Source organism: Strongylocentrotus purpuratus, unplaced genomic scaffold, assembly GCF_000002235.5.
Source record: "Strongylocentrotus purpuratus isolate Spur 01 unplaced genomic scaffold, Spur_5.0 spur5_scaffold_9, whole genome shotgun sequence".
In the NCBI taxonomy this organism is placed as follows: Eukaryota; Metazoa; Echinodermata; class Echinoidea; order Camarodonta; family Strongylocentrotidae; genus Strongylocentrotus; species Strongylocentrotus purpuratus.
The window spans coordinates 2,183,180-2,437,500 of NW_022145615.1; the positions used below are offsets into that span (position 1 = coordinate 2,183,180).

The 254,321-nt window shown below is 37.3% G+C and overlaps 13 protein-coding genes, 1 long non-coding RNA gene and 1 other non-coding gene across 26 annotated transcripts in view; 8 read left to right on the forward strand and 7 right to left on the reverse strand.

Annotated features, from left to right (window-relative positions):
* Positions 1-12,552: 12,552 nt before the first annotated feature.
* LOC100891409 lies at positions 12,553-15,964 on the reverse strand. Its single transcript, XM_003730127.3, has 4 exons — positions 15,799-15,964; positions 14,895-15,193; positions 14,021-14,338; positions 12,553-13,246 (listed from the first exon to the last, which is right to left on the reverse strand). Exons 2-4 carry the CDS (start codon positions 15,190-15,192, stop codon positions 13,176-13,178), a joined length of 687 nt encoding a protein of 228 aa, XP_003730175.1. The 5' UTR covers position 15,193; positions 15,799-15,964; the 3' UTR covers positions 12,553-13,175.
* Positions 15,965-16,607: 643 nt separating this feature from the next.
* LOC594723 lies at positions 16,608-21,077 on the forward strand. The gene is made up of 3 exons (XR_004062449.1): positions 16,608-16,859; positions 18,448-18,561; positions 19,168-21,077. It is a non-coding gene; the product is annotated as a U6 snRNA-associated Sm-like protein LSm6 (long non-coding RNA).
* A 1,194-nt stretch (positions 21,078-22,271) lies between these two features.
* On the reverse strand, positions 22,272-65,975 carry LOC594725 (alpha-2-macroglobulin). Its single transcript, XM_794155.5, has 36 exons — positions 65,633-65,975; positions 59,448-59,661; positions 55,500-55,668; positions 55,031-55,083; positions 54,514-54,700; positions 53,752-53,839; positions 53,257-53,350; positions 52,358-52,484; positions 51,446-51,555; positions 50,605-50,793; positions 49,893-50,117; positions 47,986-48,079; positions 47,115-47,297; positions 46,124-46,389; positions 45,455-45,604; positions 44,454-44,627; positions 44,061-44,121; positions 43,213-43,408; positions 41,405-41,633; positions 40,908-41,049; positions 40,238-40,341; positions 39,279-39,330; positions 38,267-38,371; positions 37,045-37,293; positions 36,252-36,421; positions 35,503-35,577; positions 34,488-34,650; positions 33,709-33,923; positions 32,859-33,083; positions 31,819-31,946; positions 30,635-30,800; positions 29,928-30,030; positions 27,955-28,989; positions 26,373-26,438; positions 25,168-25,311; positions 22,272-24,341 (listed from the first exon to the last, which is right to left on the reverse strand). Exons 1-36 carry the CDS (start codon positions 65,701-65,703, stop codon positions 24,205-24,207), a joined length of 6,159 nt encoding a protein of 2,052 aa, XP_799248.3. The 5' UTR covers positions 65,704-65,975; the 3' UTR covers positions 22,272-24,204.
* An 8,188-nt stretch (positions 65,976-74,163) lies between these two features.
* Positions 74,164-187,364, reverse strand: LOC757285. 10 transcript variants are annotated; one of them, XM_030977014.1, is made up of 66 exons: positions 187,086-187,362; positions 177,949-178,138; positions 177,340-177,514; positions 168,128-168,180; positions 165,976-166,162; positions 165,399-165,483; positions 161,035-161,140; positions 160,053-160,179; positions 159,243-159,352; positions 158,287-158,457; positions 157,505-157,735; positions 156,692-156,914; positions 154,121-154,338; positions 152,324-152,473; positions 151,171-151,350; positions 150,706-150,787; positions 150,078-150,258; positions 149,309-149,540; positions 147,700-147,844; positions 147,195-147,298; positions 145,976-146,030; positions 141,859-141,948; positions 140,758-140,917; positions 140,119-140,374; positions 139,614-139,688; positions 138,959-139,118; positions 138,004-138,224; positions 137,131-137,364; positions 136,165-136,298; positions 131,212-131,374; positions 130,561-130,663; positions 129,486-129,806; positions 128,304-128,360; positions 127,610-127,732; positions 127,014-127,085; positions 126,569-126,697; positions 125,742-125,864; positions 125,273-125,404; positions 109,833-110,798; positions 105,074-105,124; positions 102,318-102,470; positions 101,558-101,758; positions 100,744-100,959; positions 99,668-99,823; positions 99,075-99,236; positions 97,784-97,987; positions 96,648-96,866; positions 95,463-95,666; positions 94,306-94,542; positions 93,600-93,812; positions 93,156-93,176; positions 91,979-92,035; positions 91,105-91,314; positions 89,854-90,063; positions 89,252-89,296; positions 88,445-88,645; positions 88,090-88,146; positions 86,389-86,592; positions 85,518-85,700; positions 84,690-84,905; positions 81,489-81,617; positions 80,823-80,945; positions 77,022-77,099; positions 76,137-76,205; positions 75,458-75,592; positions 74,164-74,901 (listed from the first exon to the last, which is right to left on the reverse strand). In XM_030977014.1, the coding sequence occupies exons 1-66, from the start codon at positions 187,193-187,195 to the stop codon at positions 74,762-74,764; spliced, it is 10,728 nt and encodes a 3,575-aa protein (XP_030832874.1). In that variant the 5' UTR covers positions 187,196-187,362; the 3' UTR covers positions 74,164-74,761. The 10 variants fall into 10 exon arrangements, with proteins under 10 accessions (XP_030832874.1, XP_030832875.1, XP_030832873.1 ...); XM_030977015.1 differs by having other exon boundaries at positions 109,854-110,798; positions 154,121-154,344; XM_030977013.1 differs by having other exon boundaries at positions 154,121-154,344.
* Positions 187,365-195,809: 8,445 nt separating this feature from the next.
* LOC100890812 lies at positions 195,810-198,015 on the forward strand. The gene is made up of 2 exons (XM_003730123.3): positions 195,810-196,042; positions 197,366-198,015. Exons 1-2 carry the CDS (start codon positions 196,000-196,002, stop codon positions 197,899-197,901), a joined length of 579 nt encoding a protein of 192 aa, XP_003730171.1. The 5' UTR covers positions 195,810-195,999; the 3' UTR covers positions 197,902-198,015.
* Positions 198,016-200,479: 2,464 nt separating this feature from the next.
* LOC115920764 (proline-rich receptor-like protein kinase PERK1) lies at positions 200,480-202,205 on the forward strand. Its single transcript, XM_030977358.1, has 2 exons — positions 200,480-200,637; positions 200,895-202,205. The coding sequence occupies exons 1-2, from the start codon at positions 200,592-200,594 to the stop codon at positions 201,563-201,565; spliced, it is 717 nt and encodes a 238-aa protein (XP_030833218.1). The 5' UTR covers positions 200,480-200,591; the 3' UTR covers positions 201,566-202,205.
* A 1,061-nt stretch (positions 202,206-203,266) lies between these two features.
* LOC105440559 lies at positions 203,267-204,526 on the reverse strand. Its single transcript, XM_011670862.2, has 2 exons — positions 204,384-204,526; positions 203,267-203,950 (listed from the first exon to the last, which is right to left on the reverse strand). The coding sequence occupies exons 1-2, from the start codon at positions 204,427-204,429 to the stop codon at positions 203,505-203,507; spliced, it is 492 nt and encodes a 163-aa protein (XP_011669164.2). The 5' UTR covers positions 204,430-204,526; the 3' UTR covers positions 203,267-203,504.
* Positions 204,527-208,033: 3,507 nt separating this feature from the next.
* LOC105440560 lies at positions 208,034-209,489 on the forward strand. The gene is made up of 2 exons (XM_011670863.2): positions 208,034-208,161; positions 208,781-209,489. Exons 1-2 carry the CDS (start codon positions 208,116-208,118, stop codon positions 209,200-209,202), a joined length of 468 nt encoding a protein of 155 aa, XP_011669165.1. The 5' UTR covers positions 208,034-208,115; the 3' UTR covers positions 209,203-209,489.
* A 2,782-nt stretch (positions 209,490-212,271) lies between these two features.
* On the reverse strand, positions 212,272-214,039 carry LOC100890725. The gene is made up of 2 exons (XM_003730122.3): positions 213,928-214,039; positions 212,272-213,378 (listed from the first exon to the last, which is right to left on the reverse strand). Exons 1-2 carry the CDS (start codon positions 213,971-213,973, stop codon positions 212,876-212,878), a joined length of 549 nt encoding a protein of 182 aa, XP_003730170.2. The 5' UTR covers positions 213,974-214,039; the 3' UTR covers positions 212,272-212,875.
* Positions 214,040-214,952: 913 nt separating this feature from the next.
* LOC100890642 lies at positions 214,953-216,606 on the forward strand. Its single transcript, XM_003730121.3, has 2 exons — positions 214,953-215,063; positions 215,987-216,606. The coding sequence occupies exons 1-2, from the start codon at positions 215,018-215,020 to the stop codon at positions 216,472-216,474; spliced, it is 534 nt and encodes a 177-aa protein (XP_003730169.2). The 5' UTR covers positions 214,953-215,017; the 3' UTR covers positions 216,475-216,606.
* Positions 216,607-223,518: 6,912 nt separating this feature from the next.
* Positions 223,519-225,047, reverse strand: LOC100890564. Its single transcript, XM_003730120.3, has 2 exons — positions 224,774-225,047; positions 223,519-224,322 (listed from the first exon to the last, which is right to left on the reverse strand). The coding sequence occupies exons 1-2, from the start codon at positions 224,817-224,819 to the stop codon at positions 223,817-223,819; spliced, it is 552 nt and encodes a 183-aa protein (XP_003730168.1). The 5' UTR covers positions 224,820-225,047; the 3' UTR covers positions 223,519-223,816.
* Positions 225,048-225,811: 764 nt separating this feature from the next.
* Positions 225,812-225,884, forward strand: TRNAK-UUU. The gene has a single exon. It is a non-coding gene; the product is annotated as a tRNA-Lys (tRNA).
* Positions 225,885-230,569: 4,685 nt separating this feature from the next.
* On the forward strand, positions 230,570-236,304 carry LOC100890493 (probable UDP-sugar transporter protein SLC35A4). Its single transcript, XM_003730119.3, has 8 exons — positions 230,570-230,664; positions 231,332-231,458; positions 231,971-232,079; positions 232,582-232,767; positions 233,222-233,343; positions 233,874-234,024; positions 235,183-235,329; positions 236,056-236,304. The coding sequence occupies exons 2-8, from the start codon at positions 231,349-231,351 to the stop codon at positions 236,242-236,244; spliced, it is 1,014 nt and encodes a 337-aa protein (XP_003730167.1). The 5' UTR covers positions 230,570-230,664; positions 231,332-231,348; the 3' UTR covers positions 236,245-236,304.
* Positions 236,305-240,316: 4,012 nt separating this feature from the next.
* On the forward strand, positions 240,317-246,136 carry LOC100890417 (DNA-directed RNA polymerase II subunit GRINL1A). 3 transcript variants are annotated; one of them, XM_003730118.3, is made up of 5 exons: positions 240,317-240,414; positions 241,680-241,845; positions 242,428-242,953; positions 244,042-244,130; positions 245,088-246,136. In XM_003730118.3, the coding sequence occupies exons 2-5, from the start codon at positions 241,730-241,732 to the stop codon at positions 245,185-245,187; spliced, it is 831 nt and encodes a 276-aa protein (XP_003730166.1). In that variant the 5' UTR covers positions 240,317-240,414; positions 241,680-241,729; the 3' UTR covers positions 245,188-246,136. The 3 variants fall into 3 exon arrangements, with proteins under 3 accessions (XP_003730166.1, XP_011669167.1, XP_030833108.1); XM_011670865.2 differs by having other exon boundaries at positions 241,688-241,845; XM_030977248.1 differs by lacking the exon at positions 240,317-240,414 and adding an exon at positions 240,973-241,134.
* A 3,777-nt stretch (positions 246,137-249,913) lies between these two features.
* Positions 249,914-254,321, reverse strand: part of LOC100890349 (L-threonine 3-dehydrogenase) — a 14,498-nt gene continuing 10,090 nt past the window's right edge. Inside the window, exons 5-7 of the mRNA XM_030977158.1 lie at positions 253,812-253,861; positions 252,737-252,881; positions 249,914-251,238 (exon numbers count right to left, since the gene is read on the reverse strand). Coding sequence (XP_030833018.1) covers positions 251,051-251,238; positions 252,737-252,881; positions 253,812-253,861 — 383 coding nt within the window. The 3' untranslated portion in view covers positions 249,914-251,050. The remainder of the gene's footprint in view (positions 251,239-252,736; positions 252,882-253,811; positions 253,862-254,321) is intronic.

Consider the following 254,321-nt stretch of genomic DNA (forward strand, 5'->3'; position numbering starts at 1 on the left):
TTAGCGGGCTGATTGGACTTCAGTCCGGGAGAAAATACACGTAGTAATAAAAAAAAAAGCCGGAAAAAATGTCGGAAAACATTCTCGACTTTGGGCTGCTCCATACAAACGTTCGCCCCCCACCACCTTCTGCACTCAGCACTCATGGTCCCGTGTCTTTGTGATAACACCATTATTTGACCCGTTGAATCATGACGTCAGACCTAATCAAGACCAATGTTCTTACTGAATAACAAGATTTGTTTAATTAAGACAGGCACAGTTAGGCCTACCTATCGAGATACAAAATCCACTGTCTAAACTCCTGAATCCTATAATTTGGGGGTTGGAAGTAAGCTTTCCACTTTAATCAGTAGCGATTTTAAAGGAGGGCCTAGGGTTTAATCCCCCCCCCCCCTCGAAATTTTCTCCGAGGCACATGATTGTATATAAGACGAATGATTCCGAGGAAGTCCCTGACTTTGATAGACGAAATGCTCCTCTTGTTCCTCTCATGGGCGTCATTCACCGAAAAAAAGCAAAACAAAACAACATAAATAAAGACTGGCGCTGATTAAACCATCTAGAGTTCATTTTTTGATTGGGTATTGTTTAGAGATAACTTCTGTTGTTCCCAGGTAAAATCCCTCGTTATAGTCGTATTTCATCAGTGAGATAAAGATAATAAAAAGAGGAATAAAGAATCAAACAAACAAACGAAAGAAGGAAGAAAAAAGAAGAAAATTTCATTTAAGAATCCATTTTCTTATCTCCTGATATTTAAAGGTTATTGAATATTTTTTTTTTTTATATAGTGAAATCCTATTCTTTGCAGCATGAAAGAGCTCCCCATGAGTCAAGATATCAACAAAAATAGCATAATTTCAAGAATTTAGTTGTGTAAATGTAATGTATATTTGTATTATCTTTCGATTTTTTGTCATAATGAGAGAATACACATTCAAGCATTCTGAATGCTGTTATAGGACAAAATATTCGACATATCACAATCAAGATACATGACCTCTGTACAGACATAAAGTTTAGCTCCACAAAAATACAAATCTGGGAACAATAATAATAATAATTCTGCTTTAATATAGCGCTTAATACATGATGTCTCTAAGCGCTTTACAGATATACTACAGGCGCGGATCCAGGATTTTCCAATAGGGGGGGGGGGGGGCCGGAAATTCGAAATGCGCGCAGACCGTTATTTAAACTTACCAATACTGACAAGGTCATATTAGAAGCACTGTACTTTAATAGTGTACTGGTACCTACAAACGGGCACAATTATTTTGGAAAGGGGACATGCTCACGTCACATCTCTTGTCCGATATCAACATTCCCCGTTTTCAAGTTATGCTCGGGCGCAATTTTTTTGACATTCCCATCAGTGGGGGCTGAAGCCTCTTGCCCCAATATCTATTTCCTGGTTTAATAATTTGGCGAGTGAGCGAAGCGAGTTAGCGTAAATGTGAGCCTATGTATGTTGTGAAAAGTGTTAATTGTCACCAACTTATATACGAGATAAGATATAACAAATGCATATTGGTAATTTTTAAATTTTCGGGGAAAGAGAGGCTGCAACACCATCCCGCATTAACTGCAGGTGTTTTGAAATCAAATCAGACTCCCCAAAAAGTATTAACCAAAACGCACGAATCCAGTTTCAAAAATCCAAAAAAATGTCAGCTTCAGAGGGGGGTACATCACCCCTCAGACTCCCTCTAAAAGTATTAACCGAATCGCACGAATCTAGGTAAAAAAAAAAAATCAGCTTCAGAGCTAGAGAGGAACCCCCCCCCCCCCCCCACACACACACACACACACACCCTGTGCGCGCAAGCGTGAAATAAACGCTGGCGCTAATGCGTAGCAGGGGCGGCGGAGCTATTTCCAAAGTGGAAAGCACCAACAAAAAAGGGCACCTACAAAGCGAAATCTCAAAGCGAAAATATACATTTTTTTAGACATTGGTATATACCCTTTCATTGTGATCCCATTATCAGGGACGATTTCAATATTTGTTTTTCTTTATATATCATACAAGTTATTGCTTAGGCATCACACTTTCGGCTGAGTGTGATTGTCTGAATATTCATTTGCGAGCGAGCAAAGCGAGCGAGAAAAAAATGTAAGATCTGTGAGGTCGCAGAGTGAAAAATTACATCTTATAAAGAGGAAAAAACCAAATCATGATGGGGTTATAAGCATCACGGAAGACTGAAAGAAAACCATTTGTTTTAAAGTGACATATAATTATATCATCTATAAATGCGAGCGAGCGAGCGAGCTTTAGGGGAAATTACTCTTAGTCGCTTTAAATTAGGTGCAAGACTAATGATGAGCAGGTTAAGGGGGCACGTGCCCCCCCGTGCCCCCCCCCCGTGCCTACGTGCCTGATGATGAGAGGTTAAGGGGACACATATCGAAAGGGATAAAGACACTTATTAGAAAAGAAAAGGAGCATGTGTCAAGGTACAAAGAGTAATTATTAAAGGTTCAAACTGGGCACTTCTTACACCTGAAAGGAGGCACTCACCAGAAATGAGATAGAGCACTTATGAGTATGGGAAATGGGCATTTGTCGACGGAAAAGGGGCATCCATCAGAAATTGATTTATCAGAGGTGAAAAGGGGCATTTATGAAAAGGGGATAGGTCCCTTAATAGAAAGGAAAAGGGGCACGATTCAAAATTAAAGGGCAGTTAGCAAAGGTGAAAATGGGCACTCATCATAGATGAAAAGAGTACTTATCAGGAGGGGAAGGGGTACTTTTCAAAGTAAAACGAGCATCTCTCAGATTTGAATAGGGGCAATTATCGGAGGTGAAGAGCGCACTGAAGTGAAAAGAATTAACTTCTCATATATGAAAATGGTCATTTACCAGAGATGAAAAGGGACACTTTTTATTTATGAAGGGCCTCATTTTTCTAAATAGCCCTTATCAGATAGGAAAGGGGGCACATGTGTTGATGAAATGTGCGCTTATCCGAGTTAAAAAGGGGAAGGGGCATTTCTTTACAAAGTAAAAGTGGCCCTGGGGGGGGGGGGTACTTGAAGAGTGGCCCACGGGGCGAACTTTGCCCCCTACCCCTGCCACCCGCCCCATCATCTGAAAATCCAAAATGATGTTGTAGGGGCCGGGCGCGGCTTTATCATGAGTGCTTTTATGTGAACCTCTTTTTTATAAATATATTATGCTGGATTCCGACCCAGATTGCACACTCTAAAATGATAGTATGATCATCCCCAATACGCTTGTAGTTCACGTATGCACCCTTCCTCCTAATTCGTCGTTACCGTCACTGCCATTTACGTATGGCCGGCCGGCGTATTTTTTATTTACACGCTAGCGAGGGGAATTTCTCGATTAATTCCAATGAAACCGCTTAAAATTCCAATTTACATCCAGGAGAAAGTTTGCTTAACTTTTTCTTGAAACACTTGAACGTTTATGGAAACTGTTTGTGTTTCTAATCTCCAAATATTAATATTATTCTGCATCAAATATAAAACATTGATTTCTACTGTGATATGCAAAGGCACGAACTTACGTTAATACATACACATATTTTTTTGTAACCAAGAACCAACATTTTAACAAACACAATGTAGCGGCTCTTACATTCGCCCTACTTACATTCGCCCTACTTTCACCGTACATTCATGTCTCCTGTATTTTCCCATCACGGTACTTATTTATATTCATTATTCGGACCACGTGTGTTCATTCCTCCAATCGAGCATCGTGGTTCCGCGCATCGTTCCCCCGCGTATTTTCAACTCCACGAGGTTTTTCTCCACTCCCGCTTTCACCTTGGTCGAGTCAAGACGTCTCCGCAATTTCCTCTCCAGGCTCTATTCTTCTGTGCCTGTCATCTATTTTACGGCACGTCAACTCTTTTTCTGCCGTGTTCATCGGGCTGCAGTCTCCCAGTGGAACGCTATAGTCAGGACCGACATGGCGCCTGACTCTCCGCTGGGAGCTGCCAGTTTCTTCGTTCCGGTAGCTTTTTCCACTCACGAGCTCATCATTTCACCGCAGCTCATCTAAACATTTCTTCATCAAAGTCCGGCGCATCAAACGAGCAACTATTACTACTCAGCACCAGTGCCGGCTTCGCATGTCTACGTTTCTACTCTTCGCCTCCGACATCGAACGACCCACTGTTCCGTCGTCGAGCGCCACATCTCGTCTCTTCTCTTCTCGCCTGAGAGCTTCTTCACTATCTTCATCACGGACGTCAGCGTCGAGATTCTTCACGGCTCTTCAGCCACGACAACGAAGCTGCATCTCCGCCTTCAAGCCTCCGCACATCATCGCGTGAGCCCCTTCCTTCGTTCTCAACTCTCTTCTTCTTCATTGGACTTTCGACGGCATTTCTATTCTGTCGTAAGCTTTCATTCATTATGTACATCGCATTTATTCATGTTCATTCTTATCTTTGATCATTATAATGTAACTACGTGCAATATCTTCAAATTCTCATTTATGCATTCTCATTCCGAATCTTCGGCTTGTGCTTGACTACACTTTGCAAGTTTACGTCAGCCTCATCAGTACCCAATAAACATAACGAAAAGGGAATACTTTCTTTCATGTATTTTATTGTCAGTGCAACCTTAATGCTTCCTCGTAGCTAAAATAAAAATAAGAGTTATGTTGTGTGACGAGTGAACACGCTTTCAAATATCCATTCACAATACCTCACACTCATATCTCTAAAACATCAACATGTTACCTAGACAACTCATCACCATAGCCATTATAAAACCATATATTAATGATACATGTAAAATATAGATTGAAGCAATTCTCGTCGATTGGCTGTATCCTGAGTGTGATTTATATAAAGGATTTTGAGTAACATTTGCATCTACCTGTAGTTGAAGAATAGATACAGTGTATAACATCAATTAAGTTGGAGTTCAATTGGAAGGAAGTAACGAGGAATATTGAAGCAAGGGAGACTGGGAAATGAGGAAAGCAGGAAGTTAGAAATTGAGAGATTACTCGCGTGATAGCCTTGCATTAATAAATCCTTTATATAATGTTGTCTTGAGAGAAAGTAGACGATTTTTTTTTTAAATTGGAGATTAGTGCAAGTATTAGATATATTGGAAATAGAATTAATGAGAAAGTTATTTTTTATCGAGATCAATACATGGGGGGGGGGGACCATCAAAATAGGGCACTTTCTGGAATATAAGGTGCACCTACAAAGGGAAACATTAAAATGTAAATCTACCATATTAAGACATTGATAGACGTACGCGTAACGCATGTCACACACAGAAAAATGAGAAGAAAAGAAATAATCAATTTTTTTAAAAAGAAGATAGAGGAAAAGGAGAGAGACAGAGAGAGGGAGAGAAAGAAAGAAAGAAAGAAAGAAAAAAGGAAGAACATGAAACTTAACTTTACACTTAGGCCTACATATTATATTTCCGACTGAGTTGGCTCGACATGTGCTTAAGTAGTCTGCGGACGAAAGTACAACAATACGAAATATGAAATTGTCTTTAAGAGAGAAAGAGAGGTTAAATTCTAAAATGAAATGAAAGGGGTTATGTGACTCTCAAGGAGGAAATTTCAATTTCTATCGCTCATGACGACTATTTGGAATTTCCTAATTTTGTTTAAAGTTCAAGAACTTCCTGGGGCTCCGCCCCATGCAAGACTCCCGGCAACAGCAAATTATTTACACAATTTCTTGCTGTCTGCTGCCTCGAGATCACTGGAGCGAAGAAAGGTAACGTATAGCAAGAATCCCTATTCAGTGAAGGATTTATCCCTTTTATTATTAAAGACTCCCGACGAAGGCTCTCCCCCTGCAAAATTGGAGAGAGTTTTATGTAGTTTAAGCTTCTAACAACCACGCCCGTGGACCTTTTATTATTTACACAAAGGTAAAAGTGTATAGCAAGAATCCCTATTCAGTGAAGGATTCATCCTTTTTATGCAGATGCTTCTTCTACCATTCTTGACCAGAAGTGCGTTTCAAACTCAATGATATGGGCATCATCCCATTGAATGTTGTGTCCAGTGTTACGGGTTTGTTTTGCTACTTGCTGCCTAATCTGAGGGCTATGTTGTGCTCTTTAAAAACAGGACACAATAGGGCGGCGCAATTTAAATATCAAGGAATGTATTAGAGTTTATTTCTAAAATGAAATGAAAGGGCTATTTGACTTTCAAGAGCGATAAAAACTCTAATCCATCCCTTGAAATTTAAATTGCACTGCCCCCATTCAGTGTGCCATTTTCAAAGAGCACAAAAAGGCTTCAGATTGAAGATTCCATCTCATAAAATTGTCTATAAGAGAGAAAGAGAGTTTATTTCGAGAGAAAAAATGAAATGAATGGGCTATTTGACAAGAGCCCTTTCATTTCATTTTAGAAATAACCTCTCTTCCTCTCTTATAGACAATTTTCTCTCTTGAAAGTCAATAACCCTTTCATTTCATTTTAGAAATAACCTCTTTTTTTCTCCTAAAGACAATTTCTCTCTTGAAAAGGCTCTGCCAGACCCCTCAAGCTCTGCCATGTTGTATGGATCCATTAGAAAGCAAAATAAGCCCACTCAATAATTGATATATATTAAAACGTCATAGCGAGCCGATTCATCCAAATAAGAAATCCACGTAAGAGGCATTTTGAAAGTTTTAAGAAAATTCTTTCAAATTCCAGGATATTGGGTGTTCTTTTTCAGGAAACTCTATTTAAACGAGTGGAAGCACTGGCGGTTCTATTTTTTTTAAACTGTAACAATTCTCCTTGGATCAGATATAGACCAAAAACAAGCCTCATTATCTTCAGTATACAAGTGTCATTTCGGACCTTACAGCTTTCATAGAAATCGCTTCTGGACCCTCAAAGAAAAAGTTTGAGAACCCCTGGTCTACGCATTATACACATCAGGACCAACTTGACAACTTGACAAAAATTTGAGGGGGATTCGACCCCCCCCCCCCCCCCCCCCCTGCGTACGCGCCTGCATGTGCATCCCTTCCTCCTTATTCCCTTATCCATCGTTACCGTCACTACCATTTGAGTAGGGCCGGCCCCCTCCTTAATTACGACTCCCAAGCCATCAAGAATGACCCCATAATTTATAGATTACCATTCTGCCGTTCTTTGGAGGGGCCGGACGCGGCCTTTTCAGAAGTGTTTCTACACTAACCTTTTCATGCACTCCGGCTTAACATAAACAAGCATGCTAAGATTGTTTTGAAAAGAAGCATACTTTCGACTCAGTTTCGCATAAACTAAAAATAAGAATACGGCCAGTCACCCCTCCCCCCCCCCCCCCCCCTCAATGCATCCGCCTTCACGCACCCCCCTTCCCCTTGTCTTTCCCATATTCGTCGTTACTGTCACTAATTTTTAGTGCCATTTCGTTGTCTTTCTTTCTCCCCGGCTCCTCTCTTCTTTTTCTTTCCTCTTTTTTGAACTCTCTCTCTTTTCTTTACTTGTTTGTTCTCTTTTCTTTTATCTTCTCCTTTTCCCCCTTTTTTTCCTTCTTTTTTTTCTTCCTCTTTTTTCCTTCGCCAATAGGGGGGGGGGGGGCCGCGGCCGTTTCGGCCCACCCCTGGATCCGCCACTGTACTATTCATCCGGTCATAGGATTCAATACTTGCCCGCGCACACTGTGTGCACAATCTCCACTCCCTGGGGTGCATTAGAGCCAGGCGTTACTTGACGCTCAAAAAACTGTTTTGACCAATTTACGGTTTTCCTTACATCTAATTATCATAACATGACTCTTTTTTTGCATTATATCTGACATCATTATCATCTCCATATATAATCAGAACAAGTCTTGAGCAAACTCTGCAACCCACCAGTTGACGGGCTAATAATAACGAGATCGTCTGGAATGATTGACTACCATATACCACCAACTACACAGCCTTTTTTTTGTTACAAACATTCAAATGATCAGCTATCATAGACCATCCATGTACAGGTTAAAGAGAAGGGAGAAAGTATCGCACCGTCTGACCAGGGACGTGATAGAGAAGGACTGGAATCAAGCCGCTCTCCTTTGACCCCATGCTCCAAGCCGCCGAAAAGTTATGCGCTAATCTGCAACTGTTGACCAGGTGGTGAGATAAAAGAGCGCATGACATTTTAGGAGTTAGAATTCCTACATCAGAAAATGGTATCACTGCAACTGTTCGCTGTCCCTTCCAATGATTTCTCATCCATTGTTGAATGTGTAAAGAGTAGAACAAGCGAACACAAACTTGTGTACTTTCATCCTTTTTTAAACTTGAAAAATACAAAAAACACGCGAAAACACGCATTAGCAAACTTAATGTTATTGAAGATTGTAAACCATGGATCAAATAACGGGACATTAAAGCATGCACAAATTAGCGCATCATCCTAAAATATTGAGTTTTTGACAGGATGTAATTTTTCTTTTACCAACTCTGGCACACAAATTAAAGGAAGGACGGAGTTTTAAATTTGAAAATTTGTTTGATGCACTATTCCCAATAAAATCCCCATATAAAGTTTTTGATTTACACTAAAATTTTGCCGGTAATTTAATATTTTGTAATAAATGTAAAACTGGTGCCTGGCTTCCGAAAGTCCCCGCAGTGGAAGCGCGGTTCGGAGCATGGAACTTCAAAGCCAAGTGGAATGTTACACATCCCATTGTTACGCCTTAGAACTCAAGAATGCGTTTGAATAAATTACAAGAGTTTCGCCTCCTTTTCTTTCACCTCCCTGGTCTGACTAAATTACTGACATGGATCGGTTCAGAGACACTACTTCCCAGTTTGATGGGCATACCAAACACAAGTATCTTAATCTGGTACTTAAAAATAGTCAATGCCTCTATCAGCCAAGCTTTGGAAGAATCAAGAAAACAAAGAAACAAGGATGAATTTCTGCTTTGATAACTTACTTTTTCTTCGCTTCCGTGATCTCGAGGCAGCAAATATATCTGTAAAGGCTTTGAGAGGGCCTTCGGTCCTGAAAAGCGCTATATAAGAACTAGCTATTATTATTATTATTATCATTATATTGTGTAAATAATAAAAAGTCCACAGGAGTGGTTGTCACAAGCTTATACTACATAAAACCCACACTATCTCCCAACGACAATTTTATGCAACAAAAGGACGTCTTGGGAACCATTAATATTTTTACGGATGGGGTGCAGGGGGCGGAGATTTTGTCGGGAGTCCTGGAAGTTCTTAAATTTTTAGGATTTCTTACATTCCTTTTGTTTTTTTTCTTTAAATTTCCTGAACACTTTGAAAAGTCTGTACCTTTAAAAAAAGCAAATGAAGACACTGTCCCGGGTGGTCCGGACTTTGAGAAGCACTGGTGTTCTGTTTTGAAATTTAAAAAAAAATCCCAGGGAAAATCCCTCTTATAATATCAATCTTCTTATTTGATCAGTGAGATAGATAGATAGATAGAGATAAGAAAATGAGGAAGAAAGAACCAAACGTACAAACAAACTAACAAACGATAGAAGGAAAATCAAATGTCTTTTAAGGATCCATTTTCGTGATCTCCTGAAGTTTAAGGGTTATTGATTTTTTTGTTTTAAATAGCGAAATCCTATTCTCTGCAGCATGAAAGAGCTCCCCATGAGTCAAGATATCAACACAACTAGTACAATATCAAGAATTTATTTATGGAAATGTAACTGTTTATTAATTTATCTCTTTTTCATAATGAGATAACACACATTCAAGCATTCTCAATGCTGTATACGAAAACATATATTCTTCATATCATAATCCACATTCCTTTTGAAAAATCACGATCTGTAAAAAGGGTGTCCCTGAAAAAGGAAACCCAAGTTTACAGGTAAATAACTCGTAATATCAAATTATTCCTTTGCCGTTGAATCATAATTGGAAAGTTCAATTTCCCTTCTTTCATAAAGGCAACAAAATCATGACAAATTAGTCACGCATGACTAATTTCGGACAGCCCGAAGTGGCAAAGTCAGAAACCTAACCTAATTGTAAAACACAAGTCGATGGCTGTTACATTTGGGATTATGGTTTTGGAATGTTAGCAAGTGATGTATAATTAATAATCGTTAAACAAACTCATCATTTGAAAGCTCATATTCTCTTCTTGTATACGAAAATCACAATGGAAGGATCAAGCTTGACCGAACAGGTAGCATATACGTTGCTATTGATTAGGCACATGCCATTTTGTTTTAGAAAATGAAATGAGGCACTTCAACAAATGTCATTTTACCCATCAATCAGTGTGCCTGCTCGGTCCCAGAGTGATCCTTCCATTATATGTATGGTGCCGTGTGGAAGATAAGATTATGAGCTTTCGAATGATGTGTATTTCCAATGACAAATAATTCCACATCCCTTTTCTTTCCTTTAAAAATCCTAACGAACAAAATGTAGCAGCCATTCGTTTATTTTGGACAAATGTGTTTCTGACATTTCTGCTTCAGATTTTCTTAAATTGGCCGTGCATGACTTCTTCCTCATAGTCGTGGGTCGTATCAGGGGCGGATCTAGGGGGGGGGGGGTGTTTCGGCCGTTTACCCCCCCCCCCCCCCTGGGCAGCCAAGTGAAAGAAAAAAAAGAAAAAACGGCGCGATTTTTTGAAAATCCTGGATCCGCCACTGGTTCAAACCCCCCCTCCCCCCCTCCTTTGGCAAAAAGCTAGATCCGCCCCTGCATATGAAAGAAGAGAAAATGAGCTTTCTAAAATGATGTAAGAATTGAAAAAAATAGAAACTTGAGTAGTTTACAAACAAACTTTTTTTTTTCAGGGACACTCTTTCCGGCACTCTGTATCAAAAATCTTAATGCAACATGCCCTAATGGCAACGGGCGCATACACCATTTCATATTAAAAATACACAATATACACTGTAAAAGCGAAACCATGTCATATAGTTCTAGTAAATTAGTCAATTCAAAACCTTTCAATCGATCATTACTTGCTAAAATCAGGTTTTTATATAGCATGTGATATCATATCACAATTAATTTGACTAATAGTGTGTTCATAAATAAAAGAAAAAAGAAACTACATGCTTAAGTTTCGAGGTAAAAGACTACACAAGTAGACAAAATTCCACTATATACTACACTCTATGCTGCAGATTCAGTAATAGATATATTACATATAAGTACTGAAGTAATACAATTTCCCTACACATAAACTCCTGTCTAATAATATAATACAAATAAAATCATTGAAAGTAAAGATTTGGAATGTTTAAAAAAATTACATCTTGAAACTTTCCATTAGATTTGATCCCTGTGACATAAAAATTAATCAAGGCAAATTACACCAGTTGCACATTTTTATGGTGCTATGATCACACAATTACATGATTCATTGAATAAGTATTTTACACCCGGATGGAAAGTGGCAAATGTGGATTAATGTCTTGCCAAAGGACTCAGTTTATTCTCACCTAACATGCATTTTCAGAAGAAAACAGTTGATTATAATACCATTAGGTGACAGATCTTCTTTAGTACTGTACCGTTGACAAAACATGATGCACCTTAATAACCCTGGTCGGGTACAGTCACAACCAAAATCCTTGTTAACCCCCTGCCCACTTTGGTTGACCAATGAACAACTATTGGATGTCCACAGTCGACTGTTGATGGACATGCAGCATGGAAGGAACATAAATGTATACTCTAAACAATGTGGCAGTTTAGGATTTAAATCTTCAGTGAATAATGGTTTAATATAAATCCAAATCTTAAGTACCTACAAATGAAGCCTCTATAGACGAGGCCTAAAGACTTACTTTACAAACATGATGATCTATAATACATGTATGTAATACCGATAGTTATTTAATTTGGAAGCACTGCCCTTACTTATGTCAACCCAATTAAAAAATCCCTGTTATTTGATATAAAAATTCAAAGACTTGTGGCTTGCCGTGAACTTGAATGATATAAATAGAATGACTGGAAACATAATGATACAAACAGAATGGCTGAAATCCATACCAGCACAATAGTTAGAGGTATAGCAGACATACATGTAAACCTGATACATATGAGCCTAATTCAGACATTACATATAAACTGCCTAAGAAACTGCTCCAGCAAGGTAAAAGTAATGTATGTGTAAATGAAAAGTAAGGCAAGGTGAAAAATACTATCATATGAGCAAAGACATATAAGTGTATTATGTGATCGCTGTCTTATTTCATGTGCAAATTTGTGAATGTACTACAATTGTTTTCATATTATTTTGTTGATGTACTTTTTGAAGCAGTTTAACATGCAATGTGTGAATAAGGCTCATTGCTGCTTCCATCGAAACACACAATACCTGAAGTTTTAAACAAATTCATTATTGTACGTTTATAACTTAATGCACTTTTTTTCTTCATCCAAGAGACTCTAATGTCTTTTGATGTGACCAAGTATTTGGTTTTTCTTTCTTTCTTTCTCTAGTTGAAGCTTATACAGTCAAACCTGTCTATAGCGACCGCCTAAGGGAAACACAAAAAAGTGGCCTTTGTAGACAGGATCCTGTAGTACATGATTCAATGAGAAACCATTTTCAAGGGAAACAACAAATGTGGCCTTTGTAGACAGGTGGTCTTTGTAGACAGATGGTCACTATGGCAGGTTTGACTGTACATATATATATATATATATCCTGTCAGCATGCAATTTAGAAGGCTGATGAGCTGCTCTCAGTACTGGATATTCTAGAGATAATATAGTGTCCCATTCTTGCAGCCCCCTCACACCATGGCCATTCTACATTAAACACATTAGTCTTGTTCTATGACACTGCACCTGGAGGCTCAGTGTAGAGTGGGGGTCTCATAACTTGAAGGTAGGGTTAGTAACCTTGCAAGTTGATGCACTAGTGCCCTTCTGAAAGGCATTAATCCTTATTCCCCAGCCCCTTGGATACCGGTATTGGTCTCTTGGTTGCCTATTTCCAAGCATACACATGTTTTCATAGCAGTCAGGTAAAGAAAACAAACCGTCATCATCATCCTCATCCTCAGCAGCAGTTACTGTAGCAGCAGCAGGATCATCACTATCATTATCACCATCATCATCATCATCGTCATCAAAAGGCACTGCTAAAAAATATTTTCATACACATGCAGGAAAAATACATGACATAGTAAAATATTAGTCTCTACCAGCTACTGCTGCCCTGAATGACATTGAAATCTTCATTTGGCTCCTCCCATATGGAGTCCTGCCTCCGGTTCCCTGCAGGTATCCATTCGCCTTGAATCTTCATCTGCAAATATAACAACATTAAAGGGATCATTTAATAATGTTATATCTGAGATGCACGGCCCTACGTGTTATCATTGTCTGTGATATGGTGTTATATTGAAGCCCTAAAATGATTAAGAAGTGCCTCAAAAAAGAAAAAACCTTGGAGTGACCGGTTTTACCATACTCGTTTTCCCCAATAGACTGTTGGCAAATGCAAAATTTGATTTCGATTTTCAATCATAAATATCTTGATAATCAGACAGGCGATCGGCTTGTAAAAGTCATGGGGTTCCTGACTTACCTAAAGGTTTATGAATATCACTGCAGCATGAGCTAAATCAAGGATTGTTTTAAAGGATCTAAGACAAAATTACTGGATCCCTTTAAAAACAAAGTAGGTGAAAGTTTGGTTTTCTTTCTCCTCCATAAAATTTCTATTTTTAAAGCTCTTACAATTGTATACATTAGTTTCAGGGATGATAAGGGAAGAGCTGTTTTGTATGCTTAATTTCTAATCTAAGGCAATTTTGTAGTCATTCAAATTTATAGCTGATTCATGCACAATATTGTTTTATATTTTTTGCAACATCAATAACAACAAAATGCAATAGAGCAATATCTCATTCATCTTTGATACTTTATTGCATCACAGGAGGTACTATTATTCAATAATCAGGTCGGACATGGGAAATTATTGGGTTAAAAAAGAGTAATTCATGTAAACATGAAAGGGGTATTTTCTCATGCCTGAGTGACACACACATACACACAACCATCCTAACTAACAGATTACCTCTCTTACAGATCAGGCCTGGCTCTAGTTTTTCTAACAGGGTTACAGTGGTGCTCAGCTTCCGTTTGTGGAGGATCTTTCGAAGTTTCCTGGATGATTCCAGACTTGATCCTTCTCTATTCCTCCACTGGATAAAGCATTTGAAGAGGGCTTCTTTGTAGTTCGGTGTTCTACTGCCGCCAATCATGTTTGAAAGAGTGGTTTTATCCCCCACGAGTATTAGACCCAGTTTGCTATAGTACTCCGGACCATCGATCATAGAGGATACTTCAAGCAAAACTCCATCTTTACTCAGACACTTTGATGTTTCTCCTTGTTCTGAAACCAGGGAATATTAGGAAAAATGAAGACAAAATAATGATTATAATGTGATATAAAAGATATTTTCTTTATTTCTTTTTTGAATTTCAATAATAGTTTTTACTCTTCCATATAATTTTATGTATTATAATCTAACAGAGAAGGCGCCCTTATCCAAGATCATAACAAGTTTATGAATGCTAATAAAGACCAAATTATGAATAAGTGAGAAAATCAGCTTCCTTTTTTTCATACATCTGTGCCTATTGTTGGAAAGATGTTCTAAGTTTCACTGACCTTTCATTTACATTTTGTTTATAATTAATTTGAACCAGTGAAGAATTGCAAATTTGTTCAGGTATGCCTCTATTTCCAGCAAATTCTTTTATTTACAACACAATTAAAAAAAAAAAGTTCCTTTTGTTTTCATCCACTTTAACAACCAAGGAACAGGTCAAAAGGCTGTTTAACGAAAACTGTTAGAAACAGAAGCATGACAACAACACAAATTGTTATTTATCATCTGCACTTTATCAAGAATAATGCACTACAGATAGTAGCTGTCTCAACTTACCCTCTTGTAACCAGCTTGCTGCATCTGTCAATCCACACTCTTTTAGAATCATAACTAATTCCCTGCACTGTCCATCTCCAACTCCATTGGCATTTCTCCAATGAATCAAACAATTGAAAACCACATTTTCGTAGTCAACCGACGTCTGTCCAATAATGCTCGAAACGTCAGCATCAGAATCGAGTAAGTCCATACCAATCTTTTTATAGTTGCGAGGAGCATCAATGGTTTCGGAAAGCTCATATATTTTAACGTCATCAGAAAGAAATGCAGATTTTCCCCTGCCACCTGCAGCCATCCTATAAAACAGAGAAAAAATTTAATGGGATAGTGAGCTTGCCCTTCAATACAGGAGGAGACTGAAGCTTTTGGTCTACACATGCCAAGGCATAGATTTAAAGGAGGGGGAGGGGGGGGGGGGGCTACCATGTCTACACTATGATGTGAAAGGTGCACACTGCAGGAAATCAGGAGACCCAAAATTAACCTTAATTAATTGTTGTAAATTTGACCCAACTAAGATCTCAACTTAAGCTAACAGTATAATTTAAGTGTCAAGAAAGACGTGTTGATTAACCTTAGTATTATTATTAGATACCGGTAAACACATTAGGCACATTATTTCCAGCGATTTTATTCATAAAATTTAATATGCTGCAGAACTAAGCACTTGTATTTGCACTTCAGCCAGGGTATGTAAATAGTAAAATGTAAATCATAATCAGGACTGATTCAGTGAATGTAATGGTGTAGACCTAGTCGGTGACTCACACGAGTATGACAATTCATGACATGGTGTTGTAATTGTACTGTGTCTGCATGTAGTGTAATAGGGGGAAATGAATTTTAGCTATTTGAAATATTATTATAAGTCATAAGCGGCAGATTGCTAGGCATAACTCACCTCACAGCTTAGTCTTGACTTTGCACTCCTTTTTCCTGATATTGAATTGGACTTGTGATATTGCTCATGCAAATAGCAATGATGAAAGATTCCCCAGACTTTCACTACAAATAAGTTGGGCATTAAAATGAAGTTGCCAAAGCTCGGGCAGCGCTCGGGAATTCCCCAAAGCTAGCCTGCTCATCAGCTATTCAGCGAAACTGTTATAATTTGTGTGCAAATTTGCGATATACGAAATTTATGTATGAGAAACTAAGATAAATAGAAGTAAATAAAAATAAATATATATTGAATTTTTTGTTTTTTTCATGAAAGATACTATTCAATAATAACTTGTTGTCGAGTGGATTTCACATATTTAAATCATTAACTGCTGTGATAAGGCTATTGGTTGACGGACTCGCGCGCATGCCAAGATTCATAAACTCTTTCGAGAAAGGTGATTATAATAATATAAACAGAGAATAGGCCTTAATTTATGTATCTTCTGTTATAAATGTAATGTTGATTATTTATTTTCGATGTTCTATACGTACAGTGTCTTAGATGCGTTATAAATATCAGTTACATTTAAAACGAATTCTATCTTCAGTCCCAGGAATTGACAATGTTGTAGGCCTAGATTTAGTGTTTTATTTTGTGTGTATCCAAAGCCTGAATGATTCTAGTAATGATATTTGGTGGTTGTTCTCCGTCAAGGTTGATCATAATTTCTTCCTCGTGCTCTTAAAAATATGAGACTGCAAGGTACCTTGCCCTGTAGAAGCTAGCGAAAGCTTACATTCATTCCTAACATTTATTTCACTTTCTTGTTATCAATATCAGAGCTCTTTGAGTCCGACTACTTAATTGAGACTTCTTCACTTCAGTGGAACGACATTTCTTGCGGATCTTGAACTCTGTCAAACAGCTGTGGATTCATCTAAAGACTAGTGACTTACTTTGTTTTGACATCATGACTTCTGCTACGACGGCAAGGAAACAAACACCAAGTGATTTCTTGAAGCTCATCATTGGCAGACCAGTTGTCGTTAAACTCAATTCAGGAGTAGATTATAGAGGTAACTACGAGTAATGTAATGCCTAATCAATGGCAATGGTTCTTTTTCTTATTGTTCTTCTTTATCGTGCTTCTTCTCTCTTCTTCTTTTTCTTCTTCTTTTTCTTCTTTTTTTTCTTCTTCTTTTCCTTCTTCTTTTCCTTCTTCTTTTTCTTCTTCTTTTTCTTCTTCTTTTTCCTCTTCTTTTTCCTCTTCTTTTTCCTTTCCTTTTTCTTTAACTTCCTTTAATTTTCCTTCTTCACTATCCTTTCTTAATCCTTTTCTCCTTCCTCTATTTGTTCCTTCTTTTGTTTCTTTCTTTGTTCTTTCTTCTTTTATCTCCTTTTTGTAACTTCTTATCCTTCTTTAGACTTTACCTCCTTCTCTATTTCTGTATTTCCTCCATTTTCTTTCTCTATTAAAAAAAATAATTCTTCTCCCTTTTCTTCCTATCCTCATTTATTATTTTTCTTCTTCTTCTTCTTGCATATCAGTGAGAGTTTAAGAAGATCCAGACAAAAAATGAAAATGTTTTGTTTTTTAAAAACTAAATTGAGCTCACTAGTGATATGGGAATCTTCAATTGACAATGCAGTCTCTAGACCTGTGTTAAATATATATACATAAAGACTGTTCCATATTTGGTTCAAATTAACATATTGGAAGCATATGTGATCCTACAATATTCAGTAACCTTTGTCGCTGTTGAAATCGAGTCTAAAGTGATGAAATTGTACCGTAAATAATAAGCTGTTCATGTTGTATAGCTCCCTCTCAAGGTCAAGATATCAATTTAGCTATAAAATAATGTTTCTTGACTAGAATCGACCGATTGGCTATTCCCATTTGGAAATTATATACCACAACTACATATTCTGAGATTTTCATGGTCGCAGCTACCATTGTTTGGCCGTAGGCGCTATTTGAAATTTATCAAAATTTACTGTGAGCACCGGTAAATTTTTTAATTCAAATTTTCTCGAAAGCAGAAGTGTCTTAGAGGCTAAATTTTCTGGTGCTTAAAATACATCCACAGGGGCATCCAAATATATACAAATTGTAAAGAATCACTATCCAGCCAATTTTCAAAATTTACCAAAACTTTGTATTACCTTTAACATATTGACATATGTCATCATCCATGTAAAACGGTTTGTTCCATTGTTATGTTGAGAGGAGGGATTCAAGAAATTTAGTTGTAAAATAACTTTTTGCTATTTAAATACATCCATATCATGAGTGATTCAAGTTTGGAAAATTTATAATCCTTTGTGTAATTTTTGTAATTATTTTTTTTTACTGATGTATGCTAGATTTTACTGCCTCTTATTATGAAGTCAAATTTGGGGTTCATTAATTGAGAATATACTGTTATTAAGCAATAAGTTAAATGTCACCATAATAAAAATAAAAAATGTTGTATTGCCCTTTGCGACGGACCCAAAATCTTGAAATCTATGGTCGGCTTTCAAAAAAATAAAAAAAAGATTTCTGACCGACCGATCCATGTTTTGGCACGTAAAAGGCAATACAACATCTTTTTTTTTAGGCCTTACTTAAATTCAGAAGGTGTCATTAAAATCTATTTATCTTGTCTATCTTGATGATAGGAGTCTTGGCCTGTTTGGATGGGTATATGAACATTGCCTTGGAGCAGACGGAGGAGTATGTCAATGGTCAGCTCAAAAACAAATATGGAGATGCTTTCATCAGAGGAAATAATGGTATGTAAAAACTATTTATTGTATAATATGGATGTATGGTGTCGATTTAGCGTTGTGTCTGAGGTATGATAAAGAGGAAGAGTCTTGCCCATTTTTTGTTTCGTCTATTAATCTATTAAGGGTCTGTTGTGCACCCCTCCCCCTGCTAAATCTGTGACCGGTTTACATTTTGCACATTGTAAAGGGCAGTGCAGTCCTGATAACAAATGGCCTTGGATGAAAGCAGAAGATTTGAGAAAGAATTGATTTATGTTTTAGTGAAGCAGATGAATTTATTTTTTAAGCTGTGTTCATTAAATTTAATAGTGGGTATCTAAAGTTTCATCCTTGTGTTGTTCATGCTATTTGTTGAGAAGATAGTTCTCAATTTGATTAATTATAGACTATCAATATTGCTGCTCTGTGTGTGTGATCCTCATATCCATGATGTTCCTTCCTATTTTGTCTAATTATCAAATTTCCTTTTAAGTTATATCCACAACGAAGCTACAATGCATATTATTTGTGTCTTTTCCTATTCTTCTTCTTCATGATCAGTCATTCTTTTTGCCTTGTTTCTTGATCAACATCCATTCATGTACATTTTATTGCATTCATTTCTTTCAGTGCTATACATCAGTACGCAAAAGAGGTTCTGACGACCGCATGGTTACACGGGACTAGCTGCTCTTATCTCAGCATTGTAAATATTCACCAAGAACTGTACCAACTACCAAGAAGGTAGATTTTTTTCATGAGGACCAACACAGTATGGAAAAATGTTTCTGGCTTTCTGGTTAGACAAGCGACCAGGAAGACTGTAGGGGATGAGCCTCATGATCGTGACCTATTTTGGTTTGATATGGAAACGACCGACATGCATCTGGCAGTTGGATACAGTCATTTGAACTTGCTTTACGGCGTCTGAAATGTAGACTTCAATCTCATATGGTCCATATTATGGCTGTTCCTGTGTCTGTCCTGCAAGTATAGACTCTACTTGGACACACTGACAAATTTCATGGTCATTAATACTACTCAGTAATTGTAAAGAGTTTGACATGTGGTGTATAATTCCAAAGAGTCATAGAACATGTTTTCTTGTTCTCTCTGGCTAGTCTGAAACTGCAGACCCTTTTTTGGTAGTAAACTATGGACTCTGTTTTGTTTTTCTTCTGATTTTTTCTTCTTTTCAGCCATTCTCTGGAACAGTCAATCACTAAATAGAGTCTGGCATATATATACTGTTTTTATATGCCTCATTCTTTAACTGGTTCTTGTATTAAGTCTGCAAAAATAGACCTATTGTGACAAACCATAGTCGTCAAAGCCCAGCTCAAATCAACAGTGCCCAATAGACATTTATTTGTGTAGTCTATAAATGTAACAAGTTCAGACCCTGCACACAAAATCCTTTTGTGCACATGGCTCTTCAACCATAGTCTAGCTACAGAAAGTTGAGCTGCAAATTTCTGGAATTATCATTATTTCATGATAAAGTAAAAATGAAGTCTGTACATGCAGAATGCATTCCCTTTGACTAGTTTTCTTCCATTTTTGCCCCTGTAGTTGATTATCATGTTCATGATGGTTTCTAAATATGATTAACAATCACTATGGTTCAAAGCATTAAGATCAATGGGTCAGAATGTCTTTGTATCGATGTGTGAAGAAGTAAGTGAGAATATCACTTTTTTTTTTGTTATCTGAAGATTCAAATTCCATTTAATTTGTTTAACTTGTTCAGTTTTATACAGACCAATAGCCCAAAAGTCTTCTTTCTGTAAAATTGTGCATGAATCTATTTTTTCCCATCTTCTTTTAAAGTGTCAAAATGGATACTTTTAAAAAGTAGCAAGCAAATCCCTTCATTGCAAGAAAACAAATTGTCTACATTTATTTTACCTTAGATATTTTATATGATCTGGCCAAGAGCCTATATTAAAAGTTTTAAATTGCATTTTTAATCTTAAATTATCTGAGTTAGGGATATAGGCCTTTCTGTTTTGTTTTTTGCTGGTACCTAGTACATTGATTGTGTTTTTGCTCATTCATTTGAAACCTTAACAGTGCCATTAATGCATTTATCAGAATGATGATCCTACAGATACCAACCATGTGCCCCGGCCCATTAAGTCCTTTGGTTAATCATATCCTCCGGTCAACCATTTTCTCCGGTCAACCATGTTCTCCGGTCAACCATGTCCCCCGGTCAATCAAGTCCTTTGATCAATCATGTCCTCCGGTCAACCATGTTCTCCGGTCAACCATGTCCCCCGGTCAATCAAGTCCTTCGATCAACCATGTTCTCCGGTCAACCATGTTCTCCGGTCAATCATGTCATCTACTGAGAACCTGAAGGGTCTTAACTTGCATCCTTTTCTTTTAGAAAGAGTCGGTAACCTTCTACCTCTCAACGAACAATTTGTCATTATTGTCTACTTTATGTTGAAGTTAAGAAAAAAACAATGATATTGTATGCTTGTTACAAGTCCATGTTTTGTAATAAAATTCAATTTGACTTTAAGTTCAATCAAGTAATGTGCTTTTCTGTCGAGTTATTATCTTTTTAGTTGGAAGAGATCAGTACGATATCAACGCACAAGAAACCAAATTATTTTTCAAGTAATGAAGATTACATATTTTGGGAGACAAATATCAAGTCAGTCTGACACTGATATCATGATCCCAAGAACACTGTTTGTGTTGTTAAAAGTATACTTTAACTTTTCACTGAGAGTTATTTTCCTCATGCCTTTCCAAAAGTTCGCTCTACAATTTTTTTGGCATGCATTTTCTCACATTTGAAGACTAATATATTCCTTTCCTGCAGGCATTCATTAGAGGGGATATTCTTGATATTTTCTTCAAAATAAACAAAAACTTCCTATTCAGGGTGATTTAGTGCTGCAGTAATGTTTGTGCGCAGCCTGGCTGCACAGGACCAGCTGGTAATATACACTTAGTGCACGATGCCTCGAGTTCCTGGTATTGTGCATAGGAAAGACATGATCAGTTGGCCCTGTACGGCTAAGGTGTACACTAACAGAAATAGGGAACATCTATAAAGTAGTTTTAATGCTACATGTTTATCATCATTTCTTTTGAAAATTTGAAGAACTTTTAGAAATGTATCTGAAATTTAGACTTTCTGTATTCTAGTTCCCCGTTTTTCATTTAGAATTTGTTACATTTTCATTGATTTGTATATACATGTACATGTCAAGAGTGCTCTCTTTCTCTTTCTCTTTCTCTTTCTCTTTCTCTCTACAACATATGTACAGGTACATTTTTCTTATTCTGTTTGCCCTTTCTCTAATCACTTGCTCTCCAACACCGTCCGTCTCACTCCAAATTCCGTCCTCTCTTGTTACCTTTCCCCCTTTTTTTTCTTTCTCTGTCCTTCCCTCTCCCCCCTCTCTCTCTCCCTCTCCCTCTCTTTCTCTCTCTCTCTCTCACACACACATACACACACCTTCCCTTTGCCTGCTTAGATCTCTTCTTTATCCCCTCTCCCCTCTTTCTCTTCATTTCTCTTCTCTCCCGTCTTTCTTCTCTCTCATTCTCTAACATACATGTACATCAAAGGACATAAAGAAATAGTATGTGAATGACTCATTCTCAGCTTAACAGGGATCATTTCAGATTAAATGTAAAAAGTGCCTGATTAATATTGTGAAGTGCTTTTATCAAAGAGCAATCAATACACATGACCAAACAATTGACAACAATTAATGTGATAATTGACAGTTTTCTTTTAATTTTTTCACATCCCATCACCATCAAAACAAAAACAAAGATTAGTACACCTCATTATGATATAACATCTACAAGTCTCCAGTGGAAAAACATAAACAAACAAATCCTGACTACTACAATTTATACTAAACAGCTGTTAAAGAACGAATATCATATCAAGGTATATGTACTTGCACAGTTCATGAGCTTAGGAACATCAGAAATAGAACAGCAGTTGTAGAATCTAGTAGGATGAAATGATCTGTTTCAAATAGTAATGTACGCAGAGCTAATACAAGTAAAATCTAAAGCAATAATAATGAACAACTTTTTTTTAAACCCGCTTGTAGTGTATGGACTTACCTATCCTCAAGAGAAATCAATGTCAATTCTGAAATATATCTTTAAAGCACACATTTTGGGATACACAAGGAGTAGTACAGGACTTTCAAACATACAGTAAAAATGAGGCTATTATAAACATACAACTACTTGGCAGTTTCAAGTATAGGCAGTTTCAAGTATAGGATTTTTTTCAACGCAACTACATGCTTTATCCAACATACACAGCTGGCTGGACAACATTAAACATTTATTTTTAAACCCCACATTTTTGTGGTACATAAGGAGTAGAACAGAGCTTTCATACATACATCATACAAATGATGAGGATATTATAAACATACAATTACTTGGCAGTTTCAAGTATAGGATTTTTTTCAACGCAACTACATGCTTTATCCAATATACACGGCTGGCTGGACAACATTAAACATTTTTTTTTAAACCCCACATTTTTGTGGTACATAAGGAGTAGAACAGAGCTTTCATACATACATCATACAAATGATGAGGATATTATAAACATACAATTACTTGGCAGTTTCAAGTATAGGATTTTTTTTCAACGCAAATACATGCTTTATCCAAGATACACAGCTGGCTGGACAACTTTAAACATTTATCTTCAAAATTTAAACCACACATTTTGTGGTACACAAGGAGTTGAACAGAACATTCATACATACAGTAAAAAGGTACATCAAATAAATGATGAGGATATTATAAACATTAAACATACAATTACTTGGCAGTTTCAAGTATAGGATTTTTGAACGCAACTACATGCTATATCCATTATACACAGCTGGCTGGACAATTTCCTGTGTAACAAATTAAACATTTATTTCTATACAAAGGCTAGTAATGCCTAATCATGATAAGGAATAGGCTACATGAATAATATAAGCTAATATTAATGTTAATGATATCTAGGACAATACTACCATACTGCATATCTTATTGTTTATAAAGTATATTACAAATATCTGTACAAAATATGCTTGTATGTTGGAAGTGCACAGAATGATTCTGATATGCATTCCTCACAAATTAATGATTAATTTACACATAGAAGCTCTAGTAATCATGTGTTCATTCAAGAAATGTAATACTGCTGAAGAAATGTACAGAATAACCATTCAGACCCATAACAACAAGACAAACAATTTTTCTTGATAATTACTTTTGTTTGGGCTTGAAATGATTATTGAAAATGTGACAAAGAAAGTATTGAAGAGATAGTAATAAAAGGAGTTCTGAATATGAATTATACACCTTTCTTCAGCATATTTCTTCAGAAATATTGGTTGTATAAATATGAACAATCAATAAACAGGTAACGTTGAAAACTTGTCTCAAGAAGATTTGATTTTAAGTCACTCATCTGGGGCCTGTTTCACAAAGCCTTTTTTCAATAACAAATGACAAAAATTGGTGACAAATCTGCTGATAACCAATCAGAAGCGAGGATTCCAGTGGCTTATAACAAAGACTGTCATTTGTCACTGATGACAAGTTTTGTGAAAAGCCCCCTGTACTGTCACTATGAGGGTATTAAAGGAAGGATGTGATAGAGGAGGCCCTCTAGGGGCACTCGTCTCTCCAGCCGTCCAGCTCATTTATGGTTAGACCCATGAACGGAAGGATGGTGGCAGTATGGTCCAGGATGAGAGGCTTATCGCCCTCGCTTGTTGCATTCGCCATGATGATGAAGCGTTCCACTGCACAAACAAGATACAAGAAAAATGGATATAACAATATTAATATTGACCATACTTAAAAGTAGTATAAATCACAAATATGTCCCTGTGCGCTGAAATGGAGAGAGGGAAAGAAAAAGAAAAGAATAGAGAAGAGCGAGATACACTCAGCATATACTTCCAAAAGTCATCAATTAACATTGGGAACATTGGGACTAGACCAAAACACTACAACTTATCCATCATATATTTTAATTACAGCCCTGTGAAAAGCACACTTGGGAGAAAAACAGAAATTACTGATAATATTGGAAAACAAATGGGTCCCCAAATACATCACAGTCCAATGACTTCTTTGTCAATTTGAGATTTCCAAATATGTATAATGATTACAACGGTCAAAAATCCTTTTTTTTTCTTCTTTGTCTTGTTCGTCCAATTTTGTTCAAACTTTCATTGATTCTGCTTCTCTGAAATATCAGATATCTTTCGGAACAACTTGCGATTGATAATAGTCACATTTCAATATCACTGAAGTCATGTACTACGTTTCTCAGCACTTTACTTTGTAATTATTAGTACCCTGATCATTGGTTGTAATTGCTGATCTGCACATGATAGTGCACACACTCTGCTTCCTGGGGAGTATTCCGGCCAGGCACCATTTTACAAACACACATATACCAATCCCCACAATATTTATCCTGCCAGATATTAAACCATTTAACACCTGGGTAGAGAGTGGCAAATGTAGATAAATGTCTTGCCAAATGACACTGGTGCTATGTCAGGGCTCAAACCCACAACCTTTCTACTTCCAATACAGTGTTTAAACCAGTTGACGTACCTGCTTTGTATCCCAACATGTCGCACGTACAGGTGTTATCAGGAACTTCAAATGAACGGTAGACTCTACCATCAAGCACTTCATCTGTAAAACGCTTTTCTTTGAGTAGACGGAGGTCATTCTTTCTCCTCTTCACAATGTAAACTACAATTGGAACAAGAATATCATATTCAAAATATGGTTTTACAACTGTTTCTATATATTATACAATAAGCCAGTTTATCCTCTTTTTTCTCTCTTTGACAATCTAAACCTCAATTGGACACAGAATAATATTCTAAATTTGGCTTTACAACTGTAACTCAGTTTTACAGAGGTATACTTTATCCTCGTTTTCCTCTTCACTATATAATCTATCATCAAGTAGGCCTATATCAATATCAACATCAACATTCAAAGCATAGTTTTACATTTGCAACTAGTTATAACATAACGTAGGTTAAATTCATCCTCTTTCTCTTCTTCACAATGTTAACTACAATTGGAATCAAATATCAACTGTGCATGTATTTATTTCTTGAAAAATTTCCACATTTTAACTAGAGTTCACATATTGTGGGTAAAAACAACTATCTATATTTTCTACAAAAAATAGATTCGGCTGACATAAATTACATTGGTAAAAAGTCCCATAATTAGTTTAAGTACCGGTATCATTTGAAAATTTGGATGCATATTTTAAGAATAACCAAAACTCCAGACTACACTTGATTTGGAAGGGGAAAAAATATTACAAGGCCTGCATCTAAAAGAGATGGACAAGGTATCATGAAAAGTAATTAATTAATGAGCTTTCTCCTTCTTGTTACAACCATATTGTCTGTTTGGAGCCAGAAGGGCTTTTAACTTGTATACTCTAACACAGAGTTAACGCCCTTCTGGCTCCAAACAGAGGAGGATATAAAAGAATAACAAACTACATGTAGCAATGTTAATGAGGTGATTGTCCACAAGAATTCTGTCTTTTTGTTTTTGTTTCTTGGATTCAAAGTTTGAAGCTGTCACAAAACACTCTTTTTCTTTTAAGAGCATGTGCATTCTACATATATTAATGATCCCAAACAGTATCTGGACATTTAATGTCTCAATGCAACTTTGTAACCAATACTCTATATTAACAACTTAATTAAAAAAATTGTTTTAAATATATTGCGGATGCAATCTATACTGTATACATGTAACATCATTGCCAAATATAAACTCACCAAAGTCTGAGCTGCAGAATCGGTCCTTCCCGTCCTCCGGTAACGTATCCCCACAGTAAGCGCAATCTTTAAAACAGAAACAACATCAGAGAGTAGAAATCAATGCTTTAATTTGTAGTTGGATCAATTTACATAACAATTACAGTAACCAGTTACATGAATGATTTTAAAAAAATTCCTTGTTTGGTCAAAGACTACCAAGGACTTTTTGATTGTCACGTTGATGTAGTGAACTGTGACATGATGACATCATTCTGATGATCTGCGCATGACCCACGTTGTCTACCCTGTCCACTACCAGGGACGCGTTTCACAAAGATCCTAAGTTGAACTTTTCTCTTGTTGGACTTAATAATTATGGAAAGCCATTAGCATCTATGAAAATATCTTATAAAAGTTATTTTAAAAGGCACAAAAAATGTTGATTCAAATCAATCATATATTTTCTACTGTTCTTGATGTTGAATTTATAAAAAGTCTAAAATACTTGAAATTTCGCTGTTGAATATATTTTATTTTAAGGCTACAAATGGCTCTTCATATTTTTAAAGTCCAATTAAGGATCTTTGTGAAACACCCCCCAGAATCAAGAACGTGTCCACCTTGGTTTTGACGGTCACCTCAATCTAGTAGGCCGTTCTCTTTAGCGATAGTACGTACATACATGTACGTACTATGAGCCCTTTCAAGTGGCATATGCATGACAAATATGTCACGTGCATGACGTCATCATGTTCACTACTGCGGCGAGTGGGTGTCGACTCATTTTGGATGTGAACAAGGGGTGTCAACCCGAGTGAGCACACGCTCTGGACTAGAAACCCATTCTCGTCAACACTTTTGGAAAGGCCTTACTAATATGATGACACTTCTCATGCCATCTATTCAGAGCCAGGAGGGTATAAACCTAATGACTATTGAATGATCACATTCATATTGGTTTTAATAGTGACCACCCAGTTCCTTTAGGTACCGGTAATGGCTTCACTTTCTGATATCATTTAGCATCCTTTTGTTCCTCAACGAACCATATAATACAGCTAGATTTGGTACAGGTACATGGTTTAGCTTTGCTTGCCCAAAAGGATTAAGATACAAAATGCATATCTTTGATTATCATCTTTAAAATTTCCACCGAGACCCACAATTTTTCCTTTACCTCAACATTATATGGACAGGTGTTTGGAACAACAAGGGTGTTAATTCATGTTACTAAGAGTTAATCTCCTTATGGCTCCAAACAGATGATTCATGACATGTATTAGGCCTAAAAAAAAAAGATGTTGTATTGCCCTTTAGGTGCCAAAACATGGGTCGGTCGGTCAGATATCTTTTTTTTTTTTTTTTTTTTTTTTACTCCTTCTTTGGGCTGATATTTTTCGGTTTTGAATTGTTTAATACATAATTTTTCTAAAAAACTGTAAAATAAAATTATTTAAAAAAAACGACCGTTGATATCAAGTTTTTCGGGTCAGTCGCAAAGGGCAATACAACATTTTTTTTTTTTAGGCCTTATGAATCAAGTATTACAGTATGCATTATGCAGCCTAATGATGATTAAAAGAACTGAATGTGCTCTTACCGTGGCAGTTTCCTTCTTCATCTTCTGTGTAGCCGGGAAGACATCTGCATTCATAGGTACCAGGGAAGTTGAAACACTCTGTGCCTGCTGGGCAGATGTTTGCAACAGTGCACTCATCAAAGTCAGGTGGAGGTGGTGGTGTGGATGGTGCTTCAGTGCCTTCTACCATTGCTGTTACTGTCACATCCTCTTCAGTTACTGCTGTCCCTGTCTCTGCTTCCCCTGTCTCTGCTTCCCCGGTCATTATTTCCGTTACCTCTGTTTCCACTGTCCCATCAAGTACGGTCGACACTACCTCTGTGCCTTCTACGATTTCCTCGACGCCATAATAAACGAGGGGAGTCCCCACTTCAAAGCGATAGGCTACCGTTCCGTCTCCAGTTACATCTTCTGGGGTGCCTTCTGTTCCTTCCACATAGACGATCTCCGTCACCATTCCTTGATCTGTTGCCATTGTCGCAACTTCTTCAGTTCCGAGCACTTCTTCACTACTCGAATGTCCACCTTCCTCCTTTCGTTCATCGAAAGTGATATCGGTCTTGAGCTCTGCAGGGGTTCCATCTGTAGCCTTGCCTGGTTTATGTTCATCTGCTTCCTCTGAAACACCCCCTTCCTTCGTAGTATCTTCCTCGCCAGCTCCTTGTAAGTCCCCACCGTCCTTGGACTCTGGTCCAAGCTTGTCCGGTCCAGGCGAGAGCTTGTCCTCTACCGCTTCCACCGGTTTGCTGACATTCTGATCTCCTTCCTTACCGGTAGGTTGGAAACCGAATCCTGGGAAGGGTGTGCCTTCCTCAGTGATTGGTGTCTCCTGCGGCTCTGGACCTTCTCCAAGAACTCTCTCCTCTGTAGCTTCGTCAACGGATGGAGATAGGGTCATTTGATCAAAGGTCATTGGGTCAAAGGGAGGTGGTGGAGGTGGTGGGATCAGCTCTTTCAACACATCCTCCTCCACAGGATCAATGCTTAAAAACTCAACATCAATTGGTTCACGATCGGGGTCACATTCCAGCTCAAGCTCAATAGATTTTGTCAAACCTGTAATTCAAAAAGAAATAAACAAGAACTAGAAAATATCTTATGCCAGGGTTCCAGGACTTCCTAGAAAAAAGGAACTACAGTGACTTTTCAATTATAAAATCCACGACCCTTTTTTGCTCTGAATCTTCATATAAATTTAGTTATTTTTTATTTTAAAAGAATTTCAAAATAAAACATTTCTCTTATGCTCATGGCAATACTCATACGAAAAAATTCCCACAAGCAGTTTATCTATATATCCAGAATTACATATCAGTGATGACAATTGTTTATTAAGTTATTTGTACATTAACAATTGATGTTTTGTTCTTCATTAGAAAGAGTAATATACAGAAATCTACAATATCATATTGTTTCCTTCACACAATACAAGAAACTGCAAACAAATTTTTTTTAGAACATGGAAATAAATGACAAGTGGAGATGAAAAAAAGTACCCGAAATGGATATCCACCCAGATATGAAGTTGGTTTTAATAAAAAATAGAGAAATGAGAGCAAGTTTGAACAAAATCCAATTAGAAATATTTGAAATGGTCACCAGTGAAACACAAATTGGCAAGATTGCGAGCTCCTCTCCAATTTGCTCTTTACAGAAAAATTCATGAAGTTTCATTTTCTTAGTTATCTATTACGTTTGTATAAAAATACATTTGCAATGATGATATTTAGGGTGAATGTATGATTGCAAAACAAATTTTGATGGAGTTTTTTTAATTACAGGTCAAATGGGAGGGGAGCTCGCAAGCTACGTCACAGAGTTGCATATTTTTGTGTTTGACCTTCAAAAATGTGTAACTTTTATATTTTTAATTAGATTTTGCTCAAAATGTCACTGACATGTTTCTCTCATTTTCTGCTGCCATTAAAACAAACTTAATATCTAGGTGGGCTTCTGCTCTTAAGCATGCTATGTGTATTCGAATGTGAACTCACTCTTCTCATAGTAATCTGTGACTGTGACATATCCTGGTTTGACGTCTTCCACATTAAACTCCTTGGTCACATCAAAGCTGAACACCTGGACTTCATTGTCAAGCTGGAATAAAGATTATTTTTTTTACAATTTCAATTTAGTTTATTCATTTCCATAAAAATCACATTACGAGAAAACATACATTTGCAAATAGTACTGTAAATAACATGCAAAATCTTTCACTAGAATATTCATAAGTATACATTAAAATATTAACAATATGGAAAAAGGGAAGTTATAAAAAATATAGTTAAGATAATGGATTTACACAACTAATGAGACTTGGCAACCATTAATCATTCTTGTTATTGTAACGGGGGGGGGGGGGGGGTTACAAAGATTCTAAGTTGAACTAATTATCTCAAAGTTGGACTTAAAAATCATGGAAAGCCGTTGGTATCTATGAAAATATTTTCTAAAAGTCATTTAAAAAGGCATAAAATGTTGACTCAAATCATTCATATTTTCTATCATCAAGGAGATTTCATGTTCTTGAAGTGGAATTTAAAGAAAGTCTAAAATACTTGAATTTTTGCTTTTGAATATATTTTATTTTAAGGCTACAAATGGCTCTCCATAGTGTTTAAGTCCAACTTAGAGTTAAGTTTGACTTAGAATCTTTGTGAAACACCCCCTGGTGTCCTTGAGGGAAATACAATGTACTCACAGTGTCAAAATAAAAGTTGATCTTTTCGCCATCGATTTCAAACCTCTTGACCGCTGGAGATCTATCCTTCAGTGATTCAAGAGAAGACTTGATCGGGTAAAATCCTGACGGAGGAACGACTGTCACTAGTGCCATGTTTGATTCCTCGTCCAATCCATCGTTATAACTGGTTAGGAATCAAAGTAAGATGAGTATCATGTGTTAATCAAAGACCATTGTTTAGCATCCTATTAGGATTGATAAAAATAATGGATGCTTATTCTTACAAAATCATTGGGCTTGCAGTAATAAAAGAAATACATGCATGAATGTTAACGTTCTAACGTTCTAAATTGTTTCTCATGCATTTCATCTCTGTTTTTCTGGGGAGGGAGAGAATGATTTCTGCATCATAGATAGATCTGAGACCCGTTTTACAAAACTTGTCATCAGTGACAAATGACAGTTTTTGTTATAAGCTACTGAAATCCTTGCTTCTGATTGGTTATCAGCAGATTTGTCACTGATTATTGTCATTTGTCATTGAAAAAATGCTTTGTGAAATGTGCCCTGGATGAATTTCAATACATGCAAGCTAAAGCAAAAGGCCCAACAGACACAATATGTAGTGCTTAGAGCAACTGATTTTGATCAGTATTTTCCATGGGTTTTATAATTTTTAAATATGGAAGACTTCAAGTTCATTTTATTCAATACCACACAAAAGATGATATAATCTTTTACATAACAAAGAGACAGTACATCAATCAACACATATTAAATCGATTACGTTGATTTAGGTTCAAGTTTGCGTGACAGAAGAGTCATCAAACCTTTAAATTTTTTAACAGTTTTGAGTTTTACTACTCGGGGTCACTATTTGGATCAATATTCAGATTAATAATAATAATACATAATATTCATAAGGCACCAAATCCACTTGACAGTCAAATGCTCAAGGCGCAGTTTGTGCAAAAGATGAAATACGTACATGATACATTTATGTGCAATAGGAAAAGTACAAAACACAGATAAATTCTTCATTTTTGTCTAACATTAGGTAACCAAAGGTCACATGAATCTGAAAAGGTATGCCCCATATTTGTAAACTTGATGTTAAAAGATGCATAAGACTTTAAAGCAAAGAGTAATAAAACTACCCAGTGAGATTTTCAGGCATTTTGAGTGAAATCTGTTGACTTTACCTGGTACTGGTTGTGAGCCTGTAGTCATTGCAGACCCCTTTCTTGCTCCTGAGCGGGTCTACTGCTGTCTTGAGTGTGAACGACGGCTGACTGGGCTCGCTTGGCTTGACGTTGTAATTAATTGCAATCTAGGAGGGAGGATTAGGATGTCAAATATTACAAATTTTGCTTGAATTCATGTTATAATTCACTACAATCTAAGAGAAAGGATTTGGATGACAAGGTTAACAGACTTAGCTTTGAATTCTGTGTAAATGAGTTTGTTTGACCTCTAAAATTTATGGATTCAAATCAATGTATCATATGTTTTTATAAATAATCTTGTAAAATTTGAAATTTGAAAACTAATAAAGTAAATTGACCTGAACGGACCAATATTACTTAACTGAAGTGAAATGAACTGAAATGACCCAACTGAACTGTATTTAACTTCACTTAACTTGCATGTGACTTAACTGAACTGAACTGATTGAACTGATTAAACTGACTGGACAGAACTAAACTGATTAAACTGACTGAACTGAAATGAACTTTTTGAGCTGAACTGATTGAACTGGCTAGACTGAATTAATTGAACTAAACTGACTAAACTAATTAAACTGACTGGACAGAACTGAACTGATTGAACTTACTGAAATGAAATGAACTTATTGAGCTGAACTGATTGAACTGGCTAGACTGAATTAATTGAACTAAACTGACTAAACTAATTAAACTGACTGGACAGAACTGAACTGATTGAACTTACTGAAATGAAATGAACTTATTGAGCTGAACTGATTGAACTGGCTAGACTGAACTGAATTAATTGAACTAAACTGACTAAACTGACTGAACTGATTAAACTGACTGGACAGAACTGAACCGATTGAACTGACTGAACTGATTGAACTTATTGAACTGACTGAACTGATTGAACTGATTGAACTGATTGAACCGACTGGACTGAACTTTATTAAACGGCTGAACTGACTGAACTGATTCAACTGAACTGATTCAACTGACTGAACTGATTCAACTGAACTGACTTAACACTCTACCTGGATCAAGGCACATCCTTCTCCTTTGCCCCTGAAGTTCACGACTCTTAACATCCCATCAAAGTGATGCTCTATTTGTAGCCTCCTCGTGTTTTCATTGAGATAGAAGCGTCTAGTGATGAATTCTCCCGTTGCACTCACAGGCTTGGCTTCGACGTACAAGACCGTATTTTCAGCACTGTTGGCTGCAAACTTAGCAAGAGCGGTCAAACCCATCACGGTGTCCTAAACGAGGATAGGAAGAACCCTTCATTGTAAACAACTATTCCACTTGTTCCAACACACAAAATTACTAAACTGTAAATTTTTCAAAATATACAACTCGGTAGGATCCTTTTTCTATTTAGAGGACCTACAATATATGTGTATAAATCTGTAATCCTTAAAACAATCCTTAAAGAGGAAAATGCTGCAAATGAAATGATGATTAAGTGTATACAACAAACAAGAGAAATGTCCCTGAATATTTCATAACTGACTGACTACATTACTAATTTGAGGATTGGGTAAATAAGTGATTTCATTTTTCAAACATCACAACTTTGTTATCATTTGTCAGATTCCTCTGAAATTAAAAAAATTCATGTCTCTCTTCTTTTCCTGCTTTCACAAATTACTAAAATGTTTGGAACCTCCTTTAAAGCCCTCCCGTACTAGTTTGGCCAGGAGGGACTACACCAACCAGCGTGGTCAGGTGGTTATCTCATCAAATCAGCTCTCAATTAACATAAGAAAAAGAGGATCATGGGGGACCAACAGGCACTGATTAGGTATTGTTTGCTATATAGAGGGCGCAAGTAGCTATAAGTAGTACAGTGGGGCTTTAAAGAAAGTCTGTGAGCATGCACACCTGCGTTGAACCGAATCCTCCCTGAGCCCCTCTGTTCTTGATCAACCATCTGATGGTAACTGCTGTATTCTGGCGGGCTTCCGCTTCTGGGAGACGCAAGAACTGTGTCAGAACCATGTATGAGTTGATCTCGATGTTGATGGAACTGGAAGAAACTGAGCCGTACGATCGTCCAGGAGACACTGGACGATTGCTGTTCCAGTAGCTTAAATCACCTGTTATCAAAATGTAAGAAGTCTCAATGATTTAACCATGCCATTCAATATGCGCTTTTCTTCTTATAATATCAAGGCCGTGTTTCATGACGTTTATTATCGAGAACAAGTTACAATAACTGCAATAACTTACTCACATCTTTGTATTTGACTGGCTGAGAGCACATTTCTTAAAGGATTTAGGCATTTGAGATTGATAAGAAGGTCTATGAAACAGGGCCCAGGGGATAACAATAGTCGTGATACTTTCCTCAAAGCTAGAGCCAAAGATTGTATTGCAATGTGAAAGTAATTTACATTGCATATAAACTTGACGTATGATGTCACATCCCCACAGGAGACCAGCAAAAGCACAGGTGCACAGAGTTACCAAGATGGGAATTACATACGACTCAATTACCTCAGACTGATTTTACCTAAAGATCCACATTACGCATAAATACTTACCGGTAAATTTTCCTGAATGCCCAAAATACTAAAAACAACTAGTAAATGCATTTTTCAAAAATGGAAATTATTTGATTTGATATCCTAAGATAGATATGATGACATTCATGGTCTCACCTTCTGTTACTGCTCGTCCTTTGAGTTTATTCATGACTTGGTCAAATTCTGATGTCCTGTCCGCCAGCGCTAAGGCATAAGCAATTTGAGCCAGAGCGTAGGTATCATCAACTGACTCCAAGTCAGCTATGACACACTCTAAACCCCTTACTACACCTTCATCCTGCATGGGAAAGACAGTTTCATATATTTGAAAGAGGAACCAACACAAAGGGAGAAATAATGAGGGAGAAGACAGAATTTAAGACATAGCAACAGGTTTTTGTATATTCATGTCCTTCTTCTTCTTTACGTGCCATGTTCTAAAATGTTAGCAACCGTGGAATGCCACAACTCTTTGTCCCATATTCTATTAAGTAATTCATTCTCCCCGAGATCAATTCCACGTTCAGAAATCCCACTCCTTAAGATACTCATCCACAGAATCCTCCTTCTAACCCTACTCCTCCTCCCACCAATTTTCTAGTCAGTGCAAGATTTTCCAAACCATTCTTTCGAATAACATGGCCCAAGAAGCTCAGCTGTCGACCTCTTATATTATTCAGACGCTTTCGTCTTGTTCCTGCCATGGCAAATACCTCATCATTAGAAACTCTTTCTGTCCACGAAATTCTTAGCATCCTTCTTAAGAACCAAACTTCACAACGTTCAAGTTGCTTTCTTAGGTCTGATGTCAGGGTCCAAGCTTCACATCCAAACATTATTTAGTTTACAGAATTAAGGTCAGTTGTGCAGGATCAAAAAATTGAGGTGGCACCCCTAAAAACTCTCAGTACTACCTCTACCCACCTTGGCAGGTTTACACAAGGACTCAAGTTAGATGGCCGATAGATTTCTCACGGTATAACAGATAAATTTTTTAAGGTGCAGAACTACATGTACATTGTACAACCAGATTCCCCCCTACTCTTAGAGAATGCAGTACATGTGGGTTCTTAACATGAATAGGTTGTGACTATCTCGCACAATTTGCCTCTATTTAACGTCCTATTGGAGGGACAGTAGCTGGACTTACCTCACGGGGAAGGCCGGCCTCAAGGAAGGTCACTACCACATAGGCAGTCAACATGGATTCACCACTGACACCACCCTGTGTGAACAAGATATAAAGAGAGAGAGAGAGGGGGGGTTACAGAGAGATATAGAGACAGAGAGAGAGGGAAAAGAGAAAGAGAGAGATGGCAAGAGAGAGAGAGGGTGACAGAGAGAGAGAGAGAGTGGGTTACATGAGAGAGAGACAGAGAGAGACAAAGAGAGACAGAGAAACAGAAAGAGAGAGAGAGAGTAGAAAGAGAGAGAAGGCAAGAGAGAGAGAGGGTGACAGAGAGAGAGAGACAGAGAGAGACAGAGACAGAGAAACAGAGAAAGAGAGAGACAGAGAGGCAAACAGATGGATTGAAAAAGACAGAGAGAGAAAGAAGGGGATAACAGAGAGATATATATATATATATATATATATATTAGACAGACAGGAAGAGAGAGACACACACACACACACAGGGAGAAAGAAATGGTTATCTTACGGCCAATTCAATTAATTTACGAATCATCTCACACATGAAATAATTTCCAAAATTTAAATTCACTAATAAAGTTAAGAGTAAAACATTTCTGACTTACAATTCACATATACATGTTCAGTTCATTTTACAAGAGAAAAAAAAAAGGAAAAGAAAATGGAAGTTAAAAATGAGAACACTATACGGTAATGTCTATACCCTGCTGGATAACCGGTGCCTTGTGCAAAAAAACAAATGTTCATACCATCATAGCCTTGTATCCTAGGTAACCCACAGATCGGATGCAACCGGTGTCAGGGTTCTGAAGACTCTTCAGCCAGGCAATGCTTATATTGAGATCAGCCCTGTCCACGTAGATTAAATCACTAGACTGCACTAGAGATCTCACTACAAAGGCTGTAAGCCATGTGTTACCTATCAGAGGGACAGAGAAGTTAAAGAAAGGTTGAGTTATGGTAGAGATGGAAAACAATTTATGAGGTTTCTTATTCTGTTTATGTAATTTTGGACAACAAAAATTAATAGTAGAAATGTCCCCTGAAAAAAGGAGTGCTCTTAAAGTGCCCTCATGTGCAAAATAATACGAGAAATAGTTGAAAACTTCTGATCTAATTTTCATGTCACATGTGTTTGAAGTCCCATACACCCATTTCTGTGGGCAATACTTTTTTTAATTTTCAGCTGAATTTCATGTTTGTAACAGATCTGGAAAAGGGATAGCCTCCCTTGAAAATGTAATCATATGCATTATTGTTATGGAATAATAATGATCTAAACTGAATTTCATGTTTGTAACAGATCTGGAAAAGGGATAGCCTCCCTTGGAAATGTTATCATATGCATTATTGTTATGTAATAATAATGATCTAAACTGAATTTCATGTTTGTAACAGATCTGAAAAAGGGATAGCCTCCCTTGGAAATGTTATCATATGCATTATTGTTATGGAATAATACTGATCTAAAACTGAATTTCATGTTTGAAACAAGGCTGGAAACGGGGAAACCCCTCCCTTGAAAACTTTCTTTGAACTGACCTGATTCATCACTTTCTCCAAATGCAGAGAAGGAGCCATCGCTATGGCGATAGTTGAGTTCTCGTTGGTAGCCCACCCTCATGTTGCCTTTGATCTTCTCCTCCAGTTTATCCGTCAGCTGATTGGTTGCGCTGAGGTACTCTAGGGCTACGATGTTGGGTACGAAGCCAAGCATGTTCTGCTCTCCACAGCCGGTAGGTAGGCGAATCAAATGCTCAAGGTTCTCCAAACTTGGGCCAAGCATATCATCTGAAAACATCACATGATAATAATAATAATAATAATATTGAATATTTAGGAGCGCTAAAAACAATAAGTACCATAGTGCTTACACATACAAATATATGGAAAGAGGACAAAAAATGTACAGTTTGTCAGGAAGTAAGATCACATATATCACTGGGGAAAAGGGTAAGTTTTGAGGGATCTTTTGAAGGTGGCAAGACAGGTAATTTCCCTTAAGGAAAGAGAAATGCTGTTCCAAGTCTTTGATGCAGCTACTGATGATGATTATGATGATGATAATAATGCATGTCTTGTTTACCAAGGGTAGCCTATTAGTAATACAAACCGTTCTCCCTGAGAGCACTGTAAAAGCATTATAAACCCGGCTTTTGCTGAGCTACCATGGTACAGTACTCAAGCATTCACAGAATTTCTTCCTACTAGGCACCCATTTACTTTACCTGGGTGGAGAGTAGCAAATGTACATTGATGTCTTGCCTATGATGATAAGGATGAAGCTAAAAGCAGGTGAAAGGCAAACAAATTTCCACTCTCTGTTTGGCTTCCAAGCCTAAAAAAACCCGAAGTTGAGACAAGGTGGAATATAACTGATTTATACCCGTTGTTCATCACTAACCTACACTAACCAAATTCCTATTGAGCTTCATCCCAAACACTTCACCCGACCCAAAACATAACCTAAAATACACCCTAACCCTTACATAAAGGGTGTATATCTTTGATGAAATAAAGCACAAAGCAACCTTCACCAAAGCATATGCAGGAGCACACTCTACTGCTTGTACAGGGTCTCTCAATCATATCTGTATCACGGTGTATATCTTATACTGAAAGGGCTCACGCACCGTTCCCTGCGACACTCAAAGAAATATTATAAACCTCGAGTCGCATCCCAATGTAGTCAGATTTTGAAATTAAAATAACAAAATAGACCCCTAGAATGTTATAACTACAAGGTAACTATCAGAATGTTCACCTGTGATTATTATTTTTCCTTTGGTAGAGTCAGGAACCAGGTTTACATTACTCCAGAGACTTGGAGGCAACGTTGCACGGTCGTGGTAAATCCCGAACGGGTGATCTGTTTACAAGATAGAAAATGTAACAATGCAAAGCTGTTTTTATTGAACTGTTTTTTAAAAATAATACCGCACATGGGCCGGTACTTCATTTACAAATAGATAACATTTTAAGAATACAGATCGATTATTAGGTACGAAAATAGCACCGTAGAACCAAATACTTTGAAATTGTTTAACTTTTGGACACAACTGACCAAAAGATAAGTTAAGATCCATAAAAAATGTAATCTTGAGCTGAATCACCAACAAATTTCTTAGCTTTTTTTTTGCAATACCTGAAAGTGTTTTACTCTTGATATTTTTAAGAAGAAAAGTCAGCCCTCAAATTCATGAATTGACAATATGTCACAAAGTTCAATAAACTGATCTTTCCTATAATTTGTTTTCCATTATTCAATATGCTTTCTGTCTACGTAAATTGCTTTCAGATACAAGATCAAAACATGCACATATATAAAAGAAAAACAAGTCAATGCTAAGCATATAGCATCCCTTCGCCGGGTACATATGGCCTATATAAAGCAATTTTTGCATATATATTTAATGAGGTGTGACTTTTAACGTACAAAGTCAATATTACTTACGTTTTTGAATGAAAACAAAATTTTTGCATGTATTTCAAAGCTATGACCTTAAACCTACATACTCCGAAATCGAACTCAGGCTGTATTTTGATACCATGTACCTTTATATCAAATTTCATTAAAATCTGTCAAACATTACTTTACGGAAACCAAATTGGTTACGAAAGGACGGAAGGAAGGACAGACGGCAGCGTTACTATATCCCCTCCTTCGTTGGCGAGGGGATAAAAAATAGTAGTGTTGTTAATTTGAGGATGAAAAGTTGATCAAAGTACACTTCAATACTTTTGTACTCAGTGGTATCAAGAGTATGATTACTTACCAGCTAAACAGAAATATGAACTCCAGGAGAAATCTTCAGGCACACCTTCAGCCTAAAAAAGAAAATAAATATAACGATTTATGTCATATCCATGATCGACGAGCTTATACATGACAGCTTCTACTTCTACGTCGGTACTTCACATGTTTCATCAGTCAGGTTATTGCGTCAACAAGAGAATCAAGAAGTTCGGTCAGCTGGTGTTTATATTTCCAACTTTTTAGAAAGAACTGGGCCCCGTCTTACAAAGAGTTAATATCAATTGCAAATAAGTTGCGATTGATATCAATCATGACTATATACGTAAGAGATAGGAGACTGCAAACTTGCGATTGATCTGAGGACTTGAGATTGATTTGGATCAATCGTAAGTCTTTGTAAGACACATGTAACCTCATGTTATGTATTCAATTCTTAGGAATACCAGGGTCATCCTGTACAGTCTATCAATCACCCCCAAAAAATTGTATTAAATGGCTAGCGGTAGGAAGGAATTCCTTGAATTCTGTGAGCGCCGAAATCGGCTGCCTAGCAAAGCCGGGGTAATAGTTGGAGCGCCTTGAGCACCATGCATGGTGGATATGTGCGCTATATAAATATCCAATATCATTACTATAATTAATTCTATTACAAACATTACTTTTATAACGAGATAATGAAAGTTGAAAAACACTCTGTATTTATGGAAAAGCAACTTGCCAGGAGACTTATGCAATGCACTCGTACATGCTCGCGCAAAATATTGCCCGTATAGACCCAAGACCAACTTGGGCTCTGCATGTGCGTGGGGTTTTCAATCATCCTTAATTTTCTTTAATACTCCATAAACCTCAAGCCAATTTATTGCTGGATACATTTTTGAGATATATTCTATACATTCTAACTGTATACAGTTATTGTTTAGGTGATTGGTACATTTTAATAGTTCATAGTTGCCATTAAAGATGGGACTTTCATACCTTGACAAGGAGATCTCTCCTGACCGTGTCCTCCGCTCCGGTCTGATCACTGATGATTTCATTCCCACACAGAGTGTCCGAGTCAAGAACAGATACACCATTCACTACGGTCAACACAGATTAAAAGCAATTAGCATGTATTCATACACATATAATAAGTTAAACCTGGTTTAATAAAACACAATTATTTATGGAATGCCAAGCAACACCCTTGTTATAAGTAAACCAAGGTCATGTAGATCTACTACACCAACCAAAATCAAACCATGAACAAAAAAGCACACCATCAATTTATTTTAAACATGTATGAATAAAGCATTATACTTGATAAAAAATTTATTCAATATTTTGATTTTGAAGTATGAAGTATGATTTATAAATGAAGCTTTTGTCAAACCAAATGCCTTGTAAATAGAGCATTATGAAAATATCCATTTAAATATACAGTGAAAATTTTCTATAAAGACCACCCAAGGGAAACAAGAAAAATTTTCTTTATAGCCAGGTGGTCTTTGTATACAGGTGCCTATAGTACATGTTTTAATGAGAAACTATTTTCAAGGGAAACAAAAAATGCGGTCTCTGTAGACAGGTGGTCACTTAAGCAGGTTTGACTGTACATCAATCAGTTGAAAGAATGAAAGCAATATACACATGAATATAGACGTACCTTGGAGCGGGATTTGACCGAGGGCTAAAGGAACGATACGGAACTCCACCGAATCTGCTTGTCCCCCACAGACGCAGACATCCTGAGAATCAGACTCTGAGAGCAGCGTAAAGTTTTCAGTCTTGGACAGGGTAACTCTCACCTGAAACAAATAATTTCATAATAAAGAAACACCTTTGAGCAAAGTTGTAGCTATGGTGCAAACAAAATAAAAATAACAATTTAAAGAGAGTGGACTGTTTCCCCCAGAGAGAGAAAATTCCTAACAATTTACAGCCGCTTGGGTCTGTGAAGAACGTCTGCCACAAAAATTGAGAGAAACAAAGAATTACAATACAGTTAACTCAAAAATAGTCATTTTGATTGCAACTTTCTAAGTTGCTTGCACAGTTTACCTATTTCATTTCAAAATCTAGACAGTTTGGGAAGGGTCACTTAGTATTAAACAGATAAGGGCTCCCCAGCAGTTTGGTGACAAGCAGATGAACACGTCTTACCACTAGACAGGCATCTAAGTAGTTGAAGACGCTTATTTTGATGGGAACGTTTTCTCCTCTGATGACGGAGTAAGGCAGAGAGAAAGAGAGGAAGAAAGGCTGGAAGGTCGTCAGAGAGGTCGCGGGAGCAACGCCCAGACCGTTCTCCGGGGAGAGACAGAAAGCGTTTGCGATCCAGTCGGTGATGGTGTGAGGGGCTTGTATATCGATCGACGCTGATCCAGAATCACTGCAGAATGGAAGAAAGTTCACAAAGATTCTGTTAAAGACCCTATCCGATTAAAATACAACTTGATATAAATGGAAAGCTGAATGAATGATTAATACAGATATAAAGGAATAAAAAGTATTTACCATTTCATTATTGCACAAAAGCAATAAAAAACTTCATTTTCCGCAACCCTTCAAATCACGAGTCAACAGGAGTCAAATTTCTTGAAGTTACAGTGACAACATAACATGTGGACTTATAAAGCTGAGACGATGAGCCGTGCTTAGTTAATGAAAAGTCATTGTGAATATGCGTATTTTATACATAAGATGTCATCAAGTCAATAGCAAGTTTTTAGGTCGACAAGTTTCGATTTTCAAAGCTTTAGAATGTTAGTTTTCAGAGAGCTGATACTCCTCTGACAGACACTAAAATGGCATATAATTAATATTATTGTAATCTATGGCTTATAAGCTTTCCGTTGATATATAATTCATCCATTTCATTTCTCAGTTCGGATATGGTCTTAAAGGTTAGTTCACATAGGATGCAATAAACCAGTGTTTTCTTCTTTTCTAGTTTGAAACAATTAAATCAATGGCACGTGGGAATAACACAAAAGTAGCTGCGTGAAATAAAAGGCCTTCCACATAAAATTTTGCTTTTATAAGATCCAGAAATGTGAAGCACTTATTTTGCCCTGGTGGTTAACCATCGCCTATGCGAACAAGGCTTTGAAAAAAATGAACATACAGTAAGTTTATTATCCATTGAAATGATTATAAAATAGACTTTGATGTGGTTTTATCATTTTTTTTTGTATTAATAATTTTCAAACAGATTTGTTTTCTTAAAAAAAATTACATGTGCCCTTTACCAAGAAAACTGTATTAACAAAATGTGAAATGCAATGTGCTTTCACCCTGTTTTAATGTAACATATTCTGCAGTGATATCGTCAAACAGGAAGGTCTTGAGAAAGCAAGCCTGTTTGTTATCGGAATTTGGGAATGAACGGGAAGGGGCTGATGTAGATAAATGTAAATATTATGTAGGTAGTTGGTATAATCTACAGTGCGTCCCAGAAATGAAACCGAGATTTATTGATGTTACAATCAGCCATGCATGATCGTCAATGCAACAGAGTTAAGTCTTTTGTCAATTCTGTTTGTTGCTACGGCAGGCAGCCAGTGCAAACAAATTTGTTACAAAATTATGGAAATGTAAGCATTAACTTAAACAAACAAAACTTTGTTATTCCTAGCTCATATTTCCTAATTGAGGTGTCATATGAAAGGGCAAAAAATGAGCTTTCTAGAAATGTGATTTTCTCTTTGAAATTCAGATACCGTCCGCCAAATGACTTTTTGGTACCCTTCCTTCAAATTGACTTCAATCACTCATGCGTGAAATATGCATCATATGAGTTGCATCAAATGAAAGAGGAGGATCTAAGCTTTACAAATATGTGTCATTTATTAGTTATAATTGCGATTAAGTTGTGATAAAACATTGATAATTCTTGGTTTCTTTTTTTCTGGGACGCACTGTATAGCAAAATATAGGAATGTATAGGAATGGGAGAGGTATATACATACTCTGTTGTGACCAAGTCCCACAGGAACGTCTCCGGGAAGTAGCTTCGTATCTGAGCTCCTGATCCTGCCTTTTCAACAGACTCCCCTTCTAAAACAACGTTATCATCCACCCTATCCTCAACAACAAAGGGAATGGCCACTGGTCCTTCTCTTCCAGGTAGCCCGTTCTGGCGGTTATACGCTATAGGATAAGGTTCTGATGCAACCACATATACACAAGACTTCTATTAGAATGATGATGATAATATGTTTATTTTTTAAAACTTTTTTTTTTTGGGGGGGGGGGGGTCAGGGGGACACAAAAATATTTTTCAAATCTGCAAAAGTTATTGAAAAATACATATGCCCTATAGGAAAGCCTTGCTATGAATGTATATCTAGACTAAACAGAATTCATCAATTAAACAACTATTTAATAATAATATAAATAAGCATTGATATCAATTTTGATACATTACACTTCTACATTAATCTTGCTTGCTGGTAATGCAATGGCATTTCATCTTGAATGAATTTCGATCAGCCAATATTATTTATGGGTAGTCTAGAACATTCAATGTGAAAATTGGTAGAATATATGACAATTTTTGTCACTACAGTGTTATATACATGAATGGAATGCAAAGTTTTGAATCTTGAATTAAATTGGATCAGTGAATATCAATTATGTGCAGTTTAGAACTTTGAGTGGGAAATCTGGTAGATTACTTGAGAATTTCAATAGCTAATACTCTGTTTTGTCTACCAATGGAGAGCAAATTTCAGTATCATATATGGACAATAAAAAACAATCTTGGATAACAAGAACTCAACACTCATTTAAGAAAAGAAAAGGAGATTCCACTCACTGTACGTTGGGCACGGTTTAGTTTCAACGTCCAGGCTGGTGAGGTAGACTAGACCAATATTCTGAAAAGAGAAGGCCCAAGATAGTAAAGCTAGCATGTTTCATAGTAACAATATAGCGAAAGTGCAGAAAATGGGCCAAATAACAAAAATGACATGTTTTTTCGTCCGGACTTTTAATAAAAAAGAGGCAGGGCATTACTATTTACTAATAGTAATTTGCAATTTTTAGCTATTTTTTTCAAAGATGGCTGTCATGCTAATTAAAGTTGTTGTCGTCGTCGTCTTCATCATCATCATAATCATCATCATCCTCATCATCATCATTGTCATCATTGTCAACATTATTATTATCATTAATATTATTATTATTTACATGAAGTTGAAAGGAGTACCTTGAAAGCTGTAGACGAGTCCACAAAGTTTGAAGAGGAGCCTCCATACCAGGGCACACTGGTCCTCTTCCTCCTCCTATACCTGTAGGGAGAGCTGCTGCCTGAACACTTGGAGCTGGAGTCAAAGAAGCCTCCGTACCTGTCTAACTGATATGCCCGCACAGAATCAAACAGCTGGGGATAAGGAAAGAAAAAGAACATCTGATTTCATGATACTGAAATGATGACATTATAGGCCGCAATATTGATACAACATGGAACCCCTGTAAAAAGTCCAATGGATTGTCGCAAGGAAAGAAGAATACTAGCAGGTGTAACAACTGGTCTTACTTGTTTACCTGGTATATCTTGTCCTGATCTAATCATAATTGGTTAAACTATTGTGACTTGTATAACCGTATAGCTGGTCTAACTGGTCTAATTGCAATTGGTATAGCTAAAACTGGTATCACTGTTCTAACTTGGTATAACTAGTTGATCTGGTTTAACTTTTCTAACTGGTCTGACTGGTATAATTGGGCCAACTGGTCTAAAAATCTTCACTGGTTTAACGGGTATAACTCCTGTAGCTAGTCCAACAATTACTGTTTAAATGATGTAAGTGGTTTTAATGGTATGGCTGGTCAAACAGGTCTAACAATATAATGGTCTAAATGGTTTTACTGGTCTAACTAGTTGAGCTGGTGTAACCTATGTTGACACTTCAACCAATTAATACCATTCATTATACCACTAGCAACTGCTCACAAGCCATCCATCTTACCCATTTTAAAGCTCCTGTAAAACCTGAAATTTTCACATTAATTTCACTTTTACAGGCGGTTAAGATTTGTAAAAGTTTCATACCAAAAGAATGGAATGCAGCTGAAAGAACACGAAATTGTTTAATTTGTGAAAGTTCTTTGTGTGAAATGGCTGTGATTTAACATTTCGCCCAAAATTTCATATGTACAAAGTTTCCCGTTTTACAATAATTTCTATGATAGCGTAAGAGTACATACCGCATCCTTGGTGAGTACATTGTCTCCTCCCAACACGTAGACACTCTTGTCAACCACACCCACACCGCAGAGTGAGTCAGGGTCAGCCGTCACATCAAGGGTGGTCTCACCGTTAGGCTTCACTTGGGAGTCAGCAAAACCCAATGTCACCTGATCAGAAAGGAAAGATATCGAAGGAACCATTTAACAAATTGTGTATCATCCTAAAAGGGCCAGGTACTGCCGAGTGAAATTTCTTGAAATACATGTAATCTTGATATTTTAAAGCCTTTACAAAAATATTTTGATAACAAATTCGGAAGCAGTACATTGATGTGTGCTTGAGAAACTTTGACAAAATTCTACGGGAACATTTATACTGCATTTCCTTTTGGGTATTATCTCTCTTAATTTTGTCAACATTTGCTCCAGCAACAGTAGCTAAGGGCTTTATCTCCTCAAAAGTGTAGGGTTAGGTGAGGGTTGCAATTGGGTTTTAGGTTAGATATATAGGTTTAGGGTCAGGGTTAAGTACAAGAACTTGGTGAGTGTAGGATGTTCACTCGGAGCAATTGTTGGAGGAGCATGTATCATACAACCCACATTGAATCATTAGGGTTGAGGTTTTGCAGGTAGTCAATAGCAATGCACGCTAAATGAAGCACGAAAGGTCACATGAAGGTCATTCACCTCGTTGGCGAAAGTCTCTTCGACCGAAAAAGTGATGCTATCCGCTACGACCTCCCCATCCTCACGGATGTAGTAGACCAGAAGGCTTGCACCTGGACTCATGTCTGCCGTGACCTCAAACGACCTCTGGACTGAATACAGCTGACCTGGTTCAGCGATGTCTACTGGATCAGGGTCAGGGAGGTATATTGGCGGGTAAATGGGGTAAATGGGCGGATAAATTTCGATAATATCCAACTCGCCTTCCTCCTCCTCCACGATCTCCACTGCAAAATAATTAAACATAAATAATAACAAATTAAGCCTTCTTTAAAAAATCAATAAGCCACATTCCTTATTATCCTTTCAAAAAATCCAAGTGTGTCCAAGGATAGTCTAGCCAAAGTCTTATTCATGCAAACTAACAAAAGAAATTGTTTATAACGGCTGAATGTTTAAAAACTGTCTCGTTTTCATTTAGGGAGGAATCTCTTCTACATATCTTCTACACAAAAATATTAAGCATGAAAAAGCTCATTAAGTATATGTACTTTCCACCTTTAGCAGAAATCAACCTTCTCTTTATAAATGCAAAAATGGCATTGCAACTTTGGTAGTTTCCAGAGCATGTCCAGGGGGGGGGGGGGGGGGGTGTTTCACAAAGACTAAGATCAAGTTTAAGTTGGACTTAACTATGGCAGGCCGTTCATGCCACTGTTTGCTCTCACCATTTACTGGCATTGGTCTCTCAAGGGACGTACAAATCATCACAATTATACAGAATTTATAGTTTTTGATAATGAATTATTGAAGGAAAACATATCATCTAAAGATCATAATGGTGAGAGCAAACAGTGGCATGAATGGCCTGCCATAGTTAAGCCCAACTTAAAGTCAATCTTAGTCTTTGTGAAACACTCCCCTGGAATGTAACCCATTGGCTATGGAAACCTGGTGGTCCCTGTGCTAACTCTATGGGAATGAGGAAACTCAGAAGTCAAGGGGTTAATACCTTTTGTGCAGTTATCAGACGTCATGCAAGAGGTGCCGTTGATGGTGTCTCTGAAGAGTCCTTCCGGGCACACGCAGCCGATGATGCACTGGAAGGTGCAGAACTCACTCACGTTCTGGAAACAGATTAATGGACAGGCGGTGGAGCAGCTGTTGAACACAAGGTCACCTTCACATTCAGTACCTAGCATCAAACAGAAGGGAGAAACAAAATGGTTACGCATAAGGGCCTAGTTTATTCATAAGTTATATATAAACATACATACATACATGTATTTTTTAAACAATAATTTTCTTGTTTATATAAATATATTGTGTCACAATGATGTATGGTGCCAAACAAATAAGAAATAAAGAAAGAAAGGAAGAAAATATATCTTATTGTAGGATGCATTCTGCCTCTGTGCACTGCCAAAGTGAAATTTATTTGTTTTAATTTCTGAGGAATACTGAGCAACAAAAATGTTCAATTTCTGGAATACGTGTATATACATTTTTACTTTTTTTAGGCTCTTTCCAGTCAATTTGCATATGTCACAGCATTCTAGATCAATAGATAACACACAAAAAAAAAACAATAGGGGAGGACTCCCTAAGGGGGTACTCACATATTGGAAATACAGGGGGGTGCCGGTCTAATGGGTCACTTTTTCACAAAAAATCCCTAAACATGGGTCCCACTTTTAACAAAAATAACAAATAAATTTGCAATTTTTTTAAAAACACCTGAACATTGTGAAAATTGGTCTTTTTTTGCCCCCTTATAATGGGTAAGGCTTTCAAGGCTTGAGCGGCACACCCCCGTCCAAACCAAATCTGAGTATCCCCCCGGGGGAGGACTGCAACCTGATGGGATTGAACGGTGTTCTTACCATTTTGTTCCTCATCTCCATTCCATGCTTGTCTCCTCCTCCTGGACAATGGTGCTGACACAGGGACGTCTATGAAGTCACCAAGAGACATGAACTGTGTGTGGAGGATAGAGGAAAGAGAGCCATACCCAATCAATTTCCATCAAACCATTAAGTGTCGTTTATAAAACTAAAAAAGTAAATCGTAAATGTATGTAATAATGATAATAAATCTGGATTTATTTAGCTCTTAGTAAAAAACTGTATCTGGACACCTACCCCATGGACATCCACCCTCCCGAATCACCACCCCCAGTCAACTACCCCCTAGGACAACTATTCCCTAGGACAACTACCCCCGGACAACTACCCCCTAGGACAACTACCCCCCAGACAACTACCCCCCCCCCCCAGACAACTACCCCTCAGACAACTACCCCTCAGACAACTACCCCCCAGACAACTACCCCCCGGACAACCACCCCCCCCCCAGACAACTACCCCCCAGACAACTACCCCATCCCCCCAGACAACTACTCCTAGGATAGTTGTCCGGGGGGAGGGGGGGGGGTAGTTGTCCTAGAGGATGGTTGTCGTAGGGGGTAGTTGTCTGGGTGGTAGTTTTCCTAGGGGGTAGTGGACTGGGGGTGGTTATCCGGGGGCCGGTGTACAAATTTTATTACCCCTATCATTGGATTCATTCATATACACAATGTGTGCACCATCTCCACTCCTAGGGAGTCTTGCTAATATATGATCACCATGAGGGCTTGTGGTCATTATTATCACAATATTTTTCATCATCCTACCATCGTCCATAGACCGAGGTATTTGCAGTGCTAGCCTAACTTTGGAAAATCAAGTAACATAAATGGGGTTGGGTCTGACTACCCCCTAGGACAACTATTCCCTAGGACAACTACCCCCCACACAAATCCCCCCAGACAACTACCCCCCAGACAACTACCCCCTCCCCCCAGACAACTACTCCTAGGATAGTTGTCCGGGGGGGGGGGGGGGGTAGTTGTCCTAGAGGATGGTTGTCGTAGGGGGTAGTTGTCTGGGGTAGTTGTCTGGGGGGTAGTTGTCCTAGGGGGTAGTGTACTTGGGGTGGTTATCCGGGGGCGGATGTCCAGGGGGTAGGTGTCCCAGAACCTTACAAAACAATGTCTCTACTTGATTTACAAATTTTATTACCCCTATCATTGGATTCATTCATATACACAATGTGTGCATCATCTCCACTCCTAGGGAGTCTTGCTATCATATGATCACCATGAGGGCTTGTGGTTATTATTATCACAATATTTTTCATCATCCTACCATCCTCCATAGAACGAGGTATTTGCAGAGCTAGCCTAACTTTGGAAAATCAGGTAACATAAATGGGGTTGGGTTTGATCCAAGATATTGATATCACTAAAATTAAAACTGCCCCCTCCCCACCAATCCCTCTCTAGCCCTACCAATTTTTGCCACTCACTAGAAAATCAATCCCAACTATCTCTATCTTGTCGCTGGTGAATTAAAATTGTCAAAGTCTGGTAAAAATGAGGGGTATCTTTTGGCATCTAGTAGCAACTGCTCCAGGCATAGGGTAATGGGTTCAATTTGGTTTTAGGACAGGCTTATATTAGGGTCGGGATAATTAGGTATAGTGTTGGTCCAGGGTTGAAGTCAAAACTTCCGGTAGTGAAGGAAACTTGGCACATAGCAACTGTTACTGAAGCAAGTACTGTACAACCGTCTCATTACCAGCATCAATTACACTCCTACACTTCTGAGAAACGCGTTGAAACGAGCCATAGCTTTTTTTGCTTGCACTCATCAAAGTAAAAACGCAAGAATGAAACAGAAAGCCGAAATCAAACAATATAACAGAAACTAAAAGGAACAAGGCGCGGGCAAGACACTTCTTTTATACTCACCACAAACTCAAACTTTGTTTCTTCTGCATCGGCCGTGTCGCTGGTCAGGAAAATGTTGAGATTCTGGGTTGAACCCGGAGCAAGCGTTCCATAGATTGGCTCAATCTGAACGAAGCTGCCGCTAGGTGAGTACTGTGCTCTGACGTACGCTGAGCCAAATGGGTTGTAAATACGGTACTGGGTATAGTTGGCAGTGTCCAGGTCCTTAAACCCAGGTGCCTCGGCCTGAAATGTAAAAAACAAAATTTGGTTTAGAGCACCCTCAATCTAGGAAATCTATTGAGGGTAAAGTTGAGTTCTTCATGCATTTACAGAGTTTGCAGACGAGGCGCAATAGCTCAGTCGGTAGAGCAATGGTCTCGTAATCCGGTGACCCAGGTTTGTGTTTGCTTGTTCTACTCTTTACACATTCAACAATGGATGAGATATCATTGGAAGGGACAGCGAACAGTTGCTGTCATACCATTTTCTGATGTAGAAATTCTAAATCCTGAAATTTCATGCGCTCTTTTAACTCACCACCTGGTCAACAGTTGCATATTAGCGCATAACTTTTCGGCGGCATGGAGCATGGGGTCAAAGGAGAGCGGCTTGATTCCAGTCCTTCTCTATCACGTCCCTGATCAAACCATTTATGTTCATGAAAATGTTTGATGACAAAAAAAAAGATGCAGAAACCAATAAATCAAATCAAATCAAATCAAATACTCACATTGATACTCAAATCTGTGGTGTTGAAATTGATATCAGGGATGGTGAAATCAATAACTCCATCGGCAGGGCTGGTATAATTCTGGGTAAAGATTGGTTTGTAGCGATAGCTTCCAGTCTCCTTAGCTTGCACCTTGAGAATGATGAACTCATCCCCGGCAGGAGTCTGATCAGGGTGGTTCACGTGAATCTGAGCAGCAAATCATACAAGAATAACATAATAATAAAATTAAATTCTGCTTTTATATAGTGCCCAATATATCGATACAACGATGTGTCTAAGCGCTTTACATATATATATTATTACCCCGGTCATTGGCTTCAGGCTTACCCGCACACAATGTATGCACATTCTCAACTCCCTGGGGAGCATTCCGGCCAGTCGCCATTTTTATGAGCACAATTCCAACTTGCAACCACATCAAAGAGTAACAAAAAAATGATGGAAAAGAGCTATTCCCTAGAATATCACCAGCAATCAAGAAAATTTGTGGATAGCCCCTGATCTAAAATATGAAAAACTATCAACCTGAATTCATTTTCTCAAAGAAAAGCAAACTTGAAAGTCTGAATGAAAGTGCTGTCCATACTTGCTACTTGCTTCAAATTAGTGGTTTTTACAAATGCACTGTTCACTGAAATTCCAACTTGCACAAACAACAAAGCATAATGATGGAAAAGAGTTAGTAATTGAAATAATTTGTGGAAAGCCAAACCTCCTTTATTTGAAAAGAAAATTTGAAAGTCTTAAATGAAAGTGCTGTCCATATTTGGATCCAATGTTTTCTACTTCAGGGTTTCAGAAAGGTGTCATGTTCATCAATTGAAGCAATTATACTTACAGTGCCGTAGAATGGTACTCCTGGTTTGAATGTTGACGACGTGCTTATAGCGATGGACAACGCATCCTGACTGACCTTACCAACCTCAGCAGAGTGACTCAATGATTCCCCTACACAGTAAGAAAACAAAAACACAGGTTATTAATCAAAATCTTCCTCTAAATCTGTTCAGACTTCATTGACATAGGGGCAAAAATAAAAATCTTTTCCTGCTTGTCTATATTCCTGCGTAATAAGTCCATCCACCATGCATGCAACCGATTCTAAGGTTGGAACATGTACCAAACGACGCAACGCTCAGAAACTTTCCCCAGGATCACTTCTCACTTCTGAATACTGATGATGATCTTGATGATGGATACATGTGAATAACGCTTCAGGACGTTTACTTGCAATGCATCTCGTACGACATATGTCTTCTTTACACATATCTCATCCAAAAATGAAGAATATCTCTTGGTGTGACTATTCCACATTGTGCTCTCTGGGGGTGTTTCACAAAGATCCTAAGTCAAACTTAACTCTAAGTTGGACTTTAACATTATGGAGAGCCATTTGTAGCCTTAAAATATCACATATTCAAAAGCAAAGATTCAAGTATTTTAGACTTTTCGTAAATTCCACATCAAGAACATGAAATCCCCTTGATAATAGAAAATATGATTGATTTGAATCAACATTTTATGCCTTCAAAATAACTTATACAAAATATTTTCAAAGATGCTATTGGCTTTCCATAATTGTTAAGTCCAAGTTAGAGATAAGTTCAACTTAGGATCTTTGTGAAACACCCCCCTGGTACCCCAACCGTCATCGTCATTTCGAGAGATTGTTTGTTAACGGATAAAAGATGCGGATAAATATCATGTGTCGTCAGGGACGCATTGCAGGGGATCCCCTCTAGTGGTTTACCTGTCACTGAGTCTGTGATGTCAGCATCGATCTTGAGATAGGCGTTCCAGGTGGAGTAACTTTGCGATCTCAACTCAAACATGGTCAGGTCTAGATCAAGAGAGTAACATCCATCGCTATCGGTCTCCTGACAAAACAAGGATCAGACAAAACGTATTAAAGGGAGTCGGTAACATTGCCTCAGATTCTGAAACAAAATCCTGGATTTAGCTCATGCTGCAATCATAACTATAAACCTTTAGGTCAGTCAGGAATCCCATGACCTTTACAAGCCGATCGCCTGTCTGATTATCAAGATATTTATGATTGGAATTGAAATTTCATTTTTAGTTTCCCTAATGGTTTTTATAACACTACAGTCTATTGTAGAAAAGGAGTATGGTAAGACCGGTCACTCAAATACTTCTTTTAGTCACTTCATGATCATTTTGAAGCGCAATTTTTTAGGGCTTCGAATTTACACCATATCACAGACACTGATAACATGTAGGGCCGTGCATCTCAGATTTAACGTTGTTAACCAATGCCTGTAAGAAGCAGTTTTTTGGAAGGGGGTCCATTTTAAAATGGTGGGGTCTGGACTGAGATTTTGGATGCCCATGTATCGCAGGGTCCTGTTAGTGTTGATCCCTGTCAGGAGTCAAGCGGAGTCGGTCTCCATGGGTTCTGCGGAACATGCTCGGATAATGATTGCTCTAAGGTAAATTTCTCACTTACCACTTACCTACACATTGTACTTTATATGCATTTTAAGTATTTTTGAAATACATCGCATGTTACTAATATGACGTATCAGGGAACCACATTTTCATTTAATAGCTATTTCATGGTCTCCCATTACCAACGGACATTTCTCCTTGACAGTGAATGTTTCATGTGATCATGATGATGTATCTTACCCCTTCATAATATGAGGTTGGTCTGTTGTTTCTGTAGCTAGTGATCGTTGCTTCTATCGCCATGGTTCCTTGTACGGGTTGTCCATAGGTGTATCTTAAATCAGGTAAACAAAATGCAAAATCAAATATAATATCAAATTAGCATCAAACATATCATTTCAAATCCATTTTAAGTCAATCTTTCTACATGACAATAATTTTCATTAAAAGCTATAAATAACTGTACCACCATCCACGATAGTCACAATGCAATATCAAAGATAATGATCAAATGAGCTTGATAAATAATGAGCTTGTAAATAAACTGTATTATAATGTAAATAGCACTCAATTGTAAATTGTGGTTAACACACACGCACATAGTTTGCAAGAATCGTCAGTCAATTTGAAGGGAGCAGACTTAATCAGAAGAAGAAGAAGAACAAGAATACAGCAATCATTATTACAATGGCAGAGACAACAAAGGCAGTAGAGGCCGGTTGGCCCAGAACTTACCTAGCACAGATTTTGACGGTGGCGGAAGTGTCAGTGAGTAAGAAGTAAGAGGGTGTTGACTCAACCGTGATCTCAAACTTGGGTAGAACTAGAATGAGAAATCAAATTGGCAATATATTTGTTAATGTTATTATACATGTACTGATTTGAAGAACTTGTACAATGTATAAAGTCCATGTATTTCTGTCAGTTAGTAATAAATCTTTCTGATTTGGTACAAAGAATGTACCAAGAGGATAGAAAAGGGAGAAGTGGAAGATGATGAAAAAAATCTAAAAGAAAATGCAGGCTCAGTTAAAGACCAATTTTCACTTCTGAACGACCATAATTGTAAATGTCACAAGCAAATGAATAGTTGAATACTGATGGATTAATAATAATTATGAAAAAATAAGAATATTTATAATGATAAAGGAAGAGGAGGAGGAAGAGGACATAGAAGAAGAAGAAGAAGACGACGACGACGACGACGACGACGACGAAGAAGAAGAAGAAGAAGAAGAAGAAGAAGAAGAGAAAGAAAAAGAAGAGGACATGAAAAAGAAGCAGAAGAAGAAGAAGAAGAGGAAGAAAAAGAGAAAGAAAAAGAAAAGGACATGAAAAAGAAGCAGAAGAAGGAGAAGAAGAAGAAGAAGAAGAAGAGAAAGCAAATCTACAGAAAAGGAAGAAACTTCCATAAAATAAATAAGGGTGAACAAAAATGATAGAAAGGGAAGGAGGAGAAATGAATTGCTATGGTAGCAGCCTAAGGGGGAATCTTACCGTACTCCTCCACTCTGAAGGTCGTCTCCGCCCTCCTGTCTCCAAAGTCTGCCTTGATCGTCCAATCACCAAGAAGGGGTTCAGAGGTCATAGGGAACTCCAGGTCAACCAAACCCCTGTTGGGTTCAATGTCCTCCCACTGGGCTAGCCTGATACCATTGGGTGTCTCGATGTAGATCAGGGCCACCTGTGAAATGGGTGAGATAGTATCAATCAAGTCCACAGCATATATGTATACATATAATATGAAAGTTTGATTTAAATCCTGTCTGCACTAGTTTGGCCAGGAGGGATTAGACCTCCCTGCATGGTCACTGACAGGTGGTTATCTCATCAAATCATCTCTCAATTAACATAAGCAAAAGGGGATTGTGGGGGACCAACGGGTATCCTGTGGGCAGTGTTTGCTATATAGAGGGCGCAAGTAGCTACAAGTAGTGCAGTTCTGCTTTAAAAGAAGATACGGTATGTTCATAAAATCATCATTCTTCAGTAAAAAAAGATTGAAATTACTTACTGTTGCATTGCATGGCTTGAATTCCTTATCTACAGACATCATCCTGAATTTGACTGTCAAAAAGAGAAGATAAACAACAATGATATCATACATTTCCATTCATTTCTCCATCAAAGTTGTATAGAATGAACCTGATGGCAGTAACGATAAACTTCAACATTCTGTCACTATGCACGGTTGAATTTCATTCATAGTCCTTTAAAATATACATACAAAGAGCATATATAAACTGTTCTGGAAGTCAAGAACCAAATTATGATCCATTTATGAAAAGTCACTTAATATAATTATGTTCAGAACATTTTCAAAGAAAATAAGCATTAACAACTTTAACTGGCATCAGATTTCATTCAAATCGGTTTCCATATTACTCTGAGAAGCACCATCTTTTGTAGCAATAGCATGGCAATTAAAACAAAATATCTGTGTTAATCGTCTAACTGTTACAGAATATCATTTAAACTCATACCTGGCTGGCCCGGCTTGTAGATTGGTTTGTCAGTCTGAATCAAGGTTTGTAAATGAGCATTTGAGACCATGATATTCTTGGAGCGGTTACACGTTCTCTCAGGGTTCGACATGTCTGTGACCTCTAGGATCAGCTTGGAACGCTGCCTCTCTTCGCTGACGCTAGGAACCTGCGCAAAAAAATATAAAAATATTGTCTAATTTTTGTTGATGATGATAATGATTACAATGATCCACAGCATTTATATGGTGCTATATTTCTATCAAAAAAGCATCTCTTCACTGACTCTAGGAACCTGTGCCAAAACAAAAAACAATATTGTCTAATTTGTGTTGATGATGATAATGAAAAAGATGATTCCCACTATTTATATGGTGCTATATCTATTTAAAACATACAAAGGCTTTACAATACTGCACGCTGCTCAAGAGATAAATTCATGATGATGAAGAAGGTTTGTAGCTATTAATGAGAGACCAATGCTGCAAGAGCTCTGGATCAGGGTGTCTCTGGGCTGGGAGATCAGCCTTTAGATTAGATCAGCTTAGAGCATTGCCTCAGTTGGGTGATAGAAGCAATATACATCAAATGCATACCAGTATTCACTTCAAGAACATGCATTACTGCATTGAAGTACATTCAAGACTTCTTCATCATTTAGTGCTTATCAGCAAGCAATCATGTTTGGGTATCACAATGTATTTTGTTAAACAGGGTGCAGAAGGTAGACAATGGTTGTTGCTAGGTCAGCCATAGCTCCAACACTGTTTAAGGTTGTCAAGAGCTATCTGGTCCACAAATATATGAATAAAAATACATTTCTAAAATGTTGATTTCATGCAACGTATCATATGCATTATATTCATGTACTAAATGTAGCCAGGTCTAAAAATTGAGGAAAAACACAGGCCTCTAATTCTTTCCAGGCAAAAACAGTTTTAAAAAAAAAATGTCTCCTCTCACCAACATCAATTTTGCAAGAAAGTCAAGTTATCACATCCCTGGCCCTTGTACAAGAATTTCCAAGTCACTTTACAACCATATATGGGACAAACTATGAACTTAACTTGACCTGAATTTGACCTGAAGTTTTCATTGGCGTGCATGTATTATAACTATTTGGCCTAATCTAAGCTTGATGTGAATACAGTCATGCTCAGATTACAGTTTACGCTCATTGCCTATTTTTTTTTCAAAAGTCACTGAAATTACATCAACATAGTTTTGAACATCTATACAACTCTGCAAATCTGTAACAATTATAAAAAGTAATACCTTACTTTGTATTGTATGAAAGGAAATCAATATCAACTTCACTGTAAAGGCTCATAGTTCATAGTTCTCTTCAATGTTAATATATAATTAATGTAATTATATATTTGTTTAACAAAGTAGTATCATAAGCACTTGCACCTACATCATTTCAAACAACAAGCAGTTTTTCTATCAAGTTTGATTTTAATTTTATTTCTTCGAACTGATTTCAGGTATTAGATTCTAAGTCATATAGGTATGTTTCCCATACTCCAGCTTGGTACCAGGTAAATTGAAGTTCGAGTCACAAATCTAGTGTCTAAATTCCCCTCTTTCACTCGGATAAAGATTAATAGAAACAAATTTCCTGCAGACTTGAACTCTTGCAATGTTTTTCAACTATCTTTCTACATGTTCAAGTAATATCATTATAGGCTATTGCACAATTAACGATGAATGAAAACAATGAATGGAAACATTCTGCTTTTCCCACACGCACAGCATTTGAGCACCATTGGGTGCATTTCCCCCGAGGAAATAACAAAAGACAACAAAAACAGTGCTGAAAGCTTGGTATATCTCCCAAACCGTTCTCAGTTTGGAAATTGGAAGTCATATCAGGATTTCAACTAATTTGAAACTAATAGAAACTACATACAGATAACAAAGTGATTGGCAAGGTCATTATAAGATCACAGCGATGGTCCCACAGTGAGGGCATGACCGGCTAGTGAACTGTTAAATCTAAAAGCCTTATTCACACATAGTGCAGTCCAATGTGGGTTCCGACCACAGTTTTTTTTTATAATGTTTATCCCGTATTTCTTTGTAAATTCCTTAACCTTTACCAATAACCCATAGAATGAAAGGTAATGCTTTGTCATTTATAATTTCATACAATCCAGCTGTAAAGAAATTATTTGTTTAAAAGTGACTAGTACCCTTAAAAAATACATTTTCATGGATTAAAATGGTTAATTTGTCAATCATAATTGTCAAGTATGTAGTCAAATGCATTTACAACCTAATCTGACACTAACAGATTTTTAAAATAGATTTTGGGGCATTCTACACCCCCCCCCCCCTAAAAAAAAGGAGTGATAGGTGCTGGCATTCTCATGGAAAGTAAAACATCAGTCAAGGACAGGGCATGGCGGTCAAAATCACTCCCTCTCATGTCCGACTGAACATTTTGATTTGTTTAACATGTTTAATTGCACAATTCACACCCGAGCCAAGTCAGCCAACAAGTTTTTGCCACACATAATTTCTGTGTTGACTCTGAAACGAGAAGTCTGCATATCCTGGAGAACAGTCCTGTAAAAACAACTACCAAACCCTGGTTTATCTTGTCCAAGTTCAACATTCACCATTCCCAACCCGTCATTCCAAAAAAGTAATCAAATGAACAAGGGAAACGCTCTCGGTGGTCTCGCCTGCATTACGCAATTCGATACGATGAAAAATTGAGGTTGGGACATTATATTTATAGGCAATGCTTCGCGAACGAAGATTTTTGCCTGGTTAAAACAACTACCAAACCCTGGCTTATAATTCACTACCTTTGCCAAGTTTAACATTCACCATTCCCAGCCTGTCATTCCAAAAAAGTTATCAAAAACATGAAAACGGTGACAAATTTAAATTTATGCAATAAACAGAATAAAACAATTTTTCTTTTTCTTCAATTAAAAACAAAAATATAACAGCATGTGTGAAAACATATTTTTGAACCATAATCAGTGTGACTCCTGTTTATCTCCGTGAAGATCAGTAGAGTTGTGAAAGAGGGATTATCTCAGTATGCATAAATCATATTTTTAAAAATTTCAAAATTTGATGTATAAATAGTTGTGTCACAGTGTCAATAGAAAAAGCAAGATAATCTCACTAAATAGCTCAGAAATTCCTCCTGTGGCACCCTGTCATAATATATTCTATTCTGTACATATAATTTTACCATGGTGCAAATACGGTAATACCTGAAAATCTGTATGACAGTTGATAAAAAAGCTCAAAATTACAACTTTTCAATGACATATCATCACCAACGGTAGAACAATTCAAACAGAATTTGGAGACATACCAATGCCGAAACCATATTTGTATACACTTTAATTCTAGCACTGACTCCTAAATGGCATCTCAAAGAGCTTTGTATCTAGTAGGAAAGGCGCTATACAAATTGCAACTATCATTTTTAACTATTATCATCTCTAGGCCTAGTTTTCTTTCAATGTCAAAATATTAAATACAAGTAGTCACTTCTAAAGCCATGTGTAAGTTATGACCTACAATGTATAGTGGGTTCAAAACTCATTAGCAAGTTCATGGGAGTAATTCTAGCAAATTAAAGCAACTTAAAGCAAATTTTGCAATTTTATCACTCCTGCAACATTTACTAAGCGCCATGTGCGTGAGTCAAGTTCAGAGCCACAACTCCAACAGGGCATTCAAAATAGCTCGGACTTCCTCTTCCAAAGCGCATTCATGACATTAACACATGGATCACTTCCGTTCACCAACATACAAACTTTAGGATGTTTACCCATGCAACCAGGTGCAAGAAAGTACAGGCACCGACAGAATGGAGGGCAGTCTTGCAAGTTCAAGGTTATAATAGTGGAGGCTAGAAAACACGATTCACAAGCCTAGACGGTATTAGTTCAAAGGAAATGGGTTAGGAAGGGTTACCTCAAGGTCAAAGCACTCCCTCTCAGAGTCCATGCTGTAGATCACTTCAGCGAGCACCTCTGGCTCAGGAGCATCCCCGGGACCCCAGAAATAGTTGTCCGTCTCGAGCGTAAGGCCAAGTTCGACCGCAGAGCTGTTCAGGAGATCCACGCATATCTTCTCTGTTGTGCCAGCCAACAATATCTTGGGGGCTGTGAGGAGGAATTTGACCCCACTGAAAGAAAAATTACATTCAAAGTATTAATTATAATAACTTGCAGAAAAATTTAGTTTCACAAAAAAAAATATATACTGGTATATTCAAGGCTTGATACGTCATTTTGTAACATACAATAATAGCTGCATTGCTATTGGGAGTTTCCTCCATATTTCCCATCTCAACTTTCCTACATGTATATTGTTTGTAACCGAGTCCATGGAAGCCTTGAATCTTGAATCTTGAATCTTGAATTTGTTGCACCCAAAAAGCTACGTTGACAGCTGTCCAGGGTGGAGTAATAGTGGTAGTGATGGCTTGATGGCTTGATTGGTTGTTGAGTTATGTTGTCATGGTAGCTGGTAGTTACCATGGCCATCAAACGGGGGGGGGGGGGGGGGGGAGGACACAAGGGAGAGACACGTCCCCCCACCTCTACAATGCATTTTCAGTTTTTATCTAAATTTGGACGATAAAGGGCCAACTGCGTTGAGACGGGTTGAGCATGATATTCCCAAAACATCTTTGGTAAAAGCTCGCTGAACAGTTATAAAGGTGACACGTAATTGTGTACCCCCCCCCCCCAATGCTCAAGCTCGGATTGATGCCCATGGTAGTTACCATTATAATGGCAAAGTTACATCAGTGGTATACATGTAGATGTTTTCACTCTTTTCATTTTTGTACCATTTCTCTCACACTATTACCAATTTTATCATCTTCCCCTCCTCGATCCTCCTCCTTCTCTTATTCTTCTTTCCCTTATTTGTCTACCTCTCCTCCCGGCCCCCCCCCCCCCACTCCGAGAACGGACAGACCCCATGCGTGTTACCAAAATTTTCGTGCGACAAAGTCCGACCCGAGAATTGCAAAAAAAGGGGTGTATTAACTTTTCACCCGGGGATTTCTTTAAAAAGGGGGTGTTATTTCTTTTTTTTCTCTCATCTCTTTGGACTCCTGAGAAATTATTCTGAATTTAGGGGGGTACATTGAGCATTTTTCATGATTTAGGGGGGTCTCCAAGGCAGGAAAAGCCCGTGTAAGGGGGGTTCGGAAATGTTGGCAGTCCTCAAAGAGGGGGTGCTTTCAAAAAGAGGGAACAAGCATATGCGTACCCTAAATAACACTGAGTGGGGGGGGGGGCCGGGCCTCTCCTCTTTCTCCTTCTTTCTCTTAGTTTTATGCTGTAAAGCAACATCATGCAGCTGTTAATCATCAGATCTAGCCTATGAGCCTCTGCAGGTTCTGGCTCTGTAACTCTTGAGCAATCTTTGATTTTACAACTTTGCAAATAAAGGTCCCAAAGTAAAAGATCGAACATTAGCTCATTTAATACCCTCCCCCTCCCCACCGGAAACGGTCGAAAACCATCCATCCATCCACCTGCTGCAGAATTCGCACTCGTACATTACAACACTTATCCTACGAACACGGCACCCTCCCTCGGCCCTCTCCCCCAACAATTCTGGGGTAGAAAATTCAGAAATCCGATGACATGGGAAATGACAACATCATGTTCGTTTATATTTCTACGACTTCAGCTACAACAATTCCTCACCCTCATACCACTGTCATCGATGTGTTTGCCTTGTTGATCAATCATCCTAGCATCTTGAAATTTCAACTGGTATGACTTTAAGATTACTGGAAATGAACGCTTCGAAATCAGACTGCCCGTACCCGCCGTACCCGCGATGTCGAACCGCCCGCCCCCAGCCCGGATGGGACGGACGCCTCGATCGCCGGTACACGTAAGCTACAAGGGGAGCTCGGAGGGGTCGAGGCTGCCTGGGGGCTGCCTTAAATTGCGTGGTCCATGGCATGGGCCAGTAATGCATTTTCATTGGTCAAGATTGAAGATCACATGATGTGAATGAAAGACCCACCTACTACCGGTACTGACAGAGAGATTTCGATCCGAACTCGTTAGTCAAAAATAACAATTTCACGGTTTAGTTTATTTGGATGATTTCATCTATCTATCATTTTGACAAAGTTAAGGCGTCAAGCCAGTAGGTATCAACTGGTAATATTTACAGAATAAAAGTTTTTGTTATATAGGCCTAGGGGAAAGTACCATAGAACATTTAACTCATAGTTTTGTTTATGTTTTTGTTTTTCCGCGCATCGTTCGTTTTAGTAGGGCTTCTTACCAATAATGTATTCAAAAGTACATTAAACTGCAATATCAAAATAAAATGTTTATGCTTGTATCACAAGTACCTAAGTTAGATTATACTGGATTAATATATGCACTTTTTTTTGCCCCGGAAATTGGAAAATTACGTCGTCAGATATTTCGTTCAGTGGCTTGGGGGGGGGGGCGCTTTTTGGGGGCCTCCTTTAACACAGAATTTATTTATTTTTACAATTAAAAATAATTGAGGGGGGTTACCCCCCCCCCCTTGCGTACGCGCCTGGGCCTATATGAAAATCAAATGCCCATATTACCCCCACCCCCATAGATTCGTGTCGCATGTCCGCTTGCAATGCCATATTGAGTAGCAGATTATTGCCATAGTAGACAAATTTTAAAGGGCTGGGGTCATCTCTCATAGCGGCACGATTAACATGCATAATCTGCGAGTGAGCAAAGCGAGCAACGGAGCAAGCAATAAAATGAAAGTACATTTTCTTCATCATATTAATAGGCCTTTACACTTATTTAGATTATAAGAATTAACAAACAAACATCCAATTTGAGGTTGCGACTGCCCAATTGATAATTTAAGAATTTCGGCACCGGCCCTGTCTTATTTATTACTACGCCTATATTATGTTGGACTAAGAGAAGGGGGAGTTGACAAAGTTTTCAACATTTCGATGCCAGAATTAAGTGCCCGTAAATAAATCCACAAATTTCAATACCGTTATTCAGCCGTTCGGATTCGTAACATGTCATCGAATTATTCACACGTTTCAAATAGGCCTACTAGACATATCCAGTAAGTCCGCTGAAGACAGCAGTTACCTTTCTCCAGAGTCATCTTACACCCCTCCCGTCCCGCCCCCATTTTACAACTCCAACTTACCATTCATTGGATAGTATTTTCTTCTTGTTTTTATTCATCTATACCGGCATCTATTTGGTGCGATTTATGATTATGACGTTAAGTTACAGGCTATTATGCAATACATTTTCGGGGGTAATAAATTTGAGAGGAAAATAAGAGAGACCATCTCCCTTAGCAATAATACCCGTACATGTGGATTGAATTCACTTTTGAAAATATAATTTTTTATTTATTTTTTTGGAGGGGGGGGGGGGCTTTTTAAGTCGTCATTTATACAGGTAGGGTGGTAACAGAAAGGGATGCAAGTTATTTGTCAAAGATCCGCTAAGAATTAAAGATGAACAATTTAAGCAGATAACATGATTATGATATTGATGGAAAAATAGAAATTGGCATATCCTATGAAAATTTCAAGGCATGCTGCTTTCCATAAACTGGAGAATGTCTTACATTAAAAAATAAAAAAAAAAGTACTCCTAGACATATTTTTAATGGGCTATTTTATGTAGAGCAATAAGAATCGAAGGAAGCGGCAATCTTATCTAGCCCACATCTCAAAGTTTTCAGTCATCATAATGATTTCTTTTTTTAAGCCATAAGTGGGCGTATGATGAATACTTTTCCTTCATCGACTAGTAGATAACATGTGACCCCGTTAAGCTTTACTTAACCCAGACTCGTTTACATCCCACGTAAAGTGCCCCATAGAGCTCTGTTTGCTTTAATAGGCCTTCTTTCGATACTTTCATATTACATTTTTAATATCTAAACAGAGGTATATAAATCTAGGGGGCAGGGGCACATGCACCCTAACTTTATTTTTCAGATGAATACACATTGTGTTCCATAGTTAAAGTTTGCAGGCGAAAATCCTTGTCAGCTAGTCGTCGTGCGTAACAGTGTCTGCACTATGAGACTACTCTGTACTTTAGCAGCTAGCTCCGGACACAGCCAAAGACTGACGTAATTATCTAGGCTCTGCTCAAGGCTTTAGGAATTGTGGTGAAGTGTCAAACTAGAGTCTGTGCTTGCAGACTACGTGTTCCATCTTCCCAGGCCAAAATATGAGACCCCCCCCCCTTTTTTTCCCTTCTTCAAGACATGTTTTTTAGACATAATATTATGACTCTCAAAATGGCATTTAAGACACATACTTCAGATGTCCCCACCCCTTTACAGTCAAATAAGCCTAAGTCCGCCAATACTGAACAGAGTATTTGCAGTCACCCGTAAATCCACAATGATGTATGGATACTAAATCTTAAAATGAAATCTCATTTTGGACAGGAGGCCTACGATATTACATGTGATAGCCCAGATTTAAAAAAGAACAACATAAAAGAAAAGAAAAGGGTGTATGATAAGAATTAAAAAGATATATAAAACGAGATTAGAGTGGCGTATTCAGAAATTAAAAGAAAGGGGGCGAAATCCCCTCCAAAGGGGGAAGTGGAATTTCCGCCTAATATAGACATAATGTGCTAGGCATTTCGTTTTTGTTTGTTTCGTTTTATCTTTTGTTGTTGTTTTTGGTCTTTTTTTTCTCCCCCCCCCCCCCCCCCCCTCCACTTTCCAATTGGAAGGCCAGCTACACGGCGGATTCCACCGGGATTCCATCATTAATGTCAAACTCGATACGGTGCGTTGATCGGTTTTATTCGAAAGGTTTGCTTTTTCAATAAATCGCTCGAAAACTGTTAGTACTTTGAATGCTCAATATAGGCTCCAGTTCGTTTAAATACAGAGTGGGTATTGGAAGTAGATCTCCCTTTCGTTTCTAAATATTAGATTGAGTGTACAAAACTTAATACTATATCGAATCTTTTAAAAGTGTTAGAAGCCCCTATTATAACCGGCGCCAACGTCCCTACACTATGCAAGCCAGTGTTAGCATAATAATGTTCCCAATGTTTGAAAACTATAGTTTTTGTAATTTTTTCCTGTAATATTGTGTGCCAAGGATATTTTTTTCATCAATGACATATATATATATATATATGTTATTCGTAATAAAGGAAAAGAATTGATCAATGTTGGATGCAACTGAAGAGTAGGCTAATAATCATTTGAACAAATAACTATAACTAAATCATGCTACATTGACATGCCAATTTCACAATAATGATGGCAGTTTCATTGATGTGAGCTTTACTTCTAAGGGTGGGGGCAGGGCGGCCATCTAAAATATCATAGTGCGAACCTCTAAAATAGTGATTTGCACAGCTATTAAAACTACTATTGTGCGATAACCTTTCAACAACTCCATGTATTCTTCTTTCTTTTGGTCAAAGTTTAGGCTGTATTCATTTCGTATATTCACTGCCCAGAAGTTCACTTATACACCCACAATTTGGAAATACAGACGGGCAGTCTTTAATGGTTGTTTAAATCTCGTGTGACAAAACTACGTTTTTCATTATAATAATGTATCGAATTGTTCCTCGCTCGCTTCGCCCGCTCGCAAAGAAGCATGATATTCGGACAAGCGATCATGATGTCATTATTACTCAAGTTAAAGATGAACCGCAAAGGTAACTAGTGCTCAATCATAATTATAACTTTATAAGGTACACATTTACATGTGGGTAAAGAATGGCAAATATGAGTTAATGCCTTGTCAAATGAGAGCCGGGCTGGGATTCGAACCCTCAACCCTATGATTGGAAGTCAAATGAATTAAACACAATAACCGTAACACCACAACATAAATCAAATCAAATCAAATCACTTCCTCAGAAAAATGAAAATACTTTTAATAAAGATACTTTAAATGATATATAACGCAAATTTAGTACATAAATTTTGATTATAGATTAGTATTTCAGAACTTTTTAATTAGTGTAATAAAATATTGGTATTTATACATTATTACATATTGTATCATCGCATTTAGGTATCCGACTGAATGGAAAATATTCAATAAAATGAATTAATGAATCAATAAATCAATCAATTAATTAGGATAATTAACTCACCAGTCACTATCTTGAGCGAGGGACAGGCTCCCTGCCGCCAAACAAATCGCGAACGACAAAATAACTCTCATCTTGCTGCCATGGGTTTCCAGTCCTCAACTAAAAAGAATCTGTCCACCAGTTCCAGGTCTAGGCTTAGCACTTTGGAAAGCAGATAGGCTATGTACGTAGCCGCACCCACCCGTTGTCACTCCTCGACCGATGCAGCACCCTCTGTGAACTAGTGCAGTACTTTATAGGTCCAATCATGGATCTCATCAAACAGAGCGAAGCACACTGAACCAGGGTGAGTATATAGGGTTATATATTGACAGCTATCACCTTACCTTCTGTTTGATACCGGTCCCAGATCAGTGTTTCCTGGTCGGCTTCCACTCTGGTATCCGATAGTTTTGAGGTTGACTACCAGCACCTGTCTTCAAGCCCTTCTGTTTCCGTTTCCACATCGGATTAGACTGACTTCGGGTTTATGTGGTCATCAACTGGTATTGAAATATATTGGTATCAAAACTTAGGCTTAGGTGAGATTTAAAAAAGCTAGAAAACCTAGAACTGATGAGAAATCAAGAACATCCGCAACATAATGTTTAAATTTCGTTACTGCATAAATTTGCTTTATGTGTATATGGTTTGGGTTACTTGAGTAATATAAATATGTTCATTTCTTAAAGACCATTGGATAAATACGAATAGGCACATCATTTAGTTTTGACTCGCTCGACACTGAATCCGTAAAATATTAAGATAATTCTATTCGTAAAGTCATTTGGTTTATGACACCTTCCTACATCGTCACGTATCTTTTGTGCACATACTTGTTGTGCTGCCTAATTATGGTCATAGCACTAACCCACAAAGCACAATTAAGGTTTCAAACAAATTAACAACAAGTATGAAAGCCTATTGGCCTAAACATGACAAAACCGAAATGCTATCACATTATGAACTGCGAATTTTATTTATCAACAGGGTTGGTGCTTCGACAGAACCCTCGATGTTGTTCTGTTATCAACCCTTTTAATTCTATTTCAATGTATCTTCCGTTGCATCTTTTTTCTGCCCTCCTCCTTTTCTCTCCTATTTGTAACTATATCATAAATTTATTAATTGTTGTAAACATTTCTATATGTGTATGTATTTTTTTTAATGAAATTATGAAATAAATCCGCATTATACCTTTAAACTTACGACACAATTACTGTTATTTTTTCTTGATTGCTATCTCCTCTCCCGTACACACGGGAGTATTTCTTTGACCCATGCGTGGGAGGGTGGTAATGGAAATGTTTCATTTTTGAGATTTATTCATTCACAATCCTTTGAGAGATGGGCGCGGGACGAAGATCGCTAACATATGAACAGTGATTAGGGAGATGATGAGATGAGGAGAGAGGCAAGGTGATAAAGAATGGAAGAGAAGTGATGAAGAGAGATGAAGTGAAAGAATAAAGGGATGGGTAGTTACAGATGGATAAGTGGGACAAAATGGGGTCAAGGAGAAAGAGGGGTAGAAAGAAAAAGAGAGGGGGACTGGTCGAAGTCAGAGCGAGAGATAGAATAAGGAGGAAAGGGCGAGATTAGAGAGAGAAAAGATGACAGATAGAGAGAGAGAGAGAGAGAGAGAGAGAGAGAGAGACGGACAGACAAAGAGACACACCTGAAGTCATGTATTAGTTTGCTCGTGAAGGGGGGGGGGGGGTTAAGGTACAAGAAAGAATGACAAATAATTATCGGACCAAAAGGAAGAAAGATGAGAACCTAATCAAGGTTGAATACAGCTGATTCCAGTGACACATTTGTATATATTATGAATTAAATTTCAACGAATTACATATTACCTTGAGGAATCGTTGGAGAATAATGGTTACCGCTGACCACGTTCATTTAAAAAGAAAAGAAGTCCCCAAAAAGGGAAAATGTGCTTCGCTAAGAAACTAGATTTTGTCCAACGAAGTTTATTTGACATCGAAACGGAGTTTCCCTTTTTCTTTAGATTATTTCGGGAATTCCGACGGCCTTCATTATTTTTTTCAGATTGTCTGCATCTTATGGTGGCAGAATGGGTTTTTATCTTTATTTTCTCACTTTTCAACCTTTTGTTTCCGACTATATATGCCCAAAATGAGTAATTCCATATGGGCGTTGATATAATTCCATCCATTTTCTTTTATCTAACTTATATGCGTGACACAGTACACTTTTAATCTTAGTCGTCAGGTGTTGGCTACTGATATTTTGCGAGTCAGACAATGCACTTGCTATCATTTTCTTAGCCAAGAAAATCTAAGAAATTGAAATCGTCTCGGTAACGGAATTATTCATAAAATTGTGGCATATGTTTGTGTTTTAACTTTCAAAAATCACTCTTTTAGATGTATTTACCATTTGAGACAATAGTTTTTTCCCTCAAAATTAGCTTTCCACTTTTGCCAATCTTTTGCCATTGAGGAGTTGCCCAATTCCATTCATATCAACATTCTTAGAATTAATCAAAATTTGATAGAGTATCAAGTCTAGTGGTGCACATCGGATTTAGATTAGCGACGTTAATCACAACATTAAAGGGCAGAGCGTGGGCTTTATTTCCTCGGATAATTATCAGTGTAAATAAGTGTCTAGTGATACCTGTCACTAAAGAGCAGGAAATAACCAAAAGAACCAGAAATCGGCTGTATTTATTTCCGCCATGTCTGACTATTTTGTTTTAATAGGGGAGAGACGGACTAGGGTTTCCGTCTCTAAACAAAGTTTAAGGATGGCGTTACCGCAAACATAACACCAGTGGCAATCGGAGGTATGTATAATATTCATATCAACATAATTAGGGTCAGCAACCGGGTAATATACATAGTTTGCCAACTGGGCTTTACTCCCGGGGCTTTACTAAAACGTTCCTCATAAAACTTCCACCCGGTCTCCTCATCTGTTTTTCTTCTTTACTTCTCTAATTGCAATTTTCTGCCTTCTTTAGGTTTTTTGTATTGTTTGACTTGTAATTGAATGCGTCTTTAAAGATATTTTGGATAGCATGCTGAGAATAGTCATATCTGTTTAATTATCTAGTTTCTACTCTCTGGCTCTCTGGCTCTCTGGCTCTCTATCTTTCTCTTTTTCTCTCTTGCCCGTCTATAAAGTTCGTGAAACATGACAGTATCATATAACAATGCCCCACACCTACCCATCGAATCACGCGTGAAAAACAGAACACCGAGAGTCAGGGAGAGATGAAAATAGAGGCGGGGAGGGGGGGGGGGGAGCGATGGCATCAAAAGAATATGCTACGACCCCCTCTATAACCCACCATTTGATCTTGCATTTTATTCACCCCCCCCCCCCCACCCCCCGTGTTTGCGTTGCCCCTCCCCCGCTCGATGTGTGGATCCGTGCTACGCCACAGCGACAGTGAAAGGGGCGTCTATTCATGCGGGATCTATGTATGTATATATTGTGTGTATATATTTACCCATAGTGCTGTACCAATTAATTTGTTTGCCCCCATTACATCCCCTAATCCCGAAAATGGATCCGAGCCTTTTATTAATTAAACGTCCATTTGTGTGAGCATGAATGCGCATTTATTTGAATACAAATGTTATCTCTTTTGACGTGATGTCCGCAATTAATTGTCCTCGGTTAATTGCTGGACCAATCTTATCTATGTAAGTTCTGAGAAGACCAGTTAGAAACAAGAGGAAATCCGGTCAATAAAGATGTCTAGCGTTTTGTTGAGTGCCTGATTAGGAAGGAAAGCAGACTCAGTAAGATAAAGGGCTTTTTTTTCGTTTGAGTGTGGCGTTTTGTACGCATTCCCAAGTATCTACCTTAAAAAAGTATACACAATATACAGTATATTCACAATTCATCATTTAATCATTGTAAATCGTATCGCGCATAAATATTATACAAATAATGAATGGTTATTTTCACGAGGCGTCAGCCGAGTTGATATAGAATTAACGTAAATCTTTCAACGAATGAAAATATTCACACTGTTGAACGAATGAAAAACATTCATTATTTGTTTTATACAACCATGCTGACACAAGGAGATATACACCCGTTCATTATGTACATGTATTTGCAACTTCTCGGTATTGTCGAAGAGCAAGTATTATTTCATCCCCCCCCCCTCTTTGGCATGAGTATTGATTGCTTCCAAGATGATTTTTATTAAATCATTGCGTGATTTATAGCCTATATCAACTTTATACAGGTAGGCCATATACCGCTCGAAAAATAATTACTCAGAAAGAACTACGCTTACGGGTAGCTGTGACGTAATGTGGGTCCCGTAATAATTAACGGGGCCGCGGGGGCACTACGATATATATAAAATTATGAAGGATACGACAAAGCTTCGATTGGGGGTGTGAGAGGGTGTCGTAAAATCACCATATCGTCATAACGTCAATCTTTTTTTTGACCAACATCAATAATTGTGCTTTTGATTTGTATTTGTGTTCATTGTATCAGGGAGGTGAAAGAAAGGAGTAGAATCGCTTTCCTTTGACCCCATGCTCCAAGCCGCCGAAAAGTTATGCGCTAATCTGCAACTGTTGACCAGGTTGTGAGATAAAAGAACGCATGAAATTTCAGGATTTAGAATTTCTATATATACATCAGAAAATGGTATCCCAGCAACTGTTCGCTATCCCTTTCAATGAATTCTCATCAATAAATTGTTGAATGTGTAATGAGTAGAACAAGCGAGCACAAACTTGACAATTTCATCCATTCAGTTTTCCAACTGCAAAAATACACACAAAAAAAACGCATTAGCAAACTTAAAGTTATCGAAGATTGTAAATCATGGATTAAATAACGGGACATTAAAACATGCACAAATTAAAATTAACATCCTAAAATATAGAATTTTTTCAAGATCTTATTTTTCTTTTACCAACTCTGGCACACAAATTATAGAAAAGGGCGGGGTTGTGAATTTGAAAAATTATTTGATGCACTATTTCTAATACAATCCCCATATAAAGTTTATAATTTACACTGAAATTTTGCCGGTAATTTGATATGTTGTAATAAATGTGATAACTGGTGCCTGGCCTCCGAAATTCCCCGCAGTGGAAGCGCGGCTTGGAGCATGGAACTTCAAAGCCAAGTAGAATGTTACACATCTCATTGTTACGCTTTAGAACTCATGAATGCGTTTGAATAAATTACAGGAGTTTCCACTCCTTTCTTTCATCTCCCTGATTGTATCCTTTCCGACATACATGTATTTGATTCACCCGTGACAGAATCACAGGTGAAAACATTTAGAAATGTTGAATAATAAATATATCTATTGCTTCTCGTGACGCAATAGGCAGAAGTAAATTTTGAATTCTCACAAGCATGTATATATGCGAAATGCAACGCTTTCTAGTTGTTACGAAAAAGATTCTCTCTCTTTTTTTAACGCTAACTACAGCCTTCGTGGAGAAAATGTCGGTACAGTAATTACTAAAGAATAGGCCGGGCAATAAGCTATGGCAGACGTGTTACAACATGGGAGTTCTGAACCAGTAGCTGTAAAAGTGACCTTCATTATTTTGTTGTTTATCGAAAATTACATCCCGACATCATTTATCCATGAACTAGGAAATTAATGTCGACCTGTTGACCGTGAATGACTCGTGTTATGTAAGTTTAAATGTGACCAAAACCAAAAAAGATAGATAGGAAGAGGAACAATATAAACCATTAGCTACTGTATGTGTAAACATAATTGGCATCTCACGTAGGCCTATACTCAAGAAGTTTAGTATTTAGATATCAAACAATGCTCATGCCAATTAATAACGCTATCTATCGGTGCTCTAGAGTGGTCTCATAATCTACTTTTCTCATTCGTGTTCTCGTTTCTTCTCCTTATCCCATGTTTTCCTATTTCTCCAATCGATGAGGGGGGGGGGGGGGGGGGGGGGGGGGGGGGGGGGGGTAAGAGGACATTTTTTTTTTTGTCTCGAAATTTGAAAATTTGACATTTTGCCCCGTTGGGGGGTAAGGTCACCTGTTTTAGGTCAGCCATGGGGGTGATTTTTTTATTTTTTTATATTTTAATAATTAAAAAAAATAAATGAAAAAAAAAAAACAAATGGGGGGGGGGGGGGTCTTAGGGGAGTTTTTTTTTGGGGGGGGTTTACACACATAAAAATATTGAAGGGGGGGTTTAACCCCCCAAACCCCCCCCCCCCTGGGTACGCGCCTGGGGGGGGGGGGACATAATATTGATGAGACGACAACAATTTGTTTCCCCCCCCCCCCCCTCTCCCTATTCTCCTCGTCCCCTCCTCTTTCTTCCTCTTTTTCTTGTTCTCTTACCATTCTTTTTCTCTTTCTTTTTCATCTGTTTATCATTCGCACAATTTTAGTGTTTATGTAACTTTGCCATGGTTATGTTTGAAGATATTTGAGCTACTTATTTCCAATAAAAATAAAGTTTGTAGGAGCATAATATATGAAATGATTGTTGATTTATTGATGTATGGTTATTGCTCATTCTACACAGCAATCAAACAGGTAATTACTTGGCTAGACCATCAGACTCCACTTGTTTTACAATGGAGGAAATGAACAAATCGTGTTTTAATGTATCACTTTGTTTACGTTGATTACAAGCGGAAGCTTAATGATTTCAAGGAGACAATTTAGACTGACATAAATCCAAAAAGCGGTGCCAAATAGGGCAATCATTATTTCGTGCGGTTTATACAAGTTCACTTAATTGAAATAACATTTGTTTTGTTCAAGTTATCATGTGCAGCATTACAAACACGGCTAAATGCAGTCTGCATGCTTGCAACTGAGGAACTTTTATTAAAAAATTGCAATTTCAGATGAAATTAATTCTTGCAGTTTATCAATGTCCTATCTATTATTTAATATTTTGCCATTGATTTATTTTTCAAAAGTGCCCATGTGTCCTTGTTGTTACATGTTAAATGTGGATAGAGATGTAGCAAATGTCCCGCAATCGAATTCCAAAAGAAAGAGAAAGAGGCACGGAGAGAGAGAGAGAGAGAGAGAGGTGAAGGTAACAGAAGCAGAAGGTATAATTATCAATTTATAGAGATAGAGATGTAGCAAATGTCCCCCAATCGAATTCCAAAAGAAAGAGAAAGAGGCACGGAGAGAGAGAGAGAGAGAGAGAGAGAGAGAGGTGAAGGTAACAGAAGCAGAAGCTATAATTATTAATTTATCATCACAGGCATGATGGTATTCAATGAGAGACACAGAGAGAGAGAGAGAGAGAGAGAGAGAGAGAGAGAGAGAATAACTAGGTTAGCGGCTGGGAAGGAGAGAAAGAGAAAAAGGGAGAGGGGGTGAGGGAAAGAGAAATGTGTGTATGGGAGAAAAAGAAAGACTAGAGAAATAAAACGAGAAAGATTGAGGGAAAAAAAGGGTAAAATGAGAGAAACATGTACAAAGAGCTCTTCTTTTCTCACATATCACTTTCATTAGGCAAATCATAATCATGGTATTTGAATGTTTTGATACAAATGTATGTCATGATATTAAGAAAATTGTAGATGAAAATTTTCAAGATGATTGTCCATGTGTTTATGAAATTATAGCAGCTACATATATTTCTGCCGTCTTGGTATGGAACAGAAAATCAAGGGAGTGTCGATTTTTCATGGACTTGAAACTACATGCATAATAAAACATTTCGGTTTCAAGAAAAACAATGATTTGTAGTTCAAAAATATTGTACCATGCGATAAAAGGAGGTTAAAATCTGTAAGGATTTATTGGTGTTTATCACATTGTTCTTTACATTACTGTCCAATTGTTTTTTCTCTCTACATACCACCAGATGCACGGTTTACATTCCACACATGAACGCCTTCTATTATGCTTAGAATATCGGAACAAAAGAAGAGACAACTTGACTCAAAATGATTGTGTTGTGAGCTATAACTCTCTTCCATTTAATATGAGTATCCTTCAGTTTACAGAAGGTTTGCAGAAGAGACGATACATCCTTACATGGTACAAAATGGAATGGAAGTTTGGAACAACACATCTTCGTAAAAAACCCACAAAACTTGAATACTCCCCACAGGACGATCATACAAAATGGGCATATTGTCATCGGCTTAGAATAGAAAAAGGTTGCTGTAAGTGCGTGAAGGACTTTTATAACTTTTACATGTAACATCATTTTGGTTCCAGCTCATCATACATACATGTACATGTACTTTATATGACATTGTATAAATTAGTTACTACCTCGTCACAGAAAGAACATAATTACACTCACTTCCGATTTTCATTGCAGCATTATTATTCATTTATCATCTTCATCATCTATTCAAAAGGTACATAGGGAAAATAGCTTTCAAAATAAAGCCGACAAGCATTTATTGCAAAATTTGATGATTTTCACACTCCCACATAAATGTACATATCTACAATCTTCAATAAGATACAGTGAGAGGAGAGAGATGGGGAGGGGGGAGGGGGAAAGGGGGAGGGGGAGATGGGGAGGGGGAAAGGGGGAGGTGAAGGGGTGAGAGGCAGAAAAAAAGTGGGCCAGAGGTTTTACAAAATGGAGAGTAAAAATACATGTATGTATATTAATCACAGCTTTTTGTAAAAGGGTTTGGGATACCATGTATTTATAGACATAGTTACAAGCATTAAAACAGACTCTTATTAATTGAATTGCTCATAAAATTGGTGAATTTTCTTTTAAAATGCATTTGACTGTGTGCCCATAAAAAGATGTGCAATGAAAAAATATACTGTACAAGTGAAAAACTGAAAGGCACATGTATTTCTAACAATGCCCTGCAAGTGTTGAAAGAACCAAGTCTTCTCTTACAATAAAAAACCTCGCTAATGATTGACGTACCACAATTACATGTACAGTTTGACATATGTCAAATTATGTGAAGTTCATTTTATTTTATTCATACGTAATAATACCATATTTGGTAGTTTTAAGAAAGTATTGTTGCACAAATTCTCCATGGAAATGTTACATCTTCTTAGAGCTAAATGTTCTTTTTCATTAACTCCAGACATCAACTGGTGGATGAGACAATGAGAATACATTCATGGAGCCATAGATAGATGTGGAGTAAGATGTACTGTAATCCCTCAAGGTTATCTTTTGGGACCTCTTTAGGCAACAGAGCAGAGTTCATGGATCTCGTTCTTGATGTGACCAGTCATGGGCATTGCAAGAACGGTGTGGTCAAGTGTGAATTTTTTGCCAGGCATATTTACGGCTTCTCCAGCCATGAACAGGATGTAGCGTTCCTCTGCGGAGAGAAAAGGTAAAGAAGAATCATTAGTACATGAAAATTCATGACCATGTTTACTGTGAGTTTACTAGAGCGTTATGCACCTTCTGACATGAATTTTGACAATATTGATTGCGCGTAAGGGGTTTTCAAACCTCCTGAGCTCACGGCAGTCTGAATATGGGTATTGTCTATTTATGTAGTATGAGAAGAATTTGATACAGATGTGAAATTCAAACATACATTTACATGGACACATGAGGATTATAAAACCTATTAAGTAAACTTACATTCATTGATTAGCTATCTCCAATTTCACTTATGTGTTTACTATTAAAAAAAAAACATGCCAAATGTCAAAGTTAGTAATACTGAGCAAGCAACTACAACAACATGTTTCATCGAAATGCATAATACAAGAGTTTAAAGGTATTTCCTGATTCTTTTTAGGTCAGATACCAACCGTGCAATATCACTCATTCCAATTACATTCCTTGTTAAAAGCCAGAAGGGCATTGATTCTATTAAAAACCACTTCAGTCTCTAAGCCGATGATGATTTAGATATATCTCACCTGTCAGCTCAACGTTACAGACATCATTTGAGATAAATCCAAAGATGGGACGTTCAGATGCATACGGGTTTACAGAAGTTGTCAAATCATTCAGAATCTTCGCTCGTCCATCAAGCCTCATCTTGACGATGAAAACTGTCAAACAAACATGATGAGTTCAAAAATAAGTATTTCCGGCACATCCATACATGAAGCTTGAATTAGCAGCTGTACACACAAAAGAAGTATGTGAGATCTTCGTATGTGAACAGATTAATAGTTACAAAATTTTAAGGGGTGAACATCAATATAATTCAGTATCTTGATCAAAGTGTCTTTGACAATGATTGACCTAGTGATAAAGTTTGTACACAAAACCAACCAAGGAATTAGGAAGGGGTCAGACAAACTAATCTAGCATTCTTGCAAAAGTGGTAGACTTTCAAGGAATTAGGCATGGCTCCCACATGATGTGATAAACGTCGTGGATAAATATAACCAATTTAAGTGAAAAAGTAACGAAGTTCCCTAAGCGTACTTAAATATTTATCGGTGTAGATATAAAGAAATGCAAAGCACACTGCGCGCATATTCATTTTGTTGCGGCGTCTCTTTATAGGGCGGTTTGATACGTTAGGTTTGAGTAAGGATTTGACATGGGTATCAGAGCAAGTGAGAATTGGGGACCGTGAGTACTTACTGTGGTCAAAATCACAAACGATCTCTTTGTTGTCAGCCATAGTATCAGCTGTAACCACTGGACAAATAACTGTAGAAAGAACAAAAGGACTTCATAAGCACATGTCACATAATCACAAGCTTGTTCAGTCTGGTTAGTTATTATTTAATCTTTCTTTTTTGGAATTCCATTAGAAACAAAACAATAGTCTATTCAATATATGTATAACATGTTTTGGCACTGGAACAACAGTTGCAGTATACAACATTTTCAAAACAATTATCCCACCCTAAAAAGTAAGATCTCTCATTTTCCCCATATTGAATACATTTCGAATTTTGTCAATTTTTTAAATTCCAGTTTAAATCTTGTAATCATTTTTATTTCTTTTCGCCTACAGATACTCCTAAATATTTAACAGGTTGATCAGTGTATATATTGTCATTATCATGAATAAATTGATGTACAATATTCAGTTTCATAACTTATGTCTTATTCAGGGGTGATAGTGAGCACTAACCACGCCCCCCCCCCCTTGAGTTAAAAAAAAAAAGAGAAGAGGATTGGGGGGAAAAATGGCATTTAACAACATTCCCACCCTTTGAGTTAGAAAAATTGGGAAAAATATGGAAGAATAGAGAAAATAAGGGAAATAACGGAAAAAATCCACAAAAAAAATCAGGAAACCGATTTAAATCGGGTTTTTATCAGGTCTGCTTATTCCAATTTACTTTCAGACCTGCATATTTGTGGGCGTGAATATATAAAATAAGTGAAGCACACTATGCTATTGTCATTTCATTTTGTTGCAGCGCCTCTTTATAGGCGGTTTAACACTTTAGGTTTGAGTAAGGCTTTTGACATAGGTATTGGAGTAAGTGGGAAATGGTGACAGTGAGTACTTACTGTGGTCAAAATCACAAATGATTGTTCGAATCTGTCCGACGTCATCCGGAGTAGTAGCTGTAACCATTGGACAAACAACTGTAGAAAAAAAAAAAGGACTTCATAAGAACATGTCACATAATCACAAGCTTGTACAGTCTGGATAGTTATTATTTTTATACTTTGGGTTCAAAAATGAGAAAGAGAGCTAAATAGAGGAGAAAATGAAGATAAAATACTGAGGGAAAGAAATTTAAGAGCAGGAATGAGTAATGAAAAGGAAATGAAGAAAGTAAAGGAAAGAAAAATAGTGAAGAAATAAGAAAAATGACATATTTTGTAGGAACTGTCTTTATTCAATTACAATGAAATAATGTGATATACAGAACAAATATTTCAGTGGATGGTGTTCATGAAATTGTATATGCCTCCTCTAAAAGCAGTGCCCTATCTAAGTCCAGTGGGAAAGAAAACTTGGCCATGTAGCTAAAGTCAATCAGCATCAAACTTCTATCGCCAAAAAAAAAGCATTCAACAAATTTTGCAAGTCCAAGTACATTTACATCAAATCTTAACTAAATCTTCATTTCTACATCTAGATTCTTCCTCTGCTAGCGTTATGGTATTGGTATAGTTGTATTGTAACCATATGTGTACCTATGTATAGCTGTATACATAAGTTGTCATGGTGCCGGCACACTCCCTTTCTTAAACAAACTCAGTATAAACGAACACCTACAAATAATTTCATGCCTGATCTCATGCAAAATCAATTACGCTTGGAAACAACAACAAACTGATCCAAATATGAAACCATCAACAGTGCCTCCCACTCTCTCTTTGCTAAACAACACAGTAGAGAAGTACATTAGGTCAGGGTCAGCTTTACTCTAAAGACCAACAATTTCATTATGCCAGTGACAGAAACAGAGAGACAGGAGCGGCGTGGTCTTTTTTTTTTGCAAGGGGAGGGGGGTGGGTGTAGAAGAAGCATGTTGCATGTTGTATTTCATAACATAACATAGAGTGTTTGCTCGCGAGCATTCTATTGGCAGAGAAGCCCTCACATGACATTCAATATTTTGTTATGGGTGCATGAGTGCGCTATATAGCAACTTTAAATACATGTAAAAAAGTGCATTAGATGATTTTCCCTTGTGCAATTATATTTCTACCTTGGCCTACAACCTCAGTAAAATATGACATTACTCAGGAAATTCAGAAGTACTTGGTTTTTTATATATATTGTTACATTAAACCTAGGAGCATTAAATATTTGTATACCGGTAATACATATACTGCGTGAACCCCTTAAACTAAACAAGTGCTTTATGAAGTGTGTTTATATAATTATGTAGTCAACTGGTGAAGGACAAGGTTTGTAAAGGTCACCTGGAACCAGGTGATCTCCTGTTTGGGGTCAATCACCAACACTTTAAGGTCATGTCAAGCACCTTGACCTTACTGCTACTGACGGGCTAGGGAAAGAAGGACAATGATCATTCAAGAATGGCCAGAGGATTGGGGTCAACAGCTGACCTTTCAATTCCTGACCCAATTTCAGATCCTATGAGAATTAATAGTGTGTTTTGGCTGTATGAATATACTGCATGTAGTGGGTTGGCAGAGCTGAATAAGTTTGAATGAAACATCTTAAGCTGATAGATGAAATCAGAGTTGACAGGAAAGTGTACTTGTGTTAGAACAATAAGAACAAAATAGCACCTTGGAGAATATTATGAGAGTTCAGGGAAAACACTTCTTATCATATCATATAATACACTGAGATACACTTTTGGCACATACACTGAAATGGTGTATATGCACTTTTTTTTTGGGGGGGGGGGGTTGTAATCACATCATTATTACCAGAAACCTACACTTGAAATGTGTTTTTCATTGTAACTTGTCCATGATAAAACAAATACAGGAAAGGTTGTCAGCTATGTATATATTTATAAAAAGATTCTTTGGTAGAATAAATCGAAGTGAGCAAGCATGGCTAACGCAACCGAACTACATGTGGGTGTAGGTTACGCACCTCGTAGGATCTACGCAAGACTGATAGGAGCTTAGAGGTGTCAACAGAAAGCCCGTTGTCCAGGTCAGTTGTTTAGTAGTCCTAGTAACCCTAGCTCCGGACATGGCCCTCCCCCTCGGCCCAATCTCTTGCTTCCCTAACCACAGTTTCTATTCCCACTCTCTCTCACCCACCAACACATTAACCCTGTCTATACCAGGAGCAGAAATGTTTTGAAGGCTTGTGGTTACAATATTGTTAAATGCCCAGTTGGTTTGGGGGTAGTCCTTTGAAATCAATATTTTTGAATTCTTTTAACTTAGCAGATAAACAAAATGTAGCTAGGTAAAGAAACAAAGGGTCTAATTTTCAGAAGTTCAGGAAAAGGCAAGAAATATTAACAGGGGTAATAGTGAGCACTAAATTTCTTTTTTTTCTTCAACCGTCCCCCCTTGAGTAAAAAAACTAAAACAGGATTCAGCAAATAAAAATGGCATCAAATACATTCCCCCCCCCCCCTTTCAAGTAAGAAATTGGGAAAAAATTAGGGGGAAATGGGGAAAATGGGGAAAATAAGGGGAAATAGGGAAAATAAGGGAAAATAAGGGAAAATAAGGGAAAATAAGGGAAAAATCCGGAGAATAGGGGTAAAATCGGGAAGAATTAAAAAAAAATATCCCCAAAAATCAGAAAACTGATTTACTCTGGGTAATTATCAGGCCTGTATTAATTATCACTTGTATCAAGGGTTTCGCGGTGACCAGAGGAATCTGTTAATCTTACACTTTGCGGGAAGTACTCGGATGACCGTTCAATTTTGTAACAGTTGAGGTTTTTGTGGTGTCTGGTGACGTTTGTCTGAATGTCCGTCCAGGTTGTAACTTCCTGTGACCTCAATCCAATCTCACATCTGGGTTAATTATTTTCTATTAACTTTCTAAAATACGATGACTAATAACAATAGCTGGGAGACACGAGACCTACGACTTCCCAGGATTCTTTTACTATCATCTTAACAAACAAGGTCAGAGCTCAATCGGGTCATAAAACCTATATTAAGATATATTTGTCTGTACAGTACTTGTGTAACAGATATTTGTACACAATGTTTTTTTCATTCATATTCCCCATTTTCTGAACCCTTTTTTTCAACCCAACCCCTATGAGAACTTTCCTGTTTTAACTAGAATAACCATGTACAATGAATTAATGAAGAAGAAATACCGTACATGGAAGCAGAGCACAATTTTCTTCAGTATGGAAGCTCCAAAATGGCTCTAAAAAATAAAATATGTACACATTTCTGTGAGGTAACCTTACTGTCACAAAAGCAAATAAAACCAGAATGGAATTTGTCACTGCTGACAAATTAGTTGATCTGCAGCAGATCTGAAGAACCGCCTACAAACTGGCTCAGGCGGACCCCGTTTCGGAACTGGGTCACGTCTTGCGGATGGTGACGTTAAAGGTCAGTCCCAGAGGTAAATAATCATAACTGATTGATACACATCTGTAAAACCCAATTACACACACACACACACACACACACACACATATCCTCTAAATAATGGCGCATTAGATAAAGCATGAGGTCGAAACACTCTTTATATAAATTTTCAAATGAATTAATTTTTGTTTCATTAGAATGATGGTCTCTGAATATATCAAGAGGTTAAAGTCACAATAATCACATTAATCTATCAAGTAAATGTTATTTCATTTTAAAGCAAAATCCTATTTGACAAATACCGGTAGGATGAATCTTAAAAGCACTTAATGTATGTAACAATAGACTTCCATACCTGAATCACACAAATCTCCACTAAATCCTGGAGCACATGTACATGCCAAGTTCTCACAGACACCTCCGTTCAGACATGGGTTGCTTCCGCTACAGTCAACGAAAGAGAGTGCCGGTCCAACAGCTGAGAGTTTAAGAAAGATGTGTTAAAGATTTTCAAATTAGAAAGCAGGTAGACTAGGTTATAAGTTAGAACAATAATCTTGAAATATATTAGGAGGTTAAAGTCACGATACAAACATAACATGACAATCATTTTATCATTAATTTTTATAGTATGAAGACAAAAAGAACTTTTTTACATTAATTTTCAAATGAATGAATTTTCAAATAGGCTTTGTTCACAAATTTCCAGACATTTAAGTATTGAAAGAATTTAAAGTGTCGCACAGTGTGGCCTTCAAAGAAAACCATAAATATCTTTGTGGTTTGAGAATTTGTTCAGGATTTTTTGCATGTTAGAGGGTTAGTACAGTAGAAGGAATATGATTAGTAACATTTCATACAAAAAGGAGGCAGATTTTTCATCAACCTTCAACAATGTTACCAAGTCACTTTAATCTTTTATTATTAAGTAAATGTTATTTTCTTTTAAAGCAAACTCTTATTTGACACATACAATGAATCTCAAAAGCACTATAATGTATGTTACAATAGATTTACATACCTGAAAAAGTATCACACAAATCTCCACTGAATCCCTCAAGACATGTACATGCTTCGCTCTCACAGGTACCTCCATTCAGACATGGGTTGCTTCCGCTACAGTCAACAAAAATGAGCGCCGGTCCAACACCTGGTGGGAGTTTAAGAAGGATGCGTTAAAGATTGTCAAATATATTAAGAGGCTAAAGTCATGATACAAGCATAACATGACACAGCAATCATTTTATTATTAATTTGTATAGTATGAAGACAAAAATAATTTTTTTATTAACTTTCGAATAGGCTCTGTTCACAAAATTTAGAATGCAATAACTCATAAACCACAGAAGGTCTGGGCTTAAGACTAATGTATCTAGAAGATATCTCTAATGGGACAATCTATATAAAATTTGAAAATCTTCCCGCAAGAAACATCACACTGAGAGGGAGGAGTTTTCTATTTTTGACCAAGGGAAATTAGTGGTGAAAATTTAATGGTGATCGGGCGGTGCCTTTTTTCAGAAAATCTGACCATAAGAAATGTACAGAAAGAAAAAAAAATCAATAAATCTTTTGACACTGGTCTTATGAAACATGAACATGTATATACACTGTAATTTGCACACTGCTGTGTGATTCTAAACATGACATAATAAAAGTGATTAAAAAAAAAATATTGAAAATGTGAATCTGAATAGAACATTGAACCCTGTTTACAGAAGTGAAAACTAATGTGGGATTGCTGGCATATCCTGATATCAACCTTGACACACATCTAGAGGTACAGTGTACGTAAATATCACTCTCTGTCATTCAATTTATATCACCTTTATGTACTATACCGGTAGATGTTCCACTCCCCCTTTGCTTGCTCTCTCTCTCTCTCCCCCCTCTCTCTCTCCCCTCTCTTTCTCTCCTCTCTATCTTCTCTCTCTCTCTCTCCCCTCTCTCTCTTCTCTCTCTCTCTCTCTCTCTCTCTCTCTCTTCTCTCTCTCCCCTCTCTCTCTTCTCTCTCTCTCCTCTCTCTCTCGATATTTCTCTGTCATTTTGTCTCGCTCTCTTTCTACTCTCATATACCACTTTTCCTCTCTCAAATTCAAACTTTATCTCCCCATAGAGGTGTATTTCAGCTGTCCATCTTAAAGATTTCTCATCCCATCTATCTCTCTCTTTGTCTGTCTTTCTATCGATCTATCTCTCTTTCCCTCTCCTTATCTCTCTATCTACACACACACATGTATCACTTTAATACTAATTCAACTTTCTCTTTCTCTTTCCCTCGCTCTCTCTCATCCCATCCATCTCTCTCTCTTTCTATCTAGCTATCTCTCTTTCCCTCTCCTTGTCTCTCTATCTACACGCACATGTATCACTTCAATACTAATTCAACTCTCTCTTTCTCTGTCTATATGATATATGGCAGCAGAAAAGAAAAGATGGCTAGAATGAAGTGCACGAACATGAGTTGACAACAGACAGATAAAGACAAAAGCAAATGGCAGTTTGACAGCTAGAGAAGACGGGTCAGACCATTATTGAAGGAAGGAACTTCAAGGTCCATTAATAGCTCAAAATCAGCTGAAACTGCAATTTGAACAAGCCACAGTCTGGTTTCCTGGATTCATTTCCTTTATGTTTTATTATTCTATCAGGGTTAGTGCAATCACTGATATTCGCACCTACAAAGGACTTACCTACTTCAAATTGGCAACAATTTTTTCTTATTCTCCTTTAAGGGTATTTTTTTAATCATTTATCAATTAATTTGAAAACAATTAATTTGAAAACAATTATTGAAAAGCAGTCTAGAAAGTTTAGGTGATAATGGAATGGGTTCCTTCAAAATCACTTAAGTTAGAAGACATATACATACACTTTATCTATAAAATATAACAATTATTAATAACATGGTATAACAAATTTATAATCATTCTCATTGAAGAAAAAACTAATACTAAGCCCCTCAGCAGCAGTCAGTAGGCTGTAAATTGGGATGTTCCTAGCCTAGAAAAATAAAAAGTACTGCTTATGATTTTATAGCTCACTTGTCATTAATTTGGCTGACAGCAACCCTCCAGAATACAAAAATATGTCAGCTGCGGAGAATACCTGTTTCGTCGAAAGAAACATGTTCAATTTACAAACGCTTCCCTGTAACTTCAGTAAAGACTCAGAACAGTTACAATAAGACCGGTATATCAACACCAACATCCATGCAAGGTCTGAATTTGAAAGAAATATGTGTCTGTGTGTGTGTGTGTGTGGGGGGGGGGGTACATCATAGAAAGATCCCATGTGGGAATGTCAAGCATGCAGGCCTTTTGTCAAACCTTCAAGAAAACATAGCAAATGGACAGACATAAGGACAGTATACCTTCTCACCAAGAATTTGATTACCCTTGGTTCAAGATAAGTGATATCTAGCGATGCAGCATTGTAGGATGACCAAAGCCAGAGCCAGTGAAAAAAAATGCACGGGGGCTCGGGGTGAATTAGCCCCCTAAATGCCCCCGAAAATCAGAAAAGAGCCCCTGAAATTGCATCGAGTTCAATGCAAATCAAATTTTAGAATGTTATTTTTATTCAGGCCAGCTTGAAAAGAAGCCCCCGAAAAATAAATATTGATTTTTTTCCCCTGGCCAGAGCCATCTATCCACACAGTAATGGCCAACTTGGTTTCACCTGGTCAAAAATGGCATATCTTGTTGTTTTGAGCTTGCCTTACATAGCAGTACTTGCCGTATTGTGCAGACCTCACCCGAGTTGGCAACCAATGGCTCTGATCACAGTAATGCAATATTGCAATTTAAAAGCATGCAATGGCATGTTTATTACACTTGTCTGCACCCTATTCAACCAGAACTTGCCCTTGCTATACAGTTATCACCTAAGTTATTCATACCCATTGTAAACGTGATGGTTTTTTTGTTTTTCGTAACTCAAGAATAAAAGGTGGACTAATTGATTAAGGGCCTTTGTTGAATATTTTTAGATGTAAGCTTTAATATGTCACACTCTCAAGAAACATGAATTGGTACAATTCACAGTTTCTAATAATTAAAAATTACAAAACTTGGTAAAGGTATGAATAATTTAGATGTTAACTGTATTTTTCCTAAAGTCCCTAGTGCTTGGCTTTTTGCATCAAGGGAGTTATTCAGTGACTAGAACCTTAAGCAAATTCACTCCCACATCAGGTTAAGACTACATGACAGATACGTACCTCCAAACTCTACTTCAATCTCTACAGGTATTTCAAGCCCCGGGCAGTCTTCTCTTGGAACACACATATCCGTCTCTAGATCAATACGAATGGTTCCTTCTGGACACACACAGCCTGGTTTGCAGACGCTGTTACAAAAACCTTCCTCTGGTCTACCACAGTAGTCCTGGCAGTCCTGACCACATTCGCTAAACTTCATACCGTTATCGCAGGGTGCTGCATGGAACAAGAAATCAAGGCTGACAATAACATACTGCATGTAAATGTACATGTACAATATTCCAATACTAGAAAGTTTTACGTGCTTGAAATGTTTGCAAATTTCATGAGTATTTCATACTGTTTCATCTACATACCAACCTTTCCATCTATCTAGATGTGACTCACGTGTTGGGCCATCTCCAAATGCTACACAGCATGGAGGAGTTTCAACTGCATTCATGCATGTAATAAATAATGTTTCCAATTTTAAGAAGACGGGCTTAAAATTATATTATGAATGGCTCAACATTAACGGTGGCAGCGGTGGGATATCTACCCTATTACAGTAATAATAATCATTATAGTGGGTACCCTGGCTTTAGCATGGCTACCATTACAGCGCTCTAGCATTTCAAGGAATTCATTTCTGCCAGGTACCCATTTACATCACATGAGTCGAGTGTTGAAAAAGTAGATCAATGTCTTGCCAAAGGACATTAGTGCCACGGCGGGACTCGAACCCCGGACATTGTGATCCACAGTCCAGTGACGTATCTACTCAACCACAACACCTCTACTGTAGCCCTGAACATGTACAAATGATGTAATGAGCTCCTTGATATTTACATGGGCATTCTTCGAAGGCTACACAGCGAGGGGGGTCCTCTCGAACGAGCAATGTCCCACTTGGACACTGACACTCTCTGACACACTGAAAGATACAAATCTGTTCTGGTTCATTGCACACTGCTGGACAAGCAGATCCGCAAGTCTGGAACTCCATTTCTCCCTCACAGGTAGGTACTGGGGCTGATTAGAAATAAACAAGGAAACAGGTTTGTGAAATCAAAGGAAACCAATCATCCCAAACTCTTCATTTTTGTTTGTTTCATGCTGGTACCCTATAAACTATAAAACCATAATGTTTCAGATATCAGCCATTTTCACAGCAAGAAACTTAAGCATTGCAAAAAGTAAATGATGTTTCAATCTTAATTCAATAATTCTGCAGTATGACATTTTCACAGGTTTGAACCACTCGTGAAATTTGTGAACATTTAATCAGCTTCAGCTTTAAATATTAATTCTTTATTTGAATACCAGCATTGACAGGCACTCTAAAGGGCAACTATAGAGAACACTGGACAACTGACTTGCATAGCATTTAATGCTCAGAACTCAAATTTAATTTTATTTTAAGATTATTCAACAATGCAGCCCTAAATTTCTCTCTATGCAATACATTACTGATGTAATAAAGAAACTAATCATTCCAGACCCTATACATGTAATAAAAAATAATGATATTATTAATAATAATTACTATTGGATATCAATAAAGCGCACATATCCACAATGCAAGGTGCTCAAGGCGCTCCAATATTATCTGGGCTCTGCTAAGCTTGCTGTTTTTCTCGCTTACAGCATTTAAGTACAAGTAGACCAGTTTAAATCAAAGATGGAGAACAAAACTGTGAAGAGTAATTGCTCTAGATACCTGTGCAATCAGGAGTTCCTCTGACATCAGTTCCCTGTTTCTTGACTCCTGTCTCAGTATCGGCACACCAGCAGAATCCAGTACTTCCATGGCATTGAACCGTCTCGTACTTCCCCTCACTTGTGCACATTGGAGTAAACTGACCAACCATACGCTCATCTGCCATTTGGACTGCAGCCAGCAGCACATGACATGGATTTGCAACTGATAGAGAAGAAAATGTTTTACCATTATTGTATTCAACTCTTCTTTTGACTTTGAACAGAACACCATTAAAACATGCCTGTACGCTGTACGTTAGTTGGTCTATTGGTCAGCTCTCTTGCCTACCTATATGCATATTTATCAACCCAGGATCGATCCAGCTACATGTCTTTCAGACACTTCATGTATCCTACTTATGAAGAACTCAATTACAAACACACACATCAAACAACTAGATATTTAGTAAAAGAAACTTTCACAAATTAACAGGACAGTGCTGGAAGGAGTTCAATACAAGATTAAAAGGATCTTCTATGAAATTATATATTACTTTTAAGTAAAAAGTCAGTCTTAAAAATGATAAGCAAAGAATTTATAAATTGAGGAGCATAAGTTTTGACAAAGATTTAGTGAGGCAAATTGTTACATTTAAAAAAACACAATTTCTGTTCATGTACTCTGTAAATTCTTTTCAGACACATGACTTATGATCAGGAAATGGCAGCAAATAGAAGAAACATGCTTGTAACAAATAATGTTTACAATTATAAGAAGACAGGCTGATCAATTTAGTGCTTAAATATGAAATTGTAAATGGCTCGACATTAATGGTGGCAGCGGTGGGATATCTACTCTATTAGGCCAAAAAAAAAAAATCATTTGGTTGTCCTCGACCGCCCGCTCATCATTTTCGGGCCGCTCGTATTTTTTTTTTTTTAATATTTTTTTTTTTAATTCATAATTTTTTGTTTTTGTTTTTTGTTTTTTGTTATTCAATTTTTGTTGGGGGGGAGCATTCTTAAATGCCAAACATACCATTTTATGCATTTGCAAGGATCAAAATGCGTCCCGTTGTCAGTTTGGTCTTTTCAGTACGCAATTAGGTATTTATTGAACTTGCCATTTTTATTTTTCTATGTCAAAATGTCAGGTTCTGAGCATTCTTAAACTCATTTTAAAACCTGTCTGTAGACCACCCTGCAAGGTCACTGGACAGGTGGTTATCTCATCAAATCAGCTCTCAGTTAATATAAGATAAAGAGGATCATGGGGGACCAATGGTCACCGATTAGGCATTGTTTGCTACATAGAGGGCGCAAGTAGCTATAAGTAGTACAATGGAGATTTAAAAGGTGCTGTATTTCAAAGATCAAAATACTTTCTGTGTTGGTCTTGATATTCATTGTACATTAAACTAGTCTTTTACCAAATTAAAGTGTTCTATAGACTTTGTTTGTTTAAATGCTTGACAATCCCAATGATTTTTTTTTTTTTTTATGGAAAAAAAATTATTAAAAAAAAAAAAAAAAAGGGGGGGGAAAAAATAAAAAAAATAAAAATAAATAAATAATAAAACACACACAAAAAATTCAAGTTAAAAAAAAAAAAAAAAATCTGCCCGCCCGCCCCTACTCCAGAATAGCAATCGAGGACAACCAAACAATTTTTTTTTTGGCCTTACGGTAGCTCAGTAGGGGTACACTACTTCCTACTTACCAACACATTCCAGGTCCTCATTGTGCTTGTATCCCTCATCACAAGTAGGGGCTGGTTCTGGAAAGACAAGAATAAAGATTCATTACATTTGAAAGCTGTTTTGTCTAATATTATATTTATTGTAACTATCTATGAGACCATAATATCACACATCTTCATGAAATACATGTACAATTGAGTTTTGCCCTCGATTTGATAAAATACAGAGAGATGTCTAGTTGGAGCCTTTTCAGAACATTATCAATCATCACAATTTGTTCTAAGATAATGTTACTATTTTTGGTTCAGGAGAATGCAATATATTAGGTCAAAGCTAAGAAAGATCAAAACTGTGAAGAGTAATTGCTCTAGATACCTGGGCAATCGGGAGTTCCTCTGACATCAGTTCCCTGTTTCTTGACTCCTGTCTCAGTATCGGCACACCAGCAGAATCCAGTACTACCATGGCATTGAACCGTCTCGTACTTCCCTTCACTTGTGCACGTTGGAGTAAACTGACCAGGCATAGGCATTCTCGCTTGGACTGCAGCCAGCAGCACGTGACATGGATTGGCAACTGATAGAGAATAAAATGTTTTACCGTTAGTGTATTCTTCTTTTGACTTTGAACAGAACACCATTAAAACATACAGGTACACTGTATGTTTTTTGGTCTATTGGTCAGCTCTCTTGTCTACCAATGTGCACATATGTCGACCTAGAATAGATCACGCGACATTTCTTTCAGACACATAAAACAACTAGATATTTAGTATAAGAAGCTTTCACAGATTGACAGGACAGTACTGCATTGAGTTCAATTACACGATTAAAAGGATCTTCTATGAAATAGTATATAACTTTTAAGTAAACAGTCAGCCTTAAAAATGGTAAGCAAAGAATTTATAAATTGAGGAGCATAAGTTTTGACAAAGATTTTAAAAACACAATTTCTGTTCATGTACTCTGTAAATTCTTTTCAGACACATGACTTATGATCAGGAAATGGCAGCAAATAGAAGAAACATGCTTGTAACAAATAATGTCTCCAATTTTAAGAAGGCAGGTTGATCAATTTAGTGCTTAAATATGAAATTGTAAATGGCTCAACATTAATAGTGGCAGCGGTGGGATATCTACCCTATTACAGTAGCTCAGTAGATGTACACTACTTCCTACTTACCAACACATTCCAGGTCCTCATTGTACTTGTATCCCTCATCACATGCTGTTGAAAACATGAGAGAGAAGAGAGAGAAAGAGTATGAATCAATAGGTATGGGATTACAGCATGGTAACTCAAACATGAAAATCTATTTATACAATATCATTTACCCAGAGTTAGCCCAACAAACTTTCAGTGACAAGAAATTTATTGTTCAATCCAAACCTTGTGAAAAGTTCATTTGTATAAAAGCAGAAAAATGAGGTTAACAGAATGGCAGCAGTTCGAAAACAATCAGGTCAATAATAAGAAAGTTATCAATGTTTGAAATATGATGAACTTGGGAAATTACATAATAATAATAATAATAATAATAATATTCATTTGTAAAGCGCAATAACTATGTGGATATATTCTATTGCGCTGCAAGAGCTCGTAAATGCTGTCCATGAAAAAAATACCTGAAAGTCCTTTTTAATAACAGAAGTATCTGTGTTTTGGGGCTGTATACAATGCACATACAATCATCATCATCATCATCATTAGCATTAAAGATGTCAGAATGTCCTTCTTTTCTAAAATACAAGACGACGTCCCATTGAGGCATGTTTAAGACTTACGTTCTGGGCACTCCTCCTGGGCCACACATCGTGGAGAGTCTCCGGGCACCAGATACATCCCGTCGGGGCAGTGACATCCTGCGACACACATGGCTACACACATCTCTGCTTCTTTTTCATTGCATGTCAAGGGGCAGGCCGTTCCGCAATCTTTGTGCACCAAGTTGTTAACACAGGTTAATGGTTCTGGCTCTGGTTCTGGCACACCAGCTGTGGATTTCAGATTGTAATCGTTTTTGTAATTTGGTTTAAACGCAGGCTTTACTACTTCAGCTAGAAGGGATTAGACCACCCAGCGAGCCAGCGAGGTCACTGTGTCAGGTGGCTATCTCATTAACTCAGCTCTCATTTAACATAAAAAAAAGAGGATCATGGGGGACCAACAGACACCGATTGGGGAAGTTTTCGATATAGAGGGAGCAAGTAGCTACAAGTAGGACAGTGTGCCTTTAAGGTGGTTTTTTCTGATCTCTTCTAGATTATTTACTCCTTTGGATGAAATGCTGAGCGATTGCATGTTTAGTGTTGGTGTTGGATTTAGTGCAGAGTATAGAGAATTATGGTCTCAAACATACTGTAGCAGAGAGTGGATGAGTTTTGCTTCCAGTGACAACTTCTACGCTGAAACCCACCATAATTTTATCCAGTTCTTGTGCAAATATAGACTGCTTGCTACAAAAAGTGTATTTATTATTCAGCAAATACGAACACCAGCTCCTAGTACCTAATGTGAATTCTCCTAATGGTTCACATATACAAACCATCCTGCTACTCCCTTTGCTCCTCTCTAAGCATCACGCTGAACCACCCATCTCCCTAGATGCTATCCACCCTTGGTGATAGAGCATTCACAATTGCTTCTCCCAAACTGTGGAATAGCCTACCAATAACTCTTCGCAACCAACAATCTGTCAATACCATCACAAAATATCTAAACACTCACCTCTTCTGTTCACAATATGTCTGTAAAGCGCATTTGAACATGTCAGAGGTGATAGTGAGCACTACAAAATATAGCTTCTTTTTTTTTCCCCTTAACCGCGCCCCCCTTGAGTAAAAAAAAAAAAAGAAAAAAAAAAGAAAAAAAAAGAGGATTCGGGGGGGGGGGGGGGGGGGAAATGGGATCTAACAACATTTCCCCCTTTTGAGTAAGAAAATTAGGAAAAAATAGGAAAAAATAGGAAAAAATAGGGAAGAATAGAGAAAAGAAGGGAAAAATCGAAAAGAAGAAGAAGAAGAGCTTGTACATACCTGCGCAATCCTCTGGAGCAACGCACATATTAGAGTCCAGACTAGCCTTCACTTTACCAGAAGGACATCCGCATCCAACCATACACATCTGGATGCAGCCGACCTCTTCAGGCTGTCCACAATACTCGGGGCATGCAGAGTTACAGTCATTCTGGACAAAGTCTCCTGGACATGCAGGGATACCTGGCTGCCTTGGCTCTGGCTCAGGATCTATACAAGTATGTAGGTGAACAAAAAATTCTCTTTGTGAAAAAATGGCTAACAAAGAATGCAGTGATCATTTGTATCCTTAAACTGACCGTCTTCAAGGTTCTCTAACATTCAACTCCATCTCAATCCTAAAATGGATAGTCTCATCAAAACGGCACAAGGAGTATCCATGTGTTATCAAGTGACCTGGGTGTGTTTTACAAAAACATTTATGGAAAGCTGTTAGCATCTATGAAAATATTTTGGAAAAGTTTTTTAAAGGCATAAAATGTTGATTAAAATCATTCATATTTTCTATTATCTAGGAGATTTCATGTTGTTGATGTGGAATTTTTTAAAAGTCTAAAATACTTGAATTTTAGTTTTTGAATATATTTTATTTTAAGGCTACAAATGGCTATCCATAAGTATTAAGTAAGCTTCTGCCACATTCTTCTTTTTTCAAGAAGGCATATATATGGTGAGATATTTTTAAATCTCTATGATACTGGACTGCATATCGAGATTAATCAATATTAACTCTGATGGCCCCATCTCATAAGTATTATCATCATCCGCATTATTATCATTATTATAAATTCTTATCATTATTTTTACTTCCAGTTTCTTTCCAAGCTAAATTTCACAAGCTATCGGAATCATCTCAGAAAGATGTAATACTTACAGACACATTTCTTGACACCATCAGCAAACACTTTGCCTTCGGGGCACTGGTTGAGAACTGCAAACATAATACACATGATAATGAAACATAGAGTCAAACCTGCTTTAGTGACCACCTGTCTACAAAGATCACCTGTCTACAAAGGCCACATTTGTTGATTCCCTTGAAAATGGTTTCTCATTGAATCATGTACTAAAGAAACCTGTCTACAAAGACAACCTGTCTACAAAGGCCACTTTTTGTGTTTCCCTTGGGTGGTCGCTATAGACAGGTTTGACTGTATTATACTACTCCGCATACACATATCTCTATAGTCTCATGCACAAAGCACAGTAAAGCTGCAGCAGCTTTTTACAACGATGCGTTTCATATTTCTGTATCTTATAATAATAATGAATAATTTGAGGCATTTCTATAGCGCTGTCTATCTAGAAATTCTATTCCGAGGCGCATTAATTATCACCCCGGCTTTAGCCTAGCGGTCATTACAGCGCTCTAGCATTTCAAGGAATTAATTCCTGCCAGGTACCCATTTACCTCACCTGGGTCGAGTGTGGCAAATGAAGATTAATGCCTTGCCAAAGGACATTAGTGCCGTATCGGGGATCAAACCACAACCTTTAAATTGCAAGTCAAGTGCTTAAACCACTCGACCATGACACTTCTACACAGGAAATAAGTACACATGCATAGGACCTTTGTTGCGACCAGCTACCTTTTTGTATAATTTTTATCATTACAATATAGAATTTCCATTGATTCTACTGGTAAAATATGATTTTGCGTACATTCAGCAATATGTGTTAATACAGGAGAGCCAGGAAGTCAAGTGCGACAGACATGAAGGCTATATGTACATCCATGTATATACATGCACTTGTAAGAATTCACTATTATCATTCTTATAATGTAAATAAATTCACATGTACATGTACGTTTTTGGGCAAAATTATGATTTTTATTTTTATTTTTAAAAGAAAGATAATGGTGATTCACAAGATATATGTCTCTGTAAAAAAATCAAAGACGCAGGCTTGTCCAATTAGTCACTAATTCTAATTTGCCGAAATAAGTAAGTTTTGAGGACTGGTTTGAAGTGTTCCAAACTGTCAATCTCACAGAGGAATGAAGTAAAAAAAAATATTAAAAAAAGGGGGAAAAAATAGATGAAACTTACGTGAAGGGTCAGGAATGAAGCCTGTGGTAGATGAAAGTAAAAGGAAAAAAAAAAAAGAAATAATATCTTGTTTATAAATTCATTACAAATACTAACACAGAGTAACATAGTAGGAGAGTGGTATTGTACCTACACTATATATAGGTTACTTTCAATGTTACTTTTCATTGTTAATGTATTTCACAATGTAAAATTATAGATGGCCTTAAATTTTTGAGGCAAGAAGCTGTTCTGAATAGTCAATCATTTTGTGACATGAATATTTGAGGAAACCTGGATTACTTGCAAAACTTGTGAAGGTTTGTGAACATAACATTTCTGGTTTATACAAAAATTCAAATTTCTACCCCCCCCCCACCCCCTTCAAAAAAAGAAATGTGTTATTCAAATTAGCGTTGATCTTGTAGCCACTCCTTCTTGGTCCTGTGAAAAGAATGTACTTACGATCGCAGTCTGCACGAGCACCATGGACTTCGCTGTCAGGGAGGACTGTTCCAGTCTGGGGGTCCGCACACCAACAGTAAGTACCATTGCCCTCGTAACACTGCTCCATGGCATAGAATCCATCTTGAGTACATTGTGGGATAAACACACCCTCCGCCTCACCTCTTTCTTCCAGCTTTATGCGTCTTTCAGTCTCACATGGTCGAGGTTCAGCTGTCAATATCAAACCATTTAGGACAATAATAATAATAATAATATTTAGCTTTTACAGAGCGCTCAATACAATGTCTCTAAGCGCTTTACAAATATACCATTACCCCGGTCGTTGGATTAAGTGCTTGCCCGCACACACACTGTGTGAACAATCTCCACTCCCTGGGGAGCATTCCAGCCAGACGTTAATTGACGTTTAGAAATGTGATTTTCTCCTTGAAATTCAGATACCGCCCACCAAATGACTTTTTGGTTTCCTCTCTTCAAATTGCTTTTAATCACTCATGCGTGAAAATATGAATCATATGAGTTACATCACATAAAAGGAGGATCTAAACTTTCCAAAAATGTGTCATTTGTTAACCATAATTGTGATTAAGTAATGATAAAACATCGATAATTCTCGGTTTCGTTTTTTCTGGGACGCACTGTATTGACAGGTTATGACGTACCTTACGCTTAGTATTCAAAGGGTAAAAGCAAGCTGACTTACCCACTGGGCAGTTTAAGTCAATAGGCGCGTCAAGCATGATCGACACACAGAGGTCGCTCTCCAGCGAAACCCTCAATGTTCCATAAGGGCAGAAACATCCTGGCACGCACTGCCTAGTACATGGCTGAAGCTCTGGTTTCTCACAGGTCTGTTCACACGCGGACCCACATTCGTTGAAGACCAGTGGTTCAGTACATTGAATTAAAATTGAAATTGGAACTGGAGTAGGAGCTGGAACTGGATTTGAAGACGAAATTGGAATGAAAATTATCATTTAATGAAATTGAAATGAAATGAAATTATTATTGAGGATAGCAATTCTGACATGATAGTATTTCTGTGAAACCTGTTTAAAGACCACTAAAAGGAGACAAGACAAGTATTCTAGACAGGCAGTTGTCTATGAAAAGACCTCAAGGAAAGTATAAGGTGTCCTTATCTCTCTCTCCAGGAATAAGAACATTTTAAGCCTTACTGTCTTTACTCCTGTGATCTTCAAAAGACAATCCTGTGAAGTTTAACCTGACCTACTTCACACGTTCTAGGAATACTGGCCAATTAGTAAAAATTGAATGACTAGAATCGGTTGAACAGACACAGACACTAATTTCACTCAAGAATGCAGCTGGTAATTTGTTTATACATGAAAGTTATGGGGTTCCTGACCGACATAAAAGTTTATAATTATAATTGCATAATGAGCTAAATCAAGGATGTTGTTTCGGAATCTGAGACAAAGTTACCCAATCCTTTAAAAGATAAAGTTGAGTTCTGGACATGTGTAATTAATAGTGCAATATGTTGCCCAAATGTGTAGCGGGAAAACTCATAAGCTATAGTTAATCAACAATCACACCCATTCTCGATAACAAACCATATATATTACTAATGCAAAAAATGCTGGTATAAAAAGTTGCTGGGTACTTTGATGGGGTTATCAAAACCAATTTTAAAGCCCATCTGCACTAGTTTGGCCAGGAGGGATTAGACCACCCTGCAAGGTCACTGACAGGTGGTTATCTCATCAAATCAGCTCTCAATTAACATAAGAAAAAGGGGATCGTGGGGGACCAACGGGTACCACTTAGGCATTGTTGGCTATATAGAGGGCGCAAGTAGAAACAACTAGTTCAGTCCTGCATTAAATGAATCAATACCTGGGCAAGCGTCTGGAGCAACGCATTCATCGGAGTTCTCGCTCAGATGGATGGTTCCTTCTGGGCAACCACAGCCTGGCTCACACATCTGAATACAAAGAGCAATCTCCAAGGACTGGCCGCAGAATTCAGGACATGCAGAGTTACACTCCAGGTAGACGCGGTCCCCAGGACAAACTAGGGGTTCTATTGGTGCAGGGGGGGCTACACGTAGATGTGATTGAATAATGCATAATCAGGGATTAAATTCATTTTCAGTGGATGATGACCATGAATGCAGGGGGCAATCTTTGACTTAAAGATAAAGTTAAATTCTATACATGCGATTGTATTGTACAAGAAAGCGTGTGGAAGTAATTGGAAAAGGGTGATCATGTAGCAGACAAGTATTGGTATATATTGCATAGTTTTGGAATTATATTGATAAGAAATTGACAGAGGCTTGCTAAAAGTCACATGCGCTGTACATAGAAATGTTCATATGGGACTACACTAACATGTGGTCTGCAACTCTTAGCCGTTACTTGTCACATTTTCAATAAGAGAATATTGATTATCCATCTTTTTCAGGGGATACCTTTTTCAAGATACTCTTCCACACTTGAGTAACAAGAATGTAAAAGCTCAAAAATTATTTTTCACCTTTTCCAAAACTCAACCTTTTCTTAAAACCTTTCTTCCACAGGAGGTCTCAAACACTCGATGACATCTAGAAGTTTAATATCGGGGTACTACAACTGCACAACCCCATCCACAGGATCTTGCTAAAGTTTGCCATTGAATAAAAATACCAAAATAATTTATGAAATAAAATAAGGGAAACCAGAAATAGCCATTGTACCAGAATCTTCCTCCAATGTCTTTGAAAGGCCAGAAATTGAACTTTTTAGAAATGTGATTTTCTCCTTGAAATTCAGATACCGCCCGCCAAATGACTTTTTGGTTTCCTCTCTTCAAATTGCTTTTAATCGCTCATGCATGAAAATATGAATCATATGAGTTGCATCACATAAAAGAGGAGGATCTAAACTTTCCAAAAATGTGTCATTTGTTAACTATAATTGTGATTAAGTAATGATAAAACATCGATAATTCTCGGTTTCGTTTTTTCTGGGACGCACTGTATTGACAGGTTATGACGTACCTTACGCTTAGTATTCAAAGGGTAAAAGCAAGCTGACTTACCCACTGGGCAGTTTAAGTCAATAGGCGCGTCAAGCATGATCGACACACAGAGGTCGCTCTCCAGCGAAACCCTCAATGTTCCATAAGGGCAGAAACATCCTGGCACGCACTGCCTAGTACATGGCTGAAGCTCTGGTTTCTCACAGGTCTGTTCACACGCGGACCCACATTCGTTGAAGACCAGTGGTTCAGTACATTGAATTGAAATTGGAACTGGAACTGGATTTGAAGACGAAATTGGAATGAAAATTATCATTTAATGAAATTGAAATAAAATGAAATTATTATTGATAGCAATTCTGACATGATAGTATTTCTGTGAAACCTGTTTAAAGACCACTAAAAGGAGACAAGACAAGTATTCTAGACAGGCAGTTGTCTATGAAAAGACCTCAAGGAAAGTATAAGGTGTCCTTATCTCTCTCTCCAGGAATAAGAACATTTTAAGCCTTACTGTCTTTACTCCTGTGATCTTCAAAAGACAATCCTGTGAAGTTTAACCTGACCTACTTCACATGCTCTAGGAATACTGGCCAATTAGTAAAAATTGAATGACTAGAATCGGTTGAACAGACACAGACACTAATTTCACTCAAGAATGCAGCTGGTAATTTGTTTATACATGAAAGTTATGGGGTTCCTGACTGACATAAAAGTTTATAATTATAATTGCATAATGAGCTAAATCAAGGATGTTGTTTCGGAATCTGAGACAAAGTTACCCAATCCTTTAAAAGATAAAGTTGAGTTCTGGATATGTGTAATTAATAGTGCAATATGTTGCCCAAATGTGTAGCGGGAAAACTCATAAGCTATAGTTAATCAACAATCACACCCATTCTCGATAACAAACCATATATATTACTAATGCAAAAAATGCTGGTATAAAAAGTTGCTGGGTACTTTGATGGGGTTATCAAAACCAATTTTAAAGCCCATCTGCACTAGTTTGGCCAGGAGGGATTAGACCACCCTGCAAGGTCACTGACAGGTGGTTATCTCATCAAATAAGCTCTTAATTAACATAAGAAAAAGGGGATCGTGGGGGACCAACGGGTACCACTTAGGCATTGTTGGCTATATAGAGGGCGCAAGTAGAAACAACTAGTTCAGTCCTGCTTTAAATGAATCAATACCTGGGCAAGCGTCTGAAGCAACGCATTCATCAGAGTTCTCGCTTAGATGGATGGTTCCTTCTGGGCAACCACAGCCTGGCTCACACATCTGAATACAAAGAGCAATCTCCAAGGACTGGCCGCAGAATTCAGGACATGCAGAGTTACACTCCAGGTAGACGCGGTCCCCGGGACATACTAGGGGTTCTATTGGTGCAGGGGGGGCTACATGTAGATGTGATTGAATAATACAAAATCAGGGATTAAATTCATTTCCAGTGGATGATGACAATGAATGCAGCAGGCAATCTTTGAGTGAAAAATAAAGTTGAGTTCTGGACATGCAATTTTATTGTAAAAGAGAGCATGTGGAAGTGATTGGAAAAGGGTGATCATGTAGCAGATAAGTATTGGTGTATACTGCAAAGTTTTGGAATTATCGTTTTGATAAGAAATTGACACAGTCTTGCTAAAAGTCACATGCACTGTACACGGGAATGTTTATATGGGACTACACAAATATGTGGTCCGCAACTCTTAGCAATTACTTGTCACATATTCAATAAGAAAATATTGATCATCCATTTTTTTCAGGGGACACCTTTTCAAGATACTCTTCCACACTTGCATAAAAAGAATGTAAAAGCTCACAAATTATTTTTCACCTCTCCCAAAACTCAACCTTTTCTTAAAACCTTTCTTCCTCGGGAGGTTTCAAACACTCAATGACATCAAGAAGTTTAATACCGGGGTACTACAACTGCACAACCTCATCCACAGGATCTTGCTAAAGTTTGCCATTGAATAAAAATACCAAAATAATTGAACAAATGATATTAAGGAAGCCAGAAATAGCCATTGTACCAGAAATCTTCATCCAATGTCTTTGTTTATCTTGAATCTATTTTCTTTTTTCTTTTGACATAGTGACATCAGGGACCAATTTCACAAAGCTTTTTTTCAATGACAAATGACAAAAATCAGTGACAAGTCTTCTGATAACCAATCAGAAGCAAGGATTTCAGTAGCTTATTAACAAAAACTGTCATTTGTCACTGACTTTGTGAAATGCCCCCCAGATCATGTATCTAACTGTATTAACAAAACATTTACTGGTTACCATGTTTGGGATTGACATGTCCTCGTTACAATGGCCTCTCTTAATCCCTCAACATTTGGATTTGTATTGCTTCTATTCATCTATTTCCTTACATAAATTTAAACGCATTTACTTGTTGGTTTAATTGTTCCTATTGTGAGCGATTTTATTCAAATGATGAAGAAAAAAAAATCTCAAAGAAACTTCTCTTACCAAAAGGGATAGCAGGTGTGCAGTGGAATCCACAGGCACTGACGCAACACTTCTCAGACATGGTGCAGTTGCCGTCCTGGACACACACTGTGGCCCCACAAGTTCCCTCGCCCTCTACAGGCGGACATAGGCCAAGGTGAAGCTCAGGAAGGGGTGGTGGCTCTGCATTACAACAAACAAAAGAGTATTCATGCGTTTATGCGTTGTAAGGTACAGAAATATGAATCACACTATGATTAATGTATATGCACATCATCATATCGATGCACTGATTTTAAGGCATTTCATCATATCGCTTATGAATAAAGCTCTGGTGTTCTCAGTTTAGCATTCAGTTTACGGTACAGCCTTTCTTTCCAAGGACCATCCAAGTATGGAATGAGCTAACCATCTACAAACAAAAAAGTTTTGGTGTGACCTAGGCATTACAACCGGGACCCGTTTCACAAAGCCTTTTTTCAATGACAAATGACAAAAATCAGTGACAAATCTGCTGATAACCAATCAGAAGCAAGGATTTCAGTAGCTTATAACAGAAATTGTCATTTGTCACTGATGACAAGTTTTGTGAGACGTACACCCCCTGGACTTACCAAGAAGAGAAAGAGAAAGAGAACAGCGGTACCCACAGTCACTTCCACAGCACTTCTCATTGTCAAAGCAATCTCCATCCATCACACACTCCTGGCCCTGGCAGTTACCCATCATCGGACAAGAGCCCTCTCTTGGTTTCATAGGCGGCACAGGCTCTATTAGAATACAAATATATTGGTTACACAGTTAATTCAAATCCTTTCAATCTCAATCCTCTCAGGCCTACGGAACAAACTCCCTGTATTTCTAAGAAATAGTGCCTCACTTGACTTCTTTAAAAACATCTGAAAACCAACCTGTACAATTATTCTTAATTTGTCCTCAGACTTAAGGACAGTGCCTTGTATCCTCTGTAAAAGGCTCTATATAAATTGAATTATTACTATAATTATTTTTCATCATTATTATCATCATTATAACCAAGGTTCCCAGGGATCAATGGTGAATATCTATGGGTATGCGATGGCAGACAGTGCACAGAGATATTCTATCAAATACCTTTACATGTATGAAAAGGGTGAACTCTCACTGGAAAAAAATATGAAATCATTTAGGAATTAATGTACGCCAAGCAACCTAAGACTACATCATGTGCGATTTCTTTGGCTAGAAGGAGAATTTGATGACCATGAAATCCACAGTACGAAAGAACAAAGAAACAAAAGAAGAAGCACATTGGGTGAGAGCCAGAAGGGCATTTGCTAATCGCACTGTAGTTGTTAACGCCCTTCTGGTTCCTCACAGTCGATATCTGGGGGGTGTTTCACAAAGATCCTAAGTCGAACTTAACTCTTAAGTTGGACTTTAAAATTATGGAGAGCCATCTGTAACCTTAAAATAAATATAGTCGAAAACAAAAATTCAAGTATTTTAGACTTTAAAACAGGAAATCTCCTTGATAATAGAAAATTTGAATGATTTGAATCAAAATTTGATGCCTTTATAAATATCTTTTACAAAATATTTTCAAAGATGCTAACGGCTTTCCATAATTGTTAAGTCCAACTTAGAGATAAGTTCAACTTAGGATCTTTGTGAAACAACCCCCTGGTATTTTGAAAGAGCTTTGACTCACGAATCTGAGGAGCTGGCATACAACTGAGCCCCTCTCCACACGTGGCGCTGGAGCAGCACTTTTCTCCGGGATCACACTCTCCATCATAGATACAGAGGGGGCCCCCGCAGAAGGGGGTAGCACCAATCTCATCGGGGCATGCACCGGACCGGGTCTCTGGTCCAACGACGGGCTTGGGACCCACTGGAAAAGGTCCGAAAGGACCAGGAACAGGTTCTGCATAGAGCACGCAGTCAAAAGATGAAGAGGGGAAAAGAGATAGATAGATCGAAGGATGGATAAGAAAGACAGGTGGAGAGATACATAGAGAAAGATACAAAGAGGGAGAGAGGGATATCCATGAGATTCTGAATTAATTTTAATATTAGCCTTTCATTATCTTGAAATGTACAATGCATATTAAGGATCCATATTTGCTGTCACATGTTAATATCTGATATCACAATTGACAATATTAGTCATTTCTGCTTCAGGTAGAAAGGAAGGGAGTGGATTGTCAACTAATCTGCCACAGAAACAACATATCATACTCATCTTTTATCAGCTTGGTGTGTTTGGAGCTTGGACAATATATTCTGATATCTCCCTCAAGGGCAGCTAACGTTACGTTTACTTCTACTGCAAGACATGAACCCTTTAATACCTGTTATACATATGTGTGTGTAGAAACAGCAATGATGAACAAAACTAAATTTCCCATTTCTACTCCATAGTTCAGTGTAAACTGGTGAACAGACTTCATCAGAATAAACTACAGGTAAGTCTTGATGATGGATCAGTGAGTGAGAGAGCATCTTGGCGGCATTATACTTACGGATCTGAGGGGCTGCCATGCAACGGGACTCTGCACCGCACTCAAAATCAAAGCAGCACTTTTCATTGCCTGCACAGTCGCCGTCATGATTGCACGTCAATCCTGTGCACCATGGACTTCCACCAACGTCCATAGGGCAAACTCCTGGATGTGCTTCTACGTCTACTGGGCCACCAATGTCTACTAATGGATCTATAGGATCTGTAGAGAGAAGAAAGATTGTACACGATTTGATTGATTTATTGCAGCAAATTAGAGTTTTCAGTTTAGTCCTGGGACGGCAGAGGGTGATGATTTTAAGACGATGGTTCTGTACATGTTTGTGCCAATGCATTTGGTAATTTGTAGGGCAGTCTCTGTTAAGCTGCCATGAAGGAAATTTTTTCTTAAGAGAAGTATAAATGAAGTCATCTATTGTCTTTAGATTCCTTGTATTTACTGTTTATTGATCTGCTTCAAGCACTTCTAAGGCTACTCAAGTGATTGACTGAGTGATAAGTGGTATCTATGTTCCACAATAGATTGGGAGGAGAAAGATTGTCATGAACATGGACCTAGTTTCCGAGGGCCTGCTTGGTAAAGTACCTTGTAGGGTCTGGTAAGGAGTATTGGATTAGGGTTGCTATTGAGTTTTAGGGTTGGTCTAGAGTTAGGGTAAGTGTTAGTGTTTGGTCCAGGGTTGTAGTGAAGAATTTGGTGTTGGAAATATGACGCGGAGCAATTGTCCGAGGATCAAATGTCATAAAGCTGTTACACTCACCAACTTGCATACCCACAGCCATGCAGAGTTTTCCACAGCTCCTCTGACAGCATTTCTGTGTTCCTGAACAGTCCTCATCACCTAGGCAAGGTACTCCTCCACAGATACTGAATCCTCCTGTTTCTTCTACTGGGCACGTTCCTGGCTTGATACCTAGTGTTATAAGTTAAAAGCAATGTTACATCCAGTCACTTTGCATCAACATGTACACTCATTAAAAAGAGACCTATTACCTCTCCCCTCTCAACCCCCCTCCCTTCCTACTTCCTTTAAATACAAGCATCAAATATTACTTAAGTAAAGAATTATACATGAACAAGTTTAAAGACAGATATTACACTCTAACCAAAGGTGAAGGCAATCTGTAAGTAGACTGAGAAGACATTAATCTACATTAGCCTCTCTCCACCCGGGTGTTAAATGGGTACTACAAGGATGTCCTTGAATGCTGTGAGCACTGATATCTGTAGCCTACCTAGAGCCGGGGTAATATTGGAGCACCTTCAATGGTGTATACATGTTCAAGTTCAAGTTCAAGTTCAAGTTCAAGTTCAAGTTCAAGTTTTATTTATCTTTCTTTCATAACACACTTTACAAATATGACATGAATATAACAAGTTTAACATAATATGGCGTTACAATAGAACGATGAGGTGACCTTGGTTGAAAGCAATGCTTGTGGATTTAAGGTCCCTCATGAGTAGCTTATGAGTATGTCCTAAAAGAACAAACTCGTCAGATAAGAATAATGCATACATTTAAATGCTGACAAACTAAACTAACTAAACAACTGAGAAAATATAAACATAAATAAGTATAAAAGAAAAACAGGAAAAAAACATGCAGGGCTCTCCACAAACTGTTTTACTTTTTACCTACAGGTATTAGCATTGCTAATTTGAATTTATATAGTTTTGTTGTGTTGGTCTGAATCTTATTCCAATAATACTGTAAATACTCCAGTTTACCTTTGAATTACAGTGATGATCTCATACGTTGACTTTAAACCTCAACCGTAAGGTTCATCTAATGAGCCACCACTATAACAACTTTTATCCTACAAAGCTACCAGTACCACAGAACGTCTCTCTCCTTATTAGGTGAGCACCTGCATTAAATGCATTTCTTCTGATATTTTAGTACAGAAAAGGGACTAAATGAAACCTTTACAACCAATATTGATACAGGTCATTTATGCCTTGCTTGTATCTGTTAATGGGCCTATAAAGGATAATTTATGATGGTGCAATCAACTATCATTTATAACAAAACAGGTTGACCATGCCATATTAATGTTTGCGTATCCTACTTTAATGGAATGACCTACCATATCTTTTTTTTTACTACTGAAATCTGGAGGAAAAAAGGCTACTGTGAAATTCATCGAGGCCAACCTAATTTCAAAGTGCCTGGTTCTACATTGCGTACATGTATTTTCTTAAAAAATCATAACATATGTGGGTCTCTCTGACTCTCTCTAGAGTGCAATTTTAATCAAAACAGCCCATAATCAACTGAGAAATTAAAAACCAATGCAGAATTTATATGTGTTTGTGTATATATATAAATATATATATTAACTTTTTTTTCTTTTCTAGACTAATACGTTGAATGTGGAATCATTTTTTTTTATTACAGCTCCTAATTTCTACAACAAGAAAATCAAATATGTGTACTGATGATCAATCAAACAAACTGCCCTTTCCACAAATTTTGTCAAGCTGAAAAGAACACATTGGTTGCTGAGGTCAACTCAGGCCGGCCTACAAGTAGACTTGCTGATATTGAGCTCCATCATTCAACTTACAAGTGCACTGCAGATCTGTCAACAGAACAGACTTTTGTTTTATATCATTCGATCAAATTAAACAACGAGAAATCAAACAATTGTACTTTAGATCTGTCAAGCAGGAGAGACTTTTTGACTGCAAAGTGCCCTTCCCTTCAATTGTGTCAAGTCCACAATTCTCGATTAAGTCAATACAGGCCAATAAACAGACAAAGATTAATATGCCCCTCCACTGATAACGGTGCATACTTCCTAAAATGCATATTTGATTAAGGATCGGATATGACGTGAACTTTGACTGATAATTATTGTTTTCATCTCAAAGTGCAGATATGAAATATTGAGTGAGTCGATGATCAACAACACCATAGCAAGTCCTTTTGTTTCAAAGAAATTCAATGAATTCTACATAATTGAATGATTTTGTTTTGAATCCATATTGGTCATGATATTATTATGCCCTCACCAAACATATCATTTTCTCAATAATAGTAACAAATTGTCACTCCTACCCCCTATTTACAATACCGGGACCCTTTATTATTAATTGTTCAAAGGTGTTATATGGACAATCAGAATGTCTAATAAAATTTGAGAAGGTAATTCCATGTCTCCTAAGGCCCCCCCCCCAAAAAAAAGCATGCTTAGCATCCTGCCTTTTTGAAAAATAGGAAGGAGGAGGCACCCCTTTTTCTTTTTTTCAAAGTGGCCGCATTTTTCCTGACAGTCGGGCTATTTTTGAAGATGGCCGCCGGCATTTTTATTATTTAAATCAGAAATAGATCATTTTAGCAGTGCTTTTCATGTTTTTTTCTTTAATTTTTTTTTTTAAGCGGCCCCCCCCCCCAAAGGAAGCGGGCAGGGACGCTAAACATACACATTCTTGTACATGGCCTAATATCAATCTACCAATTTTTGTTCATGGTAAATTATTTACTTTTAGATAAAAATTGATTATTCTGCTTACCTCCATAATCAATGATTGGTTTATCTTCATCTGGTCCACCACCTTCTCCTCCTGACATGGATAAAAAAGATAAAATAATGAAAATAATGACATCTATTCTTTGGAGATTTAACATTCAGAATGAAATAATTTGAATTAAAATCTTGGCCGATATTGAAATATGGATGATTGATGAAAGGACTTGATGACTCAGATCCCACCTTTTTGCATATGGCCACTGAATATGGTTAACTCTTTATGCGCCACTTAAAAAACCCCCTGTGCCACATTCTTTTAGGGTCACACATTTCGAGGGAATCTTTATTGACTCTGCTGAATCAAGAGGCTATAACTCTTCACTGGATGATCATGATGAAAAATATTGTGCAGCAAAGTTGTAGACCGGAAAACGTGCTTTTCGATGAACCGTCATTTGTTATATTTTGAATTATCATTTTTATAATAATCATAATTATATAATGTTTAATTTTTCTTATTTACGGCAGTTTTTTATCCCTCTAGAATTTCTTATTTAGCAATGATAAGACATCTTCAAATCGAATCTATTAGAAAGGTGGACTTCTTACCTTTCTTTACATACCTTGCTCAAGTATTCTAACAATTCAGAAGGTTAGTATTTAGGTTGTTGAAGAAAAGAAGTTCAATAGGGAGAGACTTGAAAGTACCCCGCTCAGCCACCCTTGACAATGGGCTAATCTGCCCATTGAAATCCCTATTACCCCAGGTTATTGTCAATGTCCGGTTTAGCGGGGCATGAAAAGGGACGTCGTGGGGATGTTTTTCTTTGTTGTGCCATGATAAGTCAATAAGAAATAAGAGAATGTTATTGATTTTGCCCACTGGTATGAGCATGTAAAAATGGTATAGGCATAATATATTATATGTGATATACATGACATAATCAGCATCTTATTGAAATGTCTCATTATGAATGTTCACCGCATCTGTTCTCTCACCTTCTTTACCCCTCAATAAAATTGATTTCAAGTACATTTATCACAGCCATAGATATACAAAGAAAGAATGAATCAATCTTAAAATATAAACTATATTGCATTGTTTTCCATTTACTTTATTGTGAGAGAGCTTATTATCAGAAATGATTGACGAGTGGAGTATGCAATGAATAAAATATGGAGAACGGACGTGAGAGACATTATGAGAGAGAAATAGTGATATGAAATGAAAGGACTTTACTGTGAATAAAGATTATAAGAGAAAGAGATAAAGATGACGGCAAGACAGGATAATATTGATACGAAAATAACAATAATAATGAGATAGAGATGACGGAAAGAAAGAGAGTAAACACTGATAGCATAAGAATGAATAAAGATAATAAGAGAAAGATATAGAGATGACGGCAAGACATAGGGTACATATAGATAGGAAAATGATAATAATAATAAGATAGAGATGACGGAAAGAAAGAGAGTAAACACTGATAGCATAAGAATGAATAAAGATAATAAGAGAAAGATATAGAGATGACGGCAAGACATAGGGTACATATAGATAGGAAAATGATAATAATAAAAAGATAGAGATGACGGAAAGAAAGAGAGTAAACACTGATAGCACAAGAATGAATAAAGATAATAAGAGAAATATATAGAGATGACGGCAAGACATAGGATACATATTGATAGGAAAATAATAATAATAATAAGATAGAGATGACGGCAAGAAAGAGAGTAAACACTGATAGCATAAGAATGAATAAAGATAATAAGAGAAAGATATACAGATGACGGCAAGACATAGGGTACATATAGATAGGAAAATGATAATAATAATAAGATAGAGATGACGGCAAGAAAGAGAGTAAACACTGATAGCATAAGAATGAATAAAGATAATAAGAGAAAGATATAGAGATGACGGCAAGACATAGGGTACATAATTATAGATAGGAAAATGATAATAATAATAAGATAGAGATGACGGAAAGAAAGAGAGTAAACACTGATAGCATAAGAATGAATAAAGATAATAAGAGAAAGATATAGAGATGACGGCAAGACATAGGGTACATATAGATAGGAAAATGATAATAATAATGAGATAGAGATGACGGCAAGAAAGAGAGTATTACACTCATAGCATAATAATGAATAAAGATAATAAGAAAAAGATATACAGATGACGGCAAGACATAGGGTACATATAGATAGGAAAATGATAATAATAATAAGATAGAGATGACGGAAAGAAAGAGAGTAAACACTGATAGCATAAGAATGAATAAAGATAATAAAAGAAAGATATAAAGATGACGGCAAGACAGGATACATCTTTCTTTCATTAGTTTTATTCATTCTTATTCTATCACTGTCTACTCTCTTTCTTGCTGTCATCTCTAGCTCTTTCATTAATTTTTATTCATTCTTATTCTATCAGTCTACTCTCTTTCTTGCTGTCATCTCTATCTCTTTCTTTCATTATTTTTATTCATTCTTATTCTATCACTGTCTACTCTCTTTCTTGCTGTCATCTCTATCTCCTTCTTTCATTTTTTTTATTCATTCTTATTCTATCAGTCTACTCTCTTTCTTGCTGTCATCTCTAGCTCTTTCATTAATTTTTATTCATTCTTATTCTATCAGTCTACTCTCAGGGAACACTTTTATCACTAGAGTCTTCGTCACTGCTCGATTCGTCGGAATCAGAGTCCATGCTCCATGCTTCCATAGTAACAAGATCTCGAGCCTCCTCTACACTAAACACACGTTGACGTTTTCCAGCAGGTGCCATCGTAACATCAGTAAAAAAAATCCAAAGAAAACCGCTAAATACACGGTAATTTCGAATGTAACACTATGAAGAAAAACAGTTTACCGGAAAGTGTGCGATGTATACAATGTAAACAATAGTAAACGCAACGCGTGGCTACACACTGCGAGCGGTATTATGAATGTCTAATTGACTCGTATACATCTGTGCAAAAATGCGAAGTTGGCACGCCTACGTCCGTGCAAATCGGCGAACAAAGCAAACAAAGAGTTAATATCATTTGATGTTTGCAGGCACTGATCTTGATACATTTGACAGGCATACACAAATTTTGAATTCTTAATCTCCCTTATCAAGCAGTAAGGGACAAAATAGTTTGTTGAATATCAAAAAGAGCCCCTCCAAAAAACCATACCTATCAAGGATTGACCAGTGGTCACTTTAGCAAGTTTGATTGCACTGTTATTACACTCGGTGAACCGAGATTTATCAAATTATTGGGTAAGGGTTGCAATCGAGTTTTATGGTTGGTCTAGGGTTAGGGCAAGTGTTAGTATTTGGTGTTGGAAATATGACGCAGAGAATTTTGTGTTGGAAATATGATGCAGAGCAATTGTCGGATAAAGCCGTTAAACTCACCAACTTGAAGATCCACAGCCATGCAGAGTTTTCCACAGCTCCTCTCACAGCATTTCTGGGTTCCTGTACAGTCTTCATCACCTAGGCAAGGCACTCCACCACAGATACTGAATCCTCCTGTTTCTTCTACTGGGCACGTTCCTGGCTTGATACCTAGTGTTAAAAGTTAAAAGCAGTGTTACATACAGTCATCTTGCATCAACGAATGTGGATCAATGTCTTGCAAAAATAGTGTCGCGGCGGGACTCGAACCGTGTACCTTGTGATTGACAATCCAGCGACGTATCCACTCGACCACGGAATCATTTTTCTATCATGAATACTCCAGTATACCTTTAAATTACAGTGATGATCTCATACCTTGACTTTAAACCTCAACCCAAAGGTTCATCGAAAGAGCCACCACTCTGATGACTGTTTATCCTACAAAGCTAGTACCACAGAACACCTAGCTATTCATCCCAGTATAGCTTCCTGAGTGAGCTGCCAAAGGGATTACCCAACCAAGTACCAAGTATTCTCTCTCTCTCTCTCCTTATTAGGTGAGCACCCACATTATGCATCTTTTCTGATATTTTAGTACAGATAAAATAATGAAAATAACGACATCTGGTCTTTAGAGATTTAACAATTAGAATGAAAGATGTTAAATTAAAATTTGGCCGATATTGAGTTTCTGTCACAGAATCAGAGCAAACTTTAAAGACTACATTAAACTAGATGGAAGTGAAGGATGAAAAACAGGTAAGAAGCAAAAAAGATAGAGGAATTGAATTACTATACAATCGCATGTTGACACTACATAAACATGTACACATAGATGCAGACGTGCATCCCCCCCCTAGTCCCTGCCTGTAACAGTAATCTTAAATGTATGAAAAGTATACACTACGTCCTTGTTCCTACACTTGTGTACACATGTATCATGTATATGTACACATACATATATTATCTTTTCACTTCTTATGTCATATCTGCATGAGATTGATCATTATACACATGTAATGTTGGTATGAAATAATATTGATGGCTTGAAATGTATAACTTATTGCAACAGATCCCACCTTTTCGCAGATGGCCACTAAATTTGGTAAATATCATTTGACCTTTGCAGGCACTTAGATCTGGATACATTTGACAAGCATACACAAATATTGAACTTTCAATCACCCTTATCAAGCATTAATGAATAAAGTACCAAAGGTTCAGGGGTTAAGCGTAGCACTGCATTATGAGGGATCGACCCCTGCATCTGAACAAACCTCCCCATGCAGGGATGACATACCTTGCTGAACTGTACCATCTCCTCTCATTAGGACATGCCCTGTACCCTGATCCCCACTACTAGGTACATCTGTTGTATTACCTGGTACATCTGTTGTATTACCTGGTACTTCTGTTGTATTACTTGGTGCTTCTGTTGCATTGCTTTGTGAATCTGTTACTCTAATGGGTGCAACTGTTGCATTGCCAGGTGCATCTGATGCTATACTGGGTGCTTCTGTTGCATTACTAGGTGCTTCTGTTGTATTACTAGGTGCTTCTGTTGTATTACTTGGTGCACCTGTTGCATCCAAAGGTGCATTTGTTGCATTGCTTTGTGAATCTGTTACTCTAATGGGTGCAACTGTTGTATTGCCCAAGGTGTCACCTGAGCTAGGTGTAACTGCTTCTTCCCCAGCAGTAGTGTTTGTTTCTTGTACAGCAACTGGTGTAACTGAGCTATTTAAGGAAGTGTCCGGCTCTGCTGGAGCCGATGTAGTAGTACTTTCATTTTGACTCTGTGTAGACCCTTCCTCTGCGGATGGTGTTACGAAGCTTCCATTCCCTACACTAGGTGATTCAGTACCATTAGTTCTCATTGCACCAGAGTTGCTTGTAACTTCCTCAACTGGACTTGTGGTTGTTGTGTTCCCTTGGGTATCTGGAGCTGCTGTGCCTGATGAATCATGTCTGGATGTAACAGAACCTGACTCTGGTGCTGCAGTGCTCTCCGTAACATTTTCTGTAGAAGAAACATTCCCAGGGCTCTGCGATACAGACTCTTCGCTTGCATTAGATGCAACTTCAGTCAAAGCCGGTGCGACAGAGCTGTTTCCAGAACTTCCTGCATCAGAAGTTTCTTCTCCTGCACTTGGAGTAACTGTGTTCTCTTCAACTGGACTTGGCTTTGAAGGTTGTGATGTCGCATTCTGTGTCACCTCTCCTTGAGGTTGCTCGGTGAATTGTTCACTCCCTTCTTGAGGAATTTCACTAGCTGTTTGTTCAGTTACATTCTGTGGGGATGGAACGCTTGTAGTCTCTAGACCTATTCTCTGAGGGGCTCGTGTTGCATTGGCTGGTTCCTGTACTTCTGTTCAGATAATGATAAGGAATCGTCATGAATCTTAAGTAAAGTATGCTAAGTTATTGTGAGTACCTTCTGTTACCTGGGCCCGGATCTGGATCTTCTTACCCAATATGCACCACCTTCACCGCTGCACCATCACATACAATCAAAGCACTATCCATCTCACTTCACAGCAGGGAACATTCATCATCCATGCACAATCCAACAAAACCAACATTTAGCCATGAGACCAACACAAAAGGAAAGGCAGAAAACATATATCAAAATTTAAAACATTTCAAATTTTATTTCAACATAACAGCAGGAGCAATGAGCTTGAAAATAAAATTTGTATCAGTATTACACAAATAGCAAAAGGAAAAAAAAATCTTTATATCGATCATGAATTGAGCAAGCTAGAGCAGGAGGATAATGTGAAAAATCTGTTGTAAAATGTCTCATATTGATACAAAACAGGTGCAATAAATAGGTCATGGATACTTTGTGGGGTATCATAGTTCATGTCAAATGTCACTAGTATGGCGGAGTGAAAGTGTTCCATTTTATTTATTGGTTCAACATTTGTGAATTTCCCCATATCAAATATCCCCGACATCTGGCCACTGAGGCTAGCATCTTCAGTATAGATCAAATTCTACAATCATAAAACTTGAGACGCTAAGTATTATGATACTTTGTATTAGTGGGGTGTGTATCTCAATACAAAGAGCTGAACCAATCCTTTTTCATGTACAGCCTTGCAGTGTCCTGTCACCATGGAAACAATAACAAGTTACCTAGTCTAGGTATCTAACATCTTAATTCTAATCCTCTTAATAGGTCTAATTGTCCAGGATGCTCATCAGGATGTGAGGATTTGTTAAAATCCTAGCTGGTAAGATGTAAGGATATTTTGCTCATCTACAACATACATGTGCAGCTTTCTAAGTATTCTATTTAAATAAGTTATCAAGCATGCTAAAGAAAGCACACATATGGGGCAGTGCAAGAAAGAAGTTGCAATCAATTGCAAATCCCCAACATGCAATGCCCCATTAAAAAGACAGACAGAGAGAGAGAGAGAGAGAATAAAAGCTAGATCTAGTTAACTTAATTTAATTGTTAAAACTTTAATCCTAACAAAATCCTAGAAAATTTAGGAGACTGGTGGGGCAGTGCAAGAAAGTTGAGTTGCAATCGATTGCAAATATCAGCTGCAAATATCAGCTGCAAATTTTGCAACTTACAATCAATCTCAACTTTCTTGCAACACCCAATAGTCTAGTACATGTACATGTAGATGTAGCTAGACTACTACTTATACTCTCTTGAATATTAAGACTTGCTATAAATGTGAGTCTACACCTAAGCTTGACTAAGGGTACGTTTATGCTCAACTTTTTCTGGCCAGAATGAGGCATTTGTTAAGCGTTTAGTTCAAAACACGGTTGCGTCCTTTCTCATTTTTGTAGAATCACTGAAAAACGGCGATCGTAAACTCACAAAAAGGTGCATTTTGGATCGGCGATTCTGCAATATCAGCAATTCTGGGAAAGCATACAAATAATTACAATCATTTGTAAACACGTTTAAATGGGGTCAACGTAGCATGCGCAGTGCAGGTTTGCGAATCCAGCTGCAGAGCCAGAATCATGCCTGGAGGAGCCAGAGAAGTGAGCATAAACCGTACACCGTGGAACTGTGATTACGATGAGCTTTTACGGTTAGCCTTTCAAATTGCTTATTCTGCATTCAAAATTGAGCATAAACGTACCCTCATATGCACAAAGGTTTGGGAATTTGGAAGGTCAAGTAAAATGATCCCTGTCCCTACTACATTTGATACATTGTCTACACCACTGCTTTTTCTTTTTTTTGAATTCCTACAGGCCAGTATACATGTATTTTCTTTTTCAATAAATTCAATTATAATTAAGTTTGCTTCGCTCCAAGACATCCATCTCTACATCATCGTAAAATTGAAAATATGGGGGAGGTCCAGGGGCCAGACTGTTTGATTTATAAAGTGTACATACTCAAACAGCTGGTACTAACAAATCGGGTTACTTTGTATGCAAATTCAATCTCCATCGTGTATAAACATGACAATGGCTGAATATACATGCTCAGGTCTTTGAAATGTCTGACCAAAGTGACTGATCAAACATCAACCTTTCAAGTCCCCAAACATAAATCAAGATAAGTTGATAACAGCATCTATATACTCTGATTCCACCTTTGTGATTCTTTAATAAGAGAAGAGATTAGGGGCTAAACAGATAACCCATGCCATTTATGATGCATTCAGTTTTATATTTGACTGCTAAACTTTCTACTGCTAAACATTCTACTACTGCCAATCTACATCAATTTGTTCGCTTATTCATCAATCTACCTACCAGTGACATAAACAATTATTATGCAACAATTGCTGAACCTTTAACAAACTGGGTTTAGTTTACAAAGAGCGTCATACCTGTACCTGTATATTCTTTCATATTCTACAGTCAAAGAACAAATGGGTGCATGTCGTCTGTATATATATAAAAAACTCCACAAAACTATTATTTTTGTATCTAGTAGATTAGCAACATACATAGTAACTCCATGATTGATGTAACTGAATTCTCCTTTTTATAGGAAAATTACATATAAATTAGAATACGATCGATAAAAGTGCTGAATCAATAGAGTAAAGGATATGAAACAGTGTCCTAGAATTGTTGTTAAGGAAATGATTCATTGATTACATGTATTAGGATTCAACAATCCAAAAACAAATTATATTGCTCAATAGTATGGAGGAAATATTGCTCAATATAAACTAAATTATTCCCCAAAATATAACAGTGGCTGCTTCAAAGAAATGGAACAATATCCCAATTCCCATCAGAGAATGTTCCTATCTCGCCACTTTCCAAAGCTTCCTTTAAATTCCTATACAAACATTTCTATCATGAACTACAAGATTGTATGTAAAATTTGTAAATACATGTATAATTTTACTAACTTGTACATGATTAATATAAGAAGGTATTGGAGACAAAGTGTCTACACAACATAGTGCATTCTGCTACAAGGTAAATTTTGAACACTATTTTTCTCTTACTGACTGAAACACATAAAAGGTTACTATGACTATTTATTGACAAGTTCATGTTTATGTACACTAAACACCTGATTCCAGTACCTGATTCCAGTACCTGATTCAAGTAGTAAACTATATTTATTTTCATTTTCATCTATATACTGGACATGCAAAACATATAGTCAACATTACCTACCGCAAGCAAGTGAAAATGTTATACATGTAACTTACATGTTAGATCAAATATGAAAACCACATGATTAATGGCTAAAAAGTGAAAAGATCATTGGGGCAAAGTTCATGATGGGTGATGTAGGAAGTGCAGCCTTAACATGTTTGCGTTTTGGTTTGATTGCGTTTACTAAATTCAAATTATGCATACAGTTTGTAGGCCTACGATACATACACATTTTATTCCAGTGAATTTTGAAAAATATTCTGTTTTGCAGGTAGATAGATTAAGCTAGAGAAGAATATGAAGGATGGTTTTGAAGGAAAAAAAAGATCAAACAAATTTTTTTTTCTACCAATCACCCTGTAGACTGAGGAGGAATCAAGTACACCATTTACAATAGATAAGACAACTAGACAGGAAAAGAAGGATTAGGTGTTTGAGAATTGGAAAGAGAGAAAGGTTTATTAAACTTTGAAACAACCCAGTAAGAACTTTCAAGGGTTGAGGCTTGCATGCGAAGGGCTTGAATCACACCTTGAATCATTACACTATAAAAAGATTCACACATAAAACAGGCCTAAATTCATGACTGAGGGTTGATGAAAGTAAGAAGGGAAGGGGAAGAAAAGAATTTGCTCACCATCCCCCATCCCAGGCATGCCAAATGGAGCAGGAGGACCATGTTCTCCATGATGGTCTCCATAGACAAGAGCCAACAATCCCAACAGCACCACGGCTGTCCTCGTCAAAGACATCGCAAATTCTCTCCCAACTCCAACGTCAGTTCAAACAAGTTAGCGTCAAAGCAACACAGAATGCTCGACTATCCTCCAAGCCAAGCTTGCTTGTATAACAATGATCGCAAAGAGTTCCTCTGGGTTTCGGTACACCAGCACAATCGACTCCAAGATTATAGAGGTGAGAGCAAGAGGCTGGTTGTTATATACCAGACTCTGAGTCCTTGGCTCCGCCCACAATGGTTGTTTACGAGGTAACCCCTAAGCGCTGGAGTTTGATCTCTGGTTAATCAACAACTACCACCACCAAAAAGAGGAGTGGGGGAGGGAGAGTGAGGTAGAGGTGCAGGGACGAGGTAATTAGCTATAGGAGGATGTGGTAGGAACAGGCTTTTGTTGTCTGTTCTACCCTTTCATCTAAATGTCAAGTCAAGTGGATAATTGGACCTTTTGTGAACATTGTCTGTCATGCTCTATTCTGCCCTGGTCATGCACACAGTATGAACAATAGCAACACTTTATACTGGTAGACAAAAGCTAACATGACACCACAAGAAGGGGTCTACAAAAACATGGGCTAGGGATCCCTGGGATCAAAAAGCTTGGACGATGTTAGTCTACTTCACAGACACAGATATCAATCTGAAGAAGTGTTTTGTTCTGACCTGAAAATGCCTTCTGCAATTCTGTTGGGAAAATTTGTCCCAGATAATCATTTGTATCAAAAAGTACTAATATTAAAGAAAGTTCAGTCATATTATTTCTTCAGTCACACACTGTTCTACATGTAGTTTAATTATGTCACTTACTTGCACAGTATGGGGAGAAATATACATGTACATGGAATAAATAAAATACCAGAAGATCCTAAAGTCAACATCATGAACATCAAGCCATATCCGAGAAAAATATGAATTCTATATTATACAAAAAAATGCAACATTATTCTATGCTAGTCTACAGATCCGAGCAGATTCCATGTAAAAAATATATATTTGAAAAGGTCTGTTGTCGTAGACTAGTGAACATCTGATATAGAGCCCCTGTGATTGGTCAATGGTGCACCCTTTGTCTCCAATCCTGATTCAACTATTGGCAGTAAACTTCCAATGACCTTGCTGTTCTGATACAGACTGGCCGATGGGGTGACCCTGTGTACATTACGTCAACGTCACATTTCTGGGAAATCTGAAGTTTTAAAACTTGTCCATTTCCAGGAAAAACATCCCAGTCCAAGTTGGAGATGGGGTAAATGATAACATACGAGTTGTGAAGGATTACTAGGAATATGATGGTCCCATAAACTGTTGTTTTCAAAGACCAATTTAGTGATGCTCTTGTCATAAATCAGTATACACTAGAGAATTTATGAAATAAATAAATGAAAGGCCAAATGAAATGGAAAGTTCAAAGAGTAAAGTTATATCTAGAAATCGGAAGTAACTTTATGTCCCCCAAACAACAACACAATAACTTCTTTTTCTTAAAAAAGCTATTTACTGGTAAATACAAGTTTAATTTTAAGCAGATGTAATTTAATGCCTCCCAAAAAATAACACACAATAACTTCCCTTTCTTAAAAAAGCTATTTACTGGTAAATAGAAGTTTAATTTAAAGCCCTTGTACATTGGCTAAATGCTTTCTTATGTTTCATTTCTTCATTTATATTTAATTAACATGTTTTGTATTTTGTCTTATGATGCATTTTTCTAAACAGGAAATTAAAATGTGTTTGATGAACAATAATTCATCCTTACCAAAATAATGACAAAGATGTTGAGAATGCCTCAAATAAAACTTCAGATTCTATTTTAATCTATTATGTGTATCAGAATGATGAATAGAATAAACACTGACAAATATTTGATCTTCTCTGAAATAAATCAAAAACAAGATTAATTTGATAATGACTTACGATTTGTCAACAACATTGAGCAATAATTTCTACTTTCAGTCTGAAAAAAAAACTTAATAATAGCAATATCATAAAAATGAAGCCGACAACTTCCTGTTTTTTCTGAATAGTCAGATTCATAGTCTTATCTCCTTATATGCCCTATTAAAGTTAATCACTACGGTACTCGATACACAGAAAACTTTGGTATTGTTTTTACATAACCTTTGGAACTCTAATCATTGATTTATTCTAAGGTTCTGATTCAGTGTGTGTGTGTGTGTGTGGGGGGGGGGGGAGGGGTAAAGCTTGGAAAAGAATACATTTTTACATTTATATTATTTTTCTTTCGGCTTTTTGTATTTAAAAAAGCAGCAATGGCTGATACTTTTTTTCTTTTTTTAATGAAGTATAAATGACCAATACAAGAAGAAATATTATGTAAAACAAATCTTCAAGTTCAGTTTCATTATAAAACATCTCTTTATATGCAGTTGTTTTGTATTCTGTATGCTCCGTTCCCTACAGATGATTCATTATGCAACATTTCTTGATATGAGATTCGTCTTGATTTCATGTCGTCTAAACAGGCTACAAAATGGGTTTGGGCAGATCCAGGAGTTTGTAAAGAAGGGTGGGAAAAAAAATTCTAGGTGGAAAATCTTTAATAAGGGGGGGGGGGGGGGTGGGCACATTTTGTAGTTGTTGTGTGTGTGGTTATCTCTGGTATGAGGGCAATGGCAAGTTGTGTCCCCCACCCCCCCCCCCCCCCCTTCAATCTAATCTGCAAGCACAGACCCTAATTTGACACTTTATAAAAAAAAGTCATTGTGCCTTGAGAGAAGCCTAGCCCAGCTACCTACTGGTTGTGTCAGGAGCAGCTACAGCTGGCCTATGGTAGTCTTATAGTGCAGACTCACTTTTACAACTGGCCAGGGTTTGTGCTTGCAGACTACCTTCAATCTGCCATTGGGCCAGGGGTCAAATGTTTGGTTACTTCCAGGAAGGAAGACTGGTATGATGGGTAGTAAACCATGGTACGACCATTCAACATTGAAACACATTGGCATTCATCCAACTGACGTAAAAGTTACTTCCTATACGGCATTATTTTTAATGACGTCACATCCAAAAAAATGATCATAAATCAGTCTGCCATTACAGGTTTATGATATTGATCCGTAACAGCCATAGTACAAGACTACATTTTTCAGGGGGACATTATACTAAAGTTGTACTAAGAATCATCATATGGCTGTGACAGGCAAGGGCGGATCAAGCTGGTGGCAAGGGGGGGGGGGGGCCAAATTGTGAGAAAATAATTAGCAACAAATCAGGGGGGGGGGTAAGAACATTTTTTTGTTATGGTCCAATTTGTGAGGAAATATTTAGCAGTGACTTAGCTAGCCGGTGAATAAGCAGGAGGGGGAGGGGGAGGGGGGAATAAACCCTCATTATTTTGGGGGCAAAACAATTTATACATTTTTGTTTTGCTGGGGGGGGGGGTTGGGCCTGGCTACATACAAAAAAAAAAACAACATCATATAGAGAAATCAATTTTGTAGAGGTCGATTGACATGACAGCTGGCCGATTATAGTGCATGCTCTTGATTAATTAGCCTCCCCCTCCCTCCCTCCCTCCCTGTTATTTTTGTATGATACAACATTCAGACAAGAAGAGAAACCTGGTTCTTTAGCAAGTTTTCATTCAAAACAATGCTCAAACATGCTCTTCGCTATAAGATCATTCAGACTAGAACAAATGTAATTATACTCAAATTCTGGTAGTCTGAATGAAGGGTAATTAAGCACTCTGGCCCCATTTCTATGATCTTTGTTATCTCTGACTTGACCTGATCTCATGTAGACGTTTGACCGATTGTAAGTATCAAGATTGAAGGACCTAGGCCCAAAGTTAATTTTCACAGGAAAGTAATGAGAGATGGTGCTTGGTACCTCATGAAACCATGCAATGACCAAAAATGATTTTAGTCGGCACATATATGCAGTTACCAAAATATGATTTTATATCAAACAGGAAAGAGTAAAAAAAAATATATTGTCAATGGCGAAATAGTGCTCCACAGTCTCTTACACATCTTTATATTCCATTGCTTTAAATTTAGGTACCGGTAGTCTAAAATCAAATCTAGGTATGGGTGCAGGCAGAATGTGGTTACCATGAACAATGTTTGCACTTTAACCTCTACCCGTAACTACAAATCAATTAAAATAAATGAGATTGACTTATTGAAGCTAGATGGACTCATTAAGCATGAACGCTGGAGAAAATCTGTTTTGACCCGAAAGTTCAAGACCAAAATCTGACTCACAGCAGTCGTCTGTCATGCACTTAGATAAACATGTAATTCACTAATGTCTAACCCGATGGTGAACTCTGTAATGCTTTTTTTGACATTATTTTGTTTCTTTGTTTCTCATTCTGGCTCTTTAGAACATAGTACTTTTTAGTAGCTATTGCTCTTCTGATGGGGTCTCCAATCTCAACTACATGACTGCAACCCCAAAATGCAGTTGATTGATAGCTATTCCATAAATTTTTAGTTGCACTCTTAAACTTTTCATCATATTTTGCAATTTATCGGAAATATATCAGTTTGGGAAGAACTAAACTCAAACATTGCAGACAGAGCAGAGGTTTAATTGCTACCACTTATATTCAAATCATGCTCTGTAACTTTTAACCATCTGGATGTTTAATATAGTTTTATTTTGCTGTCGTTACTGGGTTGTTGTTTTTTGTTTTTTGAGGGGGAAGGGCCGGGTAATGATTTTCTGCCTCCTAGCTATAAATATATTCTTGCATTGTTCTCTTCTAAATTTATGATAACTTTTTGTCCCTTTCCACTGTAGGTGTAAAGAGGACAATACAGTTCGGGTTCTCACCATTGAATGTTACATAGTTACATACACTGTTACGAAACCATAAAAGTACAGACACCTGAACATATAATGTCACTCAAGGTGAACTTGGTTAGCAAAGGGTACTGCGGCCAATTTTATATCCTTTCCAACATGACCTCTGAACTTTCGATTCAAATCCCAAGTACAGTGAAATCTAGCTAAACCATGGTGATGAATCATGTTATGAGAATGTTTCCCTGAACAATGTAATTCAATTTAGCTCGCTTATCTTTTCCCAAACGTTTAAGGATGTCACAGAACTTTTAAATTTATTCCATTTCATTTTATTCATGGTTTATCAACAAAATTACAATCAGACGGATGAAAATGACACAGAAATGCACACACAGGGTGCTACAAGAATTTTTTTCACCACTTGCCCTGTCGGGCAAGTGGGTTTTCAATTTACTTGCCCAAACAATATTTCCACTTGCCCAAAACTTTAAAGCGAAAAAGGACTCTGATCTTGAGACCGCAGTAATAAATTGAAAACGAGACAAAAACATTCATCTGATTTATATGAGCAGCGAGTTTTAAATAATATGTTCACAATCATTAACAGTCATTATGAATAAATATCAAACATTTGACTTTTTGTACTTACTAGAAAATCCCTGTTGTTTATTCCATTCCGATTCGCACGTGTTCATTTCCCTAGAATAATGACGTCATATTTGGCGTGATTCAACCAATCGGCAATCAGAGAATAGCAAAGGCCTGTCGGTGCGGCCTGCAGAGCTAGAGAGAGAGAGCGCGAATAAGCTCGCAGCTGGTACGATCGCGCTAGCTGTCTCTAGCTAGCTCACGGCCGGCCGTGCGTGGAGGCGGAGCGGCATTCATGGCTTGAAGTGTCACTGTTGCATGCGCGCTGAGCTAGCTGAGCTGGCTAGCTGTCTGTGAAGTTTTTTCGAAATCGGAACGATCGCTTTTTTGCTTCTGGATTTTGACGACGGGTAAGAAGTTGACGGGTGAATGGTAGAGTTCTTGGACACTAAGAAATTACTGTAAAAGTATCACTTGCCCGAATCGGGCAAGTGATAATTTGATTTACTTGCCCGACGGCTCAATTTGGTTGCCCCGGGACGTCGGGCAAGCGGGTTTGTCGCGCCCTGGACCATTAAAAAAGCTAGTATTTGAATCATTATAAAGGAAGAATCGACAAGCTGAAAATTTGTTACTTTTATGTAAGATCAAAACAAATAGGTTGTGAGAAGTATAAATGATTTCAGCAAAGTTACATATTCCAGCTATTTTTAAAGGAACATATGACTATTTTTCTCAGCACATCCATCTTCTAAAACTGAACTTCCAAGATTTTGCTCTTATCAGAGAGTCAGCACCCACTGCATATGAACCTTGTTGTGTGTACATGTCTCTGGTCTGTAACTGCAGAGATAAGGCATTAATTACCAGCAAGAACAAATACTAATACCAGGCAACAATAAACAAGCAGGCTTTGATGAAGGGATTAATTGCACAATCAAAGTTGCAGACTTTACAAAATCAGACAAAGGTCTCAAGTAATGTCAGACACAAATATCAAGTAAGTGGATTACATAAACAAAGAGCCTTGAAATATACCCTTATTGTTTTGTTGAGTTCAAGCAATTGCTAAAAAGAAGGGAAGTTTAACACTTGGTAATCTGAAGAAATACAAAACAAAAAGGAAGCTATCTAAAAAAAAAATACAACAGCTACAGTGTATCAGTATTTCTTCCTCTTTGTATATCAGATTATTTCTTTGAAACACCAGATTTACAGTAATCTGCAATTCAAAGAGAGAAATGTTTTGGTCTGAAAAGTACAAACAAGGTGTTTTACTCTAAATACTAAAATGGTGCTTGGAAGAGGATTAACTTGGTCCACTCTATAAAGTATTCAATACTTTGATTTATCTAAAGTTCAAACTGAGGCTGCATGCACAATGAGAAGTAGAGAAGGAAAAACAATCAAGGAAACTGTTTTGTTTCTATTTTATACTAGGTAATGTGAGAATACAGGAGCCCATTGTTAAGTGCACATTCTAAAGTTAACTTTATCTTGTAAGGTTCCGACTTTTTTTTACCCCATGACGAAAACAAAAGCTTAAAGGGAAGATGATGTTTTAATCCACATTCAACATTCTAGCCTTGATTAAAGTAATATATTGAATCGCTATAATGGGAAGAAATAGATTCTTAACCTTACCGGGTAGCCAAAATCAGTTATCTTCTGTGCCCCCTTAAAATAGATTTATACCCACTTTAAAATAAGGATATGAAAAATGGGATATATCAAAGGCTGGAAAAGATGAAATAGCCAATGCTTCTAATGCAACAATCAAGATAAATATATTGAAGTACGGCTATCAACCCAATAACCCCAAACCACCGTTTTCCTACTAGTTGTAGCCCAAATTTGTCAAGTCACAGGACACAATCAATATATTTGTTGCGTGGACATATTAGGACATAAATCAACCCACAATGTGCAATCTATATCATAGAGAGTAGATAAAGAAATCTGCCACAACCGCCACTCCCATATTAATTACAAACTATGTCCTGTGTTAATGTGTTTGCAACTCCAAAATCGCTTCCCCAACCTCAATTCAGATTTAGTTTCATATTCATGTTATGCTACGACTTCACAATCAGATCGTCCAAAACAATCATGCCCATACATGTATTGACATTGTGGTATCACTCCAGACATAAACACAATGACCAGAATAAGAGACGGGAAATCCTGTTACAATTGATGTCATTTCCTATAATGATAATCATATTCTGAGTTTATATAATAATTAGGCTTCTATGGCGCATTACATCTTCAGAGAAAATATCAATGTGCTACTATGTATTAATACAATGCTTAATACTATAGCGCTTAATACACCAACAATGTCTCTAACTGCTTTACAGACATATTATCCTGGTCATCAAATTCAGGCTTTCCTGCACACAATGTATGCACATTTTCCACTCCCTGGGGAGCATTTCAGCCACGGGTCAATTAACAGACGCTCACAATGCTGAGCAAACTAAGAACATTTGCATCGGCTACCCATTTAACACCTGGGTAGAGAGTGGCAAATGTACATTAACATCTTGCTGAATGACATTAGTGACTGGGATTTGAACCCTGTGCCTTGTGATCTACAGTCCTGTGACTTATCCACTAGACCACAACACCTCTTCCTGATGAGAACCAGTCCGAGACATAAAAACAATAAGAGTCCTCATAGTACCACACCTTCCATTTTTAAATAGACAAGTATTAATTGTTGCCATACAAATTGTTAAACTTACAGAGCACTTGGAATAAAGTATGCACAAGGATCATGATGAGTTCATAGGTATAACTTATATTTCTACAATTAGGGTCTAATTTTTAGAATGCAAATGATCTTATTCAACAAATACATCTGCTGTCCATGTGTTCTCATAATCTGTCAAATTAGTAAACAGTGTACTCGTCAAAAATGTACATGTGTATATGGTCTAATGACCCACTGGAATACTTATCATTCTTTTTCTTTTTTTCCTAAGAGTACCGGTACTACAGTGGAACCTCATGATAAAGAACTCTGATACAACGAGGTATCTGTTATAGTGCTGTAGTCAAACGTTTAACCGTCCGGTATCCGACCGCCCATGGCGGATTCCGTTTTCAATTGGACGGTTTCGTTTTCCCGTTTTTAATTTTTTTTTTTTAATTTTTTTTTTTTAAAGTTTTGATTTATGCCCCTCCACCTGGCACTATGCCTGGCAATGTCTCCCAGCTCAGTAATCGGTATGATGACTTACCACTTGGAAACTAGAACAACACTCCAATTTGTCCGTCATCTTGGTTTGAAAGTAATCTTTGTAATAGATATCAATATATATTCATCCAAGTTTAACACATGGTGTACCACAAGGTTCTATCCTAGGTCCTCTACTGTTTTTAATTTACATTAATGATCTTACACATTATTCTAAAACGACATTGTTACTATTATTTGTGACTAGTTTACAAGCACAAATCGGCGCCTTCAGTTAAATCACCTCGCAGTCCTTCCCGCTTTTTTATATAAATCGTTTAACCGAAAACCGTCCGATTTTGACTGGCGGTTAAATGGAATTGGAGATATCTGTGATGTTACAGCACTAATCTGTTATATAAAAAGGTGATTTTGCTGGTCCCAGCTGTTTTTTTTTTTTTTTTACCCAAATATAACAAGATTCCTGATGTAACAAGGTAATTTCCTTGGTCCCAAGGATCTCTTTATAACGAGTTTCCACTACCGGTATTTACCGGTAGTAAAGACATACATCCTGCTGGGAAAGCCTCCTGTCAGTAAGCATAGGGCTTCTTTGGAGCAAATTTGACATTGGACCTTCCATTAGAGCTACAATACTACAACATGTACACTGCAGAAGCCCCAAAGAGCATCAAAAGAAAGTGAATGTGGATATTAACACACACAAAATTGCTGACATAATAATTAGACTACACTGACTGAACTTGGATAGTAGAAAAGCTAGAGTAGACCACAGGGTGAGATCTAGAATAATTACTTAACAGATTACTCACCCAAAATTCAGTGCTCCTGAGTCAGAACTCTCCAGGTACCTCTAGTTACCTGAGGTATTGTTTGATCAAAGCCATTTTTTGTACATGTATTTGATAATCTTAGCCAGTTTTAGCTTTCATCAACACCAAAAGATGTTACCATCACAATCTCTATCAACATCTCTCTCCAAAATCTCCATCATCATCGTCATCATCATCATCATCATCATCATCATCATTCTCCTTCTCTTAATCATCACGACAATCTTCATCACCATTAACATCACTGATCAACACCATTGTCATCATCATCATCATCATCATAATCAACATCACTTATCAACACCGTCGTCGTCGTCGTCGTCATCATCATCATCAATATCATGACCATAGAAATAAAATCATCACTATAATCACACACATGAGCACAGCAATTATATGCACCTCAATTGCATAACATATCACCCAGACAGCATGAAGATGGTGCATATATATTCAATAACATTTCTGTTTATAAAGAATGCCCACGGCACAGAAAGTACTCACAATCATAATTGTTAAAGATAAAATATTGAAACATTGTTCAGTGAAATAAAAAATCATACATACAAATTATACAATTTTATAACACCAGATACATGTAGCTTGTCTTACATGCAGAGAGAGATTTTCCTTCTCAAAATGAAAATGCTTTAATATGAGTATGACACATGAAGACTACCACTATCAGATGAATAGTCTGAACATTTCAGACTCAATCAAACATTTTGTTATAGAGAGTGGAAATTCTCAAACTACCTGGCGGTCAAGCTACAAGTATCATACATGTAGATCATGTATCTATTCAATAGAATTGTAAGTGAACATAATTATAAATTTCATAGAAAAGGAAAAAAAGTTCTTTTCTTAAAAATATTTTGAAAAGGTCTATGTAAAAGAAATAATTGTTCATCATATGGCCAAAGGTTTGATTTAGCTATTTTTTTGCCTTTCTTTCTCTATGTCTCTCTATGTCTCTCTCTCTCTCTCTCTCTCTCTTTCACAGGGCAATAAAATCTAAGCTAGAAGCACAAAAACACCCCTTTCTATTGACACCCATTAATATCTTGATAGCATATCTAAAACATGAAATTTAGACTTACCTACTATGCAGTAGCCATCGTTATCCATCACATATCCTTCAACGCAGAAGCATTGATAGGAACCTTTATCGTTCATACATATATACTCTGGTCCTCCACAAGGCTCAATCTCAGTCTCACATTCATTGATGTCTGGAATAAAAGGAGAAAAGAAAGTCAATCAGAAGATTGCATTACCCCCAGTCAATGAATGGTCCAGATTAATCGTTTTTTCCTTCAATAATGATCTATCAAAAGAGGTAAATTCTGAACATTTGTGACAATGTTTTAAACGTCCCTTGCGAAAAACCAATGCCAGGAATGGTTAGAGGAACTAGTGGCATGAACAGCCTGCCATAGTTAAGTCCAACTTAATGTCGATCTTAGTCTTTGTGAAACACTCCCCAGAACATATTGTATGCTCTACACTGAAGAAAATCTCAAAAAGGTTACCTTTAGAAGTGTTCTTTGAAACACTGATTGTACTTACCGACACATACGTTTATAGAAGCATCCCGTTCATATCCCTCAGCACAGATACAGTCATAACCCAAGGCTCTGTTTCTGCATACCTCGCCTTCATAACATGGATTCCGTAGACATTCATCAATATCTAAAAATGACACAAGATAAGTTGGACTTGATTATTGAGATTTAAGAAAGCCCAAATTTTACTCTATAAACCTCATCTTCCCTCTCTCCCTCTTCTCTTCTTTTTTTATTCTTCCTGATGCTTCTCTAGCCTCATAAATGTTTTCCTTCCCCTCACATCAGGCACCTCTCATGTTACTACTACCCCTCTCTCTTTTCTTCCCTCCTCTCTAAATTGTGAAAATCTCACAGATGAAATTGCTTTTGCGATCAAATAAAATATATATATATATATATTACAAAGTCTTATACATGTCAATAAATCTTTTAAAAAATATTTCGAGAATAAAACTATGACTTTGGCCACTTTGTCATAGTTGAGTGGTTTAGGCACTTGACTTGTAATTCGAAGGTCGTGGTTCTATCCCCGATACGGCACTAATGTCCTTTGGCAAGGCATTAATCTTCATTTGCAACACTTGACCCAGGTGAGGTAAATGGGTACCTGGCAGGAATTAATTCCTTGAAATGCTAGAGTGCTGTAATGGCAGCTAGGCTAAAGCAAAAGTAATAATTAATTTGTGCGCCTCGGAATAGAAACGTCTAGATAGACAGCACTATATAAATTAATGCCTATTATTATTATGATTATTTATTAACCAGGCGAAATGCTCATGATACCCTTTTGAATCTCAATTGTCCCACCATCTCAATTATTGGACTTACCAACACACTGGAGGTCATTGGTCAGTCTTCTTCCTGGTGGACAAACCACTGGCTCACAGGTGTGTCCAAAGGCAGTACTCCTGCACCGGGCATCAACGGGACAAGGGTTATCCACACACTGGTCAACAGCTGGTACAACACAATACAGCATGAAATAATGTTATTGTTATAAGTCCCGTCTCAAGATATTCATTCTTCAAGCACTATAGGTCTGCTTGAGAGGGCATCATACTAGGATTTAAAACTGACATAATAGTACTGTCTTGATTAGTGACACATACTTAAATACAGAAACCAAAGTCACTGTCTTTTTAAGATGCGCTATTTAGACAATTTTAGTTTGTTGAACCCACACATCATATTACAAGTATACAAAGAGTGATCCATAACACATTATTCAGAGATATCATCCCCTCCACTTGTTCAAAGCTACGAATGAACTCACTGGTACAGCCCCCGTTAATGTACTCCTGTCCAGGTCCACATAGAATCTGATTCAAGCCTGGATCAGGCATACCTAGGCACAGAAAGAAAAAGAAATCAAAATATTTGAGATTGGAAAACGGAAAACAGGCAGCCTGAACACTTGAAAAGGATGAATAAGTTCTAATACCATAAGATACCTCAAGAAAAATTTACTAAACATGAGCAAGACATTGCTTTATTTTGCATAACTCTTAATATAAACATGGGGCCAGATATGACTCACACTTATAATAATTAAAAGTATAAAAATTACATTTATAGGGCGCTTCATAGAGGTGTTTCTAAGCCCACAAATATACCATTTACTGATTCCATTTTACTATTCTTTTTGCTTGTTTTCTTCACGATATCCTTGATTATTATTGTAATGTAATGTCTGTTGTTACTGGTAAAGAAATATAACCCTATCATTTCATATCACACCACTAACAGATGTTCAAATTAATTGCATTGGAATTTTTAAAAATATGAATAACAACAAAAAACTAAGTACCATCATACAAATATTTCAAATATCGTGACAGGTTTACAGACGAAGGTCAAATGTCAACTTACGAACACATTGATCAGCCACTCCCTTGCGATAGCCTGGCTTGCAGCCCACACAGAGATGTCCAGCATCGGTGTCGATACAGTTCTGACCTTCTAAACAAGGGCTGCTTTCACAACCATTGATTGCTAAAACAGAATAATATGAAGCAACATGAAAATTAATACAGATGATCATTATTGTTTTGCAAAATGCATGTACTGAAGATTAGTATTAAAGTGATACAGACACCAACGGTAAACAGATAAAAAACAAAATAGTATAACTTATTATGGATCTATAAATATTTTAAAGGAAACTGTCAAGCATTATAACTACAAAATTGTACCAGGGTTTAAGAAAAAATCTTGTAGAAGCTCCTAAGTAACCTTAATTTTTAATGTTTTGTAACTTTACAATAATTCTTTTTTAGTAGTAAAATTTGATATAGCTTCCCTTCTTTCTTTTCTTTTCTTTTCTTTTCTTTTTTCTTTTCTTTTCTTTTCTTTTCTTTTCTTTTCTTTTCTTTTCTTTTCTTTTCTTTTCTTTTCTTTTCTTTTCTTTTCTTTTCTTTTCTTTTCTTTTCTTTTCTTTTCTTTTCTTTTCTTTTCTTTTCTTTTCTCTCTCTCTGTCTCTGAAATAGAACTTTACAGATATATGATATACATCTACAAAACTCAATTATCCCCTCCTTCCCATTTCAAGATTCTATCAACTTACGAATGCATCTCTTCAGTCCATCCACAAACTTCTGACCGGCAGGACACAGGATGTACACTGACAACAAAATGATAGAATGACTGGTAGAAATATGGAGAACTCAACCTCATTCTTGTGTCCATATGAAAATATAAACTAAAGGTATTCCTAAATTAGGGATGTATTTTCTATTTCATCTACATAAAAGAAAAAAGTTCTTCTTTCGTTAAGTCAAAAACTAAATTTTGAACACAAGAAGTCATGTAATCACATTATGCATATTTGGACCCATCTTGAGGTGAGTTTTATTTGTTAATCCTGTCATAACAAATAAGCATGAGTATCTAGGAACTGACTTCTTCTTCTTCTTCTGATTAAGTCTGCCTCCTTCAATTGACTGAAGATTCTTGCAAACTATGTGTGTGTGTGTGTGTGTGTGTATGTGTTAACCGCAATTTACGTCCATTCAAGTGCTATTTACATTATAATACAGTTTATTTACAAATATTTACAAGCTTGTGTATAGGATGGAGGAAGACTTGCCACTGTCACCAACCGTCTTCAGTCAATAACGGAAGGCTCCAACAGATGGCGCTGCAACAATACTTATTGGAGTACTGATAGGAAAATTCTCTTACATTCTCTTTTAGAAAATTGTTAACACACTACTAGTTCTAGTCTTGGTTTCTCCATTTCTTTCCCTATTAACAAAATTTCTATCAAATACATGAAAACTTCCTCTATAAGTATGTCATGTACGAGTATTCTAAAGTCTTTGAAATGAACAAACACCAATGGATAATAATACAAATATGTGTCATTATGAATAAAAGTATCAATCACAAATTTATTGAATGCAAACTAAATGAGTCCTTCATTAAACACCTGGAAGAAATATTACGAGATATAAACCAAGTAAAGATATTCATGTTCAGTATCCAACACTTGCTCAAAATAGATTGTGAAAATCTTTGTACTTTATTCCGAAATAAAGCTTTTTGGACCATTTAAAAATTGATTGTCGATCGGAATATGACAAAAATAGACAAAAGAAACGTTGCTCCAATTTTTTTTTTTAAAAAGGTTCAATTCTTTTGTTATGACAATTATGATGCTTTTGTGATGAATGTAAACCATGTATACTTAATAAATCCTCTGATGAGGCAAATAAAAAAAAATGAATAAAAGTGCAAGTATACTTACCATCGGGAGGTCCAAGTTCCCGAGCCACATCCATCGGATCGACCTCATCCACCTGTACGTTCTCCTCTCCACCGTCTACATCACTACCACCTGCTCCACCACCGGTACCCGCCCCCTCGGAGCCCTCTGGAGGGTCGATGAATACCAGTCCATCCACCCTCCTTAGGGCGGCCAGGACAAAGGGCAAGGGTCTCATGTCACCGGCGTTACCGAAGGACTCGCCCTCGGATGGTTTGACCGGGATGGTGTAGAGAAGGGAGGCATCCCAAGAAGGAGGAGCATCCTGGCAGGTGATGTCGTAGAGCTGCTTTACATTGATCTCTGTTAGAAGATGTAATAAATGGGAAAAAGAAAATAAGAATTCAAAGGGGAAGGACGTAGAGATTTGACTTCATCTCAATCCCACTCCTGACACCATGTTATATTACGCCATATACTATGGAGAGTCATAGATCAGAGTCATAGAAGACGTCGTCTACATGGAAAGAAGAAGAGGGGAAGACCTCGTGAAGGCTTTCTAGATGATTTAATCACAGAATTTGGAGCAACAGGATATGAAATGCTGAAATGGATGGCTCAAGACCGAAGTACTTGCATGGAGAGTCACTTGATATAGAATTCTGATTGGGTCACTAAACCTGTCATAAACTGACAGATCACTATTGATGATGACTATGGAAGAATAATAACAGGTATGCCTCAAACTTATCATTCAGAGTGTGTTCTTTAGTGGCATCATTTTCGGATCTCAACTTACATGGTGTCAAAAGCTGGTGCTATCATCCATAGTTGTGTCATAATTCTATGAGCATTGTATTTGTTAAGTTATGTAAGGGATCTTTTACTTCTGAACTACTATATTTTCTTCTTAGATCAAGTAATTGCATGTACACTTCACACACCACAATAGAAGAGAAAATCCTCAGATGCCCAAAGCCGGATATGATCGTTCAAACAGGCTACTGAAAGAGCATTTCATGTAAACTGACCTTATAATTACCTAAAACCTGGACATATTCATCTCACTTTGGTAATCCAAACAGAACTTATTCACCTGACCTTGTCTTGTACTCACCCTTATCGTAGTAGTCAAAGACTTGTACTACTCCCGGTTTGGCATCCTCAACATCTATCTCCTTGATGATGGAGAACACTAAGCAGGTATCCTCATTGGTCAGCTACGTGATTGTGTATGTGTGGGTGTAGGAAAGAGAAAAGCAAAGTTCAAGTTCAACTTGATTGCTTGTTTACATACGGTGTATAATAGATTTCTTGTATTACTGTTTGTCTAAAAATAACAGCAACAGATACTGTAGAACCATGTATTCCTGCTTAAGTGAAGAAAATCATGTGGCAAGACAATAATATTCTCAGATTTACATATATTGATAACTACTTCACTTTGTATTCACTTCAACACTGACTTCCCCACAAGTATACTAAGTTCTCTTACAAACATGCTCACATCACTTCAAATGAACTTTTATTTTTCTTCCATTCAATTTGACAACATATTTGACATCTGTTCAAACAATACAATTATACGTAGGAATTAACACAAATATAATTTAAGAACTTGTATTACAAGGAAGAAGGCGTGAATCCCGGTAAGCAACGCTTGTAATGGGTACGTCTGAATACACAAATACATAGTATACATTATAAATAGAAGAAAGAAAGAAATGAAGAAACCTAAATATACAAACATGCTGATTACAAATCTTACCTCATTGAAGTAGAAATAGATGTTCTTGTTATCCACCTCATAGCGTTGAAGAGGCTTGTGTTGCTTCTGTAGTAATCGAAGTGATTCTTTGTCAGGGTAGAAGCCAGATATCATTTTGACTTCAATTATGGCCATGTTGGACTCCTCATCACTGCCAGTATACCTGAAGAAACAAAAGACAATTATTGAAATAATAGTAATACTGATGGAAAACATAAGATATTTTCTTGAGTGCCTGAAGAAGAGGTATCTCCCCAGGAAGTGGAAGTGTGCATCTGTTACAGCGATTCCGAAGTCCCCCTGTGTACAGGTTTTGAACAGCTTTGACCTATCTCTATCACGTCTGTTCTTACCAGAGTTTTTGAGAGCTTTAATAATAATAATAATAATAATATTGGCATTTATATAGCGCTCTTACAGACATACATGTGTATCACAGCGCTTTACAACATTACATTACTTAATTGACTTACTTTCTTGCCAACTGGCTTATGGGTGATCTTAAACCCCAAATCGATCCGTTGCAGTTCGGCAATATAAAAGGAAATTCTGTCAACCACTACCTTGTATCTATGTTGGGTGTCATCTACACTGTACATAAATCTTGAGCAATGAGGATGTCATGCCAACATTTGGACTACTGATTTCACCAAAGCATTTGTTCTTGACAATCACTCCAAGGTTATTGAGAAGTTGATCCAACTAGGACTTGATGCTTCAATACTGCCCACTGTTTGTAGTTTTCTTTCTGACTGTCATCAGGGGCTGGCATCAAGCCCAAAGAGCCTCACATGCGATGTACCTCAGGGTACAAAGTTGGGACCAATCCTATTCCTTGCCCTTGTAAACGATGCTGCCTGAACGGCAACATACCGATGGAAGTATGTTGAGGACTTGAGTTTGGTGGAAGTATTGCCTAAAACCTAGCAAAGTTCCACACAAGAGTACGTTGAGGAGCTCAGTGAATGGAGAATAGGCTTAGTGCCGAGAGGCAGCTTCCACAACCTTCTCTGAATTAATCTGAATTTACTGTTTCTTCTTATTGGATGAGTTTTGTTTTTCAAGTGTCAAGTTATTATGTGCCATAGATTCAACTAGACTGAGGTTGAGCAATTCTGTTGCTGTTTGGATGATCTTTTTTCAATCTTGTTTTAGGGCTTCCTTGCTGTGTGTTTTATATATATATATAAGTATGGTAGACATCTTAACACATGTACTTCATTAAAGCTACAGTCCCATATACGTCCCGGACCGTCCCGGACCATCCCGGACCCCATCCGGGGTGATCCGGGATTCGGTCCGTGTTGACACCGTGTTGGCACCGGGGTGGTCCTGGATGGTCCTGGATGGTCCTGGATGGTCCTGGATGGTCCTGGGCGGTCCGGGAGTCGACCCCGGATGTTTTTGACGGTCAAAAACTGCCGGGGTGATCCGGGACAATAGTTTGATCCGGGGTGATCCGTGTAGCCACCGTGCTGGGTCCGGGGTCATCCGTAGTGGCGCCGGGGCGGTCCGTGTTGATCCGTGGCAGTCCGGGAGTGAGTTATTGACCGCCCAGGACCATCCAGGACCATCCAGGACCACCCCGGTGCCAACACGGTGTCAACACGGACCGAATCCCGGATCACCCCGGATGGGGTCCGGGATGGTCCGGGACGGTCCGGGACGTATATGGGACTGTAGCTTTTAAAGCATCACACTTTTTTTAACAAAACATCCCGGACCATCCCGGATCACCCCAGACCATGGTCCGGGATGGTCCGGAGTGGTCCGTGCTCGTCCGTGCTGGTCCGGCTTTATATGGGACTGGGGCTTAAAGCATGTGAGTACTCTAGACCAGATTTGAATGGAATGTTGCAGCAGCTCCATGATCACAATGAAGCTGCACATTCTTATTTTGTTTGCCTTATTGCCATTCATTGTCTGTCCACCTGATCCTGACTCTAAAGGGATTTGGTTCACCTTTTGTAAGAAGAATGCCTGGTTGTCAGGAGGACATGTCAAATACAAGTAGGAGCCTATGTTGGAAAATGCATTATGTATCATAGTAACTCATGTGCGACATTGAAAATATCTCTCTTGCTTCTCGCCGGGGATGTTCACCCTAACCCATGCCCTCACCCCAGTGTAAATGTAAAGTGTAAATGCCTATTAATATTGTTAATGGTGGGCCACTAATGATGTGACGCCAAAGCCCCGAAAATTTAAGGCCATGCAAGTGTCTTTCTTGAAGAATCCTCTTCCCTAGTTGGACATCATCATTGCAGTTACGATTGATCCAAATCAATCGCAAGTCCTCCAATCAATCGCAAGTTTGCAGTCTCCTATCTCTTATGTACATAGTTACGATTGATATCAATCGCAAAGAAGTTACGATTGATATCAACTCTTTGTAAGACAGGGCCCAGATGTTCATCTTGAACGTGTTGATTTTCTGACACTCTTTGGTGTCACGATCCAATCAGATCTGAAATGGAAAAATCGGGTTCAACAGATGATCTCACAGGCTGCGCGGAGACTGTACATTCTGTGTGTTCTCAAGAAATCTGGAGTCAACGAGCATGATCTTGTAACCATCTACAAGTCGTATATCCGTTCCCTGATGGACTTTGGTGTCCCTGTCTTGAGCTCCGGCATTTATACTAAAACACAGAGTGATGAAATTTAACAAATCCAAAAACATGCGCTTCGTTTCATGTGTATCCAGTGCACCCATTTCAACCCTTTACTTTATAGCATCTATATTATAGTACAATAATGCCAGAATGAGACACAGCTTTTGATTTTGTTATTTTTTATGCCTCCGTTACGAAGTAGCCGGAGGCATTATGTTTTCGGGTTGTCCGTCCGTCCGTCCGTACGTCCCGTTCTCGTGATCGCGTTATCTGAAGAACCGATTGATGGATTCCTGCCAAACTTTGGTCATGTATGTTACTTGCAGAGCCGATGAACTGATTAGATTTTGGGGTCACGAGGTCAAAGGTCAAAGGTCACAGGGCTCATTATGTATGCAAAAACAGCTCGTGATGGCGTTATCTGAAGAACCGATTGATGGATTCCTGCCAAACTTTGGTCTTGTATGTATCTTGCAGAGCCGATGAACTGATTAGATTTTGGGGTCACAAGGTCAAAGGTCACAGGTCACAGGGCTCATTAGGTATGCAAAAAGAGCTCGTGATCGCATTATCTCAAGAACCGATCGATGGATTCCTGCCAAACTTTGGTCATGTATGTATCTTGCAGAGCCGATGAACTGAATAGATTTTGGGGTCACGAGGTCAAAGGTCAAAGGTCACAGGGCTCATTATGTATGCAAAAATAGCTTGTGATCGCATTCTCATTAGAACAGATTGATGGATTCCTGCCAAATTTCGATCATGTATGTATCTTGCAGAGCCAATGAACTGAGTAGATTCATGGGTCATGAGGTCAAAGGTCATGGGCTCATTATGTATCCAAAAATAACTTGTGAACGCATTCTCATTAGAAATGACAGATGGATTACTATTTAACTCAGGACATCTTGCAGAGCCAATGAACTGAGTAGATTTTAGGGTCATCAGGTCAAAGATCAAAGGGTCATATATGTATATGAGAAATTGCTTGTAATCCCGATATTCTGAGAACCTCTTAATGGATTACAATTGAACTTGAATTTGAAAAATTTCTTCTGTTTTGGTTTGTAAAATTGCTCTATGACGGAGGCATCATTTTCGACTGCGCGCAGTCGAAGTTCCATCTAGTTTTCTTTAGCTCTTCTCCAGCTTCCCATTTAATTTCTTACTTTCCAACTTTCTTCATGTTTGCTAGTAGATCTGTTTGTTTTGTAATACATGTATATCCAGTATTATCATCATCACTTTGTGTTTTATATATCCATTTCTGTTAATTGTGTTTAAAATGTAAATGTCAAAATCTATGAGAAAATTAAGTAAATTAAATTTGATTTATATTATGTATGAAGTGCAATATACTGAAGTAATCTCAAAAGTTTCTTGATTGCGCATGACTCTCACTGAATGTATTTATCTAGCTTGTTACTCCTCTCTCTTTCTCTCTCTCTCTCTCTCTCTTTCTTTCTTCCCCTTTGCTATCTTCTGACTTTTTCATCCTACCATGTTGTATTTCATGTACTGGGTTTGTGCCGGTTGTTTGCAATTTTTGAATGATACTATCCGAAACTGTACTTGCTACTTGTTTTCTTACTATGTTTATTATATCTAATTTGATAGAAAGCTGTCCAGACAAAACCTGTTCTTGGTTTTTTTTACAGCTGTGCCTTATTCTGTTTTGTATCAATTCATTTCACATGTATATACTATCCCAATTTATGTATTATATTGTACATGAAATGGCATGTTTTTACTTTGTAAACATGTTTTTAAAGATGGAATTCAATAAACTGAACTGAACTGAATTAAAGTTTCCATTATTATCATTGTTATTCTTTCCTTGAACTATTTTTTTGTTTCTTTTCCATGTTGATGTTTTTGTAATTTTTCTTTATCTTTTTGAACATTTCAATTTTGTATTTTCTGTTTGCATCAGTCTCCTGACTATTTTTACAAGGAATTTTGATTCAATAAACAAAATGAATGAATGAATGAATGAATGAATGAATAAATGAATTATCATGCAGCAAAGGAAAAGGGAAAATGTAGAGTAGAAGAAATTCTCATCTCTACTTTTCATCGGCCATGTTAGACTTCTCACCTATACTAAGTTAAACAAAAACAATCCACAATATCACATATTTTCTGACAAAAATGCAATGAATATCTAAAATTAATCCCCAAATTACCCAAATAAACTAGTATCTCTAACTAATCATTGTGACCGCTAATCAAATTAACTTGCCATCATCATTTTATATAATCATGACTTTTAAATGTACAATAATATCACAAGAGGTAGAACAGGATATGCATGCTAATGTCATGTCAAACACGGTACCTTGCACAGACTTTCATGTAGTAATCGGTGCATCTTGTGTTCTTGCTCGACTCATACGATTCCAGCACCAGTACATCCAACTCAAAGCCAGCATCCTCTGGACTCTCTGGAATCTCATTGTGGATGGTGGAAATCTGAAAGGAAAAAGTGAGGAGATGAATCAATTCAGTTTTGAGGTAATTAGGTCAGTTGACATGAAATGCTCTTTCAGCCTGATTGAACACCATATTCTGCTTTTTGAACTCTTTGTAGACCAGAGGCAATTTCAGGTTTGTTTTGGGTGCTTATTCAGAACCCTACGTAGTGCACAATTCATAAGAGTATAAATATGACATTTTAATAAATGATCCTAAATTTTGTCAATGCCATTGCAGAAAATATGGCTCTATAAAAATGAGGTAAGAAAGTGAAACAGGATATGATTTACAGAATGAAAGAGTTACATAAAGATAATCATCAAACTATCCAAACTGTCTACAGGTAGTCAAACTGAATATCTCTTTCATCTATTCAAAATAGGCTTTCTGCTGGAGTCAAGCTCGCTATCCACAAGGACCACTATTCATAATGCGTAACAAAATGAATAGCGATCCTTTTAATAGGGGCTCTTATAAATAGTGAGCAGACCCCTTCTGCTGCACTATTTACCTCACTGTTTGATTCAATCAATATCACTTAACTAGATGACAGTAAAATGCTCTAAAGATATTGTGTTGTGAATTTGAAGAAAAAATCTGATTCCTTCCCCTTTATAACAAACATACCCTTTTCCTTGACAAGGTACATGTAAATGAGAGCTTATAGGTGTAAATGTGTACCCGATATGATTGAGCCCTAGTTACTTTGGCAGCTCGGCTATGACCAGGGTTATATGTGTAAAGCACCATGAGCGTCAGAGCCTGGCTAATACCAGCGCTATATTAATTAAATATCCATGTCATTTATTTATTATTTTTAAGATCATACCTGCAAGAGAGCACAGCCAGCCCCTGAGGCATAGAGTGTGACCTGAGCAGGGAGACTTGGTAGGGTCTCCTCCTCTAGGACTAGCCTGTTCAAGGTGGTGATGGTGAAGGGGAACACCTCCCCCGATCCCTCGTCGTCTAGAGGCGTGAATTCCACAAAGGCTTTGATACTGGTTCCTTCGCTGTATGCAACCTTGGCAAACTCAGCCAGAGCCTGCAGGGCTACTACTGTATCCTGTAAACAATCAAATGAACAATAATGGATGGCAAGGGGAGAACTTTCCATAGTGGAATGGTTTCAACAAACAGCTGAACTTCAAAATACTTGCATTTCAAATGGATTATTCTAAAGCTATTCAAGTTTATGCTTCAATGGGCTAACATCTTTCTATGAAAAGGACCGTTTATTTTAAGATCAGGGGCCCATTTCACAAAACTTGTCACTAGTGACAAATGATAGTTTTTGTTATAAGCTAGTGAAATCCTTGCTTCTGATTGGTTTTCAGCAGATTTGTTACTGAGAGGGAGACAAAGGGAGATTACCGCATTTAGAATAACATCCCCTATCGTCAAAGATTTAAAGAAACTTGATAACTAAACATTCTGTTTCTCTAACTCTTTTACTTTGAATGAGAGCAATTTTCTTAAAAATCAAAGGTAAATTCCCGTTTCACAAGGCCCTCAAGAAGAAAAATAGACCTTGGCGGCATTTTACAAACCGTAAGAAGTACATGTTTGCGAACAACCCATTGAAACGCATGTATTAAATCTAACACCCTTTCCATTGGGATGTCTGTGAACTTGTACTGTGTACTTATGATGGTTCGTGGAACCAACCCTCGTGTCTACATCTAAAAGAATGACTAAATCTTACCTGAGTAGATGAGAATCCACCATTACTGTTCCTCTGAAGTATAATCCACCTTGCGATAGGATTCCCCTCCCTGAGGGCCTGGGTGATGTCTGTGGTCCTGCCGATCAGGGCTAGGAGAACGTAGGAGGTCATCTCAATGTCTGTGCTAGGGGCCTGGTTGGCGTAGAGGTTGAGGGTTCCGTTGGGCTTAGCACGGTTGGTCTGCCAGTATGTGAGACCATCTGAGTAGGCAAGCAAAGTTGGTACGGAAGTTGGAATATGAATATAAACTTATTTCCTGTATATTGATTTCAGAGAAAATTTTAACATCCCTCTATAACTATAAAATTAAATTAAATGATTATATATCATCTTTACTGTAATTGATGTTAGTCTGTTCTCTTATGTTTGAAGATATTCTGTAATGATAAACTGTTTTGAATGAAGCACTTTCTTGAAGGGAAAATTGCACTTGTGCAAGCTAGACAAGGAAAGTGTAAATTTCTTGAATTCCTTCTGCAGCAAGATATCTAAAGTTTAAAAAGACAAAAACAAGAAGAAATTCAGTATCATTATTAGCTTTCTTTTTTGTTTCAAAGCAAAAAATCACTGAGGATAGAAGACCTTCAAATACAGATTTTAGTTCATCCAAAAAATCTTGGGACAAAGGACTTTCAGCCAGTGTAAGAGCAGGCTGATTCAGTATAATTCAGTACAATTCTTGGAGATATTTTCTCATTTTCAAAACAACTGTTCAAAAGGGGCAAAACATGTTTCTTTTTACATCACCCACTAACCTTCATAAACTGCCTTAGTTTCAAGTTTATCCATAACATCTTGAGCAAGAGGAATTTCAGCAAGTCTAAGGAGTGGCTGATTCAATACCATTATGAGCTTAATCCTTAGTCAGATTTTCTTGTTTTATGCCAAAGATTCACTTGGGGCAGAAGACATTAATGATACACCATCAACTAACCTTCATGAACTGCCTTAGTTTCTAGTTTATCCATGACATCCTGGGCTAGAGGACTTTGAGCAAGCGTCAAGGCATAGGCAAGTTGAGCTAAGGTATAGGTGTCTTCAACCTCAGGTAGATCCTTGGTCACACACTCTAGGGCATCACTTACAACCGGATTCTACAATCGTATGAATGAAAGAAATAACCGTCATGGCTAACTGAACACAGTTCATGCTTTTCTCTCACATGTTCATCTCCAATTCACTAATAAGATATTGGATTCTTGTAAAACACCCAAGTACATCACAGTTACAATGTTAGAACTTTCAAAGTATTACAAATGATTGAACTTATTTCTTCCCTATGTACATATGTACTTATTTGGAAAGAAGGACTAAGAGAGTATTTGTCCAAGGATATTAGGATAAGGCTGAAGTCGAGTAAACATTATGCAATTGGTTCACCACAGCATACAATCACATAATCACATAATCATCATCATCACTATCATCATCATCATCATCACTATCATCATCATCATCACTATCAACACCACCACCCCACCACCAACCCCTATCATAATGATCTTGAACCTAATCAACACTATAATCACCACCATCACCACCACTACCTCCACCACCATCTTTGGAAGTGCAGACTCGTGGATACATACCTGAAGATTAAGTCCAGCCTCCAGGAGTGAGATGAGGACATAGGAGGTCAGAGTTCTCTCACTGTTAACGCCACCCTGTAACATCATATACAAAATAAAGAAGGATTTATATTCTTTGCTTCGTCAAATCAAAATGAATCATGACCCCCAAAAGTCTGACATTCAATGCCCTTGCCTGTTGTCAACAAGAAGTTCATTTCCTTAATGTGCAGTAGATGCAAATTATCAACGAAACAATAAGAACAGTTTCGTACAGGGGGTAGGTGTCCTGGACTCCTCATCTTCTTCATGTATCTGTGGCACAATTCCCAGAAGATTAAAAAAGGGCTTTATTGGAAAAATGGGCTCTAGAGGCTCTTCAGCTAGCTGGGTTATTGTCCCCGATTGGGGGGGGGGGGGGGGGGTAGATGAGCCTACATGGAAATTTGATGGGTAGTAATGGTCTGGGGTGAGAGTTTCTCCTGAGGATAGTTCCAGGCCTAGATATTTGTAGTAGACTCCTCACCTTCATGTCTTTATGGCATAGCTTCCCACGAGACTCAAAGCACCCATCTGGGTTCTGCAGTCTCTTCAGCCAGGAGATGCTGACTTTGAGATCGTCCTTATCAATGTAGATGTAGTCCGAGGCCTGAGCAAAGGAGCGAACAACAAACGCAGTCAGCCACGTGCTTCCCTCAGGGTCGTTCTCACCGAATGCAGAGTACGAACCATCCCGGTGACGGTAGTTGAGCTCACGTTGATATCCACGTTTCATATTAAATCTACAGAAACAAATATAGAAAAAACCCTTTTAATTTACTGCACAAAACCAAGCATGTTCTAAAAATGTTTTGAACTAATAACAATATACAATCAAACCTGCTCTTGCAACCACTTGTATAGAAAGATCACCTGTCTACAGAGACCACAATTTTTGTTTCCCTTGAAAATAGTTTCTCATTGAAACTTGAACAAAGGGGACCCGTACTTAAAGACCACCTGCCTAAGAATTTGTTTTCTTGTCTCCCTTTGGTGGTCTTTATAGACAGGTTTCACTGTATATACGTCAGAAAATAAAATTGATCCATCTCATGTTTTTGAGTTAACAACATACAACCAAACATGGACCAAAGTATCTTCTCACAATCTGATGTTCATCCCTTACTTTGCTTTGTTCTCAACAGAGGGTGTTAGTTGGTCTGTCGTTGTGAGATAGCTCAAAGCAACAATGTTTGGCACAAATCCAAGCATGTTCTGTTCTCCACAGCCAGTAGGAAGGCGAATCAGGTGATCAAGGTTAGACAGACTTGGGCCCATCAAGTCACCTGATGATCAAAGTGAGAAAAAAAGTATTATTATTCAAAAGTGATCAGTTCTAACATATTTTACAGCTTGTCAAGAAAGGAAAGACTTTGTCAACATTCAAATTTACTTTTTCATTCATATATCGTTACTAAAGACATGCGAAATTGAATCAACCACAAAAATGGATTACAATTGCCTTTATATTCTAACAATGGAAATAAGCTTTCTCATTCTTTTGAGATGGAAATAAACTATTCAAAACAGTGAAAGATGGCAGCATTCCATTCAATTAGGCTATGCCTCATTCAATAGAAAAGCTGCACATGGTATATCCCCCACCTTAAAATTTGTTTTTCAATCTCACTTATAAACATTAAAATGTTTGCAGAGAACCAGAAGGGCATACACATTTTTCTAAACCAAGAGTTAACACCCTTCTGGCTCTCAACAGATGAAATTTTTGTATATCATTCACACACATTTTGAGAGTTATACAGTGCTACCCAGAAAAAACAAAACAAACTGAACAATTATTTCTAATGCAAATTGGCAACATTGATTTCTTTAAGTCACTGATACAACAGAACAAAACAAAATGTACAGTGCGTCCCAGAAAAAACAAAACCAAGAATTATCAATGTTTTATCATAACTTAATCACAATTATAATTAATAAATGACACGTATTTGTTTAGACCCTCCTCTTTCATTTGATGCAACTCATATGATGCATATTTCATGCATGAGTGATTAAAAACAATTTGAAGAGAGGAAACCAAAAATATGTGTCATTTATTAATTATAATTGTGATTAAGTTATGATAAAACAGATAATTCTTGGTTTCGTTTTTTCTGGGACGCATTGTACATGTACATATTGTTTTGTTTTGTTGTATCAGTGAATTAAACAAATCAATGTTACCAATTTGCATTAGAAAAACTTGCTCATGGCTTATACTGACCTGTGATGGAGACCTTTCCTCGAGCTGACCCTTCAACGATGCCATCGGGTAGGGTTACATTAAACACCCTCTCATATTCACCTTCAGTTACTACAAGAGGAAAGTTACAGGAAATTCAAACAGAAAATAATAGGTCCTTTAGAATATTCCACAGAAATAATCATGCAATGACTTTTCTTTTTTGTTGTGGTTGCTACTAAAGATATAAGAGATTTAAAAACTATTGATACATTTAAGTATGCTGCAATATTCTCTGACTTGTCTCTGTCTTGTTGCTTATTCAGTATGGAGCATGCATAAATGTAAAAAAATGTAACAAAAATCTACGGAACACCAAGACAATTAACTCTCTCACTCACATAGGCTTCTTACAGAGACCACCCAGCTCCAGTGGGTAAAGGGTTAAGGTCAGAAATAAAAATTGAGCCTTTACTTGATAATGTCTACATCAAACCATAAAATAATGTGAAAAACCATTACTTTACTGGGTGTACGGTAACTAATTTGTCTGACTTAATTGTCCTTAATTTCATCCAGAAGCGGGATGATAGTGTTATGTCTGGATACCCCTGGCCTTGTCAGTTTATCTGTGTGAGAAAAAGAAAACAATGAAGAACTATTATAGTGTGATACTCAAATGCAATAATATACAGATCATTATTAACACTTCATGTAAAAATTACCTCCAGTAAATACATCTTAAACAGGTGAGAGGCATTATTTTGAATCTAAGTTGTATCAAAACATAATATTTTTTATTTCTTAAAAGCAGATTATAAATTATCTCATTAATCTGTTCTTAAAAAACAAAATCATGAAAAATATACTCAATTACTTTATACACACCTTACAAGTTTCATAATATTAAAATAAACATGTACATTAAAAGACAATTATTCTAAATACTGTTTCTCCTCAAGAATGAAAATGGTATTAGTTATTACAAAATGATGAACATGCTAATTCTATGAATGTTAGAGTCTGAATGTAGATACATTGATTTGTGTAAAGTTTTGAAACTCCACATGCTTGAATGAAAAGATCACAACATTGCCTACACTTTTGAGTTAGGTTTATCTCTTTTCAGAATTTTCTGAAAGAATATATTGTTCCAGTATAGACAATTATAGAATACTTTATTATACAATTATTTGTTATCCCCCAAAAGACCCATTTGTTAAAATAATTCATTGATATTTTAAATGAGTTTCTGGCACTGCACTTCATATGTTATAGATTTGCATAAAAGTGATAGACTGCAGGATAAAATGTTGTCCCTTACATTTCTTTTTATTGGTTAGATTTGTTCTTTAAACTTTTTCTTTGCATTATAAGAAATTCCCATTCAAACAATATATTGTTGAAAAAAGTAATTCATTCCAAATACAAGTAACTTTACACTTAATCAATACCCCTGCATCTCAGACAAGTTCACTTTAGATACATACAGTCTCCGGACGGAATATCTTGCATTGGGATACATATATCACATCTAGATGCATGGATTTTCATAGCAGGGGTTAAAAAAACAAAATGTTAAATAATGACAAAACAAGTATACAAGGCTAACTGGTTATAGTACTTTATGACTGTTCCACATTCCCATAATACAGATATACAATTGAAAGAAGTTGAAAGGTGGAGAAAATAACTGGAGAACCATGTCCATGCAACATTTCAAAATGCATACATATCCAAGTCAAGTCAAGTACATTAATACATGTAGGTGCACATAGTCTATTGTGATTGTATAAATGCAAGGAAGGATTGTCGTAGAAGGAAACAAAATTGTCCAAGGTCAAACTTCTAAACTGGACTGTGGATTCCCTTAAAATTTGAATGGGAATTATCTAGTAATCCTTGATTGTTAAAGATTACTTTTTCAATCATTTCCTAGGATTGCCATAAAACTGACATTTATATTTACAATAAGTCTAGAGTTTAAACAACTTTTAGTATACATCCAAAAAAATAATGAATGTTATGTGATGTCTTAACATGAAAAGAATGAAGTAATGTAGAAGTGGAACTGATGATTCAAATCACCACTGTTCGATTTTAAATTTTCATATTCTCTTGAAACTACTATGCCATCCAACTACCCTTCCATGCTGTAACAATCATTTGACTATACATCATGCTATGATCATTCCATGAGATGACTACAGAAAAGAAAATTACTGGAACATACACCAATTATGACTAAACATTCACACTGGCCAAATACTGAAATCCAGAGGGCTGAATGCTCACGCTCATACACAAGTATTTATAATCTCTCATTTTTTAAATCTCACATTTTTTAAATCTCACATTGCACCATATCATCTGAGACAAATTAAATGTCAGAGCAAGTACATCTGGAATTTAGTACAAATTGAGGCTTTATACTTTGCTTTCATCACATTATCACATTCTCAAATGTGTGTTATTTTTTTCTTCTATCTTTTAATTTTTGTGTTACCATTGTAATTGCAGTTAAAATGCAACAAATGCTTTGAGTCATACAAAGACTTTGAAACTAACAGAATGAATTAAACATCAAATGATAAGTCTCATCTGAAGGTGTTGCTTTCTTTTAGCACGACACTACGCACTTCAGCAGACTGGATATCAGTAAAATGGCCAGCTAGCCTGGCTTCCAGGAGATATGAATTTTTTCCCGCTCAATGACACAGAGTTTGAGTTTGTAGACTATCACACTTCACTGTCTCCTCTCTCTCAATTAAAGAAAAGAAGATGAGAAGAAATAGTCTACAGGTATAAATACATCAACTCTGTTACTAACATTCTACTGAAGAGGGGAAAAAACTCATACCGCCTGGAATCTAAGCTACTGGTATCAATCAGATGGGTTAGGAGATATGTGAATATATAATATGGAATACACTACTCACCTAATATGTATGGTCTATCCATGGTCTAGCAAGCGAGGACTCGCCTCCTATACTAGTGGGTAAAATAAGCTACCAATCTATCTTATTAGTCAAAATCAGATGCTATGCAATTATCAACATCACCAGGACAATATACTCCTATCTAATAAATATATAGCCCATACTATAACATAAGCGAATATATATTTTTCCAAATAAAAAATGCATTTATCTATTTCATTAGTAAATAGTATGGCTAAAGTAGTCTAAGCCAGAATAGTATGTTCAGATCTTATAAAGATATATTAGACACTATTACATCAATGTAAAGTAATATTTTACTAATAATATCTATTATCCATGTAAAGTAGTATGTCAAAATAATGTAAGTCAGAATAATACACTCACATTTAATGAAAACATTGCTAATTCATGTAGGTACAGAGTGGATTTTTATTAAATAAACATGTCTATTGTAGACTAAACTACATTATTGAATAAATGCAAGTATAATTCTTAACCTGTAAAAAGTGGAATAAAATTACATAAAATATAAACAAAAAGAAACAATAAATGTAATTTTGAAAATAGTAGATATATACAAATGAAGGCAATGCAGGCAACATTAAATGAATTGGGGCATGCAACATACAGCAGGGAAGGTACATTTACACGTGGGATAACAGGGATGAGGTACAATTACTCTCTCTCCGTACAATGATCACCAACACTACATCATACACAAAACCCTCTCCTTCACACATTGCATCACCCACACCCCAGAAAACACATAATCCATCAACATTGTTTAGCTCTATACATTCATAGCATCTGCTATCCATGTAAATATGTAGTAAAAATGAAACATTATCAATTCAAACAATGAAAAACATTTTAAGACATGTACAACAAATCAATTAAGATAAAATGCAAAAGACGTAAAATAAGACTCTGTACTGAAAGAAACTAATAACCACAATAACCACAAGGAAGAAAATCTAAATCAATTTTCATGTGTCACAATCAGAAATAAGAAATATTTTTTACCAATTCAATTTTATAAATATGCTACAGATTTTTGTTATCACTGACAATACTCAAAAGCCTGCATTTTGATGTGACTTTGCAACAAATCCACAAAATAAAACATTAGAAAAAAGAAGAAAAAAAAAAATTGATTTTGGTCACAACTATTTTTTCTCTCTTTTCAGTAAACCCATGACAATGAATAAAAGACTTACCCTCCTCTGGGCAGAAGTAACAGTTCTGTGTGGTTTCTACTTCAGTCCCCTCGGCCTGGTTTCAACATAGATACAGAGATATAATGATTATATGCTTCAAACATTCAAGTTATTGTTACTTGCCAGAGCAAAGGTAATGACAGTGTTGAATAGTCTGTCTAAATCACCCTCTTTAAAATGCAAATATGTATGGTTTTTTAGGAATGGAATGGACTCAGAGAGAGATTGATGACATAAAAGGGAGGAAGGGGGAGGGGAAAGAGAGAACAGAGACAAAGAATGTAAAGGAGGAATAAGACACATAGAAGCATTGCGGTATAGTCTCTGGACTGTGAACCACGGGTAAAGGGTTCAAATCCCTATCACAGGAGGTGTCGTGGACGAGTGGATATGTCACCGGACTGTGGATCACAAGGCCCGCGGTTCAAGTCCCACCGCGGCACTAATGTCCTTTGCGAAGACATTGATCTACATTTACCACTCTCCACCCAGGTGTTAAATGGGTACCCGGTAGGATGTGAAAGCTAATGTGCTTAGATTAGCAAGCGTGCGCTTGTAAAAATGACGCCTGGCTGGAATGCTCCCCGGGGAGTGGAGAATGTGCATACACTGTGTGCAGGTAAGTCTGAATCCGATGACCGGGGTAATAATTTATATATCTGTTAAGTGCTTTGAGAGGGCCTTCGGTCCTGAAAAGCGCTATATTAGAACTAGCTATTATTATTATTATTATTAACATTCTTTTGTAAGACATTGGTTTACACTCGACCAAGGTGAGGTAAATGAGTACCTTGCAGGAATTAATTCCTTTAAATGCTGTAATAGTGCCATAATAAAGCAGGGGTAATAATAATATTGGAGCACCGTGAGTGGCAAGGTGCAACACATGAGCACTATACAAGAATCCACTATCATCATCATTACTATTGATGAGTAGAAACACTCGCGATGGAGAGACAAGAAAGTAACAAAAAACACAGGTTCCCGCCAGTGTATAACATGCTTGACACTTTAATCAAATATGGAGGACTGCAGAAAAAGTACTGATGTCAAATTTTCCACAAATGCATACTGACTATCAATGACAACAAGTAACCAACAAAATTGCTTGATCTTTTACACTGTACTTGGGACGCTGCAAGACTAAATGTGTTTGATTTACTTTGGACCAAGATTAAGCAAATTCCTGCACTGAAGCCTGACAGGAGATGCAACTTACCTCTACTAAAAGTTCTTTGTAGATGCTGTCTCTGGCTCCAACACTGCTACTGACAAGCTCGTTACCACACAGAGCATCCTGATCATTCACAGACAGTCCAAGTGCTATTACAAGTAAAGACAACAACATTCAGGAAAGGGTAATGTATGCAAGTTGCAAACCACAATAAGGGCAGCAAACCGAAAATGACTTTTTTTTGTAAAAAGGTACCTAAAAAGTAGGAATGGCAGGAGAGTACACATGAAGTGAAATATATTTCACAAAGGTTAAAATCTTAGAGAATTGGGGCACATTTTACTCTTCCACAGTTGAAAGCATCATATGATGCGACATTGCTTAGACCGAGGAGAGATTTGAGATGGATGTCAGTATTTATACATGAGTCTGTTTAACTGTCCTGCTTGCACAAACACGTATATATTCTACTCAGTAGGTAGAGATGGTGTGGAAAATGCTTGAGCACTTCTTAATTGGTAATGGTATTATCCCAACATGTTATCATTACCTTGTAGTGCGATGTTTCCAAGTTTCCTTGGCTGGATGCGGAACTCCACAGACTGGGACTGAGATCCACCAACACAAACCTTCTTCCTTGGACGACTTTTCCTGGCCATTCGGAATCCTTCAGTCAGTTCCAAAGAAACCTCAACCTATAAATATACCCGGTATACAAATATAATGTTCATATGGTTTAAGCGATTGATTATTGCTAGTATCTTTTCAAATTTAAAGTTAAATATATATTATTAAATAAGAGAGGTATCAAAGAACTTCAAGAACTATATCTAGATTTCTTATTGAATATGATTCTCATATCTGAGTATTAACTTATTAATAACAAACTCGAGTACAACTATGAATGGAACACAATCATCAGATATATCAAAATCTTAGATGTGATCAGTAAGGCCTACAAAAACTAGATGGAATTCGACTGCGCGCAGTCGAAAATGATGCCTCCGTCATAGAGCAATTTTACAAACCAAAACAGAAGAAATTTTTCGAATTCAAGTTCAATTGTAATCCATTGACAGGTTCTCAGAATATCGTGATTACAAGCAATTTCTCATATACATAAATGACCCTTTGATCTTTGACCTCATGACCCTAAAATCTACTCAGTTCATTGGCTCTGCAAGATGTCCTGAGTTAAATAGTAATCCATCTGTCAGTTCTAAAGAGAATGCGTTCACAAGCTATTTTTGCATACATAATGAGCCCATGATCTTTGACCTTTGACCTTATGAACCAAGAATCTACTCAGTTCATTGGCTCTGCAAGTAACATACATGACCTAATTTTGGCAGGAATCCATCAATCGGTTCTTGAGATAACGCGATCACAAGCTGTTTTTGCATACATGTGTGCTGTGGCCTTTGACCTTTGACCTCATGACCCCTAAATCTAATCAGTTCATCGGCTCTGCAAGTAAAATACATGACCTAAGTTTGGCAGCAATCCATCAATCGGTTCTTGAGATAACGCGATCACGAGCTGTTTTTGCATACCTAATGAGCCCTGTGACCTTTGACCTCGTGACCCCAAAATCTAATCAGTTCATCGGCTCTGCAAGATACATACATGACCAAAGTTTGGCAGGAATCCAAAGATCGGTTCTTCAGATAACGCGATCACAAGAACGGGAGGTACGTACGTATTGACGGACAGACGGACAACCCAAAAACATAATGCCTCCGGCTACTTCGTAACGGAGGCATAACAAAAATGTTGTATTGCCCTTTAGGGGCCAAACATGGGTCGGTCAGACAGAATTTTTTTATTTTTTTGAATTTTTGTTCTTCTTTTTTTCACTCTCTTTGGGCTGATACTTTTGAATGCTTTAATATTTTTTCTCTCTAAAAAAATGGTACAAAAAAAAGCAGACCCTAGATTTCAAGATTTTTGGGTCGGTCGCAAAGGGCAATACAAGATCTTTTTTTTGTAGGCCTAATATATGGGATGAACATGTGCATGTATGAAAGCATAAGTAAATCAAGTTAGTCGAATTATAGACCATACTTCTTGCAAATTCATTTCATGAGCCTTTCCAATTGGCATAATGCCAAGTTTTCTCAGGATTGTTTCCTGAAGAGGTCATGGAAAATCCAACTTACCACCAGACTCTCTGTGAGATAGTTGAAGACGGTGACTGTGATAGGAACGACCTCTCCCCTCACCACAGAGTAAGGTAGGGTGTAGGAGAGGAAGAAAGGCTGGAAGGCTCGGAGCTTGGTGGGGGGTGAGACGCCTACTCCGTACTCCACAGAGGTGCAGAAGCCGCTTCCAATCCACTCGGTGACGGTATCTGGCACCTCCATTGTGATGGAGGTTTCACCTGTGACAGAGCTGGGTGTGACAGAAAATGACAAATACTCAAGGTGTCATCGTCTTGCGGACAAGTCACTGGACTGTAGATAACAAACTACTAGGTACGTCTCCCAGCCCATGGCAAGACATTAATTTACATTTGCCACTCTCCACCCAGGTCAAAATGAGTACCTGATAAGTTTGAGCACTAGTTACTTTGGCACCACGGCTATAACTTGAGTAATGTTATCTAAGAGCCATGAACGCCACAATGAGACGGATATGTGCATTATATAAGAAATCATTATTACATTTACAGTATGATGATAATCTTCTGAGTATGCCTATTGCAAGGGGGTGTTTATTACTCTATCAGGGAAACCCCTTTGGTGTTGTTGATGGCAAATGTGTGACCAAGACCAACAGAATAAACTTCATCATACCGTCAAACATCTATACTTTGACTTTCTCTAAGACTCAATTTCTCCCTCATTGGCCTGGTGGCAGCGGTGGGATATGACATACTATCTCAATGCACTTCTAATTTCAACAAGTATCACCATTCGGACTACTTACTCAGTTCTCCTGAGGTCCCACAACCATGTTTCTGGAAAGTACGACCTGATCCTTGGAGCTGTCTCTAAGACATCGTTGTGTACGTCTGGTTTCTCCAAGACACCGCCGTCATCAAAGATAGCATTCTCTTTGTTCAGCAGCGGTACAGCAATGGGTCCCTCAGCTGCATTCTCAACTTCAGCTAAGACCACAACAAATTGAAATTATTAATGCTTCATGAAGAATTGGCAGATAGAGAAAAAAGTTCCATTTCACAAGATAAATGTGTTCAAAATAATAATAATAATAGTAATAGTAGTAGGTTCTTGTATAGCGCTCATGTCTGTCAGACTTGACACTCCTAGTGCTCCGCAAATGATAGTTGGTATCTGTGGCATTGACAATGTACAGATTCTTAAATGGTGAAGACAGTGCCAAGGCTTTTAAATCAGTTGCCCATACCAGCCAGGTTCACATGAACGGTAAACAAATAACCCACATTGAGGACTACCCCTGGACATCTAGGAGATAACCATCCCACGGATAATGAACACCCAACCAAACTATTTGTACCCTTTCAACAACTATACATAGTAGTGGTCTTTGGATATAAGTGCCCAAGTAATCTCAGTTAAGAACGTTTCCTCACCTGTGCCTCTGGAGACTGAACCTACACCAACACAAGGACTGGTTTCTACATCCATATTGGTGATGAACAACAAACCCATGTCCTACAATGTATGAAAAATATGAAGAAAAGGCTCTGTAAATACTGTACTGCCAAGCACCATCTTTTATCTTTCCTCTTAACATTCAAAAGAAAAAACCTCTAGAACAGGTTGCAATTGTCAGAAAACAAGTATTTGTACAAATCATATCACATAGTTAGCAATGCAAATGCGAATGCAATATTAATGACTCAGAACCCCATTCCTTACAGGGACACAAACAAAATACAGGCTCTTTAAAAGCTACAATGCGAAAAAAACTTGTTATGTTTTTCCTGCAATATTTAACATTTAGATACAGTATTTACTTCAAAAAGATGTTCCCTGCCCCTACAAAACTTTAACTTTAAGCATACATGCAAGTGCTGCCAAATTGATGAGTTTACCTTGAATGCCCTGGAGGAGTCCTGATACTTTGAGCCGTATCCCGGCAGGAAGATGCCACGCTTCTTGCGTCCCAGAGGGAAGAATTGAGGATACTCATCTTCCTCGGGTACGCAGTGTGTGGTGGCATCAATGTAACCACCAGCAGAGGTCAGTTGGTACTTATCCAGTGAAGCGAAGATCTGCGTACGTACAGATGATAAAATGAGATTGCAAAGGTGTTAGTGTATCAATCATTGATTTATTCCATATGTCGTCAGCCCCAAAAACCAATTGGTAAGATTCCATTTTAAGAATTGATGAATACATATTAACAATTCTATGTGGCTGCTCAGTTCTCTTTTAAAGTGGAGCAATAATAAGTGGTGAAAATAAAACTGAGAGAAATCTTTAAAAAAGAGTTGTGATTGTTCTGAATGAATTGTACATGAAAGTAATCATTCACTTTACAACTTTGTAATTCCACACAGTTCTCACTAGTTCTAAGAGAGAGAGCACATGACAGCTAATAGTCAGCAATATATTTTCTATATGGCTATACTTTGTCAACTTCTCACAAAATGGATTCCCAGTAAATGGCATTTTATTCTATTTTTGGTCTAAACCTGACAGAAGAAGAAGATAACCCCTCTTTCTGTTTCACAAAAAAACAAAATAACCCATATTTGAGTATATTTTCTGTTTGGAGCAAGAAGGATGTTAACTCTAAGTCTAATGATATGAGTTAATGCCCTTCTGGCTCCAAAGCATTCATTTGATCATTATCATAACATGTCTAGCCACTCTCCCACACAGTATATAAACCAATTCACTGTCCAAGAAACTAAACGCGCCTTGAGCACTCCACAGAGTGGATTTGGCGCGATATAAGTTTCATTATTATTATTATTATTATTAAGAACACTGTCTGTCATCCATTTGTCAGATGACCTCAAGGAAGAACAGTAATAATCTGTAAACATTGCTGAATTGGGCTTTCCACCGATTTTTGTTTATATTTCATTTTGTATTTTTTAGTATGCATAATATTTTTATCTGACTTCAGAAATAAAAACAGCCTAAATAAATAAATATTTATGTATGATGTTATCCATGATTTTGTATATGAATAAAGATTTATTTCAACAAAAAAACAAATAAAATCTGTCAGCCTACCTTGTCTGCCTTGAGCTGATTATCACCACCCAGAATATGGACACTCCTATCAACCACGCCCACTGCACAGAGTGAGCCTGGCGAGGCGTGGATCATAAGCTGGGTCTCGGCTCCCGGCATCATTTCTTCATCACTGAACGCTATATCAACCTACAAGCAGGGATTACAGAAAAACACACAAGAGGAAAGAAAAGAAAACTCATTCATTTAGCTCTCACAAAATTTTTGTGCTGAATGGATTGAGCTTAATTGTGGCAGCATTGGGATATAAATTTGACCAAAACATTAATAAAACTAGATGGAATTCGACTGCGCGCAGTCGAAAATGATGCCTCCGTTATAGAGCAATTTTACAAACCAAAACAGAAAAAAAAAATTGAATTCACGTTCAATGGTAATCCATTGACAGGTTCTCAGAATATTGTGATTACAAGCAATTTCTCATATACATATATGACCCTTTGATCTTTGACCTCATGACCATAAAATCTACTCAGTTCATTGGCTCTGCAAGATGTTCTGAGTTAAATAGTAATCCATCTGTCAGTTCTAATGAGAATGCGTTCACAAGCTATTTTTGCATACATAATGGGCCCATGACCTTTGACCTTTGACCTTATGAACCAAGAATCTACTCAGTTCATTGGCTCTGCAAGTAACAAACATGACCTAATTTTGGCATGAATCCATCAATCGGTTCTTGAGATAACGCGATCACAAGCTGTTTTTGCATTCATAATGTGCGCTGTGGCCTTTGACCTTTGACCTACGTGCTCCAAAATCTAATCAGATTGTCTTCCTATGGTGATACACACTATCATTAAGTTTGAAGTTTAAATCTCCAGTGGTTCTTGAGATATCATGATAACAATCTCAATGTATGGAATTTCATAAGTTGACCTCTGTGACCCTTGACCTTTGACCTACGTGCTCCAAAATGTAATCAGATTGTTTTCCTATAGTGATACACACTATCACTAAGTTTGAAGTTTAAATCTCCAGTGGTTCTTGAGATATCATGATAACAATCTCAATGTATGGAATTTCATAAGTTGACCTCTGTGACCCTTGACCTTTGACATACGTGCTCCAAAATCTAATCAGATCGTCTTCCTATGGTGATACATACTATCCTTAAGTTTGAAGTTTAAATCTCAAATGGTTCTTGAGATATCGCGCTAACAAACTCAATACAAGGAATTTCATAAGTTGACCTCTGTGACCTGTGACCTTTGACCTACGTACTCCAAAATCTAATCAGATCGTCTTCCTATGGTGATAAATACTATTCCCGAGTCTTAAGTTTAAATCTTAAATGGTTCTTGAGATATTGTGATAACGGTCAAACGGGACGGACGTACGGACGGACGTACGGACGGACGGACGTACGGACGGACGGACGGACGGACGTACGGACGGACAACCCGAAAACATGATGCCTCCGGCACCACCTTCGGTGGCGGAGGCATAAAAATAATATTTACTAGAGCTATGATATGTGAAGGTTTCATGAAGAATTATGATTACAAATTACAAATTATGATTGCAGATGAACTTCAGCACTTCCATCCATGCAACTATGAGTTGATTTTGAGATAGCATGATCTTGGGATCTGAGTTTACCTCCACGGTGACAGCGGTGGGATACAGATTTGACTAAATCATTGCAAAATTCATTTCAGCTTGTAAAAATTATTTGTTTTGACAGAGATGCATAAAATATCATCAGGAATTCCCTTTTACTTCAGCAAATCTTTCCATGCAACTATTTGGTAATTTTGACAGAAATGGTCTCACCTCATTTTCAAACTTCTTCTGTACTCTGAATGCAACGCTGTCTGCCACCACCTCTCCGTCGGTTCGGATGTAGTAGGCCAGGACCCTGGTCTCTGGGACCATGTCAGGGGTAACTCGGAACAAGAGTTCCCTGGAGTACACTTCACCTGGCTCTACAATGATCACTGGAGCGTCCGTGGGAGGCACGAAGCTGAAGTCAGATGAGAAGGATGATCCTCCTAGTACTTAATAAAACAACGATAAAGTAGATCTGTGTTATAAAAAAAACACCTATGGTATGTACCACAGAACATCCTTGTTATATCAGGGGTAAAAACAATGGAGCACAAAGAAATAGGGCTGGAAAAGCTACTTTGTATAATGAGAGTAACAATGTTCTATACGATGGATCCTGATATACAATACACAGGAAAAGGCATACATGTTTCAGTAATGGTTCTCTCAAATACAGGGGTCACATTAATGTAATTCCACATGGTAGCTGAAATAATAATTGTTTATTTTTCTTTCGGAAACAACACTGTAAACCATTTAATATAATGAAGCAGCAGCAAAATCAATCAAAGAAGCTGTAAGACATTTGATTTCAGCTTCATATTAATATGGATAATGTTAGTGATATATACAATATATCTACCTTGAGTAGTTTATCAGAAAAAACACAAATAACCCTGATTAATATGCATATATTTCATGTGAAGAAAAAAAACATGCATAGAACAAATATAAACTTGGTACCGGTACATTATATAACAAATTATTGTATTCATTATGCTGCAAATTTGTCACTTGACTATCCCATTAGTAAACAAAATGTTTGAGTGGTATAATGCACCGCAGTGAATGCATACATTAAAAAAAAAATAAATAAATAAAAAAAAAATTAGTACGTGCATAATATAATGCATCTGCTAGAGTAAATAGCACTTTACAGCAATCAGCGTTTCTCAAAAATAAGGTGAAAGGCATTCAATTGCATAAATATACATCCAAATCCAAGGAAGATCATTAACAGAGGGGAAAAAAGGAATGACCAATAAAGGAAATATTAAAAGGAAATAAATAAACATTACAACCACAGTAATGGGAAAATACAACACAATCTTTTTAGGGCAATATGCAAACTTAATATTGGACAAAATCGCTTCATATTCAAATCATCGACAAAGAAAATATTATGTGAAAATACTGAAATGTACATCATTTTAGAAAAGATAGGCTATTCACAAATTTTCTGATGCCCAAGATCCAACATATTCACCAGGTGCTTTTATGAACTATTCCTCCCCTAAAATAAGTCTGCTTTTGTGCTAGTATTGATTTGTATCTCTACTTCTCGACACACTAAAGATGAAATGACATTGCACTTGAAGAATACCCAGGAATGCAATGTTTCATATTACTTGTATTCCTTAGAAATGGGTTAAAAGGCAAGTAAATTGTTGCAGCTTACCTGTGCATGGTACATATATATATATATATATATATATAGTTAGAATATGTAGTCTTTTCATAGTTTTTAGATAGGTATAGGTACAAAAATGCAAATTATGATGCAGTACTCCTGAAATTAGCACATTGAGCAAGGAGACAAATAGCTTTATAAATGCTTTACACACAAATCCTGGACCAATCTCAAGAGCTTTAGATTCACAGCGCAATATATATTCTGGTTATCCTTTGTATAATAATGATATACTTTGTCGCAAGCTGGATATACATGTAAGGCACACATCTAGTTGATGAGACTAATCTCAAAGATTTACCAAGACTCAGGGGAACAGAAATAAATAGCAGGCTTGTATCTGCTCCTACGTCAGAACCTAGTTAGATGGAATGGAGATGCGATGAAACAACAGAGCAAGACAATGAGTTAACGAGAGAATGAGACAGAGAGATAAGTGAAATAATTAGACAGCAAAATAATGAATATATAAGAAATATGTGATGATGAAAATGAGACAGCTGCAATGAGATACAGAGACAGTTGAACAGTGAGAGACAGAGAGATAGAGAGAGCGGGAGGGGGGGGGGGCAGTAAAACAATGAGACAAATAGACAATGAGACATAGAGATTGGTGAAACAAGACAGTAAAACAATGAGATACAGAGACAGTTGAAAAGTGAGAGACATAGAGAAACAGAGAGAGAGAGAGAGAGAGAGAGAGAGAGAGAGAGAGAGAGAGAGAGAGAAGGGGAGGGGGCTTAAACAATGAGACAGAGAGTGTGAAATAATATTATATAATCAAAAATTTAAATAGAAAGCCTGTCACATGAGAAGACAAATACATCATGAGATGGAAAGGTAATGAGATGGGGCAAAATAATGAGACCTACTAGACAAATGGACAAAGAAACTGGGACAAAATGAGTTAGTGTGACATGGGAGGTGGTGGTGGTGGTGGTGGTGGTGATGGTGGTGGTGGTGGTGGTGGTGGTGGTGGTGGGGGTGGTGGTGGTGGTGGTGGTGGTGGTGGTGGTGGTGGTGGTGGTGGTGGTGGTGGTGGTGATGATGGTGATGATGATGATTTTAATATCCATGTAAATAAAAGGAAGTAACATATAACACACCTGATGGAATAAAGGAGGGTATATCCAGAGAACCCATATCAGAGGGTAGACCAACCACTGACGGTTCTCCAACCACAGAGGGCATACCATCTTCGGAACCATCCGGTTCACTCTGAGAGGGTCCACTCCCCGCTGATGAGCCAACACTCCCCTCCGCCTGACGTTTGGGTCTCTTGTGAGCGCGGTAGAACCTTGTGGCAATGATGTTTCCTCTTGACATCACCTAAGAAAGCAAACAGTTGGATGCATTGTGTTATTATAAATTCTCAAAGGGGACAAATTATAACCCTCTTTGAAGTTTTAAGGTAAACATAATTCTCTGATTACTGGAGAGCAAATTGTCAATCTCCCCTTTTCATACAACTTACTGTTATTCTGTAAAAAATCATTCACAAATTTTACATCATACAACATAAACGTCCACAATCTGGACCATATTGCATACAAATTACCATTAATGGTAACTTCCATGAAAAAACCTTGATTTGATTGGCTGTTGAGTGATGCTGCCATGGTAGTTAATATTGATTATTTTGGTAAAATACGATCAATGGCAAGATCTATGCAAGCGGGTCCAGATTAGATCATCTTGCATATAAAATGGTATCTCACCACTAAACTTGACACATAAAACAGACAAGGCTATACACGAATCATCACATCGACTGAGACTTTCTCTTCTCTCTCTAAGCAGATGAAGGGAGGGAAAGAATAGGATGGACAAACTGAAAAAATGATAACATTGGAACTCCAGGTAGTCTTCGGTGAAAGGGTCTGTAATGGTTAGCAACGTCTCAAAGAGACCATACTTACCACGAATCTGAAGCGTGGGTTTTCTTCGGGGTCGTTGGCGGTAAAGTCGATCCTGAGCGTCTGTTCCGATCCGACAGCGGCCACACCTCTGATGGGGGCTATCTGGAGAAAGCTTCCACTGGGGGAGAACTGGGGGCGGGCGTAGTGTGAGGTGGCTGGGTCGTGAAGGGTGTAGGAGTGTTGTCTGCCGTAGGTTTCACGCGGAGCGATGTTGAACCCCGGAGCATGAGCCTGACATGGGATATCACCAAAAAAAGAGATAAAAACAATGACATCAAGTCAGGAGATAATCATTTCACCATTTTCTTTTCTATCTGTCATGACGGGCACCTTCATTTAAATATTTGGCCCAGTTCTTTCACTTTAAATAATGTCTCATCTGCAACTACTAAATTTTCAAACAACACTATTAATCAAGGCATGGTCATCCTAGATGTAATTTGTGGCATAGATATGGTATGGGGGGGGGGGGTAGACTTCTACATAGCAATGTACTATCCAACTTTTTTGTGCAGAAAAAGGAAAGTGGCTAAATTTTAAAACAATGATAATATAGAAACAGGCTAGTTGCCATTACATAAGCTTGGTGCTAAAACCAAAAATGGGGGATTAAAAAAGAGAAAAATCTTATTCCCAGGAAAGTCACTAACCAACAAGCGTGAAAATTATGTCAATGCCTATTTTTTATCTGCAGCATTGCTTTGGTGCTCCCTGGCCATTTCAGATAAGGTTTAGCATGGAGAAGCTGTAAATTGAATCACCAATTCCTAAGAGGTACTTACATAGAGATTGAGACTGGTAGCTGTGATGTTGATGTCTGTCACAGTGAACTCAATGGCTCCATTCTCCGGTGACGTTAGGTTCTTATCAAAGATCTGGCCCTGGTCTGTGTTGCAGCTCAGGCTAATCAGCTTGCCAGCAGCTGGGCTTCCATCAGGGTGGGTTACAAATATCTTTCATACAAAACAAAAAATAAATAAATAAGTAAAGAAGTTAAGAGTTTATCATTAAAGCCCCTCTTAAGTGTTGGGAGCCCCAAAAAAATTGATGGCAAAATATCACTTAAATTGTATCATAATGTGAAAGAGGCTGTCATTTATGACACATTTCTACAAGGATTTTTAAAAAAAAACGTGTTTGAAGTCAAATATTGATGAAAGAATACCAAATTTTGGTTTTCTGCGTACAACACAAAACCCAAATTATGTATTTTTTTATCAATATTTGTCTTCAAACACATTTTTTTTTTTTGGGGGGGGGAGGGGGATCTTTGCAGAAGTGTGTCTTAAATGACATCCTCTTTCACATTATGATACAATTTAAGTGAAATTTTTACCATCAAATTTGGGGCTCCCAACACTTGAGGGGCTTTTAAGTGATAACTACATTACAAGCACATTCCCACTACAATTTTTGTTTTCTTCAAATCACAGAAAATAAGTACATCTCCACGACAAGTATAACCTGTACAGTTCTTCTTTTACAAAACAGGTTCAACCTCAATTATTGATTGAGTAATGAACTTGCTTGCAAATAGTTGCTGTATTTAAGGAATGTGCCTCTCTCGTAAAACTAATACAATTCCATATACCTCTCTTTTAGTTATTTTTTGTAGCAGTTTTGCCTCCCCCTTCCCCCTCATCCCCCCCTGCCCCCCTCATCCTCCCCCCCCCCACACACACGCACACGCCAAAAAGAAATCTCAAATGCACCAAAACGTAGTGTGTTCTATGTTTACCTTTCCATAGTATGGAACACCTGGTTTGAAGATGTTGGGTGATTCGAACTGAAGCTTCAGAGCATCTCTGGTGATTTGAGAACTCTCGCTATTCGCCTCCAGCATCACACCTATTCATAAACAATGACAGGGAGGCAGAAACAAAACAACAGAGGTTAAAACTAACGATTTGAACACATACTTCAAACAGACTGAAACATTTTCCAGCAATAAATTGCTTTGCAGTTTCTTACACTAGTTGAATTCTTAACTTCAACCCTTGACCAAGGGCTATACCTGGCCCTGAACCTATCACCTAAGACCAAAATGGAAACCCTAATCCTACACCTACATCGTTGTATACCTTTGACCATATAAAGTCCGGAATACACGTTTCCTGAGAAAATGTTGGGTCACTCTCCAAGCCACTTACTTACATAATTCATCTTAAATTGACTGTAAAAGGTTTATTAATCTATTTTGTTTGATGAAAGCCAGAAACTCACTTTTATCTTTCTATCTTTCTTTCTCTTCTATTTTTTTCTTTGATTATTTTAATGAACACCCTTCTGGCTCTAGATATGGTTATTTAATATTGACCCTGCCCCCCCCCCCCCATTCTCTCTCTCTGTTTGTTTCCTTGTTTCTTTCTCCCTCCCTCCCTCATCTCTCTTTATCTCTCTCTTTCTCTAGCTCCTCATCTATTTTCTCTCTTTCTCTCTTCTACTCATCTCTTTTCTCTCTCTTTCTCTCTCATCATCTCTTTTCTCTCTCTTTCTCTCTCCCCATCTCTTTTCTTCCACAACTCCTTGATCATGATCCCATGCTTACCAGTAGATGTTTCTGTGTATTCCACATCCACACTGAGCCTTGCATCCCACAATGAGAAGTCTGTTGAGTTGAGTTCTAGTCGTGATAAATCCACAGGGAACTCGTTGCATCCCGAAGGGCCAGTGTCCTGGAATGAAACAAGCATTTTCACAATTCTTTGTATTAAACATCATGTCCATGTGCATAGAATCCATACATACTACTCTTCTAGCTGGGACCAAGATTCAAACTCTCAATCTCATATTTGAAAATAAAATGAAATACGTACAGTCAAACCTGCTTTAGTGACCACCTGTCTACAAAGGCCAAACATTTGTTTCCCTTGAAAATAGTTTCTCATTGAAACATGTACTAAAGGAACCTGTCTACAAAGACCACTTTTTGTGTTTCCCTAGGGGGGTCGCTATAGACAGACTGTACTTTATCACAGTGCAGTGCAGGTCTACCAGGACATTTTCACCCCCCCCCCCCCCCCATCCCACCTCCTCTTCTCCGAGCGAAGACTCAAATCATCAAGTCGTAAATGAAAGTCAAATTAACGATCCACAATAGCATCCCCCCAATAACCTCCATGAGGACAATATAACTCTAAACATTCCCCCCCCCCCTGTAATCTCAAGCTCTTCATCCTTCTGTCCAAGATTCACACCCTCAACTTCAAGATTGAAAGGTAAATGAACCCCTCAATGAACACCTGTATCACTGTGTGTCCATCTCATAACCCCTATCCTCGTTCCCTCTTCCCTCCCCCATTTCCTCTCCCATTCCCTCTCCCATTCCCTCTCCCCTTCTCTCTCCCCTCCCCTCCCCTCCCCTCCCCTCCCCTCCCCTCCCCTCTCCTCTCCCTTCCCCCATTCCCTCTCCTCCCCAATCCCTCTCCTCCCCATTCCCTTCCCTCTCCTCTCCCCTCCCCATTCCCCTCCCCTCCCCCATTTCCTCCCCCTTCTCCCAGTTAATAGAAAGAAGTACTCAGAAGTCTTACCTCAACTCGTCTTGTCATGGTCTTCCTCTCTCTGAAGTTCCAGCCAGTACTCTTGACAGTGATCCTGGCTACGAATGATCCCCTCACCGGCTGACCATACGTGTATCTGATTATTCAAATTTGAGAAACAGAATTCAATTCACACAACTTTGTTTCATAACTGTAACGTATACAACATGAATACGAACACATCATGTTTCCACATGAATGATACAGATCCTTTCCATTACTATTATTCATTACAAACAAATTTTATGATTGAAATTAAATAGGGTCTGCATCATTCCTGGCAATAATAACTTTGTCACAAATTATTTTCCAATTCTGGTTCCTTTTCACACCATTTTCAATGCACAATTGTTAACATCATACATATTTTTTTTAATTCATCTATTGAATTTTGCACAATGTTTAAACGACTATTCTTGTTATTATATACTTAGTACAATATTGGGGTTCTGTGTGCGTTGGGCCCATTGACATTTTGACATTTGGGACGTCTGTATGTACCAGACACCTGCTCAAGTTGATCCCTGGGAAACAACTAATTTTGACCAGGTCTGACCCGTGACTTCACCTAGCCGACATCGTGAGTCACCATCTAGCGTAAGTCATATCACCCCCTATAGTATCCACCTGTTTGGATGGGCCGATGTGCTGTCCAAATCCAGCCGCTCATCAGGAAACTGAGGAATGGCAATTAATTAAAAGAACCCCCAAGAAATCAGGTCGGTTATTAGACACCACAGCTGAAGCAGATCTTTCATTTCCTAATAATAATGATGATTCCAAGGAGATTAGAATACAAATTTCTCTAGACAGATAGTCCTTCCCCGTCCTGATGATCTGAAGATTGAACTCTTGAGGAAACTGTGACAGACAATACCCAACTAGAGATAATCAAAAGCCCAAAACAAGTCTGAGGACATTTTTATTTGACTTCTGGCTGACCTATGACCAACAGTCGGCTCCTAAAACTGAATGGCAGGAAACCACATGTACATCATCTCGGGGAAGCCTGCAGCACCGAAACATATCATCTACTGGTCATCACAGCGATTGTGAAGTTATGGAATGTTTAGAAACTTCCAATCTAAATATCAGGTTAACTGATTCATGGACGTTCATTTTTACTGGGGCATAAGAAAAACAAATACTGAAAATATGGAAGAGCCACAAGACTCTAGGGACCTGTATCCCCAGCAAGAATTCCAAGAAGAAACTTTGTTTTCAATGCTGATGATTATGCCTTGAAATACCCTTACTTGGTAACAATAAATTTCTCCCATGATACAAGTATACTATTTTCATTAAAAGATAAGTAATATGAAATTCAATATTAGCTACCAATTACATTCATTTTTATTTAAAACATTTCAGTTACTCAAAGAACCCAAGACTTCTGATCCTACATGAGGGACCAGGCACTTACTGATTGGTGACATACAATATCTGTAAAATTCCTAAATGTGTTACATAAAAAAAAATCATTATTCATGTGTAAATGAATAAAAAATACAATTTACCAAATTTGACTTTAATAACAAAAGCACAATGACTTAATTTCAAACCAAGATCTCAAAGTACAATACCACTGCAATAACAAGTTAGCCATCAAGTCTCTTCCTCAATGCACAACTCTAGAAGCAATCCATACGTTTCTAAGAATATACATGTATGCGTAAGACTAGCAGAAGTCAAATCATTTCAATGGATTTTGAGAGGCTGCTTTGGTTTGTGGCAAACCACACAGGAACCTGTGGTCAATATTATTAACTTTACCCCCAGACGGCTCTCACAACAGGCACTTAGTATTTAAGGAAATGTGGTTGGAATCATTCACAGTTTATCTTCCTGTATCTCTTTCACAGAGGTGAGGTCGAACCATCAAGTCCCCAAGCTCTTCAAATTCAGCTAATAAATGATCCCACAGCTGTACCTCGCTTGGGGAATGACCAGCGCAAACATTCACCCTGCACCAATAGAACGACATCAGTGTTATTAAGAATAACACCTCATTTTAGAAATGTCAAAACAGATTGATCATTACATGCAAAACAAATCAAGTGACTAAGCAAGTCCCTTGTGAAACTGGGAGCAGCCCCATAAACTGAACTAAGAGCCCACATGGTACCTAAGAATACATTGAATAATTTCCTGGCAACCCCAGTTGTTAACTCTAATTTTGTTTTCAAATCTGAAAAACATCCCTTCATATTCTCAAGTAGATAGAAATTAATAGTCTGGAGTTATAAAGAATACTTTATAAAGAGACATAAAATGGGCTCTTAAGCTCTTTACTGATATCACTACCTTTGTCGGTAGATTCATTCAATGCACAATGAATGCACTATCTCCACTCCCTGCAGATTATTCCCATTCCTTCCCCACAGTCAGTGCGAGGTCACAAAGCAATTTGAAAACAATCTCCCACAACATTCTACCACATACGTCTCCTGGGTACAGACTAGCAAGTGTAGAGCAATGCCTTTCCAAAGGACAGGACATAAATACTGTGCCTGGGTTCAAACCCATGACCTTTGCATCAAGTGACCAAACCACCTGACTACAACACAGTGAACTTGTTTTGCTGAAGAGGGAAAGCCTCAAACAGCTAATGAGTCACTGTGGTGTGACCACCAACCACCTCAACCAATATAAACTGCAGGGGACCCACTTATAAATAGTAATCTGTGCACCATTTCTTTCCCTTAATTATTATTGTGTACAGATTGGGCCTTGAGGAGTTGAAATTGGTATAACACCCATAATAAGTTAATCACCTTTCTTGGAATTCAGTGGAGTTGCAAACAAATAAGAGTTTACAATAATTCACAACATCTGGCAGCCATACATTCTGAATTACAAATGTAGCTTTTGTTTTTCTCTATCTTTTTAACTCCTGTCTAATCTTCACTCATTGCATTTCAGTTCAATACAGTCTTTGTGGGTTGTCTTTTAAAATCTTTGAAGCTAATCTAGATCAAACTTTATTCTACTCTTTGTTCCGTGGCTTACTCTTCATGACCATAAACACTTCACCACCGAAGTCACCTGAAAATGCCCCTTCAGTCACAGGCAGAAGCATTGAAAACCACCTGTAACATTTCACCAGCTCACAAATATATGTACATGTGAAGCAACAAAAGTAAAAAGGTCTTGTGCAAATGAAATCTTGTAGGTGTTGTCATTAGCAAAGTTGCTCTGGAGTTGGCCATGGAAAAGATGTGGTAACGAGGAAAGACTGTCGACATATCTGTTTAACCCTTACTGTACTGGGGGGGGGGGGCCTGGGAGGCCCCCCCCCTCGACATTTTCGGAGATTGCGCCGCAACCGCTTGAAATTTTGAATTGTCGTTTCATGACTTTTTTCCCTCAAGTCTTACGCACGTTTTGATACCATTTTCGTCACAATCGGATATACCTGTGAGGTGTTACATAACAATTAGTATGCGCATGTCATCAAAAATATGCTATAATTGCATATATTCATGTACAAGCAGAAATGTGAATACAGGTTTAGATGTATTCCTTCCTAAGTGGGTGATATGAATTGATATCGAATTGCTTTTATATGTTTCTCAAAGTAACTTGATGTATTCCAGAACAAAAGAATACATAAGAAATAAAAACAATAGATATAATAAGAAATAAAAAAACAATAAAATACACAAGAAAATAAATATTTGAAAATCGCATCAAATTTGCATAAATTATCATTATTAATTACATCCAAATAAATATTTTGTGTTAGAAAAGAAGTTTCATATGAATAATGAGTTTCAACGTTCAAAAAGTGAAGTTTGACAAGTTTTCTGAAAAATGCATAAAATTAGCATTTTGCATAATTAATTAGGCTATAACGACAAAAATTTGCATAATCGCAAAAAACTAATTACACCATCTTGTTCGTTACGTAAATATCTACAAACATGCAAATTTTCGTGTTCATCGGACATCCGACGGCCGAGATCATAGGGGGGGGGGGCCTCCCAGGCCCCCCCCCCCCCCAGTCAGGAGGTGCTCAAAATAGCCCAGTACAGTAAGGGTTAAAACCAAACAAATCAAATACAGTCAAACCTGTTTCTATAGCGACCGCCCAAGGAAAACACGAAAAGTGGTCTTTGTAGACTGGTTCCTTTAGTACATGTTTCAATGAGAAACCTATTTCAAGATAAACCAAAAATGTGGTCTTTGCAGACATATATGGTCTTTGTAGACAGGTGTTCACTAAAGCAGGTTTGACTGTAGCATGAATTTTTACGGTTCCTTCCAGTGATGAAATAAAATGGTTACAGTCTACTTTGTAGTTGGTTAATGTGTTGAAGTGCAGGAGAAATCAAGATCACATTAAATCATCTTACCTTCCGCAAACCTTGACGCGGATCGATGTGGTGTTGATCATCACGTAGGTGGGAGGAGTGATGATAACCTCAAACTTAGGCAACACTGAAAAGCAGAGACAAAAGAAGATGATTCTTTAATATCATATAGTGGTCATGGCTCATAATTGAGAATCATCTGTGACAGTAACAATTGCTAAATGACTTTAGAGTTTAGAACAATCACTTTATGAAGTACACATTTTCAAAAGGATACAAAGTGTGTAAGGTATACAAATGTATGTCTTAGAAAGAATACGTTTTTCATTATCACAATTTCAATCACATTGTAATTAGATTCAATTCAATTCAAGTTTATTTCCACAATCTGATGAAAATACAAAACAATCAAAAGACAAACAAGAATACAACATAAGTATTAAATAACAGATAACGGTGGGATCGACAAGTTAGCGGTTATCATCAATGGTCTAATTGAACTTCCAAATGTCAGAATCTTTATTCTCCGTCAAAAGACATGGTCCAATATTTAAAATCATGGGCAGGATGAATCACCCACAGCACTGCAACGGTTAACACAAACTGTCTAAAAACTTGCCATATTCGTCCACTTCAAATGTCCTTGTTGACTTCCTATCCTTGTGTAAAGCGATGATAGACCATGTACCAGTGACGGGATCATTGGTCATCGGCAGCTCCAGATCGATGAGTCCGTCTGTACTCTCCTGGTTCCTCCATTGCTGCATCTTAACCCCACTGGGAGACTCGATCCAAATCTTACTCACCTGAAAGACCACAAGGGGACAGTGTAATAGGTCATTTAAAAAACACATGTACCGTACTGTAAAACTTGTTAATTATGCCGAAATGAAACTTTTATGACCTAGAAATGACAGCAACTTTTGCAGCAACAAACTGCAAAAATACAGCATCGCTTCAGTTGTGGTTCAGATATTTTATAGCTTGAAACATTAAAGAATCTGAACCACTTAACAAATTTGTGATTGTTTTATGTACGCAATAGTTGCTGGCTTTAAGGAAACACAATCTTTATTGGAAATTTCTACAGAGAAAAGTGGAATTTTCTTCTTAGATCTTTTATTCTCTCTCTCTCTTTTCAGATTTTCAGAGCTCTTCATGAGTTTTGCAGAGCCACATCACTCCTAAATTTTGTGTTTTCGTTCAAGTGAGCTCTAAAAATATTTATACTTTCTACAGAGATAAAATGTAAGCTATTAAATGGGGATTATTTGTTGTTTTTTTAATCAAAAAATGTACATTTCAGTTAGGACCTACACATATCCATGAATCAATAACTATCGCATTTGCAAAGAATTCTTTGGATATAAAGTCAACTCATTTATAAGAGAAAAAATATCCTTTTTTTTCCACACAGATTCAAAATTTCACTGATTTGACATTGACATTGATTTGGTACTGAGAGACAGAAATGGTAAATGAATAGATACAGGCTATAAAGATCCAAGTTTATTGATCCCTAAAAACTTCCAAACATCGTCATGTACCTCCTTGGAAATGTCAAGTATAAGAAGACATACTATAACAAGAAAGGAATGCTTGAAGCACTTCAAAAATTTACGATATCTGTCATCAATACTGCTCGGTTACAGAAAGGTCTTTTATGTGTCATGCCATCCCATAAAATTATGAGTTTCGGTAATAATTCATTTTGTTTCATTAAACAGTCATAAAATCAAAAGCAAAATATTCAGGCCGGGGAGTGAAACAAGTCCAATCTCAAGTTCTTCAAAGAGGTCAAATCCAGCCGTCAAAAAGATTTTTTGTTTTGGTCCTTGATCTATACTTAATGACAGTCACCCTTGACCTTGTGTAATGTGACCTTTGACCTTAAACAAAGTATGAAAACAAGCAAACTCCTGTCGAAATGGATGTCATTCCACATCTTGATATATATATATATCTCTGTCATTTCCAATGACTCTCTCTCTCCATCATACCGCTCGTTGACCCCTCTCACCCCACACAATTTATGATATGCAGGTCAGTGAGCAAGTTCAAAGCAAGTTCACTCTCTGGCCCTTGGGGAAAAGTTAGAGGGTGTAGATGGCAAAGAGGAAGTGAACAAGTGGAAGAAATTGAACTAATTGTCCCCTAGAGCTGCTTTCAACAGTGTCTGAGGTACAGGAAGAAATCCAAGGCCAGTTGGAATATATGGAGAGTTGTAGGGGAGGGTAATGGTTGCCAGAAACGACTCTTACTTACTAATCATGTGCCATATAGTTCTGCTCAGTTTCCCTCAGAATAAAATATTTAACTTCTGTACTACTATACAACTATAAACTGCTTTAACTTGAAACTCTCAGGAATCATTAAGGACAAATATTTTTCTAGCGAAAAACCTTGCAATCTGAAAGATTGATGTTGTTGAACATTCAATCATTTCACAGCATGAAATTCTCACAAATCTGGATCACTTGTAATATTCATGAAAGTTTCATGCATTCTAAAACTTTGAAAGTATCTATAAGAAGAGGAGGTAGGAGTAGTAGTGTGAGCCAAAATAAGGAGAAATTAAGAAAAGTGATAATGAAAAAGAAGAGATCACAAAGGAAAAGAGAGAGGAATAATTTTGTATTGCAAAGGAATATATAACAATTAATTCTCTTTAAACTTTTATTTAGCAATATTTTTTACTAACAGAGTGTCTAAAGAAAGACAAAAGTAAAAGAGACGGGTGAAAATCATAATAAATACATAGAATACTTTACCGGAGTAACATCAGGTTTCAGGTCTTGGTTGATATTAAGAATCCTGAATTTCACTGAAATTGAAGAAAAAAATTGTCAAGATAAGATCAATCATGTAAATATGCCAGGTTTTATCAAACATCTTTTAAATATCAAGATTACATTCACGTTCACAAGAAAACCATATTAGGTTATTCATATATTTATTGACATTCTCTCAAGCGCTAGAATGAAAAATATTAAAAAATCACACAAACTGAATGGAGCAAAGTGTGAAAAGAAAATTATTCAATTGGCAGTTAATGTACAAATCTTTGAAAACTTAAAAACTTCATATCATTTTGATTCTTCATCAAATTTTTCTCCAACAATTTAAATGGCCCATTTCTCACATTTTTCTCCAAATTCAATTTGGCTTTATGCATACATGGACTGCCCCTTTAAACAGGTTATTTTAATGGAGAGGTAGAAACTATTAAAACTCATTCAACAACTTAAGCTGAACGCTATAATGGTTGCCAGCAGACTGTGAAGTCCCCCTCCATCAAGGGATGGATTTCCACAAGCCAAACTCCTTGGCCAAACCAAACTCAAGCTTCAGATATGAAACCAATCCAAGCTTCAACTCAAATTTCTTTTTAGCTTCTCTAAAAAAGGAATGGCTCCAGCTTTAGAACAGATCAAAGTAACCAGTCTTCACCAGTGGACTCCGATGAAAAACAGCTCTCGAGCTGAAAAGGGTGTCCCCCCCACAAGTGGTAAATAAATACATTTTAAAAAACCCAGCATAATACCCTGCTAATTGGCCAAAGAGCAGGCTATTTCATAAACTACATGTACATGTATAGCCCCTAGATTGCATTGGATAATAAATTAAGCCAAGAGTTAAATACAGTTACTGTACCGGTAGTCTGATATTTGCATTTTCACTGTGAATTAGTTCAAGTCACAGGGTGTGTAAATATCATCAGAACTAATTTACCCGGATCAGAATTAGCAGTCTAAACTCGGGCTAATGCGGACAGCTAGTGTAAGGACCATATAGGTACATGAATGCGGGTAAGTAATCCCACCTGCAACCCGTTTTCCTTTCAAAGGAAGCATTAGCAGGTACTATCTATCATCAGCTACTTATCTATGATTTCCTGAATGCCCATTATACATTACAGGATATATACTTCCAACAACTCTACGCCCTGTGAAGAGGGAGACTGGGGGGGAGGGGGGGTTCAATGGGAAGTCCACCCTGAATTTTAGTTGGTTTATAATAGAAGCAGAACAAATGAGAGAAACTGGTCACTGAAAGTTTAAGCAAAAAAACTGATTAAAAAATATGAAAGTTATGAATTTTCGAGGGTACGATCAATCAAACACAAATTGGCAACTCTGTAACGTATCTTGCAAGCTGTCCTCCCTTTGCCCTGTACCAAAAAACTTCAAAATTTAACATTTTCCCTTTAAAATGTTCAATAATACACACACACTGAATATAATTATTGCAAATACATTTTTATACAACCCCTGTATATGAAACAAATCTTAATGAAGAAAATGAAAGTTTATTAAATCAAATTGAAGAGGAGCTCGCAAGATACCTCACAGTGTTGCCAATCTGTGTTGACAACTTCAAAAATGTGTAACTTTCCTATTTTTAATTAGATATTGCTCAGACTTTCACTTATTTGTTGCTCTCAGTTTGCTTTTTGTATTAAAACCAACTTAATATCAGAGAGGACTTTAAGCACCAACACTTTATAAATATAATTTAAAATAGAATAGAGTAACTAATAATTGAGAAGAAAAAAAATAATGTGACAGCATACTTCATTTTTCCCATGCTAAATGACATCATCACTCACCAACTAGCATAGAAAGTGGGATGGCAGATACAAAACTAAACAGTGCAGTTATGTTTATAATATAAGCCTCAGTTATGCACTGATGTGTTTTGTTGTTCGAAGAAGAATAACATGATATATATTACCTATAAAGAAGAAAAACAAGGGCAGGTGTAAACATAGTTGAAACACAGCATGATAGGTTCTTTAAGGTGGGCTACACAAAAGAATGCAAGTAATATGCAACTAAAACCCAAAACATATTGTTCATGTACATGTATACATGTAGGTCTACACACAGTCACAGGCCATCACCCCAATCATTCCGCTTACTTGAAATCATTGTCGGGTCAGGTGGTCGCAAAACCCAACATTTTGTGAAAATATACCCCTTTATTCATGAAATGACGGGGGAATGTTTGTGAAATAAACCCCCCTCATCTATCGATCGTCGTGTCCAATTTACCCGACGCCTTGTGAAAACCCTACAGCAAATCTACCAAAAGGTTGTATCCTCAATGTGCATCTTCACATGATCTTTCAATTTTGTTTCACGAAAGGTCGTGTAATGCGACCACCCGACTGGATGCAATGACCTGTTGATTCGGCGTAAGCTGATCATTCTCTTCAAATTATTTCCCTTGAACATGCATCAAGAATGACAAACACACAGTAGGCCTCCAAAGAGGATTATGAGTTTCCTCGCTAACTATTCTCCTTACGCATACATCTCGTGGCCTAAAGATAATTGGATAGGACCATTGCACAAACTTTCTTTCCAAACTATTCTCCATGTACTTTGAACTAAAAATAGACCTACAGATATAGGACTATATAAACCTAACATTCTCTCCAAACTTATCCCAGTGCACATGTATACACAAGTTAGGGCTTAAAAATGCATGTAAATAGGACTTTCTCGACAAACTATTCCCTTAAAACTTTTATTTGATTTGCAAGAGTCAAGGTCTCACACATGTAAATAGGTCTGTAAGACTAGAATCTAGCTCCTAGATGTCTTTTATGTATCCATAACAACATTGGGAATCAAATAAGGATTTTCACACTTCCAGCGTCAATAAGATTAAAAGAGGAGGATGTGTTGAGCTCGGAGGGATGCATGCTGGGAGCATTTACAGGAAGGTCAGATGTGACGGAGGACAGGTAAAACAGCAGGGCGTGACACACATATCTCAGCAATCAAACTAAAAAAACCAAGCCTACATCAACCGACAGAGGATTGGATTTCATCTCAAGCTCACGATCATCCCCCGCTCATTCCCGATCTGTAACATGAGCTTGAGAAGTTGATCATTACCCCTCTAAACCGTGAACAACTTGGAAGTAAGGGAGGAGGGAGCGATTTCACTCTGCAAACAATGTTCAGAGGGAAAGATTTGTCCCCACAGAGATCTCATTTCAACAAGTCTGTTCAGAAACCAAAGGTCAAATCTATATCCTAACACACCAAGAGACGACTTTGCTTGAAACTATTTTTGAGCATGTTTATGTTGATGAAAACATGGCTAGAATTTAGAAACACAATAAAACTGCAAAATATTAGCCCTACAATCTAAGCACTCTGTGAGGATAAGTCTGGATATTTCTCCTTTGATTGAATAACTGTTTTATACCAAAATTATATGGGGAGAACAGGTTGACATTATTCTGAGTGAAATTAAACATAAACCATTACAGAAAACTTCCCCATCTCTCTATTTTCTGCCATCGATACATCACAAGGCAAAGAACATGGTGGGACTGTTTGGATTTTGGCAGCTAGTGGTGAATAGATAAACCATGTGTTGCCTTGACTTGGAAGAATATCTTGTCCAAATGAATAAGGCCAAAGAATATTACATTAACCTCGTGCCACGGCGAGATCTACTCAGAAACAGTAGGCACAAGAAAGACATGCTCACCAGCATGAGACAACGTCTGGGAAGATAGATTATACACACACGCAAAAAGAGGAAAGGAATTTAAGAAACAACGCTAGGGAGAGCAATGGAGGTGACAGTCGTCATGAAATCATAAGGAATTACAAAACAACACTTGGGAAAGTAATAAAGGTGAAAAGTTGTCTTAAAATAATAAGGAATTACAAAACAACACTTGGGAAAGTAATCAAGGTGAAAAGTTGTCTTAAAATAATAAGGAATTACAAAATAACACTTTGGTGAGCAGAAAAAGTGAAAGGTATTTTTAAAGTTGAAAGAAGTTAAAAAATAGATGTCAAACTTGTCTTCAGAGAGCAGTAGAGGTGAAAATTGTCTTGAATCATTAACAACAATTTGAAAGAGCAATAAAGGTAGAAGTTGTATGAAAAAATCCCAAGTACAGCGTAATAAGCCAGTTCATAGTTGCAGTCTGAGCATGAGCAGATAAAGGTCATTGCAGACCAAATTGTGATATACACGGAGACAAAATAATGAAAATTATGTAATTGTTATTCATTTATGCACAAGAAGTGTACTCCATGATACGAAGTGGAAGTATTCTTTGAAAAGGGGAAACAAAGGCATTGTGTGTAGGACCTACATCGCTGTATGAGTGGATTATTTCAAAATGTACAAAGTGAGACCTCTTTGAACATAAAATGAAAGCAAGATGGTTTACCAGAAATCTACAGGCATTGACAATTCTTACATGAGCACTCCTTACATGAGCACTCCTTATATCATACTTGAAGACAGTAACCTCTATCCACCTAAAGAAGCTGACCATAAATAGCTCACTGACCATTGAGACACTGACCATTGAGGCCCTGCTCTGTGGCCCAGATACAATGGGGAGGGTTTGTGAAGAGGCAATTTGTTGGTCTTAACAAGTTGTCAAGTGGTATTGATCCTTTAACAATGTTGAGTCAACACTTCTATGGCCACAGTGATTTCTTTTCATACCTTGCTACAATCAGAAGGTTTGGAGAGGGGGTTTTATCCTTTCACTTGGAATCAGTTCACCATTTATCTCCGGTCACCCATACATCCTCCTCTATGTAACAAGGTTCCACCCTTTGTAATTTACTCAACTGATGCAGTTATGGAACCAATGATGATGGTATAACTGGCTGATATAATTGGTCCATCAAACAGAATTAGAAACAGCATCTCACAATAACTGAGGAACTATTGCACAATCACTTGATCCATATAATGCTACAATCAAGGTCTAAATTTTATGCATGTTATCAAAGAACATAGAATGGCATACATGCTTACATGTAGTAACATGTAGCATGAGATCTGGTTTATTTAATAGAAAGTTCCTGGGTTCTGGTATCTAGAGCAATACAATTTCCCCTAAAAATTACTCAAAGTACATGTTCATGTTCAGTTTACAACTGAATTACCCATACTCCTTGTAAATTTGAGGAGGTTATTTTTTTGAAAGTTTTTTTTTTTCAAGAATGAAAGGTGGACTGGTTAAACCTGGTCCTTTATTGAATACTTCTAGATGTAAGCTTTCCATATGTGACATTCTCAAGAAACATTAATCTGGACAAGTCCATTTTTCACAGACTTAAAAAATTACAAAACTTGGCAAGGGTACAACATATTTAATTGTTAACTGTACATATAAACTAAATTGTTTCCAATGCAGTAGTAGTAGGTGGTTGTTCCAAGTTTTAACCAATAAAATATAAAGAAACCAATGAAAATTCGCTTAAAAAACCAAATTCTTGTCCTCCACTTCCCATGTCTAAGCTCCAAATACCATACATGTAGGTTCGATAATACACCTTTAAAGGGATCGTTTAACAATGTTAAATCCGAGATACACGGCCCTACGTGTTATCAGTGTCTGTGATATGGTGTGATATTGAAGCCCTAAAAAAATTGCGCTTCAAAATGATCAAGAAGTGCCTCAAAAAAGTAAAAATCTTTGAGTGACCGGTTTTACCATACTTGTTTTCCCCAATAGACTGTAGTGTTATGAAAACCGTCAGGCGAACGGTTTTCAAAATTTGTAATTCCAATCATAAATATCTTGATAATCAGACAGGCGATCGGCTTGTAAAAGTCATGGGGTTCCTGACTGACCTAAAGGTTTATCATAGCATCATGAGCTAAATCCAGAATTTTGTTTCAGAATCTGAGACAAAGTTACCGGATCCCTTTAAAGAAAACACTGGTACAAGTGGTATCAAAAATACAATTTTATCTTTACTTGGGAGAGGTCATTTCTAGTTGTCATGACAAATTTAAATTGGTAATAATACAGTTGCAAACACTTCAATAAATGAAATAATTAAAGAATTTCTTGAAATGATCAAAATAAATTACAAACAATCTGAATGGATGTACATTTGTAAAATGTTTTCAAGTTAGGAACTGCTGTACATACAGTGTGTGATACATATTTTCCTTCCTTTAAATTGCTTTTAATCACTCATGCATGAAATATGCATCACATGAGTAGCATCAACTGAAAGAGGAGACTCTAAGCTTTCCAAATATGTATCATTCATTAATTATGGTTGTGATTAAGTTATGATAAAACATCGATACTTCTCGGTTTCGTTTTTTCTGGGACGCACTGTATATGTTGTGATTCAAACCAAGGAGTTACCAAACCATCAGGCAAATTTTTTTTGTCAACTGTTTGCCTCGAGGCACTTCTGAGAATTGTCAAAAAATAAGCGAGGTGTCTGTCTCATCTCATCATCTAATATAAATGTAACTGTCACTTTCACTCTATAATGTCAATTGTGAATGGAGAGCCAGCAAACAAATGAAATATTTCTTTCGCCATGTTCGTGGGATCAAATCTACCTTGGAATTGAAGAAATTCTAATGGTCAAGCTCAAAGCTATCTCTCTCTCTCTCTCTCACTCTCTCCTTCGTCTCTTTTTCTCTCTATCTATCTCTTTATTTCTCTCTCTATCTCTTTATTTCTCTCTCTATCTCTCTCTTTATTTCTCTCTCTATCTCTCTTTATTTGTTTATTTTTCTTTCTCTCTCTCTTCCTCTCTCTCTCTCTCTTTAACTTTAAAGGAAAGACATTGATCACTATTTTGAGAGCCAGGAGGGCATTACATCTACGGTCTATGAGTTAATGCCCTTCTGGGCTGGCTCTCAACTGACAATTGATTTGGTTGTGTCATCATATAAGGACCTCTTTAAACATTTGCTGTGCAACTCTATTAAATGGCCAAGCATCTCTTCTATACTTTGAAACAAAATATACAAATTATCTATCACAAGTCAGATGGGCAATGGTGATGAAAAAGTATGAGTTAATGCCCATCTAGCTCTTAACAGATAACTTGATATGTTGTGCCATCACATAAGGAACTCTTTAAATATTTGCTGAAACTTTTTTTTCCTCAATTTGCAATTAGGCCTACTGAGCAGTCTAAAAGCATTGTCATACAGGCAAACAAAGCCAAAAGACTTACATGTATAAGACTGTTATAAAAGGAAGACTCCCCCTATTTAGGCTATTGAACTGCATCCATCTTTAACTGATGAACATGTACAGAAGATGCTAAGAGGATTGGACAAGGATTTGTCACCTGAACAACCCACTAATCACTGCTCTTTCACAGGGCAGTTAAAGGAAACCGAGCCCTAAGAAATAACTTTACTTATTCTGAGAGATTTATTATATCATTGCCCATTAATCTACAAGATTCCCAATCAAAGTGTATGAGAGAGGTATGAAGCAAGATTAATGACAGTTTCTCAGCACGACATGGGCATCACCATTTTTTGAAAACGTGACGTACTATACGAAGTCGTTTATCAAGTTAATGTATTCCAATTTATGGATGTTTCCTTCCCAGACGTGTGTGGTGATGAAGCATTTCATTCACCTGCTAATGCTATTATCCTTTGTATTACAATTGCCAGAACGCAAATTGCATAAATAAGTTGGTGCTCTTCTGCAGTGAAGGTTTCTCATAAATTAAATAGATTTGTCAACTGTTATAGTGTAGTATTTATACATTAATTGAGTTACAATTGTTCCCCTGTTATTTATTTTTCACCAGATATAATTTCTATCTTCTATTCTTCTCTGTTATCAGTTTTCCTCATCGTAAAGTAGAGGTTTCGTTATTGATTTAAAAATTCTTTACAACTAAAGCTTGGTGCATGATACATGTACAACTTCAACTGGTACGTCATATTTTCAAGATAATGGCTGCGCCCATATCATGCTGAAAGGCATCACATCATGCCAGGAATATCTTCATTTATATATCTCTTGTACATTTTCGTAAGGAATATTATACATCAAAGGGCCGGAATACATCTCATTTGTCAGAATACCTACACATATTCTTTGGGGTTAGGTTTACTTTAAGATCAATAGTTTTTGTCAATACTCACTGCAGAATCCAATGGTCTGCACACACAAACCCATATTAACATTTAAGGGTGTTATTATGTAAAAACATAAAGCAAAGTCTGAACTGGATGTGATGTACATGAAGACTAAATTTACTTTGGTTTCATCACTGGTCTACAGCTTTTACTGTAAGAATGTACTGCAATACTGCGGGGTTCTACACTAACCTTTTTTGAAGGGGGGTTTGGATTTAAATTTTTAGATGCTGGGCGCATGAGTCCTATATAAATGTTTTGAAATAATGGGGGTCCGGACTTGGATTTGGGCGCCCATGTGATTCGGGCACCTGTTAGCATCAAGCCCTGCACACTGGTTTAAAGCCCGTCTGTACTAGTTTGGCCAGGGGGGATTAGGCCTCCCTGCAAGGTCACTGACAGGTGGTTATCTCATCAAATCAGCTCTCAATTCACATAAGACAAAGAGGATCATGGGAAACCAACAGGCACCCATTAGGCATTGTTTGCTATATAGAGGGAGCAAGTACATGTAGCTATACGTAGTGCAGTTGGGCTTTATAAGCTTGACCCAGTTTAATTATTTAATATGAGAATTCTGTTAGATTCAAAATGTCAGTACATGTATGACCTGCAGATGCAGATTAGACTACACTATGAATATGACAGACAAAGAAAGCGGACAAAATATACAGTTCCTCAGGTAGACAAAGGAACATCCCTTCACTGCTATTATGTAAAAAGGTGAATATGCATGTGACACCTGTTCTACAAATTTTTACATAATAGCAGTGAAGGGATGTTCCTTTGTCTACCTAAGGAACTGTATATTTTGTCCGCTTTCTTTGTCAGTCATGTTCATAGTGCTATCACCAATCTAACTCTCCACCATCATCCCACCTAAACATTGGCCTACTTTCTCTCCTCCCCCAATAAATTAATGAACTGGTTTTTTTAAAGAAAGTGGAGATGGAACTCTAAACTCATCCCCCTTAAAAGACAACCACAAAAAAGAGAGAGAAGAAATTCTGCTAAAAAGATTGGAAAGGGCCATCCCAAATTGACCTTTACAATTTCCATGACTGACCTGTTTGTCCTGGCTTGTAGACTGGTTTATCAGTCTCTATAAACATCTCTGTATTGACGGCATTGATAGTGACCATTCTCTTCTCCACCACCTCAAAACCACTCTGGGTTACCAGTGTCCTCCTCAGCTTCACCAGCAGGGTCGCATGCATCATCTCGTATTCTATGGAAGGCACCTGCAAGGATGGATGACAAGCAAGATAGACTTTGATAAACACGATCACAAAGACTTTCGAGATATCAATTCAAGAGCGATTTCAATTCCAACAGTGCATTTGTGTTTTTTTCTTTCTTCATTTAATCAGTAATACACACAAATACTAGCTCTGTTTTTGAGTGGATTTCTCCTTTTCTTTCAAATTTGACCTCACAGTGTATTTAAGATTTTTGTATCAAAAAATGCTTGGATTGTTTATCAACATTTAGCATTGCATAATTACAAATAAGTTTCATTTTCTATGTCATATTGCAAATGTCATTCGATATTCATTTAATGTTAGCATTTTTGTCATGCTTTGATATGTTTTGATTAAGTAATGGAATTTTTAACATATTTTGAATGTAAATCTCATTAAATATGAATGAATGCTACTTTTAAGTGCTACTTTACCTCAATATCATAGCAGGCCATTTTGAACTCCATGAACTGTATTGGTAGCTTAGCCATGGCTGTGAAGTTGTCCATGAGCCTGATGGCCACCTCGAGGGGGCCCGTCATGTTCTGTAAACTGATGCATACCGTCTCTACACTCCCTGCAACAAAGATCTTGGGGGCCACTATCAGGTACCCAGTGTCAAAGCTGAAGAGAAATGAAAATATATAATTTGTTTTAATTTAAATAATATTTGTAGATGGCAAATCTACTGCTTCTAGTTAAATCTTAGATCTTGGGGGCCACGATCAGGTACCCGGTGTCAAAGCTGAAGAGAAATGAAAAATATATAATTTGTTTTAATTGATATAATAGTTTGTGGGTAGCGATCTACTGCTACTAGTTAAATCTTAGATCTTGGGGGCCACTATCAGGTACCCACTACCAGGTACCCAGTATCGAAGCTGAAGAGAAATTAAAAATACTTAATTTTTTTATTAATTAGAATAATAGTTTGTGGATAGCATTCTACTGCTACAAGTGGATCATCTGGAGACTGGACGATGTTGAATAAAAGAACCATGTTACATTTTTAATGTTTCAAAATCAAACTGTAAGCCATGATATGCAAATTGCCCCAAATGTTCTTAAATCAAAGATTTTGTCTTGAGAGAAGAACAAAGGTGTAATAATCATTCATATAACCATACATACATGAATAAATAAATATAATATGTTTAGCCTCAGGCCACTCAAAAATTTAAAATAAAAAAATAAATATATATTCCAAATGAAATTTTTGTAGAAGCATTATTTAATGACAAGCTACCGGTAATAATAACATCTGTAATGTGTTTGGGTTGAATGAAATTGTGAACAAGTACATGCAGTTACTTCCTAAATCACTTTTAATCCCCTACTATTTGTACTTATCAGAAGAAAACCCACAAGTTTCTAACCATTTCTCTTTCTTACTAAAGTCCACAACCCTGTTAAAGCTATATTATATAACCCTGATGAATCATCGGCCCTTCCTTCAAAGTTCCAATGAAAAAGATAAACTTTAAAGGCTTTTCAAGAGGATTTCTCTGTATCTATATCTCCTTAAACCACAGTAAAACCACACAAGTGTTCTACAAACCAGGGAGCGGGGAAACGAATCCCCTTTCATTGTCATTAAAAAAAATATATTTACTCTTCTTGAGAACGTCCCCTTCAACTTAAAGTCTATACAGTAGCTACAATTCCTACAAGTAAAACATCGGACGTTACAAGGTTTCCTTTTCTGCTTTGATAACTTGCAGAGATCAGTGATTTCACTTGAACAGAAAATTTGACTCAAGTTAAAAGCAAATTTTAGATACATATATCCTAAATAAAAATCTAACTCAACTAAGTTATTTTTCCCTCAACTTTTTGTGGTATACTTTATCAGTTGGACCTGTAGTCCCAGGACATTCTCAATGCAAAGTTCTTAACCACAAAATGTCAAACTTTCTCATGAGCTTCCATACAAAATAAGATAAGTCATCAAAGGGCATCCATTCCCTATAAATGCAAAACTTATTATACATCTTCTAAAAGTTAACTTTCCCAGTCAATTCTCAATCTAGGTTTCCCATATAGCCTGTCCCAATGCAGCAAATGTAATTTGATTATCAAAACTCCAGGGGAAAAGTATAAATGGTGACTCATTCAAGAATCTCTCTCGTAAAACCCAGCCGGTGAATATTTGAGAGTAACTGCATACAGCTGGCCCCATCGGAACAAGTTTCGGGTATTAAGGGGGTGGGTAACAAAGAGATCAGTTCTCCGACTTCTCTCTGCATTACCATACATGTACAAATCCATACCATGCCAATCTAGTTCACGATAATGGAAGGGCTGTCTGAGGGCAACCGTGAAGACAGATAGATGTATAAGTAGCTCACATTTAAAGGAACCTTTCAAGATTTTATTCTAAAAAGTGAAACTTTCTCAAGCAACTGCTATGATACATTCCACTGGTCTCCTCTCAAAGAGCTCTGGAGAAGAAAAACATTATGTACATACACTTCTTTTCTGTAAAATGTAGTACATGTTTTTGTTCAACTCCTGAGTGATCCAATAAACAAAACAGAAGATGAATCAATTTTTTCATTACAATCCACATTCCCTCTTGCCATTTACAATAGACCATTTTTTGTAACCAAATTTTTATTTATTTATTCATTAAGTGCCTCAATATATCATTCACCTGTAACAAATAATTGTATTTCAATAGTCAGAATGCAAAGTGCATATATATTACGTGTTGTTAGGTAGGACAAGCCATGTTTGTCCTACAAACAAAAGTGTACATGGCAACAATTAAAGGTATGCAGTTTGCATTCTTTGTAACAGGTGAATGAAATAATTTGTACTTTACAGGCACTTCACAAAGACATACCGGTATGCACTACATTTGGTTACCCCCCCCCCCCCCCTTGTACGTGTAATGAGATCAACATCAATGAGTAGCTGACAAACCCAAATTTGCTTCAAGTTTGAGAATTATATATTTCATTTTTCTCACAGATTTTCCTAGGATGAGTCATCTATCTACCTTTAACAGGAAGCCGTTGGCCAGGTATTAACGCCCGAATGATACCACCTGACAAAGATCAGAGAAACATGGGGCATATTGATCTATTTGATCTATACTTGAACAAAATAGAAGATTATTTCTACTAAGTACTAACCCAATACTCATTGAAGTTTGACAATGTAAATGTCCAGACACAGATGAATTAACCCACTAACTACTGCATGTTTCTCATTCACATGGGCTTTACACAGGGATAATCACATTCCCACGGACAATGGGCTAACATTTGGCGCCTGAGTTATTCTAGTCTGGAACATGAACAGCTCAAACTCTAATCATGATGTAAGGAAAAAGATGACACTATGAACATGGCACACTATGAACATGACGGACAATGAAAGCAGACAAAATATACAGTTCCTCAGGTAGACAAAGGAACATCCCTTCACTGCTATTATGTAAAAATGTGTACCGGTAGAACAGGTGAATATGCATGTGACACCTGTTCTACACATTTTTACATGATAGCAGTGAAGAGATGTTCCTTTGTACACCTGAGGAACTGTATATTTTGTCCGCTTTCATTGTCCGTCATGTTCATAGTGTGACAGACTGAACATAAAATATGAGGTTAAGACCTACTTCTTAAACTACATCTGACTTAACTGTCACTGACCCTTTATCCAAAAGCACAAATTACTAAGAATGCAACTAGTACAATTAGAGCTTCATATACAATTTTCAATGTAGATAAAATTCAAGATTGTTTGGGTAATTGAATTAAAGCAAAATAATTTTAATTTACTTAGCTCAAATAAGTTATTTCCTCCATAGTACACTTTGATTACAAAGATTCATTCTTCCACCTGTTCAACTCTCTCGACGATTACTGTCCTCTTATAATCTTTAGTTTATCTTCTTCCGTAACTTAACATCGTCATAAGATTGTTGATAAGTCACAATTTCGCCTGTTACAAAATCAATGTATCGGTACTTGCTCAGTTGTCAGTGTTTTCATAACCTGTCAATGGAATGTTTGTAGCTATCCTCATAATCAAGTAAAAAAAATCATAGAGGAAAATAGCACTGCTCTACTTATTATAGATGTGGGCTTACATATTGAACAAATTTGAATAAGAAAGAGAATTGTGACTTACAATGCAGAACTATATTCCAAACTGCTTGAAATGGCATACATAGGAAAGTTTGTTAATTGACAAGACCCTTTTTCATGCATGTGTATAAATGTCCTTTTCTTCATTCAATAATAAATCCTACTATTAACAGTGGCTAGAGGGAAGCAATAATAAATAAGGCCACAACCCAGTTCCAAACTGACCCGAGCTGCCCCAATTTGGTCCCAATGTTGCATCACAATTGCAATATTACATCAGGGTACTCTTCCCTGGTTACGTATCAGGCTACATGTACTGAAAGATCCATATGGCAGGAGTACCTTGAAACTCACTGACGAATCCATCTTTTAGAGGTCAAATAAACTTTGTGAAAAGGACAGTGACCTATGGATGGATTAGCATCATACTGGGAGACACCTGATGAGTAAGATATCTTCCCATCTCTCTAGGCCTGGCTTCATCAGCTCAAGATTGCCAAATAGCCCACTATTTTAACTACATGTATCCGGATCGCAAATTATCCAGTTAATGTGCGTCTTCATCAGCCCGAAGTTGTAATTAGCGGGATATTTGGTCGAGATAATCATCCCAAGATATCTTGGGCTAGTTTGCAAAATATCCCGCTTTTTGTCCGGTGCGTCTTCACCAGCCTGAAGACTCGCAGATAATCGTCTCAAGATATCTTGGGTTAGTTTGCAAAATATCCCGCTTTTTGTCCGATGCGTCTTCACCAGCCTGAAGACTCGCACTATGTGCGAACACTGAGCAAAATATCTTGAGCCAATTTCTCGAGCTCGAGTTTCAAGTTTCGACGTCGAGTCTCGAGCTGATGAAGACGCGATAATTTGTAACTTCAGGATTATTTCCCAAATCAAAAATAGCAGGCTATTTGGCAATCTCGAGCTGATGAGGACAGGCCTGGTGACTGTCTTGTTCAGTCAACACTCAGCTACAGTACATGTAGTAAAGCCACAACTGTCATGACAAATGCCACTTGCTGACATCCCTTGGACAGTGACATACCATGTACACTGAGATCTCTCCACCATGGACAGGTATGAGTGAGACTCTGGTCCATGAATTCAACCACTATTTTATTGTGCAAAAGGAATGTCTAGCCAAGGTTTACAATACAGTTATGTCAGAAAAACAGCACATACTTTATGTCTTAGGGCGCGTTCATGCTTGATTTTGACGGCCAGAATCAGGCATCTGTTACGCGTTTAGTTTAAAACACGATTGCGTTCATGCTCACTTTTGTAGAATCACCGAAAAACGGCGATCACGATCGCCGATCGTAAACTCACAAAAAGATGCGTTTACAATTTGTAAACGCGTTTAAATGGGGTCAACGCACTGACCTCTAGTGGGTCTACGTACATGTAGCATGCGCACACAGGTTTGCGAATCCAGCTGAAGGCCACCCAAGGAGAATGGCCTGGAGAAGTGAGCATGAACAGTGCACCGTGGAACTGCGATTACGATGAGCGTTTACGATGAGCGTTACAAATCGCTCATTCTGCCTTCAAAATTTAAGCATGAACGCAGCCTAAGTCAAGCAAGCAGGCCAGACAATAAATCCAACAAACCTATGTTTGAGAATGATCCTATCTGGATTCAAATCAATAGAGTTTGAATTTGAATTATATTGTGCTGTTGGTTCTTGGAGGGGGGGGGGGCGGGGTAGCAAAGATACACACTAATGTATTTCTTTCACAAATTATTTAAAAGTTATTTCCTCTCTTTATGTATGTCTCCTATAAATAGCTTAGCAGAGATAAACCTAAAATTTATGCTAGTGAATTACTTTTCCTCCCTAAACATGTAGATCATATTTTTTCCTTTTCCACTTAAAAGAAACTCATTATTTTAAGCTCGGGTCAGACTGCAATGAAAAGTAACCAACATCGTAATGAGGATTGTCAGGTTTCATCCAATGTTTTCAAAGTGGTCATGGCAGCAACAGACTTTCCACGCACAGCCTAGCTCCAACATCTGGTAAGAATTAATCAAAGTTCATGATCCAGTGCTACAACAAAATGTTCTCCTCTACATTTGACCTCATCAATGTTTGGTAGATGTAGATATGCTTAATATTCACTGACACAACCAAATTCATTAATACCTTACTACTATTAAAGGTGGTCACATACATGGAGTTCCATGTGGGAATTGAATTTATCCAAGTAGCTGTATTATATAGTGGTTTAGAAGAATCAACTTTCATTGCTAATTAATGTAAGTCTATATGCCTTAACATATTTAACACTAATCTTTCTAATACAATACTACGCTATCACTAGTTCCTGAAGATGATAGAATTATAAAAGATAAACAATTTAAACTCAAATGACTCATTCAATACAGCATACATTTTTGTTATCATATCTCTAAAATGTATTGGTATATGTTACATAAAACATTTACGGTAATATACATGTACAGGTAAGTTACAAAGAGCAGCAATGTTACATGTACACTTACATGGACAACATTATTGAACAAAATTGTAAATGCTGAGATGTGTAGAAGTTTAAAATAACATCAAAATCCCTTTAAACTTCTTATAACAAGCACAATTAAGGCTTACATGGTTTTGGACCATTACACAACACATTGTAGACCGGAAAACAAGTTGGCATGATACCAACGTGTTTAAGTCGAGAAGGGATAGATTTGCTGTTTTCTGTATTTGTCAAATTCAAGTTTAAAGTGGAAGAAACATGAGGTCATGAGTGTCACTTCCCTGGGGTACTATTTTATTGTACAATGATCCCTCGATTCATCCTATTTGCATCTCTACAGTTCAAGTCTCTCTCAGCAGGCTTGTCAACATGAACCAAGATATCTGAACATTTACGAAACATACTGTATTCCAGCATTCCAATTCATAAAATTATACCTTTCATAAACAAATACTTGTGTATGTTGACGATGAGAGAACAGCACTTCATAGTTAATACCAGGACTTAGCACACATATATTAAAGAATGACTGTCACAGATTGACAATTACCCCCCCCCCCCCCTTAATTTTTTTTTTTTAAATATATATTTGTAAGCAGTCAAGAAATGTAGCAGGTACCCCTTGACAAGATTCTTGAAGTGACTCCCTAAAATTAGAATCTTGTACATGTTATATTGCATCAACAAAGTATTCTTTCAAGTTGTATTTTCTTTTTTACCCCACATTTCATCAAGTACATATACATGTACTTGGGAGGGGCTGAAAGAGTCCATCTTCATATCTTGCCTGAGTATCCTCTTTTCATGATTAGAATCACAGCCAAAAAGGTCCCGGAATCGAGGACAACAATGAAGTTTGTGTACCCTTGACCAGATGATCTTTCAATGAGTCTGGTCCCGAAACCGCGGATCGAACAACGTCATGACAACGCATCTGCCATGCTGCCATCTCTATTTAGCTAATGGCTATCAGAAATTAGATTACGGACAATCTTGAGATCGTGGGTCGGAGGTTAAGTCCTATTACATGCTAAGTACAGAGACGCAGCACGGGACACAATGAAAATGCCTTGGAGAAACAAGGATGCCTTTTCTTAGGATGTCATTCTGGCTTTACCATCAAATTCCCTAAATATGTGGGCCGCATATATTGCAACATGTACATGTAGGAGATCTTTTTGATAGCTTTTCCGGATGTTGTCATCACTGATTTTATTTCCTTTGTATTCCTGTCTGCATATATTTTGTTTATCTTCGAAAGAGCTAGATGAACGTCACCAACTGGATGTGAAATGTATCCTTTATTTATGTCTAAGTGGAACCTAAAGGAACAGCTTTAGCTTCTGCTTATATTATATAATTTCGGCTTTCAGTTCATTCTTGCAATTAACTCTTATAAGGACAAGACGAAAAGCTTTAGTATGTGTGTTTTTCGTTGCCATTTTTTTATAAAAGAAAAATACTTTGTCATGAAAATGATGAAATTCTATTTGTGATTTTGTACACATCTATACAATTTGGAACACATGTTGACACAGTTTACAAAATAGGCAATAAAAGTATCGAAAGGATTAATTAATTTTAATAAATGCATCCTAAACTTTTATCTCTCCATCCTGAGCCCTGTGGAAAAATGGAAATATCCTTGCAATTTGACTCCATCCTGTTATTCTAAAGAAAGTGAAAGTACTGTTCTTTTGATTTGATTAGATTTAGAAATCAGTCGCTTGTTGGAACATCTGGAAACAAAAAGGAGGGATACATAGATGTAGGTGACCTATATTTGGCCCCGGTTGTATTTCATCAAGGATATCTGGTTATGAATGGAGCACAATACCACATAGAGACGCAATGGCAGTGATATGTGCTATAAAAGCATGGTGGTATTATTAGTGGGTTGTTACCAGGTTTCAGGCTAGTTTTAGTGTTAGTTACGGGGCACATACATGTACAGCTATTACAGATACAGGTACAATATTTCATCTAGGCTTGTAATTAGGAATTCATTAAGTGTAGAAAATGGACCACATGGTTTCTTCTTCTCTTTCTCCTTCATTTCCCCTCTTCTTTTTCTTCATATTCTTGTTTTTTATTGTTTTCTTCTTATTTTTCTTCTTTCTTTATTCTCCTTTCTTCCCTTGCTTCTTCTTTGTTGAGTTACCATCTATAGTTGCTGAACATTTGGAGCAAGATGGACCTTTCAATTGTACACAAAATTTGTATACTTCTTCTTCCATTTTGAGTACATACTTATACAATTCTATTCAACAAATCATTATTCCAAAAATGAAATACACACAACTATTAAATAATACATTTGTATATAAACTAAGTAGTAAACTGATGGGTAAAGTCACATAACATTACAGAAAATCATTAAAATTCAAAGAAAAATGCCACATGTTTATTTGAACGAAGTACCACTCAACGAAACAACCAGAAGTTTCAACAGGATCACCTCACACTTCCGTATACTGATGCTGATGTGTAAGATTTAAATTTCCTTCACTCCTTCAGCATATTATTAACCACGAGGCAATAAGATAGTTATTTGATAATTTGAGTGTTAAGGAGCTGGAAGGACACCACTGTCCAAAATGTTGGGAACAGTAAGACTAAAATTAATGAAAATTTGTAAAAACTTAACATTTATAGTTGAGAATAAAGTGAATGTATAACGTGTATGATAGATAATGCTCATTTAATACAATTACATCATATGTCTAACTGAGAAAGAGAAAGAAAGTGAACCACTTCATAGTCTTTGCTTCTCAATATTCAGTTCAAATTGGTTATACAACAACAATAGTTAAGACATCACATATTCCCCATCTCATAATCATATGCAAGCAAACAAAACCAAGCAAAAGCCAAATTTCCAAAGATGCGGTAACTCTTATGTTACATAAATAGCTCGATAACAAGCTCACTGAGCTGACTGAGCTGAGCGTTTTTCCAAGGACCAAGCTTTGCGGGAGAGAACTTACTCAATCGCCGACGAAGAGGACTCTTCTTCCGCCGGTATGCTGGCGGCTTGAGACTCGAAGAGGAGAAACGTTGAGAGCATCAGCACACAAACTCTCCAGAATCGCGCCATGGCGACTAATTGTCGAAGAGAAAACTGTTCTCTTTTTCCTTTAGTAACAAATTATCACACTCGAGAAGTTATAATGTAAAAAATAAGAGCGAAAGTTCATTAAACCATCAGTACTTTCATCGCAGTGTCCGTTGAGAGTATCCGTGTCATTTGTCTGGAGAGTACTTCAATGCAATATGCACGTTACCGTACCATGCATGGGCAGGCGACGCAAACCACACAGAGTGAAATCTAAAGCTCGAATTTGATTGGACCAATTTTCTTCCACCTGTTGTACGAAGTTGTCAAAACTTTTGTCTCAATTAATCCGGAGGAAAGGAATTTGGAGGTGAGATATTTATTTTGCGTAAGGCATCCTATACAGCTGCTGAAGATATGGCCATCGGCGGAATGAGCAAAAAACTTTTTTTTCTGAGGGGGCGGGGGGGGGGGGGGGCAGAAAAAATCTGCACCGCCACCACTCTCTCAAGGTAGCCTACACGCAGGCCCCTCGGGACGTTTTTCAAACTGGGCAAAAACCCGGCGGGGAGTCAAGAGGCGGAGCCCCTGGAAGCTTAGGGGTTTTAGGCATTAAATAACAGTCAGATGAGCATCAGGGTCCCGCTCAAGGGTCCTAGGTGGGGTCCAGGAGGCAGAGCCCCCCCGTAAGCTCAGGGGTTTTAGGAATTTAATTACGGTCAGATGAGCAGCCAGGGGCCCGCCGTAGGGCCAATGGTGGGGTCCAGGGGGCGTAGCCCCGGGAGCTCAGGGGTTTTAGGCATTAAATCAAGATGAGCATATTTGATACTTTATAATCTTTCTTTCTTCTATTTCTCTTTAACATACATTTTCAAAAATGAGTGTGTGTGTGTGTGTTTGTGTTGGGGGGGGGGGCCCGAGCCCTGACATGTAGGCTTCTATATAAGCATATTATCTGCCTGACTGTAAATTTGGGAGAAGTGTCACTTTCCAACAAACGCCGATAAAAAAAGTATAATTTACTAAAAAAAAAGGGAGAAAAAAATCCCCGATAATCATTTCACTTCAGCAACATTTGTAAATTGCTGGTATCGAATTAGAAATAAACTATGTTAGAATTTTATTGAAGTGATGGGGGCGACTGCCCCCCCCCCATCAGTTCGCTAGTGAATATGGCGTATATATTCAGTACTGAATGAACACCATAAAACAACTTTCACTCGGCCGCTGCGTTCTCTCGCAAAGCAACATATATTTAAATTAAACCAAGGGGCATTATTCATTTTTTGTTAGGGCTTACTTTTCTAGTTCTTATACCTCCACAGGTGCATCAAAATATATCAAAATTTTAAAGAATTTCTATCTATCCAATTTTCAAAATTTCCCAAAACTTTGAAATCTTTTTATATTATCTAGCGAACCATGAATCCGGGATCTTGTGTCAAAAGAACGAACAAGTCAGGTGAAAATAGATTTTTAATAATTATAACCGTGTGCGAGAATATGAATACATTTATACACTCGGGTCATTCTATGTTGATTCCATCGCTCAGGCAGTTCTTGCCAATTCAGGACAATGGTGCACATGTCAACGTTATAATATCCATGTATATTTGAGTTAACAGATCAATAAGTCTTTTCTTGTAAATAGACAAACGCCATCTGACGTTGAGTTCCATAAACACTGCCGTGAAGCACTTTTGAATTGCATTGTTGTTGTTCTTATTTTTGTTGCTAGTTTTGTTTAGCACCAAGTCAAGTATGACCTTTTTTACCACACATATTCATAATTTATTCATAATGTATTCATACGGTAAGATTGTGACACAGTGATGGACTTGTAAACCAACTTTATAAAGTTTTGTATAAAAAAACATTTGATACGTAGTAACAAAATATCTCCTCGTTCAATGTATTGTTAAATTAGTCTACCTTTACTGTTAACTATTAAGGAAATAAAGAAAGAAAGGAGAGGGGTGGAGTGGAAACGAAGACAGAGATACAGATGTGAGTGGTAGATAAATAGAGAGAGGAGGGGTGGGAAGAGAGTGGGGTGAAAGGAAAGTGGCAGAAAGGCTATGTATTGGAATAAGTACGGAATTACAATAATTACAACAATGGCAAAAATGTGTACACTGCGGACATGAACATATGCTAACAATAATGAAAGAGGTTGAGAATTGCTTTGTTTACTTAATCCTGAAAATATATATATACGTGTATATCACAAAATACTAAAAGAATTGAAAATTTTGAAGAGTGATTTGGAATCTAAATGTGTATCTAAGCAATATTTCATCTATTTAAATCTACGCTTTCAAATATTTTTATCATCTAATTATACATTATTTCATTTGTATAATCATATTTTCTTGTATTTTTGTAAATCTTCTGAATAAAGTTTTTCATCTCTTAGAGAACATCGTTCCCCTTTTAAAGGATCATACTGTGAATTGGCAGGGGCAGCGATACTTTATTAATATTATCTCCATATTCTTAAAATATCATTTGGGGTAAAAAAAAAAAAAAAAAAATTAATTGAGGCATACTGTTTCACTCATTTTGATGTAAATTAATTTTAATTTAGAACAAAACTTTTCAGAGGTTAAAGGGTACACTTCCAGAGCTAACTTGACTGCTAAGAGAAAAGGTATAATGTTTGCTGATCGAACCATCGGTACTACAACTTTTGAGTCCTATTCGAGAATTCTGTAAATGAGAATTCAGCATAATGGCAGTATTTAGTAGCGCATCGACTTTGTTTCGAATGCAGACACCCCTCCCTCTTTTCTCTAAAAACTAGACTCCCACTCCAAACTGAGCCATTGCGCCTCGCGTTAAAAAAGTCAAACACTAACGGTAAACAAACTGCACCTGTATGGTGTACTCACAGAGATGTAAAATAATAATATTAATGAAAATAAATTAATGAAATTGATTTTAATATAAGGCGTACTTCGACTTCGATGTGCAACTTATGCCCCGAATGGTGCTGCAGCGGCTGCTCCTCGTTGTTGTATCGAGATTTCACTTTTGACGGCGCACAAGACCACGACATACACCTCTACACCCGTGTCGTACAACATCAGACCTACCACTGGTCAGAAAGTGACATGTCAACATGTTCTTCGGCCTTTTATAGCACAACATCGGTCAAGACACTGATCCTGTCATCACGATAGGGCTCAGAAAAGAATCAATTGACAAAATGCCAATAACTTGACGTTTCACAAATAATGCTTGACATTCATCCAAGTTTTCTTCTTAAGTATTCTTGTAGAAGCCAATTCCATAATTCAACAAATTGGCTAGTATAATAAGACAGTATAGTGCGTTTTATTGTGAATGGTGAGAAGTCCCGCAAGGACATGAACTTTGTTTTAACGAAGCCGTCCAAGTTGGTTCATGGACAAGATAAAGTTAAGATTCTATTAAACATAAATGATTTATAATTTTGCATCTTATCATTTTAAAATACATAAATGACAATTTTTAAACTTTAAAGAGTGTATTGGTAAGCAAGTTTAATATGCGTAAAACCTGCACAGGGTAATGGATATGTTTGCCCTTGCAGCAAATAGTAATTTCTTATGAGTAGTAAATATTATAATTTTTGCAAAGTCAAGTGATATTTGGTGATTGGTGTTTACTGTGGACATCACCTTCCCAAACGTTGTTAAACGTTTGAGATTGTAGGTATTTTCTTAATGAACGAAAGAAACAAATAAGTTTTGGAATTCGATCTAGAACGAGAAATGTACTTAATGATTATAATATGGGGAAAAGACTTAATCATAGAAAACGAAACATTTTTGTAAACGATGTATTATCAATATTATCAATTATCAATAGCTAACAAGGGGAGATGAAAGAAAGGGAGAGAGAGAGGGGTAGAAGAGATGGCGGGGAGAGAGAAAGCTAGTGGGGGAGAGAGAGGGAGAGAGAGAGAGAGAGTAGAGGGGAGAGAGGGGTAGGGAGAGAGGGAGAGAGAGAGGGAGAGAGAGAGAGAAGGGGTAGAAGAGATGGAGGGGAGAGAGAAAGCTAGTGGGGGAGAAAGGGAGAGAGAGAGAGTAGAGGGGAGAGAGGGGATAGGGAGAGAGAGAGAGGGAGAGAGAGAGAGAGAGAGAAGGGGTAGAAGAGATGGAGGGGAGAGAGGGAGAGAGGGAGAGTAGAGGGGAGAGAGGGGATAGGGAGAGAGAGAGGGGGAGAGAGAGAGAGAGAGAGAGAGAGAAGGGGTAGAAGAGATGGAGGGGAGAGAGAAAGCTAGTGAGGGAGAGAGAGAAAGTAGAGGGGAGAGAGGGGGTAGGGAGAGAGAGAGAGAGAGGGAGAGAGAGAGAGAGGGGAGAGAGAGAGAGAGAGAGAGAGAGAAGGGGGAACAGGAAGAGTGGTTTTTCCCCTTCACTCAAATAATGTTTAAAATATATTACCGAAGTTGGAAACAAAAAACGATTAAGCAAAAAGTCAATGAAGTTGTTATAGCCACAAAGTACTTCCTCTTTGTGTGATCTAATTTCCGATTTGCGTCAACCACTGCTGTTCAGGCGAAAATTTTAAAGGATTTTTTTTCTCTACTTCTCCTGTGTCACAACCCTATGTTGAAATCCTCAGGAAAAGTTGAAATTTCTTCGGAAAAGTTTTAACTGATATCAATAAACTTATTTACATTACTATATCATATTTTTTCAGTTTGCAAATTGTTATTTTCCAACAAACGCCGATAAAAAAGTATAATTTACAAAAAAGTGAGAAAAAAATGTGAACCGTTACTGTTTGACTTTTATATGCGAGGTGCAATGGTTCAGTTTGGAGTGGAAGTCTGGTTCTTGTAAAGAAAAGGGGAGGGTGTCTGCATTCGAAACAAGGTCGATGCGCTACTAAATACTGCCCCTATGCTGAATTTTCAGTTACCAATTTCTCGAATAGGACTCAAAAGTTGTAGTACCGATGGTTCGATCAGCAAACAGTATACCTATTATATTAGCAGTCAAGTTAGCTCTGGAAGTGTACCCTTTAACCTCTAAAACAGTACGCCTCAATTAAATGACAATCTTTATTAAGAAGATTTATAAAAATACAAGGAAATCTGATTTATATCTGTTGCAAATTCGTGTGTATTTTCAGGAATTCATAATTACTGCATATCCAAACTGAAACCCAGATATTGACCAGTCGGAGAATAACACAATCTCTCAATTTTGCCTCAACCGCATGAAAATGATAAGAGCATATTACTGGACTGTATAGGGTGGGGGGGGGGGGGTCGGCAGGTAACTCTGCTGAAGGGTATACATTATTTTGATTAATCGAAGGGGAATACAGGCAAGATGTAAACATTTTGAGATGAGAATATCACACTGCACAAAGTTCATGACTTTTCCCAGCCGAATCAATTCGTATCAATGCGACGCAGGTCTGAACCTAGCATACTACACAACTTCTAAATTATACCCACACCAGGACAATTTTTTTTGTTTGAAGACTAGACAAGGTTCGGACCATGGACCTACTACGAATGATCGGGCGGACAGTTTTCAAGTCATCATTTATGTTATTGCTATAGCCAGGGGTGGCGATCATACATGGGGTACATGTACATGTACCCCCACCCATCCCCCCCCCCCATTCCTACCATAAAATGCTACAGGTTAACCATCGGCAACTCCATTGGGTAACTTATTTGTATTGCACCGTCTTCATAGTGCTTTAGAATAAAAACAAATCATTTTGTTTAAATCAAGACAACAGTCAAATAAAGAAATTTTCTGGAATGAATAGTTGTACATGTAAAAAATAAATACTCAAAACATGCTCAAAACCGTTGCAGAGAGATTATTCCTGTATACCTGCATCCTTCAATCGAACTGGACCAAAACAACGTCACCGCTCATCCCAGCCTCAGAAGCTTTTTGTATCGCCCCTGGATGGCAGAGCGCACTTGTTGTTTCCCCTCTTGAAATATGAATTAACACCCCTTTTGATAATCATTTACCATAATTCATATTTCGCTTTTAAAACACGTAGACTTGCGTCTGGTGTCCATCCTAGCCAAGTAATCAGCTTCATGCAGTTGTATTGGCATCGGGTTGTTCATTGTCTTATAGTCAATCAAGACTTGGCACAGCAACGAGGATTGTCTATACGAGCAGGAAGAGTTAGTAGGAAGGTTACAGCATGGATGGTTATATAGAGGGGTGAAGAATAGATCAATGAATGTCAAAATGAAAGTTTGCGGCGAGGTCATTTGTCGCAATGTGAACTGTCAGATGAAGTCTCTGAATAAAATGACAGCGAATGACAACCCCTAAATGTCGACTGGGAACTTGAAAGACAACATTTTATAATCATAACATTTGGTCATTATGAGATATGAGTGCAACTTTAGCTGTTGAGTTGTCAACGAAGTTTCTTATTCATGAATTGCATATACACTGTACTGTGAAACCTGTCTATAAAGACCACCCAAGGGAGACAAGAAAAGTGGTATTTATAGGCAGGTGGTCTTTATGTGCAGGTTCCTTTAGTACACGTTTCAATGAGAAAACACTTTCAAGGGAAACAAAAATGTGGTCTTTGTAGACAGGTGGTCACTAAAGCAGGTTTGACTTTATTAGTTTGTCCAATGACATATCGAGTGGAGATGTTCTGACTTGACCGCACTATTTATGAAAATCATTGAGGTTATCTCTATATAATTATGCTCCTTAAAGGGAAATCCTATCCTGATAGCAAACTACTCTTGAGGAAAGCAAAAATATCAGAGTGTAGACTAGTGAAAGTTCGAATAAAATAGGACAACAAAATGAGAAAGTTATGATTTTTTTAAAGTCGTAATCATTATAGGTATGGGCTCTTCAAATTGGCTGAATTGGTAATGAGGAGGCACCTTGGAGAAAAACAGAAATTATTTATATTTTGTACACGACAAACGGGAGAGTTATCCACGACTATATCATAATGTGATCTCATATTTCAAACATTCATAACTTTCTTATCACGCTTATTATTGGTCCGATTTGATTTAAATATTCGTAATTTCTGTTTGCTCTTATTCTAATGAACTTATTACAAGGGGTTTCTATTGTTCTTAAAACTGGAGTTTCACAAAGATCACTTCTGTCACTTCAGTAACCAACAATGACATTTAAAAACTTTAGATAGGCTTAAAACTTTTCATATAAATTATTCATGAATAGTTCCATGAGACCGACAATCAAGGAGACCAGCAGCCCACAAGACCGACAGCATCGTTCTCGAGGGCCTTTGGAAATTTATCGTACGTTTCACGAGACCGGCATGTTGTTCGTGTTGGTCTTCTGACCATTTCTGAGGAGCCAGTAGGCAAAAAGAAATTGTCTCGTGGGCTTTCGGTCTACTGGGTGTCCCACAGTACTGTAGTCCCTATGTCATTGGATGCAACCGAATTCATAAGATTCAGTTTCTATTCTGCACTTACAGCACACAACATTCTCCACGTTTGGCATGTCGAGAAGAATAGAAAACTCGAGTCAGTCACCTTACGACTAGTCTACAGGCGAGAATATGATAATCAAACCATGGACCTACTCACCAACGTTCGAATCCTACCGGGTTCTCAATTAATATACACCTGGGTAAAGAGAAGCAGTGCAGACAGGACGCCACGCTAAGGGACATGACGTTCGCTTGGTGGCTCGAACCTTTCACCTTTTCATCTTCATCATGTGCTTAAATCAAACAATATCTTTCTTCCAAAACTATTCTTTTTCACACAAAAAATGTTTTGGGCAATTTGAAAAAAAATGATAATGTCAATTTCGACTTTCGTAGAAATTTTACATTGCAAAATGACATTTTCTTCTTCTTCTTTTACATTTTTTTAAAAATGTATCTTTTTAATAAACATCTATTGATGAAACAAACATAAAACTGTAGGACCATTGCCCATAAACACAATAAACCTTTGTACTGAAATTTCAAGATTAAATACATCTAATCAAAATCACAAACCTATATATAACTTGCTAAAAATGAGAGAAAGTTTAGTAAAATCTAAATGAATGTCATGTTTAAATGTTATACATATTTTTTTTAAAGTAATGTAGGACACTGCAACTGTTCGCCTTGCAAGAAACGAGTATTACGTAACTTGGTTAAATGCTGGAGAAGTTTCAGGTGTGGTCTGGCCGTGTGTCGTTCGTCTTCACGAGTTGCCAAGTTGATCGTTGAGATGCAAGGTCTCCGCCATTGTTAGAGAGTCGTCTTGGAGTTGAAAACAAGAGTATGGTTCTTATACAGAGCCAAGTCATGACAAGTCGAAAGCAGAGATGCCAGTATTAATGTAACTTGCATCTGCTCAATTCCATGGACCTTACGTAATATATCGAGTTTATTTAATACCATATTAATTAAAATGGGTCTGTTGACATCGTTCGACTTTGAAGAAGTTAATATCAAAACAATCACACCTTTAGAAAATCTGTTCTCTTACTTGGACTTCAATTTGAATATGAGATGAGTTTGACTACAATTTGCCAAATATGCTTCCGGTTTTACCTATCTTTGGTCATTTAGATGTTTGGCGTATTTGAAAGCGCGATGAAGAAGTGTATAAAAGGCAAGGATGAGAGGATAAGAAACATCAATCGGCTAGCAGGCTCCTCAAGAGATATACAGCAGCTCTTCTGCTCTCGAGACAGCTCAGGTTGGTCCATGCTAAGAGCAAGGAAGCTCCTGTAGCTTTAAGAGCTCCACCACTTCGGCAAAAGAGGTAGCAGCAGGTGTCCATCACAATCGCCCTAATCATCACCTGCATATCTAGGAGTTCCCTTTGGACGTTTCTTTGCTGCAAACTTCTCCGATCTCCAATCATGTCATCATTTGCAACATTCCTTGCTCTTTTCGTCGTTTTTGGTAAGTTTGCACCATTTGCTAGTTGTGATATGATGAACTAGTGTTCGAGCTTGATCATATTTCTGTAGTCTTTTCCCTTCAATTTATAATCTTTCATCGACCAGGGCCCCGTCTTACAAAGAGTTGATATCAATCGCAACTTATTTGCGATTGATATCAATCGTAACTATGTACATAAGAGATAGGAGACTGCAAACTTGTGATTGATTGGAGGACTTACGATTGATTTGGATCGATCGTAACTCTTTGTAAGACGGGGCCCAGGTTACCGAATATAGAATCGTTATTAAAAAAAAGATTTGTGAAACTCGCCTGTTTTTTCTTGCACGAAAGCTGTAATGGCTGGAATTCAATGTCTTACTGTTTTTTTCGCTGATAATGTGTAGTTATATTCCATTGTAAAACAATAATAATGCAATAAACATGTATATATCGTTTTGTTAGACCAGGCACAATATGGATATTTGTAATAATAATAATAATAATAATGATAATACTCATACTCAGTTTTTATATAGCGCTTATTAGAATCACGAAGCGCTTCCAAACTTGGAGATTATTACCCCAGCTTTAGCTGTGCTGCCATTGCGGCGCTCTAGCATTTCAATTTCAAAGAATTAATTCCTGCCAGGTACTCATTTACATCACCTGGGTTGAGTGTGGCAAATGTAGATCAATGTCTTGCCAAGGGACATTAGTGCCGCGGCGGGTCTCGAACCGCGGACCTTGTGATCGAAAGTCCGGCGACTTTACCACTCGACCACGGCACCTCTGATGTTACTCGAACTTTATGAACAATCACGTACTGACACTGGCTTTAAATCACTAATCATTGAACGGATGTACTGCGTGCCCCTATAGTGTATATTGACTGCACATGAGTTCGGTTGAAGTGTTTCGCTGTTTGATAAATGCCCATCTTAACTCATTAGAAGTATCCATCACGTATGAGCTAAAGGAATAGTGTAATTTTTATTTTATTTTTTAAATATCATAAAACAAGGATAGATTATGGGAGCAAAGTAGAATAATGGTTATAATGTTTTGTGAGCGTTTGGTGATGTTGGTTATTTTACCTGACTGCTAAGAAAGCATAAATGCTTGTAAGTGAGCAACCAGACGGGCAACGGCTTTAGGTCCTTTCCGAGAGACCTGGTAATGAGGATTAATGCCTTACCAAAGGGCACTAGCGCATCGACTTGGTTTCGAACCCGGGTCATCGGATTACGAGACCACTGCTCTACCGACTGAGCTATCGCGCTAATCATTCAAACTATTTGAAGTGTTATCCATTTTAACATTGAAACGAATTTTTCTTTCTAGTCTGCAGCATGAGTACCATGGCCAAGCCGACATCAGCGAAGATGATTATCATAGAGACCTTAGCCGATCTCGAGGAGCAGCAGCAAGCCGAGCTGCAGATCGAATCCTTCATCGGGGCTCCCGCCAACCAGGAAGTAGCGCCGACAGACACGACAGAAATGGCTGACGATAGCGCAGATGTGGATAGCGATAGCGCATCGTCCGAATCGTCGGAGGAGGAATCACCTACCGATACAGGCACGGATACGGACGCGGATACGGACGCGGGTACGGCCGATGGTGGCGCCGCTGCCGTCATCTCCAATGGTGGAGTCTTACCAATCCCAAACATCAATTTGGTCAACGAAGCCAACACTGCATCTGGAAACCAACTCCCAATGAAAGGTCAACACCTGCCCAGTAACCAAGATGTAAGCCCGACTGCGGCTGTAGGCGTCGCCATTGCCGCCATGATCATGGTCGGTTTCGTCGTGGGATCAATCGTCTTCGTTATCAAGAAATACAGACACAACTTTCCAGTCGTTGTACGAGTATAACTTCATGAGACTTAGGGCCTACTGTGAAATAAATCTTTTGGGAAGTCGAAGGGGTGTCGGCGGGCGGATTTTTAATGTATATTTATAATCGTACCAGGGGGGTGTTTCACAAAGACTAAGATCGACTTTAAGTTGGACTTAACTACAGCAGGCCATTCATGCCACTAGTTCCTCTAACGATTCATGGCATTGGTTTCTCAAGGGACGTACACATCGTAATCACGAATCTACAGAATTTACATCTATTCGATAGTTCATTATTGAAGGAAATAATAATATTATCTAAAGATCATTTATTGAGGGACCAATAGTGCGAGCAACTAGTGGCATGAATTGCCTGCCATAGATAATTCCAACTTAAAGTCAATTTTAGTATTTGTGAAACACCTTCAGGTTCTCTTGCAAGAGAGTGGAGAAAATGATGGCATTTCATTTGTCAGAATGTCGATGTACAGTCTGTAAAGCTCTAATCTTTTCAGTGTCAACCTTGTACAGAAATTATGTATCTTATTTCGAAGAAATTAACTTACTTTACGACCAAACATTCCACACTTGATTTTTTAATACTTGTATATAAAAAAAAAGAGAAGCTCTTTCAGATATCACGTGGTTGTTTTTTGCTTTTATTGATGATGACGTAAAGTGCAATACGCTTTATATTTCTGTATCTTATATTATAACAAAGCGCTTAGTGAAAGGGCGCACTTGCCATTTGTTTACACGTTAAAAAAAAAAAAATCTACAACACTCCCGTCACCCATCCACTCTAAGCGCTATAGTTCTCCTTAGAATTATAAGCTAGTGTGTGTGTGTGTGTAATAGGGTTTTTACAGACGTATATCAATCAGATATGATTATTTACGTCTGGGGACCGACCTTTAATGTCACCGTCCGAAAGACGTGACTCAGTTTCGAACCTGCGTCCTTGGCTGAATCAGTTTGTAACTTCCACTTTTTAGCTGGATTACAGGCGCACGCCACAACGCCTAGTAAGAAAGATAACCAACAGTCTTTTTCAAGACTACACCAACCGTCTTTTTCAGGACTACACACCCTCAAGAAAGATTACCGAGAGTCCTTTTCAGGACTCCTCAACCCTACCTCTTTCTCACATCGTGCATCCGCAAGCCTACTGTACAACAGAAATGATGTTCAGAATTATGTAATTACGTCATTGTAATGTTCGAAAATTTCGAAAGGTGATGGTCAGGCTACTGAAATTGACTTTGGTTGATTTTGTCGTGACCATGTTCTATATAATACATGTAGCTCATGAAAATGTATTAAAAAGGCCTACCATCTTAGAGCAGTATCATATATCGCTTTAAAAGATTCCACGTATTTATGAAACCAGAATAAAATAAAATAAACAAGAATGAAAAGTTAATCAAGTCTGGACATGTTTTATTTTTCTGAATATGATATTTCATTACAAAATAATGAGGGGAAAAGGCGGGTGAGAGAATATGTATTGCTGTAAGAAAGGAGAAGCAGCAGCGATTAAAGCTAGAACTGGAGAGACAGTGAGAGAGGAGGAGGGAAGAGTGGAGAGTTAGTGATATACATGAAACTTTAGAAAGAAAATGACAGACAGAGACAGAGACAGAGAGAGGGAGAGGGCTGGTCGAAGAGGGGGACGGAGAGAGAAAGAGAGATAAAGAGAGGATACAAATCAATATTTACATCAATCTACAGAAATGATCTTAAAATGTAACACAAACAATCAGACAAAAGTCACATAAAACATTAATACCTTACAACACCAAATAAGAATAAGTTTAATACAGAGAACATCTGTACTGTTTAACCAAGAAAAACAAACACAAAAGAGAAAATACCACAACAAAAATGAAAACAATGAAAAGCAGTATCCTTAAGAGTCAGCTTCTGATTAACGTGTATGACCCCACCCTCTTCTCCCCTCCCCTCCGTCATCTGAGTTTACGTATCTGTTCACACGATTTGTTAAATTCGATAATTTAGGCGTGAACGATGATCATTTTGTTCAAACTTTTGTGTTTTTTTGCAAGAAGTTTATGATGGAGTTTTGGACAATTTCAATACTCTTATCTGTTATTTAAAACGTAAAGGACAGAAAACGAATCTATAGATCAGTTCATGACTGATGCTAAGTCTTTTTTCAAGTGTGTAATATTACATTAGAACGTTTCACAGATAAGTAATTTCACTATCAACTTTTAAATGACATTTAATTTCTTCTGATGCATTTTAGATCTTGGATCAAATGAAGCTTAAATTTTGTTTTAAATACCAGTATTCATTTATAGGAGTTAGTAAGTAATGGTTAATAATTTTAACACTGTACGAGTCAATTCCATGAAACCCAATTAGCACTTGGCGCGCAGATAATGGAACAAAATTTGGAAAGTGGACGATCTCCTGGTGGGTATCTTGCTGGGTGAGCATCCCATTTAGCGGATATAGTGACACAAAAGTGTAAAGAAGGCTAAAAAAAAAAAGTGCAAAGAAATGTCAATTATTTGAAACCGCTTCAAGGCTACAGTTAAGCTTTACTCAGAATATAAAGAAGCCGGCTGCATCTGAGCATCTTCACAACTTCGATAAACTGAAGAGTTACTGGTGTCCGATTCATTTTCTTCATCGTTACTACAGCTTTGAGATCAGACTTTCGCCATTAAAAGCATCTGAGCTTCAAACCATCTCCAACCATGCCTTCAGTTACAGGCCTCGGCGCTCTTCTTCTCACCGCTTTGGGTAAGTTCACACTATTGTCCCTATTTTATTAAGTTTTAAATGCATTCCCGCATGCTTGTGGCGTAATAATTTTCACCTATTTATCGGCAACGTTGCCTGAAGAAATTCACATATTTGACAGGTAAAGCAATATTTCTAGTCTGTCCATAGTCATATTCAAAATTACCACAAGTCTGTTGTCAATTTGATACGATTTTAAGCATATTCCCAGAACTTAAATATTCATCATTTGATATATTGTGTTTGTGTTTTCACAGCATGTTGTGTGGGCATCTTGGCTCAGCAACCAGACACCCCCACCACTACCCTCAACGTCACCACCAACACCACCATCAACACCACCCTTTGGAGAACCGTCACCCTCAACGCCACATACGCATCACGTCCTGTGGCCCCTACACTTCTCCCAGTCGCTCCTTACCCACGCCCTGCGACACCAACACCTCGTCCTGCAGTCCTGACCACATCAGCCCCCCGTGGAGGGGCTCCTGGTGCTAGACCTGGCGGCCATTCCACCTCATCCGAATCTTCAAAAGAGATTCAACAGGCTGCCTCATCCGATTCTTCAGAAGAGATCCATCAGGCTGCACCTCCTCCGGTTGCCCCTAGAGCAAGACTTGCCCCAACCGAACCCGCCCCAGTAACTCCTAGTCCTGCCCTCAGAGCCGCTCCCACTGGCTCAATCGTCTGGGTCAACCAAGCTCTGCCCGGACCAAACATAGAAGTCGGGTTGAACAAAAACGGCGCTGCTGGAATCCACCTGCCGAGGAAGGGAAGCCAGAGTAGTCAAGGTGAGGGTGCGTCGTCATCGGCTTCAGGTGTCGGTGTAGGTGTAGCTGTCGCAGTCGTAGCCGCGATCGTCGTGGGTTCCGTCATCTTCGTCATCAAGAAGTACAGACACAATTCTCCCGCTTTAGTCGAAGCTTAAGTCATACAGGCGAAATCAATAAACTTATAAGGCATGCGGTTGATATAATTTATTTCTTTTCTTTTCTTTGATATCTAGGCTAGGAATAAATGTTAGCCATGTAAAGTATTAGGCGATAGTAATACGTAATCCAGGGATAAAGTTCTGTGTTAAATCATTGATATTAAATTATGTTTTTTTTCAGAGCATTACTTCCATGAAAATCATAAAACTACAGTAGCTTGTCAAGTAACAAAAGTTTATGCTCGATCTAATTTAACATGTTTAAGGCTTTACGTGAAGTTTATGGCTTTGAACCGTTGATATGACTCTTCAAGAGAATGCATTCTTATTCGACAGATTAATTTTTTCTTACCACCAACACTGAATTGATGAAGCTACTACTGTATATCCTTAAACAGTTAAAAAGTTGTCGATATTCTCTGTCTACCCGTTTTTATTCTTTGTAAGCTCGTAAGTCATTTCCCCTCTTTTTCTAAGTTATAAATATATTATTTTGCCTGGTAATTCACACAATAAGCACACATTCCTTATTTGATTATGATTTTGTAACAGGTAAAGTTTACTTTTCTTTTTATTAATTCAGATTCTCTTCTAGAATAATTCCCTCACTTCAAAAGCTATCAACATTAAAACTAAGGATATTAATAAACCAAGATGCTAATAACTGATAATAAAGTGATTGAAAATTATCAAGTTTTGACTGCGGCCATGTTTGCTAAGTACGAATATGATATGATATTTCATTGAATATTTGGAAAAATCGAGAGAGAAAGATAAAGAGAGAGAGAGAGAGAGAAAGAAGAAAAACGAGCAAAAGAATACTGTTACTTTGGGAGGCGAGATGGGATGTAATATTTATGAAGAATTAAGAGGTAAGTGTAGAGAAACAGATAGAGAGCGAGAGAGAGAAAGAGAGAGAGAGAGAGAGAGAGAGAGAAAGAGAAAACGAGAGCAAAAGAACGGTGTTATTTTGGGAGGCAAGATGACAAGTGTGAAGAATTAAAAGATGGTGTACCCTTGTCTAATATGATTATATCCACACTATGAGCTCCATATGAGTTTTTTTTTTAGACTCCCATCTCTGTTGGTATGAAGTGGAGTTTGGAGTGAATGGAATTTTTCCCATCATTATTCTGTCTCGGCCGATTCAATGCCATCTCCCTCTCTATGTCTCTGTCTCTGTCTTCATGTCTCTCTCTCTGTCTCTCTCTGTATCTCTGTCTGTCTGTCTGTCTCTCTCTCTCTCTCTTTCTATCTCTTTGTAATCGTCTCCCTCCTTCCACTTTTTTTTACACTCATTCTTATCTTCTTTCTGGCATTTCTTCTTTGTAGCATCCATTTTCTTCTAAATCAATTACCTAACTCGATCAGTGATTCAAAACTTTGAAGACCAACTGGGAAATGTACTAGCAGTTATAAAAGCAGTTGTTATCATAATTCGGTTCTCATTACGATAGAAAGATGGTGAAAGGGGGCGTTTCAAATTGTTATTTAAATAACGTCGACGTCTCTTGTGATCTTATTAACAACGCTTTTATTGCATTTAAGGGCTAATAGCACAATAAATGCATGAGCACATGTTTAAAATGCCACAATAAACACGATTTAAAACGTGAAATATTACACTTTGCATCCAAGAAATAAATAATGTACAGTTGCAATATAATTCACAATGCTTTTTCAAAAGGTAAGGTTTTATTAGATAACTTGATCAAAAGCTTCAAAAAGCAACAAGTGGGAGGCAATTAGGTTGTTAGCAAGGTGATTAGACGATATAAAAGGTTAACAAAAAATACCGACGGTATGCTCACAATAAGCGAGCAAATATATATAACAGAGAAGTACATTAGATGAATAAATATCACGCAGCAATTAGGGCATCATCTTCTAGCACATCCTTCTCCAGCAAGAAATGTTCAGAATCTCCGTTTTGTGTTCATTCTTCTTCCTCAAACATAGCGAAGCGTGGCCTGTATTTGCGGACTGAAAAGTAAGCTCCTACCACTACCACAGCTATCAGTGCAAGAACGGCGAATGCAATCCCAACACTCTTCCCCGAACTCCCGGATCCCCTGCCGAATATCAGATTTGGGTCCCGAGCTCCGATGTTCGGCAACTGACGACCGTTCGCCGCCAAAAAGGGGAGGTTTCCGCCAACTGGAGCGACTGCGGGTGCGGGCGCGGGTGCGGCTGCGGCTGGAGCAGCGGCAGCGTCGTCGTCGTCTGTTTCTGATGACGTCGATTCGGATGATGCTGAGGTAGAGGCGTCGTCGGTCTGGGCCATCGGTGCTTGGGGGTCGCTCAGGGTTTGTTTCTGTGGAGGTGCGATATTTCTTGCCATTCCTGGAAATTTCGCTTTGGCTTCGGTCATCAGGCAGAATGCTGTTAAGGAAGTGATGGTGACAGATACACTTTTTTTAAATCCAGAAAAAGTATGATTTATCAATTTTGATATCATTTAAAAATTAAGATTTAGTAGTAATGACTTAGGACAGAGATGAGATAAGATATCACGGTAATATAGAGATGGCAAGACAATAATTCTCCTAATATCTGAAGAAATACAATCACCTTAAAATTATTCTACTCGTTATAGGAAAAAATTGTATGTGTGTCCGTGTTGAGTCTCTCTCTTTTTCTCTCTCTCTCTGTATGTATTGTAAAAGAAAGTACACATATACATGTGGTGTATAGAGAGAGAGAGAGAGAGAGAGAGAGGGAGGAGAGAGAGAGAGTCAGAGAGAGACAGAGAGAGACAGACACACAGACACATATAGAAAAGGTAGAAATACATGTAAGAAGGGTAGTATCTTACCACTCAGAAAAGCCACAAGGCAGATGATCTTTGCAGGTGAAGCCATGGTAATTTGTTGTGTGATAAAAGCAAACCTCAAACCTAAGAGCTAAATTAAAACTTCTACAGATCAGTACTGCTGCTTGGATCTTGGAACTTGTCAGTTTGAGTCCTGAAAGTGATCTGAAGAATACAGCTTCTCACCTCTGCTTTTATACATTTTCTGCCCCAAACCCAAGCGTTTTAATATTTGTATATTTTACACCTGTGCTGTGAACTTTAAAAGTGAAGGTAGAATATCAAATAAAATGATTTAGAATTCAACAATTTGGCGTCCGAGTGTATTTGCTTAACCTTGTTTGAAATATGTTCATTTGATATTTTCCTTGACCACTAGATGAAAATGAATATTCTAGACCTTCACGGCTTATGGACACTACAATCATCTCTCTTCACTCTTGAAGGTTTGCCATAAGTCCTTCTGCAGTAGATGTAACACGCAGCAGGAAGGCGTTAACAGGTGACAAAAGCATATGAATTATCATAGAATTATAACGTCTGACTGTGTGCCAAGATTTCTTGTGCTTGTACTTGAGCGTGCAGTAATTCATCTCGCCAGTGCGGGGTTCATTCATTGTATTTGCATTTCCTCAACATAATTCAAGGATGAATCATAATATTAATTAGTCAGGAGGACGCGTCGCTTTTATCCGTTAATTGGAAAATATCTTATACTTGTGGAAGGTTATGTAAGTTCTTCCAATTAATTTCTGTGACTTTGATCATATTTAGGCCTTGGAGGAAAAGTATAGATTAAGTTTCAAACGAAAAAGCAATGTTCTTGAAGAAGTTTTGTATGATTTTACATGCTAAAATATTATATTTGTAGCATGCTGTACTATAATGCTATGTACTTTTTCATTTGTTCAATGTGTCTTATTATTTCAATAAATCACCTCAATTCAAATCTTCAAAAATTCCATTATTCTCCATACGTGTGAACTTTATTAAACAAACCAATCTCTCCTTCTCTCTAATGAAAAGTCGATTGGATAAGTTACAGACTATCCCATATATGTAATATATGATATAAAAAGAGTTTCAGTGATCAACCGGAGAAAGAATTGGATGCCAATTTTCTCTCACTCCATCCACCTTTACTCGTCATTCTTAAATTTGATATGCGTTAAAATAATATTTTACGTCTCCCGGATCGCCAATAACTAAAAAACAATCAGGAGATATTAAGATATTTCATATGGAGTAATACTCTCTTATTTCGTATGAAATAAAATTGAAATACCGCCCCTCTCAGGATGGGTGGGGGATCTCTTTTTTTTCTCTCCTCTCTCTCTCTCTCTCTCTCTCTCTCTCATCTTTCTCATGTCTCTCTCTCTCTCTCTCTCTCACTCTCTCCGTAGTCTCTAAGCTCCGCAATGAACATAATTATGAAGTTGAGGGGTGTGGGCGGGAAGAGGGTGGGGCGGGGTTTTGAGCGTTTCATTATATTGCTACCTACCAAGGAGTTTGTGGGAAGGAGCCATCCATAATCAGGCGGTAAATCTAAAAAGAAAGAACATTGGTTCGAAAAGGGGGGGATTGAGGGGTGCTTCAGCCAACAACCCCCCCCCCCCGATATGTAGTGATACCTCCTGAAAAAAACTTTAAAAAACAAAGAGTAAAAAGTCCCATGAATGTAAGATTTAAGCGAGGTTCCCTGAGGCTGACGCGACGCCCCTATAGTCTGAATTTATTTGTCATGTTTATGTGCATTTTAATCAGGGCTATTGATGACATACACCTATTGTTTAAGAAACTTTCTTTACAAGATTCATTCATAACGGATCTTATACCCAAGAACAAAATGTAAAGCGTAAAAATCGGGAGCATAATTATAAAGACCCGTCGACAGCGATCCGCGAAATGTCCTCAGTTGTACTTGTGACTGAAAACATACTACCTCTCGACGGGTTTTAGACAAGTCGAACTACACGCCTGGCAGGAGACGAAAGACTCTCATTCAACTTTACTTGGCTGACGTCATTTAGTACTCTCCTGTGATTGGTCGAGAGTTGTCAATAATGATTGGACGCTTCCAGGTCCTTATACATGTTAAAGTAGGCGAGGTATGACATGTTTGAGCTGCGCGATATTCGTATCGCACCTTTTTTATTGGTGATTCACGCTCAATATCCTCTTAAAATCCATAATTTGGTATGTCAATATCTCTAACCGTTTCTCTCTGTTTCTTTCTAACACGATCCCCCCTCTCTCTCTCCTTTCTCCTTATGTCTGTCTGTTTTTGTTCCTGTCTGTCTGTCTCTCTTTCTCTCTTCCTCTCTCACCCTTTTCCCCATTACTTGCATTCGACCCTGCAAGTTGCAATGTCTACTAGCGTTACAAAAGGCCCTTCATATGGAAATTTTAGCATTGCAAATTAAAATGGAATTTACAAGTTTGCGAATTATTTTGGGTGAATAGAAATATTTTGAAGAACAAAAAATGTTAGCTGTTGTTTGTATTCAACCGAAATGGAACAGTTTATGGTTATAATTATGCATAGTTTGGTAAGCTTCTATTCTTGAGTAGCATGGGGGTGTACACACCGAATAGGACGGAATCGCTATACTCTCATTCCCATATGATGCATACCAACAGTATTATATCAATACAACCTGCGGTTGATCAACACTTGCGACTGTCCACAAACACTAATGGGATGGGGTTCGCCCTCCCCCGGCCCGCCCCAGCCCCTCAACCCCCCATGCCCTTGTTCAAGAATGTCTGAATAAGTCATTGTTACAATCAGGTTACATTGAACATTAATTGATAGATCATACCAACCACAAAGGATGTTAAGCCTTTGGCAAGTATGATGTTTAGATTGAAACATAAAGTAATTCATGTGATTCAAATCGTTACTGTTAACAACGTCTGGGCGCCATAATGATAACCTTTCTAATCTTTCTTAGTTTTACAACAACTGTTAAAAAGTTGGATTTCAATGTGAATATTTCTACATCGTTTTTGTTGTACATCTTCGTTAATTACTGTACATTGAAACTTATCATAGCAATGACTTAGTTAGAATTTAGGTTACTTGGCAGAAGATAATTCGAAGAAAAAACAATCACGCCCTTTTCTCTTTCCTTACAAACAGGTTCCGTGTCAGTCGATCGCAGACAAAATAACAGCGCCAACTTGAAGATTGATCCGTCCTTTGCTACTATCCTCAATACGTATATTGAATTAATAGAGACAAGGACATCTTCATAAATTCCTCCTGTTCTGAATAATATGAATTTCTGGGCCAATATTCTTCCATAATTTCACCTGTTCAGAGCTGCATCTCCCGTTGAGAAGCAATTTATCTTGATGACATGTATTAATATTCAATAATTAAGGTGATCAATAATTCTATACCGGTTTTTGTCTTGCTCTTATACATACAAACGAGAGCGAGGAGATTAGGTTAATCTTACGTGCCAAGGCACATGTGGATTCTACTTAGGCGATGGGTTCCCTTTTACAGTACTGGCAGGTAGTATTGTTCTTTAGTAATAACATAATTATAACATCATATTTCATGCATTTTAAATCTCACGAAAATTGTATAAAAGCGGGCGAATTCTCGGATTTTTCATCATACCTTCTCCGGATACAAACTAGAGATATTCCAGCTTCAAGCACAGGTGCTCTTGTTTTTTTCAACTAAATCTTTCATTAGCACTTACGAGTCGCATCACTATCAATATGTCTTCTACTGGGAAAATGCTTGGTCTATGCTGTCTTCTGTTCGGTAAGTCAATAATTTCATCCAATCTAATCATTTCAAATGAATTTCTGTGTGTAGACTTCTTCACTAAGCTTGGACATGTCGGGGATGGACAGAAATCGCCAGAAAAAAAAACGGCGAATCACTTTGAAAGTTTTCATGTTTCAAATGTATACGTTTGCCCTATTTTAATTATCCTGATGCATGAAATATATAACAAACTACATTTACCTCCGTTAGTTGAGTTATATCTACTCCATTTATCTTAATTAGGCTACTACACCAGGGGGTGTTTCACAAAGCCTTTTTTCAATGACAAATGACAAAACGCAGTGACAAAACGGTTGATAACCAATGGATTTCAGTAGATCATGACAAAAACTGCCATTTTGTCACTGATGACAAGTTTTGTGAAACGCCCCCCTGGTCATGAACATTTATCCCTATTTTGCTTTTAAATGACTAAATGAAAGATCCTCCACTTTGAGGTTTTTTGTAATGTAGAGTTTTCATGTTTATATTGCAGTGATAGATTTTCTTTATCTGAGAGATGATTTATCCCCCCTCGTAAACGTATTACACTACCTCAAACTTAAGCAAAATGCGTACATTGAATGTTCACCTAAATGTCATTTCTTTACAGTCTTCTGTCTTATGACTGAGGCACGTCGAGGAGCTGTGAACAGAGTCCATGCACCTCAGAAGCAAACCATGGTCGACATGGTACCCATGAATGGAAGCTCTTCATTGTCCGGCAGTATGAGTTCAGAATCTAGCGAATCATCCGAAACCGACAGTGACAACGATGTGGACACCGCCACCAACGACGCGGCCGCTCCCGCAGCAGGTGTCGGTGCTCCGGTTCAGGTCGCGGGCGGGAACCAAGTGGCCGGGAATATGCTACCCAACACAAGAGCTCGGGACCAGAATGTGATGTTCGGCAGGGCATCTGGGAGTTCGGGACAGGCTGTTGGTATTGCTGTCGCTGTCGTTGGTTTGGTGGCTGTGGTCGTGGCTGGAGCTGTCTTTGCAATCAGGAGACAGAGACGTGCTAATTTTGCCTGATTCAATCGGTACATCATTAATTAGGTCATTGCATTCTCTAATAATCATGAGACAGTTTTTTTTATGAAAATGCATTCCTCTATAATGACAACTGAACGGCAAATAAGTGCACAGAAACGAATTTTAAAAAGGCTTAATTTTATGATCATAATAATTTATAATTGTTAACTTATTTCCGACAAATTTACAGTCATTACCTTATATGAAAATAGCATTTTGTTTAAGCATAATTTATGAAAAATTGAAATTAATATACAAGAATGTAAGATATTCTGATGTACATAGTATTTATACACGACGTGTTCTGCGTAATATTATTATTATTATTATTATTTTTTTTTTTTTTTTTTTTTTATCTCTGTCAATGTTTTAGGTTAAGAAAAAATAATCAATAATTTGAAAAGATTATTACCGCAAGAAATGTTAATGTAATAAATGAACAAGAAAAAACAACAACTTATGAATGGTATTTATACTTATCTCAGGTCATTGCCGGTCGTCTGTACATATTGATGAGTTGGTTGTGAATGTTTGTGTGGTTTAATGGTTGCTTGCAAGATTTTTAATTGGATGATGATTGGTTGATTGAATGATTGATTAATTAGTTCATTGGTTTATTGAAAAATAATTAATCTGAATGTTCAGTAATTATTGTCTGCTCAATGAATGATTGGATATATAAATAAGAAAAAGTTGATTTGAAGATGGAATGATGTGATTGGTTGGTCGATTGGGTCTTTGAATGACTGGTTTGTTGATGACTTGTCAATTGATAGGGGCAAGGGATAGTTAGGAGTGATTATTTTTCAATCCCATCTGTACAAGTTTGGCCAGTGGGAATAGACCTCTCTACAAGGTCACTGACAGGTGGTTATCTCATCAAATCAGCTCTCAATTAACATAAGAAAAAGAGGATCGTGGGGTACCAACAGGCACCGATTAGGCATTGTTTGTTATATAGAGGGTGCAAGTAGCTATAAGTAGTGCAGTGTGGCTTTAAGGTAATTTACTGTCCTAGAAGATGTCGGGAGGTAGTCAACCCAGATGGTTGATGTCCTGTTAATTGTCTTTGAAACGTTCTACAATATCTCGAATAATTTCTAAATGAATAGACCCGTTTACTAACATATTCAAATTCCATGCATACTTTATAAACAACACATTTGTTCTTGACAACCTGAAAGTTTTCACGAGGCTTGTCCGACATAGCAACAAATAATGTATGCAGACTGGATTCCAAGTATTGTAGTTCATTCATTAATAGCAGGTTAATGGAATAACTCGTCACTATGTCCCTAGGAAAGAAACATCCATGAATTTGAATAATTATGTTAATAAACCGGTCTATCGATGTTCAGATAGAGAGTTCATGATGGAAACCCATTGGACAGTATGACCCATACAAATGATACAATTCTGTCTGCTGTCGCCTTGTAGTAGGGACTTTTAGATTTGCCGAACGACAACGTGGATTGCTACGATCGACGTCCTTTTAATGCATTGCCTTGAATGGACGTATATCAGTCCACCCAAATCTAAAAGTCCCTATTTTTAGCCAATATTAAACTTGGCTCAATTTATGTTCGGGTGATAAACTAGAGAGGAACGGATGGCGGTAAGCCAAACTGCATAGCTCCCTCCGCGGCAAAACAAAATCACTTTCTCCTTTTTTGATCTTCTTAATTTTCATCGGATTCTATGACGAGTAACCTCTGGAATTCCACCCCTGAAAACAACCCAGAAGTATAGCTTGGCAAAATAATCACCAGATAACTATCCATAGATGTCTCAAGGTTCCTTGGTCTAGAAGATAAGTCACCAGGCTGTGGATCACATGGTTCATGGTTCGAGTCCCACCACGGCACTTATGTCCTTTGGCAAAATATTAATCTACATTTGCTACGCTCGACCCAGGTGAATCAAATGGCTACTTGGCAGGGAGTAATTCCTTGAAACGCTTAAACAACACAATGGCAGCCATGCTAAAGCCGGGGAATAATTGTAGAGCGTCAAAAGTATCAAGTCTGACAGACATGAGCGCTATATTAGAACCCACTATTATAATCTTAAAGCCCCACTACTACTTGTAGCTACTTGCTCCCTCTATATAGAAAACAGTGCCTACTCGGTGACCATTGACCATTGATCCCCCATGATCCTGATAATGTTAATTGAGAGCTAAGTTAATGAGATAGCCAACTGTCAGTGACCACCTTGGGTGGTCTAATCCCTCCTAGCCAAACTAGTATATACTGACGGCCTTTAAGGGATGAGTTGGGATAATTTCTAAGGGGTGTAGCTTTGGATAGGGGCATTATTTGTGAGCAACGTGTGTGTGTGTGTGTGTGTGTGTGTGTGTGTGTGTGAGGGTGTAGTAGGGTTTTTTTCCCTAGCTTGTATTTTTCCGCGGGGTAAATGTCCAGAGAGTAGGTCTAATTGCCCTATATAGAAAGGAAGTTGTCCAGGAGTGGTTGTCCGGGGGGTAATAATACGGATTTGAAATTGCAGGGAATAGTCGTCCGGATAAGGTTAGCCTATTATTTCCTGCAGTACTGCTCCCTTTTCAGGTAGTACTTACAGCAGGTCATATAAATCAGGTAAAGCACCTCACCTCACATCATCCATCCATCCATCAATCCACCTTTCCATTACTCAGTGAATCAATCAATTAATCAATGAAACAATCAAATTAAACAATAAATTAATCCACCCATCAATCAAATATTAAATCAACCCTTTCATGTATCCGTCATTCATCCATCAACCCATTATTCAATCAATCAATCAATCAATCAATCAACCAATCAATCAATCAATCAATCAATCAACCAATCAATCAATCAATCAACCAATCAATCAATCAGTAAATCAATCAACCAATCAATCAATCAATCAATCAATCAATCAGTAAATCAATCAATCAATCAATCAATAAATCAATCAATCAACACAATCCTTTACTCGTATAATTAACCAATTGATACTCAACAGTTTTGAACATTCACCAAGGATTCCATCGTTTACTAACAATCATCAGCTCCAAAAGTATGTCGTTTCTCATGCGTAAATTTATTCAATAAATAAGAAATATAAATGTAATGGAAATGATCACTGTGAAATTATAGATTGCACTAAATAAATCAACAATATTTACTTCATTTGGTTAATGATTTTGAAGAAAAAAGAAGAAAAAAAAATCACAATAATTATTACCTATATGGAGCAGGTCAGCTCACCGAAAGAGATCAAATTACTTTAAAATGATAGTGTAATTTAAAAGACTTAATGAGAAAAATAACATAAATAAACATTAAATATTAAAAAAGAGATTTTGATTATACATCATCTACAGTCAAAACTAAACGGACGCAGAAAACTGTCAGAAATATAAAAATAATAAGGCAATATCTTGACACAAAATGTGCATGTCTAGTCTAGGCTGAATCTTTCCAGTTTCATTATTTGTTTTTAGTAGTTTAAAACATAATTGAATTCTCCCTTTGTATACATGCAGAAACAGTCTACGTCTACTTCACATTTGCATTGACAATTTTCAATTATTTAGTTGCACTGCTTCTGTTCGAATCTTGCGAAAGCATTTTGGCCACTAACTAAGACAGTGTCATTATTAGAACATATTTAGTTGTGTCGAATTACTAAGTGAGAAACAAAGCTAGGATTTCTCAATCATCTGCTGCTCTTCGTATCTTGCTAAAGCATGAGAACTTCTTTGCCTCCTAATAACAAAGAAAGCACCTACTACTACCAGAGCTACCAGCGCTAAGACAGCGAAAGCAATCCCAACACTCTGTCCAGAACTCCCAGATTCCCTGCCGAACATTTGATTCTGGCCCCGGCCCTGGACTCCAGTATTGGGCAAGTGCTTTCCGTTTCCAGACAAGATGGGAAGAAGATTCCCGCCAACTTGGTCCCCGCTCCCGACTGCGTTCAATCCGGTTGCTGCATCGGCATCGTTGGTGTCGGTGTCCGTATCAGTGTCCGTGTCGACTTCGGATGAAGTGGATGATTCTGAACTGGTACTGTCCACATCATCATCTGAACCTTCGACATCTATTTCCTGATTCATTGGGACGTTGATGAAGGTTTGCTTCTGAGGAACATTAACTCTGTTATCCGCAAAAGCTCCTGGAGTTGCCTCCGTCATTACACAGAATACTGAAAAAGGGGAAAGCGAAAGGACATTCATGCTTCAAATATACTCACAAGCTAGTGAAATTGAACGTTTTTCTCAGACATGAGTATCCCAATGTGGATTACCTCAGTCATAACACAGAATACTGAAAAGGGAAAACAAAATACATCTATTGAACAAGATCATGTAGTACCATATAGTATAGTCATTCGTCATCATCACCATCATCTCCTTCTTATTCTTCTTCTTCTTCTTCTTCTTCTTCTTCTTCTTCTTCTTCTTCTTCTTCTTCTTCTACGCCTCCTCCTTCTTCCTCGCCTTCGTTTTCTAGCAATCTTCAAATGGCTATGCGACCTATCATTAAAATGAAGAATTTAAGATAATTTCTAGAGAATAATACCCAGGGCGGTAAAGGCTTCCAAACGTAAATCTACAGCTTAACAGAAGATCAGGGTAATGCTCTACAATCAAGAGCCCATCACCACTTACGAGGGATGGATATCAAGGAAAAATAATGCATGTGTAATTAAACAAAACAACTCTAGCTGTGTTTTAGATAAAATTTAACTTACCAAATAGAAGAGAGAACAGACCAAGAAGCTTTCCTGAAGAAGACATGTTGATACTCTAAATATGCGATCCAAAAATCTAAAATTTGAATGTGAAAAGAAACGAGTAGGCTTATCAAACTGAAATACTTCTGATTGGAAGGCAGATTAAGGTATGAAGGAAATGGTTAGACACAACGGTTTTTATACAATTTTTCTAAAATTGAAATTACAGAAAATACATCAAACAAAATTACGCAAGAACACCATCAGTGATTCAAATGTCAAATCTGATAAATATGATAGAAACATAACTATAGAAAATTCAAAGGGGAGGAATAAGTTGGCACGATTTCACCTTTGATTAACTCTCATTTATCAAGCGGTGGATTTAACGAGGACACTTTATCAACCATCCTCGAATTCTGATATGCATTTGCCACTAACTGACAATTGCTTAAAATAAATATACCAACAGGTGATCAGCAAATTAATAATTTTGAACAATTTGTGACCTCAATTTGATAAATTCTGTTTCTAAGTCCGAGAGTTGAAACTATTCCAATCCAAACATTGTCAGTTTATTTTTTGTTCTACAGAAAGTACCTCGAATGCCTTCACACGTTGAGTATTCGAACAACTGTATCAGTGGTCAATCAAAATATATCATTTGAAATGTCAATATTCGAGTATGATTCATATTGTCTGAAGTGAGCCAAAAAGGCGACAATTCAAATACTGTTAGAGTAATGCCCTTCTGGCTCTCAGCACTAGATATATAATCTATCCCTCTTTATGAATCCAGCAAGAGCGCAAAAAATTAAAACTACACAAACTAAGAATCCTGCCAAGTTTAATTTCTCACCTTCGCATGAGTGTGATTACTTTTACCAATAATGACATTTGAAGGGCTTGTGGTGTCCATGCGTGACATCATGATACTGCATTATATTTTGACATCTAAATGTCTGACAAATTTGTATAAAAACCGATGAATCTGATCATTTTCTCATATCTTGTTCTGCCTTCACACCATAACTATTCAGGTTTATCAGACCAGGCAATCGACTCGTTCTTTTCTAAATTCAATATATTGTTGAGTATTCATCGCAACATGTCTTCTTCTGGAAAGCTACTTGGTCTCCTCTCTCTTCTCTTTGGTAAGTTAAACCTAGTCTAGGTATTTATTGTAAGTCAAATGAGTGCATTCTTGTATGAGTAACTGAAAATGATCTAATGATTGGATTGTGGATAGCTATTTTGACATCTGACTCACACATCGCCATTGGTATTACAGACGTGATGATCATGCGGCTTTAACAATTTGCTTATCATAGAAATTTCCTTTTTGTTTCAGGGAAGTTTGCTGTCCATACGGTATAGATATCACGCAATGTCTGGCTAACAGATATATCACATATCGTTGGACAGTGAAATGCTTGTTACGATTTTTAATTGCTCACCTGCAAGAGGAAATCACTTTCGAAATACGTGTGTGTATCTTTACTATATACCATCAAGCTAGTTTCATTCAATCCACATTGTAATACTCATTATCTTGAGAGTATTTGTAAGAATATATTTACAGATATACATGGGCCTACCGATTGAAATGCCTGTTAAAAAGTAAATAGATTAATTTTATAAGCATGTGTTTCCACTTTAAAGGAATTGGGTAACTTTGTCTCAGAGTCTGAAACAAAATCCTGGATTTAGCTCATGCTGCAATGATAATCATAAACCTTTAGGTCAGTCAGGAACCCCATGACTTTTACAAGCCGATCGCCTGTCTGATTATCAAGATAGTTATGACTGGAAATCGATATAACATTTTGCGTTTTCCTAACGGTATTCATAACAAAACAGTCAATTGGGGGAAACGAGTATGGTAAAACCGGTCACTTAAAGGTTTTTTTAATACTTTTTTGAGGCACTTCTCGATCATTTTGAAGCGCAATTTTTGTTGGGCTTCAATATTACACCATATCACAGACACTGATAACACGTAGGGCCATGAATGTCAGATTGAACATTGTTAAACGATGCCTTTAAACATGAATAACCTTTCGCTTTTCCTTTTCAGTATTCTGTGTAATGACTGAGGCAACTCCAGGAGCTTTTGCGGATAACAGAGTTAATGTTCCTCAGAAGCAAACCTTCATCAACGTCCCAATGAATCAGGAAATGGATGTCGAAGGTTCAGATGATGATGTGGACAGTACCAGTTCAGAATCATCCACTTCATCCGAAGTCGACACGGACACTGATACGGACACCGACACCAACGATGCCGATGCAGCAACCGGATTGAACGCAGTCGGGAGCGGGGACCAAGTTGGCGGGAATCTTCTTCCCATCTTGTCTGGAAACGGAAAGCACTTGCCCAATACTGGAGTCCGTGGCCAGAATCAAATATTCGGCAGGGAATCTGGGAGTTCTGGACAGAGTGTTGGGATTGCTTTCGCTGTTTTAGGGCTGGTAGCTCTGGTAGTAGTAGGAGCTGTCTTTGCTATTAGGAGTCAAAGACGTTCTTATGTTATATCTGAAGAACCGCAGATGACGGAATTGTAGTTTTTGTGTATATGGAGGGGGAAATGTAGTCTGACGGTTGTTGGGAAGCAACGAAAGCAGGGGTGACACATTGGGGGTTGACATTTTATGCATAGCCATCGTGTGCTCTTCAAACGGTGTGAAGGGATAACATATCATCCCCCTGTTCATCAATCCGGGTGGATATCATTTATTTATTTATTTATTTCCGTTTCGATATGAACATATTCGAACATGTACAAAGTACATATCAATTCAGTTATTCCATAAAATAATGTAATAATATTGTATCGAAGACAAAGTATAAATATTGAAGAACTGAAAATCATACCGGAATGTTGTTATCCTAAATGTGTATATAAGGCTGAATATGTCAGACAAAATGTCACGAAATGTGGTATATTCCCTAAAATCATTGTCACTTTTAATAATGTTCTCTTAAATCTGCTATCATTAAATAATTCAATTTCAATGTAGTAGTTATTTTCATAGAGTCTACTTCCATCTGTAGTATATAAATGTAAGTTTACAATCGCTCGTCATTCTCTTCAATAGGATTAAACTATTCAGATAATTCGATATCTACTTATTTTTATTTTCATCTCTGTCTTTATTTTATGCGTAATAAGTATTTAGAATGATGATTATATCAGCACTGAAATTGTACGAAATATATATGATAATGACAAAACAAATTATTTGCTCTTTAATTTGTATTTTTAGGTTCTTGTTGTTATAAGCGCTTTATAAGCATCGTTTTTATTACTATTATTATTTGTATTTATGAATGGGAAAGAGCGGTTATTTGAGCATATCTAAATGAATGAATACTACATGACTGATGGATGGATGGATGGATGACTGACTTAGTTGTTATATATAACTATCAGTGATTTTTTTTATTCATGAATTGATTGACTGGCTTATTGATTGATTTATCATGCTATTGATTGAATGATTGATTTTCTTATGAAGGGAGAATTGTTAGCAAAATTAACGGCATGATAACAAAAACATCGCATTGACAACCTTTTTTCTCACAATTAAATACAAAGGACTCCATTCACGAGACAAGTAATATAGTATTAAGGAAGACATGTAAAAAAGGTTGATGTGAATATAATTCTCTTCCTCCAACTGATTCAACGCTTTTTTCCATTTATACCGCTCTTACTTCTCAATTAAGCAAAATAATATAGCTAATTAACTGGTCAATTGACCAGCAGATGATACCAATCATTTTCCATTCATCCATTTTGTATTAACTTGTCAGAAGAGAGAAGAAAAAAAAAACACTTCGCTTTATACTCCAATTGTTAAGATGAGAATAAAACAAAAAATCAACAAGTCACTATGTTTGCTTTTTCGTTTGACATCTGTCATGTATTTGGCACTTTAACACATTCACAAAATAATTAGTATTAACAATATACCAATCTCATTTACAGTTTTTACATTTTAAGTAATTTAGTACAAACAAGATATCTAAAGAAAACATTCAATAGACGACATCGCATACAGTTATAAAATGAGATAAATTCATTATATTGATGATCTTGAAAGTGTAGTCTAAGCGATTGTATACGGAAAAATGCGTGAAAGTAGCAAAGTTCACAACATAAAACATTTAAGTGAGTTCAACCTGCGCTAAATAATTTCAGATACTGCAACTTTATTTTTTGAAGCAGTTATATTTCCCCCATAAAAGCAATCACACACCGTGCGACTTGAATACGACTGGATGAAAGTAAAAATAAAAGAAATTTAAAAGAAACGAGAGGAAAGGAAATAAGATTTTATTTTGAATTTTTAAATGTAAATACTTTTTTTTTTAAATCAACGGTCTCTATGGAGAGCAATTCGTCTATTAAGAGCCAGAAAGGCGTTAACTCTGTTTTCAAGTTTATGATTAATGCCCTTCTGCGTCCAAACAGAGAAATTGCATGGTGACACTGTTTGAGCCTTCAGATCGGAGAAATCGTAGAGACGTGATACATGTACCGTGCAGTCGTACGACTGGCCACCATCTTTAAAGCCGATTTGATGTTTTCTCTGACTAAAAAGTACCAAACTGTTTTGATATTAATATCCAAGTGACCTTTCTGGTCCTTGGGCGGACGTAGCTAACCTCTTTGAAATTATGTATCTAATAATTTGGCTTTAACAAAAAAAGTCGATTGTAGTCGGGTTGTGAAGCCTGAGGAGGCATTGCTTTATCACACACTCTTAAAAATACCTAGTCAGATTTTGATCAGATTTTCTAGTCACATTTTTTGACTAGATTTTAGTCATTATGACTAGAAATCTATCCATTTTCAAACAAGTTTGACTAGTAATCTAATCCATTATCGTTCGTGACTAGTTTTTTCGGTTCAAAATGACTAGAAACTAGTAAGTGCCCCTGGGATCCTTTATTCTAGTCAGATTTGACTAGTTTCTAGTCAAATCTGACTAGACATTTTTAAGAGTGCATGGATTTTTTTGAGGGCTAAGACGGTAGAAAATATAATAAATACCTATCATTCGATGACAACCACGTCTTATCAATACATAAAATACGTAAAATATTTTTGTTTTATCACAAATGTATAGTAATATCATGACCCTTAGAGACCTCATATACGGACAAAGGTGGCCCTGCTATTCCTTTGTTTCCTAATGATGAAGAAAGCTGCAGCTATAATAAGAGCGAGGAGACCTAGAACACCAAGGGCAATCCCGACACCTCGACCCGACGTACCGGTAGACCTGCCGATGAGCTGGTCGTGATCGCCAACGAAATCCCCGACGACGTCACCATCGAGATCACCAGTCTGGACGCCAGACATGACTCGCTGTCTCCTGTTTCCACGTAACATAGGACGTGTATTCCCGCTGACTCGATTCCGGTAGCTTCCGTAGACAGCGTAAGACGGGACACCGTCGGCCTCGTTGACGTCCACATCCGTATCGATGTCGGATTCCTCCTCGGAAGAGTCGCCGTCGATGCCCGTATAGCTTACAGAACCCACACCGATGCTAGGAACAACCGGGGCTTGACCGCCATTGCTTGGACTGTTTGTGAATGGACGGTTAGGGCTGGGAGTGGTCTGGTTGTAGATGCTGAACACGAAACCAAACTGATTCTGAGGAGGTACAGGAGGAAGATTCCCTGTGGTGTTGGTGCTGGTGTCATTATTGGCCTCAGCAGTGATGCAAAATGCTGTCGAAATGGGATCAAGAAAGATACATGATTATGTTAATGGTTTCCAGTTAGACTGCTCATTGAGTTACAATATATATTTGATACTCGTTTGCAATCCTATGTTTTCATGCTCGTTTGTTTGGTTATTTGCATTTTCCTTTTCAGCGCTTGAATTAATTTCATCAATCGATCATATCTCAACTTAAAGTAAAAATATTTTTGCTTCTATGCGACATTCTCATCCTGATCACAAAATATGAAATCCAAAACCATGTTAAATAGTCAATAGCACGCAGAGTAGTTTTGTCACAATAGATTTTTTTTTAAATATATACAAGAAATAAGTCCAAAGAGAGCTTCCTCTTTAATCACTTTAAAGAGCACTATATAACATTAAATTACATCTTCTGCGAACGGTAATATTATTTATTTCTTTATGTCATGAGAATTAAAACCGCTGTCTTGTAAATAGGCCAGTGGAAAATTCTTATTATAGAATTAAAGTATCTACAAGTATATGAATACGAATGTAAAAATAAGTAGAATTTCATTTTCGACGGTGAAGTAAGGAAATATCTACCTATTTATGCAAAGTGGGTATTCTTACCAGCAAGAAGGCAAATGATTTTCCATAAGGCCGCCATGTTGAATGTCTTTAGTAAAGGACTTGAAGCAGTTGAGATGTGATCTATGCTGAGAGTAGAGGTAAGCCTGGTATGGTCTTCTTGATGCTGCTGAATCACTTTCGAAGTCAGAGCGGGATAATGAAGAATATTCGGACCTTCTCAACTTTTATACTTTCCGATGGATGATACTCAGCTACAGATCCCATTCTTAAGGTTCTCATCTCGTCAGCAGAACTGAACTTAATCGACTTGGTATTATAGCGCCTTTGCATTATTCACAGGCGTCTTGGCATCAATTATTTCATTCAGATGTCTTGTGAGAAACATTAGATAAAGTTCAGAGAAGATGTGAGCCATTCATTCAGGAGAAACGGTTGATGATGATTTTGTTTGATATGTTACATTACCATCAACCTAGCGTACTGAACCAACAGAACTGAACTTAATCGATTTGGTAGCGCCTTTGCATTATTCAACAAACGTCTTGGCACCACTTCTTTCATTCAGATGCCTTGTGAGAAACATTAGATAGAGTTCAGAGAAGATGTGAACCATTCAGGAGAAACGGTTGATGATGATTTTGTTTGATATGTCACATTATCATCAACCTAGCGAGCATGGATGCAATCTGACGTATGACATGTACTGTGAATTGTGAATAGTGATTAAAGGTTAGGCCTACTGGTTAGGCAATAACCTGATACAAGAAAAATAAAATTCGCTGAGATTCGACCAGCGTTTACATGTTAATATTGAAGACTAAACAATAATATGTAAAACATATGTAAAAGTTTTGATAGAAAATGCATAATAACTTTTTTAATAAAGAAAGAAACAATATGACAGTTTGTTTTGTTTGAACTTTAGATGGTACCTTGTCACTTACAAACATATTTTGTGCTTTGGAGCTAGAATACTTCTTTTTCAATCATGTTTCGTATAATGTCTAAAGTGAATAATGTTCAGTAAAAGGCCTATTATCATCATCAATTCTATGATTAATAATTCACAATGACTCTTAGATTGTTTCTTTCAAAATGCGGTTTCGTTACTAAATAACCTTTAAATCCTATATCTCAAGATGGAGCCAAGAAGACACTATACAGGCGTGTTCGTACTGTCATAGTACGCTGCCAAATTGGCTGTCAGTTTGCCAGGTCGTTTGTCGGTCGGCATGGTTGGTGTGCAATTTTCAGAATTCTAAGTCGTACTTTCCTTGGCACAGGTTAATTCATGATGATTGATATTCAATGAGATGAGCGGTATTCGCATTTCCCACATCGACCTTTATTTTTGTATTTCCATGCAAAAGAGAAGTTCTTCACTGAATGGATTTGATGTAAATGTATAAAGGTATTGGCTAATTTGTGAAATTAAAAGACAGAAACCAAGAACAGCAGTTGATTCTGAGTAAATGTCAAATATCTATTACTATCGTTATCATCATCAGCAGCAGCAGCAGTAGTAGTACCAGTAGGAGTAATATATTAGTAGTAGTATTGTTATCATCTTTATCATTGTCATCATCGTCATCTTATTCATCATAATTATAGCAATAAAATTAGTCATCCTCATCACCATTGTTGCAATTTTGTCTTCATTTTTGCCGTTATACGTGAATTTCTTGCTGTTGCACAAAAATGCCCCTCTCTTTTCCACTTCCTGTCTTTTGAATTGGATGTTAAAATTCTCTTACATGCACTTTAAAAAGTCATTACATTATGTGAACTTTTGACTAGTTAATTTATGACGCATTTTGTTTACCGTCTGTTACAAATCGTAAACTTGATGTATTTCAAAGTATTCGCTGTAACGATGAGTTTAATTCGACTTTTGTTCATGAATAAAAGTTCATCATATATACATTGACGAACAAATTTTTACTCTCTCTCTCTCTCTCTCTCTCTCTCTTCCTCCTTCCCTCTTTCTCTCTTTCTTCCCCCTCTCTCTCTCCCCTCTCTCCCCTTCTCTCGTTGAAAATCATTTAAAAGTCTGAGCAATGATTTTTCTTTTTTCCCATTTCACGATGCATGTTATTAAACATTACTATTGGTCTTGTATGAATGTTTGATCTTGGGCAACCCACCAAGTGTTTCCGACACTAGTTCATATCCAGTAATAAATGAGACCGTCTGGTTTTAGCTTCAGTTTCAGTTTATTGTTTGATATTTCATATGTTTCTATTTTAAAATGTTTATGCAAAATAAAAGTTACCAGCAAACAAACATGAATTATATTGTCCCATATAAGAACAAAATAAGTCTCTACTTGTTTGCATGGAGAGTTACTTAAACATATTGTACTACAAGAAGATCGAATTATGGAGGGGCCTATGAAAGCAGCGCATGTAAATTATTGGCCCCAAAGGTTATTGGGATTTATAATCTTTGAAAATATATGGAACGAGCAGTGCATGATTTAATAAAATATATATAAAGAAAGAAAACAAGAAAGTAGGCTCCAAATGCTATAGTTATTTGGGTAATTTTTTGATTTTTAAAAGGTCGTGGTATAAGGGCAGAGATGTTGACTCTTGGAATTTAGGAGGACCGTTTTCAATACGTTTAGTATATAGGGAAAAGGGTCCTTCAGATTACCAATGATTTTAAGGCTAATCTATAAACAAATAATTATAAGGATAAGAAGAAGAAGAAGATGACGATGATCATCATCATCAACAACAACAACAGCAACAGCAAAGAAAAGGAAAGGAAAGCAACAAAATGTTAGAAGAGACAAAGAAATGAAGAATAAGAAGAAAGAAAGAAGGAAAAAGAAAAGGAAAGGGAGAAGAAGAAGAAGAAGAAGAAGAAGAAGAAGAAGAAGAAGAAGAAGAAGAAGAGATGATGATGGAGAAGAAGAAGAAGGAGACAATGAAGCAACAATATGTCAAACTTTAAACCCAATTGTAAATCAATAATTTGTTGATCCATTTATTCAGGAATCAGTCGATTATATCAATTAATCCTTCACCCATCCACCAACTCGTGCATGTATTAATCAAACAACCAGTTAGTCAATCATAAAATAAAGTCACTCACTCATCCGTCAGTAAATAATGACTCATTATACAATAATATATAATGCACTTCTTCATCGATCTATCCCACAACAATTCACCTTCTATCCACTACTCATACGACCATTCACACATTCTAACAGTCTCACAAAGTTCTGCTAATACAGGTAAATTAATAACTAGTCAAAGTCCACACTATTAAATATTCCGTCATGTAACATTTATTGAACAAACTTTACAATACCATGACAGTACAAATATATATATATCAAAGATGGAGTTAGTTCATTAGTGAGATATTATTCAAATTTACAGATCAGCAGTATTTATACAATTGAGCAGCAAAATGTTAATATAATAAAAATGAATTTTGAACCTATAACTAAGCAGTAATTATTCGAATTTCATGATCCTCAATGTTGTATTCATATCAATATTCGGAGAATAACCGGGGATAACCGGCAGTATAGATAATGGTTTCATTTGACAACAAGGAAATCGTTCATTAGAGTATCCTCATCACAAGTTCAGTTATCAGACCCGCACAAGAACCGGGATGCTATGTCGGTATTTCCTGAGGGTGAATGCTGCAGCAGCTACGATGACGGTAAGAAGACCCATAACTGCAAAGGCGATGCCGACACCACGACCCGACGAACCTGACGTCCTGCTCAACAGCTGGTCCGCATTTCCTGCTTCAGGGGCCGCTGCTCTTCCGCCGGCTCTTCCTCCGCTGAGGAAGGGGAGAAGGTTACCGCCAACTTGGTTGCCGTTACCGCCGACCATGGCGGGTGTGTCGGCAGCGTCGACTTCATTGATATCGGTGTCCATGTCCATATCGAGGTCGGATTCTTCGGAAGACTCTGAATCACTGCCGAAGACGCTGGTGGACGCTCCCACGGAGCCTGCAGCGGCGGAGCCCCCGACGACGGTTTGATCGAATGGGAAGTCGAACATGGTTTGTTTCTGTGGTGCTCCAACAACATGGCGGACTTCCCTCGTCTTTCCTGATCTCCTTGCCTCGGTCACCAGACAGCATGCTGTTGAGAGAAAGAAATTAAATCAATAGAAATTTGATTATTCAACTTCTACATGTTATAAACCATTTTCAGAGGGGGTATATTCAAATTTAGCCACAAGAAAAAGGGGAAGTTCGTCGGATTGTGAAAAGGCCTTGTGAAAAGGATATCTAGCAGTATTTTTCTTTCTATAATCTATGATACAAAAATGATACAGCAGAACTATTCAAGATCTTAGCGTGCACCAGATATCATAACCCATGCACAGAATTGCATTTCTCAAAGACAAAACACAAACAAAATGCATTAAACTGACAATGTTGGTACAGAACTCCCTGAGCATTGTAGAAAATAATTTTCATCTGTAACTTTTGTTAACTATTGAGGCACTTACAAGCTATAATCAAGTGAAACTGCAACAGTTTATTAAGCTATAGTAAATATGAATATATAAAGACAGAAATTAAATTACCTGCAATAAGAGCGAAGAAGCAGATTAACTTTCCAGATGAAGCCATTTCGATTTACACTAGTGGTCCTGAAGAGAGAACTTGACAAGAAATTGCTACTTTATCAGTTCAAGAGCTGGTTTTCTTTTGATCTTGGGTCGCAATGTGCACTGAAGATTTCGACAAGAATCTGCCATATTTATACCTTTATTTCCCAAACAAAAAAGTGGGCGGGGCTGGAACACCTTGCGGCAGTTCGGATCTTTCAGTTCTATTGAAGACGGTGTAAGAATAAAAGTTTAGACGTCTGTTTCCTTTGACTTGGCAGCATAGGACTAATTGATTAATTCAACAAACTCAATTAGAGGCTGTTGTAACTTGTAAGCACGGAAGACCCATTGGTTGATAAGCTTAATTTCCTTCTTTGAAGCATACAATTGTTTTAGGCATCGCATTATTACACAGGTTTGCATTTGACAGGTAGATTGATGATAGGGAGCCAAGTTTAAGGAAGAGAAGGGGGAAAAACACGATCGTAGTTAAATGGGTCTTAAGAGCCAAAATAATAGAACAATGATAAGACAGAGCGGTAATGAAAGAGTTCGAGAAAAGTTCATGACGGAGAAATAGTTCTTCTGTTCAGGGAGGAGGAGGAGGGTGAGAAGGAAAAAAAGAAGAAGATGAGGAAGAAGGAAAAAAGAAGAAGAATAGGGGAGGAAGATGAGGAAAAAGTGGAAGAAGAGACAAGGAGGAGGAGGAGGAGGAGGAGGAGGAGGAGGAGGAGGAGGAGGAGGAAAGGGGTGATGATAAAGCTGATGATGATTATGATGTTGAATATGAAAAGGAGAAGGAAGAAGACGAAAAATAAGAAAACAAATAAGCATGAGACAAATGAGAATGAAACAAAATTTGGATATGTTTTTCCTTGTTTTTCCTTCTATCATAATATTATTATTCTCCACTTGTATTTCTTAATGTTATTCTTGGTTTGCTTCTTTTCTATAATTTTTTCTCTTTCTGTCCTTCCTTATGTTATTTTATGTTTTTGTTTAATTGCCGAAGCCCGGTTAGCTCAGTCGGTAGAGCATCTGACTTTTAATCAGAGGGTCGCGGGTTCAAGTCCCTCATCGGGCGAGAGTATAATTTTTTTTTAGCGCTTAGAGACTTCGGTGGTAAGCGCTTGATAAGCAACGTTTTTATTACTATTTATTGTTTTATTATTATTATGATCATCTTTGTTTTGTTCTTTCCATCTTTTCTTCATTTCTTTATGATTATGTTATGTTATACCTGTATCATTTTCTCTTTCTACATTTCCTTGTTTCTTCCCCTCAGTCTTCTTTCCACATGTTTAGATTATGTTTCCCCTTTTCCCGACTGCCGTCTTCCATTCTCCATATATTTTTTTGTCTTACTTCCAAAACTTATTACTTTCCCGCGAACATACACTCACATTTCGGGGTTCGTTTTCACACTGCACCTTAGAGCGGTCTGCATGGATCGGAGGAGGACAACAGGAAGCGTACATCTGGACCAATCCAGCTAGAAGACCGCATCGGGTATGGTCACACACCCTGTCACACACACGTTGGACCGATCTAGCTAATATAAAACCGGTCCAATGGAGTGAGTGAGAATGGGGTCTGAGTCATAAGCAATCTTGTAATTATCGATGACACCCAGCTCAATATTGATGTCTGAATAGCCTGATTGGTGCGGGTAAATATTGGATCCTGACCAAGATTGTATGTCTTTCAGTGGCGTATCCAGCACAAGATGGAGCCGTTGTGCCCCCCTCCTAATTGAAATGGCCAGGAAAAAGTCATTCTAAGTGCAGGAGGCCTATGCTGCCCCCGTATACTCCACCTCCTCTTTAAAAGGGATTCCGTCCCTATCTCTTTACCAATTTTTGGACATGTCATTGACTATTGCCGTTTTATTAGAAGACATTTAATTGCATAGAATTATTACGAACTAATTACAAATCAGCAATACATTTTCGTCAGTAAACGTTGATCATTCTTCTCAATCTTACAGGGATGTGTTTTATGAATATTTCAAAATGGTAATAGCAACATAGAGAGCACGTATGCTCGAGGATTTCGACCAACAACCTTCATTTACCTTATCTGATCCTCGTCGAATAGTTTTCAAGCTAGAGTTCAAGGGCTGATCAGAATCAATTTCATTCAACCTCGAGTTGGGTTGAAAGAACTTGTCGACAGGCTTTAATACCTGCCATTTTAGCGAACGTTAATGACAGCAAAAAGTGAAATACCAAAGTGATCACCAACAACTACGACAATGCCAAGGGAGCATGCGGCCATTCTGCCAAGCATTGTGAGCCTTTTGCACTGTCAATGGTATTCATCTGGCAACGGAAGTGCAATACCTGGAGAGTTGGTTTGACAGTCCAAGTCGAGACAACCCGTTTGACAGTCACGTAGTGACGTTGCCAGAGCGAGCACTGTCTGATTCATGAACTAGATATTTTATTTATTGTAAAGAAGCCGCGTAAATCTACGACATCGATGCCAGCATTTGTTGGGGGAAATCCGTATATTGACAATGGGAAACGATCAACCTGAAAAAATTGTATCTACTCAGGGTTGCGACATAGATATTGCCAGCTAAAGATGACAAATGGAGTCTTGGGTGATCAAGATGAATATAATACAGGTAATTCAAATAATTATGCGCACTTAAGGCTAGGGCCACCGAATATTACCCGGATACCATGGAGGGGGAACAGTTTCAAGAGAGAAGGCAATTTCATAACTTATACCTTTCCAATTTAGCTCTGATTACTTCTCATGAGAAATAATCTAATGAGAATCTCTTTGACAGGGAAATAAAAGTGAATATAGAGCCTTATTTAAAGAGAGAGAAAGAGAGAGAGAGAGAGAGAGAGAGAGAGATAGCGAGACAGGGAGAAAGACAGAGAGAGGGAGAGAGAGGGAGAGATAGAGACAGAGCGAGAGAGAGAGAGAGGGAGAGAATTATAGCAATCGATTACCCATTGATAGACAAGTTTGATAGAATGGTCATTTTCTTTTGCCAAAAGCATTTTCTTCCTCGAAAATTTGTATCCAAGTTTTTGAAGTACCAAGTTTCTGACAGTGTTTTGACATTTATTAGGTCTACATCGGTTTTGACTATAGGCCCGGTCACACAGCCCTCCACGGGCGTATCGCGGCCGAATCACGGCCAAAAATTTCTGCCCGTGAAGCAGACGCTGTTGGACGCTTTGAGGTCGCGATAAAGACGCGATACAGCCGTACTTTACCCGTCGTTACACGCGGTAAGAAATTCACACGCGGTTGGCCGCGCGAAAAAGTTTTGGGCTGCCCAAAAATTTAGACCGCGGGTAATCGCGGGCGGTACACGTGGTACACGTGGTACACACGCGGTAAAGACGCGGTACAGACGCGGAACGAACGTGCTAGGACGTGCTACGGCCGCGGTTAAGACGTGGTTACACGCGGAATTGGACGCGAAATTTTAGCGGGTAATCGCGGGTGGAGCACGGTCATAGCACGTTTGTTCTGCGTCTGTACCGCGTTGTTATCACGTGCATTAGCGTGTGTACCGCGTGTAAGCGTGGTAGGCCGCGGTACCGCCGCGCTTCACCCGCGATAAGGACGCGGAACAGTCGCCGGCGTCTGTTCCGCTGGCATACCACGGGTAAACCGCGGGTAAGCCAATTTTGCACATTTTCCACCACGGGCAACCGCGGGCAAAAAAAAAATCGCGAAATTTTACCCGCGATACAGACGCGAAAGGCTGTGTGACCGGGCCTTATATCAAGTGGTGATTGATTAATTCGACTGAACGTCATAAAGGACAAATCGTGCGTAAACGGATGAGTCAATGTTCTACTCTGTTAGTTATAAATGAAATGATTAAGTTACAGAGGGAGAGAGAGAGAGAGAGAAAGAGAGAGACAGAGATGAAAAAGAGGGGAAGAGAAAGAGAGAGAGAGAGAGAGAGAGAGAGACGGGAGAGGGGGGGGGGCAAGGAAAATAATTAATCGTATAACATTTTCTTTCAAACAACTCGAAAATAATGTAAAGCATTGCTAATCACAGCCAAATTATCAATCGTATAGTCAAAACGATATAGGCCCTAAATCCGTATAAAAGGAGCGGTAAATTCCTGAAATAATTACATAATTCAGCGATCAGTGTTTGTGCCACCTACCAGCAGGACAATCGTCTAAATTTAATCTTCTAAGGGAACAAAAAATTCGAAAATGTTTTCGACAATAAAGTACTCAATCTTCATTTCCTTTGCACTGGCACTGCTCATGGGTAAGCATTGGTCGATTTTGTTTTCTTAAATATTCAAATATCTATGTTATACATATTTATATAGTTTGGGCACCATGATACTGATATATATATATATGTTTGATCATGGTATGTGTAATTGAAATGATTAGCTAAATAAAATCACATCTTATTAGGAGATTCCAACCTCAGAGGAACCCTCACATCAGGGTAGGAGGGGGAGGGGATAGGTTTGGACGTCTTATTAATTTGGCTGAAATTCGAATTTACTAAGCTGTCAAATAGGGAACTCTGAGGATATGGGAGGAGTCCTATCGACTTCTTTCTATTTTTTTTCATTTTTCACCATTCATGTACCCCCGTAGCTACGTCACTGCAAAGACAGATCACATGTATTTTTCATCATTTTTTTTTACAATTCACAGTCGAGGCGAAACTGGCTCAAGCTTCCATGAAACAAACATCCCTCGATGCTCCACTTGCTCAGACTCAACCCAATGCCGACACTGAAAACGACGTCCAAGACACTGACATCGAGGACCCCGCCGACAACGACACTGAAGACGTCGACAACGAAAGCGACACCGATGCTGATACAGATGTCGATAACGACGTTGATACTGATGTCGAGTCGGAGGATGCAGAGGAAGAAGCCGATAATGCTGTTTCTGCAGGTGGAACCCTAATTGGGACAAGTGGCGGGAACACGGAAGGCCAGAGTCACCGCGGCCTACTGACAGGATCAACCACGGCATCGAACGTCTGGTTGGCATTCGCTCTCACAGGACTTTTGATTTCAGTGGTTCTCGTAGCTGTGTTTGTTATCAAAAAGCGTAAACAAATTATGAACCTGACAGTATTTGACAGTGAATAATGCCATGTTTCTGTACACGCCTATTCATTAACATTCATAATTATTATACTGTAACATTTTGATCGTTTCGTTTAGTCAAAATAAAGGGAAAAAACACAAACAAACTTGGTCTTACTGATAACTTATAACTTAGTGTTTTCTGTGTAAACTGCTTTGGGCCTGACTGTATGTAAAGATAATGATTTATCAGAGAATGGGGGAGAGAAAGAGAGAGAGAGAGAGAGAAGAGAGGGTTTTTTTTTTTTTTTTTTGGGGGGGGGGGGGGGATCGGGCAGATAATGATATATATGATGACTAGATGATGATATTGTTGTTGAGGATGATGATGATGGTGGTGGTGGTGGTGGTGATGATGATGATGGCGGTGTTGGCGATGATGATGATGGTGATGATGAGTGTTGATGATGTTGTTGTTGATGCTGACGACGATGATGGTGATTGCAAAAAAATGATCAATGACTGTGGGGCTGCATGGATTCCACCTTCCATCATATTTCAAGATTCAAACCTTCAACCAACTGTTTTCATCTAACCTTTATTCCTTAGAAATGTGCCAAACTGCTTGTGTGTTTTTTGTTTTGTTTATAGCAAATTCTGTTCTCCTTTCTTTTGTTTGAAGGTATTTTTCTCATCGGATTTACCTGTTCAGCGACACCCTAACATTCAAAGTTGTTTAACTTCTTTGTCAAAAGCGCATGAAATACCGACCTAATCAATGAATTCAAGCAACCAGGTGAAATAAAGGCGAGACGTAAGTAAATGCCTAAGCATGTTTGTTTTGAATAGAAAATTTAATTTGATGAGTGGGTTTTTCAATATGAAATTTGCCAAAAATAACATGTCAATGTACGAGTTGCATTCCATTAAGTCCCATATGTTCTTTTTCATGTTTGTTTTGTTTTTGTTTTGTTATCGAAAATCTGAAAATAATACGGCTTCAGCCTTCACGTTCAATCCATAAAAAGTCGGACTGGGTGTGCTCATAAAATGATATGTTTTGTTTTGTTTTTACCTTGCTGGCTAGCTGTGTTCATTTTTTGTTTGTTTTGGTGTTATGAATATGAATGATGAAGGAATTCACTTCTCTTCGGATTAAAAGCTGGTGTGGAATTGCAACTTGCAAGTGCGATGAACAATGATGTATTGTGGTGTTTTTAATTAAATTTGAACAAAATAATTGCATGAATGAGTCATTTGTCATAAAGTGAAAATCTATGGATAAAATATTAATATTGGTTCTGTAAATCTATCAAAAGAAAAATTTATATCATTTTATTTTAACATCCAGTGTAATGTGTATTTAAAGTGTGTTAATACAGATATATCAAAAACAGTGCCCTACAATGGTATGAATACATTTTAATTAATTTGATAAGAATGTATCCTCCTTAGCAATTTTCCATTTCTCCTTATCACAGAATATCCATCCCTTACCATGAAGTTCTTGCTGAAAGTATCCTATAACCAGCTGGACTCGACGGACTCTCTACCAAAGTTCTCCAGCTATGCGAAGGCACATGGATGGAAACTCCTAGTTTTATGCAGGTGATTTTAATACCACTATTCATGAGACCCTGCCTGTTACCCTGCCTGGCAGGATTCTTTATTTGTCGAGGACAAAATAAAAACTGACAATATTTTTGTGTACCAAACAAAATTGATGACAGCACAGACAGTCATATAAATAAGATAACCCAAATTTCAAACAAATTAAGCCATGGATAGGAACATCAGTCTAAAACTGAATTATCCTGAATCAAGTGAGTTATATCACTAATATAATTCTAAGATATCCATGTATGCAACTATGCACTTATTGTACCAGTAGATTCTACTGGTGTGTGGTTTGGTATCCCAACATTGGAAATTTATAACCCTTTTAATAATTAAAAAAAAGTAGTTATAATCTGTATTTTTGATATTGTACATATGCTTAAATTCAAAGTCAGTTTAGCTTAATTGCTGCCAAGTCTGATATTTTTATTTTATTAAATCTCCCTCTTATGTCATATTTCGCTTTGAGTAGTCGATCAACACATTAGTCTTTTCTCTCACAGTGTTCTGATATATGGGTCTCACTCAGTTCTCCTGAATCTCTGTAAAGATGAGACCGGTGTAATTCCATTCAACTCAGCTGCTGTCGTTCTTTTGACTGAACTAACAAAGGTAAGACATGCTTTGAAACATTGATTAGCAGTTCCATCTGAATATTAAAGATTCTTTGCAAATAGAGTGTATGTAGATTTAATATGACCTGATATTATTAATGACTTTGACCTAGCAGTTTAGGAGCTCAACTCATGAGATACAAACTTATGTTATTATAACTGTGTAACATACATTTTTCATAGACTCCATTTTAATTTTCCATTGATTATTATTCAATGGGTTAAAAGAAATGAGGTCAATTATAGGGCACTACCATTGTGCATGTATATGTTCTGTATTAATCGGAGCCTGTATTGGAAATCAAATGAAAATCAAAATGATACTAAAAGCGTAGTATAAACTCATAATCTGTCATTTCATAGGCTAACATTTTGTCAATAAATATAAGTTTTGAGTGTGTAGTTGGTAATGTGAAGTACCTTCTTTTTCTCTCTTTCCATACCTACCCCCCTCCCCCACTCTGTCCCTCTTTATTTCATAATGATTACCCACCCTTTAGCTGATGCTCTCTCTAGCCCTTTTGATTCCTGAGTTGCTTGCCCAAAGAAGAGCCGGCATCAGGGAGTCTGATCGCATGTTGCCTGTGAGGGACAGCTGGGTGTTTGCCCTCCCTGCTTTATTCTATGCTGTTAATAATAATCTGGTGGTCTGCATACAGCATTACATGGACCCAGCAAGCTTTGAGGTATGTGGGACCATATATAATACCTTGGAAAATAATTGTTATTACTTTTGATTTGTTTTTTGGATTTGTGGCAATTATAGTACAACAATATCATCACAAAAAAGTGCCACGATAATGAAAAATAAGCGCTATGTGTCATTATATGTTTCTAACCACTCATTTTGAAATGATGACCATTTGAATTCAAAGTGTTTTGTGTTTGTATATGATCGACTCAATCAGTAATCTACTTACTAAATATATGTCTTAGGAGGCAGATTATTCAACTTCTTCAAGACAATTGCTTTCTTTATATATTTCATCTCTCTTGTGCTATGATTTAGCTGTCTAGATCAGGTTACCTCTGTAATGCACTTAGAATTCAGATAGGCGTAATACACTTATTAACTACGGTATGGAGAGGACTGTGTACTCATTTGTCTTTTATAATTACATACACCCTTTTACTTCACAGGTCTTGAGCAAAATTAAGATAGCTATAACAGCTATCCTGTACAGGGTGGTGTTGAAGAATCAGCTTTCGACTAAGCAGTGGTTGGCTATAGCTGTTCTCTTCATCGGAAGCATGTGTAATAGGTAGGAACATTTAAAGCATAAGGGTGCTATATTTGAACTTCAGTGATGCTGGGAGGAGGAGGGGGGTTACAGGCAGATATATGATGCAGAACCACATTGTGAAAAAAGTGCACAATCCTCTCCGTCAAAAATCCAGGCAGGATAATTTGAAAGAAAAAAGTTTTAATTATTTCATAAAAAGTACACTGTTGCAGGTACTTGTGACAGCTTTCCTCAAGTATAGTTTTGTGGTGTATTCCGTGCAGTAAAATCAAGTAAATATGCTGCAGATATCTATTATGAAGTAATCATTCTACCTCTTTCCCAATTGGCCAGTTCCTAAAAAAATATCTACTGAATTATGTCTTTCCCATATGCTAACAGGAATTAGCAATACAGGAATCACTTGGTTCCCCAGGTCAATGGGTTACAATTTGCAACTTTACATCCATGCATATGTATGTCACTCTACCGAATTGGCTTGCCTGTATTATCTTTACTTGTCTTTACTAACGAATAATGATATTCTATTCCCTGTTTTCTCCTTGCAGTTTTGGAGCTATTGCTTCACGACAGAGCTTGAGGGCATCCCCCAGTGAAGTATACATCACTCTATCAGGCCTGTTGATGTTGTTAGCTTACTGCACCATCTCAGGTATGGCAGGGATCTACACAGAGTACATCCTCAAGAAGCAAAAACAGGTAGGACCTCGCTACAACTACACTTCACTACAGAAACTGATAATCATTGCAAAGTGTAGAATTAATGGAGAAATAAACAAATAATAGAAGCTGTTTGTAGGAGGTGGTTTACGGATGGCCAGTCTTCAAAACACGGGTAGCAGTGGTGTTCCAAAATCATAAATATTGCCTGCATTGATATTTAAAAAAAAAACTTTGACCCTTTCTGTGTTGTCTTTTTAAGCTGTTGGTAAATTTAGTGCACCCTTCTACTCATAATGATCTACAGATTCTTATGACAGGGATAAGAGAATGATATTTTATTATTGAGAGCACAATATTTTCAAGTCTCTTAATCCTATAGAATATTTGATCTTCAGGAAAAGATGCTTCTTGAAGAACTCTTACAAAAATGATGAACACACCCCATCTTCTCTCTCTCTCTCTCTCTCTGTTCACTGCATTGCACTAGACGTGTATAGAATTGAAAAATTTGAAACAGTGACATATCATCTCTTTAGTATAGTCAATCATTAGGAAAAGATGCTTCTTGAAGAACTTTTACAAAAGTGATGAACACACCCCATCCTCTCTCTCTCTCTGTTCACTGCATTGCACTAGACGTGTATAGAATTGAAAAGTTTGAAACAGTGACATATCATCTCTTTAGTATAGTCGATCATTAGGAAAAGATGCTTCTTGAAGAACTTTTACAAAAATGATGAACACACCCCATCCTCTCTCTCTCTCTGTTCACTGCATTGCACTAGACGTGTATAGAATTGAAAAGTTTGAAACAGTGACATATCATCTCTTTAGTATAGTCGATCATTAGGAAAAGATGCTTCTTGAAGAACTCTTACAAAAATGATGAACACACCCCATCCTCTCTCTCTCTCTGTTCACTGCATTGCACTAGACGTGTATAGAATTGAAAAGTTTGAAACAGTGACATATCATCTCTTTAGTATAGTCGATCATTAGGAAAAGATGCTTCTTGAAGAACTTTTACAAAAATGATGAACACACCATCTGTTTAGAGCCAGAAGGGTATTTACTATGTGTGAAAGTGTATGACTTAACATCCTTTTGACTCTCTGCAGAAGATATAACCTGAGAATGGAATTGAATCATAAATGTAAATATCATTTTAGTCTAATATGCTTTAATTTGTTGCAGGTATCATTAAGTCAACAAAATGCTTACATCTACATGTATGGCATTGCATTCAACTTCATCGGGTATATCATGACTACCTCATCAGACCAAAACGTAGGGTTCTTCCATGGATTCAATCAGTGGACATTGGTTGTTATTCTTACACAGGTAAGCTATGAGTCTATGACACCTATTCGGTAATAGGATGTTTACCTTATACAGTAGGCTTACGGACTCCCCATGTGAGAGTGGGGGGGGGGGGGAATTGGGGAGTCCTGAAAAAGATGGTAGTAATCTTTCTTTCTTGAGTGTGTGTGTAGTGCTAAAAAGGACTGTTGGTAGTCGTGAAAAGGACTGTTCGTAATCTTTCTTGAGCTTATAGCTCTAAAGAAAACTATAGCGACAGTTGAAGAGGATGGGTAGTAGGAGGGGATCAACGTTTCGAAACAGGTTGCCTGTCCGTATTCAGAAGTTTACCTTAATTGTTCAAAAGTATTTTCTAGCTAATCCAATTTGAATAGTATCAGGTACCAGTATATTGTAACTATACTGAATTCTTATCATTCTACTTTGTTTATACAAGTTTATGATAAATGAAACCCATTTTATACTTGACAGTGGGGGATAGCCAAAAACCGAACAAAATATTATTCACCCAGCTTTATGTAGCATTTGGCCTAGGGACACATATGACGTGCCTGCTACGTGTATGTGTACACGTCACTTACAAGTAAATAAGCCTTTCATAAATCCTGTACGCTATCATTTCCCTGTGAGTTCTCAGTCATAGGTTCCGTGGTGCATATATGTACAAACATACCGGTATGCAGATTTCATAGCATCTCAGCTCATATAAATCCCAAATTGTCTTCTCCTTTTTCCCATTGTTTACAGGCAGTGAATGGTCTAATCCAGGCGTTCCTTATGAAGCATGGAAACAGCATAATCCGTCTCTTCATCATCGCCACCGCCATGTTGGTTGCTACGGTCTTATCAGTGCTAGTCTTCTCTCTCCAACTCAATTCCTTCTTCTACACAGCTTTCATCTCGATGGCCTTTGCTCTGTGGCTGTACCACGGTTGATTGAGTTACATCCTTAAAGAGAAGGTTGAGTTCTGGGAAGAGCGAGTGAAAAATTATTTGTGGGCATTATCATTGTATTATGCAAGTGTGGAAGAACATCAAATAAAAAATGTTCTCTGAAAAGCATGGCTCTTCAAATGCCTTAATATTCTAAAAAGGGTATGTAACAGCATAAAAATCGGGATGGATTTTTATGCCACATGTTCGTGTAGTCCCATATACGTATTACTGTGTACAGTACTTGTAACTTTACCAGGACTGGGTCAAATTTCTTATCATTTTGATAATTCCAGAACCTTGCAGTACACACCAAAAGTTATATGCTAGATGATCAACCTTTTCTGATCGATTCCACACCGTTTCTTTCACAATGCAATGGCATGACCAGAACTCAACTTTATCTCTAAATCCAACCTTAAAAGACAACTTTTCTAAAAGAAAGCAGAACAAATCAAAGAAGCAGACTGTGATATAGTGCCCGACAATTTTCCCAACATATGAAATGACTGAAATTTCAATTTAAAATAAATAAGTTAATAATATTTGTGTACATGACAAATCGTAGATTGTCCAGGACTATGTCACAATCCACTGACCAAATTGCCAATTTGAGATTTGCATAGATTTAGTGATCAGATATTTACAAAAGTTGGATTGTCCTACAAGTGTAGTGTAGCGTGGAGAATTTTCAAGCTAATTGTACTCTTTATTCTCCAATAAAAATGACTCCTTGTCTACCTGTAATTCTGGAGGCAAAATAACCTAAAAGACAATCTCAACTCCAGCCCTTACCCTATATCTCTGACAAAGTAAAGTCATTTGTAATTGTTGCCAGAGAAAATGTTGGCTTGCCATGTCTTATGTATGCATCTTGATATATATCAGTACTGATCTATTAGCACAGATTTACCAAGTGCGTTGTAAACTACAGTGTATCCTTATAGACCCTGTCGGGAGTGAAAAATGAAAAAGATGAATTAAATTTCAACAAAAAAGCTTTTGAGCCATAGACTACAATAATGTCAATTATATGCTATTTTGATGTCTTATAGAGGAGTAAGAACTCTCTGAAAACTCGAAATTATAAGCTTAGAAAATCGGAAGTAGTTGACCTAAAAAAATAGCTATCAACTTGATGACATTACTTCATGTGGTTTTTTGCATATTCAACATTAAGCTCATCGCCTCAGCTCTATAGGCAAGCCATTCATCTGTTGACCCCTGTTGACCTGTAATTTGGAGGGGTGTGGAAAATAAGGCTTTAATTTGCTTTTGTGCAATACTGAAAGGGAATTTTTTTTTCTTCAAATGCCTTTATATTTGTACTCTAAGTTTATGCAGCTTTTCATTTATATAAAGTTCAATATAATATTTCATTGAGTAGTCTTTAACCATCTGACTGTTCAAATGATGGATCATTAAGATTTTACAAGTTTAAATGTTCGTATCAAATGCTGTTATAAGTTCTTCCAAAATTGGATTGTAGTCGGATTTTATATTTTGTGCTGGGCTAAGGCTCCATATCACACGTTTGTCTGTATCTTGTTGTGTTTGTTATATTTGATTTTTATAGGTATCAGTATGTATTTATTTAAACTTTTATCCAGTGAATTGTGGTATTAGCAGTAAATTGTGCAATGTATTTGGAAACATTGGCTTTAATCATCATATAATATTTTGTTAAGTGCCATGCAGTTTCTGAAATAGAGGTTTTTTTTTCTTTCTCAAGGCAGAATTGTATATCAAAACATTAAAATGATTCATATACATGTAGTGTTGACTTAAAATTCAAGGAAAATGTGGTAAAAGGAAAGACAAATAAACTTGAAAGATAAGTTACAGGAAGAGAAAAGGGAAAAGAGTCAAATTAGTTCCAGAGAAACAATTGTCTTTCATGATTATTCAATTTGTTGTATTATCCATGATTGTGAGATTTAGAGAGCCTAATTTCAATATTTTTGGCACATTGTGAAGCAGACGTGAGGCAAACTTTTTCAGATTGCAACAAGTTCATATTGCATTAACTCATTATGCAGCATTATTGATGCTATACCACTTGTAAAATTGCTGAAGTTGTCTGATTTTACATTATGTGACCTTATTTAAAAAAGTATAAGATGAAGATTGTATGAATGTTGATTTTTTATGTGATTGGTAAGAGAACAGGTATTTAGATAAGTTATCCAGAGGGTGCTGATGACTTACACCTCTATTCGAGGGACTAGATTATGAAGGATTTATTTTGGGGGGCTATTTAATTCATCAGTATTGATCGTAACCTTGATTAGAATGACGCTTTATAAAAAGTTGTTTTGTTCCTTGCCAAGTAAAAGCATAAGAATGTGTACAAAACACTTTGGTAGCTTTCTTCGCCTCTTTGCACAGTTGCTAGTTTGCTACACATGCAATTTTGCACAAGACAATAGTCACCAGTTTACAGAAGGATTGCTTTGTGCAACACAACATCTTTGACAATTTACCAATTTCCAAATTGATTAGCTCCATGATGACCTTAGCACCAGTATATATTAATCTTACACTGGACGAAGTTAACTTATCTTGAAGCCTGTGGCATATCCATCCCATGATAAATACAAAGTGGCACAGGGAGATTATTTGTGTGGCACGTAAAAAGTTAATGAATTGTAATATTGTATCATCAAATGAGATGAAAAATTAAATGTACTTCAAATTGAAATAACCTTGCCAAAAAAGAGAACAATTTGCCTAGCATGCCAAGTATTTGACTTTTATAATTATATAATTTTCTTCTGTACTTTAAGTTTATGAAACAAATCATCAAGATGTTTAGTACTTTTAGTACTTAGAAATATGAAAGGACCATTATGTAATTTACACATCTGTATTTATATTTTTTTGTTGTATTAATCAAGATTCAGTACTTTTGGAAATAAAATTTCATATATATATATATATTGCCAAAAATTGTTAAATATCCATGCAACTGTTTTATTTTTCTCTTGTCTATTTTGTCATTTTATTTCTCTTTCTGTCTTTGTCTTCTGCTTTATCTTTCTAAAAGTAACATTTTTGTAGTTTTCTAGCCCCCCCCCTGTATTTCATCTGAACGTTATGTAAATCAGTAAAAACAAAATCTTCGCAATTTCCTCAATCCTATGAGTCCATTATAATACTTCCTTATATTCTAAAATCCAAGCGTTGTAACTAAAAAAACATGTTCAACATTTATTCTAGTTCATGGATATTATTGATACACTTTGGATTTTAAACATAAGAATCATTGAAAAGACAGGTTTAGGTTAAATTTGTTGTAACAAGTTGCCAGTGATTGGAAGCAAAATTGTTATAAAGGAAATTCATTTGTTGTAATCATAACTAAGAAAAAGGATCAAGTTAAGTATTGGTCATTTTTTGTTATATATCATTGTCTCAAAGAGAAGCTCAACTATTGATCTTTTTTTTTCTTTTCCCAGGCCCATTTTCATTTTTAGCCTCATTAAATTCCAACATAACAAATTGTCTAATGATAAAAAAGAATTTTAGTGTCATTTAGGGAAGGAATTTAGACTATAAGACTGAGAAGAAAATTCTGCATTCAGAACAAATTTAAGATACCTTTTCCACATTTTGGGTATTCCATTTAAATAAAGCACTTGAATAGAGCCAATTCTTTATTTCGTTATATTAATTTTTAATGAAATGTTTCAAGATAGAAAATGCCGAATGGGTATTTTTTAACACTGATGCACACTCTTGAATGTAATAGTTCACTTTTATAGGATGTTAGGGGCATGTGAGAGTGGTCTTTTAGTATCTTCAGAGGTAATAAAGCCTACTGATGATAAGGCACCTATATCAATTTCTTAATTTATATGGCATGATTTATCTGACGCAGTTTAGTCCCTAAAGAAGTAATTTTATGTCAAAGGGTTCACTTTACAAGTTCCAAAGGCATTTCTTTATTTGTTTGTTTCTCGTGGTTTTTACCAAAGGAAACGTTAGCGCCTTATTATCCCCCCCCCCCCCCAAAAAAAGAAGAAAATTGCACTGGCATTAAATTTTTCCAATATGATTTGTGCTGTCGCCAATACCTTCATTATCTTCATAATTATTTTCTCAACGATTTTCTGTTTCTGCTCAAAATATAAATCAACCGATTACACTAAGGAGTGAAAAGTAAAATCATACGTAAGTACGCATTTTATTTTTAAGCTGTTAATTTTGTGTAAAGGTGAATGATTTATTTGATTTTTATGATCGAATGTGAGATATGAAAGTGTTTGTTAGAACGGCAGTTTGTTTAGTTCGGTCCCAGACGTGCGAAATTTTGTTTGTTCTCAGACTGGAGGGGTTATGTCTACTGACGTCAGTAGACTTGATAGACTTAGTAGCTAACGATGGTCTACTACGTTATTACTAGTCCTATGTTATGGGAAAAGGAAGGAGACATGGAAGAAAATAAGGAGAAAAAGAAGAGAAGAACCATAAGAAGGAGGAGGAAATAAAAATAATAAGAAGTTCAAACTTTAATTCAAATTTCAAAGCTAGTTTTTTTAAGGAAAAAGGGCAAGGTGAAGAAAAAAAAAGAATAAATTGAAACGGAAATAGAAGAGGAAGAAGTAGAAGAAGGAGAAGGAGGGGGAAAGAAAAAGAAATATTAAAGGGGAGAATAAGGATGGAAGGGAAGAAAAGATTAAGAAGGGGGGTAAATACGAGAAGAAGAGGAGGAAGAAAGGAGGAGGAGAAGAAAATAAAAGGAAGAAGAATGAACAGGAGGAGGAGACGGATGATATCAGAGTTGGACGAAGAAAAAGAAGGAGGAGAATGAAAAGAAGGAGAAATAAGACTGGAAAAAAGAAGAAGGTCAAAGAGGAGATGTGGTTATTGTTTACAGGAGTAACGGGAGTGGTAATTAAAACTACTTTTATCAATTCAGATTTACACACTGTAAAATTGAAGGTTGTTGAATATATTTCAAGTTAGTTTTGTTGTATAATTATATTTTTCAAAATAATGCCCTGAATATTTAATTTAACAATTTTAATTTATTTCTATTTTACCAGCTTTTTAACAAATTTAGGCCATACAATCTTTATCTGTGTGTTATAGAAATGAATTCAGAACACTTCAGCGCCCTAATAACACTATACTTAGGTAACAATTTTTTAATCTGAAATGTGTGTTATTGTTATGTTTTGAATTCATGGATTACATAGTTACAGATTGTATGGCTTTTACATATATTTTATAAAGTAACAAATTAGAACAATATTCTGAAAAGATTTGAGGAAAACTTTCATAGAATTTGCATTAAATGAACTTTGCATCCTCCATCTTCACAATGCACAAATGTCAGTCTGATGCAAACTTTTCTTTCTTTTTTTACCAGTAATTCTTTCTTTGAATGTTGAGGTAGTTGGAACACGTAATTATGTTTCTAAAATTTTGTTCAGAACTTCAGAATCAAGGTTTATCAAAGGATCAGACTTTCATCAGCAGCATCATGATGCGACAGGGGACAGAAAAAGAGAAGCAAGGAGACTTGAGTGATTTGAATCAGAAGACAACTGTAGAGCTGATCGATTTATTGGCAAGGCAGGATAAACTTTTAGCTAACAGGTAATATGAATAGTTGTAGAAATTGTCAAAATTACAGATTCATTTGTCATATTGAAGAGTTGTGAATCTTAAAGTATCTACATGTACATATATACATACACTGTTTCACTTTTAGATATTTGTGTAGGTATTTTTCTCGAATGTATTTATTTTCATTTTAGCAAGACATTGATCTACATTTGCCACACTCAACCCAGGTGATGTAACTGGGTGCCTAGCAGGAATTAATTCCTTGAAATGCTAGAGCACCGTAATGGCAGCCGTGCTAAAGCCACTTTTATAAGCCAGGGTAATAATCGGGAGCGTCAGGAGTGTCAAGTCTGACAGACATGAGCGCTATACAAGAACCCACTATTATTATTACCGGTATTATTATTTATGTAATATTAATCTGTACAATATGTACACCGTACACGAAATATGAATTTGAAACGAATAAAGATAAAATTATATTATTATATTATAAACGTCAAAGTTATATACACTGTACTTATGATAAAAGTGTTTTTAGGGTGTCAAGCACATGAATCTGGCTAAAGTTTATAGATATATAATATAAATATTTTTCTTTCATATTATCAGGAAATTTTTGTTGCGATTACAAGACAAAGGGGCGAGAGTGGAAAGCCTTGCTGAGAAGTTGAGATTATTAATAAAGGAGCGTGAGGAAGTGGAAAGAGCTGCAAATCTCTTTGAAAAAATGGACCTTGGTCAAGAGGATTCCTGCATTAGTTCCGTGACAGAAAGAACATCTATTGACCAATCAAAAGCAAGAATTACTGTGACGGAAAAGAAAAATACAGACTCTGATGCAGTATCCAACCCTGGAGACTTCTCCTGGATTGGGAAGAAAGAAAAGGAAGAAAAGCGAGAGAAATTCAGGCCAAACAAGGACTTAAAATCGACCGTTATACCTGATGGCTTGCCGAGGCCTTCTATTGAGCCCTCTCCCGTAAGAGGTCAAAGTTTACATGAAAGGTCATCGATGGAGGAGAGAGATGCTGAAGAGTCATCGGCAGTGGTCCCACCGCTCAGGAATCAAGAAGCTCAGGTCGTGGAATTCCAGGAGTCTGCCGACCTACTCCAGGAACAGAAGAAACACTCTGAGGTCAGTATGTTGTCATTGTTTGTAATGAAGCAAGACATAAAGATGTACTTGATTCTTATTTAGGACAGAAAACAATAACTCAAGAAGAAAGCTAAGATTTAAAGGGTATAACAAGAATACATTTACTCATGATAGGAAATGAAGTAGCACAAAAGACGTATTCAGAATGCAGAAGGCATAATAATAAGTTAAGTTAGTTAATTAAAAGTTGTTTTTTGACATATCTCAATGAAAGTTTAGGTAACATCAAGCCTCATCGGGATCGAGTACATTTATTTACCAGCTCCATAACCCAACAACGTGATTCTAATTTTATAGAATAAAATTGCCATTTTCAACAATTATGCCATTTTTGTTTTGGATGTCTTTTCATGCTACTACATTTGGCTAAGCTACTTTACCACAAATCCTTGGATGGTGGGTCACTCTTTAGTCAATATTGCATGATATTTCGATGGAAGTAGTTTCTTTAACAGCACAGCTTAAAGAGAAGGTTGAGTTCTGGGAAGAGGTGAAAAATAATTTGTGAGCTTTACTCATTCTTATTATGCAAGTGTGGAAGAACATCAGATAATTAAGACATGTTCCCTGAAAAGCATGGCTCTTCAAATGCCTTTATATTCTAAATATGCATGTAACATCGTAACAATCGGGGGGGGGGGGGGGGGGGTCGGCTTTTTACGCCACGTGTTTGTGTAGTCCCATATACATCTTTCTGTGTACAGTGTTTGTAACTTTACCAAGACTTCGGCCAAATTTCTTATCATTTTGATGATTCCAGAACCTTGCAATACACACAAATTCTTATATGCTAGAGGATCAACCTTTTCTGGTCGGTTCCACACCGTTTCTTTCACAATGCGATCGCATGACCAGAACTCAACTTTATCTTTAATGTAATGTGTTTAATGAATTTGTACTTGTGCCTGTGGAATTCATATTTCTGTCTAGAAGTTCTTAACCTTGAGCCTCGAGCACATTGCTTATATCGAGTTGGCTCATGAATTAAACATACTTTGTTATTATTTTGTAGTATTTATCAATGTTATTACATGTTCATTTTTGTCTTTTCTGTTTCTCTCTTGTAGGCTTTAGTTGCCAAGCAAGCAGCTGATAGATTGACGGAAAGACTACACATGCAGATGGGTGACTTCATTCCCCATGTCCCACAAGGAAGGTATGTTCGGGTTGGTTTGGTTTATTTTCTATGAATAAAATTTAATTATGGTTCATGATAAATATAAATATAATCAAATATTGACAGACAGCTCTATTTAGAGTCATTCAAAGATGCTCTGCTCATTCTAGAGGTCCAGGCAAAAAAATTCATAAACCATATAACATTCATGTATGTGAGTATCAAACATAAAATATTAGGTCTCACATTACTTCTGTATCACTTTGATTCAGAATGTTACACTTCCCAACTCTTCCCTGTCTACATCAACAGTTTATAAAATCTAGTATCCATTCATTTAGGTCATTTTGAAATAGGTCGAGTGTCTTTGATCTACATTAAGCTAATTGGTAATTTAATATTTTAGATCCACAATAACAAAACTATCTGTATAATTTAGGGCAAGATTATATTTCTAGGCTACGTTTCTTAGGGCATGCTTGGTTTCTTTGTATGAGACACTGTTCTCGCGCCTTTGAATGTTTTTTTAAAACAGATACATGGCGCCATACAAATGCTGTTCTTCATCATCATCATCTTCTGCTTATAATCAAGAGTTAAATTTTATAAAATTTTATATGAGCAATCCAATCTTGACAGCACACTTCTTTAGATGAAAGCAGAAAAATCAGAAATGCATACTGGTGAAAGTTTCAGTGAAATCAGACAGAAAATTAGAAAGTTATGACTTTTGAAAGTTGCAATCACTATAAGCATGGGCTCTTTAAATTGGCTGAATCATTAATGTCTCTGTGATGTAGTGGAGGACAACTTTTCCATTTGTTCCAACACTCAAAATGACTAAATTTCAATTTTTCAAAAATGTATGACTTGGGATGGTCTTTCCTTTTTAGAGGACCTGTAATAATATTTTTTTAGAAGTGCTCCAAGGGTGAGGGCACTTGGGAGAAAAACAAAAGTCTTTTCAACTTAAAGGTAATCTTTTTGCTCTTTCAGCTACCGAGGTGGAACAGTAGACAGTGATGATGAGGAGTCTGAAGAAGATGAAGACGAAGAAGAAGGATCAGATGAAGGAGGGGAGGAAGAGGGTGATTGAGGGTGCTGTGTTCTTGCGAGAGGTATGACCTACAATCAGCAGCAGCAGCAGCAGTGCTATCCCAGACATGGAAGGAAAGGTGCATGAAAGTTCACACAATGGCACCTTATTCCATCTCTGGACATGGGACATGTTTAAACAATCTATCCACATGTCCTAAACATGTCTAAACTTAACTCATCAGTATCAGGCATATTCCGAAGGTTAAGATATGTAGAAGTATCTGTACCCTGCCATGTAAAGTGAACTATCAAGTAGCAACCATGCGGAAACATGCTTACATGCCTCTTCTATTACAGGATCTAGACAAATTGCAGGAAGTTATGTCTTCTGTAATCTGCATGCAGAAACTTATTGATTAGTCAAGAGGAAGAGTATGACACGTTATTTTAAGGAGGGTGTGATAACTCAATGATATTCCACTTGTTATTAAAAATAATCAGTGAACTACATCGAGACATAATGGCAGATATATATTGACTTGTAATGTTCTAGAAGGATAAGATTTGCATTAAATATATTTTGAAGTATAATACCTAAATAAAGCACAAAAGTGTAACCCGCAAGATTTGACATGATATGATTATGCATAAGAAATGGAGGAGGCCTGTTGGTTATATGCATAGATATATAACTTGCATTAACTATTATAAATGAATTTAAAAAATGTCATAAGGGAAGGTCTGACTTTTTTCTTTATACTATGTCCAAGGCCATGCCTAATTTTACTTCTATTTGTAATATTGCAAGCCAAACTTTTGAAAGGGGAGGGGGGGGGGGATGGGGTGAATAGGCCTCCATCTGTCACAAACAAGAAGAAACTTCAGTAAGTTTTTAATAGAATTATAATCTACAGCTTGATAAGCTACTGTAGTAAAAACGTAATATTACAAAGCTTCGTGTTTTGAAGAGAGGAGTTATAAAGATCTGAAAGATACACACTTGTAAATAGTATTTTGTTTTTTAGTTTTATTCCAGCCATTCACTTGCTTTGATTTGAGACAGAAAATGAGAGCTAGGCAGAGACAGCACATAGACAGCCGAGAGAGAGAGAGAGAGAGGGAGGGGGGGGGGGGGGGAAAGAGAAATTGCAAGAGCTTTAAGAGTGGTACAAACTTGTACATGTAAGTGAAATAGTTGTGAGTGAAGCAAGTCAGAAACATAGATATAGATAGAGGGGAGGAATGGAGGGAGAGAGAGAGAGAAAGAGAGAGAGAGAGAGAAAGAAAGAAAGAGAGATAGAGAGAGAGAGAGGGAGAGAAAGAGAGAGAGGGAGAGAGAGAGAGAGAGAGGGAGAGAGAGGGAGAGAGAGAGAGAGAGAGAGAGGGAGGGAGAGAGAGGGAGAGAAAGACAGGGGAGGGGTTCACAATGAACATGGAACATCATTTTCACTAAATAAAAGACTAAATCAGACCGTTATTGTTGTATATATATTGCTTCTAAGTTTATTGGTAGTATTAGTATCTATCATCAAATAACATATTATATAATTATATATTATAATATACATTTAAACTTCTCTCACAAGGCATGAGCATACAAAAATAGAAATTGAGAAAGCGTTAAAACTCCAATGCAAAACATCAGTCTACAAGAAGTACGAAATGCACATCCATGTAAAAGAGCCCATATGGGAAACACACACATCTATAAAGTCATGGCAGAAAATATATTTTTGTGTACTGTACTAAATTTATATTGGTTGCATAGCACAACATCTTCTTAACCTCCTTTGTTCAATTCATTTTATTTCCATATATTGTATACAACTATAAACAAACTCTTTGAATTTGTTGTATTATAGAAGTGTATTTTGTTGCAAATTTATGGCAGCACTTTTGTTGGGTGAACAACATCTTAAACACGATGCAAAACCATTTCTGGCAGTGATATAGCCGTTGTTTGTTACCTCGGACGCTTAGGTGTAGCTTACATATTCATGCAAATAATTACCCATTCACATAAGAGGAATGCGTAAGAATAATAATCGTTGGTCAAATCAATTTCTTTGGTCATGACAACAGTAAAACCAAAATATTTTGGTTTTACTGTTCTCATTCACAAAACATGGACACACTGTACTTATTGTTTTCTACAGGTAATACAAATATTCACTTAAACACAGATTTGATTTTATTTGGATCGGAAAAAAGATTGCTATCTCTCTCGTGTGATGAAGCCATTGCAGCAAGTAAAGTAGAAAAGTGTGATGTTCGTTGTCAAATGGCCCACTCATACAATCCATGGATCAATTGTACTACACGGTAACATAAAGATGACATGTTTATTTCCCCCAAATAAAAACGTCTTATATCACAAAAATTACAAACTGATGCTAAATGATCACGACAATGAAATTAAATTTTTATCAGGTCTCTGTATTCTATTTGACACTAGATTACAAAAGTTGTGACCAAAATGTGTGAAATAAAATGTTCATGAAATTGATTAATATCACAATCACATGTTAATCATACATATGTACCATTCTCATCAAATTTGATCGATTTCTTGTCGCAATATTGTGTAATAAAATGCTAATAATACTTTAATACAATTCAATATGATCTAAATTTATTACATAAAAATAATAAATTTATTGTTCATTACAAGATATATCCACATAATTGATGTCTAGACTATATTGTACAGAGAAAAAGAAGAAAATTAAATAATAGCAAAGATTGCCCTGTGTGCAGGCAGAGATCAATACAATTGGCTAGGCTCGATCAGGCTTCATGGAATTTTTTGATCGTCAAAATCGAGTCTGTTCCAGCAGACTTACGATTGCTACTGAGTTGTCATCTAGTGTTTGAGGTATAAATCGGTGCACGCTGTAGTTGAGTCGGGGTGAAATCTATGATAGCTGATACTGAACACTCAATAAATATGGAAAGATTAAAAAGGATTTGAGAAGAACAAATGGATAGAAAAATGTAGATGACAGAAAGCAACTGAGTGAAAATTATACTGGGGGCAGAGAGGGTGTAACAGAGTAACCATTTGCATGTGCTAGTTTAAGGCTTGTGAACTTTATGAATCTTTTTTTTCTCAAACACGGAAATGAAGACAGATAAATATGTTTCTATTTATTGCTTATATGTTACTCCTTCACACAAAATCTTCATTTATGCCTGACTCCAAAATACACTATACATTCGCTACAAGATTATAAGCATTACTAATCACTAATATTTCAAACAGACATCACATTTAGTATTGCACATATTCAATTATTATGTACTGATCAATGAGTTACGGAAATGTCAATCATTAACAGAAACCTCCAACCTTAACAGTAAAAAATTGGATCTAAAATACAAACTTTAAATGAGCATGAATGCAATTCAATTAAGATTTAATTCAAAATTATGAATGAAACCCCCCAGGTAATAGTATAGTATTAATGACTGCTTTAAAGCAGTCATTAATACTTTTATATGCCAAAAAAATAAAAAATAAAAAATAAAAAATAAAAAAAACTTTTGTCGAAGATGGGATTTGATCTCTTGCGTACAGAAGGTAATGTAACTAAAATCACCGCCTTTAACCGCTCGGCCATCGCGCTCTGTTACCTTACTGAGCAGTTTTCTCTAATATATACATTAAAATGGATTGAAAACGGCTTCGCGTGGTGGATGCTTCGCGGCTGCTCCATTAAACGGGCCCTTCTTTTACTTTTGCAATGCATATTGGCACGAACTTAGATCAAGATCTATCGGCAGATGTTGTTTTTTTTGTTTTTGGAAGTTTATTTTCGTCTTCATGTCAACAATGCAAGACAAAAATTTTCGGTAAGATCGATCGAGATTCAATTGTATTGAAATTACCGACCAATTCTTCGCACACGTACGGTATCCTCGATCGCAGACCATTTTTTAACATGTAAACCTATGGGGTAACCATGGAGACTGAACTATTTTCCCGGTAACCATGGTTACTGGGATTTTAGAACTGTTTTAACCATGGTTACTGGGAAATTTACAGAAATAGTTTAAGTTTATGAATGCAATTTCGACCAATCAGATGGCTGGATTTCTTAAGTGAGGTATATAATGCATGATACATGTATATCACATTTGAAATATACAATAAAAATAGGTGATAGGACAGAGCAGAGCATTTAAAAGTAAAATTCTAATTACTTACCAAGCACTAAATACTTCAAATGAGATAACAGAACAAAAATATACCAAACTTACTCTATCCCGGCTACCTAAAAACTAAAAATGTCTACATTTAGGACTGGTATCTCAAAAGAATATCTCCAAATTGTCCAAGTTCCTGTAGATATACTTGTAGATCTTCAGTTTGATCCCATCAGTGTCTGTGCCTCATTGTATTAAATACACAGCTCTCAGCCTCTACTTATATGTAGTTGGTGGCTCAAAATAATGGTGGGAGGAATTTGATAGATTACACAATTTTTCACTAAACATCTGAATACCCCCCCCCCCCCCCTAAACAAATAAAAATATACAGGTGGTATGATGATGTTGGTGGATAGAGAAAAAAATATGGGTCAACCTCATAAACTAAAAAATTAATTGATAGAAGAATCAATATGTTAATGGTACTGTATGTAATGCTGCCATGAAAAATACACCAACAATAACAATGCATCATATAGAGAACATATTTATATCTTGTGTAATATCATCCAAGATGAACAAGGATATAACCGACACGAACTGGTGTTTGACAACAACTAATAGAACATGTTTTCCCAAAATGATATTGCTGTTAATATCAATATGTATCTTGGCACTGTGTTTGACATTCTTTCACTTTGATAGTCGTAGCTTTTATGTGACCTTCAAAGACACACATCTTTATCACTTTTATGTACATAACATGCTTCTGAAACTATACATACATTACTTCAATCTGCATACAGACTAAGACAGACCTAAAGGTCAATGTTTCTGCATGGCATATCAAACCCCATCTACCCTTCAGTGTTGACCAAATGACGCAACTCACTATTCAAAAAGTGAACTGTTGCATTAACAAATTTAATCGCAAGGACACTTTGATATTGCATTCTGATAGCATGTGAAATCGACCATATGCTCAATAAGAGTGTGAAATAACATTTGTACTTAGAATAATCAATTAAACTGTATCAAAATGTTTGTTGCTTCATTTAGTAAATGTATGTGAATGGATAAAATGGGTTCTAGCATATATATCAAAAAGATTTTAGTGGATACCGGTATTCAAATCAACAAAGTGAATTTTAAAAAATGTAAAGAAAATGAAATGTTTGGATCAAATACAAAAAAAAGTCTGTTTATGTATTTGAATTATGGTCTGGCTATATTTCTGATGCATCAAATGGATCAATTATAGATGTGCCTCAGAAATGATTCCTATTACAAAGCTATAAGAATGTGGCAACATTGCAACATTATATCCTACTTGGCAATATTGACTAGAATTCTTTAATATATACACGTCATATTAACTCATTAAATATGAGTTGCTTCTGGTATAACAGACTTGATCATTAGACTCTTACCTGATTGAGGCAACGCAGCTGCAAAAATAAGCTAATATGAGTATTGCTACTAACAAACTAGCTTCAGTATTTAGGCACACATTTTGCAAAGCAGCAAGGCTTGACCCTTTCTCACACACTGATAAAGTTATGAATATATGCTTGGATCTAAACCAACTCGTCTGAATGGCCCAGCCTTCGCTTTCATTCACATTGATAGAGTTATGAGTCGCGGATCCAAACCAACTCGTCTGAATGCCCCAGCCTTTGCTTTCATTCACAATGATAGAGTTTTGAGTAGGTCTAAACCCACGCGTCTGAATGACCCAGCCATGGCTTTCATTCACATTGACATTGATAGAGTTATGAGTATAAGCTTGGATCTAAACCCACTCTTCTGAAAGACCCTAGCGTCGCTTTCTGGAAGGCAGTCTCATAATTGGACATTGGGTAGACGATTCCAACCAGCTCCTCGAATGGGTACTTCCTGCTGAACTTTGACATGAAGGATAGCGCCCTCTCCAGGTGCTCTGGGGCATAGTTGTGAATACCTGCAAGAAAAGTTGATGAAGATTATCCAAAGCTATTCAAGGTTGGCAACTGCATGTACTTGTTGGTGGGGTTAAAACCTTGACTTATAAAATCCTCTGAATTGCTTCCTTTAATGCCAAGTTGTGACTGGCAAATCCTGCCCAATAATCACAATATTGTACCATGATGCTTCGACTAATAATAAAAATTCTCTCTTCCTCCAGCAGAATTCATTTACATAAGTTGTAGTTCGCTTTATGAAGGATATATCATTAAAGCCCCCAAAGAATTGATATTTGACTTTTAAAAGTCTACTTTGGTCAAATATTTGTCAACCTCACAGCAGAAAAGGTAGAAATTAATTCAGAACAATGGATACACTCTACTTTGGTTATATTCAAAATTCAATAACCACAAATTAATTTGGCTCAACACATTTAAAGATCTTCTTGGTGGTTGTAATTTATAGACTTTTAATTATGACTATTGGCATCTAGGACTGTGCTTCGTATGGGATCTGAACCAGGGACCTTGGCAATTAAAGACAAATACATGTACCCGACACAGAAGGTGATATGATCTAGTGCTGTAGTCAAACGTTTAACCGTCCGGTATCCGACCGCCCATGGCGGATTCTGTTTTCAATTGGACAGTTTCGTTTTCCCGTTTTTTTTTTTTTTTTTAATATTTTTTTTTTCTTTTTAAGTTTCGATTTATGCCCCTCCACCTGGCACTATGCCTGGCAATGTCTCCCAGCTCAGTAATCTGTGTGTTGACTCACCACTCCGAAACTAGAACAACACTCCAATTTGTCTGTCATCTTGGTTTGAAAGTAATCTTTGTTATAGATCTCAATATGTAGTTTATAATAATAATATATCCAACTTTTACACACGGCGTACCACAAGGTTCTATCCTAGGTCCTCTACTGTTTTTAATTTACATTAATGATCTTACACATTCTTCTAAAAACAACATTGTTACTATTATTTGTGACAAATTCACAAGCACAAATCGGCGCCTTCAAATGCACCTCGCAGTTAAATGAAAGTCCTACCCGCTTTTTCGCACGGGTCGGTCCCCCCCCCCCCCCCCCCCCCCCCCCCCAAAAAAAAAAAAAAAAAAAAAAAAAAAAAAATTTTTTTTTAATCGTTTAACCGAAAACCGTCCGGTTTTGACTGGCGGTTGAGCGGAATTAGAGATATCCGTGATGTTACAGCACTAATATGATCACACACTCTACAGGTACGTATCCTTGATCAAGACTGTGCCACACCCAGTTCTCATCCATCAAATCCTCAGGTAGGATACAAAAGCCAATGTAGTATGCTTAGCAATTTAAGCCTAGTAGCTCTTGCTGGAATGCTCCCCAGGGAGTGGAGAAAGTGCATACATTGTGTGTGGCAAGCCAGAATCCAATGACCGGGGTAATAATGTAAAGCGCCTAGAAACTCGAACATAACTATTAAGCGCTAGATGAGCAGAAATATTATTATTTCTAATATTTTGTTCACCCACCTTTGATAGTGAGGCACTTCCTGATGATGGCTTCCGCTGTGATATTCATGTAAGAGTCTGGATGCACAAGGCCAACCAGGACATAGATTCCACCTGGTTTGAGAAGCTGAATACCGGACTTGATGATGCCGCTCACTCCACATACCTGAGAGAAAAGAATGGGAGAAGAATTAAAAAAAGCAATCATGCTGATCACCACAAGGTCATCTATTCACACACAATTATATTTCTGGTCAGCCGGTGAAAAAGAAAGCAGTAGAATAATAGTACATTTTGGAAAGTGATCCTCTGCTTAGAGCCTGAAGAACAATAAGGCGAGGCGTCAAAAATAAATATACCAGCCAGCGGCAGCTAACTGCACTTGTGCGTCCTGGCTGCATTTTTTAAATTAGCTCAGCCGGCTACCGCTGGCGGTAGGAAATGGCATCCAAAAGCATGCGCCGGCTGCCGCCTTTCGAATGGAAACCGAGCCTCAGATCCCAGCCTGGCGCAAGCCGGCTGGGCTAATAAGTGAAAAATAATTGCCCCAGCCAGGCTTCGGCCGTAATTGCAGCCTCGATGCGCCAATACGTGAGGCGGCAGCCTGCTGGTATTGATATTTTTGACGCCTCGCCTAACTGATTTGATTACTTTTGAGTCAATAAAGGCAAATGTATTGTGTTGTTACAAGTGCAAATGGATCACAATTGTGTTTCTACAGTATATTAATCTCAATGCACCTACTATATGACGGTAGGAAAAAAGTCCTAAAAAGTTGACACTAAGAAGCCTGAATTATCAAAACTCATATATCTAAATGCATATACCCATAGAAAGAAATACGATATGTAGATCTTGCATGATAAAGGAGTCCATCAATGGTAGATCCAGGATGTTAGCAAAGGGGGTGGGAGTAGGGTGCGGTGGGGTGATGTGGGATCGAGGTGCAGACCAGCTAATGCCCTTTCAATTTTCAAGTCATTTTTAGGAATCCATACATTGGTAGTTGTGTTCTTTTTTTTTGGGGGGGGGGGGTGGGGAGATGGGGTGCACCCCTCCTTCATTCACCAGTACATTGTATGTAGACTGCGCTTACCTCTATGACAATATCCAGTTCGTTCTCATTGAAGCAGGCCGATTCATCCCCTGAGCAACAAATAGAAAATATTCAGATCAAGAAATAGTCTAGAGTATAGGGGATCAAAGTAAATACTGGTAGTGAAATAATTCATATCTTTGTCTACTGAGAGCCAACAGGATGTAAACTCGATATTCAAAAGGATATGACCTAAGACCTAATGGCTCACGACGAACATTGACAATGTTAACTATAATAAAAATAAGTTTCTTTTATCTCTATCAGTAATTTCTACAGTAACGTGTTTTTTTTAAAACAGATGACATAGGGTTAGGAATACATCCCTGTGTATAAGAACTCAGGGAGGTACTGGGTGTGAAGTGTGAAGGCATCCATTATTTAATGGTTCACAGAGCACCATAAAAAGACAAATTAACCTCATCAAACGTAATGCATGCCTCCATTCCTCAAACATCTGTGTTCACTGACAATGCAGGAAGTAAATCAGAACAGATATTTACTTGCCTA

Coding starts and splice junctions, on each gene's coding strand:
- LOC100891409 (XM_003730127.3), bottom strand. CDS start 15,192: ATGGCTGCAGGTGGCAGGGGAAAATCTGCATTTCTTTCTGATGACGTT. Junction 14,339..14,894: donor AGCAAGCTGGTTACAAGAGG/GTAAGTTGAGAC, acceptor CCCTGGTTTCAG/AACAAGGAGAAACATCAAAG. Junction 13,247..14,020: donor AGGCCTGATCTGTAAGAGAG/GTAATCTGTTAG, acceptor TTATATTTGCAG/ATGAAGATTCAAGGCGAATG.
- LOC594725 (XM_794155.5), bottom strand. CDS start 65,703: ATGAGAGTTATTTTGTCGTTCGCGATTTGTTTGGCGGCAGGGAGCCTG. Junction 50,118..50,604: donor CCACAGATTTGAGTATCAAT/GTGAGTATTTGA, acceptor TTTACATTTCAG/GCCGAGGCACCTGGGTTTAA. Junction 41,634..43,212: donor TGGGACTTGGTCACAACAGA/GTATGTATATAC, acceptor TCCATTCTGCAG/TGATTCTGGATCAGCGTCGA.
- LOC757285 (XM_030977013.1), bottom strand. CDS start 187,195: ATGGCGCGATTCTGGAGAGTTTGTGTGCTGATGCTCTCAACGTTTCTC. Junction 165,484..165,975: donor ATTTGAAGTGGACGAATATG/GCAAGTTTTTAG, acceptor TCTGCTTTTCAG/TGTTGCCTAAGTTTGAGGTT. Junction 149,541..150,077: donor TGGGACCTCAGGAGAACTGA/GTAAGTAGTCCG, acceptor TGTCACACCCAG/CTCTGTCACAGGTGAAACCT.
- LOC100890812 (XM_003730123.3), top strand. CDS start 196,000: ATGTCATCATTTGCAACATTCCTTGCTCTTTTCGTCGTTTTTG. Junction 196,043..197,365: donor TGCTCTTTTCGTCGTTTTTG/GTAAGTTTGCAC, acceptor TTTTCTTTCTAG/TCTGCAGCATGAGTACCATG.
- LOC115920764 (XM_030977358.1), top strand. CDS start 200,592: ATGCCTTCAGTTACAGGCCTCGGCGCTCTTCTTCTCACCGCTTTGG. Junction 200,638..200,894: donor TCTTCTTCTCACCGCTTTGG/GTAAGTTCACAC, acceptor GTGTTTTCACAG/CATGTTGTGTGGGCATCTTG.
- LOC105440559 (XM_011670862.2), bottom strand. CDS start 204,429: ATGGCTTCACCTGCAAAGATCATCTGCCTTGTGGCTTTTCTGAGTG. Junction 203,951..204,383: donor CCTTGTGGCTTTTCTGAGTG/GTAAGATACTAC, acceptor CTTCCTTAACAG/CATTCTGCCTGATGACCGAA.
- LOC105440560 (XM_011670863.2), top strand. CDS start 208,116: ATGTCTTCTACTGGGAAAATGCTTGGTCTATGCTGTCTTCTGTTCG. Junction 208,162..208,780: donor TCTATGCTGTCTTCTGTTCG/GTAAGTCAATAA, acceptor ATTTCTTTACAG/TCTTCTGTCTTATGACTGAG.
- LOC100890725 (XM_003730122.3), bottom strand. CDS start 213,973: ATGTCTTCTTCAGGAAAGCTTCTTGGTCTGTTCTCTCTTCTATTTG. Junction 213,379..213,927: donor TCTGTTCTCTCTTCTATTTG/GTAAGTTAAATT, acceptor CCCCTTTTTCAG/TATTCTGTGTAATGACGGAG.
- LOC100890642 (XM_003730121.3), top strand. CDS start 215,018: ATGTCTTCTTCTGGAAAGCTACTTGGTCTCCTCTCTCTTCTCTTTG. Junction 215,064..215,986: donor TCTCCTCTCTCTTCTCTTTG/GTAAGTTAAACC, acceptor TTTCCTTTTCAG/TATTCTGTGTAATGACTGAG.
- LOC100890564 (XM_003730120.3), bottom strand. CDS start 224,819: ATGGCTTCATCTGGAAAGTTAATCTGCTTCTTCGCTCTTATTGCAG. Junction 224,323..224,773: donor CTTCTTCGCTCTTATTGCAG/GTAATTTAATTT, acceptor TTCTCTCAACAG/CATGCTGTCTGGTGACCGAG.
- LOC100890493 (XM_003730119.3), top strand. CDS start 231,349: ATGAAGTTCTTGCTGAAAGTATCCTATAACCAGCTGGACTCGACGGAC. Junction 233,344..233,873: donor ATCGGAAGCATGTGTAATAG/GTAGGAACATTT, acceptor TTCTCCTTGCAG/TTTTGGAGCTATTGCTTCAC. Junction 234,025..235,182: donor TCCTCAAGAAGCAAAAACAG/GTAGGACCTCGC, acceptor AATTTGTTGCAG/GTATCATTAAGTCAACAAAA.
- LOC100890417 (XM_003730118.3), top strand. CDS start 241,730: ATGATGCGACAGGGGACAGAAAAAGAGAAGCAAGGAGACTTGAGTGAT. Junction 241,846..242,427: donor GATAAACTTTTAGCTAACAG/GTAATATGAATA, acceptor TCATATTATCAG/GAAATTTTTGTTGCGATTAC. Junction 244,131..245,087: donor CCCCATGTCCCACAAGGAAG/GTATGTTCGGGT, acceptor TTGCTCTTTCAG/CTACCGAGGTGGAACAGTAG.